Genomic DNA, 288,358 nt, shown 5'->3' on the forward strand with positions numbered 1-288,358 from the left:
CTAAAAGAATTCAACTTATTAAATGTTCCGATGTGTTCAGTTGACTACTTTTATTTTATTTGTGAGGGGCAATATGCAACACTCATTAATAGTTCCATACACAGTTTTGACTGATTGTGGTTCCCAGTGTTGCAGAATTGAACTGTATTATAATGAGTGATTTTTTTTTTTAATTGCATTCACACTTTCATTCACCATCGACTAGTGGCCTGCATGGAAATCAGGCAAGTAATTTTAGAAAAAAAAAAAAAAGAAAGGCTCGGGACCCTAGAAAAAATTGAAAATGGATAGATGTTCTGTATTTACACGCAACTGACAATTCATGACTGCACAATCAAGTAAGGGCCAGAGATACACTTAAAAAAGAAAATGTGTTGAATTTAATTTCATCAAGAGGTTGTCCCAAATAAGATCATCCCCATCCGAAAACATTTTATAAGTGGATTATGACTCAGCCTTAAAAAAATGTATTTGGACCCAGATGCTTTTATTCCGTGCCATCACTTGATGAAATAAAATTGGGTGAATTCAACACAAGATTTTTTTTGCAGTTTAGGGAGGAGGAATGATGCAGTGCAAGGCAACACCACAGCAACGTACAACCGCGCTAATAAAGTACTGTTGAATCAATTTGTCACCGGCAGTATCAATCATAAATTAGCATCATTTTTTGAACAGGTCTACTCTTCAATTAAACACACACTGAGCGATTTCTCTACCCTTTTGCGCATTATCCACCCACCACCAGTGCAGTTAATACCCATACCTGTTGGCGCCATCAAAGAAACTGCCAGCAATGGCCTACGATGGAGAAAATCTGCATACAGATTATTGCCACGCTACTACAGAAACATTATGAAAAGCAATCTGGGGTCCCCTACCCCATGCTCCTCCTCCTCCCCCTCACGCATCCTCATCTTCTTCCCTCATCTGTCCAGAGGAGTGAGAGATGGGTCGGAGGGATTAATTCTCTTCCGCCCAGCCAACCCTGGGAATGATAGATGGACAGATCCAGGAAGGGAACGGAGGAGGACAGGAAGATTAAAGGAGAGAAGTCTGAAGGTTCATAAATCCAAAGTCGGAGACCTGGTCCACATCACACACTAATAAGATCTGCGAGGAATCTATGATGTTGGAGAGAGGGAGACAAAGGGGAAGAGAGGGAGATGGGGAGCAGTATAATAGCATTAGATGTAATCTAATCATGGCAATAAGATGTGAATGGATCGCTGCGATTATGTAGAAGAGAGACAGTGACGTTGTGATGAAACTATGAGGTGTGAGGTGAGGCCTAATTATCGGACGTCAGGGCCTGGCCTTTCACCTTCATAAAAACGTTGCACCGACTGCACCTTTTCAACCCTTTTTGTTTATTTCAGGTTTCCTCATTCCAAGAGAGAGCAGAGGAGTCAAGCAGGTAGGTAAAACAGAGGAGGATGGCACCGTAGACAATGTGTGTTTGACTTTACAAATAAGTGGCTATGCAGCTGCGCATGCATTCGTTTGTGTGCGTGCGTGTGTGTTTTATTTTGGCAGGGGGTCAATGTGATGTTAAGCATCCACTGTAAAGCGGATAAAGTGCACTTTTGCAGCCGTGACCTGACTCAGATGACATCAAGTGTTCGGTCACCGCCCTCCTCTCATCCAGGGCCCCGCAAGCGTCCCCCACTTCTAACCCCCGAGTCCACCAGGGCACATTTTTCATGGCCCAGCTGTCGGTGGGCCGTGATTGGTTGGCTCAGCAGACAGTTAGCCGATAGGCTCTGATTAATAGTTGAGGCCCAAGAACTTCCTCATTGATCAACAGGACAGGTTGGAGGAGGAGGAGGGCTATGGGTGGAGAGAGAAAAAGCATGCCTGTCGCTCTGCAAGTAATGGCTGATAACCCTGATAGCGTGTGTGTGTGTGTGTGAGGGGGGGGGGTGCGTGTGGGGAGGGGGGGTGCGTGTGTGTGTGTGCTTATTTACAAGCATAGATTACAGGAAGCAAGAAACAGGATAAAATATAAGCAGCACAGTGGGGAAGAGTTGCCGATGCAGTCACTTACTTTTCATCTGTCCTGCACTGGGGTTAGGTAACTGATAGCAGCTGAGTATCAAACTATTCACACACATACGTTCATGTCCGTACTATTTTGTTTATTTATTGTGACTTAAAACATTATCATTATTTTTGTTCGGCGTGATTGGGTGAGTGAGCTTTACTGTATCTCAAAGTGTGTGCGTGTGTGCTTGTCCCTCCTGCTGCTCTGTCCAGCCTCCAGTTGATTGATGATCTCCGCTCCCACAGGGGCAGTGGGGTCGTGACCTCCCACTTTTGACCCCCCGCTGAGAGGGTCTCTCACACAACCATACACACAGAGAAACAGATGGCCTTAGGACAACTGGCACTCCGTCGGTCACCTTTCCAGAATAAAAAATAAATACAACTGTCCATCCTCACATGAATGTTCTGTACACGTACATCATTTTAAAAATCAATTCTATTCACCACACAGACTTTGACGCCTATATACACAACCATACAGGATTTTGTTCTTTAATGTTTGTAATTTTGTATCACACGACTCACAGCTTTACACTCAGTTTCAGATGATCAACATACTCCTTGCAAAATATTACACATTTATGGATATTATTTCTGTCAACTATCTGGCCACACTATGGCCAAAACACTTTTAGATAATTAGTTCACGTTGCAATCGGCCTGAGCACTACAAACAAGCCGCAGGTAAGCTGTCGGCGTGGAGTACAACAGAGGCAGAAGGAAGAGGGAGAAGAGTGAGTGTTAGAGAAGGAAGAGGAAAAAGATGAGGAGGTGAAGAGGAAAGAGGGTAGAGGAGGACAAGGGAGAAATGAAATGAAGGAGGAAGGCACGTAAGAAATATAATTACTGTTGACATCCAAGCTACAAAACAGTGGAGCATGTGGAGCCATGGAATGACTCAGAAAGTTGACTGTTTTTTTTTTTTTTTTTTAATTACTGGGTGGTGGGTTGCGGGGTGACATTAAAAAAATACTGTTTGGAATAGTTTTGAAGTTTGCAGTAAATAAAGTAAAAATTGAAATTTGGTTGCCTGTGTTTTCTGAACTATGACAAAAGTGTCGTTTGTTATCATCAACACCGCTCATCCTGTACCAAGGTTATTATCATGAACAAAAATGAAAGAAATAACAAAAAACTAAAATGAAAACGACTTTGTCTGTTCACAAAATTTAATAAATAAAATGAACGATAAGCGTTGAGAAAATATAGTTCGTTTAAATCTTTGAAAGCTTTTTGTGATCATTTAAAAAATGTAAAACATGGCGCTGCCGGATTTACGACGGTTGTACAGCCATACGGCACCTCGGCGTCCCAAGTGACGTGACGCGTTGACAATGAGTTCTCGTGGTTATCAAACAAAATATAACAACAGCATAATGGCGAAAGATGGGAGAAAACATAGCAGAGTCTCATTTGGGATTATTTCGATTATGATTGCACCTCGGACAAAAACAAATGCATTGTCATGCGACATACTGCCATCTCTCTCTCTCTCTCTCTCTCTCTCTCTCTCTTTCTCTCTCTCCCTCGCTCTCTCTCACTCTCTCTCGCTCTCTCTCTCTCTCTTTCAAGCACACTTTCAATATGCAAGGATTTAAATTTGAAGACTATGCATAATTCAATTGCCAGGTTTTTATAATTAAAAAAAAAGTCTGTGATGAATAATATCCTCCAAATTCTCACCATTAACGACCACAATAAAATTTCCCAAACACATGGCAAATGTGTTATGGGCTGATGAATCCATGGCTGAACCTTTTGGCCGTATTTGGTCAAGATATGTCAGGAACAAACACAACGCTGCTCCTGACTAAAGAACACCATTCTTGAAGCATGGCAGCATCATGCTTTGGGCCTGTTCTTCTTTTGCTGAGACTGGAACCAATTATAAACAAGGGTATACACTCAATTATAAGATTGCATGCAAGTCATTAATCTGTTTGTTTTTACTCCACCTCTCAAAAACCTTTCCTTTTTTTTTCAATTGAGTTTTACGGATTATAGGTCACATAAATAGTGGAGAAACGTATGCAATAATTTAATTTGGTGTCATTTTTAATGTCACAAAAACAGCATAGCAAAATGGGTGGATCGACGATAACCACAAAGTTTAGCAACATTCACAGTATGTTGTGAGTTTCATCTGCATTTTGAGTTGAGAAGCAGCATTAATGCACTGCACTTTTCTTGGACTTTTTGCACATCAGTTTAAGTGAACAGTTGTGTTTCATTTTTTTAATGGTTATTCAACAGTGTTGTTAGCAAGGTAATAAAAAGTTCAACTGTTATCTTTTTGGAGTTTTGAATGAGCAATACTTACCTTTAAAAAAAATCACACCTGACAAATAGACCGCATTACAAAAATTAAAACTAATAAAAACTAACAAAACTATTCTGAAAACTAATTCAGACTAACTGATTATGAAATAAAAAGTCAAAACAAAACAAAAACTAAACTAAAATGAAAAATCCCTAATTATAATAACCCTGTCATGGAGAGCGTCGTTCGAGGGTGCTGGAGCCTATCCCGGCTTACTTAGGGTAAAAGGCAGACTGGATATCCTGAACCGGTCGTCAGCCAGTCACAGGGCACACATAGACATCATCATGGAGCGAACCGATCTCACGTTGTACCATCGGTGACCAATGACAAAACTATGAACCCAACCTGACAGCCTGTGTACAAAGAAAGCAAGCCGGATGTGTTTTTCATTCTGTGCTTACTAATGATGGTTTGTGCTAGTTGTTTGACTTAAAAATATTTTTTTACAAAGGTTTGAAGGGTTAAGGAAGACTTATTTGCTTTTGTACGCAAACTAAAAACATTTTTTATTTCATTTTGATGAAACGTTATGCCATATACTACATCAGCAATGTGTTTATTTTCTTTTTTTAACAATCTCATTTCAAATTCACCTCACGAGGCCAGCTGGCAGGTACGCAATAACATCCTCATTCGTAGCAGAAAGTAGTCAACAGCAAAGATTTCATAATTCTTACAAAAATATTATTTAAAAGCCACAATAGCTCAATTTAGCCATAAATACAGATTGTACATACATTAGGCGCTTCGGGTCTCCACATTATTATTGGGGTATTATCTATACTGTAATATATAGACGACTCATCGTGTTTTTGGTCGAAACCAGATTTTGGGTAAATGAATGGAACCACATAAATGAATACTGCCCTCTACTCCAATTATGTAATAGCAATAATTTTGTGGTCCACCAATCCCATCAATTGTATTTTTACTTTATTCAACCAACAATAGACCTCTTAATGGGAAATATTGATTTAAGGCAAAACAAATTTCCCCATTGTGGGGTTAATAAAGGTCATCTTTTTCAATTGCGTATTTAAATTGTTTATGGAGAGTTTACAAGATGAGAATCCTGAACAATTGTGAGTCTCAATCGAAATGTGCCTGGGTCAGCATCTTCAGACCAGACAGAAAAAAATAATAATCTGAGTGAATGTGCGCACATATGCGCGTGCGTATGCCATTGTTTTATAGCTCAAGGGTGACATCTGTTGGTTAAAGATGAACAGTTGTCTTCGGCAGGGACTGTCACAGTAGAATGCTGTGCACTTCCATCTCTCGAAGAAGTAGCGCCCACTAGCGGGAGAAAAGAGAAACTACTTCATACACGAAACAACATAGTGAATATGAACATGCTCCAGAAGGGATGGGAAAGAGTAGAGAGAAGCTTAGTCCATTGAGTGACGTCTAGCCAAATAATATTTCAGTAATTACTTGCCATTGGCTGACAACTTGAAGAGTGGTTGGTGTTTTACTGCAAGAAGGCCTTGGAGCGTTTCTGGGCAGCTTGCGTGGTGTCTCCATATGCTTGTTTTGAGATCGCCATGATTTCGGTACACTGGCTTCCTCCCTTAATTCACAAAACATGAATTAGGTTAATTAGTGTGAATAAGATTGGTTACAGTGCTTCAAAATCCTAACTCAATGTTTGAACGTTGAATAAAATACTGTATTAGAGAACCAAATTGTATACAGGTTTATTATTCCCATATGCATGATGAGTAATAGTGTTTACATTGCATCATGTGTCCTGTTTGTTTGATTGTGAAAACTTGTGTCATCATTTAAAATTTCCAACTCCAGTACGCATGCACTCACACGCGCGCGCGCACGCACGCACGCGTGAACGTTCACAAAAAGGCGTGTGAAACACTGCACAGTACAAGCTTGACATATAACAATGTGATTTTGATTTTTATATAAAACACCCCAAAGACCCAAATGTTTCATGAGTCAAATGAACCATGATATGATTGTGTGCATGTTATCGGGATTCAGTATATTAAATGCATTCCAAAATAACCTGCTTCTTTGGTGGCCAAAATGATTTTAAACACAGCTGGTATTATAAATCTTTCTAAAATTTAAACAGTCATTCCAGTTTATTTTTATTGACACAAAAACTAATTGTGGAAATATCTGCACAATTATATTGAACAACCATTTGGAAATAATGAATGAAGGAATAAAAATAATGACAAAACAAACAAAATTGGACTAAATAGTAGTCACTAGAAAAAAAGTGTAGGAGCATTTATTAAAGTAAGAAACCCTCAACTATGGGTCACAAAATCAAAAATAATAGCCTCATAAAGTAACAAAGGAAGTGTGCCTTCCCCAGCTGCATGTTTCAGATCCTTCTACAGATGCTCAGTAGGATTTCGAACAGGGCTCATAGAATACAATTTTAGAATAATATGGTTTTATTGTTGAAAGTGTTTTGAGCTGTGGGGATCTTTATTTTGATTGTACGTTGTACTGATTCATCATACCTTGTGCTGGACATAAATGGAAAATGTACAACGCAAGGCAATCGTGTTTCACAGGAGGAACAGTGTTCTTTCTTTTTAATGCACAACACAAGCAAATTTGTTGTTACAAGAACAAAAACAACCACAACAATAATTAGTGAAATAACCAGAAGCTCAGGACTGGAGGAAAGAAGTTATTGGAAGTTTTGAATCAGGTTGAATGGTCATGACATGTGGGGTCCCTCAGGGTTCAGGGGTCAGGCCTTGGACCCCTTCAGACTGGACTGCATCAAAAGAGCATCAAACTGCAATCTGCAGCTCGGGTTCTGACCACAACAAAGAGATCAGAACATATTACTGCAGTCCAAAAGGCTTTACATTGGCTCCCAGTACGGCGCAGAATATATTTTAAAATTCTGCTGCTGGTCTACAACCCAGTGAATGGTTTGGGCCCTAGAATACTTGAAATAAATGATAACAGAAATGAAACCCAGTAAGGCTCTGAGGTCTGCGGACTTGGGTCAATAGCAGAGGTGGGTAGCGTCAGTCCGTCACTAAATGGTCCCATCAGTATTTAAGGCCGACCCATGTAGGCCCAATCCGTCCATCCTCAGCTTCACGCAGGTGCCACGCAAGCTCTAGCTGTTGTGCACATATAGAATAAGCAGTCAACAAAAGAGAAGTCCGCCCCAAGCGTATAGTAAATGCTTTAAAATCCAGGTCCAAAACAATACCTTCCCCCCACATATTTATGATTGAGATCTGTTAAAGCATTTTGTAAATAACTGTTTCCCAAAATCTCATCAATTCTTTTAGTAATCCATCCATTATGTGGGCCGTTTATCCTCACAAGGGTCGCGGGTGTGCTGGGGCCTATCCCAGCTGCCTTCGGGCAGTAGGAGAACTACACCGTAAAGTGGTTGCCAGCCAGTCGCAGAGCACACACAAAGCCAAACGACCAAGCGCTCACACTCCTACCTCGGGCAATTCAGGGTGTCCAATCAACCTACCATGCATGTCTTTGGAATGTGGGAGGAAACCGGAGTACCCGGAGGATCACCCACGCGGGCACGGGGAGAACATACAAACTCCACACAGGAAGGCCGAAGCTGGAATAGAACCTATTGTGAGGCCGTCGGGCTAACCAGTCGTCCACTGTGCCGCCCTCTTATGGTAATCTACTTTATATGTCTTTGATTTGCTTTTACATGTCATTAACGTCCAAATGCTTTCAAATGTACTTTGAATCATGGGAAGCACATTGAGTGTGTGAAATGTGCCGTATAAATAAAGTGGCCTTGCCTTGGAAATTGCCAAAATGCAAAATGACAAGCCACAAAGCTTCTAGAAAAGTAATTTGGTGTGTGGTTGGAGCGGCCAGTGGCTCGGCAGAATCAACCACTCCTGGAAGGTACTGAAGTGTAAAGGGGGGAGTAACATGATCTCAAGGGCTCGCAATAGCAATTAGAGAGTGTCACCATGCCAAGCAACTGAGTCCCAGATGCGTGTCTTCAGAGACATGGAAGGGAATCATGTGGTGACGCATGTACAGTGATTACACTGGTCAACAAAATGTTTCTGTATTTTTTAATAAGAGACGTAAGTAAACTTTTTTTAGATCAAACTTTTTGCGCTGATTATGAATCCGCCCTCGTTTTTTTGTTGCACATCCAACTTTTGTAATAATAATAGTATAATTTGTAATATAGAAATATATTTAGTCATCTATGAATTACGCACAAGGTTCAACAACATGAGGAATCTTCTGAAGCGTCTTAGCTATAAATGACAAGGCCGGGTAAAATGTGGATAGCGCAAATTTTTATTCATCAATCCTAAAAACAAACACAATGAAAATGGCTCAGAAACCGAACATGGCAGAAAAAAAGTAATAACATTGTAAATCAGCATCAAAACTGTTTAGGGACCCATAAAGCCATCTTCAATTAAAATTTGCTGTTGACCAGTATTTTTAGCAGTGTCCTCAACATTTGTAAATCTCCGTTTAAATATGGAGCTTCTTTAGAAGGGGAGTCTAGTCAGAAAATCTATTGGCAATAAAGATGTACTTTGTTCCATCACTAGTCTAAACACAGAATTCTAATTAATATTGCATTTGTGGAATGTGAATCATTAGCAACATCCACCCATTTTCTAACCACCCACCCCGAGTTGAATATATTCAGGTGGATTTTGAAATATTAATCAGAGGATTTTAATGAAGAACTGTTTATTGATTACAAATGTTTCCAAAGCACTTGTTGGACATTTTGGTCAAGAATATAATATAGACCACTGACAAAGTCTTTTTAAACTTTATTCACACACAAAATTTCATAGGCAGGTAATATAAGTTGGTGGCACTTACCTAACATCAAATAATATGCACCCATATGTTATATTAGGAATAACATTAGTCCAGTCTTTGAGTCCGGACTAAGGCGTTATACATCATAAAAAACAGTTTATCAAGTAGCTAAAATGCATGCAAAGGGGAACAAATACAATATACTATTAAATGATTCACAAATGCATTATTTCAAATAAATTAATTAGATTGAAAAAATCATGGGCATCAAAACTAATTATGGCTCTTGACTTCTTCAAGGCTGGAAGCCATACCCAGCTATATATTTGTTGCATGGTGGCTTTTGACCAGCAGAGTAAAGATGGGACAAGCCAAAGCAAAAAAAAAAATGCAAGCGCAACTAGTCATCAGTAGTTTAATCTTTCCAGTACAGAGATTCAGAAGCAACAAGATGATGCGGCGAAATGAAGAATCCCATGATCTGTTCAGCTAAACGTGTTCCGAAACACTCATAAGAGGTCTCCACGCCAGGAGGAGAAAAAAAGGGCACTTTGACAACACATGGAGACAGTCTCTCTTAACAACAGTAACCATCATAGTACTCCCAAAGGGCAGAGGCCAAAAGGCTTGGCTACGTGGAAATCCTGTGAGAGAACCTGCAAGTTATTATTGCATCATATGTTGAGACAAATATTTGCCAGTGAGAGAAAAAAAAAAGGAGCAAATAAACAGGGGTTAGATAAAGACATAGGACGTCAAATGAGCGGTAAAGTGCAAGATGATCAAATCCACAGGGTGCTACAGGAGCTGGGAAGGTGACTGGGATGTGCCTTTGGTGGGATCCAGTGACACACCTGTGACAATCCGGCTCACACTTCATCACAGATAACGGTCTCCACCACAAAGGTGTTCTCAAAGTGACGAATGCGGTGGCAGTCCTTCGCCTCTCGCTTGGTCATGCCTGTGAGGGAAAAGTGGCCAGAGACAGATGGGCTCAGAGGCCAACACTTGTGATCAGAATACCTAACAAAGTCAATGACCTCCAGATACATTTTAGTGATAATTCTTGCCGAAATCTACTTACGTCTGCGGGAGATGCGGCGGCTCAAGCGGTACGTGTCCTTCCCGTTGCAAAGGCGGTAGATGAAGGGTCCCAGCTGACGCATGTTGTGCACTTTGCCGGTCACCACCATCTCTTCGTGTATGATGTAAGTCTGAGGCAAGTATGTTCCTTTCTACAGGACCCCGAAACAAGCAGCAAGGAAATACAGTGAATAGGTTCCTGACTGATCCACAATAGGTGAAAATCTGTACTAAGGAGAGCCCATTCAAGCAAAAAAAAAAACTTTTTAACGTACCTCACAGCATGTTAACAACAAATGCATTACCTTGACATTAATAAGCAGCTCCCAAAGGTTGCGCGGCGGCATCACAATGGTGGTGTTGAGCTCAATCACGTAGCACTTGTCCAGGGCAATATCATGGTAAGCGGTCAATCCCTGCAAAACACAACTGCTTATTACAGATGAAGATAAAATAATAAAGAGCTTAAAACTGTTTACTAAAGATTTGAAGTCATACAGTATTTTAAAAAGGCTAGCAACAAGGCCTCTGGAAATGTTGCATTTAATTGACTATCCACAGGGAAAGAATGCTTACAACACTAAAACTAGGTTGAAATTAATTATAATATTAAACATAAAGCAAACATGCTCTTAAAACAAATGACAGAAGAAAATAAAATTTCAACTATTTTGAAAACGGTTGAAGATTTGAGGAGGAATGTGACACAAAGGAGAAAAAGTTGTAGACTAAACAAGATGAAAACACTCTCGATCCTTGTAAACTAACGCATACCCAATGTGCTTTCGTGGGTGGAACGTTGGTAACGTTTACACACAAGTACAAATCAAATGTTTGCTCACTCTGTGAAAATCGTGGATGATGTCAGCAGGATCGCTTCCTCCAAAATGAGGCACGGGCACAGTGATCTTCTCATAGTTGTCGGCCAAGTAGATGCCAACATTTTCTGCCAATTCCTGCCGCCCACGCAGCGGTGCGTACACGGAGTCCTCGTAAACCACCTTGCAATGGAACAAGTTCTCTTCTGGGGCCTGTTTTCAAGAACACAATTCCGGGAATGAAAATGTTCTCAAAGTTAGTCTGTTTCATCCCCCATTTTTTAAATGCACATTTTTCAGTAACCAGAGACAAAAAGGTGGCTTACGTGAGGAATGAAGTAGTAGCGGTACACGTAGATGGAGGAAAGGACCAGACCGGCCATAAAGACCACCAGGCCGAACGTCAGGCAGCACAGCCCGTTCAGTGGCGACTTCTTGGGCCGCAAAGGAAGGACAAGCTCATCCTCCTCCTCCTGGAAAACACACATCTTGAAACTGATAGAACATTTGCAGGTACCTTCCATCTCACTGAACTTCATTGACTCCAGTGGAGGATTATCTGAGCACCTAAATATTGTGATTCATATTTGGTAACTCAGATATATGCATGATTTTTAAGCAATCATTTTCTTTTTTTTTTTTTTTTATTTAAAGTTGTGTGCTTTCAGTGTAGTACAAAATCATGACGCAACAGTGAGCGCTATTGGATGTTACTTAATAGCTCAATTAAAAGCAAAAAAAGGCAGAGAAGGTCTCCTACAAAGATGTTGTAAAATACATTCCTGCAGAGCATAGACAAAATATGCAGGGCTGTATTGTTGCATGCTATACTTGTATGCGTTGCAGCTCAGTGACTGTCAAAGTAGAAACTTGTTTGAAGAAGGGGTGAAATGAATCCCAGAGTAGAGTATCTTAACTCATTCAATACCACTGACGGATAAATACGTCAAAATCCATTTTTTTTACTGGGCTGGTTGTGAATGAGTTAATTCTGAAAAATTAACGAGACATTTTTTCTGACTTCTGCCTGCTTATTTTTCGTGGGCACTGTGATGAAGAAGTGGTCAAGCAGCAACAAATGTTCATACTATGTATGACAGGAATGCAGCGCCATTGCGGTGAGTAGTTCAACTTCAAAATAAACCATAGCAAATAACAGACAGTATGGACATCCATGCTTTAACACACTTATTTTGCTTGACTCGTCAGACGAGTGGCTTGTAGCATTTATAATGCCTTCACAAACTGTGGCTATCAACATCAAAAACATGTCCTGAAATAAAGTTAAATTGTCAAGATATTAAAAAAAAGAAAGCAACTTAATTACGAGGACATTCTATTATATGGCGCCGATTCCCAGGAAGAACATGCAAACTCCACAGAAGAAGGCCGAGGCCAGATTCGAACCCATGACCTACGAAATTATATGGTTTGGTTGAACATTTTACATTATTTACTTAATTTGTTAGATTCTCTTTTGTTTTGTTTTTCAGTTTTACAGCAAACGTAAACTAGGAGTGACAAATAAATAACTTGAATCAAGCACACACTGCACTGATTTGGAGAAAATGTTTAAGTGAAAGTCGTTTTATTTACTTAAAGCGATGTTCTATGAGTTTCCTAATCTTACAGTGAGGATTCATTTAAGTTAGTGAGACTGCTTTGGGATGTAATTAACAGTACACGACAAAACTTATTTGTAATATTACACTCGAAATAAATTAAATGTACTTTTTTTTTTTAAGCTGTTTTGAGTATGACTAATGCTGCAAGGACCATAGGAAGTGATGCGAGTACTTGGCAGAGAGAAACACAGGATGAGACGAGATGGTGTGAATCCCGCATAGACGCCTCCAGTCTCACAGCCCATCTGCTAGAGCCACGTGCACCCATTTTTTAAATTTTTTTTGTCGGGGTGTCACTATGTAATAGGTCTGCGCACGAATCAGCGGTGACTCCAATAGAGAAGTGAATTGGCAATTAAAAAACGAACGCTGAATCAGAATTTTCAGATTCGAGTCAGAACGGAACTTGTTAACTTTCTCCCAGACTCTGACATATTTCCATGATAGCAGCACGAAATGCATCTTGGGACATTTTCCAAGCTAAGCTTTCATAAGTATCCAACCAACTTGGTTTATGCCAGTTCACAAGAACAACATCCGGGTATTCTATGTGTTCTTAGATTATTCGTACTTTCAGTTGGAAAAGGACTTGGGCCTCAACTGATGACATTCCACAAAGAAAAAAAAAGTTTTTGTTTATTTGCTGTTGGCCATTCAGGCCATGCTAGCAAGGAAGACAAAAAAAAATAGCGCTAGGTAGCAGCTGGTACAATGCAGCAAATGGATTTAAAATTGGTCCGAAAAGAACCCCCCCAGTGTTCTGCCGTTGGCTAGTGTATGACAAGGAATCCTGGAGGCTAAAGGAAGCTATTTTAAACTAAAAAGTAAAACCTTTCCGTAGGTTGATGCGACTGTGTTAATGTGTCAGAGTATGCTCAGATGTGATTCCTAAAAATTTAATACAGGCCTTGATAAAGCGCTTTGGACAACATATGGTGTCGATAAAGAGCTATAAAAGTGTACTGCATTTTCCATTACGCTAAATTCGTATTTTTCTTTTTTTTTGGGGGGGGGGGTATGACCAGTCTTTCTGTAAAAGTACATTTAGTGAGGGTTTGCGATCCGATATTAGTATCGGAAATCGGTCCGATAACAGCCCCCTCCCTCAAAAAAATAAATAAAAAATACAATACCGGATTTATCAGTCTACATCCAAAATCTCAGATATTAGCACTCATAGACAAGCAGTCCATTCTGTAGTACTCTCCTGGTCTTGTATTTTTTTTTTTTATAAATACTGAAGCTTGGGCAAAAAAATAAACAAATCACAAATGCATTCACTTGAATGAGATTGGCAGCGGACAACAAGTACAAAATCAGTCAAGAGACCTGCTTTATTTAGTTAACATTTATTTAATTCATTCAAATATTGGGGGGTGGTTCATATTTTCTCATACCTATCATTGCTGTCTATTGTTCTTTGTTTTAATAGTACAACTTGATTCAGTCTTTTTAACAAATCATACTAAAGAAATTATTCAAACCTGTGTCAATCCATCTGATATCATATCGGACAGTTGGACTCCAGAGGTCGCAATGTAGGTACCGTATCGGAAGTAAAAAAAATTTTAAAAAAGTATCCGGTGAGCCATTCCAGTTGATTCAGGAATCGCTTGTTAAAAGGTAAATGAATAGCAAACGCAGATTTTGGGTGCGAGTGGGACCTAGCTAGCCACTCTGTTGTACTAATGACAATGACTACTAATCAACGAATGTGTGTGTGTGTGGGGGGGGGGGTGTGTATATATATATATATATATATATATATATATAAACACTCCACATTGTCAGATCCACGCTTCCATACTTATGCCTTGGACAATCTGTGTGACACCGAATGGGAACATTTGAGGAGACTGCATTGGCGCGCGAGGACAAGGACACAACTGTGCATGTGTGAACACATTCTGGGACACGCAACCCTTTGTGTTCTCTCATCCCACTGAGATGGAGGCTTTTTATTTCACACCAGCTGAGAGCGTGACGCACCACGGGGCCTATTTGTCTCAAGCACATTTCCAAGTGAGGAATGCACACAAAGCGCTGCGGTTTGTCAAAATTCCCTGTGCATCGTCACCTTGCAAGGAGAAGACTGGAGGTGTGCAATGATTCTGCCATATACGAATCAAGAGCTGATGACTGCACCGCTCACTCCAACTGTAAACTCTTTAATACGATTCTGCTGGCAGCTGCATCTGCCATCTTGTCAGCAAATGCTGCTGCATTTCTGCTATCTTGCCGAAGGTAATGGGCTGCAGTTTTGTTGATTTTGAAGTAAATGCTTGCAAGTTGCGGCAGACTGCAACACATAGATATAGAGAGCGAGAGGACATAGACTGCAATATTATTTTACATTCCTGGCTTTGAGTGTCGTCGTCTGCAGAAAAATGCATCGTGGATGGTTTTCCACCAAGTTTAATGGAGGCTAAAATGAGCGCATTGTAAGAGGAAGCCATCACAGCCCAGACAGGTTTTGTCGTCAACCAAATGGCGATACGGTGTCATATCAAGTTTTCACAATGGCGTGCAGGTACTCGATGCACACACTCCCCACGTTATAATAAAACAGCTAGCAACATTCGTGGCAGAATAATGCGGTTTAAGAAAATAATGGGAAAAAAAATAAAAGAGGAAGTAACTCACCGTCGAATGTGGAATGAGGATTTCAGTCTTGTCGCCATCATTCTGTTTATCGTCCTTCTGCCCCGCGACAGGCTGGAAAGTTATCTTCACCATGTTTCAACGTGTTTGTGTGCCTGCTCTGCAGAGCGTCTTGAATGGCTGGCCACAAATTAAACCTTCACCTTTCAGACGGGCCACCTTCTCGCCGCTCAACTGTTGTTTTTTTTCTCTCAACCGGAAGTGGGCTGTTTTTTTCCTCTCATTTGTCATTCTTAAAGGGCCCTTGACAAGACAAGGGCACTGTTCTTTTCCCCCCGTGTACCATATTGATCACGAACTGACAATATTCAAATATATGTAACCTTCAAAACAAAAGCGAAACAATAATCCACTACACTTAGGGAGAATAAAAACAGTCTCAGAAAGCACCCAGAAAAAAACTGGAGTTAGAAAGTCAAGTTAACTTAATCTAAAATATGCATCAATGACTGATTTAAAACAAATATTTAAAATAAAAATAATTAAAAAAAAGGTTTAATAAGAAAAATAAAAATTAATATCATTTGATCCCTGATTTTAAGAAATCATTAAACATTCACATTATCCAAATACTAGATTTGTTCAAGGAGACACTAGACCACCTCAAACTGTGGAGGCTGGCCTGACCACACTGTGAAGCTCTACATTCGGGAAATACACTTACTTTACCCATATTATGTACACTTGCAAAATTTAATACGTGAAAGTCTATCACTGAAATACACTAACGCAGTCAGTCATAATTACTAAAGTGCATTTGTATGCTGAACTCTTCTGCAACATTTATATAGATATAAAACACATGAAATCCAAAGATTAAATACTTATATATATGCTGCACACTCTTGAAGCAAGATCACAACTATAATAACCACAACTTTCTGAATTCTCCATCTTTGACATCCAGTAGAAGACCTACACAGGCTTCCATTATTACTCCTGGTGGGGGGGTGGAGCCCAAAAAAATAACAGCATCATTTCATTTCAAACTTTTTTCTTTATTCTCATTCGGCTCAGGACGTTGACACTTCTGAAAGAACCCACACGTTTTATGCTGAAATTGGTGTCAAAAGCTGCATTCAAGCTGAATTCAATGTGTCATTTTTAAGTTGTTAAATTAACAATTCCAGTACAACACTATTAGTACAGCATCATGCACAGCCAGTGTAGGAACATGCATGTTCAATGTGCATGGAGGGGCTGGGCTTTGAGTAATGCTGTAGCCTGCACAATATGTATTACCTATTCGATCTATAAATAGTTTCCATATTGTGGACCATGTCAACTCACTGCAATTCTGTTCATAGGTTTGTCTAAGTACCATAAGGACAAACCATCACGCCCATACTCTCCCAGTCACAAATGCTTAACACTCATTATTGTACTGGATTAAAATTCCATCAAAAGACCCTTACAGGAAGTAGGAAAGCTACCACAGTCCCACTAAGTTTACCACAAACGCACTTCCCAAGAAACAATCCAATAGCTCAAAATGAAGCGGGAATACAAAATCACTGATATTGAGCTGTGGGGATCCCTTGGGGTCCTCACCTGCAATTTGCAGTCAGTTATTAGGCAGGCAATTTGCTTCTAATTAAAGCTCGACTGATCTTAAACCTTGCCTTCCTATCCAGGAGTGATGTTAGAGCCACTCGAACAGCGAGGTGCTGAAAAAGCAGACGGAACGGACCGCTTTCTGATACCTCCACCTTCCCTCTTTGTACAATTGATCAATATCCTGTCGGGTAACTAAGTGGGAGCTGCCCTTTAAGTTACGTACAAGAAACCCAGCAACCATTTCAGCAGTAAAATAAAATGTAAAAACAATTGACACCTGTCTTAAGGTTGAGAACGTAATCTCATTACCATTAACGTTATATGTTTAAGGTAAATATCAATATAATATTCCGATGTAAGGTGAAACAAACAAAAATCTACAAAGCAAAAAAAAAAAAAAAGGCATATGTACATTTTCTCCCTGTCCAAGAAAAAAATACAGAGAGGACTTTTGGACTTTCAAAAGTTAGATCTCTTTTCCTCCGCCCAAGTATTTTCAGTGCTGGGTCATGTAACACAGCACACAAGAGGTCAAGACTCCCGTGCCATGGCATTTGAGAGTTCACCCCACACATCACATTGAATGAAGGCATGTCAGTCTGACCACTGAGCATGGCAGCCACTCCGGCCGGGCCACGGCAGTGCCGCCATCAGGTGCAGACGGCCATCTGTCACCTTCCAAGGCATGCAGCAAACAACCATGTTTCACGTGCCATTTCCATCACAAAGGTTGGAGGCCATAATCTTGCAGAATGTGTGTATGAAGGTTTAGGTGTTATACATGTAATGAGTCTTCAGTAGCACTGAAATCTTGACTTCCTATGTGTGTCTCGAGTGGGAGTTACTTATGGTTCACGGACTTTTGTTTCTGATGGACTAGTGTGTTATTGGACCATATGTGGTTCAAGGTGCATGAAAGCAGCAGCATCTACTGTTTTCCTTTGAACATAAACTCTAGGGTGAAAAAGAATGTTCGCTTGATGGGTTGGCAACCTCCCAGCAACTTGAAATGCATGGTTTTTTTTTTGTTCTTGTTTGTAGTTTGTTTCTGGAAATTGTGTTCAGAAACCAGAAGAGCAGCAGCTGATGGGTCTGTTAATCAGGTGTTAAGCGGTCAAGAAATGATGGCCCCGCCCCCCTGGTTGTCCTTGGCACCCTGCCTCAAGCCTCCTGCGGGGCAGGCCTCTTGAGGTCCCGGATCTGTTTGACCAGGTAGGTCTTTTCATCATTGAACTGTTCGTCCTCTGTTCTGTCGTTCTGGAACTTGCTGAGGAACTCGATGAGCTTGGACTGGTTCTTCAATAAGATGTCCAGGATGGGCTGCGTCTTGTTCGGGTTGGCCACGAACACCTGGCACAGGAAGCGGAAAAGCACATGTTCAAATGAGTACCGAGTGTGGTACCCATCGCATATATGAATTGGTTGCCTGTGGTAGAATAGTTTTTTTATTTTGTTTTGTTTTTTTTAAGTAAATGTATCAAAATCTCATGCTTAGTTGTGAAAATGATTTCCAACTGGATTGTGACATAGACGACATTTTCTTGCCTGTAAAAGAGTTGTTCGTTTTCTTCTCAATGACTTTACCTTAAAAACATGGAAGGCCTCAAACTGAATGTTGCGGCTCTTGTCTCGTAGCAAATTCATCATGAGTTTCAGATTTTCGGGCTTGCTGATGTACTTCGTCATGATGCTGAAGTTGTGCCGGTCAAGGAGCAACTCTCCCAGTAACTGTTAGTTCAGAGCGAGAAAACGGATGTCAAGAGATCACGCCAACAATGGGAATGGTTCACCACTAGATGGTGTATATAGGAGGGTTCTTTGAAAACAACCACAAAAAAAAACCACCACCATTGACACCATTAAATAGCGCTATGAGACATTTCCAAATACTGTGGGTGTGGATGCATGCTATTACCTTGAGAGACTGCCTTTTTGTCACGTAGTTTTCAGAGTGGAGTAACTTCTCGTATTCACTAAAAAACTACAGAGAGAAGAAACACAGAAAAGAGGCTGATGATCTCAAAGGGCCAATGAATAGTTTGACAAAAAATGGCTTAACACAGCCCTAACCAAGATACTTTATGATGGACAAAATTAACTGTTAAAGCATTCAAACTTGAGTGTTAAATGTACATAATTTATCCCTCCTAGATGACTTGTACAAATTACGTGGATTAATGTCACATAGCACAACCAGACAGGCATACTTGGCACACTTACTCTGTCATAATGTTGCTCCAGAAACTCTGCACTCAGTAGTTTGTGTCTTGTAAGGAGGTCCTACAATCAATATCAACATAAAGTCAGACATGGTCATGACAATGTCCACAACAGAACAGGGAATAATAAAATATCCCGACTGGAGAACCCTGAACGGTAAAGTCTAATTTCAATTACAGTGCGATAGTTGTATTAGTGAAAATGATCAATAATATTAAAAAGAGGAACAGAGATTTTCTCATGCTTTCCTATACATGTGTGAATAAAAATACAATTAGAGTATATAGTCGTTCTACTAAGTGTATGCTCATTGCCCGATCACGGTCCAATTAAAATTGTGATGTCACTTCACCAAAAATAATTGTCTCAACGGGACACCATAATGTTAATCGACAATTTATAAAGTTGACTTTTAAATGCACGGCGGATAAAGTTACAGCAGTCTCTATCGTAGCTAATATTTTGGTGTTCAAACGACTTTCCCATTGACGCTGCATCAATGTAACAATCCGTAATAACTCAAATGACTTCATGTAGAAAAACATTAGGAATATATTCAGTAGGTGTGCAGTATAACAACACAGTCTCCTTACTTTAAAAGTGGCGAATGCATCTGAGGCAATGTCAAATGTGGACATCTCCACATATCGGAAAAAATCATAAAATTGCTCCGACCACAGCGTGATTTTGGCCAGAGGTTCATGTCGGATGCACTCCCTCAACATGATTCCACAGTTTAGTGCAATTTCCGGAGACTCGTACCTGCATAGCACAACAACAGGTCCAATGAACAACTAGTTTGGAAGCAACAGATAGACATACACACACACACACACACACAGAGCAGAGTATGATTGCGCAATTTCTCAACAAATGGCAGAGACTGGAACAAAGCATGAAATATGGCATAGCACTGAGGTGGTCAATTACCATCCCAGCACCTACTTGAAGATGCAAAATCTGTACTTAAGAAAAATCTGCCAGAACCATTGGAGCCATCTTTAAGGAATATGACACACTTCAACCTCATTTGAGAAGTTGTTACTGATTTATTTTATTTTGATTTGGATTTGAGCATACCCTGAAAATGTTTCCTACCCTTTTAGTAACATGAAGAGTATATTCTGCTGGGTACAGAGGTACTCCACCGTCGGAGTCCGAGTGCCAATCTGACGTCTCAAGATGTTGTTGAAGATCTGAGCTACATCTTTCTTGCCCTGTCAAGTGAAACAATAAATACATGAATGTCTGATAATAAAGATATTTTTCAAAACATTCCAACGATAAACCCGTAATTATTAATAACTATTTACAAAAAAAAAAACAGCCACTCAAGGCATGATGGGAACTCCTTCAAATTACACAAACACATCTGTTTGCATTTTGAGCCTTGTCAAAAAAAAACAACAAAACTAAGATTCACATATTTTTTTAACAAAGTTTTTCAGATAATTAAACGGCTGCCATCGAGCAAAATAGCTAGGTTGATTGTGTCACCTGCATCTGGGAAGTTGGCAGGTCGAGGCGAGACGACCATTGCAGCTAGCCTACGCAAGTTTGAGCAATTTCAGCTAGCTACTACTGCCTGCTAAACACGTTGCGGTTTCACACTCAAGACAGTAATTACAGCCTTCATGGCAGCAAACAAGTTACACTTTTTCCAAGTGGCGTTCTCAAAAAGAGATTACGAGGAGTAATTAATAGAAGGAAAGATGGAGAAGCCCTGTCAATCGCTAACCTAATGTCATTGTGAAATGCGCTTGGGTGACGGATTGCACTTCACAGAGGTCTCGACGTAACTGCGTTCAAGCAAAATAGCAGACATGATAAATTAACACGAAATAAAGCGACATACAAAGCTGAACAGGAATAATGTTACACAATCCCAAGTGGCCGACAAAATTCAAAGTAAAAAGCAAGTCAGTAAAAGTACGTTTTCGTAAAATAACTGAAAATCTATCACTCTATATCAGGCATCACCAAATGGCGGACCGCGGTCCGAATCCGGACCGCTCGATGGTTCGGACCGGACCCATGACCGCTCTACGATGAATTTTTTCCAGGGCGCGTTCGCAAACGTTGGCGCTGCAATTCCAGTTAATACGGAAAAGGCGTCACTGATTTGAGCCAATCAAATATTTTGTTTCCGATCCACTGCCAATTGCGCAGCAAACTGGAAGAGAGTGCTGCTGACAGTATGCCTTGCGAAAAAGTTAGCGAGGTCGATGCGTGTTGTTTTAAATGAATGGACGGAGAAATTTAGTTTCGTTCTGGCTGCAGCCGATTCAAAACCCGTGTGCATCATATGCTCCGAAACCGTCGCAACATTGCGAAGCGCCACTACGAAACAAAGCACCGCCCTTTTTTGCAAAGTTATCCCTGAAGTTTGAGGTGAGCGCTGGCAAAAACATCGAATTTCGAGTGCAGTATAAGATATTTTTACATTTCCGTTTACAGCCCAGTGGCATGCAAACGAATATTCAGTAAAAGTATCGTGGATTTTGGGGAAACATAAAAAACATTCAGTGATGGGGAAGTTGTGAAGGAGTGCTTCAATACGGTTGCACAAACATTATTTAAAGGAAAACACAAAGCCCAGATGTGTGAAATAATCTACCAAATCCCAATGGCCCTGACTCCGTTCCAACCCAGATTTAAGTCACTGGCAGGGCAGTCACAAACTCATTTTTCTTAGTTAAAAAAAATATTCAAAAGAAAAGGTGGTGTCAAAGCTCATTTTGAATTAGTTTTTCATGAGGACAGCCATTTATATTGATTGTGTACTGAACATGTTGACCTGTTTTACTTGGATAATAAGGCTTTCCGTTTTTTTTTAGGCTGATAACTCTTTGATTTGAGAAAAAAAGATGTTAACTCAATGCTTCGCACTTGATATATTTCTGCAGGAGATATTTGACTGTTTTTTTCTGGAAGTGGCAAACTTAGGTTCCTGGAACCACATTTTCTTGAATGTGAAATACACACCTTATATTTGTTTGACTGGCAAAGGTGTTTAATGTGAACATTGCTAAATATTTAGTATACAAGTGCGCTCTGTTGAAAATGACAAAATATTGAAACTAAAAATGTAAGCATAGGCTAGACATTAAGAGAAGTTGGACTTTGGTTCGGACCTTTTAATTGGAAGAAATTTTCGTCGTGGACCTCTGTGACTTTTAATTGAATACCTCTGCTCTATATGGTTGTCCTACTATTTTGTACCAACCATAATCTAACAGGAAGTATGAGGGAAGGTGAAAGAAGAAGAAGTGGCAGATCACACAACGCAGCCACTTATGATACAACTGCATGAGTCAGGGAAGCAGCAGCGAGCAGCTCTGGTGTGGCACGTAGCACAAAAACGGGGCTTTGTTATACAACGACACAGAGAAGGTGTCACTGTCAACATTTTCCGCAACACCACGACTTGAATCAACGTTTCATTTAAATGACGAGCTACGCAACAATGATTATTACAACTAGAAAGGAGTCAGGCAACCATTCACCCTTGCATCCACAGCTATAATTATTGACGTTTTTAAGGTGTCTTCTGCCATCTAGTGGTACTTCTTGTAGCAACACAGGACACTGTTCAATGTCAAACAATAGCGGGTATTTAGCAATCTCATCTAGAGGGAGAAGCACAATGGATGGGAAGTGGGGCTAAAAGATAATGGAAGATGTGATACAAATATTATAACATTTAAACTGTAACTAAAGAAATTACATTTCTGTTATCTAACGAAAGAAAAAAAAATGCAGACTCAAATACTTAATTGCAATAAATGACATCCAACCTTAATCTGAGCTTCTTACCCTCATGAAGATTGTAGGTAAATTTGGAGCCTATGCCAGTTGTAATAAAGTTTTTAAAGTGTACCACTGGTGCTCAGATGGAAAAATATTATATGGTTTATCAAGAAAAACGACATCCAAACACGCACAGACATACTTGCTCGTTCTTGGCTCCTGGGAGCGGAGCAGTGACGTAGCGTTATAGAATGACAGAACCTGCTCGCACAGGATTCTGGTCTACAAAACAGTTATCATGGCGGAATGCAAAGTGTGTGGATGTCTCAATAAGAAGACAAAAAAAAAACAATCATAAGCAGTAATTGGCCGTTAAAAACTGAAGGATTGTATTACGATTAATGGCATTATTTAAAAACACTTACGGGACAGAATGTCAATTATTTAATTTAAACCAATGCTAAATGAGTATTTACAGATTTGAGTCACATCATTATAATGACTGCAGAAAGACAACATCTTTATAAGTCAGTTCAGTAAAGGAGTCAGAAACACCATCTAGTCCACCAGTGCAAAGCAGAGATACTTCTGGTGCTTGCTTGGTGTCATCACAGCTGCTAAGTTAGCATTGCAACAGCTATATGTGTACTGTTTTCAAATCATTAAGTACGTAATAAGATCAACTTCTCCATAAAAACCCATCGCACGATCATTCTTCTGAGGGCAATTCTTTTTTTCCTGTTATTTATCTCTTCAGACTTTTTAAATCCCATCTATAAAAGCTTATTTGTAGAGGAGAGGCAGTTTTTGTAACTCCACCCCTCATTCTCACCAGCATTGCCCACGACTGACATTTGCAAGTCAGTGTGTGCTCAAACTAACGGTAACCTGTGTTATACACAAGCAAAAAAATAAAAAAAAAATCTAGTGGGCAGATGATTTATCCTTAGTATGCCTTGGGCAACCCCGAGAGGGATACAATACATTTTGACACCCTTTCAACATGCACCATTTACATCTGATCTGTAGTCAATTTTTATAGATGCGTACTTGGTATTTTGCCTTGACTTCTTCGTCAATAAGCTCTTACCTCAAAGTCAATGAGCTGCAGATCAGCTATTAGCGTGCTGAGTAAACCACTGTTGTAAAGCTCCTGCGCCAGTTGGGCCACTGCTTCAGTCTGGGGCTCTTTCTCATTCGTCCCATACAGGATTTCCTTCATGGCCACCAGGCTCTTTGACACCTCTTCCGTGGCCTGAGGAAGTAGACACATTTGGATACTAAATTGATTACCACGTAATGCATGAAAGTATTAGCCCAAGAGAAATTCTGTCAGATTCAGCCTACCTTCTCAGCCTTTTTGTCAGAGATGTCATGCTTTTCAAGCACTGTCATGCTGTCCTTCAGGTTCTTGACGATGTCCGTCGGCGACTTGTGGGACTTGCCAAAGGGGAAAGGCATGGCGGTGGGTTACCACGAGAAACTGGGCAGCGCGCGGTCCACCTGATTTATCAAATGTAAAGACGGAACACAAATTGCAATTTACATGGCATGAATGTAGTATTCTGCCCATGAGAACACGTTTGAACAAGTTCAAAATAATTGCAAAACAGTGTGTGAAGTAAATGAAAGGATGATACACAGAAGTGACTCTCAAATTATTCCATGAAGACGTGACAGCAGACATGTTCGTACAGAGTCTGACAAAAATAACAACACTCGATAAAGAATACCATGTAGTGCTGCCGTACGTACAAACCTAAGAACATCAGCACATCAGGTGCATCATCCAGCCATTATTCGAACTGCTTATACAACAATGTACAGCACTTGCATCATTACAGAATGCAAGTATACCTAATGTTGTGGCCAGCAACTGCCTTAATCATACAATTCAATGACATTCCTGAAGGCAAATAAAGAACATCGATCCTCTGATTTCAAATTGCTGCGTAGGGTGTCAACAGGCAAAACAAGCCATGTTGAGCTTCTAAACTCCTCCTTGATAACTGATATGAGTTCAATCTTGTCAAACTGATTTGAAGAAATACTTGTGTTGACACAAAATATACAGACACGAGGACAACCTCTCTCACACATTTTAAGAAATGCACAACTTGAACATACAAAAAGGTTACAGCGGTTTACATTCTATCCACATTTATACGTACAGTTAGAAAAGGAAATCTGTCATCAGAATGAGCAAAGTGATCATTATCTGTATTATCACAGTATTGATTAAAGAAACTTAAATAGACAAAGTAATCTAAATTCAAATCACAAGGTACACACCGAAATACATGCAATAATCAAAACTATATTTTATATTTTGATACCAAAAAAGATTGTAAACGGCAACATCCAAAATTATTTTTCTAATGCATTAAAGACCCGATACAAAGTGGTGGGAATTCATTTGGGGTTCTATAATTAAATTATTTGGCTCAAATAAAAATATTTGACACATCAAATATATTTTCAGTTCAATTATGAATTATATATATTTGTTTTTTTTACAGCAATCTATATTATTGGTCAATCCACACACGTGGCTGTTATTTTTACTATAATTACTATCCAATCTAAAGTGATGAAAATGTCTCTCTCTCTTTTGATGGTACAATGTTAGTAGTTGAACAAAAAACACTATTTTTGGGGTCTCCTGAAAAGTGATGATTTTGGAGGTACGATGATTCCGCTCGACGCCAGCGATTAACAGATATGTCCATTTTCCATTCTGCTACGAAGACAGACTCATGACATTTTCAGGCAAAATTAATTTCACGCCGGATTTTGATCTGATGAGCTCTAATTGATAGATTCAACTTGTCCGAACACTGTAATTTTTTATTCTATTTTTTTTTTTTTAAATAAGTTGGCCATTTTCATGCAGTTGCTCCAGATCCTGCAGTCAGGACAAATTCCCTGTTGTCCCTCCACTGCAAGAATGAGTGGTCAGAGACGATGGTTGCGTTTTTTGTTGTGGATCCACCTTTATCATTTGATAAGATAGATAAGAGAATTAAAACTTGAAACAGTAGAACTAACCATTGGACACACAGGCAGTATAAAATAAATGGTTTCTTCGCCTATATTATGTTTATAATGGGTACTCCTCTATACCACAATATGAAAGTTTATCATTTTTAATCAACTGTACCACTTTGATGTAAAAAAGACTGACATGACATTTTATTGAGCACAATGACCACATATTCAGTTATAACATTTACAATTCTCAGTCCTGATAGTTGTGTCAATATCTGCAGTTCTTACTCAAACCTTGAGCATGTGACCAAGGACACAAGTAAGAAACAGCTGTTTACAACCTTATCTCTTAACTCGAGTTGCAAAACAAGGTCTCTTATCGAAACGAGCCCCTGTCCCACCCAGTTACTTTAGACTACCTACAAACAAACATTTTCAGCAGATAGCAAGATGGCAAGCCATATCTTTGTTGTTATTTTAAAAAGGACCTGGCGGGTGGACAAAATAGATAATCCCAGTCTCAATGAAAAGTGAGATAACAAAATGCAATATGAAGTTTGCGTCACAGCATGACTCCTAGCAGTCTCAATGTAAATGTAACTCTCATGATGAATCACTGAAATTAGAAATTGGGGGTCATCCGGACCCCATCGAGACTCTCATGATGGATCACTGAAATTAGAAATTGGGGGTCATCCGGACCCCATCAAGCCTCTTTCAATTGTTCATTAAGCCATATGTGTATGTAGCATGAAAGAGAACAAGAGATTTATTTAACATATAACTTGCAGACAAGGTTATTGAGTATTTTGTAGTCTTGGGGTTAAAAGTGAGTTTTGCACATGTGTTTTGCACCAACAATACAAATCCGTATGGCGGAATGAAACTGCAACCGATCAATATTCATAATTATATACACAGCCAGCATGAGAAGACTGCTTACTGTCACATTGTTAATAAATCTGGACACACCTCAAGTTTGCCAGGTGGCCAAATCCGTCTTTCACCCCTACTAATGCTTGTTAACATATCCAGCAGGCTGCCTTTCTGCTCCTGACCTGCTTCAGTATCAGTGACGCAAATAGGAAGGCATCGCATATGGCAGCTTCCATCAGCTGCTTCTGCAATGACTGCAACTTGACATGTTGGAGCGATCAAACTTTACTACCCAAACAGAAAATATTTTGAATAGTAAAAATTACCTAACGTTTTGGTCATAAAAGATTACACCAAACCAGCCAACCGTGGCGCACAACTGACCTATAATGAGATCCAACACAAGAGTTGTAGCATATTTTCTGAGCTGTATTGATTAAACAATATTTTTAATTTTGGTTTGCTTTGGTGTATTACTGATGAACATAAAAATGAGGTAGCACATTAAAATAAAGAGCGCAGTTCTCCTCACCAGTGGTTTGCAACCTTTTTGCAGTGAAATTTTTTTTTACCCAAGTATCCCTTCACCAGCGCAAAGCATTTGTGGGTAAAATAATAATAATAATAATAATAACAGTAATAAGACTTCAAACATGCCATCAGTGTCTGATTTGTTATACGCTGAACCTTTCAAAATTCATTTGTGTTGGTCCACAAAAATATAATCAACAAGAAGTGTCTTCTTTTGGATCGTGGAAGAGATCTGCAACTTGTATGCGTAAATAAAATGAAAACAATCTTCAACATACGACCGTAATTTTGCTGACTGGTTTGGCCTTCTTTGCACTTGTGTCTGTTTGCGACTTCATAGATTTTTAAAATAATGAAATTGAATAACCTACTGAATGCACAATTTGTTTTATGAACTTATACTAACCTCAAACATTTACTTAATTCAGAAATTATTTTTTAAGGATTTTTGCGCATTAGTTTTATTTAAAATCTTGCGTACCCTCCAGGGTACCACTGCTTCAAACAATACATCTGCCTGAGAGAAGTGTGGGAAATATGGCCATGTTATAAATATGCTGTGGCTGTTTTATTACAATCTTAATGAGACTGGTCTCATTGGCTTGTTGAGGGGTAAATGAACTGAACAAACAAATGCACGTGCATCTACTATAATCAAGTTGTCTCAAATCAAAGGTGATTTACTTGATTTGTAGTTTTCTCTGAAAACGTCTATAAAAACCAGGGGGCAATCAAAACAGAAAGCCAAATGCCCATTTAGCAGCGTTAACAACGTGACCATCTGTGTTCAACCATGCCTGCTTTGTGATGGGTTAAAGCCTGCCAACTTTTGCGCCAAGCTGGCACAATGCATACTTACTCATTGCGTGGCAAAGACAGACACGGCATCAAGGGGGCGCCGTGAAACATCCACGCCCCATTGCATTATTAGTTGTGATTTGGCAGAAAATTGGCGAATCTCTTTGCGAGGCAATGAGGCCTATTATGCTTCAATCACAGCTCACCAAACCGCTGGTTTACGAGTGAATACGTGTGTTCGTTGCAGCGTGTCGTCGGGGCTGTGACAGGCCCCCTGCTTCCAAAACATCTCAGGTGCTTAACTCCTTTGGAGTGTATACGAGCGATGGCTGTCAAAATACGTAGTATGAGAGCCAATTTCACGCTTTAAGTCCCCAATAAAACGGCAGTGAGGTAGCTTAGCATGGCCAGGCCTGGCAAAGGCTCCGCGCGACAGCTTGCACAATCAAGCCCATGCTTAACATCAACAACAGCGTGCTAAAGATGTGCTAAAACACCCCCGGCGTCATCGAGGCAAATGTCAGGAATGCTAAAACATTTTTTGCGAGATACCTTTCTTTTCGGGCTTCGGCTGTTAGATAATGTAGTCGCACACTATAATCTCCACAAATGTAAATTGGGACCACTGGAAATGCAATACATTACCTCGTGAACGGCGTTTTCACTCGTTTTCCCCAATTCGTCACGTCGGTAAAAGGCAACGCACGTCCTCTTCGGGACAAAAAGTGCTTTGTTTTCCTGCGTCGTCGTCCCCCTTGTTCGTACTGAAGATAGTTGTGTAGCCAGTTTCCCAGTTCCCCTCGCTGATTGTTGTCCGGGCTGCTAACGCGAGCAGAAGCGCCACTGTCGCCGTCCCGTGTCTCTTGCGCCCCCTCTGGCCGTCTGACGCGGTGCAGTCATTTTCGGTTGAACGTCCGCTAGGGAGCGCGATCAACCCGCGGTCAAGTCGCTGCGGTGACCGCACTTTGGCCTCAAAAGCCAATGGCGTTGTTCAGCCTATTTTAGTGGTACTGGCGCCCACCTATTTCATTTGGTCGTTACATAAAATATGAAGAAATAACACACTACGACGTCACGTTTGTTGCGTTTTTTATCATTATTTGAGAGGCCCTCCAATATGATAAATACTGTACTATCATACAGACTGTCATAGTATGACGTTAATCAGAAATGTTGGCGGCCACTGTTATAATACTGATTGGGAAAAGTGTGTGCGTGTAGGGGTGCGTGTGTGTGTGTGTATGCGTGTGTCTGTGCGTGTGCGTGTGCGTGTGCGTGTGGGCGTGTGGGTGTGTGTGTGTGTGTGTGTGTGTGTGCGAACGAGACTTTGGGTTGTACGTGGAGATTTGGCTCATGTACGACCATCCGTGACCTTTAAATAATTCTGAGCGTAAGCGTACCCTTACCCTAGTTTTTACATACAGATTGAACACTCTAAATCGTCTGTAAGTGTGATTGTGAGTGTGAATTGTTGTTAGTGTTTGTGTGCCCTCCGATTGGCTGGCAACCAGTTCAGGGTGTACCCCACCTACTGCCCGAAGATAGCTAGAATAGGCTCCACCACACCAGTGGCCCTGGTGAGGAGAAGCTGATCAGATAATGGATAGCTGGGAATTTGCTACATAGCAAAAAGACCCCAAAAGGAATACAGTGAAGCAGAAGCTTATAAAAGCCTGGCCCATCACACATCTTGCTGTACAGCAGGGATGTCCGAACTTTTTCCATCAAAAACTGCATACTCACATAAAGGGGGCAGACAATTTTTATGAATAAGTCCGGAGTGTCAAGGCTGGAAGGGTTGCCAGATAGTGGCCGCAGGGCGGTGGACTGACCGGCAAAAAAGGGTCACGTGCCCAGCTGTGCTTGTTTCTTTAGCGTAGTTATTCAAAATACTTATCTTCTTTTTTAATTGGTGTAGATGTATAACAGCATTTTTCAAAAATCATTATCTATTTTGCTGGAAGGCCGCACTATGGTACGAGGCTACTCTGACTGGCTGTGAATGTGAGTGTGCGTGACGAGGGGAGTATATGAGGGGCCGCACCTGATGCTTGCTCGTTGCGGAAAGAAAGTACAGAGTGACAGAAGGGAATTGCCAAACGCAACACTTGTCATTTTTACCAAAGGCAAAGTCACTGGGCATCAGTAATGTCTCCAGATCAGTTCAGAACAACAGAACGAAAAACGTGGAAATTGCTACGGTGAGTGGAGTTTATACTACAAGATTGCTATTCCGCCTCAAAAATATCATCCAATGATCATGCAGAAGCTGAGCTTCCGCCCCAGACCACTTCCCATAGAGCCCCATAGACGCCGAGCATCCGATGGGCGGGATAAAGCTCAGCATTTACCCAATGTGCGTCCAGTTTCACGTATTGGAACAACATTCTCTAAAATTCAAAATATAGTTGGTTCACACTCAGTCCATATATAATCCAAACGGCCAAATAAGAACCAGAGCTAGGCACGTCACCCTTTTTCCTGGTCAGTCCCTCGCCCTCCGTTCATATTTTCATACCTTTCTATTTGCATAGCTTTTGACCTCTACTTTTAATGTGACCTTGAAATTGATCTCGTGGATCACGTGACCTTTAAAAAAATGTCATTAAATGTAGTCACTCACATTTCAGAGATATGATTTTTTTTCTTGTTGTTTGGCATTAACAAGGAGTATAACTACCCATCGCCTACGATATTCATTGAAAGTTGGCTATTCATTCAATTAATTGGACCGAAATATCCTTGTGTGAATTTGATTTATTATTCTTTCTAAACACCAAATTATATTGAAATAATGAGTTAGTGAATTGGTTCAATTTGTTGGCATCTCAAGTGGCAATTGAAAAAGAAGCTTGACTGCTCGCACTGGTCACCTTGCCAGAGGCTCCGCCTCCTCTCCAGCCTCACTGTCCACTCTCTCTGGGGGTCATTACTCTCTTCATGCTGATTAGGTTTGCATGAATACAAGCCTTTGTTTGCCTTCTGTTCCCACGACCCAGCATTCGCCTGGCAGTCGCGTGGCTCCAGTGCACGGGCCCCCGCTTCAAACCTCCAAAGATTGTTGGGCATGTGCTCAATCTGACGTCTGCTCAGCAAAACCGGTTAACAGCAGATGCTCAACTCTTGACAGCAAAAAGTGTGGTCAAGAAGTCAGCTGGTCCCTCGTTCAGTACGCTGCACATTGCTGGGATTTCACTTTATAACCATTTCAATAGAACTTGCGACTGCAGCAATAACTTAATTAAGAAGAAGAATACTTCAATTATCCCGCCAGAGAAAATTTCATTTGACTTGCTTTGTTGTACGATTCCAAATTGAGTACTTCAAGTTGAGGTTACAGAATGATTGTGCTGCAGCAGTGCTCAGTAGAAAACAAGCATCAACATTTCCACGCTGTTTCTTTATTCCTGCGATGGTCCTGGAGGCTCACTTATCCAGCCCTGAGTGTGCCATTCAAACAACAAAGTGGCCGTCGCTGGCATGTGTTTTTTATTGGCCTTTGTGACATTTGTCACTGCGCTCTGCTGATTTTGTCAAGCAGCAAGACAAGTAACCCTTGAGCACACCAGACACATTCTGTGTTTTGATGGTCTAGCCCAACTACGTTATTGGAGTACCACCATTTTTTTCATATGAAAAAATGTTAAACCTAATCAAATGATCAATTAACAATTCTGATGAATGAGGATATTAGACTTCACAACAGAACAATATTCACTCTTTCACACCCAATGCGCATGCACGTGTGCTTACTAATTCCTTGGTGATTTGTCAACATTTCCTTTCCCTCCGTCTGTGGCCTTTGGGAGTGGAGGTCTGGCCTCTTTGCAGGTGTAATGTAACGTAGCTTTCGCAAAGAATGGCTGAGGGGCTCCCCGGGGCAAATACATGGTAACTGCACACCCTTGTTCATCTCTGGGAGAGCAGGAAATGACAACTTTTCATGGGTGGTGGCCTGCAAGTGAGTGCATGGTTTCAGACTGGACATCTGTTGCTCGTGCATCACCCCCCCCCCCCCCCCCCCCCCCCCCGCCTCCTCCAGGCCGGTTGGTTCTCTGGGTGAATCTGTTGAATGGAGGCAGTGACCTGGCAGTCTTGAGTGTGTGTGGGAAAATCCCACAGCCAAAGAGTTGCTGCATTCACATGCTAATTGTGTTTGTATAAATTGGAGGGACGGAGCGCGCCGAGGGCCCTAGAGACACACTGAGCGTCAGAGAGGAGACTTCCAGCATCATGACTGCTTCGTCGATGGCGCACGCTGTAGGAAAACACGGCAGTGCAAAAGAGGAGAGGAAGGTATGCCACAATATGATAAATTTACTGTGCCGCGTCACTATGTCTAACATTTAACCAAGGATAAACTTTTTTTTTCCTGACCTGAACAGATGCGGAAGCCTCTAATTGAGAGGAAACGACGCGAGCGGATAAACAATTGTTTGGATCAGTTGAAGGAGACCGTGATCAACGCCTTCAGACTTGATGTGAGTGCTCCACGTGTCAAAAAAGACTGGAGAGAAAAACTTCATTAAAGATGGCCTGTTGTCTCTCAACAGCAATCCAAACTGGAAAAAGCAGACATACTGGAGATGACAGTGAAACATCTGCAAAATATCCAGACTAATAAACTCATTGGTAAGAATATTTGCCTGATTGTGTGGCCTTTGGGGTAATGTTGTTCCATATGTTAAATTTCGGAAGTAGAAGGCTTCTGTAGGATCACTTCAGTTGTTGATTTCGTGATGTGATGTTTTCATAGTGGAGATCACATATTACATGTTACTCATAGTACATTACTAAAATGTTCTCTGAGCATATTGTTGGGAGCTCACGCCTGAGCCATATAATGTAGTCACCGCTAGGGGGCACTGTGCCACGTGTTAACCAGCAGTCCTCTCCTTGCAGACCCTGTGGAAGCCCAGCAGAAATACAGCACAGGTTACATCCAGTGCATGCATGAAGTCCACAACATGCTCCTCACTTGTGACTGGATGGATAAAACTCTTGGCTCGCGCCTGCTCAACCACTTGCTCAAGTCCCTACCCAGGTTCACTGATGTACTCACCCCACCGCCCACAGCCAGAAATGACGTCCCAAGTGTGGTCAGTCAGGGTGCTCGACCCCAGCGCACGTCTATCAGGAGGGAGCAGCCCAGCAGCCATGCGTCTGCCGTCTCCGGGTGCCAGGAAAGAGTTGTGCTGCATGGCTCCCACTTGGGGATGCTGCACATGTGGCGGCCCTGGTGAACCTCTGAATTCCATCAGCATGTTGTTAGGCCAACCTATGTTATGTATCTTATAGATATGCTGCTCGAAGACAAACGTGGGGCAGTTTTGTTCCAGTCGTTATTGTTTTAGGTGTGCTCTAATGATTCTATAAAGACCTATGCGCAGTACTTCCCTTTCCGAAGTTGACTTCTCGTAGCCTGCATTGTAGAAGGCTCTTATTAATCTTTCATGTATTTATTGTATTAACTCACTATTTATTTGCTGGTATAATGTATTACTTTCCTTCTTTATTCCACTTTCTTGTCAGTGCATAGATCTTTTTCCGATCCTTTTGCTGTATTAATATCAATGATAATAAAATATATTATTTACGGCGGTTCTCCTGACAGTATTTTGTTCATCTGTATAAAGTACTGTGTTTGGTTTGACTTTTTTGCAATGACGTCACACTGTGTCAATAGTAAATATGGATTGTTTCCCAGTTGACTGTAGGCAAAAGGTGGGGTACACGACAGACTCTAAGTAAGGTTCCTGTTTACAACTACGGTAAAATACCCTTGTTGACATTTCTATTCAAGTATGTTGTATTGTACTGACTAGCTGTTTCCATATGTTAGTCCAAAGATTTTGTTGCACAGTCTGTACAGTATGCATCCATCCATCCATTCATCTCTGCACCCATACCATTTCTGTGCTCGTTAAATGACAGACTATCTCTATAAGAGAAGTGAAAAAAGCACCATTCCTATCAGATGTGGCAAACACATTTTATTGTGGAATTAGTTATGAGTGAAATACATTTCTAACAATCAAGTCAACACCATGTGCTGTCAATAGAATAACTCAAATTCCTTTGGCAAACATTGTACATGTAAAAAATGTAAAAAAATACTTTAAAAAAATCTAGTACATTTTTTTCACTCAGACATTGTAAGTAAATTTTACAATAAGTTTTTGAGTAAATTTCACTAGTTTATTGAATTAAAAAAAAAGCCACTCAAGGGAAGTTACCTTTTACTTTTTACATAGCTCATTTCATACACAAGGTGATGACAACGTGATTGAGGATTGAACCGACAACCCCCAGATTTGGAGAAGGCTGCTCTACACCTGAGAAATGGCTCTGAATTCCGAGGTTTGCACGTGACACTAATAAGATGCTAACGGGATGTAGCAGTGGCGTGACTCAGGTGTAGAGTGGCCATCGCCCAACTTTGAGGTTGTGGTTTTGTTCCTCGACCACATTGAGCTCCTAGGTGTATGAAATGTGTGGACAAAAGCATAAAGTGGGTTCAACCTTGGAGTGACATTTTAAATGTAATGAACTTGTAAAAACTCTTCTTGTGAAATGTACTTAGAATTTCTGAATGGAAAAACTTTACTTGGATTTTTCAAGTAAATATCACTCCCGATTTTTTACAGTGTATTAAATATGAACGTAAAGAACTGCCTAATAATGGAAGGCTGATTCTATTTGGGCGTATTCCAGACAATAATGATGTAATTTATCAATGGGATTTCAAAGCTGTACATATGGCCCATTGTCCTTCATTATGGTCATTATGAGTGGCCCCCTTCATGGAGCCAGGCGGCGGGACACAGAGGGGGATGCCTGGTCCCTCATCGAGCCTTCCAACAAAGGCTGGTCGGGACAGCTGCTCCCAGTCCGCACCATTAAAGATGTGGAGCGGAGTTCTGGGGGTGGCGAGGTGCCAAAACCATTCCACTTCAAAGGTCTGAGACGCTTCCTTCATTTGGGGCAGTAGAGTTTTACTGACGCTTCTTGCGGAACGACGGGCAACAGTGGCATTTCCGTGCGCACACGTGCACTGTATTTGGTTATCGAGAGGCATCGTGCGCATCTTTCATCAAAGCCTCCGCAACTGCCCCATTGTGGGGATCGTTTGCGTCATAATAGATAGCACGAAATGTTCATAACAGGGTCAGAGAGTCTATTACGGAAAAAGAATGCTATTCCACATGAGTGGGAGAAAAACAAAGAGCTATAGATTTCACAACATTTGTTTAAATAAAAAAAAAATTGAAATGTGTTGTTAGATTATGATGTGAGGCATATAACGAGGGAATACAGTCGAGTTGCACACAAATCGGGAGTCAACAAACTGGGAGAACAAACGCATATGCAGCAGGCTCAGGCCAACACCTGTCGCTTTCTTTGGATAAGGGCCCTTAATTCCCCCGGCTGATTCTGTTTGGGCCGAGAGGCCGCCAGCAGCAGCAGCTGCCAACTGAAGGCATCGCGTTACATCCGCCCAACAGGCGAGGCGATCTGTTGAGGCTTGGACACAAAAGAGAAAGAAAGAGGAACGGTCGGGTAGCTGCACAACTGCATGTGGCCAGTCAGGTGGCTTGTGGAATCTAACGAGATCCAATACAAGAACAACGTTCAAAATGACTTTTTACGGATATCGATACTACGTTTTATGATATTTGCTTACACTTAATAATTAAAGATATATATTGGATATTTTTAATGTAGTTTGCACGATTCTACTATTGAAGTTATGTTATTTTGTTTCAACATACTACAAATACATCACAGACTATTTCTTGTACTGGAGCTCTTTTCGTGGAGTTCTTTATTTTTGCACCCTAATTCAAGCTGGCGGGTGAAAAATTATATACAACTTAATGTATACAATTACATACGAGTGGGCGTGGCAAATAAAAAATCTAATCAATTTTGTTTGTTTTTAATAGCATCATAATTTGTGCAATTGGATCATATGTGTGACGTCACCAGAACCGGCGTTTTTTTATGACACCTTAAACAATGTGGGAATGCCAATTGACACTTGTCAAGAGATAGTGGGCATGGAGTCCATAGACATGCTCATACTTGATGTTCGTTTGGCAACGATATTAATCTCTTCATGATATCCTGTTAATCTTCTTTGATTTTACGTAGAGCAAACACTAATGCGCGAGAAGATGCCGTGCTGATAAGAGTACAGTAGCAACTCAGTCTTAACAAAGAAAATTATTAATTATTTTTACACACTATTTTACAAAACAAGCTGCACTTGGAGGAATTTTTTTGCCAGCTGCCATTTTACCGCCATATATAAAAAAACTGAGCATTTTTTTTTGCATCTTTTAGTCGTTTATTATTCAGTTGAGGAAAAATGAAGTGGTCGCTGCCTTGACACAGAAAAATGTCATCTACGTCTGTCTCGCTGGTGTGGTGCTGACCAGAGACAAAGAGCTGCTTTTCTATTGGCTGCTGCCGTGTGCGCCCTGTTGTCCCCCAGCAGGAGCAGCACGGCCCCTATTCACATGTAAATAAGCCCCTATAAATACTAACAACAGTCAGCCGGCGACGGCAGCACGTCTCACTTGGATTGCACAATAAACACAAGTCAGGCAGCAGAGGGAGAGGAGAGAAAGCTCGATCAAGCAACATGGCTCCTTCTTCTCGGCACAGCAAAGCCGAGATTGGCATGCAAGAGGAGGAGTGCTACTACGGCATCCAGAAGGTGGACAGAAAGGTACGTGAGAGCAAATAGGTGGTTGCGCGATGCACTGGGCCGCAATGCGCAGTGGGAGTGAATATGCGGGTAATGTCATGTGTTGCAGACTCGGAAGCCTCTGGTGGAGAAGCAGAGGCGAGCTCGCATCAACGACAGTCTGCTGGAGCTCAGGAGCTTGCTGGCTGATACAGACGTGAGTACACACAGACACCCCCGCGCGCGCGCGCACGCACGCATACTCACGCACAGGCGCGCACGCACGCACGGGCATCACCTCGCTCAAATGACACAAACATGCAGAATTTACAGCAAACTCCATTTCCACTTTGGCCTTTTTACAGTTACATTCCAAGATAGAGAACGCGGAGGTGCTGGAGATGACGGTGAAAAAAGTGGAAGACGTCCTGAAGAACAGAGCGCAAGGTTTGGACCGCTTCCGTGCTATTCAATTTACAGATGAAATCAGCAATTTTCATTGAAACTGAAATCTGGAGGAATTCATTGGTGTCACTCTTTAATTCGTGGACACAGGTTTAGAGACATGACTCTTATTCAGTGACTGCACTCAAGTGATTCCTGACCAACGGAATGTGAGGGATCATAAAACATCCAATTTCACTTTATTGGTCCAAAAATAATTTCTTTCCACAGCAAATGATGTATCTTTGTTCAACTATCTAAACCAGTGACGTACAACGACAAGCGGAAAAATGAAATAAACTACAATTCACTTTCACGACGGTTGCCCAAATGTGGTCCTCGAGAGAAGCTATCCAGCCTGTTTAGTTTTTCCTGTTCCAACAACATCCGATTCAAACGATCAGGATCGTTATCAGGCTTTTCAGAGTGAAGGATTGTCAACTAATTCCAACAAGTGCTTTCTGATGAACTAATCATTTGAATCCGGTGAGTTGGAAGAAGGAGATGTGTAAAACAGGCTGGACAGGGCCTATTGCTGTCTGGAGTTGGGCACCCCTTGTGTAAAAGCGCCCTGATCTGAAGCCCACCAAACAGCTGTGGAAAGTCGACATTGAATCAAGTGCAATCAGGCCTTTTCAAAGGTGTAACAATGGGGAGCTTTGACATCACAAATCCAACACTCTAAAACCATTTCGGGAGCCATGGCATGATGGTGCAGGAAATTTTATGCAGGTTCTCCTAATCAGTCACATTTTCAAAAAAATATATAATTCATTCGAAATGCGTCTTTGTTTATCTGTACTTCCAAACCGGTTCCCATTCATATAGAACAGAATAATTATTGGTTGATTATTTCAGTCTTTTTGTTTGGTGTTGTGCCATGAAATGTAAAAATGTAAAATGTGTGCCGTGGAAACACAGCATCAAAATGTTCCTCAGGCGTGGTTCAGGTTTGACTGTGAATTTGTCAAAATTCTAAGCAGATGAAAGGTCATAAAAAAAGAACGAAATAGTAATACCAGTATTTATTTTATTTTTATTTTTTACACTGCCACCAATACACCATTATTGTAAATCTCAATTATGAATGGCACAAAAATAGGTACTTTTGAGCAAGCATAACTTCCCAGTGAAATTCACTCTAAAAACAGTTGTGTAAAAAAAAAAAAAAGATTTGACAAAAAAAATGGACCGATCCAATAATTAAGTCAATTTGACCCAATTTTTTTTTTTTTTTTTTTTACAAAACTGACCAATTTTGGGGTTTTTTTTGTACAAAACTACCAAATTTTGGATTGTTGGGTCAAATTGATCCAAGTCGTGGATCGGTTCATTTTTTACCCAAATTGGGTTATTTTTGACCCGACTGTTTTTCGAGTGTCATGTAAAGTGTGGTTGAGTTTTACATGTTGAACTGTAAATATAGTGCAGTTTTTACAAGTTTTGTTGTTTTCTAATCTTTGCACCAACAGAAGCAGACACGCTGAGCCACGAAGCAAACGAGCGCTTTGCAGCCGGCTACATCCAGTGCATGCACGAGGTCCACATGTTTGTGTCCACCTGTCCCGGCATCGACGCAACCGTGGCCGCCGAGCTGCTCAACCATCTACTGGAGTGCATGCCCCTCAACGAAGACCACCTTCAGGACGTGCTGATGGATATAATCGCAGATACGTCCGGGAACGCGGGCGGCACTTGGCGCGGAGGCGGAGACCCGCTTTCATCAACACTGGCCTCCCCCGGGGGAAGGAGCGTGTCCAGCGGGTCGTCCTCCGGCACGTCCGGCGAGGACTCCTGCTCCGATCTGGACGACACAGACAGCGAGCACAACCAGAGCACTGCGGAGGCTTTGGAGAACAGGGAAGCTTTGAGCACGCCCACCATGACCTACTCCAGGTCCATGTGGAGACCTTGGTAGGAGCCCGTCGCTTTCCATGGGCTGCATGGATCTGTGGATGCCCTTGAAACGCATGAGGAAAAATTCCACCCCAAAACAAACACTTAATAATTAAAAAAAAAAACAGACTTTTCTACAGTTGCCTCATTCATGGATTATCTGATCTGATCTGGCCTCCACAACTCACCTTCACAAGACAAAGACAAAACGATGCTGAGGATCCTTTGGATGATTCATGTTTTGTTTTTTGTTTTAAGTCTCTTTTGAATTCTGGGAAATATTGGAGTCCACGCAAAGCACATGCCAACCGAGGGTTTCTGCAGCCACCCATTGGATTCCTTGTTCGATTTAAAAGAGAGGATTTTCCTTTAGGCAGCACATTAATGTAGTGGTTAGTAGATCTGCTTCCCAATTCTGAGGTCCTGGATTCAAACCTTGGCTTTGAGCAACCTGTGTGGCATTTGCATTTTTGTCCCGTTTCCTCCCACATTCCAAAAACATGTTTGCCATATTATTTGAAGACTGCGGATTGTCCATGGATATGATTGAGAGTGTGAAAGGTTGTTTGTCTATTTGTGCCCTGCGATTGGCTGGCCACCAGTCCAGTTTGTGCCCCGTCTCTCGCCAAAGTCAGCTCGGATAGGCTCTAGCACACCTATGATGACCCCCAATGAAGAAAAGGAGTTTCAATAGCACTGGTCAACAGCAAATTTTAAACAGAGATGTCTAAATGGGTCCCTAATGTATTGTTGACTACTTTTTTATAGCACATCAGTTTTTTGTTATTTAAAATTCTTTCTTTGATACTTTGAGCTATAAAAGCTTACGCAATACAGATTTCGCCATGTATCGTCATTTATAGTTACGATGTTTCAGAATAAATATTTATAAATATTACTAAATATTAGTGCTGACAAATTATGAATTTTTTTAAACTAATTAATCGCAAAAAAATTCCATGATTAATTGCGATTAATCACATTTTTCAACTAATATTTTTTGTGAACCTTGTAACAGATATTTACTTGAATAACATCTTGTAATTAATGCAATATCACCTAAATATGAAGTATATTTAATTCAAAGACTGTTTTTTTTCTTATTTCTTTTTTATTTTTTTTTATTCTTGAATACGATCTAAACAGAGACATCTTTACAGGCATTTTTCTTGCCCACAAGCACCACACTCCAGCAGTGTTGTTTTGCAAGGCCCAGTTGTAACATAAGAAGGGTGTTTCGTTCTGAGATGATGTGCTAAAGATGTACAGCTAATATGGTACTGTATTTGCAAGGTATGCAATTTGTTTTTGAAGTAAATCAAACTGAGTTAACTGAGTAAAAATATTTAACGGGGTTAAAAAAATTTAAATTAATCTCCTTGAGTTAACGCTTTAATTTTGACAGTCCTATTAAATACATTACCAGATTACATTTTACATTATTATTATTATTAGACTTGCATCTCTGATTAAAAAATGTATTAAAATGTGTCGACCAGTGTAAAGGTTGAACAGATTTTTCTTGAGGGGCCATGTGGTCTGACAATGACACTCTTCCTCACAACATTCACTTATAGTTCGGCCACTAAGGACAAATGAAGAATTGACCCCTTTCTATGTGAATAACGTTCATGTCCTGTATATATGACTTGTCTGGGGAGAAGCGAGCTCTTTTAGAAAATGTAAGTTTGGCAGTGCCTCTGATTAATATAAATATTTCTAATGTATTTCATAAATATTTGTAGTTTATCCGTCTTGTAAACTCCTTTAGAATGTTGTGTTGCTATAATGTGTAGATAACTGAATTTGCTGAATAAAATATTTGAACGGGAATACTTGAGAGTACAATAATGTGACTCAATGCGAAGACGATTTTTGTTGAATCTCTCATGTTGTGGGTCACAGCTGTTGATGTGAAGATGTTTTTTGTACTGCACTGGGAGTCACATCTCATTCATTTGATGTGTTGCCAACTTAGAAATTGGATATAGCGGCTTTTCCAACCTCACTTGTTTTTTTGTTTGTTTGTTTTTTAAAGTGATAAACCCAGCGGCTTTTGGTTAGTTTATTTTGCAGTAGTTCCTTGTGTCGTGACTTTGTCATTGGGTGTAACCCATCAAAGGCATCCTGCAGATCCTTCGGCCTTCAGCCTGAACATTCAGTGTTGCAAAAATGGTGTAATATTTCTCCAGAAAGTGAAGATAATGGAAACGAAAGCTTGTTTGACTTAGCTTTAAAAAAAAAAAGAAAACAAAAAAAGATGAGCGGCCACTACTTAGCCTTTGGAAAACATGGCACAGTTCAAATATGAGAAAAACGTAAATATTGTACATCATAATGTCCTTACAATTATTCAAGCCGATTTTCTTTCATGTGTAATTGATATTAAAGAACCTTTGGATTTATTACTGGCACCAATAATTGTGTTGAGTAAGTTTGTTAACGATTGTCAGAAATAGTTGACAGCAAAGTAAAAGTGTTGAACAAAGTTGAGGGCATCGTTCCGCAGAGAGGCAAACAATTTCGTCTGATTTTAAGTAATGAAGAAGTGAGGATAAAAAAAAGGTAGGGATTTTATTTAGCGATTTAGTGGAGTAAAAGTCAGAAATGTAAAAGTATAGATATTTGAAAAGTCTGCTTCAGTACAGTAATGAAATATTTGTACTAGCTCAATATATTCTCGCCACTCTTTGAACATTGCAAGAGGGCTTTTAATTGTTCATGAGCTACTTTAATCAATAATAATTGCTCGACATCACACATAATGAACTTGATATGGCAAAATGTTTTGGTTTCTGGTTCAGCAGACAAGCACACAGTCAACACAAGTTCATCATGCAGCTGGTGCAAAACACGTTTTGCTGACAGTTTTGTGTCCTTGACACGCAAGCAGTTAGAACATCTCGTAAAGTAACAGACAGGGCGTGTTGAAACATAAAACAAAAAGCAACCAAATATTGAGTTTGGAACTTATTCCATATGACATGTGATTTGCTTAATACAATCGTGAACTTGATTCTGGTCTGTTTATCGTCTCACTCCACGAGCTATTGAACAAAACAACCAAAAAGCCACATTCTTCATCAAATGTCGGAATTCATCAATATGTCGATACTTGTCAAGTGAAATTATCATTCTTTTTTTTTTAACCAATCATTAATTAAAAAAAAATTGCGGATATTCTTGATTTGGACATGCCTTAATTTGATGTAGAAAAAGTTGAATTCAGTATGGAATTTGAAAACAAATAAACACAAATGAGAACCAAGGGCAATACAGCCTTTGTATTGGTTCACGCACATGTTGTGGCTGCTGATTGTGCGTTCCCATGAGCATGCCCTCCCCTTTGAGTCACACCTCTTCTCAGATGAGCTCATTGACAAAAAGCTGTTAGATCCTGTCTGCATGGAGTGGACTCACCATCATAATGCGCTGACAACCATCGCTTCCTTAATACTAATGCATCCGTTGCTGACAGACACAAGCAATTGTGAACAAACTGACATTTGAATCAATTTCACATTGCCTGAATTGGATAATTTAATACTGGAGTTGGATATTTAGTGTCAGGTGGTCCTCGAGTCTTGAAAGTATTTAAGACACGTAATTAGCAAGGCTGAGTGGTGGAGGGGTGTGAATGTGACAGGAAACACACAAGGAGCTGCAGTGATCAAAGCTGCCGCTGACCATTTGACAGGGAAGCGTCAAAGCCTCGCAGAGCTCAAAAGAACTTGGAAAGGATACAAGGTGGCTGGGTTTCTTCAAAGACAAGCACAAGCACTCAGACACACACACACACCGAGGCCACAAAATGACAACAATCTCGGGGTTGAGGAAGATGAGGACCCAAACGCAGGGAAGCCAGGCAGGGGTAACTTAAAGGGCATTTATTAAACAGAAAACTAAGGCAAACAAGGAACTTGGAAAAACTTAACGACAGGAAACCAACTACAGGGAGAGGCGACAGGAACTGGCAACAGGGACAGGCAACCGGGACAAGCGACAGGGACAAGCGACACTTAAAATGACAATGAACCAACCAGAACTGAAAGCAACCAGGGAACTAAATACACACAAATTGACGAGACAACGAGGAGCACCTGGACAAGACATGGAGGGTTGGAAGGACCGGATTGGTTGACACTAGGGCTTGGGTAATCGAGCACAGGTGGACACAATAGACAAGACGAGACAAGACACATATACAAGGCCAAAACATGAAACCAAATACTAAACCAAAAATAACAAATACAAATCATGACAGTACCCCCCCCCTTAAGGGACGGATCCCAGACGTCCCAAACACAAACAAAAGAAAATTGTCCAAAATCAGGGTGGGCGGAAGGGGGCCAGGAGGCGGGACCACAGTCCGCAATCAAGGCTGGTCAGGCGGGCGTCCGGGAGGCCAGACCAGCGAGTCCAGCCGTGGCCCTTCAGGCGGCCGTCCGGGAAACCAGACCAGGGAGTCTAGCCGTGGCCATTCAGGCGGGCGTCCGGGAGGACAGACGCATAAGTCCAAGGGCGGCCATTCAGGCGGACGTCCAGGATGACCCGAACACCGCATGGAGTCCGCTGACGAGGCTGAGACGAGACGCGGCGGCTGGACGCCGGATGCAGCCGAGACCGGAGCTTGGAGCAGCGACGGGGCGGGCGCAGCCGAGGCAGGCACTTGGAGCGGCGGCTGGTCGTCGAGCCCCGCCGAGACAGGAACGTGGAGCGGCGGCCGGTCGTCGAACGCCGCCGAGAATGGAACGTGGAGCGGCGGCTGGTCGTCGAACCCCGCCGAGACAGGAACGTGGAACGGCGGCTGGTCGTCGAACCCCGCCGAGACAGGAACGTAGAGCGGCGGCTGGTCGTCGAACCCCGCCGAGACAGGAACGTGGAGCGGCGACCGGTCGTCGAACGCCGCCGAGACTGGATCGTGGAGCGGCGGCCGGTCGTTGAATGCCGCCGAGACTGGAACGTGGAGCGGCGGCGCTTCGTCGGGCGCCGCTGTGGCAGAGACGAGAAGCGACGGCGGGTCGTCATCCACCGCCCAGGCAGGAAACTGGAGCGCCGGCGGATCGTCGAGTCCCGCCGAAAAAGGAGCTTGGGGCGACGGCGGATCGTCGAGCACCGCCGAGGCAGCGACGGGAAGCGACGGCGTGTCCTCGGGCGCCACCGGGACAGGGAAGTGGGGTGGCGGCGGGCCGTCTGGCACCGCCAAGGCAGGGATTTGGAGCGGCGGCGGGCCGGGCGCACCAGAGGCCGGGACTTGGAGCGGCGGCGGGCCGGGCGCAGCGGGGACAGGGACTGGTGGCGGACGCAGAACGTGCTCCGCCGGAACAGGGACTTGTGGCGGACGCAGAACGTGCTCAGCCGGAACAGGGACTTGTGGCGGACGCGTGGCGTGCTCCGCCGGAACCGGGACTGGTGGCGGACGCAGGACGTGCTCCGCCGGAACAGGGACTTGTGGCGGACGCAGGACGTGCTCCGCCGGAAGAGGGACTTGTGGCGGACGCAGGGCATGCTCCGCCGGAACAGCGACTGGTGGCGGAAGCAGGACGTGCTCCGCCGGAACAGGGACTGGTGGCGGACGCAGGACGTGCTCCGCCGGAACAGGGACTGGTGGCGGACGCAGGGCGTGCTCCGCCGGACCAGGGACTTGTGGCGGACGCAGGGCGTGCTCCGCCGGAACAGGGACTGGTGGCGGACGCAGAACGTGCTCCGCCGGAATAGGGACTTGTGGCGGACGCAGAACGTGCTCCGCTGGAACAGGGACTTGTGACGGATGCGTGGCGTGCTCCGCCGGGACTGGTGGCGGACGCAGGACGTGCTCCGCCGGAACAGGGACTTGTGGCGGACGCAGGACGTGCTCCGCCGGAACAGGGACTTGAAGCGCTGGCGAGGCGCCGGAACGGGGGTCAGCAGCTCTCGGGAGGCCAGAACGGGCCCCAGCAGCTCGGGGGGAACCGGGACGGGGCTTATCAGCTGGCGGGGAGCCGGAACGGGACTCATCCGCTGGCGGGGAGCCGGAACGGGGCTCATCCGCTGGCGGGGAGCCGGAACGGGGCTCATCCGCTGGCGGGGAGCCGGAACGGGGCTCAGCAGCTGGCGGTGAGCCCGAGTGGGACTCTGGAGGCTGCGTGGTTTGCTGCAGCTGGCGAGGAGCCGGGACGGGACGCTGCAGCTGGCGAGGAGCCGGGACGGGAGGCTCCAGCTGGTGAGGAGCCGGGACGGGAGGCTCCAGCTGGCGAGGAGCCGGGACGGGAGGCCCCAGCTGGCGAGGAGCCGGGACGGGAGGCTGCAGCTGGCAAGGAGCCGGGACGGGAGGCTGCAGCTGGCGAGGAGCCGGGAGGGGACGCTGCAGCTGGCGAGGAGCCGGGACGGGACGCTGCAGCTGGCGAGGAGCCGGGACGGGACGCTGCAGCTGGCGAGGAGCCGGGACGGGACGCTGCAGCTGGCGCGGAGCCGGGACGGGACGCTGCAGCTGGCGAGAAGCCGGGACGGGACGCTGCAGCTGGCGAGGAGCCGGGACGGGACGCTGCAGCTGGCGAGGAGCCGGGACGGGACGCTGCAGCTGGCGAGGAGCCGGGACGTGACGCTGCAGCTGGCGAGGAGCCGGGACGGGACGCTGCAGCTGGCGAGGGGCCGGCACTGGAGGCTGCAGCTCGTGAGGAGCTGGGTCGGGGGCCGGATCCCTATCAGCCTGCCGCCATAGGGATTGAGGGGAACGGGAGACGCGAAGGACACGAGGGACCGGGACTACAGGGGCTGGTGAACGTGCGCTACAAAACGTGGGTCGAACGGAAGGTGGTGCAGAAACCGACTGTGGACGAGGTACAGAAACAGACGGACGAAGTGAACTAAGTGAATCGGAAAAACGTGACTCAGGGTGTAAAAAGTGGGTGCTATTACGAGAGGTGGCAGATCCTTTACTCGGGCGCCGTCGTTGACCACCTCGCGGAGGTCCAGGATAGATGGCCAACCGGGTGCCCAAGTAAAGGTCTGATGGGTGTGATTCAGGTGTGGACTCAAAGGACTCGAAAGGAAACCGTGACAAAAACTGACTGGGAGAAGAAAACTCATGAGAAAAATCTAAATCTGGGTCAAACTCGGAATCAGACAACTGAAAATAGGGGTCATCATCTAAATCTGAATTAACAAAAACATGGGGGGACAAAATGGTGTCGTAATCAAAGATGTTAACACAAGACGAAGAAGAGTGGCAAACTGGCTTGGCGGAACATATGGAACTCACACGAAGGGGTTGGTCGGCAGGCTGAGGGGGGCACCAGCTTGAGCGGGGACGGCGAACTCGTTGCCGTGAGCTTCCTGCTGGGTCCAGTACTGGTTGGTTCATTCTCTCAGGGTTGAGGAAGATGAGGACCCAAACGCAGGGAAGCCAGGCAGGGGTAACTTAAAGGGCATTTATTAAACAGAAAACTAAGGCAAACAAGGAACTTGGAAAAACTTAACGACAGGAAACCAACTACAGGGAGAGGCGACAGGAACTGGCAACAGGGACAGGCAACCGGGACAAGCGACAGGGACAAGCGACACTTAAAATGACAATGAACCAACCAGAACTGAAAGCAACCAGGGAACTAAATACACACAAATTGACGAGACAACGAGGAGCACCTGGACAAGACATGGAGGGTTGGAAGGACCGGATTGGTTGACACTAGGGCTTGGGTAATCGAGCACAGGTGGACACAATAGACAAGACGAGACAAGACACATATACAAGGCCAAAACATGAAACCAAATACTAAACCAAAAATAACAAATACAAATCATGACAAACAATGGGTATACATCCATCCGTCCATATTAATAAATAATGAAGATCTAATCCCACTTTACACAATCGGAATTTCTCCAAATCTGAGCTTGATTAGTTGAGCACGAAACCGATAAACATTCAGGAATCCCGAATGATTGTATGAATGTCGACCGGTGAATACACAGGCTCTTTACATCTTCTGTTATTAAATAGAAGAGCGTTTCATTGTTTTGCCAGTCATAATATGTTGCTGTCCAACGACATACCAAAAAATAAGTTTATAATTGAAAGAATTTTCTTCCAGACGAAATGAAATTGGGTGATTTCCCAGGGCACCTCTAATGATCTCTCACAGCATCCTGGTTGGGACTCACTGCTTTGTTGATCCCCACAGGGGAGAGTCAGGTGTTAAAGCCGTAAAAAGAAAAAGAAAAAAAAACTCCTGTAAAAATAAAATAAATACTAACACAAACATTTTTACCTGCCGTAATATTAATAATGACAATAAATAAAAACACATTTTAAAACCCACTGTTATTGTGTTCTCATTAGAATTTCTGCTTTAATTATAATAGTTGATATGAATAATGAAAGCTAACGTTCCTTTGAAATCTGCTGTCATTCCACACAAGTGGATTTCGGTAACACTTTTTGTGTTACGTTACAATACTGATTATAATTTTGTTTCACTTGCCAAAAACAATTGTGTGGAACAGGTTGACAATAAATATTTGGATTATTGACAACTGATTGATTTTTGAAAATTGACAAAAGTCTTCGCAGTCCAATGAGCAACCCTCCATAGAACAATTTCCCTCTATTTTGTGTGTTCAATTCGCTAACTCATCAAACACGAGGCATAACTTTTAAGCATCAGCTGTAGGTTGTTGGCTAGTGCATGAATTGTGGTTCAAAGGTCAGCTTGCTTAATGCAGCAGTTGGCCTGAGAGAGATTTAACGGGCGCTATAGGCAGCATATGGCGCTGAAAAGGATCCCTGGGGAGCCCAACAGCCACCCTCAACTGTCTTTGACTGTGAGAGAACAATCACTTCCGCAAGCGGTTGCAGCAGCAGGCTGAACACCAAATGCAAATTGTGCATTTACAAGTATCCTACTGCATTAAGAATGTTTTTTTTCTTTTCTCAATTACTCACTGAGGCCTGTGAGTGTGCAGTTGCAAACTGAAGTTTAAGTCATCTCACTGTGGGCATGAACGTCTAATTAACTTTCGTAATTTGGGGATTTTATGGATTGATTTAAATTTCTTTTGGATGTTTCAGTCATCACAGCGACAATGTTTATAAACACAGGTGCATATTGACAGATACTTCTCAATGTATGCATAAACATCAGAATATCACAGAAAAATCCATTTAATATGGTACTGTAGTTCAATTGGATGTACAGTCGAAAATTGGTTGTTGTTTGCTGAAATCTACTCAGTGGTGCCGTCAAGGCCTTCAAAGCTTTCGTTGCTGGCCTAACATAATCAATAAATCATATTTATGATCAAATTTGATTGCAGATATAGTTGCAAGGCCATTGTCAAGACGGACTTTTTAAGAAAAGCGAACTCTTGTGAGTGGTGGTGGTCCAACACTCAGGAGTGTGTGTCTGAATAGATGTCTCCAGCCGTGGTGTCATAAATAATGGTGTTATGAGGGGGATTTATTCAAGTCGGACTAAGTAGGACTTCACTGAAGGTGAAATGTATGGCCTGCATCTGAATATACAAAACTATTATATAGCTACTTGCATCTCCATTCTAGAGTGAGGTCAGAATAGTCCTTGGCTGCAACAGGTTGGCCAAGCCGAATCCACTGAGTGGCAGGGAAGTCTCCTTAGACCACCCGGAGAAGCGGGGCGCTACTACTCTATCATTGGCATTTTGACATTACCCTCATGTTGTTACGTCATCGAGACTCATCGTGATTAGCAGCTGACGGGACAAATTTCCTCCTCCCATTCCAGCCACTTAGCATGACTGACCTGCCACGAGCAATTCAATTTACAAAATCAGGGGTCTGTGGGAATTCTGGACAGCTGTTTTTTCCCCTTCCTTCAAAGGCCCCTAATGCCATCTGGGCCCTGGTGCATCGATAGAATCAGAGGGTGAAAGTGGAAGGACTTAGACTGGCTAAGCCAATCATTGGCCCTTAACCCAATTTTACCTCCTGAAGAGGAGAAACCCCCACAAACAAACAAGATCCCAAAGTGGCTGCCGTAAACGTCTGGAAAAGCATTTCAAATGAAGCATGAAAGAGTCTTGTGGAGTCAATAGGTTGCAGTTATTGCAAGTCACGGTTATGCCACCAAATCATAAATGTTATTTATAGATCCATCCATTCACTATCTGAACCACTTATCCTCACGAGGGGCGCCGGCCCGCTCGAGCTTATCCCAGCTGTCTTCAGGCAGTATGCGGGGTACACCGTGGACTGGTTGCCAGCCAATGGAAGGGCACACAGAGACGGGAAATTGATCATTTCCAAATGGTCAATGCTTTTTGGGCTCTAGTTCAAAACACGGCCATGCGGCTTCCAATCCGTTTTGTGCTTGAAGGTTTATTTTGTGTTTTTTCACCCTCTACATTTATCAGTCCCGTCATGTTCGAAACAAATATCTGTATTTGCAGGTGCAACATGTGATATGAACAGAGCTGCTTTCTCAACTGTTTAAATAGTTATAATTTTATTACAACATTATGTCAAAGTTTCAAACACAAATTCCTACATACAATAATGCACAAAACTGCACTATAATTGAATATAACCAGACTCATACAGTGGCAAACACATATGTACATGACACAACCTGACGTGCCAGTACCGTGTATTTATATGCAATTAGAGGTCAGCTTTCCTCTCATTCACTCATAACTCTCATCGGAGTGGAATTCATTGAATATTGAATATATTCCCTATTTGTGGAAAACAGTAAGGCGTAAAACATTTTCCATGTTGTGCTTTAAGCACATTTCCTACTCCCTAGGCATGAACCACATTTCCATTCTCAGTGCTTTACACATCTAAGAGCGTCGGGGCATCCTCAGCACAGAACTGAGACATATGCTAAGAGCAAATGGGGTTTCTTCAGGTTGCCTTTCTCTCCATGTACTGAGACATGGCGCCAAAAGTCTTCAAGCCTCTGCCAGTCCAACAAGACTGTCGCACAAGAGAATCATCACAATTTGTCCAAATGTACATTTAGGGGCAGTTATTCACTGCTCACAGTAGTAACACGACACGGGTCTGTCTCCATCTCCAGCCACACTTACATGTAAAAGCTTTTCTTCAAATAAAATAAAATGGACAGAACAAGAAATACAATTTTAAAAAATGGATGTAAAGAACAAATGTTTTAAGAGAAAATGAAAAACATAAAAACTAATGAGTGAGATGTCCTTGGTCCAGCCTGTGATACATTCTGAAGCCGAACCCAAGCACAATTTGTCAAAGCACCAGAGCTGGTCCCAGGACGCCAAGCATCCCACCACATAAAATTGACCGTTGCATCGTTTCTTGACTTTATGCAAAATAACAAGAGGGTTGTTTTGGCAGAAATATTAGATACATATTTCTTACCTATGGTCCCCTGATTAGTTACATTATTGTGTATTCACAGAATACACAAGGACTGAACGCAGCGCTGGAAACCTTTGAGGCAATGACTCTCTCAAACCAGAAAAATGCCCCTCAGGTAAAACTTTTTTGTAAGCATTCTTCAATTCGTATGGATTTCATTTTTTTTTTGGGCGGGGGGGTGTTTACACAATAATTAATTATGTCACCCACTTCCTCTTGTGTGCAGGCGCCACACTCCTGTTTAGCTCTCAGACTAGAGTGACCTTTAAGGTCCTGTATCCGACTTTAACGTGTAATATATACAATAGTCAACCGTTCATAAATACAATCTTCATCTTTTAAGTCATTTGGCAGTAGCATAAGAAACCCTGGTCTAGTTTACATCAACTACAAATTAAATACGATGAGTTAAATGTACATCTTGAGCTTTGCATCAGATTGTCACTGCTGAGACAAATTGCAGTTCCACTGCACGTGTCCCGTCTGTCATTTCTATTGGCCGATGAGTGAGTGTTACGCTTGTCAGTCGGTATGCCTGACTACATAAGTGCTCTGTGATGGTCCAAGAAGTACAAGAGTGACTTCGGGAAAATAAAAAGCAGAGTATGCTGCTGACAACATCTAATCGGCTTCAATATTCCGAATAAAGGAATAATGGTATCGAAAAAAAAAGAAAACTACAATATGCTCGTCGTCCTCCAATATAATAACTTTTAAAAAGTTCAACAACTACAAATGCTAATGTCGTCTCTAAGGAAAGAAGTAGGGGAAATTAAATAATAGGAAAGGTGTACATTTCACATCTGAGATTGTGTTGAGGCAGCTGTAGATCATAAAGGCTCTGCATGCACAGACTGCTTGGTGATCACGTTGAAACATGTTTTCACAAGGTCAACACACAAACAAACTCACAGCATCCACACAATTATCCCAGCTTCAGTCCATCTGTGTTTACGAGTCTTGTTGAGGACGGCCAGGCACACGGTCGTTGAGTGTCACATTTACAACATTGTTATTGTGTGTGCATGTGTTAAGGGTCCATGGCTGGTCAAGTGTGCCCCCCCACTGCGGGCGGTGGAACTGCTCACGAGCCTGAGTCCAGTGTGGGTTGTGACTCCTCTGATTGGCTCTGAGCATTGTCGCATTCTTGGCTCAGCTCGTCGCCCATCTCGCCCATGTCCATTTCAGGGAGGTTCTCCTCGACGTGGTCCTCTGCAGCAACTTTGCAGTACAGGCACTCCTGAACACACCAAAATAAAAATTCACGTTAAAGGTTTCATTTAGTTGGCATGATTTTACACACGATCCAGCTAGCAGATACAGATTGGCTGCTGTACAAAAAATATAACTGCTAACATTTCATTCGTGTGTGAAACATTTTAGTGAATTCGGTTCAGACCTTCACATTGATCGCAGCAGGTAGACCTCCTCTCCTCATCCACGGGTGTTCCTCCAGCAGTTCTCGCCGCTGGTCTGAGGAGAAGTGGGGCTGGCTCTTCTGCATCTGTCTCAGTCGTTCCTTGTCTTCCCGCAGAATTTTCTGAATGTCCCTGTGGATCAAGTCATGCACCATTTTGATGTTCAGCTCAAGGAAAGTCATTTGCAGCTTCATAACAAGCCTCAGTCAGACTGCACTTCTAGTTAAAAAATAACCACCACCGCACCGAGTTGATGGTGTTGACTCACCTGCATGGCATTTGATAAGTCATCATGACCTTGTCGTCAGCGTTGGCCATCAGCAACCAAAGGGGCTCCTGGAGAACATATTTGATGAAGTGCTCGCCCTCGCCTTTGGCTGACGTCTTGGCCTGTGATTGGCCACCGTCAGAGTCTCCTTCTCCTCTCGTCTTGGCTTTGGTTTTAGTCTTCGGGTCATGTTCCAAAGAATCAATACTGCCAAAATATTTGCTTGTGTTGCTGCTCCCTATGTCACGTTTTGGAGAAACAGGTTCAAGTCAAATTAAAAGGGACTTCAAAGGAGCTTTCTTTTAGCTTGGATTGGCAACTATCAACAAACCTGTTCTGCTGCCTGAAGCACCGCTTGCTGATGTATCGCAGCCATTGCAACCAGAGCCTGATCCTGAGCCCATGGAGCCAGATGTTGCTGAACCGATGCCAGAGTGGGAGTCCTCCTGCTCTTGAAGAAAGATATCCAGTAGGTCACAGGATGACGAGTGGCCGTCACTGTGCGCACCATCATGTGGAGAATTAACCTGTAACATCACGCCACAAGAAAAAACACACATGATATAAAAGGTACATGAAACGCCATTTGTATTGTCATTTATAATAACTAACATCTATTTATTAGCATTTTATTGTTTGATTAGAATCGAATCTGACTTATTGACTGAATAAAAGTCCACAGAAGTCCAAGTACAACACGTGTATTGCATAATAATGCAATCAAGTATTCCCCATATGTTACGGGCTTCCATTAAAAGGCACTTGCTTTTATCTGGAACACAGTGCTCGTCGAAGAAATTCCTCAACCTTTTTGAGTGCTGGCTGGGATTTCACCAAAAATGCTTAATGTTAAGATCGGCTGCAATCTTTTAGCCCAGTTGTTTTGTTCATACATGAACAGGAAAAGGGAACCCACACGTTCAGAAGCCTAACAGATGAGTGACAGAAGGCGATGACCTGCACAAGCGTACTGCCCGATGACGTCGCTTCTCAGCAACACAAGCTACATTTTCCCCAAGCTACATTTTCCAAACGATCGCTACAAGCTCGATGTGATGTAGTGCCATGCAACTGCTGCAAATTTTAGCTGAGCCTATATATATATATATATATATATATATATATATTTTTTTTTTTTAACTTAAATATTCAAATCTTATGTATGAAACTAATTGACGACAAAAGATGAAAATGAAGGCCACTTTTGTCATAATTAGTCAACAAATGATTTTAAATAATTATAATTTCTTAAAACACTTGTTTTATCTTATTTCGTTCACAAAAATGGTTTTAAATTGACATTTTTGTAATTTTGTTCTTTTTACGAGTCGTTCTATTTCTAATTGTCTTACTGTTGAGAAAAAAAGCACATACTGGAAAATGGACCTCAAGATGGATCAAACATATGGAAAAAAAAAAAGCTCTAATAGCTTTCGATGTAGTTGTTTTGTCAGATTATCAGATCTGAAAAAAGAGAATGAATTGATTCTACAATTCTGATAAATGCAAAATAAACAAATAAATAAATCTCTCACCTGCTGAAGATTTTCAGCCTTGGCTGAGGTCGTTGCACTCTTTTCCCCCGCAGCTACTGCTGTGGCAGAACATGCCGCTCCACTGGTGCCCTGTGGTCCAGAAGAGGCCACTGTACTGTCCTGCCGTTCCAACGAGCGTTGGCCCTCTTCCATGCTCAGTAGATTGAGCTGCAAGGGCGAACTGCACCGAGACTCGAAGAGCGTCGGTGATGTGGTACGCTCGCGTGTGCCGGATGCTGGGGTGGAGGAGCGAGACGCCGCCCCTTCTCTGGGCTCCAAACCTGAGGCTTTCGGAGGTTGGCTGCTTAGGCTATAAGGGAAGGGCTGAGCTGGATATGGGGCTTGAGCTACAAACGGAGTCTGGACTGAGAAAGTAGGCTGGGCAGTGAAGGGCTGCTGGCCAGTGTAGGTGGTTGGGCGAGCCTGGAAAGGTTGCTGGGATGGAAAGGCAGTTGGCACGGGGAAAATCTGTTGGCTGGTTAAGGGAGGTTGTGTTTGCAGTGTGTAAGCTGGCTGCGGGGTCTGAAAAGGCTGCTGGCCATTGAACTGAGGTTGCGTCTGGGCCTGCTCGGGGAAAAACGCTGGTCTGGGAGCAGGCCCAATTTGGCCCAACGGTCCCATCGGAGGGTAGAGGTAATTTGGTAGCACAAAAGCCATCACTGGCGTAACGATGGGAGCGGGGAAAGGAGTGGCAGTGGGAGGGACTTGGCTGCTTTGGCCCTCCACAAAGCCTGTGGGAATGGAGGGGTCAGGATGGGGGACCTGTGCTGGAGCTGTAGGTGCTGGCGGGTAGAGCTGGTACGCAGGCACCATGGCTGGGTAGGACACATTAAAAGCAGACAAGGATGCTTCTGATGGAGACCATGACGTTTGGTTGAGGCCCTGAAGAGGGGGGCGGGGTTTGCGGTCTGACACAGCGCTGTCTGACGATTCGGGATGCTTCATGCGTGGCTTCTTGGACTTTCTATTGCGGCTCCCCTTTTTGGCAGTAGTCTCTGGCCGAGTGGTGCCTTGTTTGGCAGCCCTTCGTAGTCCCGATGGTTCTGAAGTGAAAAATTAGGAGGTCAGAGAGTTTTTCTTCACAGTTTCTACATTTCACCAAAAACAGACAGCGTAGTAGCGAAATAGCCCATACTTGACTTCAACCTCTGTGTTCATATCAAGTAAAACAACCAAAGTTAAAAGGCGTGAACAAGGAAGTGAGAAATAATTTCATGTTGTTGCTTTGAAAACATTGTTTACCTTCAGGATTGACTGGCCCCTTCTGCCTGTGCAGATGGCTGGAATAGTCCTTCTGGAACGTCCTGGCTTTACGGAGTTCTCGGCAGCGATTGAGGAAGGCCTGCTCTTCTTTTTGCGTGTGGGCTGCCAGAACCTGCTTAGTCAGTCCCAGCCGCTTATAGGGCTCTTTCTCCTGGCTCAGCGGAGACACCACACTGACGGGCGGAGCAGGAGGGGCAGGGCTCTCGGCCATGTTCTCAATTATTTCTGTCAAAACACCACGTTCAAAAACATCAGTCAACATTTGGATCGCTCTCATCTAATACCCTATGCTGCTCTTACACTCTCCTCTTTGCATGGCATCTTGGTACTGCTAATAATATGCTGTGTTGTATAGCCAGCGTTACAAGTCCTCATCTTATTGCTTTGTTACGTGTTCTGATTCTGAGGGAATTGTTATATTTAACTGCAAATACAACACTTACCAGACTCTGGTTGAGGCTTCTTGTCTCCCACATGCACAATGGTGCTGCTATAGCTACACTGAGATGTGATTGACACAACACTTTCTGCCTTGCTGGGTAAGGGAAGGGGTCCCATTGGTGCTCCAACCACTGCTGCTTCGGACTTCTTGAGCGCTTTCATGTTTGACAATCCGGGCTGGCCCTCGAGCATCAAAGAATCTAAAGAAAAGAGTCACCCATTGTAGGCTCTCAGTCTCATGACTAAATCCAATAAGTGCATCTGATTCAAGAAATATGTAGAGGGAAATTTCTCAAGTCTTCATGCTGGAACACAAATGTGAGTGTGTACACATATATACATATAATAGGGGTGTCACGTTTTTTTTTTGTTTTTTTTTTAAACGGTCCAAACAGCTCGGTTCAACAGTTTCAGTTCGGTTCATCTCTGTTCCGTCTTTCATTTTTTCCTATTCCCCAGGAGCACTAAGCCAAGATGACGGCATGCATGGTTACGACGGGTCATCATGATTCATACTCATGTTCTAGGCAGGGTACAACATGTGCATCATATTCTTCCAGCAACGCTGCAGCCAATCATTGATGCAGTGCACGGCTTGCCCCGTAGGCTTCTCAAGTGGGAGTCATAACGTTAGTGTCACCGTCATAAGCCACCACAACTGAGTCTTTACATATGCAACGTAAAATCTTGGTAAATACAACAGACGACTTGGAATTATATCTCACTGGAAATCGCTATGTTCGGGATTGAGGTGATTTGATTTTTCGGAAAATTGGCTTACCCCGTAGATATACAAGGATTACATACAGCTACCGAGCCCCCATTTTCAAAAACTGGCAGGTACAAAAACTGTTTTAATTCTGACACAGTTTACCAGATTTGGATGAAAATCGTATCAAAGCTGAAAGCCAGCAGTTAAAGCACATCTTGTTTCATTTCAGATCAATTGTTGTGCGGTTTAGAGCAAAAAAAGACTAGAATTGTGTGTTCGTGTCCCATGAATGAAGACATGAAAAAACACAGTCAGCCAACAATGGTCCCCCAATATAAATGATTATATATGTTGAAATGAGTTTCTATTGTTGTTTCCTAAGATTATTTTAAGACCTTAAACATTTTTTAAAGTGCCTTAAATATCATGCCTACCGTGTATTTTTATAGCGCTATCGATTTCAATCAATTGCGGGGTTTTCCGACGTTACTGTATTTGTTATGCACGATACTATATGACACAAATTTAAATACATCTAATAATACAAAACAATAATAGTAAGACATGATTAATTTTACTAAGCGGTAACATGTACCAAGCTCAATCAAAAAACCAAAGCACACATTGGATAAGAACTGAACTGTGAATTTTGTAAACCGTTCCACCCCTAATATGTGTGTGCGTGTGCTTGTGCGGGTGTAGCCTTGAATCATCAGCACACACACCTGTGTTTGAACCACCAGGCGCTTGCACAGTGTCCTCTGTACACTTTTTGTCATCATCCGAGTTAGAGGAGGCGGTGTTTGAAGAAAACTGGTATTTCCTCTTTACAGTGATGGGGATGTTACAACTCTCCAGGTACCTGAAAAAAGGTAACGTAGACTCTAAGTCTAGAATATAAATACTACAGAAATACAGCTACACATACTGGCACTAACACTTACCGGATGACACTGTCAAGGCAGCTAATCTGCTGGTAGGAGCAGACAGTCTGGTCTTTAAAGGTGAATTCATCCATGCTCGCAGCATTACTGTCTCTTGCTGCAGAATTCTTCAGACGCACCAATGGACTCTTTTGCGACACTGCCGTTGCAGAAAAACAAACATACGCTCATGTGAGAAAGACACACAGCATATATGTAATGGGTTTAGTACAACCAGTGTGTACACTAGAACAGAAATGAGATGTCACAATCTTCCTCAGCTTCTGCGGGTTCTCTCAGGGTACAATGCTAGAATTTTTCACAGTATTAAATCATCCAGTATGCGTGTTTGAACGGGATTTTATTTGCTTCTGATGACTTCTATAGAGGAGAGGGATACCTTAAAATTAACAGTTTTATTATTACTGAATTGAACTCACCATCAGAGTTTTTCTTTTCGGGTTTGGATGGGTATGGAGCTGGTGATGGTGGGGGTGAGCGCAGGCACACCTGGGAGTCCTGGTTCTTTAGCATGTGAACTCCCTTACAAATTTCCTGGAATGTCCTCGTTGGCTTGGCCTTGCTCGTCTCCTCAGCCGTGTTCCCGGCAATCACATTTCCATTGCTTTCGCTGGATGAGCCATTGCTCACCTGTTGTTCGTGGGATCCATTGCTGCCATGGCTACCATAACCACTGGATCCCATGTTGTGAACCGGCTAAGGGTAAAGAGGCCATTAAAGAAACTTGGCAAAAGCCTGTGTGGATCTTTGTTTCAATTAAGTCTAATGTGTGTACATACTTGTAGGAGTAGCCTGTGGATCTGCTCACTAATTTCTTGGATGTCTGAGTCCATCATCTTCCCTTCATTGAAAGCGAGTGCTGCAAAAACATCTTCATTCACAGGGCCCCTGAAAATATCGCCACTTGTGTCAATAAAACACAGCTTGAATGTGGGACACTCAATATCGCAGGTCGATGTTGTACAATGAGAATGTTGGGTTGATGTGGTGTAACCAAATTTGTGCACCTGATTGAGGTGGTATCATTTGAGGCTGGCCAATATAAATGGGCAATTTGGTGTTAAATTCTTCACCAATGGGCAAATCTTTATCGTAGTTTTGCTTTTATATCTTTTAGGGCATTTTAGAGTTGATCCTACAATTATAGGTGTGGTTATGAGATATTTCAATGCATGTTATTCAGGAAGAAGAATGGGGAGAATTCGAGTCTAATACACTTGCCACTTATCTTTTTTTGTGTTTTGTAATTGGAAAACATAAATCACGTGCCTCATAAATTTGCAAAAAAGAAAAAAAGAAGAAGAAAGATGGTCAAAGACTTTTTCACATTACTGAAGTTGTGGTGGTTGACAAATTTGTAGATGATTAAAATAGAAACTGGCCTTCAAAAAGGGTAACATAACTTCTAATGAGTGCATACAAAAACTTACATGCGGACTTTATGCCTGCCAATGACAAAGGAAACTTTGCGGCTCCAGGGGTTAACAAAGCTGGACCAACTGGTGTCAATCGTAATGTATTCCCCATTTCTTGCACAGAAGCGTATTGAGGAGTGGTCAAATGGCTGACCAGCATACTTGAGAACTGTTGGTGAAGGAAAAAGGTATGGTATGGTCACGGAAGTAATATATTTACTAATAAATTCACCAGTAGTAGTTAGTTGCTAATTAGTATATTCGGCACAAATCCTAAGACAGACAATTGAGCCTTACTCTTGCGATGCACAGCCAACATGATAGGCCTGTCACTTGGATGCAGATTGAGCAGCAAAGGTGTCCCGATCAAGTCTTGGGGGAGGTAGCCCAACAGTGGGACAGCCCTGATGGAGGATATTTGAAAGAATTCAGAGATTGTTTGCCCACATGCATCAACATGGAATCATTCACAAAGTTCATAAAGGCGTTCTCTTACTCACCGTTCATCCACATCCTGAAAAACACAGTTAGGCGTGTGTGTGGTGGTGAAGATGCGCTTATCAGGAGGGATTCTGGGTGCTAGCAACAGATAAAAGAGAAAAAAAGGAGCTTAAATCCAACCAATTTAAATCACGGATGGGAAAAGAACACTTTTCAAAGTTAAAGTGTATCGTGGAATCCATGTTTGTGAAGCAGTAATGATGGTGGTGAATTGTGTTTCTCACATCAGGGTATTTGTGGTCTCACCTTCATAACCAGAGTGCACCCTCTCTGCCAGCAGGAGGCAGCAGAACTGCTCCTCAGACAATTCCGCATCTTGAACTTTCATTAGATACGGAGTCATGCGGAAAGGGTAGTACTGCATATCCCCATAGTGTTCCTTTCCACCACTGAAAAACATACATAACAATTTCAATGAGTTTTTGTGTCTGAACCAGATTTACACTTGTTGCCATGTTGATGTGTTGTCTCTTCTTATTATTGATAGTTTAAAGTAAGGGTCACCGACATGGTGCACGCGCACCTCAGATAGTGCCCAAACAGTGGTCTTAAAATAGCCTTCATGTCCTGGGAATGTTGTAGAAGTGATCATTTAAACAAATAAACACTTGCAGAAGTTTCGAGAAATTAAGTGTTACATACTGATATCTAACATTCTTAAGGCTTTTTCCATTGGTGAAATCATTAACATGATTTTAGCGTCTTTACAGAAATGAATATCAGTAATCATTGACAATATATGATTATAGGTAGTTTGAGAAAATATGCGATTTCAAAATTGTGCATGAAACTGGTGACCCGTTCACAATCGACAAATAATTGTCGTTTCAAAAAGATTGGTTAGCCCTGGTTAAGCTTTTGATGCGGCGTCAAACTCATGACCAAAGAGGGGTGCTTTTCTGGAGTGGAAAATCGAGCACCCCAATCAAGCCAAGTAGGTAAAATGCGGTGAAAAGGGTCAGAATATGAGAAGCTTACATCTACAACCCTACACACACTCTTTGCTCCTGCTCGGTGCTACGTTGCTTACTCTGGGATTGTTAGAGCAGAAATCTATGCATCACAGAATCTGCTGTGTGCTCTCACTCACCTGATGCGGCAAAAGAAGGATTTCTCCTGCATGCACTCCGTGGGAGACGACTCTGAATAAGACACAAGGAGGAGAGTGCAGAAGCAGGATGACTATATAATCAACAATGCGCATTACGATAATCACCCATGCGTTGTAGTCTGGATGAGACCAAAATGTCAGTGAAGTCCAACTTATGATCTTTACAGAATCTGTAGAACTGGCCAAAAATTAATGTGCCTGTTTCTTCAAAGTAAACAAACCAGGGCTGTCCCAATCCAATCAGGCCCAAAGACAATCAGCTGATCGATATTGGGTGGAACAGTTCATTTTTTTCCCCTTAAATTTCAAAGTTACAAACTGACGAAATAATAGCCAGGTACGGAGATATTGCATTTATTCAAGTTATGTTAGTTGCAGTCGCCTATGTATAATGATAATGCCGGCTACCACTAGAGCACGGGACTTAAAGTCATAAATAAGTTTCATGTTAGGATATTTTTTCAAGGGTGCTAATAATTGTGGCACACATGACTTGATATTAAAAAAATATTTGTAAATTTTGGATTTTTTCTCTCACTGAATAAATTTAGATTCTGATTTTGAGGTATTTTTATTAATTTTTTTTTAATATATTTTGGCTCCATTTTATTTAGAACGAAATGAATGAATGAAAAGCTAAAAACAGATCTTAACCACGGTTGCCAATAATTATGGAGGGCTTTGTATATTAACAGCGACCATTTAAAGAGTATAATAATTAAAAAAATAAAAAAAAACTGTGTGGCAGGTGTCTGTGTGTGTGCATGGCTTGGTCTGTGCGATATTGACATGCTAATAAAATATGTGCTATGTGTGTACGGGCATGTGTGAGTGGATGTCTCATGTGAAAGAGACGGATGATTTCATATGCGTGCAGGGTGTGAGATTTGTGTTTCATGTGGGTTTTCCACGTGCCTGGTGCAGATGGAGGGAATCCAACCTCCATGCAACGTGTTTAATTGCAACACTTCCACCAATTTAGAAATTGCTGTTACCTGCTCCAGTGCACATGCTCCATGAGGGCAGGCGGTACGGCGTAGTGAAGCTGTAGAACACGCTCACATCCTGAGGTGCCAAGAATTCCACAAACTTGGCATTATGGAACACCTCACGCTTGCAGTTTAAGATGGTTGCCGCCTGATCGGAGATGTAAACTATTTTTCCTGTGATTAATGAGACGGCCACAGCAAATATGTCCTGAAAGACACAAAGTACATTGTTGTTCAATGTCGTTAAACAATTCAAGTTATGACAGTTTTGTAGAGTACAAAGAGCACCATTCGCTCAGAAATGAATGTATGATGCGTGAACAAGGAACTTACAGTGTTTCTGAGGGTGTATTCAGAAGTGATGCTGTTGATCTCCTCAATAGTGTACGACGACACTTCAAAACCAGGTGGTTGGCTGTCGTTGATCATTAGCATCTGGTAATACTCCTCATTGGCTGTAAAAGGAAAAACACCACTCTTTAAGCTCAACAACCAAACGCAACACTGATATTATGTGGTTGTTGCAGACTCGCACAAGATGGTTGAGCAAGACAAAGTCTTACCTTTCACCTGCTTGACACACCGTAGAGCATATTTGAGTGTGTTGACAGTGCTAGACTTGCTCTTGCTCCTCTTTTCCATGGGTAAATGCATCTTCAGCTCCTTTAGGGTCTTGAAGAGCTCCTTCTGTGTCTTTGCTTTAGCCGACTGTTCGCTGCTGCAGGGCGTACACGGGAGAAATACACGTGCATCAGAGAAAAGGTCTCACCAGTGCTGGCACACTCCCGAGCGGAGGTTGAAATTGGCCGGGGAATGATGATGGGATTGACTGGCGCTGAGGTGAGTCAACGTGAGCGAGATGTGGAGGAATTAAGGAGCCCTCTCCTCTTACAGTTTAGGCTCAATTAAACTTTGGAGAATGCGAAAGGACGAACCGGAAACTATTCATGTTCTGAAGGTTCATTTAATCTAATAACTTTGAAAGACTGCGCACAACACATGCAATACCGATAAATGTTGATAGGCCATACATGATGCTGACTGCACTCGTGGTTTGCGGTCATTTATGTTTTGTTCACCAACAACGCTAGCTGCAAGCTGGTATATAGGGTCTCTTGATTGTCAGTTAAACTGAGAGCTCCAAATATGTTTCAGGTGTGTACTAACCTGCAACCACTAGTAGATGGGTTGTCCTGCTCGGAGCTCACCAGACTGAAGGCATTGGAGCTGCTTGGTGGTGACGGGCTGTGAGAGTTTGAGCTGTAACAAAAAACAACACATTATTGACAATGTTGGGAGCACAGCGAAAGAACAGTCAAAGAGCCGCAACAAAATGTTATGCAAAACATCCAAGTGATCTAGGAATGAATCGGATGTGAACATAAGTAAAGAGATTGATCATGCATGGAAAAGAGGACAATGATTTTTACAGACAAAAGTCTGTAAAATAGACCACTTAAGATTCCACTCAAGAGGCTACACCGGGCGGGTTCAAAACATGTGGTTGTGTGTTTTGGATGACCAGTGATCGTATAATAAACAATATATTTTCCGGCTGAATAACGACAATAAAGCCCTTGCAGAAGAAAGGCCTGATAGATAATTTGCAGAAGTTTCTATGCATAAAAGCTAGAAAGGTACTTAGGATGCCAATGCAATTAGAGGGATCCCAAGGAAACCAATTAGTCCAATACAATTCAGGTGAAGCAGCCCAGTATTTGAGATTAAATGTGAAAATGAAACATTGCAATTATTAGTACAATACTGTATCGCTAATAAATTGACATCATGAATAAAATATGCGGTCTGTTACTTCAAATTAATTGGTCAGGGATGGCTTCCTAGAAATACTTTAGACTGCAATACATTGAATGCATGCAGTAGTTTAAGAATTAAGGGACGTGTGGTTAAATATTTCAGGTACTTTCATCTTAAGCCTGAAGAAAGCAGACAGTGTTGCAGCCATGACTCAGAGGAGAAAATGGTCCCTCTATTATATTTAATGATCCATACTTCCATGACCCAGATGGTCCGCTTCCACATAACGGCGGCATATTTGTACACGATTGAGTGCATTAGAGAGCTTTCACCTCTTGTTGCTTCCCGATGACTCGAGGAAAGCGGAATCTTTCCCATTTCCATTCGAACTGCCCACAGATTCCATGCCATGAGACTCATTTCCATGTGATTCGTTTCCATGGGATTCTGTCCCACTCCCACTTGAGCCGGCCATCTCTACATCTTCGTGTAAGCAGGTCCGCTTCCTTTCATCGTGGGGAGAACCAGGCGAGGCGGGGTGCTCTTGGCTGCTGTCACTCCCCTCTGAAGCCAAGCCCAACTCTGGTTCCATGTCGCCACCATCCATCCTGCCACAACCCTCACTGTAACTGCTTGCCATGCGGTGAAGTTGGCTGATGGCAGAGCAAGGAGAGATGTCTCCTTCCTCCAACTGAAGGCCGACCCTTTCACGGGACCGTTCCCGTCCGTCCAGGGTTGAATATGCTGAGGGTCACTGTTCTCTGACATGGAATGGACCAAAGGACAGGAGATCGGCGTCTAGGTTGTCTTCCTCATGGCAGCACCACAAATGGCATTGCAGTGGGATTGAAGTGCAGTTGATCCCTCACCAGAAAGGATGTGCTCTACAATAAAAGAAAATTTGTGTTTGACATAATATTGCATCGCCATGGTACACACTAAAAACATCTGGGTAAGAAAATAACCCAATTTTGGGTCAAAAATGGACCGACCCACTACTTGGGTCAATTTGACCAAACTTTCTGGGTTCCGAAAACTGGAGTATTTTGTACAAAACAATGAAAGAAGGTCGGTCAAATTGACTCGATGAGTGAATCTGTCCATATTTTGACCAAAATTGGGTTGTTTCTGACCCAAGTGTTTTGAGAGTGTAATCCTCCAACAACAAATAATCTGATACTAAATAAAGAAGCAATTAATAGTTTGGAGAACCTTGAAATGCAAAATTCAGTGTTCATGACTGTCATCGGCTGCTCAAGGAAAGGGCACCATCTCCCAAAATAAACCAATTCTACTGGTGTCCATGCACACACAGGGTGCATCGACCCGTTCCTCAAAAGTTCTATTATCACAAATAAAATAGGTTTCCAACCTACTTTGTGATGATTTTCAATTGAAAGGAAGAGTATAAAGCTTTGAAATGTCCCTGAAGATGAAAGAACCTCCAAAATACAAATAACATTTATAATTTCCATTTGTAATTCCCATTGTCGTATTCTCACTCCAATGCCCATCCACAACAGCACACAATTGGATGCATATATTAATTCTAAATAGCAGCTTTTCCCTCCATTATTAGGGAATTAACTGGAAAATCAAAGAACAACAGATCTCAGAGGACACATTGAACTCCCCTGTAAACATTATTTTAATAATGCTGTAGATACAGACTCCATGCAAACATTATCGATGATTACACCTCATGTAACACAGAGCTGTGCTGAAGAATCGGCTATTAAGCGCAATACGATACAGGTGATGTGCACTCTCCATGTCGGATAGCAACCATTCCCTTATACAACAACCCCATCCATACATCCAACCATCCATGCACCTTCTTCATGTTAAAAATTAAATAAAAAATGTAGTTAACGTGTGTATAATTTATGATATGGTACATTTCATCCATCCAAATGTATCCATGACAATAAACAATTACCACATATTCTCTAACAATTAAATAGCTAAAGGTCTCTAATGCCATAGAAATCAGGCCTTTACCAACCAACAAGTCATGGAAGGTATTATAAAACCCAACTTCAAAATACAAAATAAATAAATCAATCAACATATCATGGCTTTGCTTCTGTATTAAATCCTATAAGAAACAACCCAAGATGATTTTTAAAAGGGCAAAGGGGGTAAAAAAAAAAAGTAAGATTTTGAAATGACACTTGACAGCTACACAAGAACATGGGTAAAACTTACCTTCCAAATGGAACACACAACCAATGGCAGAAAATAAAACAAATTCCAAAGGAAAAAGCTTCAGGGTTGCCCAGAAACATGCTTACAGACGCATAACTCTCAGAAAGACAGAATGAAACTGAAGTCAAGCCCTGTAATGTTTGAAGCTCTGCATCATTCAGAGGCTGAACCAGTCATACTAGCCCAGCACTCACAGCATTACACAACGGCTACTCCAGTCACATGGACTTGGACCCAGTGCAGCGCCAAGCTACTCTAGCCTTGTTTCATAAACCCAAATGCTTTCCATTGCATCCAGGCGTGGCACTTTCTCTACATATTACGAACACAAATTCTAAGTGTAAAGGATCAAAAGACCCGCAAACACAGAAAGAATTTAACTATAACTGGATGTCTATTGTATGGTCGTTATGAGCACAAACACACAATATTAAACCAAGCATATATAGTTTATATATAGTATAGTACATAGTTTTAAGATGCATGGACACTGTACGTAGGATTTATTTCTACTCTAATTATAGTTATACTGAAACATTCCTCAAGCGACTTTCTGAATTATAAGACAAATGCAAAACGTACACGCTTATCAGCAGTTAAAAATAAAAACCATGAAAACGTCACAGTTCAGAAAAAAACCACACAGCAACACATAATTACAGTAAGTGAACTCAAAAAGTAAGTCGACCTGATTTTGACAGTTCAGTACAGTGTGGAAGGGAAACGTTCCCCCGAAAGCAGTAGGTGTGTTAAGGCCTTAGAATAAAAAGAAAAAAAATCCTCATCGATGGATTCGTCCAACCAACCTGCTTGTTAAACGGCTACATAATTGCCTCATTTCAATCGGTTATCCTTGAACATCAAACTAATATGGCAATTTTTACATTTCTAATGAGTCGGGCTGTCTATTAAAGGCTTCCACAAAATCGAGGTTATATTAACGTAATCATGATGTGATAGTGATGGACATCGATTTTAAACTTTAAAGGTAAGAAGATATGCCATAAATACTCTTGAAATGGTCAAAAATATCCCTTCCTCCCCCCTCACCCACACTGACCTGCTATTCACAATCCACACACGTTGACCTGCAATCCACAGCACGGTACACTGACACAGTTATGTAAAAGTGACGATATCGCCAAAAAACAGACACGAAAACATCATTCGTGTGGCCCTAGACGGCCCATATTACGCAAATGAACCTCATCTTACGATATAGGTATTCACATTTCGGTTAAATGCCATTTTTGCTTTAAAGCAAGTAAAAAAGTAGAGCAGGGTAAATGGCCGCGCATGCGCAGATCGTATATAGTTATGCAACTTATTTTTACGCTCATACTACATGTAAAAGGAGGAATTTAAGCAAAAAAACTCACCTGGTTGAGCGAAATAAATTCCCCTTTTCGGACGTGTCTGATGTCATGAAAAAGTAAAGTCGAAAGACGAAAACAGGATCCGCGTATTGCTCAGTATTCCTCAATGGGAGACGGCATTCAGACAGGCTGACACAATCTTCGGCGGTTCCTCCCCCGGTACCCAACCGATTTAGATACACTAGCCAATCAGCGAACTGGCATCGCGACCTCAATTCTGACCCCGCCTCCACCAATGTGCAATTGGTCGGAAATCGTGAGTTTCCATGGAAAACGTGACGAAGTTACAAAGAGCTGAGCTCATTGCCCAGTGGACCTGTCCATCATTTTATATAAACAAGCCAACCTCCGCACGTGGAATCCCATGTTACGTGTCTCGCGTGGAGTGAGCTGGTAGTTGAGACTCTTAAACAACGCGTTGCGAGCGGGAATTACATAAAAGCAAAAGTATGACTTTACAGGCCGTCAATGGAGAGTCACACGCGAAACTCACTGATGATTGGCTAAGTCACATTTTGAACCTTCCGCGACGTGCGCTCAAACTACTTGACACAAGTTCGTTATTGCAAATTCGATTGAAAACACCAATTGCTACAGGTAGTTATTCTCTGCTTACATTTAGTGACGATCAAAGTGTCGTCAATCGGACGCATGAATGACTATAACAACGAAGTCCAATAGAAAATCCCTTCACCCATCTATTCATTTTGGTTCTCTCATCACGTTTGCCCATTACATTTTTTTTTATTTTGGCACACTTAGAGAAATAAAAGCCAACCGTTGATCATCTCGCCCATTTTGTGAACCGGTGGTCGACCGTCTGGACTTTTGCGGCTAGCACACACGCACACGCACAAACTTATACAACCGTTGAAACAATTAAATTCATTTTTTTAACTTGTAGAGCCATTTCGGAGCCTCTCCAGAACGCACCATTCTCGATGACGAGCTGTCGGTAGAGAACTGGTGATTTACACTACACAATGATGATTTATTCGCTCTGAGTATGAACATGTAAGCCCCGATCCCACTGAACAGTGAACATTTGTGAGTGTTTGGGAAGGTAGCGAATGTTGCGTTGTCATCAGGGTTCGCACAACGTCGCAAATGTTCGCCAGACGTTTTCCTGTACTTTTCTTGTCGATGCAGGCCTTTCACATACATTAAGAGCATTTTGATGCACTGTCATCAAGTCAATTCAGAGCCCGATTTGCTCATGCAGATATTGTTACCTCTGGCCTAACTTGCTGGCTACTTTAATGGAAAAAAAACAAACTCAAGAGTTCAGCATTTTCCGTTCTCCATTTGTGCTCTCTGCTTTGTAAATACTTTAAGGAAAACTGTACAGTATTTCTGAATTACTGATCCTGGTCTTATGTACCAGTCAGAAGATTTTGAATTGGGCCACAGCACTCTTTCAAGTTTTGGAACTGGGTTTGATTCGCAAATCCAGTCTGGTGTGTTACTTCAAACACAAAGACATTTAGTTTGCTTTCATGAACGAGAAGCAATGCTCTCAAAAGAGAAATTGTGGTGGACCGCCTTCTCACATTAAAATTTTCTCAACTTTAAGTTTCATTGAAAACAAAATAAAAGAAAAGCAGCTTGGAGAAAATATGCACTAACATGTAAGGAGCGCCAGACATTACAGTTGCGTTTTTAATTTGTTTTTAAATTTGCGGCCGCAATATCGATATAACATGGACACACAAGGCTAATGAAATCGATATAATGGCAGCAAATACTAATGGTGGGTTAAATTCCTCAGTGCCTGGTGTGCGTAAAGACAAGTATCTTTGAATAGTCTGTTTTCATCAATAGGCTGTAATGACAAATTGTCCTCAGGTGTGAATGGATGTTTGTGGCATCCTGTCCAGGGAGTACTCCACCTCTATTATCGTAGTCAACTGCGATCGGGGTCCGAATGAAGACATGCCCCTTTGCAAATGGATGGATAGAGGGTTCCTTCCTCAGGTGTACCTTATGAAGTGTCCAATGAATGAGACTTATCAGAAGGCAGGTCAATATGTTATCCCACATTTTAATTTGCATTGCAAGTTGTCATGCTGCCTTATGATGCTGGTGGCATATGGAAGTCCATATTTTGTTTACTCTAACGGAACACAAGGAAATGAGTTAATCATGACAGAACATGTGTTGTTGTCACATGACGACATGGTAGCCACAACTTCATATTTTACACTCTGAGAAAGTAGATGGTACAAATATAGCCAGCCTCACGCTTGCTGAGTAAGTGCCAGCGTCTGGTCAACAATCTTCCCTGCTGTCTGCCCGCCTTGGGTCCATTTAGCACTACTCTCTCACATCCACCTCCTTTCACTGCTTGCATGCACCCACCACTTTTAGTGGCATCATGCTGAGATGCTAAAAATTCGCAGGTTATGTGGCAGAAAGGCTCTTATAAGCACAGCAGGGAGGTCTAACACTTCTAGTTTTGTTACTGTTGAGTAAAAAATCTCCAGTCTGTGTCACCTGATCATCAGACTTGGCAAGTTGGTTGCAGTGTGGGGGAGGAAATTCAGAATTTGATGATGTTCATGAGCTACAGACTCCAGGTGAACATGGACTAAAAAAATCATAGAGGCCCTGAAAATGGAGTTAAAGCTATCCATCAATATTTCGAGTTCTTGTACTCATTGGGGTGACGGGAAAGCTGGAGCTTATTCCTACTTGATTTAAAGTGAGGTGGGGGGGGGGGCACACCCCCGGACACCAATCAATTGAGAAGATCCCTGTTCAAAATTTGCATTTGTAATTCTGTGATTTGCTCCCCTGAGCATTGATTACGGTTTGAAGTCTTTTGCGAGATTTGGGGACGATGCCCTTCATTTTATCAGGTGGTAAATGGAATGGGATCAAATTCATATTTATTATTTATATTGCACATTCATAAGTACAGAACAGTGAAATTTATTTAACAGTCACAACTTATCAAGAGTCAAAATCAAACCCCAAAAAAACAATGACCAACAGAGGGAGACAAAATGAAAAAATCCTGAACGGTTGCCAAATGGTGCCCAGATTTTCTTAGATGAAAAGTCCCAAACTTTGCTCCTATAAAGGAGAGGCACACTATGGGATTGGGAAAAAAAAAACAAAAAACCCAACGTGACAGCCACATGAATAGGAGACAAACGACGACGACGCAAACTTGCACATGTGGGGGGAGAAGGGGTATCGGCGTAATAGTATGTATATTATGTCAATTCAGTCACTTCACCAATAACTTTCAAAGGGCCAATAAAAATATTCCATAAAGTAGGCCATCTAGATCACACGTTTATTTTTCGTCCAGTCAAAACTGTTAAAATTTGTGGATGTAGTGAAATTTCAAACAGCACATATATTTAAAGTAAAACAACCACACAACTTAAAAAGATGCTTAGCGAGAGAAAAGGAGGTTTAAAATTAAGAGGAAAATATAGTTAAAAAAATTTACGTAATTTGCACAAACAGAAGAGTCTGAATTTCATTCTGTCTAGTGAAATTATAGACCAGGTTATTGTGTTGGCTTCAAACAATGTACACAGATATTAATTTAAAATTACATTTAAACATGATATATTCACAATATACAGAAGGAACTGGAATGGGAGACACTCATTGTTTAATTGTGCTGCTGATTTATACATATTTATTGTTATTGTTTGGTACCTGTGTTTTGTTATTTTTTGGTCCTTTGGATGATATTTGGATCTTCTTTAGGCAGATTTATAATGACGGAATATAGTTTTGTGACTAAAATTATTAGCCTCACTTTTTAAAGTAGAAAACTCTTGATTTCTCCATGGAACTGACCATGGACAACAAATATTTATTTGAGAAACAAATCGACCTCAAAGACAAACAAGAGCATGTTTGATATTTTAATGATGCAATGAGTTGTAAGAAATAAGGCCAAACATGAGAAATCCCAAACTATTAGCTCCCTGGCTGTTAACAGTCAATAGTGTACCCTTTCTGCGCCAACATTTTTTTTTAAAGTCAACCAATGCTTGCTCCAGTTTATGTAAGGTGTCATGCGCGTATCGGCCCGTGAAATGAGCTCCAGTGAATGTTCTCCATTCAACACCATCCTGTCTTTTAATAACATCATATCTATCACATCATTAGACTGGGAGATTCGACTTCCCAGCCCGCAGGTGGGTGGAATTCTGTGAACAAGTGAGTCACGACGCGGGCAGCTCCGGAGCTTTAAAAGGCAGACTTGATTGTCTTGATTATCTAACCAGAAATCCTCTTGGTAATGTGGGTTGTTATTACAAGATTTGTTGAGACAGCTTCTTGATATGATTATTGTCTGAGAATCTAAATGCAGCACGTAAAAAGATGTACAAAATATTTAAAAAAAATGTAAAAAAACAAAAAAAAAAACAGAGCAAAACAAGTCTCTGAGGTCGTATTTCATGTCCAATACATGTTGAGGCAGATTTTTGCTTTTGTTATGTAAATACTTTCTATTAAAACATTTATTAAAGCACATTAGATTCCACCAATGAATTTCATTCTCCCAAAATCCTTTATGACTCACTCATACTGTCTACACTCTACACTTAAGCTATCAATACATTTGTGTTCCTGTCTACCCGGTTATATTACATAAGTTCAGGACCAACATCAGCAGGTGACAGCCACTGAGCAAAGATTGACATTTTACAGCTAATGAAAACAAAGTGCAGCAACAAACTGAAATGGCAAAAAAAATTATGATTAATATAAAACTACATCTTCAACTATTACTAATGACAACAATACATAGCGCAATTGGTGAACAACTCATGAACATTTTTCTCACAGTAGAGAGGTTCTGGGTTTGAATCCTTGCTCCTTTTTTGCAGTTGCATGTTTTTCGTGTGCTTGCGCAGGTTTTCTCTAACTTCTCCAGTGTGCTGCTCACCCACTCAGAAGGGGTGCTCACTACCTGGGTTTGGTAAAGATGCAAATAAATGACTCCCATTAAAGAAAAATCTCCAAAATCATTCTCAATTCACGCGCTCTTAAAGTAGTCCTGCTATGGATTCATCCACCCATTTTCCACACAGTTCATCCTCCTCACAACGGGGGTGCTGGAGCTTACCCCAGCTGATTTGGAATGAGGAATGGGGTACATCCACGAGGGTTCATTAAAGATATAGATTGCGTTTTTATAGTTAGGTGGTGGTTTACTTTGTCGTCACTTTTCAACACTTGGGGCAGAGGGGCCGTGCATCAAGCTCTGTTGAACTGGGTGTCTTGTGTTGTTGCGTTAGGACGCTTTATACAAGCCTCAGCCGGGGCATAGTGTGTGACAAAAGGCCACACTTCAAAAATGTGCTTGTTAGGCTCATCGAATACTCTACATCAGGGGTGCTCACTCCTGTTCCTCGACGGCCGGTGACCTGCCTGTTTTTCATCTCTCCCTGCTGCAACACACCTGATTCAAATGATCAGATTTTCAGCAAGGTCTCCAGACACTAGATAATGATCATGATCAATTGAATCAGGTGTGCAACAGGGTGAAATGGAAACCAATTAGGACACCGGCCCTCGAGGAACAGGATTGAAGACCCCTCATTTAGATGTGTTTACATTCCCTGCGACTGGCTCTCAACCATGCAGAATACCCTGTCAATCACCCAAAGTCAATTGAAATAAGATCAGTTACCCAAGACTCTAATGAGGATGGAGAAATGGATGGATGATGATTAATAATAATGACAATATGTAGTGCCTTTCAAAGGGACTCACGGACGCCATTTGTGCTGTTGACACAAAGAATCAATAATGCGACAAACTAGAGCTGGGTGATATTTTTTTTTATCAAATTATAAATATCAGTAGAAAATGCCTTTGATAAAATGTTTGAAGAAAAAAAAAAAGAAAGCAAATCCCAATCACGAAATTGTGTCATTGGCATGGACATAGAAAATACATGGACGATGTGGCCATCTTATGTTGCCACTAATAATGACATCTTGTGTTATTATTTTGCTGATAACACTGTTTTAAGTGCACATTTCAGGCTTGGATCGCTGGATGGGGTAATGAAAGCCTCTCAAAGAACAAACTTCACTGTTGGCATCAACCATTTGGAGTATATTACCTCAGTCAGTGCTTGTTTTTACCTTGTTTGAGCAATTATGGTTCCTAGGATTCTTGAAAATATCCGTAACAATCAGTGTTACGGGCTTAACGACTCTGGTTAGCATTCAGTAAGTTCCCGATCAAAATACGGACAATCAGTAACAGTTGGCAGGCCCGGCATTAGATCTGCTTCAAAGATGGTGGTCAGCATAAAAACAAAAGTGTTTTAATCTCTTTGAATGAAGCGCAAGCATCACTTAGGTTAGATGTTATGTTATTCTGCATAAAAATGTATTGGTTTGGAAATAAAATTCTGCCAATCTAATTGAAATGTTCAATGCGATACTTTGTGCGATAAGAATAGAACAGCAATTCTACTAAGCAGAACATATTTGTGGCTCTATGATAAAAGTGAAAACAAAGAAATAGTTGCCCTCCATAATTTTACTTTATGTCTAAAGGTAATTTTCGACTGATAAAACGAGAGTCTTAGTGGCTGCATTTGTTTAAGTTTGTGAAAGCGATTCACTACGATATATTCTTGTAACGACATACATATAATGTGACGCAATCGCGGTAGATGAAATACGATGTCATTGTGTGTCAAAATTATAGAAAAATGCTGGATTTTTTGCCTGGATGTTCATTGTATTGAAGTTGTAACGGACGCTCATGTTAAACAGTTCATATGTCATGTCATGAGATGCCAGTTTAAGTTCTATTATTGTGCAAAGATAAGTGTTGAGTATGCTAAATACAAAACTATACGCTCAAAAGCACGTGTGTGGGCTTCCATTAATGCTGATGCATTTATTAGCCAATGCTTAAAGTCATAGTTGTCCACAATGTGTGTTATGGATTAAAGTGCTCTACTTATTTTCTTGGTCACCAGAAGAAAATCTAAATTGTTCTTCTCTAAGTCGTCAGTGGTTCAGAGTTCAGACAATCGTACGATAGTGGATTAAAACGGTTTATAGTGAGTAAATGATAAAACAGATTTTAAGAATGAGATGTAAACGCACTCCAGTTTAGTTATAGTTCACTCAAGTACAAGTTTGTTATTAAATAACCGATTTCTTTGTTCACGTAAAACATTGATGTTTGTGGATCAAACTGTATAGCCTGGGATTGTCACAGGTCATAATATAAATTGTTTTGATGCAATTTTGAAATAGTTAGTTTGCGACGATGCAATTTTGAAACGTGCATGGAGAACACTGTCTGACTGACGTTATTGTACTTTGACAGGTTTAAAGATTCGGGTGAATAACAATGAATACATTGCACGGCCCATCACTTTTGTCAGTGTAACACAGTCCCCATGTAATGTACAAAAGACCACAGAAGAAAATGCAGCACAGTGGAAAATAACTTTTAATTAATAAAACTTATTAATAAAACTCCTATGAAAAAAGGCAAACAACAAAAAAAAATCCTGTACATTTGACAATATCCAGTGTCTAAGACTCTTGATGGCTACTGGTGCAAACTACAGTTGCGACACAAAAAACAAACAAACAAAAAAAAAAACAGGCCTTAGGGGTTTTGTACATTTAGATATGGTTTATATACTCAGTGATGGATATTGCACGCAATACACATACAGAGGCAGACTCTTGGGGGTGCACCATACTGTATGCCAAAAAAAAAGAATTGTGCATATAAAACCTGCTAATAGAAAGGGAAAAAGTTGCACATTCATGAATAAAGTCGGCGAAAACAACTTTGCTTTTGGTTATTTCCTAGCAAGTCTAATTGTTTCCAGTTTCTTAATCAAAATAGATTGAGTTTGTAGGAACTATTTTTCTGGACTTGATTGAATTTTTTGGGAGGAATAAAAAAAAGCCATCTCATATTTATTTCTAAAATGTTCCAGTGTTTAAAAGGTCCGATTGGATTCATGTCAGCCATTCAAGAATAAGAACAAAAGGCTCACTTCCCTCAAATTGTAATGATTCTGGAATGAGGAGAGGAGGAATAAAGACATCCCCGAATAAAAAAATACAATCTTCCCACACAAATCAAGGACACTTTCAGCCCCACTGCCAAGCTGGACTTCCTGTTGGTGTGACAGTCATTTAAGGAATAAAGGAATGTTTTAAAGGACCCAAGGGGGAGTGGTTAGAGCAGGTGCCCATTAAGCACTGTCAAGTCCACCACACTGAATGCAGACGATCAGTCTGTGATGTGGATGCACCCTTGCCTTCAACGTATCTGGTGCTCTAGGAGCGGTTGTCTTTGGCAACATTGTGGGCCATCCAATTGACTTTGGTTGTCCAGCTCTCCCTCAGCGCCTCATCAAATTTCTGGCGGAACTGTTTTAGTGCCTCCTCGTCCGTTTTGCCCAGCGCCAAGGAATCCTGTGAGGCGGGGACCATGCACGACAAAGATAAGAGCGTCAGACATGGTCAAAATTTCAAAATTAGCATCCTCCAAATCCCGGATGTGGAACTCACAAACTAATCATGTTATAATTTTGAGTGAATTGATTTTACTAAGTAAAAAAAAAAAAGTGAACTAATTTTGGTTTCTTGTTCAACAGTTTTGTGGCAGCCTTGAACGGTTATTTTAATGAGAGAGAGAGCCCTTTGCACTGGGAAAAAAATACAGTGGATGGTTATTTTGTTGTTTGCTTCATACCTTTTGTTGTTGGGTTTGGATGGTGGATCTTGTAAACATGGACTGAAAAATTGTATTATCAGAATCAGAATGGGAATGCCCTTTATTGTCATTGTACTCAGTGTGCAACGCGATTAGTGAGCTCCCCGCTCCAGTTCAATACAACAATAATTTAATTAAATATATCAAAAATGAAATACAATTTTCATGTATGCGCATATGCACACATTTTGACCATATTCATAATAGCTTTTTTGTGACAAATCTGTTTCGGAAGTGTGTGGTCCTATGTGACCCCCCCCCCAACCGACAACTCTTGCTTACAAAAAAAGAACAGCATTATTGGCTTTGTGACAGAAACTGAGTCATTCCCATGTTCAACATGGAATATAACTGCACCACATCGGAAGGACAACACTGCCCCCTGCTGAGTTGTTAACGCATCTCCACACAACTTGGGGGGGAAAAAATTAACAGCACTGCTTTTGATCAGTTTGTGATTTGCATGTAATTCCAAACGTTTAAGTGATTAGCTTTCAAACCAAGATTTATTACAATTACTAGACTGACACTCATTAACATTATTGATACTTTCTTCATTTTGATTGGACAGTTTTGACATGGCAGCAAGGATAGTTTTGAAATTCAAGCACACAACTGTGTTTATCACCTTCAGGTACTGGATGTCTTTGACTGAAGTGAGCTCAGGCAGTCCAGCAGTAAGCATGAGGGCAAACAGAGTGATGAAGAGGTTCCCGTTCTTCCTCAAGATGAGATAGGCCTCCTCACAGTACTGACGGAAGCTGCCAAGACACAGTCACACACGTTGGAACTTCATTCACAACCGCAATTGACTGATATTAAAGTGGTTATGTTGGACCTGAGTTGAACATGTACTTGGAATGTCAGTTTGAGGTCATGAGCTATATGTTCAGCTTGATTCCTGGGACTGCATAAAAATAAAATGTGCATTACAATAATAATGCATATTCAAATATATACAAAGATTATTTCTTGGGTTAGGCCAAAGTATTCCATCTGGCAGGTTTTGGAGTAATATAACGAACGTGTTGAAAGCGTAGCAAGTTCACCGCAGAGTGTCTTCTGCCACCTACTGGTGGAACTGCATATTTATATATAGCAGTGATCTAGAGAGAATCAGTGATCCAGCAGGCAGGTGCCATTAATACCTATTTTTAAAACTGTTTGAAATTTATGATACACACACAACACTGTCACAATACAATTATTATATTTTTTTCCAAAAGCTTATAGACAGACTTATGAGTTGATAAAGCAAATAAAGTGGAACAGACCTGCCAAATTTTTCAGTGTAACCAGTTTTGCCCTGTTGTATGACATGGATGAAGTCGTGCGTGAGGATGAATGGCACACGCTCCCTCTTTATACCAAACTTTGACTTGAAGTTGCCCAGTATGTGACCAAAGTCTATGTGGAAGAGCTGGCGGGCAGAAACAAAAGCAGCGAGCTCCAGCTTTAACAAACTGCATTAAACACTGCATATTTATTGACTGGTCTTTGATGACATTGTACACTCAATGCTAATATATTCACTGCATTATTTTTCCAACCTGTCCCGTGCTGCGGACCATGATGTTGTCACTGTGGCGGTCCCCAATGCCGAGAACGTATGTGGCTACACAGTAGCCTGCACACGACAGGGTGAACTCCTCAATGGCCCGATCAAGAGCATCACTGTCAAAATGCAACAACAGCGTATAATTCAGAAAACGCACAGCCTATAAAAAGCACTAATTCGTCATCGTACCCGGAGTTCCGTTCTTTGAGCCAGTTGAGCAGAGCATCTTTGTTGAATGCAGCAGTGGCTGCTACATTGGAGCTGGTCAACTGGATGTTGGCAATTGTGTCAGCTGATGACACAACCTCAATCAGCCCTGCCCGGTCACCTGTAGCTAGGCAACCATATGGTACGATCCTGCATGATACGGGCAGAAAGAAGCAGGTTTTAGGATGCACATTTGTAAGATCACATGCAATCATAGAAATGATTAGCCAAATGTCCGTTTGACAGAGGTGTAGGGTGCAAATATAGGACAGCAGGGGCAGTCACAACTTATGTTTGCTTTACCACAGGATCATTAATGGCACACACCAATGTTATACCAAAATATGGAGTCTCGCATCAAGGATGACATAAGAGAGAGTGGACTGTGACTACGGCGGAGTTCGCACACAGTGTGACACATCCCAGGATTGTGTGCCACGGCAGGCTTCGGAGAAGAGCTAAATAATAGGGTCCATTTATTTTAAAGAAATATCTCAACAGGCTACAGCATGCTTCCCTTGATCACACTGGCCAACAGCAAATGTTAAGAGATGGATTTATTTGTCCCTTCATATGTATGCATTTTTGAAGCTGATTTAAAAAGTCTACTTCTTTAATAGCACATGAGGTTTTTCCATTTAATTTTTTGAAAGTTTATCATATATAAGCATGTGCAATAAGGATTTACCATGCCTAGTAATTTGTAGCAATGGATTTTCAAAATCCACCTATTTCTCACTCTAACCCTTAATTCAATCAGAATTAAAAAATACTATTAAATATATTACATATCATGCAGTTACGGTAAAAAAAAAAAAGTCTAATCAATGCCATAAAGTCATGTAAAGCAACCGAAATCCAGTCATAGAATTTATTGTAATCGTGTTTGTCTTGGATTGCTTGAACCCTTACTCCTTAGATTTCTGTGTTCCATTGACAGGGCACTGCTGAGCAAGTATGTTGAGTAAATATTTAAATAGGGTGAATCGGAACAGCACAGATGATGACATAAAACCATGACCACGGAAAATATTGAACATAGAGAAGCTATGTAATGGCAATAGGACAATAATCCATGTAGGTTTTCTACTGAGCTTTTCTAGATACTAAAAGAGGCTTTTCAGATATGCTAATGTAAACTCAAAATGCTGATCTGCTTTTATGCTGATGCTGATGGTGACAAATGCTGTTGGCTGCAATATGTAGGTGTCACCTTGCACAGTGTATCTCTTTGTAAAAGTGTCTACTGTAATCTGAAGAAACTTCCAAAACAAGTAAGTCTATGACGAAAGAGGACTTGAGAGAGAGTGGATTTGGTTCAGATGAACTCAAGAAGGTGCGTGCGTCTTTTGTCTTTGACTGCCTGTGTAAGTGTGCATGAAAGTTGAAAGTCACAAAAGCAGAGGTCAAACGAGTACGGGAGAGTTAAGTGCCTCTCCTGTTTTTGCGGCCAGCTACCAAAGAGCAGGAATAAACAAGCAGACAGACTCACCTGAGATCTAGATTTGCTTCCTTCCATAGCAAATCCATTAACCTCAAAATCTGCAGTGTCAACATATCTTGTCTTAGGTCTGGGGGCAGATGGGGTGAAATAAGAAAAACAATGACAGGAAATAAAGCGTGAAAATGGATCGTCGTAAAAAAAAACAAAAAAAACCTGCCCCCCCCCTCCTCAATTCTCTTACCATCCCCATTCTTGAAGATGATTCCCAAGGTGTCTCCAGCCAGCAGCTTGTTGTTGTAAACAATCCAAAGCGGCTTCATCTTGGAGTCCATGTAGCGACACTTTTCCACGCTGACATGTAAGGATTGAGTGTGTTAAAAAATGCACAATTTGACACTTTGAGCCACGGTCTTAGATTGTTCTCTCACTTCATGCCTGAGAGCAGGACGTTGGGATTGAGAGGAGAGTGCAGGTCAGAAAGAGTTTCCGAGTAGCCGCTCTGCCTCAGGCAAGTCATCATGGCCTCTTTGGTCAACATGGCCTCCTTTGTCTTACCCCGAGCATTCTTCATGGTTCCCAGCTTTATTAGCTCATTCACTGACTTTAGCTTACTCAGGGCTTCCACCTAGTTAGGAAATAGTCTAAATCAGTTCAGGTAAATCATGAATTTGTTGTCTTACGGTGACATCTTTACCAATCAGCATATGAATGCTAAGTATTTCAGAGGTAAGCGTTCTGTCAGTATTGAGGGAAGGTTTGTCAGTCCGTCACTGATTTACGCTTGTTTTAAGATGGTGATGAATGATCGGATACTGGGAAAAAAAAAATGACACACTAAGCACCGATGGACTTGAGTTTTTGTCCATCAGTGTAATCGTCACTAACCGCTTCAAGTCTGTCCCCTTTTGCTGACGACTGAGAGAAACACGCCACCTGCTGATTCAATAGATTGGCAATTAAGTGTATGTGAAATGTACATAAGTGTCCAGTATGTGTGTTTTAAAACTCTTTGGTTAGCCACCATATCATGTAGACGCAGTGATTTATAATGCACTGCATTTACCATTTTAATCACACTAGATTTTTCATCTGTTAGTCAATGATATGTTCTTAAAAAAAATGGTGGTGGGGTGGGGACGGACAGACGACAAATGGATTTACTGAAGGAAACACAGCTCAAATAATGATGACTGACCGAATAAGGATTTGGCTTGAAAAAAATGACGGACTGACGACGATGGACAGGTGCCCAGGTCCTGGACGGACGATGAATGACGACCTGACAAATTTTGTAAATTGCCAACCTCTGTGTATTTTAAATGACAAAACTTGGATTCTCACTGCTGAGACTGTCAAGCATGACACCATGAATATTCTCCTTAAACATAGAGCGTCAGCAAAATAATGACAATCCAGCACGTGTACTCTTCAAAACAGGAAGTGACTAATACATGACAGGGTAGAAGAGGAAGTAGGAGAACTTCCAAGGGACCCTCTGTCCGAGCAGTAGGGAGAACAAAGGTTAAAGGACATGGGAGTGACTTTATTGTCAATGTGACAGGCTATAAATACCATAAATCTAATGCAATCACGTTGACAACAGATTTCTTTTATTCGGTTCCACAGTCCTATCTTGTAAATTAATGATATTATCCTAAATAAATCATATTTTAGTCTTAATAATTTGATTAAATTGATTTTGTGTGAGGTGAGACGTTATTTTTTTTTACCTGTTTCTTCAGAACCTCAATATGAGGTATACTGCCTCTACAGTAGGCTTCGAGCATGAGGGCAAACTGAACTGAAACAGCAGGCATGTGGATTTCTGACCTATACGTGGCAGCAGAGAAAGTCTGATTAGCAAGTGGAAAATTGTGTTGCCACCTGTCTTTCAGATTCATGTTTAAAAAATTAGAAAAAAAAGGTATCTATTACAACAAAGAATGTCTCTCTTTTGAATGTAAACAAACAAACGCACCTTAAGTGCCAGAAGAGGAAGTGCCCTATCTTGCGATTTCCTTGGGCTCGCTCCAGCAGGAAGTGGGTAAGGGCGCAGTCATAATAGGGCTCATAGCGCAACACCTGCACCAACTGTAGCAAGTACTGTGACAGCTCTTCGTTACTTCAGAGGAACAAGAGGGAAGGAAAGAGTCAATGTTCAGTCAGATTTTTTCCAATTTGAGAGAAAAAAACAAGCACACACAAACATTAATTTAGAGCAAAGAATTGAAAATATTGACAAGAGTTAAGGAGGTGGAAGACAAGAGTCTGACATTCAAATGACTCGATATGGGACAATAATTATGCTTACCTCATATCATACAAGCAGCGTACAGCATACTCTCTGACATACTGATCTGGATAGTTAAAATCCAGAAGCTCCAGCGCGTCTCTTGGACACAATTTGGGCCAAATCTGAAGCAGCGCTTGCAGCTGAGCAGCACACATACACACGCACATGCACACGCACACACACACAAGATAAAAAAACACAATTATTTGGAAGTTATAAACACTTGCATATAGGCTAAGGACATTATTTTTTTTTATAAGAATTGATTGATTGATAGATTGCTTCAACTTGACTTCAAGTAAAATTTTATGTCTGTGGATCACAATATTATACTTTTTGTTTGCAGCTTCACTTTTTTAGTTCTCTCATCATAGTTCCATTGAATACATTCATTAATAGCACATTGGTATTATCTCGTGGAAAACACTCCCAAACACAATTCTAGTAGTTAGGCATGTGGTGTAGTGCTTTTCTCTTTTTTTTTCATGTTTTTGCAAACCTGGGCCATGTCCTCATGTTTGCTCCACTTTACGGAGAGCAGCAGCTTGGGCAGCGACTGAGGGAAAATTTCTCGGCAGTCGTAGCGTAGTGTCCAGATCAAGTCCTTCTCATTCTCACACAGCTGAGATAGAGGATCCCTCTCCATGATCTCCTTCAGCTCAATGTGGAACTTCTTACCTCCACGACCCTGAAGAAAATGAGGGAACAAAAAAGAAATTAGGCCGAAAGCTGATTGTAGTTACTGTATATACCCACTAGATGGCAGGCATGTATCAACATAACCTATTTTTCCAAGATTCTATCTAAAACAAAAAAACATTCCAAGGTAAAAACAGACAAACATTTTTTTTCACATTTTGCAATTACAGGTATTAAACTTGTTCAAACTATCAACACTTGCAGAGTTTTGCAGGTCACACACTAAACTCACTGATTGAGCATTGCAAAAGAAACAGCTGTATTTGGTATGAAATTCATATATTTAGAGCGACACCTCACATTGAGAAGTTACGTTCAGGCATGCCGAACACAGGATTATGAAATGGGCTGTCGACGCCCAGGCTTGGGATTCAGGTTGAGTGATACGTAATGCAGGAAAAAGAGCAAGTAATCGGAGTGCAGTTTTTTTTTTTTTTTCCTGTTACACGCTGACAGAAATAAACAAATGGTTTCAAAGTAAGAGTGACGCGTGTGAATAGCGGCAAGGGTCATATTTAATAGCATCATAACATGTGCAGCCTTATTTTGTCAATTGACTTTAGACATGCAAGTCTTAACATCAACTCACCACAGGTGCGCAGTCACTGGCTCTGGCAATCTCAGCAGCTTTTTCCAGGATCTATAAACAAGTATGAATAGACACACTCACCCACATATCAGAGAACCTCTAATAAGAAAGAGTGGTCATACCCCTTGAACATTTTCATTATATTGGGATTTAATAAGATCGACCAACACAAAGTAGCACAAATGATGAATACTTTTCAAAATTGTAAGCAAAATAAAAACCTGAGAAATTAAGTGTGTATTTGTCTTTTGGGGTAATTCTCTGCCAGCTTTGCACATCTAAAAAGTTTTGCCCATTCTTCTTAGACAAAAAAAACAAAACACTCAGCCAGAATGGCGGGAGATGGTCTGTAAGCAGTTATTTTCTAGTCTTGCCACAGATGCTCAATAGGATTTTGGCGGACTTTAACATGGCCATTCTAACGCATGAATATTCTTTGAGCTGAGATAAACTGAATTTGATCCGTTACTGTCTATAGGACCGGCTGATCTTTTAAATTTTATGTTCATTTTGTGATTGGGTGTTGGGTCTTAATTAGCAGATCCGATCAATGATGTCATTCATTGGCTCTGCAAAATGAGACATTACAGCCGCAATGTATTCCACATATACATTTACTTGCGACGGGCTGCCACCAATGAATTTAGGCAGACACTTATAGATTTTCGCGCGAGTGTCAATATGAAACTGTTGTCTTCATTTTCATTGCTGCACGGAGACAAATATTGTTTTGCGTTTTCTGTCATTTTTACTTGCTTGAATAAGTAAATACATACATTAAAATTCATAAATCTAATTTTTTGTGAAAGAGAATTTATTCTCAGGGAAAATTGCCCGGCCCTACTATATTGTTACTAGATATCAAGTCCTGTTTGTTTATTAACAAATAAATGTTTTATATTCAAAGCCAAGGGCTTGTTTTGTCCCCTCCTTTCCTTACTTGGGCCCTTGCAAAGATTGCTAAACATTGAAAAAAATCTTTGAGAATACATCTGTTGATGCTCAGTCATATTACTAATTACGGTGGGAGATTTCTGAAGGGAACTGTTTACATTGGCTTCTATTTTGGGATATCAGTATGCTGAATACAATTGCACACCATACTTGTGAGATTTATATCGCATACATTTTTTAGAAAAACTATAATTTTAGTTCCACTTCACTTTTGTGTGGTACTTTGTGTGTGTGTGTCTAGCACATAAAATCCCAACCAAACACACTCAGGTTTATGATTTTAAGGATATAAAATGTGAATAAGTTCAAGTGTTATGAATACTTTTTCAAGGCATTGTGTGTACCAAATGATCATAGGTGCAATTGCTTACTGTGGTCTGACCTTGTCAAAGGGAGGGAAAACGATGGGGTGCGGTGAGTATTCTGGGAAATTGATGTGCAGGGCTGTGGCGTTTTCAGTGTATGGATTGGTCTGAATAGTTCCTATGGGGTTCAGCATCTCTTCAAGTTCATCTTCCCAAAACAAAATAAAACAATTCATTGGTCAATTACTGAACATGCTTGAGTAACTTAGCTTTTCATTTCAATAAAATGTCAAGTAAACAAGTAAATGAGTTGTTGAGCTCCATACCAGGAAATGAAGACCAGCAGTGAAGGATGATATCTCCCATCTTTAGCTGACCTTTGTAGTCAAACACCATTGTGTTAACCCAAGCTATGGGGTAGTGCTACAACACCAAGAGACACAATTTATGAGTGCCAAGGGGAGGGTAAAAGTTGCAACCTTTGTGAACCTGTTGGCTTCTTACCACTTTCCCTGCTTTGCGAATGGTCTGGTATTTGTTTGGATGGGAATTTTTGGTAGATTTCTGCTTCTTGACCTTATCCATGACAGCATAGATGGCAAAGCAGAGGCGTGTCATCCGTGGCAAGTCACAAACCGGGATGTCAAACTCTAATGTGCTGTCTTTCCATGTGTGCTCTGAACGGCCGTTGCTCTCACTGCTCACGGCCGGTTTGCATAGCAGCTCTGTTCCGTGAAAAAGCCCAGCCCTGACCTGGACCTGGCCACCATCACAAACAAATACTGTTTGGTTTATTAAAGGCTGGCACTAAATATAAATAATCTGCTTTATAGATGGTTATTATTGTGGCAAGATACACAAACGTAAAACAAGTTAAACTTAATATTATGTTTTTTTTTAAGGTAGTGAAAATGTAAATTACTGTTACAGATGTGAGTTTACCTTAGCAGTCTCTTCTGCATTCACCTTGCTGCCTTTCAATAGAACTATCTTAAATGGGCGTGGCACGTCCCACACACAAGTCTGGGCTTGCTGTCGGAAGTGAAAAATAACATGAATGCAGCATCACAATATACTGTCATACATATGCATACATTCATTTTTGATACATGCATAATGTGTGTATGTGCGTGGTGCAGGGGCATCGAATGATGTCAAATATCAAGTGAATTATATTTCCACAACTGCAATAATAACCACTGTGTGTTAGGTGCTGATTTGAATAGATAGAACTTTTTTTTCAAGTCACACCAGCCCTCTTCGAACTAAAAACAGGAACATTTTACTAGAATACCCTAGGAAGTTGTTGGTGTGTTGTTTTTCAGGAGGTGATGAGGAAGTCTCGAATTGGGATGTGGAGAAAAAGCTAATATTGGTTTTGCATGACTTTTGTCTATGGAATTATACATGTTCTCCCTATGTTTGCAGGGGTTGCGTCTGAGTACTCAGGTTCCAAAACATGCATGCAAGAGGCCTCTCCACACCAATCTGCCGTTGGAAAGTCGGTCCACGCCGTCTGTTTGGTGTAGGACAGCACGTCATAAAGTCTGAGCTGTTGTTGGGGCATCTGGGGGGCGTGTTTTACAGATTCAACGTGTCGGGCTGTCGGGTTAAATGAGCACTGTGATTGGATGTTAGCCAGCAAATCAGTGTCCTGGACAAAAACGGCAAGTGACAAAAGCGGAAAAACTGTGAAAATTTAAGCTATCTCTCAAGAACTAAGTAAAACTTTGCTCATTTTCACATCTTTTTTATGAAAATAATGGCTGGCTGGAGAGAAGAGCGCAAAGATGAAGTAATCATTCGCATTCAAGAAAGACCGCTGTTATTCGACATCACCGCCATAGGCTACGCATTGACTTTTGCTGCCGATGGCATGGAGGGGAACTTTTTCTCAGGCATGCGCAGAAGGCCCGGAGTAGTTGGCGACTGTCGACTTTTGCAGTGAGTATTTCTGTCATTTTCCGGTCCAACATGCCGACTTCTAGATCGATGCGTCAGTGGACCACAACGGCCAACATCAGATTGGTAAGTAGTGGCCATTAAGTTAAATGGGGACTGTACATTTTCCACAAGTTTGAATGCAGATGTGATGTGAGGTTGTCTGTCTTATGAAGTCGAGAATTGACCGGAAGTGTCAGCTGGGAGAGGCTCCAGCTCACCTCTTAACACTAAACAGGCTAACTGACAAAAAATGAAAAAGAAAATAAAGGAACAGGATTAATTTACAAAAATGGAGAACTCAGAGATGTAGCAACAAACTGGTGAAAGATGCAAAGTCAGACAGTGACACATTCAACTTGAATTTAAATTTTTTTTTAATTTTTTGTATATATATATATATATATATATATATATATATATATATACATATATACATATATACATATATATATATACATATATACATATGTATATATATATATATGCCAAGATAAAAACTGAATAAAATTAGTGTGATAATTTAAATGATAAATTACTATATAATATAAATTAGTTTTGTGATTTTTTTTCCCATCTCGCTCATGACAATGAATGATGTTTGAAAAACACTGTAAGCCTACCCACAATAAGAATAATGAGAACACTATTAATAATAAATAACCATGATACCATTTATCCTGTTATGGGTCTAGGGAAAAAGGCAGCCAATCTAAGCTGCCTTGGGGTAAGAGGATAAATTGATTACCAATCAATCACAGGCCGGACTTAATGGGGCACCGACAGGTAATAAACTGTGCTCTATTAAGGACTATTTTTTTTAAATCCCAAAAAGTTAAACAATACATCTGTTTCTTTACTTGAAAATTGTCTAGGTTGTAAATTTATTTTTTTGCTGATTCCAAATAGTGCCCAATGAAGAGCTAAAATAAAAACATAATCATTATTGCGGTTGTAGTTTGCATCGGTGGAAAACTGTATTGCATCATAATGTGTTTCTAATGACCTTTTTTTAGCTACATGAGAGAAAAGCACATTGCTGACTCACCATGGGAACCCTCCTTTTGGGAGGTAGCGGCAAAGGTGGGTTGGAGGACTTGCGACTGACTACTGCTCCAATAGCAGTAATTTCCTTTTCAAACATTGCCTTGACTGTGCTGGAGGAAACCAGGGTAAGGTGTGGCGACTCCTTCGCCTGCATGCATGTGCGTATATACTACACACAAGACAGTATACAGTCAAGGTGTAAATAGGTTTTCTTTACAATTGACCAATGACAATGGAATACGCATATATCTGAGAGACTATAAAAGCCCTGCTTACTTAGAAATAATAAGCAAACTAGTAATCCTCATCAACAACCAGCAATTTAAAAACCATTAGCCATAAGACAACAAAATGCACGCACTGACCTTGTATTCGCAGAGAGCATGGTCTCCAGAGAGGAACTCCATGCAATGGCTGACTCGAAGTACGTACTGTCCTCTCCATGCCTCCTCATCATGCCCATGAGTGGTCAACCACTTCCGCACAGCCAGTTCCATCAGCTCGGAAGTGTTGCAGCATGCAGGCACTTTCAGACTGGCAGAATCCTTCAGGTGGAAAAAAAATTATATATCACAGCATTTATCATTTTAACACTCAACTTGTACATTCTGACACAATGTGAAATATTCTGCATATTGTAAATGTTTCATTTTATGGAACTACTGAAGGTATGGCATGCAAACAGAGGCATTTACTACAATCATAAGTCATTGACTTTACACATGTGATGACACAAATGTGTTTGTTGCAGAATCAACTGAGACGGAAGGGTCAATATGTTCTGAATGAAACGGGGAGGCTTAGTGTTGTATTCCATTTATAGCTTAGTACTGACCCGTTTCCTGAGATGGTATTATAATTTCCTGGCGATACAATAGAATTGCATTAATAAATTAACATACCACCAAATTCCGCAAGCTCCAATGACAATGCCGACATACCAACATAAAGAGAGACCAGAGGGTACACGGGCATGGCTAACAACTGAATAAGCCTCAAGAAGTCACTAAAGGGAGGCTCACCAATGAACAGTGACCAGACTCACTTTATAACAATACCACACTTCCTGCCCATATTATAGCTTATTGTGGCTGACCTTCCAAATAAGACTTCCTGCCAATATGCACTTGAGTGCAGATGGCCTATTCTTGTGTAAGACATTACTGTAAAGCACAAAGTCTTGAGGATTGCCATCATGATTATGAAAAACAAAATGTGTCCAACGGAAGGACACTTCAAGAAAACACATGCACGGTTTCAGTCCATTGACCTCCCTGTCAAATTCTGTGACAATGGCATCATTATGATGTTAGTTCTGACCCATTTTGCCTTGTCACATGACTTACATGTTTTTGTTCTGTCATAAGATGGCTTTGAGCAGAAAAAGTTTAGATAATTTTTAACAAATGTTCTTGCTTTTGCATCAATTGTCTTGTGACGCAGTAATGGTTATTTTTTTTTTCTTTTATTCTGATGTTAAGATGAAGAATGACCTGTTGGCAACAATATGTTGAAGTCCGCTGACTGGAGTACACGAGATGGTATTGTACCAAACCAAAAAACATGCCAAAAAGAAGGAACATAAAAAGTTGCCTGTTTTCCATCGTTGTTCTTTGTTCCTTATTAGTTTGCCACGTTATGCCACACAACAAAAAAGACGCAATTAGTCATTTACCAAACTTAAAAGACGCTATTGGTCATACATATGAATGAGCGATCGTTTGTCTCTGTGTGAGCACTGCGATTGATTGACTCTGTTTAGCATGAATGAGAGTATGACAAGTTCGTTGTCTATATCTATCCTGATTGACTGGCAATCAGTCCTGGGTGTACTCTCTTGCTCTCTCTCTTTCTCGCCCAAAGTCAGGTTAGCTGCACTCATCGCGGTATAGAAAACTGATAATTTTGCGTTCAGTTTAAACACAAACTAAAACAATATTTTCCCTTTAAATGCCAATATAACTTTCTGGAACATGACTTGCACTCATGAATTACGGCCAGGCCGTTCTGCCATGGAAGCTCACCTGAGATTGGTCAACGTGGATGATGACTTTTAAGTTAGCTGAGCGGTCATTGAGTCCATCGTTGATGATCCTTGGCTCGAGCTGTGGGGAAAAACAAGCATGCAGCCACTCTGTCCACGTCATCATCTGGAGACGTTGCATTCTCTCTTCACTGATGCGAGACATTTTACTCCGGAAGTCCTTTACTTCCTGGTCATTCATGCCATCAAGTTCATGAAGTCCTAGGAGAAAATGTGGAACAAAAGCAGTTACAGTTATAATACAACAATTTTCCTTGAAAAGTACAACTTATAAGCGCTAGCATAAGCCTGGAAATAACAAACAGCCGTATAAAAACAAAATATACACTGTATACACAATTGCAACATGTATTGTATCTGTGGTCTACGGTCTGCCTTACGTTTTCTCCATTTTGAGAACAAACCGCACTCATATTGGACACTCCTTTGTGAGACTCTAAAATGATTATTATGGCAAATCTCCTTTTTCCTTTCACCATTGCTTTCCGACACATTGCTTTTGCTTACTTGCGCAACATACACATGTACGTATACGAGCACACTAAAGCAGCACGCTTATTTTACTTGGTATTTTGACTTTGTCCTCACGAGGCCTGTTTGGAGACTGTGGATGGCGTGACTATGGCCCACAGGCCATGTAATACCCACATCTTACAGAAGGGAGCTTCCGCTATATAGCTATGAGCTATACAGAACAAGAAGCAAGCAGAGAACAAATGCTCTCCACAGACTTAATGTATGAGATATTATTCTTTCTGACCTTTCACAAAACTTGTGATCATCTGTTGCATCCAGAACGTAAATCAGTAAATAGATGGAGTCTATTCCTTCGCTCATGTCAATGAAGCACTAAATTGAAGTTAGTTTTTTGTTTTTAAACATTCATTTGCTTGTGATATTTTTATACTATATTTTAAATGCCACAATGTGACAAATGAGTAACTTTAGAGCCACAAACACCCCCTTGGCCCTAAATGAACAGCAGACGGGCCAGTGTTCGAATTGCAATGGCAGTCTCTCATGTAATTAAACAGGAGCCTCCACATTATGCTAGAACTAAATGCCAGAGGTGCTGTTTGGGTTATTGAACCTTATCACCCTGCGCTGTTTACTAAAGAGGTTCAACACAATAGTTACATCCTAATGAAAACAACATGCTGATATTTAAAGCCATTTAACAGTCGCATGACTCATAGATTTAATGAAGGTCACCTCACCTACTTTTAGACTTGACTGAAGTACTGTAGTTAAATGTTTTTTTTTTTTTTATCAATTAATTCATTATATATAGTCGCTTTCAAAATCTTTCCTTGACTTTGTTGAGTTTGGAAGAATGCAGTAGTTGAGGAACAAGGAAACAAATTTACACCACTTTGTGTTTGTGATCAACTATTAAATGGCTGGTGCTTGTATGAGAAATATTAATGCATAACGAGTTCTGAAATTCCTAGTCATGGAACATAATTTGTTCAACTATTGTTCAATGTATTTTAAAAAGTGGTTTGGTAACAGGGCGGCACAGTGGGCGACTGGTTAACACGATGGCCTCACAGAGCAGAGGTGAAAGGGTTCGATTCCGGTTCCGGCCTTCCTGTGTAGAGTTTGCATGATCTGCCTGTGCCTGCGTGGGTGATCCTCTGGGTACTCCGGTTTCCTCCCACATGCCCCAAAAATGCATGGCAGGTTGATTGGACACTCTAAATTGCTTCTAGGTATGAATGTGAGCGTGAATAGTTGTTCGTCTGCGAGAGGCCATGCGATTGGTTGGGTACTAGTTCAGGGTGTACCCCACCTACTGCGCGAAGACGGCTGGGATAGGCTCCAGCTCCCCCCTTGACCCTTGTTAACACAAGCGGTACAGATAATGGATGGCTGGATGGTTTGGTAACAAAAACTTTCAATATTATTAGGCCCCCAGACCTTGAGTTTGAAACTTGTGAACTTAAGCTCCTTTTCCCATATTTCCTATACCATCCTGTGGGCATCTGAGGTCGACAGTTTTTAGAACATCAACAAGTGATCAGAAAAGAAGAAAGCCCTGGAAAGCTGCACTTTTAACTCGTGTGGCCAATGGCAATAGCGTCAAAGTTCTTTAGATGTATTTTTAACTCAAACTATTGAAAAGTAAGTCTCACCAAATGCATAAAAAGACAGTTGGACTTTATATTTTATTGTGTGCCCAAAGGATTTCGAGAGTTGTTGGGATTTACAGCCATTGATGCTACCATGGGCACAGTTTTATTAACAGAAGTAGAACACTGTTCAGGTCATTTAAAGTCATCCTATCTAACAAACGAAACAAAGGGAATAGGGCTATCTAAAAGAAACACACTGAATATTATTGTTTACCTTTGTTAATATTTACAGATGTTTACAATTTGCATGATTCAGATTAGTACAACTTTCCTTGCATAGTGCAAATTGCGTCGCAATTTGTTTACATACCAAGACATTACGCACTCATAGACTCAATATTTATTCTTCTTAAACTCTTCAAATTGCTGCCTGTCCTCATTTTTGCATGGTTTTGTTTTAACCTCTTTAAGAGCAGAGGAGCTTCTTTCACAGAAGGCACCACAAATTGGAGGAAATAAAACAATTTTGTTAAAGGAACAGACCGATCAAAATTAATTTTCCAGCACTGGATTAGTCAGTGAGCCTAAGGAAGAACAGCATCTTATTTCCTGAAAAAAGGCTTTTGCCGATTAAGTATCAAAACACGCAGTCATATTGGACAGTTTGGACCGCTTCATGCAATCCCTGAGACGTCACACGTGCTGGACACTAGACTGTTCCTTTTGGACTTACCGGTCTATTGTGCTATTAAAATGCCGGATGAGGTCGTTAAGTATTCCCATAATTTAGATATCACTCTAACCGTCAAGTTTCATGTTCTTCCTTTGAAGAAAGGGATCAAGGGGAGAGACAATAACAGCGCAATGGCTGACAATGCAGTCAGCCTGCGAGCCTCCAATGCGACTATCGCAACTCTGTCTGTAAAACCTAACTGATTATCACAAAATATTATGTTCGCAAATGTAGGCCTGTGATAACGATTCTCTGAAAATAGCATTAATGTGCATATATCATTTAATGAGGAAACACTTCCGATCTGACGATCATCCAAAATATTGTGAGTTTCGTTGTATTATTTTCAGACAACAATTATCATATTTTCCTATAAATTTGTGACAGTCTTTCACATTTTTTGTTCAATAAGTGGTGTAATGTTGCGACTCCACGAGGCAAATATGGACTGCAAGTGACTATCATCTAAAATGTTGTGAGTTTCATTCTACATAATTTCAGAGAATGATTATCACATGCCTGTATGTAGCATGTAAATTTTGATGATCGTTAATGTTTTACAGACGTAAAGTAGTGCAGGCTGTCTGCATTGTCAGCCTATTCATGCCCCCCCGACTCCTTTTTCTGAAAGACAACATGGATACCTGACGGTCGGCGCGATATCTACATTAGAACATGAAAACCCCACCACAGCAGCATTTTATGTCACATAAACATTAATTAAGGAAAACATTCACAGTTTACAATTATCTACGAGGCACGCTTCATCAGCTTTGCTACCGAATGTTTGTTGTAAACGTCACCTTTTTGTCAGTAAAACACGAACGCAAATACCAACGCGAACCGCACAAGCCCACCTCGGAGAACGTTTGCTATGAACTACAGTTCATAAGGGCGGGGTGAGTGTGGAAACAGAGCTTTGTGTATGGAATGGGAACTGCTACGTTAAAAACAAAAACTTTTTTTTTTTTTTTTTTTAATCGAAATAGTGTAGATTATATGCATTCTGCAATTGGGCCACTGATCTGAGAAAGCTCCAGATGGGCCTACTGGCTAATGGATCGATCTGTTAAGTTTTGTGGTGGTGTTGCAGAGGTAGAAGTTGTGATCTTGGAAAGATTTATTAGCCATGATCCCTATGGTGACTTCCTGATTTAAAATCAGACATGGAGTCTGTGTGAGAGCTCTAATTGTTTAATAAACATGTCTTACCCTTGCCAATAAGCACGCCAATTTTTGAATCCAACAGCCGTTCCGCTTGACCGCAGTTGCGTGTCACCAACTTGAGAACTGGTAAGAAGGGCCGAACGTCACAAAGTCTCCGAGATTCATCTTCTAGTTCTTCGTGTACGGCCGTCTGGTTGACACACTCGAACATGTGGCTTTCCATCTCGCCCAAGGCGGGAAACAATGGGAAGGCCTGAGCCTGTTTCCATAAGAGCTACAGGGGAAAAAAAAAGAATTAACTGAGAAAAAGAAGCACCTTTTCAAGCTTTAAAAAGCATATGGATTCCTTGATTATAATACAGATTGTCTAGAAGGAGCCATAAGCAACGCTTAAAAGTATGAACAGTTACTGTTGTGGGGTGTTCCCTTGCTACTTTACGGTTCAGTTACTGCAAATTCACTTTATTGCAAGTTTGCGACCATAACATCAGGTATTGTAGTTTTACCTTACTATTTTGGGGGCTTACTTGTTATTTGTCTTCCTTCTAAGTCAGACAAGTCAAGATTTTTATTTTATTTTTTGGGGGGAAATTTGTTTCAAATTTAATTTGTTTAAAGGGTTGCGTTTGTAAATTCACTGATGCCTGTGCACTACTCTGAGAGTGTGTGTGCGTGTGTGTGTGCGTGGGTGAGTGTGTGTGTTCGGAAAGGAAAAGCGCACACCCCTCTTATTAATTACCGAATGCAGCCTACGTTCTAAATAAATCAGCAGCTTGTGCATGAAATGTTTCCATCTAGACTGCCTGACACACTGCACCATGTTCCCAGTTGAAGTGCACAGGTGTATCTTCCACACTAACATTGTAGTTGATAAAAAATGGACCGATATGCTTGCAAAAAACGTAGCTTCATCCAAAGAAGAAAATGTGTAAGGAATAGTTACCTAAAACAATAATCAACACGTAGTTTGCAGTTATTTTTTTCTACATGTTCCTAAACTTTCTCGGAAAAGTGCACCTCCAAATAATATATCAAGGCAATGGGTTGATTGTAAAATACCAAGAGTTTACACCAGGCACAACAACTACATCTTGCCATTTTGGCTGTTTGGTCATTAATATGGCCATCAAAATAAAATCTAAATCTTCTCATTTACTTGTAGCAAAGGCCCAAAGGGGTTTTTACTGCTTGTCATGTGATAATGTACTGGTGATTTGTCTTCTGTTTAGAGACTTTCCTCAGGGATCACTCACATGTGCATGCAACACTGACATTGTTTTATACATAAGCACTCATTTAGGTCTACTGTGCACATGTAAAAATGAATTCATCCCATTTGCAATTATCTGAAAAAACATATTTGCCACACCAGTCAACCAAAATGAAACGTTCATGACATGAACATTAGTTTTGTACCAGCCTTACAAATGTGAGGTACATAAGGCTCAATCACTTTGGCTTAGTTAGAATGTGATATTTTTCAGGGTTCACAATCTTTAAATTATTTTCCATGACTATTTCATCCGCTATAGTCTGAGTCAGGTTAGCACAACATACAACAATAAATTCCATTCCCAAGCTTTAGGGAAGTGTCAATTCAAAGATTTTACCTTATATTTTGTTCATTTAGCCAGACTGATTCACTGTTATCAAATATACCACACCAAAGTGGCGCAGAAAAACAAACAACTGTGAATCGATTCTCATTGTTTCCCCTAAAGAGTTGTTCAAAAGAATGACGTGTGTGTGAACGTGACAACACTAATATAAGATCTCACTTGGATGGAGACATCTAAATGACTTTCGTTGCTAAGTAAATCAAGACGATGGAACACAGCTGATTGACTAATGAGTCGCTGATGGGTTTGGAGAGAGACCGAACCCAATACTAGGACCCACGGCCAGGTTGACGAGCTCAGGGGCGTAACACTAGCTAAAAAATGGTCCTTAATTTACTTATGGGACAATGGAGAAAGAATGAAAGGTGTGAAAATTGGCCCGGTAAGACTACCAGTTACCCATCAGAGATGTATTTAATCTCAGAGCACGCAGCCAAAAATTATGGCCTGCTCACGACAGCTCTCTGTCACTCAACAGAGGAGACAAAGAAAGGGAGAAAAACCTCACACTTGCACTCCAGCAACACTCTTGAACTGAAAGCTGCTATCTTTGGCGCTTCTTTGGAGAAAATAAATCATTAATTGGGTCTAAAAAGTCAGCAAATCTAGCAACAAAGTCATATAGAAACAGTTGGCAGCAGAACTGTCCGAAGGGAATATGCAATTTGATTGATTGGTAGCATCATGATGGCAGCTGTGCCGGCTTGAAGCAAAGATGAAGCTGAAAAGCGCTAGAGTTCAATGTAGTCCATTGAAGGCCGCCGAAAACAAACATAAGTGTCCGTTTATCCATTTGCATTTTGCCACAAGGCAGAAAGAAACAGAGGGAAGAAATAATATTTTCCATGACATCTCAAGCTTATCCAGGACATTTTACCCCCCCACCCCCTAATTTTTCAGGTGTTTTTCTTTTCTGGAAAATCGGTCAATTATTTTCCATGTTTTTTCCAGGACTAGTGGGATCCCTGTTTTTACATTGGTTCTGAAAACGTCGTTCTGTTTAGTAAGTTTATTCCTGCTACTGCAGACAATAGGTTTGTCAATTTTGTAAGTTTAAATGCAAGAAACTCAAATCAAAGAGTAAAAGTATGAGCAACCCGCGTACCGACATTCCTCCAACTCAGTAATCTACAAGAAAGAAAGCTTAATTGATTATATTGGGTGACAAATAGGCACACAAGAGCCTAAAGCTAGCAACATATAATTGGCTGGCAGGCCAGGGCAAGGCAGGAAAGGTTGAAAATTCACATCTTCAAATCCAAAGCATCTATTTTTATAGTCCAAATCCAAGACAATTCCTCTCATGGCAGACAATGTGGGGCTGAAACAGTTAGCCAATATAATTAATGGGCAATTGAATTAGTTGAAGTTACATAAAAGAACATTTCCATGTCTTGTTTCTTTGCTCTCTGTAAAATCATGTTTTTTGTGTGATCTTGACTTTTTCACAACTTTAGGGCACAAAAGAGGGAGACAAAATTCCACAAATCACATTCAAGACAGGTTCAACAATGATTGTGATAAGACAGTCAAGCTCCTCTTACCAGTTTGATATGTTGAAAGGTAGCCTCGCGAGGAACGTCCATTTGAATGTAAATACCAGTGGGAAGCAGGAAGTCCACCGTGATTTGGTCTGGGGCATGGCCAGCCAAGGGCGAGTGGTCTGCCCATATGTCCAGGAGGTCTGTCATGGCTGGAGGCATGGCAAGGGGCACCACACACCAACTCAACCATAAGGACCTGTACAACAGTCAAAGAAAGATGAAGGTTGGGGACAAATTTCATACACGGCACAAATAAAGAGTTATAATTATAGTGAAAAATTATGGATTAATTCCAGTAGCCACCGCAATTAAGTATTCCAGGAACTTCATGTAAGTGACATTTCAAATTTCAAATTGCAAACGTGATTAAATTAAACACGGTTCTGAATCACTGTACAGACATCAAACCACTGGCATCAAAATAGGCAGACAACATCTTGAAACAATCCTTAGATTGCTTTTTGTCTGTTATATATATAGATAGTAAGTTTGGTCCGATGCCTTTCTTTAACAACAACAAGATGCCAAGGCACCATAATTCAACACGCTAATGCCCCCATGGAAGCTGGTGGATTTAACTTGGGATATGGCCAGTGCACAGCGGAATGTGCACTAAGCAAACAAAACAGGTCAGCCGGCTCTTACCTCATTTGACACTGGTCACCATGCAAAGAAGACAAACAGAGACCACATCAAATCTATACTATACAATAACAGACAGATAATATATGCACATACGATACTTTAAATGTTGTCATAAAACACAGAGGCAAACGTGTCACACAAGAGTGAAAACAATTATTGAAAGGGGGGGGGGGATAAAAGACCATAATCCGTCACAGTTAAATAGTGTTCAACAGCGATGCAATGCTATTTGCGACCCACTAACCAAATTTCAGAGACTTTCAAATGTTGCCATAGTGTTCAGATTAAAATTTACATGATAAAAATATCGAATTCATGTGTGGATATATGAACTCAAACGCAAGTCAATACCAAGGAGTTCGAATGAGTTGCACAAAGTGGACATCCCACTGCTCTCAATTTGTGCTTCTTCCACCACACCACTTCCACCTGCTCTTTTCCTCATTAGCTTGTCCTCAGATGGTCCTGCACATTAACTTTGCCACAGGTCCATTTTGGCTCAATCAGCCCATTGGAAATGACAGGCCTGATTGCCTCTAATGTTCTTTCCCCTACAAGCTAAGTGCTTGAGCTACCAGCGGATGAGCTTCTGTTATGCCACATGTCTGAGGATGGTGCAATCTCTGCAGTGCGTTTGGAGCCACTTGCCATTATCAACGGTGCAAATGGAGATAATGTAAAGTGTGTGCTGGACTGTTGTTCCAACAGTGGATTGTTTCGTGAACCTCTCTTTAAAGGGCCTTCCATTTATTCACAGCATGGGCTCATCATCAAAAATAATCTGCTCAATAAAATGACGTCATTAGGTTACAATGTTGCATGAAATAACCTGAAAATTCCCTTTACGAATTGTGTTCCGCCACAAGAAAATAAACAACAGTGAGCTTTTAATGTTATGAGGGTGCCCGATTACACTGACAAAAAGAAACATGACTGAGTGATTTGTCCACAATACAAAAGGAGACTTGAACAAGCTGTGCATGTATAAGTCTGAGCTTGTTAATTATAGGCTTCAAGAATGACGTTTTGACACGAGACAGCTTGAAGAGTGTCTGCTCATGCTGAGATGCCACCACACACTGTGCCCCTCTGTCTCTCTCACATGCACATGGCTTCGTACATACGTGCTCGCACACCCACACAAATGCAGGTGAGTGGGGTCATTGAGAATATAATGGCAGAAAGGCAGAAGTCTGTTGAAGGGTCAGGTTTCAGTGAGAAGATACAGTGTGAGGAGAGCTGGTGTGTTTGCAAGATGTTTGTAGCAACAAAATAGACATTGCTTTGCAACTTAATGTTCAGCAACTGCAAAATGGTGTATGGATGCATCGAGGGACATGCGATGTCATATTGTCTAAAGCTGAAAAATTAACATTACAACTCTCAGAGAATAGCCATCTTGGATTAGTGGCAATAAAAATGTTATTTATACAGTATAGCACTTTTCAAGACACTAAAAGTTGACCAGAGTATTAACTTAAAAAAAAAAAAAAAGGAAAGGAAACAACACGAACATGATCCATCTAAAAGTGTACCCATACTTTGTTCAGAAGAAAAAATGTCATCTCATGGATCAAGTCAAAGTTTAAACAATAATTCCCAAGCCAAAGATGATGAAAGACGTTCTTTTAAAACACTTACAAACATGTAGTGAGTGTTTCCATAACCACATACATTGTGGTTATTGTAACACACTGTCTCACAGTATAAAGCTGGTCTTGTGAGCCAAAAAGAAGTCCAAAGGTTCTAGAGGGTGTTCGATTCGGGATTCAGTACTCTGGAATGCCCCATCTGCGGAAATCAGAGCCACTATCTCAGTAGAAAATGTTTAAATCTGTGGTGAGCCACCATTGCGGTAGCGTTGCGAAGGAGAATTCTGCATTGACCGGTCCACGCACATCCCCCCGTGTTTTTTAAAACCACCTGTTTTGTGGTTTTTAACGCTGAAGTAGTGATGTATGTTGATATCGACTTGAAGGGACAAATGAATACATTTTTGCATGCAATTCTGACATTGGGAATTCAATGAAATTATTTATTACTTTGCAAAACATCTTCAGTGTTTTTTCTATTCGAAATAACAGGTAATAAAGATTTCTGGCAACTTTTTTTTCATAGCAATACAAACTATTTGACCTAAACTACTGAACTCTCATCTTCTCAGACTATTTTGTCCATTTCCATCTTGTCGTCCTCATTATTATGATCCTATTCTCCATCCTCTCCAAATGATCTATAAATCTGTCTTTTCTCTCTGAGCCAATACTTGAACAAAAAAATAAGGGAGGAGGTTCCAACGCATCTTCCTCTCTCGTATTCTCCCGGCCCATGCCTGGATCAAATGGATTTTGGTTCGTCATTATTGCTTTGATATTTTACAGCAGGCAACTCTGTACTTGGCCTGCTGTAGACAGGTCTAATTTTGACAGAGTCCAGGACTTTGTCAGGACCGACCATTTTTTTTCTTGAGGTTATCCGTGCCCGGTCATGCATGATGCATGTGAAGTTCTCCAACTCCTGTTGAAGCAAATCTGTGACCAGCCAGTCTGCACCAAGATGTCTAAAAGCAGTGTGGGGTTTTGGATTCTTTTGTAGCTTCTATGGGGGATTCGCCATGCCTTTATCTTTAAAAAACGCTGGTACAGTCCTCCCGTGAAATCCCAGAAGGGTGCTAGAGTAGTCATGGCCCAGTCCTATCGATATTTCCACCACATTTAAAGAGTATGTGATGTGTTCCAGAGCCATGATCAACATACTATAGATTGAAAGAGTGGACTTGTTGACATTGTAGAGGAAGATCATAAAAATGTCTGTCTCCAGTCTTCCACACCGCACAGAACTTATAAACCCCTTTGACAGGTGAAGGATGCTAGTAACCTTCTTTGTTTTGCCAAAATAGCCACCAGAACCAAATGTTGTCCATTGCAGCCCGGTCAACCTTGAACTGACCCCCCCATCTGTGGTTGATTCTCAAGGTTTCCTCTTTTTTCTTTATTTGAGGTTATTTTTTGGTTTCTCAACTGTGCGCCTGTCTAACACCCTTTGAGACACTTTTCAGATTAAAAGGCTGTATAAATAACTTGATTCTTGGCTTGCATTTGTGTATGCATCTGATGGAAAAAAAGAAGCACCAACATTTTGTATGTGTGTGTGTGTGACACAATTTCTTCGATAATGGGTTCAATAAAAGCTCAGAACAACTTATTCACCTCGTGACTACAAAGAAGGCACTATCCTGTAAATGACTGATGACAAAGGTGCTTGCAATATTCTGGCTGCTTGTGTCAGCAAAGTGTGACTGAGTGGAGGTGGAATGTGAAAAAAAGAAGGCTCTGCGGCGGTCATGTTGATGACACGTTCGATGAAGATACCGCCAACGTTGCTCAAAGAAAAAACATTTGTGACTGACTTACAGGAAATATAACTCCCAATAATTAGGGAGGATAGGGACAGACCCATGCCCTGGGAAAAATAGGGAAAAATAAAAGTGAGTAATTGACGCTCCCCCCAAGAAGGTCTCAAATATCATACAATAATGAATAGTTTGTATCATAAATACAATACAAATGTATTTATTTAGTGCATTTCACAACAGCTGCAGCTGGAACGACATAAAGCCTGGTGCCTCATTTTTGTGGACCTGATGCTAGTGGAGGTGGTGAGGACTAAGATATACTTTACCACAAACTAATAACAGCCATTTAAAACACACTTCCAACATTAACCATGAATATAAACGGCCTAAAGATGACTTGTTTAAAGAAAATAAACAAGTGTGAAGTGTGAAAATGCTGGCGTGCATGTCACTGCTTTGAACCTCATACAAACGAATTGTCAAGCAATAACGACACGTCTATCTTGAGAAAAAATATATACATGTAGCAAACCCTCTTACTAACTTCCGCTAAGAACCCAGGCTAAACTTAGCTCCTTCCCAAAATACAAAGATCTGAAAACAACCAAGATGCATCACTTCAACATACTCCATTTGACACCAATTGCTTCTTCGTTAGCCTTTTGCAGCATCGTAGAGCTTTATAGAAAGCACACCCAAACAAATGTGGGTTCATTGTGTAAATACTGTTTTTATAATAATGAATTGACTGTGGCACAATCTGTGCGTGCTTGTCAGCATGATGCGTGGTTGAGTCAGCAGTCCTAACGCCAACAAAAACTATATTTAGGATTGTAAATGGGTGGGAAGGACGTGACTGTTCGATAAACATGATCCGTAAGCCAGCGAAAGACAGCTGCCCGTCAGTTACTGCAAAGACCAGTACCAGTGGATGAAATAATGAAGCTCGTGGTAAACATTTTGCCGTGCACAGATGGCTGGGTCCATTCTCTTGAATGAGAGCAAACACTCATTCACTTGGTCGCCTCTCCACAGGACATTCCTTGCCCTCCATTCGGAGACCAAGTCAACAGACTTGGCTAGGTGCGGGCCGCTCCCAAAAATTTTCAGCATAAGCCTCACTTTTTTTTCCCGATGGTAGTAAATCTGGTATTACACTGTAACTTTATGACTGTGGAAAAAAAAAAAAAAGAAATGGGCGTGTGCAGTCTGTCAGGACATCACGGCACTGAATGGCCTGCGTTTCAGAGGAAGAGGTTCTGAGAAAAGGTTCCAATGTAACTGTAATGGAAAAGCGATCACACAAAGCGATACTGGCCTGTCTTGGGTTAAAACCAGTACAGTGGACAAGGGCCTATCAATTGTGATGGCAATTTCAAATTTGGGAGAGACAGTTAACTACATTTATGGTATATGGTTATGAGCGGTCATGAGATATGTATGTACAAAAAATGCGTCATGGGTGTGATGCATCACAATCGTGTTGAAATTATAGTATCACTATTTGCTTAAATAAAACAATTTGGTAATAGTACACGCATATTTCAGGGATAGTGAATATTTAATTTAACCTTGTGGCGCACACAGATTCACCTTTTTCCACTTTCGGGGCGCTAAAAATATCTTACATTCACAAATGTGTTTTTACCCCTCAAATGAAAGAAACTCCCACAGTTGTCACAGAAGCAACTTGAATCTGCGAAAGTAATAACGGTAAACATACTACAATTCAAAAGCATAGTCCGATTTTCATTGGTTAATTTTCATTACATTCTCATTAATTTGTCAGATTCTGATTGATTCTGATACTTCAAGGAGGAATTGAATGTACACACTGCTGTATATTTTGTTGCACAACACACTGAGAATCAGATCACTCATATGCAGGCATGCAAGGAGAGATGAGACTGGGACCCTGAGCGGAGTTTCTGGTTCATTTTCTTATACTTCATTGCTTTGTGTTACAGAAATATTTAAATGAGACAGCAAGTTGTTAAATGTTGTTATGATGTTATTAGGTAACAAGCAACCTGAAAACATCAAGCAGGATCTTACAGTGTCAGTATCAGCTCAAACACATTTGATGATGTGGATTTGGGGACAGAGTGTATTTCTGTATGAGCACAATGTATGCGCGTCGTGCAGCCCAAACATATCTGGATCAAACATCGTATTTCACCAACCATCTCCGGTGACACAGAGGCACACACCCACACTCAGGAAGGAAGCAGCGACACCAGACAGGAAGTGAGTGACAAATAACAGCCGGTGAAAAAGTCCCAATAAGTCATTCATAAAGAGCTGATGAGAGCTGAATCAGAGGCATGGCATTTGTTTTTCTTTTTTTAAGTGGTGCGGCATAAACATCAACATTTACATTCTTTTAGCCATTGTTTTACAAATATATAAAAGTTTAGGTAAATACATTTTTTAGACTCAAGACAAAGTCACTTCACACCACTCAGTCCTTTCAGGCGCAAACTAACTTCTTGACAGTAACAGCCCAAATCTTTTGAGGCTGCTTATATCATCATATTTGTGACATCCTGATGAGGAACTGCCAGACAGATTGTAGCGGCGTAAGGCTGCATTGTGACAATGTTGTGTCTGAATGACATTAAGGAGGTCTAATGGCACTGGTTGCCCTCATACATCAGCTGAGTGAAAAATTAATGAAGATAGGCAGACAGAAAGCGAGCATGAAAAGAAAAGGGAACCCAGATAAATCCATACCATGGACACTAAATATTGGTTTAAATTCTACTCACAACATAATCACAAAAATCAAATACTCAAGTCATATTGTTTGATCATTTAAAGGTAAATACAAACTGAATTGTTTAATATTAATGAGGTAGATAATGTTCATTCGGCATTGTGCATATCATTCCAAATCCACCGAAAAAAACAAAACTACAAGTCGTAGGCCGCCTCACTTTGTAGTGTAGGGCAGTATGAGACACATTCGAAGCGCAAACAAGACCTGTCTGCCATCTAGTGCTGATGCAACTTAAAACTACAGTTGATATTTGCTTATTCTCAGTTTCGCACACCTACGGAGTCGCAGATTTTTTACTTTTTCATGAAAAAATGTATGTTAAATCTTGATCAGCGTTTTGAGGGATTTTCCAGAAGAAAAAAAATGAATAAAGAAAGAAAGAATTTAAAAAAAAAAGAAAAATGAAAAAAATTCAAATGACAACATTTATATTCAATTCAATCACTGGTGAACTATTTTTAGAACATGCCAGCTGGCTACTCATGTGGTTATTGAGGGCAACCTGGTGCACCGTGTTGAAGACCCCTTTGTTTGTAGTGTTTTGTCAAAACTAGAACACGACAGAATCTTTGACATTTTACTAAGATTTTGAACAGAAGCAAACTACTTTATCACAAGTTTATCTCATTTCATGGACAATTGAAGTGGTGAGCCAATTGTATCTGACCAGCTTCAATTAGATGACAGATTTAAACTAAAAATCTCAACAAATAAACTTGTATGGGCCTAAATTCCGAGGAGTCCTCCGAGTGGAGTCCTAAAAATGACTGTGATGTTTCAAACTGCATCACTTGCCCTGAAAAACTCAACTTCAACAGCACAAATTAAAAATTAAAAGGGAAAAAGAAGTGTAGGTTGTGAACTTCAGTCAGCAATTTTTTTTCAATGATTTAATTTGTTATGGATGATTTTACAGGTATTCAAATTTCTCACTTTATTGTTTTTAGATAATCCCACCAAGATTTCCGCCACTTGTCACTGCTAAAGTGATGTCAACGTTCATGTACAAGTACATGTTATGGTCACAACAACATTGAAAATAGAGTTGAAGGACATGAGAGACATTTTAAATGAATGTTTAATGCCTCATGGGGGAATTCAGTTTCAATTCTGCAGAGACTGATGTGTGACAGATGAGAAAGCGAGATAAGAGAAAAGCCATAGTTTGAATATGTGACACAATGTACTAACTGTAACGGGTGGACTGAACTGGGAAGAGCGGCCACAATAAGGCTCTGTTTTTGGCAAGTGTGTGTATGTGAACATGCGTGCCAGCGAGGACAGTCCCGTGCCCTGCACAAACACTGCCCTTGTGTTGCCCTTGGCTCACCCATCCACCCCTCCTTACAACATTTCTCTCTCGGACACAAACACCGACACAAAATCCTACCAGCTTGCTCTCAGCGATTGCGGCAACACGCACATACATTTGCAGGCGCACGTATATGCACACATACACACAGAGCTGACTCAAGGGGGCAAACGGGCCACATGGCAATCACACTGTGTCCCAGTCCCCGCCCCTCCCTCCCAGAACAACTATTTACACCCACATGACCTCCTGTATTTTGCTGTGCGGATTCAACAGTTTTAGATGGCTTGCACCATCAAAAACACGCAAACAACAGAGTCACAGACACGTGTAAACAACATGATTTTCAGCAGAAGCGCTGTCAAATACAGTAAACATCGTAGTCAATGTTGCGGCTCACATAACAGGAATACGATGAGTTCGAATACACACATCCAAACAACACTGTTTGTGAAAAGTTAATAGTCATTCAAACACTCGTTATATGGAAGGTCATTATTCAAATCTATTGGGACAAGAAAAAAGCTTTTACTCTGAGGTAATTAAAACTCAATCTGTGAAAAAAAAAATTAAAGTTTGCATTCTTGTAACAAAAGACGATTTTTTTAGTGAGCACATCTTATTGGAACACAAATACTTAAACTGGACTAAATTGAAAAGTCTTCATATTTTAAAGCAAATAAGTTTTTTACAGTTTGCAATGACAGCATCCAGCCCGTGAACAGCTGACATCAAACTGACATTCTTCTTTTGCGATGCACCAAATAAATGTTGGGTATCGGATATATTACGTAATTACCCGGAGATCAAAGATGAAATGTTGATCCATCTTCGAATGTCTTCACTATATTTTAGATTACGTGGACATCGATTTTCATGTAATGTTAACCACCCATTTCTAAATTTCCCTCTTAGCGCTGTCTTCAATTGCTGCATAATGTTTTAGTCTTTCTTTGCAAAGGCTTGTCTTTGACAACTCCAATCAAATAGCTACTGGCTTAAACTCAGGTTATTGGATTTGGCCATTTTGAAGAATAAATAAATCATTTGTGGTGGTAGATGACAGTTGGAGGGACTGCTGGGAATATGATTGTGTACATACATCATCAAACTAGCGCTTTGTCAACATTACCACCAGTGCAGGGAAGCATTATTGGAAATGATAACCACAAAAGATAAGCAAGACACACTGATGTGGAGAAAAGAAAAAAAAAGCACACACAAACTACAATTGGGTGCTTAAAATGAGAGCGTTAAAACACACTGTCAATGTAATTCCAGTTTCCAGTCAGGCAGTCTCAACAGAATATCAACCACAGGTCATGCCGTGTCACTGTGGAAAGATGGGAAGAGACTGACAAAAATAACACTGAATCACTGCATTGAATTGAGGGACAGCTTTCAAAGAGTTTTCAGTATTGGTCGTACAGCATCTTGCTAATGCACCATTCATATCTCTGAACAAAGAGCCCCACATGGGCAATGAATGACACACACATACACACACACACACACACAAGTACACGCCGACACACACGCACGCACACCCCTACAGATGTATACAAGCTCATAAAGGGCAGACTTTTCTTTCGAGAGGTGACTGGTGACTGGGTTGCTGGGAGCATGGAGCGATATTACAAAACCATCAGTCACAACTGCTTTACATGACAAACACGCATGGAAACTGCTCGTTGTTAAGCACATCTTGCAGGCCGTGTGTAATTACACACAACCCCTGTCATATTCTGGTCGTAAAACCAATGGGACAATCAAAGGAAAAAAAGAAAAGCACCCAAATAATACACTGAAGGGCAGGGTTTCCTAGAATTGTGTTGCATGGTTGCAGCATATGCCTTCATGTTAGTATTTACATCAAAAGAAAATAAATTACTGTTAAACATCTTGGTCATGTAGCACACTAAAGAGCATAGGTAATGGGAGCTACGTATTTGAATTTGTTGGCAGGCTACTTCCTAGTAGATTGGAGAAGAAGCAAGGAATGGATAGAAAAAGTCATTTCGATTCTGTGACGGGATGGAACTTGCGCAACAGTAACTCAAACGGGAACTAAATTCATTCCGTGACCCACACTTTTAGAATTTTGTAATTTCCGGACTACAAAGTGCACCTGATTTAAAGCCACAGCAGCACAATTTAGCCCTAAAAAACATAATATGTACTAGGGCTGAACGATTGATCGTTTTGGGACTAAAATCGCAATCTTAGACAACGCGATTTTGAAATTGTCAAAGCTGGATTTTTTTTTAAAGGGCTCTTGTGCCCCACGCTCACAAAGCAGGTTATACTAACCAGCGGCGTACTTATTTAAAAAAAAAACAAAAAAAAAACGTCCAGCTGTTACTCGTAGTCCCGGAAGTCATTTTTTTCGCCGCTGCTTGAATAGGTGGTAAGATATCGTGCGACGCAGCAGTACAGTCTTTATTTGTACTGTATGCAAGTCCGTACACAGCATCAGCAATGAGCTGTGTGATGCGAATCATCTCCACCGTGGTGACAAATGAACGACCCCACTAACAGTAGCGTTTTAAAGGAGGCGAACGAGGAGTCGCTCAGAGTGCTAATTGTTAAAGTGAAATACAGAGTCGGAAAGGATCCAAAATAAGATGTACAGTCAACTTTTAACCGAAGTCTGACGGCGAGCCAGCAACTATGAACAGAAACGTATTTCAATCAATACATATCTCAACAAAAAATATGACGATGGCTACACTGGCAATTTAGAAGACGCTCTCAGATCGGAATATGTAAACGGCTGATGAGATCATGACGAAGAGGTTCGATGTCAAACATATGTGAAATATTCATAATCTCATCAATATTTACACTCTTTTGCACCACAGAGTACTGAGTTTTAAGATCTACACAATAACAGTGCTTAAAATGATGTATTCTAACCACTTTAGCTTCGCCAAAATGCTATTATTTATAGTTGCGGTGAAGAGAGGGTGGTGGGGGGGGCGTGAATTGTTTTCTTCTTGATGGGGGGGGGCGTGACAGAAAATAATTGAGAAGCACTGCCATAATAAGACATTTATGTACAAAGAACATGTACATTAGTATGAAAATGTAAAACATTTTTGCATTTAAAAATGCATTTCCATAAACACAATTACACAAATACAAAATTACACTTGATGGCAAATAATTTGAAACTTGAGAACGGACTGTCCCCCCCAAAAACCTCTTTAGTATGCTTGCATTATTACAGGGATAGCTTTTAATGGTAAAATGGCATTTTCTCAGTAAATGTTACTGTACATTATGAAGAAAACCGCAAATTAAATCGAAATCTCAATATCTTGTCAGAAATTAAAGTAATATTTTTTTCCTAAAATTGTTGAGCCGTAATATGGAAAAATTTTGGCTGTTTCACATTAATATTAGTCACAGGTCACCATGATATAACATCGGATATTTGCAAAGAAAGAAGATTAAATAATTTTTAATTAGCTTTAGTAACCGGGAAACTTTTTTTTTTTTGTTGTCGTTTTATCAAATCAATGCCGAATGTGCCTACTATAGAATAGCCTCTCAGAAAAGTCACTCATCACGTGCTTCATCTGCCTCCTCCTGCACACTTAACCCTCCAAAACCCGCTTCGTTCATATCAGAAAGGTACAGCCCCACAACTCCTCCTTACAGCAGGGGTTACAAACATGGAGCCCGCGAGCACCAGGTAGCCCCCAAGAACCACATGTGCAACCCGTGGACCTATTCTAAAAGTAGCTTACCAGTGATGGGACATTGTGATTTTCTGGAAATGCTGTAGAAGTGATCTTTTGAAAATGTGAGAACACTCATTTGGACCATGCCACCCCAACTTAGGACACGGTGCGCCCAGAGCGTCAGGCAGTACAGACGGAAAGAGTTCAAGCACAAGCTGCTGATTGTTTTTTAACATAGGCTCTTAAGGTCGTGTAGGGCGTCAAGAGTGCATTTCCGAACGCCTCCCAAGCCTCCCACTGAGAAGCCACTTTAAATGCACTATTCACACTGATGTCAAGTGGCTGCAAATACTTGCTTTCCGTGCCATGATTGAAAAGCCTTTTCGCCTCATAAATATCATTAAATAAATAAATATCATTAGTAAAAATCCATAAATTAACAGTGTCAGACTTCAAGCCAGAGGGAAAAAGGTGGGGAAAAAGTAGCAGCATGTTGTCCAGAAATTATGTTCTGATCTTTCCTTCGCCTATTACTCCAAAACAAAGTTGTTTTGTTTCTTTGTTACAAACCACACGAACCAACGAGACAAACAAATATGTGATCAAAATCATGCCTTAACCAATTTGTGCTTGGCAAAAGTAATGAATCTAATGCAGAGCTACTACAACGACTACATTACTTTTTTTTTTGGCATTCACAAAGGTCACTTTGTCTGAATACTACATGGTGTAATCAATTAATTCTGTGACTTGAACTGAGCGAGAGGCCACGACAAACCTGACATAGACCAGACCCAGGTGGGACAAAAAAAAATATTATGTACAAAAAATAAATACATAAAAGATATTAATAAAGTGTATTTGTTGAAAAATACGTTTGAAATAAAAACACAAATCAAATCGCAATCACAATTTTGAGGAAGTAAAATTGCAATGACATTATTTTCTTTAATCATTCAGCTCCGCTCACAACACAATCGGTCACGACTGTATTCTAAACTCGGCATAAGCTGGTGCCACCTTGCATGCATTCTCATGCCTGTCAAGACAAATCTTTTTCTCTAGAATAAAGCCACGTCAGCACCTCTGCTACCACTTTGACATACAGAAAGGGACGTATCGAAGTTAGGTATAGTAGAGCCACATGTAGCACATCTTACCTGCTATTACCCCAAGTTCCTTAATTTGTAGGCTTCTGTGGATTGGTGAGGTTGTCTACAAAGTGGTTGACAAGCTGCATCTGATGGGTGAGAAGATAAAAGCTAGTTATGGCTGAGTGAAAGTAAATTTTATGTATTTTCTGCATACATTTCCGGCGACTTATAGACAACTAGAGTGTGTTATCACTGAACACCTCAAAAAATCATGTCTTTATTTAAATCAAAGTAATGTCACCATTTTCAGACATACATTTATCCAAAGCTTCTTTGTAATTGTTTATTGAGTGAGACTGCTAAATATGCCAACATTGGGATAAAGAAAGTGCCAGCCTTTTGCCAAAGGTGAAAAACAATGTAGAATTATGGCCAGTCCACCCATATAGGTGGAAATTTATTTCCAACAAGGTTCCAGTGACTCAGGAGCATCCTAATGCAATTAGGGAAGGGAAGTAACCGCATATAGCCCTCTCCCCTCTTTCATGCTGAAACAAGACTCTTTCAAAAACGTACAGAATGTATGCAAGACTATAGATATTCTTTCTAAAATATATCTTGGGTTATTTTTGGGTCTCTGGAACGGATTGACTGGATTTACATTATTTCCTATGGGAAAAGTTGCTTCTTTTTGGTACAATTGGTTTTAGTCAGACTTTTTAGAACAGCTTGATCACGAAAAACGGGGCTCAACTGTTTGACAGACGTGTCTCATATACCATATTTATCCCACACTTTATGGGCTTTTGTTTTGTTTTGTTTGATTTTGTTTTTATTTCTTATTTAGTGTAATGCACAAACTTGCCCAGCCCACATGGACTTATAAGACACTAACATAAACAGTGAGCAGCCATTCACAAATACAGTGAAACCCCGCTACTTCGCGGTTCACCTTTCACGGGTTCAGTGCTTCGCGGGTCTAAAAAATATTCAAAAATTAAAAACTTTTTTGCCCGGGCACGATTGGGGCTCTCCATTCGCTCTGCTCCGCGGGGGCATTATAGTTTCGCCGAGCGGCACGACGGGGCGCTGGAGCGGTTAGACGGCCGGCGTGTGCCGAAGAAGAGCGTGGGCGAAGAGGAGAGTGGACGAAGAAAGCATGTTCCCCCGGGCACAATCGGGGGCGACGTTTCGCGCGGTTCGGGACCGTACGAGAGCTCCGGCCGGCGTGCGTGGCAGTTAAGCCGAAGAGGAGCACCTTCCACCCGGGCACGAGCGGGGCGACATTTCGCTCCGTTCGGGACCGTACGAGAGCTCCGGAGGAGGCCGGCCGGCGTGCGTGGCAATTACGCCGAAGAGGAGCACCTTCCGCCCGGGGCACGAGCAGGGCGAAATGAAACCGAGTTCAACCGAACGGAGACACGCTTCGGGGGAGCAGGTCCGGCGTGCGTGACAATTAAGCCGAAGAGGAGCACCTCTTCCGCCCGGGCACGAGCGGAGCTGCGAGGCTGTCAGTTATGAATGAATAAATGAATAAACAAATAAATGAAGAATGCCACCTTTCATTTCACAGGGCACACCGGACGGCGTACCAGCAGGTAAAAGTCAAAGTAATTAAATAAATAAAAAAAGAAGTAATTGAATAAATACAAAAATAATGGCTGGGGAATAAAACAATAAGTTTTAATAATAATTTGTTTTTTTTTGTTATAACATGAATTTCACTCTCTCTCTCTCTACCCGTATTCTATATGGTGTACTGTATAGAGAGGGGTATACTGTATACCTGTATAGGTTTTTTTTAAGCATTTTTGAAGGGGCGCCGCTACTTTGCGGATTTTCAGTTTTCGCGGGTGGTCCCCATTAACCGCGATTTCACTGTATATCAAAGAAAGAGCTGGTCAATGCTTTGGTTTCAGTTTGAGAGTGAGTGTTTTTTTTTTAAATGTTATGCCATGACTCATAATTGAATAGCACCATTTAAGAGTAAATAATGAAATTGTGATAGCGTCACTCAAAGCAACCATGTGGTGTAAATCCAACCTTGGAAAAATACAGCGCTTAATGTATTGGCGGGGATGAGAGTATTAGTCGATTTGATAAGGAACGGCATAAAAGCTTTTGGTTGATAAACGGGAGACGGCACATTTAAAGGCCCTTTTGCAGGAATTAAAAATTAACAAGGAACTTTTATAGGAACCAATCGTGCTCCCACCACAGACACTTCTAATATAAAGTACGTAATTTGGGATTTGTGTGAATCAAGACCATGTTGTGGGTCCAATGCTTTCGAGAAGGCCAATGAATGTTTGACTACAGGACGGGATCTACACTCCTGAACAACATTTCTGGATGTCTGTATTTTATTTTAACAGTCACATCAAAACTTGCACGGCTTTACTTGTATTCAATACTTTTTAGATTTGACAGACAGTAAGGTTGCTGACTGTCTTAAAAAGGAGTGCAGTGGAAACTAGATTGGACTATATGTGTTGTTCTTTGATCTGCGTAGGTTTTCTCAGGGTACATTGTTTTCCTCCCACATTCCAAAAACATGCATGATAGGTTGCTTGAGCACTCTGAATTGCCCCTTGGTGTGATTGTGAGCACAAATGATTGTTCGTCTGTGTGCCCTGCGATTGGATGGCAACTAGATTAGGGTGGACCCCGCCTACTGCCGGAAGACAGCTGGAATAGGCTCCAGGACGCCTGCAACCCTCGTGAGGATAAAGCGGCTCAGATAATGGATGGATTTTTCGATCTTGCTCTCGCTTAGTATATTATGCATGTTTAAATGTGTTTCGATTTTGGCTTCTCACAATCATAAAAATATAATAGGAAAAAAAGATAAATGTGCCAAACGTTGCGGTGTGCATATGTAAGCTACTATATTGTCAAAGCAACACAAAGGCATCTGTTGCCTGCAATAAGTGTGACGTAGGTTACTCTGCCTTCCTTGCGTGGTCTTTAAGATATTTATTGACACACCAATTGGAGTTGATTGCAAAACTAAACACACAACAAAAGAATTACACACATTGCATATTTAAATACAACACATACTTCATTTTAGAAACATTGTTAGTTTAATGCAAACTGTGAACGGAAAACACTATTGATGGGCTGGCAAGAATTGGCATTAGAACTCACGGGATGGTTTTACTGTCAAATACCCACCATTCAAACACACTGTCTCTTAGAAGCCAAGGCACCCACAGTTAGAAAAGTTGTTAATGGGTGTATTTATTTATTCAATTAAGAACAATCATGTTTATTAATGGTGATTTTAATATCAGAACCTTGATTATATTTTTTCCCAATATTCTCCTAGCCCTAATTCTTAGGTTAGGAATATGTGATTTAACCTCACACTGTGTCCTTTTAGTCATTAATTGAGTTTTTGTGTAGCATTCAGGAAGAGAGAGGCAGCACAACAGTCATGTCTGTGCTGTGGGGCCTGGATGAATCAATGATGACATTTGAACAGCAAAGTCAGCAGCATGACTGATACAAGCACTATTTCTGGAGGGCCAGGTGGAGGAGAAGTGGATCTGGCCTCTGGCCTGACACTGTATTTATTCAACAGAGGGAATTTCAGCAGATGGTATTTTAGACCAGATACCGGGTTTCTGAGCCATCGACTTAGACTGCGCCACTGAACTAACAATCATCCTCCTCTTATTTATTTATTTTTTGCACAGAACACATTAACCCAACAAGTGTCTATTTCAATGTTCAGCTGTGTCTTAAACTGGATTATCATATGCACCATAGATTCTTAGAATACATTTTTTTGTATGAGTTTGTTTCGCAAAGTACTACTAAATCTAAAAAAATGAATATGACTACCGTACATGGCAGGTGATGTGTGTGATAAATTCAGGCATAAGTTGCACTCCCCTTATGCTTCATAAAATCATACCTGTATTCTCACAAATAAGAATATTCCGTTAATGCCTGAAAAAAAAATGTAATTTGAAAGAATGGGTCATTAATCACACACTGCGAAATAGTGTTGCCTCTGATTGGCTGTTAGCTCGCAAATGCATGAGAGAAGTACACTATAAGCACATATATTATATATTCAATTGAGATCAGCAAAACATTACTTTTTACTTAAGCTGATCCTACTTTTATTGACTTGATACTGACGGTGGATAGCATGAAGAATAATAACTTCTCAGTTACAGAGGAGATTGCGAGCATTTTTGTGCCAGTCCAGCCCCATTCTGTTTAGTAAATATTTGTAAATTCATTTGCCTGTTCTTCAAATTGGTCAGTAGTTCATTTAAGTTCAAGGTTACTGAAGTTTGGACACTGACTCTGAAGCCACCAGTAATATACGCTTTGAAATGTCGAGTTACAAATAGGGAAATCAAAGTAGGAATGGTTTTAAAATGGTCAATGTTTCAGTTAAAGACAAATGATGGAATAAGTATGATTCAAATTGAGTGGAATTTAGATTGAGCAACTTGGGCAGCTATGGACAAGTGGTTAGGATCTACGCCTACCAACGTGGGGACATCGGTTGAAGTTAACAACCAGCAGAAATAATGTGGGTGTAGACTAACAAAACACAAGTCATCTTGGATGAGCTTGAGAAAATGCTACAATGGACCATCCAACAGCAACATCCCGCAGACACTGATATGACATGAACCGCTCCCCGGGCACTTGAGGATCCCCGTGCTGCAGTGTGTGCCAGCAACAGTGAGTGATTGTGCCCACTACTGTGATGGAGAAAATGCAGTAGTCAAATTTTAAGCACAATTATGACAAATATTGATGGTGATTATTCTCCTACGTGGAATAAATTTGATTTCAAAATGAAGTAAATTTGTGTTAAAACACTACATGGTATGAATGTTTTTAAAAATGAAATCATGAAATAATTTTTTAAAAATGCATGAAAAAAGTAATTATTTTCCCAGTTGAAATTTGAGCACTTTGCAGTTGGTCACATCTTCCACCATGATGTGATCGTGAGGCAAAATTCTGCTCAGCTCGCAGACAGGACCCTTTTCAAATGTATTCTTTCAACTGGTGTAAGTGCTTATTGAGATATATTTGGAATTGTTTTTGCCTCGTCAGTATTTTCTGGGAGGGATGTAAAACGAGTTTGGATTGACACTCAGAATTGGAACTCAATTGATTATTGAAGTTATATTGTTTTCTTGAGTGGTGTCACACATGCAGTGACATCAGAGTGTCGGGTCACCTGAAGTTCACTGATGCTGTGCCCGTACAAATTTCAGAAATAAAACTGCAGAAATAAATATGATGACTTCAACACATTACTTTTAACAATTTAATATTTATAATAATCTACACTTCACCCACTTACATTATCAGTCATCTTTTCTGTGTTGTTCTTTTGGGGGGAAGTCTGTAGTGTAACGATTAATCTAACCTCTGATGTTTTTCGCCTACATTAACATTAATGATCAAACAGATTACGTGGACAGCTGCCATTTTATCCAGCTTTCTCCTGCCCGTACAAACTGGTCTGTTGTCAACTGACTGTCTCAAACCGTCACCAACTGGAATACTCACTCAATGTATGTCTCCCAGTCAATTCTGCAGCAGTTTCAGAAACAAGGGGTGCTAACATATACTGTGAAATGCCCTTAGTTGGACAGATGGGTTGCTTAAGAGAATAACGTGTGTTCAGATGTAAAGATCTTGTTTGAGACTTTTAAGTGCACCTTATGATCATGAAAATATGGTAAATCTTTCCATAATTAATAGTTTGAACAAGAAAAAAAGCCAGAAAATGGCTAATTTTAATATTCAGGTTTATTGTAAGTAGCATCTTATTAAAGCCACTGAATTCATTGCTTTCGACAACTATATTTAAATTAATATGTAACGCAGTTGAAGTTTAGCTAGTTACCATACAATTGCTTCAGTTTCTCAAATAGCTCAATTGGAAAATAAAATACTCGATATAATATTTATCAGCTATCCATATCGATACCATCTGCCTCCAGTTCAGCAAAAGGCAACCCATGAGACCAAGATGTGAAGTGACTGACAAGATAAACAAGTGAGTAAAAAAACAAGATAGAGCAAGGCAGTACAACGATGAAACGAAATACGGCCACGCCAACTAAAGTCAGCCAACTTCCTGTTTTTCTTGGTGGTTTTGATGCTCTATCTTGTTAAGCAGATTGTGAAATCAAGCGGTTAAATAAAAAATGGTGGTGAAGGTTTGAAAGTCAAATACATGTCAACAGAGAACTAAAATGTTTATTCGTTTAAGTATGAATTTTATATTTTATTTAATTGCACATACAATTACAGTGAAGCCACACTTGGGTTGGTCAGGAAGGTTCAATCTTGCTTATTATCACACCACCATATTAGCACAATTGATGGCAGCATTTTGTTGGCGTACTACGGCTACGTCACTAATGCCAATTTGGAGTATTGACAACTTAAGAAAAATTGTTTCCAGCACACAAATGTGTTTGGTGTTTGGCAGTTCTGACGGCATGTTGATGATGATGATGAGCCGCCCTGTCCCTAAGGTCAGGATCACCAACCCCCTCACTCAAATGACTAGCTCATCAGCAGAAGCCAGTTAATCATGATCACTTAAATCAGTAGTGACCCCTGGTGTAAGGAACACTTGTCATAACCAACGTGTCCTTATCATTGTGCAACAGGGACCAGACTTTGATGACTTCTGCCCCCAATACCCTCCTTTCCGCTTATACACACACTCTTCCTTTCCTACACTTATCTTCAGAAGAAGGTATGTTAGGAATGCTGAGCCCTAAAATGACTCAAAGTCTCGTCATCATACAAGTCTCTCATGCACAGGCTTTCACAAAAACACTTTCCTTTGACTGCCAATCTGGCCTTTATTTGGAACATTGGATTAGTCACTGGATTGTGTTGATCCTTCATCCTCACAATCAATTTAATGACGGCATATACCGTAGCTGGGGTGCCGAAAAGAGGGGAATAAAGAGAAGCAATCTAGGGGCCCATGATTGACATGGGCCGCTAATGAAACTATATTCCTGACAAAATAATATGACACTCAGTAATAAACGTACAATTAGCCATATAATTCATTTACAATACATTGGTGGCAACAGCAGGTGTGTTTGTTTCGGAAAATTTCTCAACTCCTCCCCCTCTCCATTTACGTCAAATTGCTCAGTCCACCCGCTCTAGCCTACAGAGACCGACAGCTTTTCACGTTATCAGACAGTAAGTTGAGGCGGAGACGGAAAGATGCTCTTGTAGCCAAAAACGGAAACCGATCGTGATAATGATTTTCAATAATTTGGAAAAAGAAATACCAAATGCGACACATTATTTTCACGAGTCTTTGCTAGGATTTACATTTTCAATCACTTTAACTCACTGGTGAGCTATTTTTAGAACAAACCCGTAGGCTACTCATGTGGTCCATGGGGGCACCACATTGGTGACCCCTTTGTAGAGCTTAGGGCTAAGAGCTTCCATTTTCAGCATTGTTCGGGGGCCCAGCCCAGTTACAAAACCATTCTCTAGAGCACAGGTGTCAAACTCAAGGCATGGGGACCAGATCTGTCCCGTGACCTCATTTAATATGAAGGGCAAATCATGTGCATCAACTTCCTGTTTTCTGTTTTCTTCAATTTTCACAATATTGAGATATAAGATATTGCCATTCATTTGTTAGCAACCCTATCCTTTTAAAATAAATAAAAAAATTGTTAAACAAACAATTACTAGCTTCAGATTTCAAAACTGGCATTCAATCAATTTGTTGCTTGTGTGTGATAACGTAAGGTGATCATACATTTATGAGTTCGCAGTCATAACGGCCCTTTGAGGGAAAGCATTACTACAATGTGGCCCGTCCCCAAAATGAGTTTGACACCCCTGCTGTAGAGGGAACTTCTTGCTTCAAATCGCTGGAGTTTGTACTCTTGCAGAACGTACAAAGCTCCTATCCAGACTAATGTAACTACAATGTGGCTATAAAGGCAGGAGAGCCTCACTGATTTTTTCTCGTGAATGAATAACGTCTTCATCAAGTACACAGATGGTCAAGTAATTAAATAAATGTGTCTGACTGACAAGAGTGCAGTGTGGTCCACCTGGATTAGTTGACACTCATCTGCATTTCCTACCATTGTGGTGCCCTTGAACTAGGCACCTAAACTATAACATGTTCCCTGAATGATAGGACTCACTCACTATTCAAATTTATGTCACTGTGTGTGTGTGTACTGTGATTACTGTAATACCCCGGTTATCGCGGTTAATGGGGACCGAGACATCCCGCGAAAACTGAAAATCCGCGAAGTAGCGGCGTCCCTTCAAAAATGCTTAAAAAAACCTATACAGGTATACAGTTTACCCCCCTGTATACAGTACACCATATAGAATACGGGTAGAGAGAGAGAGAGAGAGTGAAATTCATGTTATAACAAAAAAAAAAACAAATTATTATTAAAACTTATTAATTTTTTTTTGTATTTATTCAATTACTTCTTTTTGTATTTATTTAATTACTTCGACTTTTACCTGCTGGTACGCCGTCCGGTGTGCCCTGTGAAATGAAAGGTGGCATTCTTCATTTATTTGTTTATTCATTTATTCATTCATAACTGACAGCCTCGCAGCTCCGCTCGTGCCCGGGCGGAAGAGGTGCTCCTCTTCGGCTTAATTGTCACGCACGCCGGACCTGCTCCCCCGAAGCGTGTCTCCGTTCGGTTGAACTCGGTTTCATTTCGCCCTGCTCGTGCCCCGGGCGGAAGGTGCTCCTCTTCGGCGTAATTGCCACGCACGCCGGCCGGCCTCCTCCGGAGCTCTCGTACGGTCCCGAACGGAGCAAAATGTCGCCCCGCTCGTGCCCGGGTGGAAGGTGCTCCTCTTCGGCTTAACTGCCACGCACGCCGGCCGGAGCTCTCGTACGGTCCCGAACGGAGCGAAATGTCGCCCCGCTCGTGCCCGGGCGGAAGGTGCTCCTCTTCGGCTTAACTGCCACGCACGCCGGCTGGAGCTCTGGTACGGTCCGAACCGCGCGAAACGTCGCCCCCGATCGTGCCCGGGGGAACGTGCTCTTCTTCGTCCACTCTCCTCTTCGCCCACGCTCTTCATCGGCACACGCCGGCCGTCTAACCGCTCCAGCGCCCCGTCGTGCCGCTCGGCGAAACTACAATGCCCCCACGGAGCGGAGCGAATGGAGAGCCCCGATCGTGCCCGGGCAAAAAAGTTTTTAATTTTTGAATATTTTTTAGACCCGTGAAGCACTGAACCCGCGAAAGGTGAACCGCGAAGTAGCGAGGTATTACAGTATTACTGTGATAAAATAAACAATAATGTCAAATACAACATACCATAGTAGAGAGTGCAATTTTAAATTTTAGAGTGTAATTTGCCAACAAAGAAAATAGCCACAAAACAGTTCATTGTGCAGAGTAGTTAGCAAAGAAACACAATTTTGAATCAACAACAATATTCTTTTTCAAATGCCAATTGTCTTTGCAGGTTAAAAATCTGGGCTTCACTTCCTGTGTGGAGTTTGCATGTGCTCCCCATGCTTGCGTGCATTTTCTCCGGGTTCCTCCCACATTCCACAAACATGTTTCTTCTCATGCAGCAGCAAACTGAACTGTACTGCACAGATCAAATGAAGCTAAACACTCAGAGCTATTAAATCTGAGCTGACTTCATGTATAGTGTGTTTATCGGCTTAAGAGTCAGGCAAACTTTGGAATAACAGCTAGAAGTTACCCAAGCAAAAATTATGTACTAAATGAGCTTAGTGGAATGTGAAAGCAACAAAACAACAAAACACCCCTACAGTCAAAATAAAGAAAAACAAAAACACAACCCGCCCGACCAATTAGTGGGCCTGACGACAGTCCAACGGCGACGGAGTCAACTTGCAAATGTCACATGACCAAACACAACAAACACGTGCTTTGCTGTTGCCTGAGCAACTGTGATGTCATTTTCAGTCGACAGCATGTGGCAAAATGGCCGCCCCCTGAGATGGATAATAAGCAGTGATTTTTGCTGCTGAATTAATATTACACAACCGCAATATTTATCAGAATACCGTGTGAAGACTAGTGGAGCCTCATAGAACATATTATTATAAAGAAAATTTGAATTGACTTCCGCATTATTACTTTGGGACATATTTTTCAATAATAATCTCCAGCAATTACCTGTTTAGTCAGCCACTACTTCATATCCGCAGTAAAATACTTTGCAAATATAACTCGAGTCACTGCCAATCTGCACGTCAATGAAAATATGGTAGCCTATGCCAAATAAATACTCAGCATCATTACCACCAACCCACACACATGGACATACGCACACACACGAAAAGGGAGCGACCAATCATGAGCTAGTGCCACCGGTGCCAACAGTGGAAAAGTTAGTGTCGAGCGCTGACACACAAATATACACACATAATTTCTACTGTCAAACCGGACTTTTTCCATTTTCTAATTGTAGCTCCATTTTTCAATGTCCATTTATAGCAGCCATTGACAGGCAGCTCAAAATGGGTGGTGTGCGAGTGAGATGATGTGTAATCTGGCATGTGCCCATCAGCTACCTTTCCAACTGCCTTACTGAGCAAAAGTCTCACTGAGTACTTGTGGATCACTCAAGCCCGCTCCAGATCACACAAAGACTAAACTTTGCGGCCATAATGACCATCGTTAGCGTAGAAATACACACAGTGACGTACTGTAGCAGAATGAAGTCAGGCATGGATTAATCATATAGTCTAAAACCACTGTTCCACTAGACAGTACTTACACAAACTGGCACGGCTTTAACACAGTATTCAAACTCATATCCAGGAACAATGAGATACAATTTCTTGGGTCATCTGGTGTTACCGTACCGAAACAGTGAGGGTGGCGTACACCACTGATGGTCGCTTACTGGTCAAGTTGAGACAAATAAAGAAAAAGCTCTTATTACTAGGGCAAGACTTAATAAAATTAATAATTCAATTAGTAATTTTATCTAGTACAATAAAAAAATATATTAATATGTTGTATTCTTACCTCTGTTTCCAGATTTTATGGACAATTGAATTTGGTTTGTATGTGGTTATACAACTGTTTTTCAAGGCAAACGTGAAAAAATAGTGCTTCAACTAACGGTATTAGAAATATTTACCATTTCATCTCTCTATCAATGACGCCATTTCCAAGTTTGTCACTGTTTAATTCAACTGTGGTGTCTTGGGCCCAATCCAAATACCCACACTATGCCCGACGGTGCTCATGGAAGTGTACACGTAGTAGAAATGCAGTGTTCGAGAGCGTAGGTAACAAGCACACAAAAATTGTAGAATTGGGACAGAGGGTGTGATGGCATCGATTTACGCAATTTTGCTGTTTAAAAAATTATATTAAAATTTCAGTATACTCGCAGTAAAATAACTCTTGGGCTCAGTTGATGGTAAAAAGGGCTCCAATATTTTTACTATTTGTGGCTCCTGCACGATCTACGGCGCATGCAGGAACACCATGACAAATCAGGCAGGTGACTTAAAAAAAAAAAAGTGAAATTCCAAATATCCGACGGATAAACGATGCAATTCAATATGTACATTTGAAGAGACATGTTTCTGGCACGGCACCGGAATTGCATCAAATATAGTCAGTTTCTCGCTAATTTGGTTAAATCCACAATGAATTGTGGGAAATCTGCTTCGGCAAAGGGGCAATGGAAGTTGACTCATCCAAAGTGTAAAGCGAGGGCGCAAAAGGGGCAGGGCGATGGACCACATTTGAGAATTGGGACATCCTAGACACTCCCAGCCTTGACAGGAACGTGCAATTGAGGGGCACAAGGGTGCAAGTGTGATTCTTGGGATTTGGCCTTCCTCTGAACAGTGGATGGCGCCCACTTAATGACGCGCATGAAGAAGAATATTGAACAAACACTGTAGTATTGTCTGCTGACAGCTGAGTAGTAAATAAAATTAATGAATAAAGAAAAACAAGACTGATTGTTGAGAAATAACACGGATAAAACCCGAATGTCTTTTGCAGGCCAAGACAGCGATCCACGGCCAATGTGAAACTCTTTGCGGCAATTGAAGGCTTTCATTTGTGTTGAGTGCAACGAATGTAGATGCTAAGGATAATAGGAGCCACTGTCTATTGCGTCAGTGGTCGGCAAGCTCTTAATTTTGGTACAAAAGCACATGCGCTTCAACGGCTGTTATATAATACGGTTCAAAAGATTTGTTCACCGAATCATTCGCCGATTTAATCAGCCGCCCAATTAATCAGTCGGGTCCTACATGTTACACCCCCCAGTGTTGTTGCCTGTGTTTCTGAGACAAATATGTAAAACATAGTTCAAAACAGTCTTGACAGGAGGAGGTGACAAGAGCCTGAGAGAGAAAACAAGTGTTAGGCAGTTAGGAGTCAACATAGTGACGTTAATCATTCAAATAGAGGATGCGCCACATGGGCAATCCACAAACAAGTGATCACCCTGAGGAAAAATAACAATTGGTGCCAGTAAGGAGTTGTAATTACTTTTACTATATTGTCACCACATCGTGGTAGTTTGGTATGGTCACAGTTTTTAAATCATAAAAATACAACAATATAACGGTGGATGTACGGCTGCAGCCATAGAATATTTCAGTAGTAAAATATAGTGAAAATTCTTTTGAAGAATCAATTCTAAAAGTATTCGATCGTGACATCTTATATCTGGAGACAATGTGAGATAGTATGACACATGTAGCAGGATTCTGTGTAACTTGCCAATGAATTCTGGAGTTAAATTTTTAGGACAACTCAAGCCATGAGAGCTTGTTTGAAAAAGGAAAAAAGAAAAACAACAACCAAATGGTGTCCCCAAGATGTGCTTAAGCCATGATGTTCAGGCAGGTGCATCTGATAAGAGACAGAGTGAAATCTTTTACTTCCGCCTCTAACGGTGCTGGAGTATTGATTGGTAAAACAACACGCAAGAGGAAACTGCTAATGTAAGCCAGTTACACATTCCACACACATTATAACACAAAAGACGGGTCAAGCTCCATGCTCCACACAAGAATTTGTACAAATAACAGCAATCTCTGAATTAGACGCCTGGTACAGTCTGCAGATGAGTGAATAACAGGTCCTTGGCCAATATTTGAGGAAGTACCGTAATATGAAGTTGTGCCCTGCAATTGATTATCGGGGTACGATATGCACATTTAAAATAAAACAAAGTTTTTCGATTTTGGGATTATTTACCATTTATAACAATATGGAGTTGATTTGTAACTCAATGTAACCAGCTAATTTCAATAATTTCAAGGAAGAATACATGATGCATATTTGTTTAAGATGAAATTGATACATATTTGTTTCTCGAGCCTGATATTAATAGCCGATATAATTTTTAAAAAAAAGAAGAGTTACCTCTAGTTAGTGCACACCTGGAGGAAAGAAATACTGTAAGATTCGTCCTAACCAAATGTGACATGAAATGAAATGGAAAACCGATCTTTTCTAGGATTGCACTTATAAATATTGGCAAACATTTGGTGCATATAGCATGTGAAATGTCTTCTAAAACGGTAAAGAAATGCCGCACCATCGTTGCCATGTTTTATTAATGTGAGCTCACTGCATGTTCGTCAGGCCGTATTAAGTAGAAAGACGAGCGAATGTGAGTGAGATCAGAGGAGAAGAGTTTACAACTGGTCGATTTAATAGAAAGGAGCGCACCAACAGAAAAGCACAATTTCATTATTTATTTATTTTTCTAATGGTAATTCATAATTTCTAATATCAGCCCGATAATTATATGATCGAAAATTATAGTGCATCTCCAATTGCAAGTTTAGGTTTTGCGTTGCATGAAACTGCAGGCAGTTTGCGGGCAAGTCACAAGTGAGTAGCTTATATTACGTGTAGCAATCATATCAGTTTTTATTCACCCAAAGTCAATACAACAAGAAATAATCACTCAGATAGTTTATCTTGTTGCTACAGACCTGTTTTGTGCACAGCTCGGCGGCTGTTGAGCTTCCGACTTCAGCTTTTTGCGTTCTGCAAGCAGTATGTTATTTAATAATCAATTATTTGTATTTTAATTTATCATTATTTATAAGCATACTGCAATGCATCTAAGAAGTGATTATTTCTCTCACACCAAATTATTAGACATCCTTATGGACATGTGGATAGTTGAAACAAAAATCAAGGTAACAAACTACACACATGGAACATGCAGGCAAAACAACAGTAGGAGATTCAAACATCAGTGTGGGCTGATGGGGGCAAGAGTGTACTTTGCAGTGATTGCGCTGCATTGCCATAGTGATGCAAGAAAACGGCTTTTGCAGCCCATCAGGACGGCCAATGACCATATACGAGGGATGGAATGATTCACGCAAACCAGATTTTCATATTCAGTTTCCAATTTCGATTCGAATGATGTTTTTTAAAACCGCTGCCATGCTCGTCTCTGTGCGCTCGTATGGTTCTGCAGCCATCCTCAAACGCTATGTGCATTGACGTTTGCCACAAGCGTGTAAATGTTTAGTTATTTTAGATGCAAGCCAAAACGATAATCTTTGCTGAGTCGCATTAATACTATGAAACTACCCATAAATACTAAAAGAAATACTTATATAACTTTTCTTGGGCACCATTACATTTTTGTAGCGTAGTGTCAAATCAAGTAATATACGCAGCACGTGCATTCAGTTTGTTTACAGCAGAGACATGAGAGAGCGGCTACATGGCATTGAGAAGAGATTCTTTTATTGTTTTTCTGCACATTATAAGCAGTTTAAATTGGTTTTGAATTGATTTTCGATGAATAGTTGATGAATCGAAACCCATCCCTATTGTACCATCAATGCTTCATGGGCAAATATCACATGTGCCTATTAACAAGGAGCTGCCGAAGTAGATCGCTGTATGCCTAAGGCGCAAATCACTAGCAAGATCCTCAGGAAATGACGACCATCACTTCTGGACGACAAACCGCTACTTTTTTCAAACGCTTTGAACATTGCAGCTTAAACAATGTTGAGACTAATTTGAGGATTTGGACCGGCTAACAAGCCTCATGCCGCCGTAAAATAGGGTCAACCCCAATTCTACCCCTTTGCACTTGTTTCAGCTCTTAGGTTGGGATTTCTTGTGTTCAGAAAAGCAAGGGCTATTAAACAATTATGCAGATAAGACTTCTCTTTTTGAGTGTGGATACCAGCATATCCAGCAAATGAGCATGGAAGAAAAAAAATGCTTTTGAACGACAAAGACAAAAGTGGCGCATGTGTGTAATTATTTATTTATTTATTTTTATTTAATGGGTGATGGGTAGTAGCACGGTTGGGAATGGCTGTGATCTCTAAAGGCATCTGCAACAAGCCATATCACCTGATTTCGGTACAATTCTAAAATACACAACCTCCCTTCATTTATGATAAATTTGATATCAGCATGCCTTCCACCACTTGTCTTTCCATTAGTCCCTCTTTCCTTCTCTCTTGCATTCCATGGCAGGTTTTGGCCTGCTCTACCTTTGTTACCGGAGGGGAGAATTCCAACAGTCTGCTCTTATCTCAATGTCATATTTCAAAAGCATTTTCATGTGCGTCATGCTCACATAATCCTGCTTATTGGTCACATCTAAAAATAAAAAAAGTTATCATTTAAAAAGCTTTCAAATAAACACATGGACTTACAATCTTAATGATATTGTGAAATGCTCAGACAAGTGAGTACATCTCAACCAACTCCCTTTCACTATGCACTTTTGGAGGATGTTACGTAAGGCTCTAACGGTAATAACAGGGAAATGTGCATTCAAAGACCATGCTGCTGAAGTGTTAAAAAAGGGGTGTTATACGAGTGTAATGAATGGAAAATATTTATTGGCTGGCGGCCAGTCTAGGGTACCCAGGTACCCTGCATTCATAATATTTTACAGTCATAAAAGCTGTAATTGTGGAAAGAAAAATATTGCTTCATTTTGGTCGGTCGATTTATATGCGTATATTATTTATGTCACATATACCTGGGGCAACAAATGTGGAGCGCACGAGCATCAGGTAGCCACCCAAAAGCCATACGCAGGCCTGTTCTAAAAAATAGTCCAGCAATTATGGGACAATTGTGATTTCCCAGGAATGTTGTAGTAGTGACAATTTGAAAATGTGAACAAAGGGAGATATTTACAGAAACAAAATGTTGCATATTGATATTTATCTCTTTCCTAAATATTATGAGAAATCATTAATATAATCAGTATCTTCACATAAATCAACATATTGTTAACTGCTACGAGCGACATATAATAATACAGTAATTACAGCCTGACCAAGTGGGATTTTCTTTTTTGGCTGGTACTGATTCTGGTATTCGTAAAATCCCATTAATCATTTGATCCATTGAAATAAAATAAATAAATGTGAAAAATAGAGAGAGAGAGAGAGAGAGAGATTTTATTAATTTTTTAATATATATTATGGAGTGTCTAAAGTGCAGTCCACATGTTTCCGGATATACCCCTACGCACATGCAGAGTGCCTTAGGTCTGCAGACCAAACGCTACTGGAGGTGCCAAGCACTAAGACAGTGCTCCTCAAATTGTGGGGCAGGCCCCCATTGGAGGGGGCGCGGTGCGATGCTGAGTGGGGCGCGTGTGACCCTGGGGAACATGCTTTTTTTCCATCGTATTACAGTAACGCAAAATTACACATCCATTCCAGTAGTTGGCAGTGGCGCTCTCATTGCCCATTGTGCGCAGCGAGTATTAACTCTCCGGTGAAGCTTTGTTTTGCAACAAAAAGGCTGTCATTTGTAATTGCGGTGGAGAGTGGGTTGGTGGTCTGGGGCGCGAATTGTTTTCTGTTTGCTAGGGGGGGCATAACATAAAATAATTGAGAAGCACTATACAAAGAAGACCCTCAAAGGATCGAGCCTTTTCTGTAGCCGGTCCTTCCCTCTGGAATGACCTCCCAATAAATGTCAGGCAAGGCCCCTCTGTCCACTTTTAAAACTCGCTTGAAGACATATTTTTATTCTTAGGCTTTCGACCCAACAGTAGACTGTAACCGTTTTGTTGTTTTCTACTGTATGCGTGTTAGTATGACAAATTAGTCCTTTAATTTCCTGCTTTCACCGTCTTTGCAGTTGAATTATTGCAATTTGATGTTACACTGTATGAAAAGTTACAGCTCCAACAGCTTTTAAATGTGACTTGTAAATAAAGTTGCATTATATTGTATCATTGTTTGCATTTGTTACAAAATATATGGGACATGTTTGTCAAAAGAATTGATGAGAACCTTGGAAAAAAAAATTACATTAAATTACAATTGCAATATTAGGGGAAAATCAAAAAATTGTAATCAATAATCTTTTCGAAATTCTTCAGTCTTAATAGAAAACACACTTGCTATCCAGTTGTAGCCTATTGATTTCTTGACTTTAGCGAGAACACTTAAAGTATCTCAATCCGTAATTAATCATCAGTGTAACACACTTGAAAATGTCACACATATAACAATATGATTAATATAATGAAACGCAGGATGAATGCTGTTTGGATCAATTTACCACCAGAGTTTTTCTAAAGAATTCTGATTAAGAGTTGAAACTGACTTGGAGTAAATACCAGGAATGTTCTGATCATAGATGTTTTATGCTGATGATTTAAATACTGATCATCCATCAGCGAGATCAGATAACACAGTTTCCGATCACAGGGATGAGCTGAACATTTTTCAATTTTGGAGCTGCTCACTGATGGTGAATTTGACAAATCGATGAATCTGTCAAATATATTTTTGATTTATCACATTTATTAAAAAAGATAAAATTAAAAATTCAATGTAAAATTGAAAGTGCGGTAAATGCACAAAAACATCATGATTCCGTTACTGGCTTGGTCTGTACTGTGCAGTGAAAATGCAAAAGGGAGGGGACGCGATACTGCATGCAGGCTGGTCACTAGTTGGCTGGAGGCTGCAAAGTACGAGCAGTTTTTGTGATCAGCAATGAAAGGCACTGACGGACATATGCTGATCAGGTAGCTTACTTTTCCGAGTAAAACAGACGATCATGATCGGTGGACAATAAATTGCAGTGCCACTTATAAAAACTGTAGCTTCTTTGTTCAATCATGTCTGCCCAATTACGTCAGTGAGCCTTATCAGTGTTCTCTAAAGTGAAAACATCAGAGGGGGTTCTGGCAATTGCCCCTTCTCACAACAACAACACAGGACACAGTGTAGTGCCTGAACCAAACTCCATTGTCATACATTAACTTCTTAAATCATTGGAACTGGGAATACAGTACTGCACAAAATTATTGGTACACCTCTGGATTTGTTGTTTCAACCATGATATAAAAACCACAGAGTATACTGTTAACTGCACTTTTTTTTCTTTGTTTGTCTGTGTTTTAGATTTGCAGACACAGTAGCACTCAGACAGATGAAAAAATAATTTGACTACGACTAAAACTATAACTAATGTCGTCAAGAAGATTGATAAAGCTTGAGAGCGCCGGATGATGTCGGCGATGTGCTGAAGATCCTAGTTGTTATATCTTCCTCTGCCGCACGTTAGCAATATCTAAATTCAGCCTTAGAAAATATTCAATCAGAATTGTATTTGGCATTTCAGTCATGTAGAAGCATACTAAAAAATGTATTTCTATATTTTATTACATGTGATGGGGGAAATGTTTGAAATTCCAAACATTCTTAGTAGTTTTTGATGCCACAAATGGAAACAACTCATATATTGTATCTACATCAGAAATTTTATATAAAACTGATTATTTTCAAATTGTTTTAAATGTTACCTGCATATTCAAAATAATTCAAAGAACGCTTCTCAGATTGGGGCTGAACAATTTTTAATTGCAATCAATTCCACTTGCCAAATATCACGACTATGATTTAAAATGCAATTTTTCTTACAATGTCTTCTTCCCATGTATTTTTTAACATGGGTAAACATTAAATTAATCAGTGTTACAATAAACAATATAAAAATTATTATAAATAAATGTTTTTTGGCAAATAAATCATGAATTAAACCTGGAGCCTATCTCAGCTGTCTTCGGGCAATAGGCGGGGTACACCCCAAACTGGTAGGCAGCCAATCGCAGGCCACACAAAGATGAACAACCATCCGCGCTCACACTCACACCTCGGGGCAATTTTGAGAGTTCAGTTAAACCTACCATGTTTTTAGAATGTGGGAGGAACCCGGAGTACCCGGAGAAAACCCACGCAGGTACGGGGAGAACATGCAAACTCCACACAAGAAAGCCACAACCGAACCCTGCACCTCTGAACTGTGAGGCTATCGTGCTAACCAGTCGTTCACCATGCCTCCCCACCTAAAGATTCACTTTTTTATTAATTATCTATTATATATATATATATATATATATATATATATATATATATATATATTATTTTATTTTATTTTTTTTAATCATTATTATTAGTATTATTTTGGGGGTAGTTTGTGTCTTTGACAGAAAATGCGTCTGTTGTATCCCAGAGAAATTTGTTTTTTTTTTTTAAAATGATTGACGTGTCAGATTAAAATAGTCCCACCTATTAATTAAAACAAATTGCATTTTCGATTAATTTAGCTTTCTTAGGATTTTTTTCATTTACCTTCCAACTTCTCAAGTGAGCCTGCTGCTCCTTCTAACTGCATTTCCATGACAGAATGGCTGACGACATCAACAAAAGTTTCACATCCCCTTTGTTTTCTGTCCAACTGTCACAGATGTACACAGCTGGGTTGTGAGGCACAGTTTAAATACCGTAGTTGACTGACATATTCTAAGACAACAATCAGCTCGGTAAAACTCACTCTTCTCTTTAGAACGGTCCTGAAGTACAATGGAAACATTTAGATCTTTTTTTTTTAAAAAAAAAAGGTTAATTATTATTATCATCAGATAATTTGAAAGTGTTAAAATTTGGAGAATTACGAGTTTAGAACAGAAATTCTAAAACAATCAACCCTAAAGCAAAAAATAAATTGATTTTGTTGTGAGCATGAGTAAGGGCACCATAAATGGGGAAGGTGGAAACGACTTTAAGAGGTCATAACTGCCAAGGGCCCAAGAGACAAGTGTTAAATAATAATATTGATTTGTAGGAGCCCAAAGTGACATTTGTTTTCGCTCATGGCACATCAAATATCTGGTAGTAAGTCTTGAATGAAATTCTTGATCCGAACGTATCCAAATGTGTTCCACAGATTGAGCATTATGCTGGACCGCAGATTTAAATGAAGCGATTTTGACTGCGATCATTCCTGACATGCCTTATCGATGTGTTAGGCGAGAAAGCTTGTCAGTTTGAAAGTCGCCGGATTCGTCAGCAGAGTTCGGCGTGACTCCTGACAGCAAGGCAACAACTGCACTTGGAAAAGATCGAGCGGAGACATACCTTGGGTCACCCGTCTTGGGAGGACGTTTAAGGGCGATACCAAGCAAACAAACTTCGTCACTGTTCACGACGAGGCATAAAAAGTCCGCATAAAAAGCGACCACCTCGCTGGGTGTCTCCTGCCTCAGGTGGGAGCGGACCGGACCGTGGACAGGCTTCCTGTTCGTAGCCGGAGGTGAAACACCACCGCCGCTACAGATTCTTCCTCCACCAAGTCGACGACCACCTCCTTGTGTTGAAGTTAGAGATAGTAACTCGCACTTCCGGTCACCATGATTAAAAAATAGCGACACATCCCAATGTTCATACAACGCTACATAGAGCATAAAGATTCAAAATATAACATTTTGTTTTAAAAGTTTCCGGCAGTGTGATTTTAGTAGTTGTTATCATTAGAAAAATGAAAAATAAAAATAGATAAAATACTTTTATTGTGAAGGTCTGGTCTCCTTTCGTTTGTTGTTATTCTTTCTAACCTGTCACTTGAAAGATCATAGTTTACCATTCCGACTTCATCTTAAAAGAATGTTTATTTGTTTTTACTTTATTCCAGCACAACATAACCAAACAGCTATGTTTCCACTCTATTAGTTTTAAGCAATAATGCATATCCATTGACCCATTCCTCTCCTTGATTATGAATACAGTGCTCTAATCAAATGTGTGTGGTCGCCAGTGGAGCTTGGACTTCACTTTAAATAGTAGCCTTTGCTGCCCTCTGGTGAATTCCTAACCTTCACGCACCACTCTAGTTCAGCGTGGACTGCAAACTATAGTAGGCTACGTGCAGTATAATGAACAAGCTCAGAGGGATCAGTCAAACACTTATTAGCCATTGTACAGTTTGTAAAGAAATGATGAATGAAAATGTATATGTATATGCTATTTGGGGGGCTAATCCCATGGGTTTTGGAAGTGATAGGATGATGACAGTTAGCTCCTGATGCTAATTCGAGATCTGAAATTGGGTGGGCCTCTGGATTGGCAGACTGGGGTGGTTGGGTATCGAACTCCTTGGTACGGACTTTGCTGGCCCTGAATGAATGATGTCACCATTTGGTCTGCATTGTCAGCAGTAAGTCGGATTCATTTCCAGCGAGGGTTGGACTCCTCCAAGACTGTTCTTTGTCACAGATTCTGTTAATAACCCATGTGGAAAGAATTTTTAGGTGGAGCCAAGGCGTTGATGGGGTCCACTTTGGTAGCATCAGGATTGTATCTCAGCTTTTTGCAGATGATGCGTCGTTGTTGCCTTGGTCGAGCCGTGATCTTCAAAGGTGGGTCATCTGGAAGGGGCTCATACTAGAGCCACTGCCCCTCCACATTGAGAGGAGCCAGATGCAGTTGCTTGGGCATCTGATTAGGATGCCTCCTGGACGCCTCCCTGGTGATGTGTTCCGGGTATGGAGTCGGATAGCTGTTCTAAAGACATATGGGTGATTAACAATTTTTATCCACAATAGTAATAATTTGTATTTCCCCTTGAGTACAAATCACAATTGTGAGGACTTGTCTGGACTTTATTTCTCGTGAGTATGAAACAAAATTTTTTCTTGTGAGGATGAATGAAAATTGTGGGTTTGAAATTATCTCTTGTGAGTATGAATGAAAAACCCTTTAGTGTATTGTCTTATCAATACAACTCTTGCTTCCACGACTACGAATCTTCCCTACGCACGCCTTTCCAGCTGAGTATACGAATCACTTTTGTGACTTGTCTCTGCAGAGGGCATGCAAATTGTATACGCGGGAGGAGGAATCGCGGCTCGAATACTTCCCCTCTGAACCTGCATGTGACTTGCATGACGTCTTCTTGAGTTGTATGTTCTGATTCAACCTCTTCGGAGGCAAGGGTTTTAATTCAAAACCTTACAATATTGATTCATCCTTACAAGAAAAATAAATCAAACCCCCACAATTGAACTCACAGGGAAATAATAAAAAGACAAATTATTACATGGTTCATCACACATGTCTTTTTGACAGCTATCTTACTCAATATCCGGGCATGTTTCACTGGGAGTAGGCCCCCGGTTGACCACTCGGGACACGCTGGAGAGACGACAGTATGTCTCAAGGCTGGCCTGGGAACGCCTGAGGATTCCCCCAAAAGAGCTGGATGAAGCGGCTGGGGAGAGGGAAGTCTGTGCTTGCCTGCTAACGCTGCTGCTTCAATGGATGGATGATGGATAAAAATTAGAAGGCGATGGAGCGAGTCCCGCTGCAGATCATAAATAATGATTTGAAAAAATAAAGAAGAGAAATGTCTATTTCAATTTACCCCTCTATGTCCTTCTTATCGTATGTCGTAAAGTGTGTCTTTCAGGTGGACTTCCATTGCAGACTAACATCGCTCCAAGAACTTTGTAACAGTTTTCTTAAATTTCCTCAATTGAATGTTCAGACTTTGTTGTAATACTGTGACTTCATGAAATATACTTTTTCGGGCTAAAATATCTCCCATTTTTATGAACATTTAGGCAAACTGTGCTTCTGTATTTTAATGTTGGTCATTATGGTGGTACTCATGGAGCCAAGTATTTTATAAGCAAATAGTTTGAAAACCACGGTCCTTGACAAATCTAGTAATGGTAAGTACTCGTTATTGATAATATTGACTGACAATTTAAAGAGTTGAGGAATATCTTGGGCACAAGTCAACACTTTTTCATTTAAATTGCGTTAATTGGCCAAAACTTTACCATCTATATTGGCGGTGATAAAGATTTTGAGGATCCTTGATTATGTTTGACTTTCACTCACTCACTTGGACAATGTCAGAGAGAGAGTAATGTTCTGTTTGGCTAACTCTTCAAGAAGTCTTAATTTATGACATTTTAGGATTCTCGATAAAGTTTAGTTTTATTGATGTAGTCGTGTAAATCTCCAGTAGCTAAACACACTACACAGAACCTTGGTTAGTATTACGCTTACGACATACGACCTTTGATTTTACGAAAGGCGTGCAATAAACATAGCTTGTATAACTGTTAAAGTAGGCTACATTGTCACGTGGTACATTTGCTGTTTTGTTTTTTAAGTTGATAGTTTTATATTTAAGGCTATCAGTGAATTTGATATGAATATTTTCGTTGAAGGTTCCTAATTCCAATTTTCAAACGTGCTGGGGTTACTTAGGATGGCGTACTGCAAGTGCCAATCTTAAAGAAATAAATGCACCATGAATTGTTTTATAAAAGAATCATCATTAAGTAAGTAATTGTTTCATTAATTCATTAAACAATAGAATAAAAAAACTGAGAAATAACTAAATGCACCATTAAATGATTAAAGAAAAGTATAATTAACCAAAGATTTCATTTATTGAATTCAATGTGGAATTAAACAAATCAATGTGTCATTAATTAATTAAATTACCAATGATTAGGTGCAAAAAGAAAAATCTACCATTATTTCTGTATTTAATCAATTATTTCATGGTCCCGTGTTGTTTCATGAATTAATTTTATCTGTCAAACTTGCCTTTCAAAGTTACAGGGCGGGGCTAAACACTGACTAACTCAAATCTTGTCGAAGCCAGGCCTGAAGTGGTTGGAAACATGGCGGCTACGTTGTTGGAGCGGTTGAGGCTTGTATTCAGTTGTTTTGCTTGAGTATTCAAACCAATGTAAATCGTCACCCCATGTATTGGGAGTATTTTCACGAGACACATGGTTTTCATCAATCCATTATTTTGGAATTGATTTGCCTTGACTTGATGAGCAGCGCAACCAATCAGGTGGTAGGACCTCCCTTGCATGTTCTCCCCGTGCCTGCGTGGGTTTCCTCTGGGTACTCCCGTTTCCTCCCTCATTCCAAAAACATGCATGGCAGTTTGATTGGACACTCTAAATTGGCAGTAGGTATGAGTGTGATCTGGATGGTTGTTATCTATGTGTGCCCTGCGATTGGCTGGCAACCAGTTCAGGGTGTGCCCCACCTACAGCCCGAAGATAGTTGGGATGGGCTCCAGCACCCCTCGCCACCCTTGTGAGGAGAAGCGGTACAAATAATGGATGGATCGATATAGGGATGTCAAAATTAAAACATTAATTCAAGATGATTATTTTTTTTAAATTCACGCGATTACTTATTTAACTCAGTTAACTCGGTTTTATTTACTTCAAAAATAAATTGCATACTTTGCGAAGTAAAATTCAAATATTCAGTGAACATCTTTTGCACATCATCTCAGAACAAAACACAGCGATCAAGTTACCACTGGGCCATGCAAACCTGCCTGAGTGTGGTGCTTGTCGGGAGAACTCACGGTACTGTGGAAGTTTGGAGAATCGTTTCTAAAAAGAAGAAAATCCAGACTGTTTAGATCATATTCATAGAAAGCCATTAGAACAGTCTTTGATTTAAAATACACTTCATATTTGGTGATTTTACATTAATTTCAAGCTATTATTCAGGTTACGGTTGCAAGCTTCACAAAAAAAAACAGCAGTTGAAAAAATCACAATATAATTTTTTACGATTAAAAAAATGTAATCACTTGACAGCACGCAATTCAATTAATTAATATCTCTTTGATTTATTTAATTCCATATTTAATGTATGAATGAAACAATTAATTCATTATCATTTTTTATAAATATTTCACGGCATATTTATTTATTTATTTATTTATTTATTTTTGCCCCTTTCACTCCACCATCAATTAAACCGTTAGCCACACGTAAATAATTCAGCCCTAAGTACATTCTCTTCTGAACCACGAGAGGGCAGTGCAGGTCTGCAGACCGCATCAACTACTTACTGCAGGAGCCCCAAAAGCACTTTGAGGTTTAAAAAAAAAAACATTGGCAAAGACGCTGTGGCACTTTTCAATGAAAGTTCAATTCACTGATGTCCTTTCGTTGTTGCCGTGACACTAACACAGCTCAACGAAAATCCCAGCATTGATTCATGCTGACACAAATAATGAGGCAATTTAGTCACGAATATCATGTTGTGGGTGTTTGACCAAGTGCTGGATCAAGATGAACCCAATTGCCGTATCATTGCCTGAAAACCATTTGTTCAAAGGGAGTAGCCGATAGGCATTCAGTCGTTGCTTGACCTCTTTCTATTTGATTCAAATGTCCCCCAACTATTTGTCCAAACTCACGTTCTGATAACATCCTGGGCGTGGAATAAGAAGCACATTAATCTTGAAAGTTGAATTTAAATCAATGGCAATAACTTTGCTTAATTGGAAAGCAGATCTTGCCGTGGTTATGGAATATATCTGAAATTGAATGCAGTATCTTCTGTGAAAAATAATATATAATGACGTAAAGGAAATGTCGGCCGAACAAACTAAAACATGAGTCGTTAAGTAGGCATTTGGATTTAAAATGGGACCGAAACTATTGTTCTCATCAGTTTTGATAACTGAATACTGGATTATCATTCCGTACACTATTTCGATTCTGTTCCCTTGCGGGTGTGACCATGAACTTGCACTTCCAGCTAAAAAGAAGAGCAGGTGTTCCTTCGTATCCCCCAAAGGAATGTGGCTTCATCTTTGATTAATTGAAACGTTAACAGGAGAACCATTCTCCTAATAGCTTCTTGTTGCGGAAGTTTTTAGTGGATGAAAAAGAGGAAAGGTTTTTAAAAATAGACACAGTCAACGCACGATGGGAAAACACATTCCATTTAGACCCCGACAAAGCAATTTGCAGCTCATAATCAAGAGAGCGGAAGCATTTTATCTCATTTCCCTTCACAGTATAAGCTAGCTTGTTCCGTTTCGTGTACAGGCTGGTAAATTTTAAACAGCACGTCAATGCTTGGAGGTGAAATGTCATTAAAATAATAAATACATAAATAAATAAATAAATATTCAGATGTTGTCAGGAAAGTGACTGGCTACACAGTTTCTTCCATCAATGACAAACAAATAAAAGCCCACTAAAATATATGTTATTGAAGTTCTTAATTTGTTTTTATGTCAGTTCCACACAATAAATTTTGGCTGTTTAGCAAAAAAAACAAACAAACATCCATACATGTGGAACGTGCCGTTGTATGTACAACATTATTCAGGAATTTTATTTATTTTTTTTGTTTTTCCCCACAATATTAAAATAACAACAATAACTGCTTTTTGCACAAATCACGAAGTGACCTCGTGCTTGCCAGATAATGAGCTCACATTTAGTGGTTTTGGTCAGCACTTTTTGTTCCTTGTAAATGCAAGTGCAGGATTTAACAGAACATAAATAGAAAGTGCGGAGGTTTAAACAAATGAATGCGCCAACAAGTTCTATTGACTGCTGATGAGTAATTTAGTGTATTATAATGTTATTTTCCGGTGTATACTGTATTTATAAATCATTTATAACGGTGGGATATTGTCAAGTGTTCAATGAAAATGTCATTATTTTTTCATTAAACAAAACGTCTTAATGACAGAAAAGCTGTTGATGCATTGGTGCGATGCACATCTCCCTGTTCAAAATTCATTTACCGGCTAGAATGTGCGTGGTCACTATTTTAATCACCTGACCTGCAGGATAAATAGCAAAATGTTCCAGACTTTACACTTGAAACAGAAGTTAAAACTCTAAACTCGCAACTTGAGATAGAAGTTAAATCTCTAAACTCGCAAAGTTTACTATTGCCGAATTGTGGAGAGTGCATGTAAACACACGTTGTGATTATTTTTGGCTGAGGATAGGAAGATGTCGTCTTGTTGTCTTGTCATCAATCATCAGTCATATAAATCATCACGTGGATCCCACTAACCACGTGATGTCACTGGAGAAAATATATACGTCAGTCTACGGGTGAAGCGAACTACAACGTGGGGGGAACTGTAAGAGTGAAACTTTCAATATTTGAGCTCCAAGAAAATGGAACGGAAAGAAACACTCGCGCTGATTCAAACAATTGCCGGATTTTCTGTGAATCAAATGGTTGCATATTTTCCTGTTTGGAGCAGATGTATAGCAAACAGTGGTGACCCCACCACTCTCCTTTTCAATAGCGACGATGTGACGTGGAAACGCTTGCTCCTCATTCTGAAACATAAAGAGAGAATGTCAGCCACTCAATTGTGTGCGGGAATACAACCCGAGTGTGACTTGACCGGCCGGGTCGCATCGCATGTGCCCCGTGGAGCATGCAAGCTGTCAAAACCGGAACGAGTACAGGTACAAGTGCAGTAAGAGCGAGCGCATGCGTGCCATACAAAAGGAAACGAGGGGGGGTTCAAATATGTTGCTCCAACAGCGACTTGACCTCGTTTGTCGTCTCGATTGTAATCTGTCATCTGGGAACGCACGACAAAAGACACAATCACGGTTATTCATGCGCCCTCGGCGGAAAAGACGCATGCAAACAAAACCACACGTTAATCTAAATTTAGGAGTCGGAGGGTGGTGGGGTGGACACATGATGTGGATGTGATTTTCATTTCCACTTATATTTAAACGTACGCAAATATTTAAACGCTAATAATTTGTTTGTCGTGACACAATGAGCTGAAAAAGATAGGTTTCATCGGGTGACACATTTAAAGTTTTATTTAGAAATAAACAAATACAATGTTTCAATAAGCACATTTTCCGATAAGATTCGACTAAGTTATTCTCAATGAGTGATGTTAATTTTTTTGGGTCATTTGTGAAACACACACACACACACACACACACAGTGACATATAGTGTGGTCATCTGCCTCCCTGTATGGCCACGGCATGGTATCAATATATCAATATGCAAGTTGATAAAGCAGCCAAAATGCAAAACTTGCAACATGCAAGAATGAAGAATCTCAGGACGTTGTTTTGTCAGTCGCAAATCATTTAAAATTGCGGTTTAATTAAACCAATATCATATAGGAGGATTTATGTCTTTTAAAGTGTTATTAGCAATAGAACAACTGTTTAGTTGAAAAGAATGTCGATTTGTAATGTTGATCAGAATTCATGAAGTACTGCCAAATTACACTAATTGTGCTCAAATTCAAAGAACTCGCATGCAAGAAAGCAAAGCAAAGTACTTCGGTATTTTTTTTAATTCAACGAGTCCTTTTCCGTTGTAGTCTTGCGTTTCCGAACGTGACGCATTGATTTTGAACATTTTAAAAACTAATAAGGATGTCTTGCTGCGTACAAACAGCAGGATAACTAACACCTCCTGTAGCATGCAAGAAAGAAATTAAAGGACATGCGATCTGTCCTTAAGCAGCTTTTGTATTGGTTCCAGAATGTGCCGCATTTAATGATCAAATGTGTTTTATGCACGCAACGTATTTTTAGATGTTTATGTGTCATTTCTTTTCAACATTTTGCAACGATTAATGAATTAAAATTGATTTGCACAATGATTGGTTGACGAGTGCGCTATCTTTGAGTATCTAAAAGCCTTATGGATAATTGCATCGAATAATGTTCATCCAACAATGTCACATACTCACAGTGCTATATGGATTTCTGGGGAAGGACCAAATCTTGGCCTGTGTTGGAGCCATGAACTTCGACTGGCCTTATCTCCCTGAGTCCCTGAGACATCCTGTATGCAGGCCCATTGTTCCAGACCTCCCGGGTGAACTGTCAACCTCTGTGAGCACATGCACACCTGCCACGCAACACACTTCACCGACACGCTCATTTTTTATGCGAGTATCCACTGCTTGCGTCTTTATTCTCTTTAGTTGCGCAACTTTAAAGGACATATTTTAATGAAAAGGAACCCTTTTAAACTCGTTGCCCAAACTTAAAAAAAACCCTCAATCTCCAAATTGAAAATCAAACTTTCCAAAGTTTTACTTAGGCCACAGAACTTTTGTAGCACTGCTAAAACATTTGATTCTAGTTCCAATTATGACTGAATAGACTCCTTTCGTGCGCAAAAGTAACTATTTCTAATACACCGTTTTGTTTTGTATAATTGTCGTTTAATATTGTGTGCTGTGAGCTACGAACCAAATCACGCCCCCCAAACTCAGATGCCCGTCGGTGCCTGATGGTTTACGTAATTGCGTGTCGCACACACGCTAAAACATACTTTTAAACACTTGTATTTGTTGTTCTTAGCGGGGTGTTTAGAATACATTTGTCATTCAAACGCGCCCTTATCTCCTGCTTGTTTATAAAACATAAATGTGAGGAAGCAGAGAATGCACACTGCTCAATGCTTCTCTATAGTGCGCATAGACATGTGTCACTGCATGCTTTTCGATTTCTAAGCGAATAGGATGACGAACGATTTAGACAACAAATTGATTACAAAAATTCATCTTTTGTGAGATGGACCGTACGCAACACTGGGAAAGAATCATAGAAATTGTAATCACGTGTATATTGTCGTGTAAGACTAATCAATTTCCAAAAACATAGCTATGATAAAAGACCCTGCATGTCGCCATTCAATCACTTTTACGCGGGTGAATTGCTACATCGTCAGTGACAATAATAATAATAATAATAATAATAATAATAATAATAATGTATTTGAAAATCAAACTGTTGCAAGAAAAAAAAAACAACGTAAACTAAATTGTTTTGTATATGCTTCTATGATTTTCTTTTCATGAAACGTATCAAAAATGTATACTTTTCATTCTGTTAATAAGTTTCCATTTTCTTATATTTTTAAACTTTAAGTTGTGATATGCTTCGTAATAACACGATGCGGTGACGTTCCAAATTAATAAGGCACAACCCAACCACAGGGAAAAAACAGCAAATGTACGTCAGAGAGAACACTGTTATTCCTGCACATGCACCGTAGATTTAATAAAGATTCCCCTTGGAGCAGACACACAGGAGTCTGTGTGTATATTGATTTTGTACTTGGATGAAAAGTGTGTTGGACAGTCGCAGGGAGAAAATGAATGTGAGTGTGTGTCTAAGTCTTAGAATGAAAACACTGCTGAGTTTCACTTTGAACAAGGGCGCCAAATTCATGTGATCTCAGAGGGGTGAGCCCATGACTTCAGTACGAACGAAATATATAAACAGAAAATAATAGACTACACCTATCCACTTTCTTCCAAACAACGACCAAATTGTAAGCTAAATTTGCATCTCGGAGTGAATATAGCCTTACGTATTTATTGTGAAGTCCCAAAAAGTTCAACTCAAGCAGCAAGCGTGTCAAACAACCATTCTTATTGTTGAAATGTGATCACAACGCCAATGTGTTTGAAGTTGTAGCACAATATATCAGTTTATTCTGCTGCTGTCACAACATAGCAGTATTCCTGTGGGTGATTTAATTCCGTCACACAAAAATACACCCAGAGGACATGAGTTTTCTGTGTGAACGTCGCCCACGAATACTCCAATAGTTGTGCGCACTACAGAGAGCAGGACTTATAACTAAAAGAAATGCATTATTATTATTATTATTAATAATATTATTAGGCCTATTATTGGTTTGATGCTTTGTTCTCTTGGGTTGATCTGCTTTTGGTTTTCACACGCATAACTTGGCCAATGTGATTTTAATTGGTATTTCTATAATTCTAAAATTAAAAATGTTGAAAATATTTGCATGTTTTGTGTGTCATTTCAGATAGCCCTTTTCTATGAAACACAATTGCAGAGTAATATATTAATTTTTCATTTAATCTGATGTCATTGGGTGACAAAATGAAGCTCGTTTCAAAGGTATTTTCAGTACTCTTATTAAGTAATCTAGAGAGAACATTAGCATGTTTAATTATTTTTTAAAATATGACATTTTATGATTTGCTATTGTGAATATGTTTATTATATGCAAATAAGTTAAAGAGAAGGACTATGGTAATATTATTTTCCTAAATTAAAATCAATAATAAATTTGATTAATTTTACTGAAATAGTGTCAAGTTCAAGTGATTTTTTTCTTTTAATTCTTTTGCATTTGTAAAGATCATATTTCGCTCATCCATTCATCAACGGTAGCTGCCATTGCCTAATATTTCAAAGAGATTGCTTCATGAACACTGAAATATTTTATCAAATGCATGTTTATTAAGAAATTCACAAATCTAGAAAATATGGAAAAGTGCTAATTAAAATTAAACATGGCCCCAAGATGAATGAAACAATATACAGTATCACGTTTATTAAAAAAAAAACATAATGCAAAACCTGGTCCTGGCCTATTTGGTGTTATTGGAAATGAATGTGTGTGTGCGTGTTCGTGTTTGCGTGTGCAAGAGTAGAATTCGTGTGCGTGTTGGACAGAAAAGAAGGAACACCCTGAATTGTAGTGACGAAGGATATTTTTTTTTAAACTAAAGATTTCCAACCACGAAAGGCTGGCTCAGTCAAAGTATTTGAAAGGCTGAAGTTGAGATTCAATTCTATTTTAGCTTGGATTTTGGTCAAGCCGTGCGTAAGTCGAGGAGTCGGCATGCATTGTCACAGTTCCGTAATCATTTCTCGGTGGAAATGTAAAAGAGTTGGACTCAACAAAGTCATTAACAGGCAGTCCAATTACAAATGCTGCGCTACCTGATGCGCCCTGGTGACCCCGTTTACACTCGAACTCCGGTTTCTCAACATCGGCACCTCCATTGGCTGCAACCAAACACGGTGTCCCAAAAAACATCGAAATCAAAATCACAGGAAACGACAACAAAATATCTCTTGAAGAGTTCTTATGTGCACACGGGTCACATTTAGATATCAATCCTCGTGTGTAAAGCTGAGTGTTTGCTCTCGTGTTCCCAGTACGAGCAGTGCATCATGGACAGCTCCGCGGGCTGGCGGGAGCAAGCGAACGGCAGCCCGGCTCCGTTGCTGGATGTGACCGGGGGCGGTGCGGCGGTGGCGGGGCTCAGCTGCTGAGAGTGGTGCGGGTGGGCCGGGTGGTGATGGTGGCTCATGCCGTTGTAAGAGTTCACCATACCCGGGAGCGCCATGCTCTGCACGCGCGAGTAGGGGTTGTAGGAGGCGGGGGCGGACAGAGCCTTGACCGGGCTCACGTTGCCGCTGGCCATCTGACAGGACGTGTAGGGCATCGGGGTGGGAGGCTGGCCCAGCGACCACGAGTTATTCATGAAGCTGGACTGCAGGTACTTAGGTGGCGACAGGTAGCCGTAACCGTCCCCTCCGAACAAGGACTTGCCTGGCTGGAAGTGCGTCGGCGGCGGCCTGAAGGGTCGCTTCATTCGGCGGCGCCTCCGGTAGTTGCCCTTCTCGAACATGTCCTCGCAAGCCGGGTCAAGTGTCCAGTAGTTGCCCTTCCTTTCTCCACCACCCTCCCGCGGAACCTTGATGAAGCACTCGTTGAGGCTCAGGTTGTGCCGGATGCTGTTCTGCCAGCCCTTTTTGTTTTTCTCATAGAATGGAAACTTACTGATGATGTACTGGTAAATACCAGACAGAGTGAGACGCTTCTCGGAGCTTTCCCGGATGGCCATGGCAATGAGGGCCACATAGGAGTATGGAGGCTTCTGGGACGGATCCGGTTTCTCCGCGACTTTTTCCTGAACCGGCTCCTCTTTGGGCCGCTCTGTGTCCTTCGCGGTGTTGCTATCGTGGATCATCAATGTCATTGCGTCGTCGTCCTGGTTTGGGTAAGTGGCCATCATTTCCCAGCGAAACCAAACCGGTCCAGTCCAAAAGCACAAAAGCCAACGTGCTTGTCTCCGGATGCTTCCGTGGTGATGCGTGGACACAGCAGCAATGGGCGCACGGGGAAGTCTTTCTTTTGCGGCTCTGTAGGTGGCCACACATGAGGACCTACTTCGCTCTTTTTTCTCCACCAAATCGGTTTATGACCAACGCGCAACTCAAGTTGTGATGTGTGACTCGGTAAGCCCAACCCTTTCCTCGTTTTTTCCCCACGTCCACACTCAGGCTGCATTCGCGCACGAAACGACGTAGTGCCTCGTGATTTGTGCACTTGAGAGTTTCCGCCTCCACTTTCACATCAATTCAATAATACGTTACTGCAACACCTACTTCACAAGTCATTTTAGTTTAGTTAGCAAGCGCATACATTTTTGAAAGCATAAAAAAAGGAACACACAAAAAGCCTCAAAACTCAACATGCCTATGATACTGACTGTATTATTATTATTATTATTATTATTGCTATAATTACCATTATTATTATTATTATTATTATTAACTACTGCATGCAAATAGCAATTATTATTTATTCTCAAACCCACACACTAAGGGCTAATTTATACACATATTACAATGTAATGATTTTCAAAGATAATTGTATGATGATTGTTGCAGAACCGCGCAAACCGGTTTAGCAGTTTTCAGTTTCACAAAAAGACACCCAACTATTTGGGGCTCACGTGAGAGCCGTTGCTATACTATATGTAGGCCTATTTGTATTTTTGGAGAACTAAAATATAAAATATTGCTCACACTGCCGACCCTACGAATAACATTTTAAAATCAATAATGTATAACTCTTGCAGTGCCAATCAAAATTTATCACACATTTGCAAACGCAGGGATCATTCGATGCAGCACTTATATTGGTCCTAAGGTCCCGGGTCATTGGTGTGCATAACAGAAAACGACAGTAAGGTACATTGATGGTCAAGATCAACAACAACAGCCGCAATAATGATCCAATAATAGTTAGTAATATTAGTAACGTATATATGTTTATATGAACACGAGTAAATACGTGATATTCTGTATTAGAGTTTTATATATGCAGACCAGCGTGTAGCATTCATTAATCATAAGGGTTAAAAATATGACATTATGGACTAGTAGCGTTTCCATATTGTGCCAAATTATGACATTATGGACTAGTAGCGTTTCCATATTGTGCCAAATTAATTATATATAATTATATAAAATGTAGAACTTTATTATTGGTAGAAAAAAAGTCATTTGTATTGTATTGTATTGTATTGTTTTCATTTTTTTCCCAGAAAACACCAGAAAATGAAGTATATATTGAATATGTTATATTTAATCATAATGCCACTAAACAGTCATTATCTGTTCAACTCAGGATCTATAGTGATTTTCAGAAATGATTGAGGGGCTGAGGCGGGTTAAAAATGAGCATGGGCATTATTTTATAAAGTAGGGCCAAAATATCGCCTTGCATTTGGGGAACAATATTTTAAACAAAAAAGAACAAAAGTCACAACCACGAAGTAGAAAAGAAAAAAGTACAGGACAACAGTGCGATTATAACAGGTCTTCATTTATGCATTTATGCAATTACGCTCACATCATCATCTGCTTGCAGGCTGCTTCAGCAAAGCTGTGAGAAAACATGGCTTAATTAGCTCACATTGAGAGAAGAGTGCATGGAAGTGTACATTTTCCTGGCCACCCATGAGGGTCCCACCGGGCTCTCGTGGAGTGTATTTCCGTGCTGTGGGACTGTGCGCAGGTGGAGCAGCATTGGCATGTGTGTCATCACCATGCAGACAGTCTGCACTCTGCAGTTTGGCGGCAGCAGCTGAACTGCGCTGAGAGCCAACCGTCTCTCAACACCCCCGACTGGCACGTTCAAGACTTCCACCCGGAGTTACTTCTTTCTAGAAATAATTTCAACACCGTATTATGCAATTGCGCTGGATTCAACTAATGGTATTTTATCCAATAATTTAATATAAACATCTTGAAAGATTAAATCACAAAACCGGCTGTTTAGTTTTATTACTTTACCAATTGCCCAATTAGTCATACGTTCATTACATTTCTTTTTAAAACTATGCGTTTGAAATCCGCTGTTGTTGCGGTACATTAGATTGCAGATAATTTTCAAGTGCCATTTTTAACATGCTTAATGGTCATAGAAGTTCACCGCGGTTTATACCAAGACGTAAAAAGCAATACAACAGTCCATCTCTAATGACATACTGTAAATTACGATGCGTGCTACATGTAAGGGCAATACAAAACAGCTTCACATTTGAAACACGATTGCAATAATAATCATATTAAAATATACAATTTGAATATATACAATTATATAGAATACAAAGCCTATTGCTACAGGGAACCACAAGAGATGGACGTTTCTCTCTCCGGCTCTCTCTGCGTGTGTGTTTGCGCGCGCGCGCGCGCGTGTGTGTCACGTGCGTCACGTCACAACAAAGCACGTTAACCAGTGTGTCAACAATGTGTAAACAAAATAAAGGGTTTGAAACACGAACTGATTGAGGTGCTGAGGAATGTTAATTTAGCTTTATCCTGTTTTCGTGTAATCGCCTTATAGCCCAAAAATAACATTTGGAATAAGCTCAAAAACAGTACTCTACATGTCTGTCTTGTATCACTTGGAAGGGGGTACATAGAAAATATTTATTTTCATGTACTTCTATTTATTATTAATTTTCTTCACAAATCTTCTCACACTTAGACCACAGTTACAACTACATTCTAGCCTTCTGAAAGTAAACACGCCCCCCACCCAAACAAACAAAAACAAATTTGTTGTGCACATTGCTCAATTTAAACACATCACGAACAGAAAATGTTATTTTTGAGATGGTCTAATTGTTCCAGCTTTTAACCACAAAAAACAGAGGGTTGCCATTAATAAAAAAATAAAATAAAATAAAACACACGCACACACATTCCAGAGGAACCTTTTATAAATTATAAATACAGACACTGCACTGTAATCAATCTTCATGGAGATAAAACATGCCTGCAACCTAACTATTTAATTGTTTCTTAGCTGCAATTAACGCACAAAGTAGCAATCAACAAACGCCTTGACAGTTCAGAACACAATATGTTTTTGTGAGTGATTTCCAGCACAGCATTAAAAAAAAGAACACATAAAAATCTTTGCTCTAATGTTTACCAGACAAAGAACCAATTGTCTTCTTGTCCTATCTTTCCTATAGACATATATGGCCGTCACAGCAAAGTCCCGTAATGTAATTTGAAAGAGTGGAATTCCTGTCCTCTTGCACTTCCTGCCCTTGCAGATCTGGGACTAGGATGTTTATCATAGCGCGTGCGGGTGGAATGTGCCTGACGGATCCGCCGGGTCAGGTCGGGACCGGGGAACAACCACCCGGGGTGGAGAGGACTCATCAAGGCAGTGACCGCATGTTTGCAAAGGAAGATAATGAGGTTGCTGACTATTATTAGTACCAATATTAGCAATAACATACATTCCAAGACAGTTTATTACCATGACATCAAACATCCTGGTGAGAAATGACCTTTGTGGCTCACACAGTGGACCATTCAAACACGTATGCTGACATGGAATATTAAGATTGATGCAATTGAATGCCATGATTTTGATGCAATTGAATCTTTTCGAGAGATGAATAAAAGGCATGCAAAAAGGAAAAAGGAAGGATGGATGAACCGCAGCATGAGGGAAGGATGAAAACTGCGATGGATCCTCAGCCCTCATGCAGTTCTTTCAACATGGATGTGGTCTCTTGCAAAAGAGATGATAGAGTAAATAAACAGTGACCACCAGGTTTCCTCCACCACCTCCAAACCCTCCAACACAAATTAAGGTTGAGGAGAATGAGGCTGCCCGGGAAGACATTGGTAAAAAGTGACTTCAATGTTTACTGGAGGCCACTAACTCAGGTGTGGGAAGACTTTTATGATCATATATCTGTTTGAAAGAGGATGCTCAGCGAGTGGTATGTGTGGGAGGAACATTTCCTTACTTTGTCCAGTCCTTCTCCTCAACCTCAAACATAGGTCTTTAAAACCCCATCACATTTTATTCATTTAATTTTGAAGGGCATGGTCTAATTTGTATTCATGGTAATAAAAGTCAGTCAGTTCCAGTGACTGAACTATCACCATCAAGTAATGAAAAATTCTAAAAAATTTTCAGTTTTTTTTTTTTTACAGGTTCAGCACTGTATTGAGATGGGAAAAAAACTAACACGACTTTTACTCTTACCGTCTAATAATAATGTGAGTCTCAATGTGACAGAGGTATAAAAAACAAGAAATCCACTCCCCCAAAAAAGCAACACAAAGACAATGTTTTTTTTTTTTTTTACTTAATAAGACACGCAATACCTAAAGACAAACAAAATATTTTTTATATGACTTCCAAGTCACAATTCCCCCCAAAATGTTCAATTATCAGTAGTATAAGACCTGAGGGGTGTTTGGGTTTGTAGACTTCACTAAATTGCGTGACAAGGAGATTAAAGCGCTGATGAATACAAGAGGAGGATCCAGCGCCTATACCGCATGGTCAGTCAGTAAGTTACAAGGTGATTGTGGTTAGGGCGGTGGGTCATGTGCCCTAGATGGCACATTATGTGAACACTGGCCTTCTAATGATACCTCTGTCCATGTATTAAAAAATAAACCAATAATAAAGAATAGAAGAAGAATCCCACGAATAAAAAGCAAAGTAGCTGAAGACATAATTTAACACAGAATAATCCCAAAACAGATTTTAAGAGCATACTGTATGCAACTATGAAATGTCCATTCCGGCAAACATTTCCTTGCATGTGCAAGAGCAAGAAAATGATTGATAGTTGATGGTGAACTGATGGAATGGATAAGTCGGTGGAAAAACGAAAGATTGGAGGAGAAAGGTGAAAACAGAAGAGCCACATCGTGTTCTTGCTAACCTTTGAGAAGGTTGAAGTGCTGCAGCCTCCTGCCAACAAGATTTTCTTTGAGGTTTTCTTGCACTGTTGCCAAAACTTAAATGATTCACAGGAGCAGATCGACTGCATGGATGCACTGTACTTGTATGAAAGATGATGTGGAGATTTGTGTGTGTGTTCCTTTTGTTTTTTTTCCCATTGTAAGAGCCCAAATCTCACACAGTAAAAAAGGATGAGAGAGAGAAAATGTGGAGAAAAAGGTGTGCTATGGACCAAAAGTCAAAACCCGGCCGGGTTGGGTGTGCATAAAAAGCAAGCATCAATACAGACACATAGTGAGCCAACATGTTCTTCTCACATATAAACTTCCTCACCCGAGGAACTTCTTTTCACCCTAGCAATTTAACAAGCTACAGCCACAGCCGTGCTCACACTTCAAAATCCCCAAGTAACCTCACACCCATTTCACATCCTGATCCCAGTTTGGGATTAGATTTCAGGCCAAATCAAAACAAGTCACTTCGTTAGAGGTAATTACACAGGTAGCCTACCTCGCTGGGCAAACAAACATGACTGCCAGCTGACACTCTGAAGACAGATCAAAGCTGACTACTGACAAGAAACAGGAGAACATTCAAACAAGGGCTTGTTAACCACTCCAATACTTTCATTTTTCCTCACACATGCACAATAATCACGCATCGTCTTCCTCATACCTCTCTTTAGTCTTCCCCCAAAAAGACAGACAGATGACTGTTGAAAGATGACTCACATGTGAAAAGAATGATCTCTTCAGTGAGCTGCATGTGAAAACAATAATGCACATGCATGTTACTGGGGGCGAACAATAGAGATGTGTTGTGCTGTGCTCAGCTTTGGTGGTCTGCGCAAGGAACCATGTTACACAGTCTGAGTGATGACTAGTGAAATTTTTGCCAGGGAGGCGCTCTACACATGCACACGCACACGCACACGCACACTCTCTCACAGACACACCCCCGCACTAACACACACACACACAACTTTATGTATATATATATATATATATATATATATATATATATATTTGGTCTTAAAATTAAATTAAAATTAAAGCGTTAACTCAGGTGATTAATCCAAATTTTTGTAACTCAGTTAAATATTTTAACTCAGTTAAGTTTGATTTACTTAAAAAATAATTGCATACTTTGCAAAGATTGCAATGACTGCTGGAGTGTGGCCCTTGTGGGCAGTTTTGAGAAATGTTTTAAAGAAAAATGCCAGTAAAGATGTCTCCGTTTAGATCGTATTTAAGAATAAAAGAAAGCTATTAGAACAGTCTTTGAATCAAATATACTCCATATTGGGTAATTCTGCATCAATTCCAAGCTATTATTCAAGTAAATATCTGTCACAAGCTTCGCAAAAAATAGTAGTTGAAAAATGTGATGAATCGCAATTAATCATGGAATTTTTTTGTGATTAATTAGTTAAAAAAATTAGTCACTTGACAGCACTAATAGATAATGGATGAATAAAATCAGTTTTGATATAAAAAGACGCGATGACTGGCTGTTATTGGCTAAGGAGATGGGCCCAGAAGATCACTTCACCTTCTTATGACATCACAAAACTACAATCAATCCGCCCTACAGTCGAATTACCTGCTCATTTACATTACACCATATGGAAAGCACTTTGTTACAGGTCCAGCTGTTGTGAAATGCGGTATACAAATAAAGTTGTGTTGTATTGTATTGTATGTCGGGAAGCTACAAATGGAGCCTTAATGTTCACCTATTTCGGGCAGCATAAAGCACCAGAGGTGGGCATTTTACAAGATTTTGCTGGTCCATTGGTCATCTGTCAGGGGCCACAGTACCAGTACAGTACTCGTCATCATAAGTTGGTCAGCCCATCAGTCAGTCCGTAATGTAATTCATCAGTTAGTCGGTACAATAATACGTAAATATTACACTCAAACAAAGATTTTAGATTTGTGATGCCATAACAGAGTAGTGAAGTGATCTTCCAGCCCCATCTCCTTAGTCAATCACAGCTGGTCATCACAATCGGCGCACAACTAGGAGCACTCACTCTCACACATGTATAGTTAATGCCAATAACCCTTCCTGCAAACAATCACACCCGAGACAGGTGGGGTGTGTTTCGCGTCAGTCGTCAGCAAAACTGCATCCACCAGTGACAGACTGAGAGCTTTGTTGGTACTTGACCCGGTTAGTGACACTTACTCTGAAAATCCACTTTTCGCAACGCGTAATCCATAATTTTTTTCAACTTTCCGGCCATTCGTCCATCATCAGTGACGGACTGATGGTCTTGTCTGTCCACCTGATGAAATGTTCTTCTCTGCAAAGTACACTTACAAAAATTCACCAAAAAGCAAAGCACAACAGTATTGAGCTCTTACACTTCTGTGCTCACACACAAACACACACACACACACATATGAACACACACATGCTCAAAACCACATGTCCGGTTTAAGTATTGTGAATAATTAATTACATTTGTTTGAAAAATAATTTAGGTATTTATCATTCCATCAATTTTCTAGACTCAAACCACCAACCTCAGAACTGTGAGGTAGACATGCAAACCACTCATCCACCAAAGTGGAGAAAGCCAGTATCCTTAGTTCTTGTATTTAACCTGGATAACCTTCATGCTCCCTACACGTGGTATTTATAGTGGAATTACCAAGTGCGGAACGCTCCATAATACACGGTTATATCATAATCATAAAAATCATCTTAAAGTGAGAGAGAAATGTTTTCAACCTTAAACATTTCACATTTTGGAACAGGACTTTGTTTTGTAGGCATTTCTTTCTTGCTTGTACAGCTTTTCTTGTGTGTATAGCTCTTTCTTTGTTACTTTTTGATTGAGTTTTGCTTTTGCACACCCTGAAAGTCTGTTCTAAAGGCACAACCATCAGGACAAAACCAAAGCTTTTCTTAATTTTCCCAACATGCCAACCAATCAGTGTTTAATATAACAGAGTGTAGGTAGATTTCAGTGAGTACGGTAACTGATGTTATCTGATCATTACATGGAAAGAGAAGCACCTGAGACCAGTCAAGTCTTCACTAAGCACCAGCTGTCCATTACTGATTGACATAGTCTTTACCTATATCACTTAATCTGTCTTGCTCTAATTATTAGTTTTTATTTTAGTGAAACAAATACGTCACACAAACCCTTTGCTATTTTGCCGTGATGATATCGGAAGGGGTGCTGCGCCAACAGATTGACTTATTGTCATGCATGCTACAGGCTTCATGAATGATATAGTGAAGATCGAGTCATTGACACATTTCAAAAAACAACTGAAAACATGGTTTTGAGTCTTGATTGCTTTGATCTACATGTCAGGAGACAATGGCAGCCAGTGTTACGACTTCAAACAGACACTGCAGACTGAGTAAAATAATATAGGCCTGAGATTTTAAAACCACAAATACACACGCACCACCAAGGCTCACTGTGCTCTGCCAACAGTGTGTCATTCTCTAGAGGATCAGATTCCACACAGCACCACACAAACCTCCTCAATTTCAGCTCGACTGCCGCTGTGATGACCGCAATAACAAACAGGAAAACCAGGCAGTCGAACATACAGGCATGGAAGTTACTACACGTACACATGGACACGCAGACAGTGTGACAGAGACCAAAAAGACATATTTGATGGATTGTTTGGCTTTTGTGAGAAAATAAAATAATAATGAGAAATATACAGTATGAATATTATTATAAATGTTATCGCTCCTCTTCCTGTTGTTGTTGTTATTATTATTTCAACAGCTTTATTTAGCATTTTAAATTGAGAAAAAAAGTGAAAAGAAGTGAAAAGTGGTGCCCTGTGATTGGCTGCCAATGAGACTTTGGCGTCTCTCCAAGTGTCTTTTAGGATAAGGTGCCAGGACAAGCAGGCAGAAAAATGAGTACCGTATTTTCCGAACTATAAGCCGCTACTTTTTCCCTAGATTTTGAACCACGCGGCTAATACAATGGTGCAGCTTTTCTGTGGATTTTTCTTTCATGGTAGGGGCGCTCTATAGTTCAGAAAATACGCTAAATAAATCTCTCTTTTTTTCTCTTCGGTCTGTTCTGTTTTAATTAGCAAAGTTGTTGCCGTGTTAAAAGGCACTGTTTTAACAATCTATTTATTTACCATTATGCGCATTCACAGTACAAAATTGTTCTGTACATGCAGTAAACATCAAATTTTTTTTCCACATAGAAAAATGCGGCTTATAGCCTGGTGCGACATGTATATCTTTTTTTTTTTTTTTAAGAGTTGCTGTGGCTTATATACAGGTGCGCCTTATAGTCCGGAAAATACAATCTCATAGCCCTCATGGGCTGCTCATAGGTTTCTAAACTTTCCATTTGTTGTTGAGATAACAAATACAATATAATACAGCAACTTGCAGACATTTGTAGGACAGGAGAGTTATTTGGAAGGAGAACATGTCCCATGGAGAGTGGATCAATGCGAGGGCAGAAAAAGGGGGGATAAAAGGAGGGTGAGAGAGAACACTTCCTCTGGTGCATTGTCCCCCGAGGGCAGAGAGGAGGAGAGGGCCTACTCCCCTGACAGATCTGAAGATGTCCTGTTTTGCTTTTCCTTAGCTCTCCCTCTTCCTGCAGGAAGCAACATCATGCTGGGCACCAAAGCTTTGGCAAGTGTAGGACAGTCAGCTCTGGTACTGATGTGTGCTGTCCACAAATGGGATGGGACATTGCAGATGTGCAGACTTCAAATGCAATCAATATCAATTGTTGACAAAGGCCTCTAAATAGCTGAAGTTGTTCTTCTTTCTGTTGTGCATATAAACAATGAAAAAAAAATGCAAAGAAAACCTCTATAAAATAAAGAAGACAATTATACTGCTCTTTTGAAATTATTAGATAATATTAAATAAATACATTTAGATATACTGTGCTGAGATCATTTATAGCTTTTGGTTCTTTTTAGATGAGAGAGAAGCATTCATGATTCAACATATTGTGTTCTTTGTTATGGAGAGCCAATCCCATTATATTGGAGAAGTGAAATACACACACAAATGGGCCACAATTAATGTAATTAAATATTCATTATCAAAATAGTGAAGAGAAACGCCATAAAATAACATTGTTTTAATGTCGGGGCAAAATTGTTGTGCGGCTTGGTAATGCAGTCTGGTGGCTATACGTAAGCCTTTTTTTTATACTGGAGTAGTTTTGTGTGTTACATTGGAGTTTGGTGTTCTACTATTGTGGTTATTTGTATTGTGATGAATAGGTTCAAGCAGGGACAGGCAGAGAGAAACTAGAGAACAGAGAAAAAACAATGCCAAACAATAACAGCACAGTATTGACAATAGGAGTAGCGTTTTATCCATATTATGTGGACTGAGAAGGCAATGCCGTGAGGAAGCAACAAGGAGCAAATAGGAGGCGATGATAAGACAGAACAGGACAGAACGGGACAGGACCGGGGTAATGAGCCAGACAGTGCTACTGTTTGGTGGGAGTGCAGTGCAAAAACACCTGCAAAGGGGACAGTCTAGGAAGTTTCCATAATCATAAGACTTGAGACTAAACCCCAAAAGTGTGTGTCAATGCACTGTAAAAAATGGGGAGTGATATTTACTTGAAAAATCCTAGTAATGTTTTTTCAGAGTCACTCCAAGGTTGAACCCACTTTATGCACAATGCAGTTGAGGATGAAACCTATTATCTCTCTCCTATTATCTGCTCCACCAAATTTCCCCCACTATCCGCAACTGAAGAGGATGCAGAGACGCCAACGCAGTAATGGGAGCCACCGCCCAGTGTGTCCCACCATCTCCATGACCAATAAAATCATAATAATCGGTGATTGTAATGTGTCTTTTACATCATCATGCACATCATCCGAATTATTTGTCCATATTGAAGTCCGTTTCATTCATAAACCGAGATGCACTACATTGTTTTATCATATCCATTATCACCTTCATTTTTCTTTTTAGACATTCTTCTTGTCGGGCCAACTGAGTCCAACTGGTTGTCTTCTTTTTTTCCTCTTCTTATCAACCACATTATTCCTCCACTCTTGGCTATTCATTCACACCGGCTGCCTCTGTGTGCATTTTCTTCTCATTCTTGGTGTGAGACTTTATCTCTGGATCAGATAAGGCTTCAGTACTGGTTTTAAAACTTCAGCAGATCTGTCCAAACACATGATCTCATGCCAAAGCACCGCTGCTGCCTGTTAACTCCATGATCTAATATGTAGTCCATGTGTTCGTTGCTCATGCTGCACGGAGGTGTGGTGGATTCTTTCTGCATCTCTCACTTCACTTTCCTCTTCCACTTCCCCCAATCTGTGTCCTTCTTTTACAAAATGTTTTTCTCTTCTTTGTCACTCTTATTGTTTTTCTGATGTCTGTGCTACATGGCTCTAACTGCATGAATGTGACCATGCTACCACTATCATATGTGGGGATCTCAAACACATGGAGTTGTCAGGACAACAAAGCTTGAAGCCACACAGGTAGTTGAATCCGACCTGCATGATGGTTTCCTTGGTGATCAGCGTCTGTTGGTGTAGCAGTGGAAAATGGTCCGAGTGCGCATTGGTCTCAGTCTAAAAGCAATTGATAGGTAAACGGTCTTTCTGCGTGCATGTCTATTTCATCACCCTGTGTGGCTGCTCTTGTGGACGCATGCATTATATCCCTGCGGGAGGGGGTTTAAGGTACTAAGGTTACCCCCTGATAGAGGCAGTGCGGGGTCATCTCGTTGCGGGACATCTCTCTGGGGTGACCTCGCCGCCCCTCATGGCCCCACGAACAGACGAGACTTCTGAGGCGAGAGGAGGAATGGAGAGACCCCCAGAGAACGGGACCCCTGGACTGCCCCAGACCCTAGACCCCAGCTCTAACAGGGTCCGACTCAGGACCAATGTGTTCCCAATCAGGGGAAACACAAACAATTCTTTTATTAAAGAGCTCGCCATAGCGAGCCGCACACACACACAAAATCACACATGGTACGTAACGCAACCTGTGACGCATTAACACTGAAATGAGAACAAAACCTTTGTGGTACTTCTCATGTGTAAATCAATGCTGGCAAATAGCTGTCATATCGCCAATAACACGGACGGACCCCAAGAGCGTGCCTTACCTTTCCGCTTCTACCCATTTTGGTCCCATTCTTTTTGGTCTCTATCCGGGAAAACAAACTGAGGGATTAAGGATTTGAGGAGGAGTAATGAGTGCCAGGTGGAGAAGTGTGACTGTGGGGGTCCCCTCCCAGATTAGGGGAGACGGGGTGGGGTTGGGGGTTGGGGATGACCCTCCAATCCCTCACACTCCTTCCTAAAGGCAGCTAATGTTTCTTTTGAAGAAATAATCCTGTTTGGCCATCTAATAGCACTCGGCAATTATGAGCCTTTGCAGGGCATGTATGGTATTACCGGAGGTGGCTACCAACATGTGGAGGTGGAGTCATCTTGATAAAAAGTCACCAGAGGGATAGAGATGTTTTCAAACATGCACCTATATATAGCTATATGATAATAAAATAAAATTATTAGTTTTTTTTTGCAATGACTAATGATGCCATGCTATTGAAAACTGGATCCACAGTAAGAAATATGTTGACAAGCCACAAAACGTGAGATTCAAAGATTGTTCCTGTATAATGTTTATTCAAATAAAATGTTCATAAATTGATTATTTAGACTAAATTATAAAGTGTTTTAATTTAGAAATTCATGCACATAATACAATTAGTAATTAAACGCTGAAATATGTTATAGTCCAGAAGCAACTGTATTTTGTGAATCTGTGGAGTTTTTTGTGTCAATAATAATTTCTCTATTCACCCAAATATTGTAGGATTTTGTGATTCATTGTATTTAAAATGTCATATGTACAATTTGTGTTATGATATTTAGTTTAGGTCACAATAATAACAGTATGCAGTATGCAACATTGAGTCCTTAAATGTTGCCCCCTTGTGGACCACAGGAAAGCATATAAACTGACCTTTACAAACTGACTGCGCCACATGGTTCTATTTGATCACATAATACAGTATATGGTTCAATTACATTCCCTCAAAACCAAGAGCTGTACATGTTAAATACTTACATGAATTGTTCTCACTACAAAGAAATAGTGTGTTCATGTGAGAAAGTCGACAAAAAAAAGAAGATTTTCTCAGGTGATGGAGAGGAAGAATTGTCCTCCATGCAGAGCAGAAGGAGGTGAATGAGAAGTCAGACTTTTCACACCCGCACTGATCTGCAAACACACGCACACACACCCCCCCACACACCCACACACACACCACACAGGCATTCTCTATGCTATCCCAAGCGTGATATCCAGCAGACGATGGAGAGGTGCATGGATGTGTGTGTGTGTTTGGGCGGGAGACTCATGTAACAGAGCCTTATCTCCCCGTCTACTCAACGTCTACAACACCAACAGCTGGAAGCCAAAACGATGGACTTAACTTGACGCCGAACTCCGTTGAACCAAACTAAGACTCATTATTCTTTGCTCCTCATTTTTACTTTTCTGTGTACTTAAATTAAAATATCTTCCGTTTTTTCTCAAATGGTAGCCTTCACACTCAAGGTGACTTTTTCTTTTCGAGCGCAAGTCGAGCACAAATTGCAGTCTAACTGTGCGTATGGGTGGCAGTTTTTTTTGTTTTGGTAATTTCTTAGACTGCACAGGTAGAATAGGGCGTAACGGGGCGTTTGTATCTTTGTCCGCTGATGTGGGACGGAAGCAATCTTTTCACGAATTTGGGGGGGGGGTCAGTGCATGACGTTGGCAGGTAAACTGAAAACTCTCCTTTTGTGGATAATGTCAGTCATGCATGTGACATGGGAAGAGACTGCCTTGCACCCCATATCGGGTGTCTGTGTGAGAGTCCCCCCGAAGCCCGCAATAGTGACAGGGTGCTCTTAAAGTAGTTTAAAGATGATGATGATGATGATGATGATGATGATGACAATGAATTGCTTTCTATATGAATTCATAATGTGATGTCCTACGCTGGTATCACATTTATGAATTAAATCAGATGACTTCCAACAAGCACATTCACGGAGCACTGAACTACCCATACCTCAATCAAACACAACAAAATTGGGTTACACCACCTCTGTCTCGAGTTGACCTGCTCTTTGGCAGTCTAAAATCGAATTCTCTTTTTGGAACCAAGTTTGCAGCTGCACCGGAACGCCCAGTGAGTAATCTGCCGAATTCACAAACAGACGTGCATAGCCCACTTTCTATTCACAATTTGTCGGGTGCGAGGGAACAACGTGCATCTTGAACCCCCAGAGAGGCGCCACCAAACACTCTTGACTAGACTTGCACCGGCACGAAAATGAAGTTGCACATTTTTACACCGAGCGCACGGGCGCCAGTCTACCAAAATTGGGCCCCAGGTCTCAATTAGTCACTGGAAGATTACGCTGTCCGAATAGACCTGTTTTACGGGTAGTGACTTGTTATCTCAAGTAATTGACAGTATAACTTACCAAAACAGCAGACATCTAGTGAGACACTTAAGCAGTCTCACAGAGTTGAAATGTGATGTCAATGACACTGCACCTCAGATGGCGAAAATAGGTTTTCTACAGCAGTGGTTCTCAAACTTAAAACCATTAGCAAGATGCTTTATGCTATGTGGCGTTTCCTTATCGTTGCGGGTGGATTGCGACAGGAAGGGCATTTGGTGTAAATACTGCGTCAAACATATCCTATGAGTAATTCAATGTGGCGACTTCTTATTGAAAGCAACAAACCTGAAAGTCAAACACCAACAACAATTTGGACAGTAACACTGCGCTTAAATACAGGCAAATAAAGAAACTTTACTTGTACATTAAAGTTCAATAAAAATATTTCTAAAAAGGACAAACTGTTGTTAACTATTAAATGCCTATGTATTGAATTTAAAAGTTAAATGAAACTGAACTGAACTGCTTGAACATTATTTTTTGTTTTATTTATTTTTTTGATACTTCTACAGAGGACACGAGTGGTGCACATACCAGACTTTGCCGTAAAATATTAAAAATAATTTTACACAATTTGTATTACTGTAGTCACTTGAGTGTACTTTGCAGCATTGTGTCATTGTTCACATTAGGTTCCAGAATGGCATTCCCCTTAAAAATACTTCCACCGAGTGCACCCCTGTACACAGAGTACATCATTATTGCTACTAGACTGCATTTTCTTAATTAAAATTCATATCATTTTTAATCAGCTTTTTTTAATCAAACAAATAGCTTTAGGCTCGACACCTTTCCACTGCTGAATGTGTAATTTAATGTGAAATGTATTTGCACTGTATATGAGTACGGGTAAGTTACATATATTATTTTGTTAAAATTTACGTTTAAAGGTTTTATTTATTTATTATTATTATTATTATGCAAGTTTAATGCAAATTCTTTGATTGGCGGGCCACAATGGGTTCTAAAATTTGACAGAGGGGCCAGACCAGGACTAGATGGATGGAGTGTTTTGGAAACCTCACTTCATCTGAGAAAGAAAAATACATTTAATTTGAATTGAAAGTGAAAAAAAGCATTACAACAAAATGTATGTCTTGACACATCACAGTATTTAGAAAATAAAACATTAACAAGGTTCATTCATTTAATTTTTTTCAAGTTTGGTGGGCCAGATTAAACCGTTTAACGGGCGCGTGTGGCCCCAGGGCCGTAGTTTGCCCACGCCTGCCTTAGAGAAATACCCTTAAAGTAGCATTACATATAATGCATTGGAAACTGAGAAGGAAAACATTCCTAGTTGGGCCGAAGGCCAGGCCTCCTTGTTGAAGGAAGGTTGAGACAAATATTAGTGTGTTATACATCAAAGGCCAACACACGCAAGTGGAGCAACGCCCTAAACGAAAGCCGTGCAAAAAATAAACAACACCCTTTGTTCTGACAGCTGAGGCCTGTCTCGTCCATGATTAGAGAAACACCAAGAGAAGAGGAGGATACGGGTATGCAGGCGACGTAATGAGTGGCCATATTAGCTTCGTCTAATTCAGTATGTGTACGAGTGAAACGACCGGAGGGCGTCAGTCAGCAGTGACCCCGTTGCCAGGAAATGTTACTGTGGTGGGGCTATGATGGTGGCACGACATAGCTAATCACATATTGCTGATTAGGTCTTCCGTGCATGATAGCGGCCGGCGATGGTGTGTCACGACGGAGAAGGAAGAACGTACATAAACAAATACATGAATGTGTACCATGAGAGTTTCGCTTCAACTTTGTGAAGTTATTTTGGAGTAATTTCCCGTTCATGCTTTCGCTGTCAATTTCCCATTTTAGGCAGGTAAAATATATGAAAAGGGTGATTCAGTGAACCCCTGAGTGGTTCAACTTTCAATACCACCCACCATATTGCAGATTATCAACTAATTATTTTTTTTGTGGGGCTTTACAGGATACAAGTTCAAATTTAATTCAGTTCAGTTATATTTTTGTTGTACAGCATCAAATCATGACAGAAGCTGTCACATTGGAGCAGGTCTAGAACATTCGTCACACATTAAGAGACATTACGAAATTTCGAGTTGCATGTTATGCCAGGCAACAACGTGCTCAACTGAATGTTGATTCAGCGTAATTAAGAAGGGACGTTGCAGTAAAAGTTGATGTCCCCACATAGCAGAGAAAATATACGCCAGTGAGTGACGTTTTCTTTTCTTTGTTTTAATTTGTATGTGTTGCTTCTCTGTGTGTGGTAAAGTAGCCGTCGTTTGAAGGTTTATGATTTCTGGAACATTAGATCAGCATTAAACGAGTGCGCTTTTGATCGGCATTGTTTATTTGAACATTTTGATGTTCACATATACAATGAGTAATCTTATTTGTTGTATTAGTCACTTTTGGTTTGTTTGTCATTTTTACAGTACACTTAAACGCGACAAAGAGTGTGAAGCAAGCACAATGATTTGGAGAAGTGTGAGTACCCTTTTCATTTTCCCTAATTGACTACATTTCAGTCAATAATGCTTTAATAACCAGAATATTGGCAATATTTGAGTTTCGAAAGGCCATGTAAATATGTGTAAAGGCCGAAATATGCTCATATTCTCCTGTTCATTCCACTCCCTCGGTCAGATATTCCAGCAAGATGGCCTCCACTTTCACTGTTAGGCTGATGACATGCAGGAAAGCGTCCCTCCAGGACCGGATTTTGACACCTGTGCTACTGCATCAAATTCAAAATTATCCCTTTCACCCATAAAGTCCTTGATAACCAGGCCCCCAACGATCACCCCTACACCCCTTCCCGTAACCTTTGTTCCTCCAACGATAATCTCCTCTCTGTTCCAAGGACCAGACACCGTACCCGGTGTGACAGAGCATTCACTGTCGCCGTAATCACTACTGACAGACATCGGTGACATTGCTGACCTGTCTATGTTCACAAACACATTTAAATTACACCTGTTCAGTTTTGCTTTTAACATGCAATAACTACATAAATGGAAACTATGGCAAAACCACATTAATTGCAACCTCTTTTATTTATTTTACACTACACATATTACTTTCCCCTTGAATTAAACAATGGACTTTCCAAAATGTACTTCTGTTAAGTTGTGTTTGATTTATATATGATTGTATGTTTATTTGCATTTTGCTTACTGATTCTAAAACTATAAAGTATTTTTGAGTTCTTTTGAACAGTGCTATAAATAAAAAATATAATAATAATAACAATAATAAAATAATAACAATAATAATAATAATAATAATAATAATAATAATAATAATAATAATAATAATAATAATAATAATAATAATAATAATAATAATAATAATAATAATAATAATAAATGTATATATAAATGTTGAGATTTTTTAAAAATCCGATTAAAGACCCGTAGGTTACCCCTTTTCAAACCTGAACATTTGGTCATCTAAACGTGTATCGGAATGGGTCTTCAAAAGAGTTATTGAGTGTATGTAAATCATAGTCACTGTTACAATGCGATAGTCTCCCGTTTCTTGAGAGTGCGAGAGTGATAACTGAGTAATGTATGAGTAATACCTGAAGTTAGTTTTAGTGTGTGTGAATAAATTTAAATGAGTTCAAAGCAAGTGGGAGGAGTACATCCATATAAAAATAAAAATGGATATAATGTAGTGTCTCTGAATCTATTTCAACTGGAATGTTTCCCAATGGTAAACGTGGGTTCACTGTGGGAATATTCTTATCCTCACGATGACCTTCCTGCAAGCAGTAAAGTCATGTTACATTAAAATGTCATTATAAAAATTCTTATCTGAAAGCATTTTTTTGAACATGAAAGTAAATTAAAAGCCTTGGGCTTTTTGGCAGCAGACTATACAGTATAGGAGGGACATTCGCCTCTTTGTCTCACTTGTGTAGTCGGATATGAAGAACAGGCCTCATGCTATATTGAGATTTTTAAATATTTAATTTGGTGGGGCGTTGGGGGGGACGTAACCAAACTGTATCACTCTGGTCAAGGATATTATATCTGACCGCTGTAAATCAAACACAGGTGGATGAACTCCCGTCTTCCTTGAGCTGACGTCTAACATGACCCTTCCTTTCTTCTCCTCTGTAAATTTTTTTCTTCCAGTCAATATACACGTCATTGAAAGGTATAGCAGAGAAAAAAATTACTTTATGGTAAAATGAAAACATCCACGCAATCACACATTTTAGATGTTAAAAAAAAAAAAAAACTTGGAAAGATAAATCATAAAGCACGTTTATTTAATGCTTCAGCGTTGGCTTTACTTTGGCAAATGCAATCTGATCAGAAGTTAAACAGAAAGATAAAATGTGCTTGCAACTTATTTTTGGAAAAGAAATCACTTGTTTGCACAATGAAAAAAGAATCTCAGAGGAAAGAAATCCGTGTAAGCCTCTCTGACCAGGCACGTCTGCGTGCAGTCACAATCTTTGAACTTGAGGGAAAAAAACATCGCTACTAATTTTATTCCGTTTTAAGATAAACAAAAATGTCAATGTATCTACGTCAGAGGATGTTGTGTGACATTCTACACGCTTGTAAAACTTACATTTTTGGGTTTAAGTGTAATAATCCTTTGATTTTTTTTTTTTTTTAGATTGCAAAAGGCTAAACTTAAAACTTAAAGCCAAACAAAGCCGAAATCACTGGAGAAGTAAACGTGAAAAAACAAAACCCAATTATACTGATGAAAAAGTACGACAAAAGGTTGCTACGAATGAACATCCAAAACAATACAAAACAAAACTTCGGGCTGTATGGAGCCACAACGAAGATAACTACGACAACAATAAAACGGAATTTAGACTACATCATAATAGAAACAGTCATAGAAACAAACAACAGGAGTGTCTGACCAAACAGATGAGTGGATTGTAACCTGCCAGACACAAAGGAAGATACACGTTACACAAGCAACGATGCCAAACTACATCCATCCAGCCATTATCTCCTCACTAGGGTCACGGGGGGTGCTGGAGCCTATCCCAGCTGTCTTCGGGCAGTAGGCGGGGGACACCCTGAACTGGTTGCCAGCCAATTGCAGGGCACACAGAGACAAACAACCATTCGCGCTGTCGCAATGATGTGGTATGTTCTGTAAGCATGGAGGAACATTGGGGCTCTATTTTGTGCCCACCAGTCTAATCGTGTGCAGGAATATAATTGTATTTCTTTTGGTGTTTTCACTGTTTGAGTGCAGTTAGAAACGGGCATTTGCGTCATTGTGGGCGTGGACACAGACGACTAGCTTCCCTGCCAATGGAAGTGACGCCTCTCATTTCCTTTAAAATTAGCATGTGACTGCCACATAAATCGACTCGCAGGAGTACATGCGGAAGATCTAAGCATGCTAAGTCATTTTTATAAGCGGACGGACTGCAAGCAGAGCTCCAAAGGTGGATGATGTACAGAGGGCCAGATCATCGTTGTGAAGTGGGTACTTACGCGATGGACGCTTCGAACTTCCAACACGTTCATAAATGATGACTGTTAATGCATTCAATGAATTGGTTGCAACAATAATTAACTCATACACTGCCATTGACGGCTAAATCCGTCAAAAATCAAATTTTTTACTCGGCTGGTAATGAATGAGTTAAATGTCTTATAATGACGCTGGAAAAAATATATTTGTTTTCAGTGGGATATGTTGTTACACACATTGACACTGCCATTGACGGCTAAAGACGTCAAAGATCCATTTTTTTTACTCGGCTGGCAGTGAATGAGTTAAGATGGTTTGAGGCATGCAGTCGTCAAATTTATGAATTAAATACGATGATATGCATCACACACATCAGCAGAGCTTAGAAATTGACCTGCACCTTGATCAAATTCACTGACCTCTGCAACAACATTATTGTTTTTGCCTTTGTATTCTACTTTTGAGGCTGATTAAATTACATACATGTCCCACATCCACTCAATGGAGAACAATGATCCTCTGTGTACAGTGTGCTCACTTTCATTGATAGGAAAGTTGGCTGTCTCAACTTAACTTACGTACGTATTTATCCAACTGCATACTCGTTAGATCGATAAATACTCACTGCTCGCACAAAGCTCAGATTCTTCATTGACTCAAATGGTGTCACATGGCTGTTTGTTCCTCATCACCACAAAGCCCTTTTCTCCCATTTATGTTATGTAGGCTACAGAAGAACAATTTTTTAAAAGCACAAATATTTTGCAAGCTGTTGTTGCTTCTAAGGCTAAACATTCCACATCGAAGGCCATCAGCTCAGACAGTGCCCTGTCATGAGTGGTGTACCAATGGCGGAATGAGATTGTCACAGACATCAGATATTGAACCAACTGTTCTCCAAATGCTTTTCAAGGCTAAAACCTTGAGTCTGGGCTTTTAGGTCAATTTATTATTTATTATCACACATTTTATATGGGCCATGCTAGGACAGGTGTGCTCATGCAATAGTGTGTTCAAACGTTTGACTGTTAATTTATTTATATTATTTAAATTGTGGCCTGCATGGTGAGGTAGTGGTTAGCGCCTAAGCCTCACAGTTGAGCAGCCTCAGGTTTGGATCTCGATCAAGGGCCTCCTGTGCTTGTGTTTTTTTTTTTTTTTTTTGTACACCAGCTTCCTCCCGCATTCCAAAAACATACCTGTAGGTCCACTGAAGACTTTTAAGTGTCCAATGACGGGAATGTGTACGATGTTATTTATATCAGTATGTACCCCGCAATCGGCTTGCGACCAGTCCAGGGTGTACTCCATCTCAATTGCCCCAAGTCACATCCGATCGGCGGCTCGCCTGCAAACCTTTTGAGGACCCCGACTATAAAAAAAAATGGATGGATAGATAAAATGTTTGTGTGTGTATTCATTGCAAGTCAATGGCAAGTCTGTGATCTTTGTAAAAACAAAATTTGCAATAGGGGTTCCATTGTTGTAAACGGAACTGTATAATACATGTGCTGCGTTTACACGTTAGCTTAGCTTTGAGACAAATGATATAGTTTATTTTTGCGCAACTGTTGAAAGAATAATATCCTGTGTAATCTTGGCTGAGTATTATGACAGATCCAACACCAATATTATGATACTCTGGAGTGTTAAAAAATACAATGAGAATGCTCTATGCGCAGATTGCCAATCAGCTGTATTTGCATGAAAAAAAACCCCCAATAATAATAATAAAAATAATCATAAGAGAAAGACACGTTTGATGCCTAATCTATGCAAATGCATCAGGCTATGACAGAAGCCTGGCAAGCGTATCCTTATGACACACTCCTGAGCGGCTGTAACACAGAGTGTTATGAAAACATTTCGACTACTTGATGGATGGAGAGGAGTTTGCTCAAACAAACACACACTGTGTCAGTAGTCCTTCACTTCAGCCGTCGGGTCATTTAAGAGCACATTTCTATGTACAAGGACGACGGGAGGGCGTTTGCCTCTTAAACGGGAGTGGGAGTCAAGAATTTAGATGGAAGAAAAGAAAACATTAATTATCCAAGGACAAAAAAAATACTGTAGATAGTAGCACAGAAAGAATAGCAACGTGTGGCATTCTACTGAAACGCTCAAAAATAGTAGGCAAAAATATGTTTAATTTGTGATAGAATGAGTGATAGAAATAGACGGACATTTTACATCAGGCTAATCCAACTTAATTTATGCAGTTTGCAGTTAAAATCAAATAAAATAAAAAACGCACTTTCAAATGTCTGTTCATTAGTTTTTAGGACACATTTGATTTTAATTTCAATGAATCTTTTGGGGAATTAATATGAAGTCATAATTCAGTTAAAATAAGGGTTCGTTGTGCCACAGCAGCCGAAGCTGAAAGGAGTTTAATATATGAAATCAATCCCGGTGGCTTTCGCTCGTCTGTTACATCCTGACCTCATTTTATCTGTCCCACTGAAGCTGTTGACACTCACACTGTTCCTGATAATTGGTACAGCTACTTCTCCAATGCCCCTCATTGCCCCCAATAGTCCCCACCACTTCTTCCTCACTGCTGCCGAGGCCATGGGCCTCATGGGAACAGCCTATCTCTACTCAGTGCCCTATCAGATTGTTGACACAAACAGATATTCTGGCAATGAAAATATTTTGCTTCCCCTAACGCTGACATTGGCCTACATGATCCTACATCTTTCCCTCTGCTGGGATAAACAGCTCCCGTGTAGTGTGTATGTGTGTGTGTGTGGGAGGATGTAAATTCTTGTGGGGGTCTGGATTTGCTTACAGGTGCATTAAATACACAGCTCAGCATACTTGATTTCACTGATAGTGAAAGTGTGTGCAGTCATAGCTTGCTTAAAGACCATCATTTAACAGTGAGAAACTAATGTTAAAGGACACTTTTTCATCCAGTTCCCATGTGTGTAAAAAAAATGATCTGACATTCTTTGGTGAAAATACACTGAGGCGAGGAAGATATGTGCGTGCGTCTGTGTACCCAACAACACTGCTGGTCTTTGAAAACCGAGATACCCAACTATTTGTACACAAGCAATTAAAAAGTTATTTTCTAGAATAATATGCCCCTTTTAAAAGCAGCTGCATGTTTCACTCTCTCTGCACGGTGCAATGATGTAAGACTGGACAAAGTTGGAACGTTGGGCGATATGCTGCAGATTGAAGCAGACCAAAAGAGCATGGTGGCAAGAAGTCAATTACAGAAAATGCAATCATAAGCCATGCAGGAATAATGAAGGCTATGCACCTTTATTTTGCAATTTTTTTTCTCATTCCCCACTTCTCCAATATCTTCATGGCGGATCAATTTTCAAATAAATAAATAAATAAATAAATAAATAGATGCATTCTTATTGAAATAAAACATTTTTTTGTTTTTTTTTCTTATAACTCTCTGTATGACCTGACAGTCTTACATGAGGAAAATGATCTGTGAAAAAAAAATCTGACCCCTCTCTGCAATGTAGTTGATTTGATTAGAGTCACGCTGCATTGCAAGCTGTCACGTTTTGCAGAAAGATGAGTTTTTTTTTTTATTAATATTGTGTTTCTACAAACGGAATATTAATCAGAATACCATGTTTAGACTCGTGAATGCGCACAGAACATATTATTGCAGCGTTTTTTGGGGTTGACGTCCCCTTTAAATGGAATTCCATGCAGCCAGAAACCATGCCAAATAAAATTAACTTGGTTGAAATTGTCAGTTAATGCTGGCGTCCTGTTTTTGCTTATCACATGTGACACATCAGGAATCTTTTTCACCATTCTGCATGCTCGTCCTGCTGATTCTTTTTCTCATTCAACTGTTAAGCACAATGTTGATGCAGAACCAAACTTTTATGCACAATCGCTGTTAACTAATTTCATTGAACTTGATTACTTATTATTATTATAATTAACAGTGATCAGACCCAGACAAGGCCAGATTCTTGTTTGTCTCTGAAAGGTGATCCTGAGTGGCTATCCTGCGATATCCAGCCCGCTCAGAAAACATGCTACCTTTCACAGGTTTTGCTACAATGGCATACCTCATTAAGTGTGTGGTGTGCTGGGTTGATCATGTTGACGACATCAAACACACCATAGTTCTTGTAATGTGTGGGCCAGTCAAATTTGAAAAATCAATTCTAATGCTAAAAACCGTTATATTGGAGTCAGTGGGCATTCCCCAGAATAACCCAGAAACCAGAAGTTGCTTCAACTTTGTCTTCTACAGTCTGTCCAATATTTCCCCTTGGAGACTGAGCAATAAAAACAAATCTGGACCCAAGCGGTCAAATGTATCAGTGGGACAACACGATTATTTTTACCTAACACAAGAGTCCACTCAAAATAAACGCATGGCGAGGTGCTGACAGATTGTGTTAACCTCAATCTGAATGAAAGGGGAGGAAGTGTAACCATCTCTTCAATTTTCTGATGCTTAGCAGACCGATAAACGCTCTTGTCTTTTTTCTTGTAATATGAATATCTCATCGGATGAAACAGCCACTTGAAAAATCCAATTTTCTCTCAAATTATTGTCTTAATCTGTAATAAATTTAGGTTGGCATCTTGCATCAGCATGTATTTGTAAATGTTTTTTTAAATGACCTCAACGTAATACATGTTCAAGGCCCACGGGATTCACGTATGTTTGCTCAGTCTAATGCTTTACCAGCTACATCAACAGTAATTTTAGTACAGCAAGTCACTGACAGATGTTACATGTGCAACTTTGGGTCAATCATACCTGATTCCAATAAATAAACAGAGAGCATATGGTCACAGTATGTGTTGATAGAGCATCTGGTGTGATAACCTTACAAGGCAGGTTATGGGTTTTCTCACTCTTACTCACTGATGGATCGCTTAACACCTCATGGTATAGAAAATGCAGGATATTTTGAATCTATGAGTCATCGATGTAAAAACGTTGATTCAAGGACACAGGATACAGGTGTGTGGTCTTCTTATAGGTCTGCACTCAACTACAGTTAAATGCAAAAGTAATTGGACAGTTTTACAATCCATGAGTATTTTCCCCCCAGTATGCCAAAACAATTGTTTTGAAATGAAAGGGACAACCTCTCCAGATAAAAAAAAAAAAAGAATTGTGGCCAATTACATTTTGTTAGGTCATTGGTTCACAAATACAGGAGCAGTGTAAAAATGCATTTTAGAACTGTAGAATCCTAGATAACAAAATGAAAAAAATCACGTGCTTTAACATTTTCTTGAATTTTCACAAGAAATTAACAGTACATATTTTGTTGAACCTCTGAATGAACATCGATAAAATATTAGCTCAGGTTGTGATGCCCTTCTGTTGCTATTTTTCTTCTGCTACTATATATATATAAAAAAGTGTTGACTGTTGAAAGAACTGTTTGAATGCATTTTGTGTACGACTGATCAAGTTCAGGTTCACGGTAGTTGGCGCTATCCAGATACGTGAAAATGATTCACGTTCATAACGCAAGTAGAAGTACAGATATTGGGATTTAAAAAGACTTTAGTAGATGTTGAAGTATCAACTCCAGTTTATTACAACAATAAAAGTAGAAAAATATTGGTATCAAAACTACTTAAGGAATTACAGTAAAAGTAATGCCAGGCGAAAAAAAAGCATTGAGGCTGAAGTCAAGTAATAAATTTCCTTTTTATTATGTTCTATGCGCTCGGATCGACTAAATGGTTTTCTGAATAATCTCACTTTTGTAGAAATATAATCAGATGAATCCGCACCACCCCAAAGTTTTTGACTTGACTTGAAAAGGTGGGTATTAAACTAACATTAAACTTTAGTCAATTGGCGGGATGCAAAATATCATCCTTTCGGCTGCAAATGGTCGCGTGTGACAAATGTGAAAATCCTTGTCTATATAAAGATTTTATTGTGGAAAAGGGAAAAGGCTTAGGATTAGATAGATATTTGGTCTGCAGTAAAAAAAAAAACTGAATAATGTGCAATTAATGTCAAATCAAATACAAACCAAGAATAAAAAAGGGGGAAGTGTCACACTGACAACATTGTGGACTTGGCAGCTGGCCATTGTTCTGATGAGTGTCCTTTAGGAAATGGACCGATTCCCTCTCTGAGAGCTTAAACCAATTTCCTGAGGCTTGTCAACTTCTTTGATGAAGGCTGGTACTGAGAGGTTGCGTGTGCCACTGGGTTGCCAAGGTGACGGGACATCCTGGGAGGATAAACAGGACGTCAGGCTGATCAAAGACTGATTAGAAGCCCTTTTATGCGAATGCAGTCGGAGAAGAATGACATTGAGTGGCTAGTGGCACCACTGCCTTTTCAACCTTTGTCACTTTTGGGGTTTGTATTGGGACTGTGACTATAATGCAAAATTACAATTACAATGGTACCTTCACCTACGAGATTCATTCATGACTCAATTACGCAATGCATATAAAAAAAAAAAATTCAAACACCACAACCAAGTGGATTATTTTGCCAAATACAAGAAGAGACACCAAAATGGGCACCCCAGTTACTTATCAAACTTAACAAAATTGCTATTGGTATTTCCCCATCAATACCTAGAAATAGGCCTCAGGGGGAACAATTTAACTATAATAAGAAATGAGCAGTGAATTAAAAAGGTTTTGTGTCAGAGATGTGTCATGCGTCACATAAAATATTTGTAAGTTTCCATATACGTAGTTAGTTTTGGAAACATGCAAACCTGTGTTTTTAGATAGATGATGTTAGATAGTTAGTCAGACAACCGGACAGACAGACAGATATTTTCTTTATATTTACATTCCATAACCCAGTCACTTCTTTTTTCCTCCCACCCAATCTGGGTCTTTGGAATACCAGTCAATGATATGGTAAAAGGCTGGAGAAGGTCAGCGTTAATTCAAGTACCTCCAGCCTCTTTATTATCACACTCTGAACGCTCTCCTGAGACCTTGGGCTCATTATCAGACATAACACCTGGCTGCATACAAAAAGGACAAGCTCTCAGCAAAATGGAGGTTACAGAATAAAAAACAATTGTTGCGATTTAAATGATATGTGATGAGCAAAATGAAGAATTGTTTTTTATTTCATTAAAAAAATCCACTTGTTGGTCAGTCATGGCAAGAACCAAAAAAGACAAAGCCACTCCCAGGTCACTCTCACACTTCTTATTGACCCTGGACGTCTCAAACCACAACATTACAACATAAAATGTCTTATTATTCATTCATTTGGTTCTCGTCTGTGGGTCTTTATGGATCAGTGTAGAAAGGAGAATGTTTAGATATTAAGTAAAGATTATGCTCTATGCCAGGCGTGGACAAACTACGGCCCGGGGGCCACATGTGGCCCATTAAACGTTTTAATCCGACGCGCCAAACTTGAAAAAAATTAAATGAATAAACTTTGTTAATGTTTTATTTTATAAATACTGTGGTTTTTGTGTATTGTTGTAATGCTATTGTTCACTTTCATTTAAAATTAAATTTATTTTTTTTCTCCAATGAGGTGAGGTTACCAAAACCTCCATCCATCTGCTCCTGGTGTGACTCCTCTGTCAAATTTTAGAACCCATTGTGGCCCGCCAATCAAAACGTTTGCCCACCCCTGCTCTATGCTTTTATGATGTGTATTACAAGTAGAGATCACTTGTCTTGTGACCATTTACCATTATCTACAGCATGAAATATGTCTTTTTGACACCGCCACATTCACTCTGTAATTGTTGAAGTGAAGAATTTCAGTTTTCATTGTGGGCGTTTTATGAAAATGTCATTTGGGTTTAAATCCATTTCATATAGAATGACTTCCTTTGTGTGGCTCAAAAGTGTAGTGGTGCCTTGCGTGATACGCTTGTTTAATGTTTTCCATGGCAACACTCATAACTCAAAACATTTGTATCTCAAAACACCACCCCATTCTAATTAATTGAAATGCCATTAATCGGTGTAAGTTCCCCCCCAAAAAATTTGTTAAGAAAAATAAAACCCTATAATGTTGTACTTCATACAAACATAAGGAAGAGTAATGAATTCAAATGTAAAGAATTAAACAACTACAATACACTTTGTGCTTCTAGTAGTCGACAAGGTGTTGCTTTTTGTGGTGTTGCCACCAGAGGACAACAAAATAAATTCTGAATCTATATTCACACTGCAGCCCTATTCCATTTTTATGCCCATATACAACACATCTGATTTTTCTTCATGCAGCGTTAATAGTACCATTCAATTTTTTTTCAAATCCAACTTTCATATCTGGATACAAATCCTATGCGTCTGCAATATGAACGCTCATCCGCACAAGTCCGAACTATATGCCATCAAACCCATACTCAAGCCACCCCACAAAAGATTTCCTGTGATCCAACTACACCTGTAAGGAGTGACCGGGAGGTGGTTGATGGGTCATCACAACATTGAGCTGCTCATACATGTCCAAAGACAAAGACCTCAACACCTGTGGGTGCATAGGTCAGGGATGTGGTGGGGGAGTTGATTGGTTCGGTTTCTATGGGGATATTTCAAGACATCTGAAGGTAGGAAATGAGTGCATGTTAAGGAGTCATGCATGGTAACCAAGCCAAGTGTTTGTAGGTGTGTGTGTGTTTGTTTGACGCTTAACTAGAGAGGGAAGGAAGCGAATGAGAAAGTGTTGCACGATGAGACCTCTGGTTACATTGTGTGTGTGTGTGTCTGTGTGTGTATGGGGGCGTGGCTAGAGTGGGGGTGCAAGCTGGAGCTCTCTCCACGTCATTGCCTTTCCATACAGTCCAGGTGTGCATTGGAGTCTATTGTCACCCAACTGGACTTATCAGCCTCTCTTCTCCTTGACAGCTACCTCGTCTTTGATGTCTGGGAAGTCTTTCACCCTTTTTCTGTGAAGGTCATACAAACCTCACACTGACACACACACACACACACACACACCCGCACACACACAATAACACCCCTGCACGTGCACACACAGACATGAAGAAGCATGTGCAGAAATTCACACACACATGCAAACGCTTAGAGGGGAGTCAGAGATGAGGAGAGTGAAGGCAGGAATAACAAAAGAGCAGGAGGGGAGGGAAGTACAAGTAAACACTTGCTCGATCAAAAAGCACACACATTAGGTCCGCTAGTAGCATGAAGCTTATGACAGTGAATTGGTGGCTGCGGAATATTTTTCTGGCTCATGAAAAAAAAAAAATCATAGTATGAAAAATTTGGGGTTTAGCTGTTCACAGGATGAATAAATATAACAAGAGCACCTAGCACTGGACACGGAATCTGTCTGAATTTGTCCGTTTTTCTCCAAGTGACCACTTCACAGCGGTGATCCGCAAGTGGAGCTCTTGCAGTTCCTTATTAATGTACTTTTTGCATCGTGATCATCTGCATGTGTCCAGCTGTGCACCTCAGAATCTAAATTTAATGAGATGAGATGAGCCACCTCCATTGGCCGAGAAGCAAGTCGACCGTACAAGCGTCCATTTCTAACTGCACGCATATGCCAAAATACGAAGAAGTTTCACCCATTAACACAACTCGACGATGCTTTCTGCAATATTTGCGCTGGGCGCAAAAATAGGACCCAAATGATATTTGGCACTTGAAAATGGAGGAGATGTTCCAGACATCATATGGATGCTCCTAACATTGGAGCACATTGCTTGATAAAATAAACAGCAGTTGTTCTAAGTTGGTTTTATTGTTGATTTGAAAAAAATAAAAAGTAAATTAAATAAATAAATTCTAATAAATTTTAAAAGAAAATGTCCTTCATGTTTGCAGTTACTATATACTGTATAGATTTGTTATTATCCGGCTGTAAACTCCATGATGTTTTGTCTACTGTGACACCACCCCCCTCCTCACACTGAGCCAAAGTCTGTGATTATTTTCTTAGTGCTGCTGATGACCCGTGATGACAGATGACAGACTGTCAAGAGGGTCTCTGATTGCACAAACAGCTTCAACAGAACACTTTCACTAACTGTTAAAATCCCTTTTTCAGTTACTGCGTGACTGTGTCCATACGGCTTGAAGATGTTTTTGTTTTCTTTGACAAATTGCATCACTAACAGGGAAAGTCATATTTTTAACATTTAGTTGGAAAACACTTCTCATTCATATAAAAACCCCAGGATGTAATTGTTGTCATTTTTAAGACCAACATTCTTTGTTACGATCCAATAGAACATACATTTACATTACATTCATTCTAATGTAACTCTAGTTCTCTAATTTCCACTTGATGACATGGGAGAGGGTGGTCCCCTGGTTCAATTTTACAATTTGACCTTTGTACTTCATGGTGTTGTTTTACACCTTAGGTTAATTAGTGTCCCTGTCAGTGTGTGTGCCAGTATGGTTGTCCATGTACGGGGTGTGTGTGCGTGTGTGTGTGCTGTAGTGAGTCTGTGTGCGTGTGCATGTGTCAGGCTGTATCTATGTCTCTCTCTGTCTGTCTGTCTGACTGTCTCTCTCTCTCTCTCACTCTCTCTCTCTCTCTCTCTCTCTCTCACTCTCTCTCTCTCGCTCACTGTCTCTCTCTCTCTCTCTCGCTCTCTCTCTCTCATCCTTTCCCTCTCTCACCAGGTGCATAAGAGCAGCAGGGAGCTTTTATCCCAGGCATATCCCTGAGAATGTAGGGAATTTCTCCCAGACCCTCCTGGTCACACTGCCCTGGCAGCTCTTGCTCACTCACTCACTCACACACACGTACACGTGCACGCACACGCACACGCACACACACACGCACCATTTACACCACCCCCACTCTCTCTCCCAACACAATTGATAGACACAGCCCAAAGAGCAGACACCTGGCTGTACATGCACATACACCCACACACACCCTGGGGAACTGCAGGGATCAGCAGAAACACTCTAGAGAAACAAGAGAAGACAGAAGGAACCAGATGCAAGATAGCACTCAACAAAACGGACTGAGTAGGGGGCCAAAGGGGGTGTGCAGTGAGGTGTGGGCAAAAGTGCGACAGAAACGGACAAATAAAGGCAATTGAAATGTCACTGTGTCAAATTACAAACTGTGTTTTTATTATGTTTAATATGACTTATTATTATTCGTTAAATGCACAAAATTTAGAATGGCACAGGCACTAAACCAAGTGAACTAATCCAAGTTTAGAAACATCCCACCCTGAGAGTCGAGCCATGAAAGTGTTAACAGTTTATCCATGCTTGTCAGCAAGGGTGCAGCCTACCTGTCATTCCAAAGTTAACACCACCTGAGTGTTCTGTCAGCTTCACTTCCTCTCCTTTCTACAGCTTGCCAATCACACTAGAGCGCAGTAACTATGTTAACATGCAGTTAATAATTATTTAAAGAAAGTAATATTGGCAGTACTCGGGCTATATATGTTCTCCTTTGGGTTTTTAAAAAACAAAATAAGACCCCTGGGTTACCTCTTTTCTAACCCGAATATTGGATCGTAAACACAAACGAGTTACCGCCTTCAAACGATACATTAATTTGTGTTCTGCGCAAGAAATTTTGTTCTTTCAAGTACAGGAAGTACTTGTATGCGTGGCATCCTCACTCTACAAAGCCTAGCTGAGTTTTTATGTTATTTCTGAATCTTTGGCGGAAATGACTGTTTGTATAAAGATATTTAATAATATTAACTTCACGTAAACATAGTCACTGATGATATTTTTTTTGTACAGTACTCTGATTAAAAAAACAGCAGAAAGAGGGAACCCAACCGGACAGTTCAAACACCAAATTTACACGAGACTTACACATTGGAACATGAGTGACTCGGGGTGGTTGCCACCCCCTGTGGCTTGATGGTATTTTCAGCCTCTCATTTTGCACAACTTGGCCAAATGTGGAAACATATCCACATTCTGGGCCCACCACAGCAGTGATTTCTGAATTGTGGGAAATTGTGGTGTTTGCAAATAATCACAGACCTCTTCGTGTGTGGTGCTACAATTCACCACTCTCCTCTCACTTTGATAGTTCGGGCTGCAAAAAAGTGCAGAAAATTTTTGGTTCGCCCTCTCTTACCAAAGCTGCACAATTAGACAGAAGACAATTTCCAGTTAATCAACTAAGGTGACAGAATAATTTCACACGGCACACGCACATCAATTGCTGCAAGTGTCACTGCCGCTTACACAAGGAGGGCAAAAAGTTTTGATCAGCAAACATCAAGTTCTAAATGTCATTGTGAAGCAACCTGGTTGACGAGTCAACTAGTTGATTCGCCTCAATATTCGTTTATTTGGATAGAGACCAAGGATTATGAAGTTCAACAAGCAAATGCCATAAAGCACACATACACACTCACACATGCACACACACACACGCACGCGCACACCCCCACGCACGCACACCCGTACACGCACACGCACACAGTTTACAATCCAAACACTGCGGGCATCGTTCCAGTATGCGCTCTTCTTCTTTTCTCTCCAACTGTGTCGGCACCTTTGAGGCCAAGGTAAACACTACGTGTGTGTAATGCAGTCACATGTCATCATCTAAATCCAGGACAGAACCCCTCGGCCTCCAATTCTGCTGGTAAACTCAAATTTAAAGACAGGTGCAGTATGTGCGTCTTGCTAGTGTTGAGGATCTCATCATACCTTCAAAAAAGAAGCTAATCACCAGCCTCCGTAACAAAATTAAGGACGACAGCTATGGCGATTTCGACAGCAATACGGCTTTTCTGATCACAAGATGAAATTTGATCTTATTTTAGAATCTAATATTTTGGTTGTGATAAATGTTTGGACTCCAAATATCCTGATTAAGTCACGTTTTCTCTTTGACTGACACTATTATAAAGTGCTAAAATGTGATGCACCATAACGAATATATATTATTATCATAATATTATTGAAACAAAAATAATAAATTGAATAACGGAATCATTGCCTACTGTGACTTCTTAAAATAGACATTGCTGAGGAAATGCAAGGATTGACAAATGAACAGAAAGAGAATGGGATTACAAAAAATGACTCCATGGAGGTCTCCAGCATCTGAGTGACACTGTCGCCATGCAGCTGTGCGCTGTCTTTGTCAGTCGTCTGGTCTCTGTTTCACAGAGAATTCCTCTGTGGCTCTCTCATAGACTTACAACCACCCACCCATCTATCCGTTCAATCTTGACCTGCTATTGGTTCCCTCGGGTTCTGGCACCTCCTCCACACTCACGGCACTGCACTTAAAGTGGTTGTGCAAAGGTGAAAGATCTCGTCAATGAACTGCTGTTTTGCCCCCGTGCCGATTGTGTTTATTTGTGTGTGAGTTGACGTTGAATGAAAAGCTGTCAATCCAACATTCATTCTTTATTTAGATGCAGAGTGAAATTTTGAAACAAAAATAAAGAAGAAACAGCTGAATAAAGATGCTGGCTGTGTTCCGAGAACGACAATCTGTCATGTTTTATGCTGCGGTCTCATCCTGTGGGTATATGAGCATCTTTAGAAAGCTCAACTTTGGAAACGATTAAGCATGTTTAGTTGTTCCAATCCATAAAAATGCTGTAGGTGGAGTTTTCCTTTGACCCCAGATGATCCTGTACAGCTTTTTGACACATGCTTGTTTGCATGCACGTTCCATACTTGAAGGTGTCCCAAGACTGCATCCTCTGGTCAAAGTGAACAGTTGCTTGAGGCTTTTAGTTAGAGACGGTACCAAAAATAGTAATTCTGTGTCTTTATCCACATTTCTACTAAGCAAAACATTTCAGTTTGGTTTTCCATTGCACGGCTTGAACTCAAACACGGATATAGCTTTTGTTTCCATCATTCCATTAGATTTTTGCGGTGAATGGTGCTAATTGTTCCAGCAAATAACATGACTATGTACCAGCGCACCAGTGTGAATCCACCGCCACCATTACACGCTTCAAAAATTCTGGAGTGCTGCATGCACACATGATCCATTAACAAGAAACTCGAAACATGACGAAGACTCCTCTCTCAGTTCTCCTTCCATTCATCCGTTTGTCCATGGATAAAGTGAGGTCAATGCCATGGATTGGTTTCCTGTCTTACCTTAAAGCTCTATCTCACTGAGCTGTGAAGGTTTGGCAAATAGTGAACGGCTTCTTTTTTTGCGTCAAAGGTCGCAAACGGTCACAAAGACGTTTGCCAACAATTAGAATAGTCTAAAAACTGTTTTTCTTCAACGTGTTAAAAATTTAATGTTTTTTGTTTTTTGCAATCATTAAAATTGATCGGGAACATCTGTCAAATGTCTTTGTAACAAAGAACGAACCCTGACAAAAAACACATTAGTTACGTGCACACACACTTGCAAACCTTCGCTCACAGAGAAATGCCCTTTAAGATGGAATCTCAGTCAGCGGCAAATGCAGGCGAACGTTAACAAATGTAGTGAGTGTTGTTTTTTTCGCCAGCGTTCATTAAAGTTTACAAAGGGTTGCAAAGACGTTCACCAGACATTATCAAAAAGTTTTAATGGTCTCAGCTTTTCTTGTGGCAAAGAAATTTGCAACATGTTCAATGTTCATGTTTGCCATGCGCAAACATTGGCAAACCTTCGCCGCTTTGTAAGACACGGGCTTGAAGTGGGAATTGACTTAACAGAGTTTTGCACATCTGCCGCACATTCAAGAAGTTCTGTATTCGAGGGCCTGATGGAGTCGTTTTTCTCCACATTCCATAATGATGCAATCTTGGCTAATTGATGACACTGGTGTAAACATAAATATGAATGGCAGTCTATACAGTATGTGCCCTGCGATTGACTGACGACCAATCCTCGTATGCTTGACTCCAGCTCACCTGCGACCCACAAGCGGTATCAAAAATGGATGGATGCTTCTTAAAGTTCCGCAGGGAACTGAAGAAAGAATGGGCTAGTGGGAGGTTAGGGAATTAAAGACAGCGCTCCATCACAGAGATTTGTACTGGCAGTTCTCCGACAGGAGCTCTCACAACATGAAGAGAGAGGGGCACAAGAGGAAGTAGGAGTCATCCATCCGAGATCATCAATCATCGTATGTGGTGCTGACAGTAATTGTTCACAGACAAAAGGGAAATTTGCTGGATACCAGCGGCAATAACATTTTGGCTTGGAAACAGAGCTATGAAATCTTGGTAACCTAATACTTTTCTTGTATTTTATTTATCCATTTTTCCTCTTGTTTCCTTCCTATCAGATTGGATGGGAAAACTGCCACGTGAAAACTGAAACATACTGAATGAGTGAAGGGTGTAATTCATAGCAGTCATGATAAATGAAGATGAGTGTCAAGCGGACTCAGTTAAATAAAACAAACCCCTCTCTAATCCTTGCATTGCGCTGCTATATTTCTGTTTGAATTCTACAATTTGTAGCTGCTGGATAAACCTACTGAGGTAGCCACCCTTGACCAATTTTTTATTTTTTTTTAACTGTCTGATTGTCATTAAAAAAAAAAAACTCTTAAGTATGCCAAGCATGCTCTTCCTTTTTCCTTCCTGTAACGCACACTTTCGTATATTCAAATACAATTGGTATTTCTGAAACTAATTCAATAACTTAAAAAAAAAAAAAAATTGCACATTAAACGTCTCCCTCTATCTGGGACACCTGTTGTATCATATAATATTTGACTTTTACACTTTATTTGACCTTTATGCTAGGTTTTATGACTGAACTTGCAAACTAATCTGCATACCTATTTTTTTTTATATATTTTAATATGCAATAAATAAAACCTTTTAAGGGAGGTTTGTATAGTGTTTAATAACAAAACAAACAAAAAAAAAAGCAGTACAAAAGTAGCTCAGAATGAGGCTTTTCTTTTTTTTAATTAACTGAGCTAACTCATACAAACAGTAACAGAGAGGGACAGAGGGTTGAAATTAAAGCAGGCAACTCAAGGACTGTGGCTCCTTACCGAGTACTTAACAATATCTCCATCATCATCATGTCATCACTCAATTAAAAGGTTAGGCATGTTTATTCTTTCTATCAGCAAGATTTACAAAACATCAACAAGCACCTATTACTGAGACTCGCTGCCTCCAGGCAGTCGCCGCTAATTGTAGTTCTTATGTAACAGTCTGCGAAGGGTGTTTGCATTCTCAGGAGATTGTACAATTGGCAAGTTGAATTCATTTTACAGCATATATTCAATGACGTAAAATCGCCTTCTCAGCTAAATTCATAAAGTGCTTCAGAAAATGTTTTTAATGTTTAACTAAATTAATTCAGTTCGTTTTTACCCTCAATGTGCTGTAAATATACCACTTAAAAAAGGAACAAAATGTAATCAAATAGAAACATAAAATATAATTTAAAATCGGAATATGAGTACTCAGAATATGTATTATTACTGATAATCATAGGAATCATATATTTGACAGCAGTATATGAGCTTATGAATGTGTTACTTTGCTCATTATACAGACAAAACTTTGACAAATTTCACAAGCGTTATTTAGCTTTGTGAATTTTGATTATGGCTGTAAAAACTTAGTTTTTGAATATTTTTAGATCATCCTGGTCACTTATTTAATTTCACATTTCACCTCTTAAGTGAGTGAGTTTCATCAGTTCATGCAAAAAAGGCTAGTTGGGAATCCATCAGCGAGTGACAAACAGTTGTAAAAAAAAATATTTTTTATTTTGTAGTAAAATGTGAAATGAAAAAATATTGACCCAGATAGGAAACACAAGATTTTCTAGCAAATGTGTCTTGGCATAGTCATTTGCCCATTATAAAAATATTGACATAGATTTTTTTATTGACATAAAAAAATCCAGGTTGCAATAGTAATAACACATACACATACTCATCAGAGAAGGTGCGAGACTGGAACAAGGAAGTACGGCTCTAATGCCCCGTCAGAAATATGTGTAGCACCAGTTAAGTCCCTCCAGCATTTTATTTCATTTTCTAAAACATATTCAGAAGTTATTTCCCCAGCCCCCCCCCACCCCCACCCATGTATCCGGCAAGCCGCCCTTTTGCCCTAAAGAAATAATCCTGGAGCCGTGCTGGACCCTCACGCATGCACACAAGTATACAGATATATAATAAACCGATTCCAAAATGCTTCATCGGGTTTTGTTGGGTTAGAAATCGGAATGTATTGTGCTTCTCCCACAGACCAAAGGCGTCAGTCATTGAAGGAAGCCCTTGTGGTTGTCCTTCCAACCGTCGTGTTCATGCATGTGTGTGTCTCCTCCTTTAATTGTCTTCTTATCTCACGTTTCCCACACGTACACTCACACACATGCGCACACACCCCCACGCACCCCCGCACACACTCCCACACACACCCAGGGGATCTGGTGAAAGTGCCAATTTAATCAAATAATGTGGATGATATATTGTTGCTATAGTTAACATGTTATGCATAATTATTGCAAATGTGTGTGAACTTAGCAGGAAATGAACAAATCTGCAGCATGATATCACGCGTGTGTGAACTTGTGGGTTCCTCTTCTGTGTGCGCGTGCGTGTGCGTGCGTGTATAGTTTAGTCATATGGGAGGTGGGACCGGGTTCAGTGGTAGGACAATCCCAGCCATGCTGGTATTCGTGAGAGGCTCCCAAAACCTGTGGTGGCATGAGAAGGGAGAGGGGGTTAGATGGTTGCGGCAGGGATGTGATCAAATCTTGGTATTTTATCTCTTTCAGATGAAAAGAAGTCCACTGGTGTAATGCTGTCTTAGAAGTGTGTTTACGTCCATTAAGGGCGATGTTAATGTATAATATTTAGTTTTGTACTATATACATGGTCATAATCATTGCTGAAATATGACGGTAGAGTATGTAAATGCTGTACAGTGTTATAAGGATATTTTTAATTTCATTTATTATTGTATTTTTTTTTTTTGAGGCGGGGGGTCATAATAGAATTTTTTTCTCAGAACCTCTTCCTGCATGGTTCTCAATCGGAGACTAAGGAGGGTTGTAATGTGTTAATTTCATTTGATTGGCTGACCAGGTGGGTGTTTCTTTAAGCAGTGCGCAAAGGTAGTCTTCTGCACGCTCTAATTTCCTGGTTTTAAAGGGATCATCCAGCCAGCATGCTCAATTTTTCAACAGCAAGCTCATTTTATCTATTTTTTATTGGAAAAATGACATTATCTTGCATTTTTTATTTTAGCAATTTGTTTTGGAGAAATCAGTGAATAAATAACAATTTGAGATCTATCCCCTAAAAGTAAGGGATATGGCCACGTACCCTGACCCCAGCAACATGCCATTTGTGCCTAAAACATTCAAATTTATTTATCTTTTTTTTTTCTGACAGTGTGTCATCGTGCCTTGATTTATCATTTTGATTTTGTTCTATGAACATGCAAGTCAAATCATTCAAATTTGAGATTTTGCAAATTAACATTCGCAATTATGTAAATGAATATCTTGTAGCTTTAAATGGTGTGGCCACCTTAGAGAGTGCCTTTTCTCTCTCTCTATCTCTCTCTCTCTCGCTCTCCGTCTCTCTCTCTCTCTTGCTCTCACACCTTTGCAGAGCAAGGAATAAGAGCCAGGATTGTAGAGGGTTTAGCGCCCAGAGCTCAGCGATTCTGCGTAGACGTTCCATAGTTTCTCGGTAGCACAACCATTTGTATGTTTCACTTTCTTGGGAGCCCAACTGAGAGATAATTTACAGCAAAAAAACAAACATCGGAAAACAAGAACAAGACACATGGAGAGAATGATGTTAAGTTGTGTAAGAGAAAGCAGAAGTGATGGTTGCGTGTGGAAGAATAATTTGTGAATCCAAGCAAAAGTGGTCTGAAAACAATTTGTTTTTCAACATCTTTATTAAATGTAAATAAAGCCATTTGTTCAAACGATTTGTTAGTAAATAGAGTTTCCTTTAAGAAGTCCTCAAGAGGATCTCAAATGGACTCAATACTCATTGGAAGTCAAAGCAAAAAAAAAAAAAAAATCAAAGAAAAAAAGGCCCAGCTGTATCTCCCCAAATTAATTTGTTAGGGCACCCATAAATCGAGATACCACACTGTATTTTTAATACTAGTGTTTGTGGGAATATTACAGATGTGACCATTTAATTTTCTATCTCTCTCATTTATGCCTGTGCCCAAATGTATTTATGTATACAATTAATTTGAGATTTTGAAAAACATTCTTCCCTCCATACATTTGAATGGAATAGTTCACCAGGGACTCACAGTTTTAGATAGCGGCTAGGTCTCTTAAAAATCACAAACATGATCAGTGTTTTCTCCTAAATTATTAACATGAAAAAAATTACAATTATTTAATTAAAGGCAATTGAAGCCAATTTTGCATTTTAAAAGTTTGTATCAAACATTTGCATTAATCAGTGCCCAAGAAGTAGCTGTCACTTTCAAAAAGGTTTGTGACCCGAGGCACTTGTGGTTCTGTACTTCTCTGGAAAGAGCACGCCGCTTGCTCAGCGATGTCACTCGCTGTCAGCAGCACAGTAACTCTCTTGGCTACACCGTACACGAGTCGTTTTTCTGGCTGAATAGAAAACCCAAATACGTCGCACACATTCATGAAATATATGCGACAGACTGTTGAATGTCAGCATGTGCATGTACTGAGAATACGCTAAAATTGATAATTTCTTAATTACTAGTTAATAATGGAAAAAGACAAAACTATACTAACAACAGTTCAACTACACTGCTCCAAATCTCAGAATTTTATTATATCTATGCCTCTGAGATCATTTAAATATCCGAAGATTGGAACTGCTGTCATGCATGACGAATCTTGTCAATACAGAATTCCAAATTGAAATGCAGGTGTGTTTTGAAATGCCGAGGGCACATGCCCTTCAGCTTGAGGTCATGGATTGATGGGCGAACATTCTCCCTCGGGATTTTCTGGTAAAAAGCAGTATTCACAGTTGCAGCAATCACAGCAAGTCATCTACATCCTGACTGAGCAAAGCAGCCCCAGAGCATCACGCGACCACCACGTTTGACTGTTGCTATGATGTTCTTTTTCTGAAATGCTATGTTACAATTATCATACACTTTCCCAAAAAGTTCATCTTTCACCTCATCAGCCCTCAGACTATTGACCCAAAGGTCTTGGGAATCATACAGATGTTTATTTATTTATTCATTTTGTCAGACAGGATCTATTGAGTTTAAAAAAAATGGCATTGTTTACTTGTTGTTATGTTTGCATTAGTTTGATGATCCCAAACCTTAAAGTTGGGGACAATTTTGCAAAAAAGTAAGAATTTTAGAAGAGGGCAAATACTTTTCACGGCACTCTAGACACCCGGCAGCAAACTTTTTTTCCCCCTTCTATTACTGTATTGCCATTGTGTTGCGTGATTGTGAGTTATACGCGCACTACAACTTTGGGTCCTCCTTCACAATTGTTGACTCAATCATTGTTTGTAAAAATAAACTATTTGAATCCGCTATAAATTAGTTTCATGTTTCACCTTTATGCAGTAGATACCACCTCCATAATCATTTATTTGGACTAGATTCCCACCTTTTAAAGACCTTTTAAAGACCTTTTAAAGATCACAGCAAATACTTAAAAAAAAAAAAAAAACACTCCCAAAAGGAACCTAACAGCCATAACTTGGCACAGGAAGAAAATAATGAGGTCGCTGATGAGCGCCAAAGAAAGCCTCAGTGTCCCAAAATAAACGTGGAAAAACAATGGACACTGAGAGAGAGTCAATTTTGCCATTTACTGTTTAAAGCTAAAGCATATCCATTTTCCGCTCTCCCTGAAACTGTCCCATCCTGATTACTTATTATGTTGTTTGGGGAAAATGTAAAATACACCCAATAGCCAAAATTGTGGCACAATTGAAAAAAAAAAACCAGCTAGACACTTTCACGTCTCAAATCATCTACAAATCAAGTATTCGGGTGAATGCATGTTGATGCAGCAATAGTACCGGTTTACTTTTTTCGTTTTACAATTTTCATGCAATGTCAGAGAGAGACAATTTTTATTATAATGAAACTATACAGTTTCAAATGTTTATTTCAATTTAAATGTAATTAATTTTTGTTCGTGTATATTTACCATAAAATATGTCTTTTGGCGTGTGATATCGTTTTGCTGACGGCCGCCGCTATTCTTGGAGAAGTTTAACAGAAGAATGATTGGGATGAAAAGTAAATATTTTGTCAACAAAGTGGTGGTGCTTACAGGTAAGAGAAGCGGAGCTGTTTGTCTAAAGCCTTTGTCCTGATCGTTATGTGAAGTTGGCTACTTGATAAAGACTGCTCGCCTTTTAGATATCAAGAAAAAGGGTGAGGGAAGGATGTCAAAACAAACACCAAAATAAACAGACAGCGTCACCCGAAGCTCCTATCTCACAGAAAAACATTTGCTGTACAGTGGCACAACAAATAATAAGGTGGCAAGTGAGAAAAAAAAAGCATGAATAACAAATAGTAAATTTTATTTGGGACTTTTCAAGAAGAAAAATACAGTTTAAATGGAATGTGTTTAAATTGATGCTTGACTCATACCCTTCAGGTATTTAAGACCTAAAATGATATGAAAAAGGAAGGACGAGATAAAAAAATTAGTGGGCTGCTTTTTGGGCAAGAGCACAGGGTCGGAACATGCAGACGTGGAGAAAATGAGGCAGAGACATTGATGTAAAGATAAAAAGCAGCCAGAAAATGGAGAGAGGTTCAGACGGACCAAAGATGGAGAGATAACTGAGCCAATAAGGTCTTGAGAGTGGAAGAAAGAGACGTTTCTCTGCAGTCGGGGTTCAGGTTGTCAACCCAAGCGCACCCTTGTGCCAGAGGAATGTTTATTCAACAAATACAATAAAAATAGAGACAAAATATGATGAAGTTGACATTAAATTTCATTTTATTCATGGTTGCCAAACACTATATATATATATATATATATATATATATATATATATATATATATATTATTAGGGCTGTCAAAAAAAATTAAAGCATTAACTCTGGAGGTTAATCTATTTTTTTAACGCAGTTTGATTTACTTCAAAAGTAATTTGGATACTTTGCAAATATTGCAGCATATTAGCTGTACATTTTTCATCATCTCAGAACAAAGCCCCCTGCTCAAGTTACCGCCAGGCCTTGCAAAACAACACTGCTGGAGTGTTGTGTTTGTGGGCAGTTTTGAGAAATGTTTCCAAGCAAAATGCCTCTAATGAGGTCTCCGTTTAGTATTCAAGAATCAAAGAAAGCTATTTGAACAATCTTTGAATTAAATATACTTCCTATTTGGTGATTTTGCATGAATTTAAAGCTATTAATCAAGTAAATATCTGTAACAAGCTTCACAAAAATAGAAAATGAGATGAATCCTAATTAATCATGGATTTTTTGTGATTAATTAGTTTTAAAAAGTTAATTACTTGACAGCACCTTTGAAGCCATTTTTGGTATTTACTGTAGCTTACTGGTTTCTTTCAGTCTTTGTCAGAGATTTAGGGACTTAATTTATTCATTTTTTATTCATTTTAGTATCTTGTTTGCTTTATGGTTCTTCTCTTTGCACAGCAATATTTCCCAACAGTTTCCCCGTAAATGTGTCGCCAACCATGCTAACTAACGACAGATTCTTGTAAAATCTTTGTATTGGATTAACAATTCTGTTAGTCTCTATTCCTCTGATACCATCTATCGATATCTCAACACAGGCTCAAAGCAATAAACCTACACATTCTTGCTTGTTGTTCCACGATTAAGAATTCAGGAGCTAATCAGGTCTTAATGAGGATTTTTTTTCAATCGGTTGTGATTGGGTATTAGTCGCCCCTTCAAACCAGTAGTGTCAACCAGCTCAACAAGGACCAGATGTAGTCAGTGATTGCTTCTCATCTCCCCGCTGTTTGAAATAAGTACTCCAACGATCCCATCAGCAAAAAGCTTGCTGTTCGATCAACGCATGCACTCCTACGCACAAACACAACAATATGCCACGGCACTGTTAACTATAATTGATGCTAAAAATAAGAGCAAACTTTGTTGGATTTGTTGCAAATTCTTTCCCCACGGGAAAGAAATTAAAATAAATTACAAGTGGTGCAAGAGCTTTAAAGGCAGGAAGTGTCCATTGAACGAGGAAGCAGCTTTAAAATATAATGACACACTTCATTGCATTTGACTGCAAGTGTATATGGCACGAGACCTCAGGATGACCCCACATGACCCTCCGAGCCGTTGAACTGCGGCACCATCAAAACAAGGCCTCACTGCTCGACTCTCTCCTCTCCCTCCTCTTCTTATTTGTTCAGTATGTAGTACAAATTTCCCCATGTTGCAGTCATAGAGGGATCAGCGCAACGAACTGTGCCCAACCTCGGTTTACCTTTTGGTGCTTGTTACGATGCCGTAGAGTTCATGCCTGACAGCTCCAATAACCCCTCCGCTGTTGTTTTCGAAGAAATTGCTCCGAGCTATCCTATTCGGGAAAAAAAAAAAAACGCTTGCCTCACCTCACGTTAAAGGTTATGATCCTTATCATAATTAATTCAATAAAGAGGTAATGTGCTGCAATCCCGGCACCCCCCTACCTTGTCCAGTGTGCCGGGCCATATAAGCTTTCAGGTCCGGATTCTCTAACTGACTTTAGTGTCAGAAGTAATATGGAGCAGACAGGAGTTAGACAGCGATAGGTATGTCTGCACTGGTGCGAGTAAAGAGCCCTAATTGAATTTGTTTTAGACTTTAAAAAGATACTTTCAGGGGTTTGTGTTAATAACCTAATAATAATAAGAAATGGAAAGCTGATACAAGGGCAACAGTGGATGGAGGTCATTTCTAATTGGAAAAACTGGAGCGGTCTCAAAATAATTTGCTACCATCCTGTCTGATGCACACACACTTGCCACAACATCAAAGGGCCGCTTGAAAGTTTAATGCATTGGCATTAAAACGTGTACAGACTACCCTTAATTGAGGAAAACAATATATATACAAATAAATATAATTCAGTATGAATATGAAAGCTATACTGTATGCTAATGATAATTTGAAAAAAAAATGCATTTTCTAAAATACAAAAAAACAGTTAATGTTTTGCTGGAAGTGGCCACCACTTTTTACTAATCATGGTAAGACATTAGCTGAAAATCTGTAAATATTTTCCGTGAAAACATAATACTTGTAGTCACAACATTTTAGCGTAATTGGGGACATGACCTGGCTTTAGTTAAAAGAAAATAACCATTTGTTTATATTGTTGAACAAGAGCTTTTATTATTACGGCAACTTTGAGTAACACTGGAACAGTGATGCCGGTTCATGGATCAACATTATTGCAACTGATGAACAATTCCGCACCATTTGTCATAAAGCATCACATTATTATATATAGGAACTGATATACTGTATGGAAATGTGATTTAATATTTAGATGTAAATCTCAGCTTCAGAAAACCATGTGATTTTTGCTTGAACTGGCTTTTAGTGAAACATTTTTTAGTGGTCATTTGTTTTTCCTTCACTCTCCCCTTTCACAAGTAAAATGCTTTGCTTTTGGTTCAAGTTGGATTTGACAAGTTTAAAAGCTTGCACTTCTCACCGCTGATTAACTGTTATTCTTACAGTGTGGTGTGGTTTTGCATCTTTCTTTAAATTCACAGAGAAATTGATTCCCTTGATGTCTGAGTTAATTCTTCTGCAGCCATTTCATTCACTGCATTTTATAGCTGAGCTTATGTTTAGGGTAATACTTTGATAAAGATCCAGAAGTGTATATCTCAAAATTTTGAAAACAAAATATTAATCTTTTGATGACACAGTCAAATGTTTTCAATCCACCGAAAAAAAAAATAAAATAAACAAAATTAATAATAAAGGAATTTCCTTCTCTGTACTTTTTGGTGGGAAGTATCCATAAGTGTAATTTTTGTTTTGATTTACTTTTATGAACACACGTTTTTTTTTTTTTTTGCACTAAGAAGATACGTTCTGGAAAAAGAAGCATCTCAAAGAAGGCAGGTGCAAATATGAAAGGTTTAAATAAACACAATTGTGGAAAAAAACGTAAAAATATAAGTGAAAATATAAAATATCTTGTCAACAAATATTCTGCTATCATAGGTTCCATTCTTTATAAAACTTTTGAATGTCTGATAAAAACAATTCTGTCTCATGAGTTGAAAACAGTGTTGAAGGATTTCTTGTTGTATCTCATTCCAATCAAAAGAGGAGACTGGTCTGGAGAGCGCACCATGCAGCCACTCAAAAATGAACTCAAGAACTTGTGCTTGCGTGTTTATGGAGTGACAGTGGTTGTGGGGTCTACTTACTTCTTAGTCAGATCAGGTTAACTGACCAACGTTTGCACCCTCACACCACTCCAACCCTTCCCTCACCCCTAAATTGGATCAAGATGACACCAATAATTGGCTCAAGCTGGGGCCGCTGCGCAGAACCAATGATGCATATCTAACTCCTTTTGTTGCAATGGTGTCCCTTTTCCTGTGCCGTACTCCATTTGGAAGGGTTTACCTTGGCTCCCTCACAAGCGTTTTAGTCCAATCCCCCTCTGAACACAACAGCCAACTGACATCATGAGAGCAACGGAAAGGTTACATTTTTCACAGATGTCTGGGAAATTATCGGCATGCTTGGTTTTTGATGGTCACACAATGATTCCCTTTTGTTCAATATCTCATGGGGGGCACACGCCGAGAGAGGATGAGGTGTTTTGGTATAAAATGTCCTGCCTTGATATCAATATCTATGACCTTAGGGGTGAAAATAGATTCAGAGCCACATGGAGAATTTTTCTGAGTGCTAAGAAGTATCGTGACTGGAGTCTGCGTCATATAAAGCAATTACAGATGCAAAAATAAGAAATGGTGCACGAGAAAGTCCAGCAAAATTATATTAACCTAATAATGATTAATAATAACTAATTAAAAAAAAAAAAAAAGCTACAACCCCGCTCTTCAGTAACCTCACCGATTCATTCCCTGCACAAGACTAATTTATTGTTTTATGACTATGACAAAGTCAAATGTTTGAAACTTTAATTAATTTAAAGTAAATTGTGAGAAAGCGCGGTGCGGAGAATGTTAGAAAGCTTAATTAATAATAATATACACCTCACGGCTCCATCTAGCAACATGTGTTAAATTAAGTAGAGATGACATGTTTGTTATGCTTGGACATTCCTGACTACTGGAATCTACTTACAGTCTTCAGGTTGCTGAGTTTCCTGGCCACTGCATCAACTTGGCCTCAATCTTTTCCCCACTTCTTAAAAGGTACATAAAAAAAAAAAAATCAAAATGTTTGAAATTTGATAGCCACACAGCCACAGTGCTTTTGCAAAAAAAAACAAAGTGACCTTCCACAGCATGTTAGGATGATGGAACTTTTTGATGTTGGTGCAAATTATCAGTGCACAATCAGTGTTTTTTCCCCCTCCCTCAGCTGATGCATTCAATTAGGCTCTCCGGTAATTTAGCTAAAGCTCTAGCGGGGCCTATACGATGCTGTAGTGATGTTGTAGATGGGACTGTGCACATAAACGTACCCAGTCAAATGTGATTGAAGAAAAGCCCCATGGATCCAAATGCTTCGTTTCCACAGATACTAATCAGATTTCCACCTACTAGAGCGCACAAAGGATTTTCTGATCAAACACTGCGACTTGACCAAAGCGGCTAACCGTCTCCATTATCTAACATGTTTTCTATGTATGCAGGGTCAAGCACAGTGTAAGGCTCAGAGAGAAACACTATACCTGTCTTTGGGGAGCAAGCTGTGGGTAAAGCCACCAGTTGGATAAAAAGGCAAGAAATTGATCTCTAGAGGGTCAAAGGCAGGCCTCGGTTCTACTCACATCAGGGGACAATTGCAAAATAGCCCTGAAACATGTGAAGATCTGCTGCAGTCTGGAAGTTTGGCGAGTGAAGTGAACAATGATGCAGGTTGAGCAAATTCATACCATCATGTAATAATTGGTTGCAATTCCGTGACACCTTGGTAATTGCTTATATACTAGTTGATCAAATCAGGGCTGGCGGTGTGGATTTAAAGGCGTCAATGTGGGCTACAGTAATGCTTTCAGGCAAAGTCAAGCCAATCACTTGCTCCTCTGTTTATTGACACACGACCGACCTTTGAGCCCAGCTTGTGCGTGCCAAGATGTACGGCATTAGTCACGGTAACGCTAAGTATGTGAATGTGTGTGGATGTGCGTGTGAGTGTGTGCGTGCGTGCGTGTTTATTCATATGTCCTTGTGAATATAGAGGACATTTGTGTGCATGGAAACATACTGGGCAAAGCCCAAACCACACCATTTCCCAATGTGATAGTTTTAAGAGGTGTAAACAAGAAGAAACTAAACGGTTACAAAAGTTTTGATTTATCAGAAAAAAGTTTTAAACCTGCCTACATCCGAAAGTTTTGAATGTATAAAATGTATGTGTGGGAGTGTGTGCGTGTACGTGTGTGAGGATTCTGACGAAAATGTTGGTGTTGTTCTCAAATGAGCACTAGAAGCTGCTGTTTGGTGCTATTTTTCCCAATCTCACTTGAAGACATACTACAGCACACATGGCCAACGTACGGACCATGAAAAAAAATTTACAAAATAAACTGAAGTTCACATGTTAGTAAAACTTTTATTTCCCATAGAGTGCAGGGAAGAGAGGAATTTTGGATTACAAAGTGCTCATAATATCAGCGAACTTAAAAATATATCGAAAAAAATCTAGACACAATACACATGTTTTTTGTATAATTTATAATATAATTAATGTAATATTGATTAAATGTCACGGAAACTGCTGGATTCAACTCAACACAGAAAGGTTACCGGTTCATCAATTGCGTTCAATGGCCTCACAACGAAGATGTGCACGGTTTGATTCTGGCTCCGGCCTTCCCGTGCCGGCGTGGGTTTCCTCTGGGGGCTCTGGTTTCTCATTCCAAAGATATGCATGGTAGGTTGATTGAACACTCCAAATTGTCACTAGGTGTGCCCTGCCCTTGGCTGGCAACCCGTCCAGGGTGTACCCTGCCTCCCACCTGAAGACAGCTGGGATAGGCTGCAGCAACCCCCGTGAAGTGAGAAACGGCTCAGATAATGTGGGTCACCAACCCTTGCCTTGAGCAAAAACTAGAGCTCTGAAAACAGAAGTGTTGGAGGCAGCAATAGCAAACTCCACAGAGGAAGGCCGGAGCCGGGATCAAACCCACAACCTCGGCATTGTGAGGCCATCATGCTAACTAGTCGGGCCACCGGGCCGCCCCATTATTGCACAGCGGCAGGAAAAACATTCATGTATCCATTCATTTCCTGAGCTGCTTTGACCAAGTATGGAAAGACAGACAAGTTTTCTATTCACTGTTGAACTAGATGTTTTTAGTAAAGAGTACGGGGATGGAGCCCCATGAGAACTTGCCGATGACCTTGCACTGATAGCACCAACGAAAGTGTCTCTCCTGGCTTGATGTCAAAAAGACTGAAGATTAACACAATCAAGACGGAAGTAATGCTATGTACGCTAGTAGAAATGAAAAGGCAATTTTCATCAACGATAATAACTCCAGTCTAAAACATAAAAAGGTTTTTAACTACCTGGTAGTAACGATATATAAGGGCGAAGGCTCTGAAACTGTGGTAAGAGGAACAGTGAGAGCAGCATGCGCAATGAGGAGTTTTATACAATACAGGAAATGCCCAGAAGACTAAAAGTAAAACTAGATAACATATGATTGTTTTTATTATTAACTTTTAGATTGAGGGGCGTGGCAAGATGGTGGCATAGACATAAGGTCGTCTCTGCTCCTCTCCCGCAATACTTGAGCATTTATATCAACCGAAACAGATTCCACTTAGCTCTAAAGGGTTCCCGCCGCCCCATTTTCTTTTTGATGGGATAGTGTCAACTATGCGTTTGCGTTGCATGAAGGAGGGGACGACAAACAAACAAAGGCTAATAAAACACATCTGACAATGGCATCTCTGGAAATCATATTACAAAGGTATTTTAACTCATCTGAGGAAAATGACAATGAAAGATATGATCGCTTGGACTCCAAGATGACAATGCAAGGAACTGAAACCGAACATGATGAAAAAATTAAAATCCTAGAGTGCAGCGATGTCGGACTTGCAGGATCATGGAGATAACAGCCACCAAAGACAATGAGTGGAGGAATCAACTTGAAGCCAAAATAGTCTTATGGAAGACAGCAATAGAAGGAATAACTTGCATGTGTTGTACCTCAACGACGGCGGGGAGGAAGACAATGCTTTAGCCTGTATCTTTGTCATTATGCTTCCCGGCTCTTACAAAAAATTCTCCTGAGATTATGAGAGCGCATCACCTGTGAGAACATTCTTTGGCTGCCCAAGTCTTTGTGGCATGTATAGAGACTACAGCCTTAAAGAAACCAGAAAGTGCTTGGTGGCCATTGCTGGCTCCACCATCGTATTCATCGCAGACCTCAGTGATTACACCATGAAGCAAAGACATGCATGTTGCTTGGTTTATTTCCGGGTATGTCGTACACTTGACTGTTTCACTTACATTGGTTGCATGTGAATGAAGGTGTGTTATTTCTTTCTATTTTTCTTTCTTCTTATCTGATTTAATGCATAATGTGAAAATCATCAACCTAGTAATTGCAGTTACACTATTGTATATGTTCAATAAATGTAAACTTTTATTAGCGTTGTGATGACTGCTATCATATCACTAATAGTGATGGCATCATTTTTTTATTTAGAACTGACTGTATAAATTGCGTGAGAGACTTTTTGTGTGTGTGCGTGTGTGTATGTGTGAAGGGGTGTGTGTGCATGTATATCTGTAAATGCGTGTGTTAAACAGGGAGGAAGAAGTGGGATGTTTGACGTTTTTGGTTATATTTTTTTACAGTGTATTTTTTTTATGTTTTGTTTCCTTTCTTAGGGAGAAGTGAATGCAAGCAGGTTTTTGTCATTAGCAGTTTAAATTAGTAAATGCAGTAATCCCTCATTTTTCGCAGTTAATCTGGACCAGAAGCCCCTGCGAAAATTAAAAAGCTGTGAAATAGAGGTTGACATTTTTTAATTATGATTAATATTATTTGTAATTTTTATTTTACATTTCTATTTTGGAGGGGAATTATGCCTTTCTTACACCGTTGCAACTAACACCACATTGCACAAGTGAATATTGTTTTTTGTTTGTTTGTTTTGGCCACTAATCCAGGACGTACCATTCCTCTTTTTGAAAGTCAGCTGCGCTAGGCTCAATCTTACCCGCGACCTTTGCGAGGATAATGAATGCAGACAATCTACGGTTGATTCTGACAGAGTTTTTAATGTGTTTATAATATTATAATGGCCTGAGCTGCTGGTCTTAATAATGTAGTGTTAACATTACCATCATCTATCAGAAGGTGCAGTGCGCTAATTGAAAATGTGTTAAAGTGACTTTCATACCACAGACACAAACTGTGTTCATGGAACGAGAACGGCGAAAAAGAGGCAGGAAAATTGTTGGGACGGAATAGAAGACAGAGACGCAGAGTGTTGAGTGGTGAGAGTTCAACTGATTCTATTTCACTTAATGTGACCATGGAGTTCTGGGAGCCCCAATGCTGCCCGCTCTGGGCTCTTTAATGTAAATAGCCGTCACTGGCCCAATGCTCAGACACATGTGAACGCACCGTAGCCGTGTTATATGACTCTATCTAACCAAACAGCACTCACAGACAGAAAAATTCTTGCTCCTGCTCGTTTCCCATCACTGACACAGTGGGGGAATGAAGAGAGACAGACAGAGACAGAATAAGAGAGAGATCATGGCGTTGAGGGAGGAAGCATTTCTTTGGCATGAGGCAAAATACGATTACTAGGGAGAAATACTTTTCCAAGACAAAAAAAAAATCCCCAAAACAATTTATGGAAGCAGACAAGGAAACAAAGCTTTCCTGGAGCGAAAGGGTCGTGATCATGCTCCTGCATGGAGTTTAGTGGTCCCACAGGGGCCTGAAGTGCCACGACCTGATTGGCTGTTAGTCTGATCTTGAGATGCCTGATTGGCCCTGGCACATTCCATAATATGACCCACTCTTATTGATCTGCCCTTTTAAATTGTGACTTTACTGAAGACAGTTAAAACATGCAAAATTTGTCTGAATTTGTCCTAACTATGAAGAATACACACTTTCAGAATTGTATAATTCTTCAAGATACTGATAAAATTCATTTATAAAGAGCGTTGAGAAGTTCAACTTTAAGGGTCAAATTAGTTTAAACTTCCACCAGGTCAAGCTCTTACTATACCGTCAGTCATCGGCCTCACATGTGTCAAACCATGACGTTAGTCTCTGGTAGCGCCCGCACCCTCGCCCTACAAGCTAAAACAATATTTCACATCCTTCCATTGTGCTCGGATGCCAAAGCTTCAGAGCAACACGGCCCCGTGCAATGTGGGCATATACGTGGGTGCCCCTCCTGTCCCCAGGCATCATGCCTGGCCACGCGCGTCTACCTCCGCTGCACTGGCGGTTAAGGGAAGTGGACATTCACACATGCAAACATAAGTGGGAATCCATTAAGATCCATGATAAACAAACTCAAAGCGTGCTGCTTCCTTTTCCTATAATGGGGAATTTTTATCCACTTTGACCTGACGGCTGACAGCTAGAGGCCCCGAGCCGGCACACAGAGTGGAAAGACGGGGCAAAGCCTGCATGTGCAGTGTATAGGTGAGAGGTCAAAGACAATACAAATTATCACGCTTGTTATATAGTGATTGATGTGGCTGAGGGGTGGATTTCTCTCCTCTGAGAAATTCATTAAACTGTGACTGTGTCAAAAGAATTTCTTTGTTAATAATGTCTTATGTCCAGCCTCTAAAATCAAAGTACTTTCCTGTTTTAATCCAGTTACTGAGTTGCCTCACTACTCACACAGAAATCCTTCCAAAACCTCAAATAGCAGACGTAGTTGCTTGTGCTCAGGAACTGGCAGAGCACCAAAAGGATCTTTTGGAATGGAGGAAAGCCAATTGAAGAGGTGAATTCGTGTAACAAGTTCTCCCAAAGAATGACAGATGTGCATCTGGGGTCACTTTCTGTCAGCCTTAGCTTGACAAAAGGTTATTCTTTACGGAAGAGTTTTCGTCAAACACCTCCAACAAACGGAAACAAATGGAATCCGAAAGAAACTAAATGCGTTCCACCGCACACTCCAACGACTACTTCAACCCACCAATGCAAACATCCCCATCACACAATGAAAGCGCACACTACACAAGTGGATATTATTCATAACAGTAACAGCAGGCCCTGCCTCTGCAGTGTAGCAAGAAATTTCCAGAACTTTTATAGATTTTAATCGTACCACATCTAGGATCTTCAAAATTTGGACTTCCACTCTTTGTTTCATAGCCATAAATCTGAAATGGTCAAACGTATCATATGAGGATTGCATGTCAGTCGATCAGCCACATTAACACGCCATTTAAACCAGATTTCTTCTTCCAGTTTCCACACACTCAGTGTGGTTCAAGTCCTTTCTCCGTCGTAACTTGAGACCGGAGAGGACTTTTCAAAGGAAAGCAGCTCAAAGCTAAGTGAGAGCAGCTGATGTTGCATCATACTTCAAACATTCTTCAATTTAACAATATGTCAAAGGCTATGGAGTGTTCCTTGGGGTGCAGGCACACACACACACACACACACACGCACTCCCGCGCACGTGCACCCCAACGCACACAAACACACACGCACGTAATTTTAATGATCTCGTTTAAGATTTGGAATACCCCCAACACCTTTGGAAATAAGTCCATTCTTTGTGTCAAACACAATGATTGCGATGAACGACTGGCACAGAGGATTATGCGATGTGAAAATAAAAACAGTAACTAAAAGGTTCTCTTTTGGTGTTGTTAACCAGTTCTGTTATTAGAGGGATATGTTCTTAAGCAGCAGGGGGTGTGATTCTCTCCAGTGGTGGACATGCAGATGTTTCTGGGACCTTCTGAAGCCATCTGTTGCAGTGTTTTCCCACCACATGAAGAGGCAAGGCCAACATCAGTATCGACTGGCCCACTGTGCCACGTGACCCACTTCATGTGACCGAGGAAGGCTTTTTCGATGACCGTCATTGCAGCGGTCATCTCAACCGGGTCGGCCCACGCAAGCCCGGGCCACTGATCTGAGGCGAGACGGAGAGAGGAGGCAACTGTCAGCAACATCAAACACATGAAGCCTCCCACTCGCAAAGCACTCTGCTGGCCCGCCCCGCAGATATAGACAGCGTTGGTGGACAGACTGAGGTCAGCCACACAACTGGACACCCGTGCAACCACATTCTTCAACACGTACACTGGGTTCAACACGTCAAATGATTAAGTCCTGGTCTGTCGTGTTCAGTTCAGTAGCTCAGCGGGTTATAACTCTGTGCTTATTATTTTGGTACGACTTTTAGGAAGTTCTGTGATCCTTCACTTGCCATCATTACTTCCCATAAGTGGACAAATACATTTTTCCCACGTTTTGAGCTCTGCGGCTAGAAATGCGACGTGGTTAAATTATGGATTTTTACTAGTAATCTTGAGTACATTTACTGATAGTCGTGTCTCATCTGACCAATGAAATTGCCAACCATGTAACAGTAGGCAAATGAAACTGTCTCATGCTGATCTTTATGTCAGTCATGGATTACATGGAGTCTTATATTACGATTAGAAATAATTGAAGGACAAAAGAGAATTAAGAAATACGAGGTGATCTTTTCCAATCTGCCGTTTACATGGGGCACAGCATTAATCAGAACATGGTAAAGTTATGTAACAATTGTTTTTTTTGTTTCGTTTTTTGAGAAAATCCACGTGTGTGACACCTTTCATTGCGAATATCTCACCTTATCACTGGGTCACGTCTAATAAAAAAAGGTGAAGTGTCTCTTTTTGTAGATGTTTTTTAATGGTTAAATTTTGCTGTTGCAGCTTCAAATCAAGAGTACTTTTTGGTCCAAACCTTTGATTAATTCTCTTTGCAAGTTTTACGTTGTGCAGACATTTTTTGAAACATTCACAAGTTTCTGACATAATTCTGGATGGACACTTGACTCGATTTTCTGGTAAAGTTAATTAATGAATTTGGATGCTACCTGGGTTAGACAAAATCCAAAATTAATTCAAAGTTGAGCACACACTGTTCTTAAAAAACATGCAAACAAGCAAATAAAATATCAAAAGCCTATTGAAGATATAAGCTGCATAATCCTTCCATCCTGGAAAAAAAGTAATTATTTTACAGTTCTGAACACAACTGCAGCTGTAGAGAATCGTCTAATTTTCATCGGAGCCCACATCAGAATTATGGTTGAGTATATTTAAGTATATATTCTCATGATCAGATTAGTTTTGCTTTTAGCGCCAAATTAATGTATAACACATTTTAGAAGGGGCGGAAAAAATTAGAAACAGATATTATGGGTGTTTTTCAAACAACAGTAGACTGGAGTCTAAAGAAGGCACAATAGTATGAACAGTGTGGGGTGTGACAGAGTGGTCCAAGGGGGCAATGTAAGATTTGAATGTTACACAGTAAGGCACATTTACTACCATTGATAAACTGCAGCCAACAAGGGGCACACAATGACCCTTGACAGGAACAGGCCATAACAGTGACATATTATGATTTTTTTCCCCAATCAATGGGGATATTTCTTTGTTCCATTTTGGGGGTAAAATAAATAATCTAAAAAGTTGGGTTTGGCATTTTTGACCCAATTGTTTTAAGAGTTAATTACATGTCTTTATTCCTGTAAAATGGTTCGGATTTATTTCACAAGAATTATAAATTTAGAAATGGAATTGCAACATAAGAAGACGTTTGATTACGCAATACAATATCAGCAATTCAATTAATACATTGAAATTCAAAAGTTAATTTTACCAAAACATAAATACACAATTTACATTATTTACAGAGCATTCCATATTTGAAGAAATAACATAATAATGTCAAGCGACATGATGGTCATTATTTTCAAGCAGGATCTGATTGGGCGCAAGGGTGGACTTTTTATTCTTTCGGTATTTTCTCAAAAGCTCGTAGGTAGAAACGGCCGTGTGCATCGTACAGAGCATGATCACAACCAGCTTGCTTCCAAACCAATGGCTCCTCTCATGCCCTTCAAATTAAGCTCAGGAGAGATGCACATTCTACACGGCTGGAGTCCATGCAGATCAATGCATACAAAGTATGTTTATAATGAATTGCAAGAAGCTCTCCACTTGCGGATAATCTAAAAGTGGCCAGGGTGATCACAGATTGCCACTATGCAGTCACCCCAAACCTTCATGTCAGTGTTTCTCTGAAGGTGTGCTTCATTTACTGTCCACCAGTTTTAACAAGACCAATATGTGCCTAAAATATCAAATTTCATCTTGTCAGTCCGTATAATATTCCTCAAGGTTTTAGGAGTTAATAATGTATTTTTGTTTTTCAAAATCAAGACCATTGTTGTTTTGGATCAGCAGTGGGTCCTTGGAAAAAAGAAAAGGAAAAACAAACACGCAGCCGATCATCTCCCCTGTAAATAACAATAACAAGCGTTTTCATCATCTTACGTGTAACTCAATTTCCCTCTCAGCACAGCGCGCCTACATCCTCCTTCTTGTGCGTAATTCTACCATGACAATCGTGACAGTTATGGATCGTCTTTTCTTCTCCCGTTTCCCCTCCTGGTGATGAGACATAAACGGTTGCCTGCTGGAAGCTGGGGACTTGAGGCTAAACTTAGAGGCTGCCTCAATCAACGGCCTAATTAACAACTTGAGTGTGTGTCTGCGTGTGTGTGCGTGCGCCTGAGCACTTCCGACTTCTGATCTTCCCGTATTTCCTTTCCCAACAAGGCTTCTGTTCTGAAATGCCCTCCACCTCGTTTTTACCTCAAGGGTGTTTATCCAGATATATGCGATATAAAAGAGGCTTCTTTATCCCTCCAAATAACCATAGTCTCTCAAAACAACCCACACATCCCCCAGTGGAGCAGAGATGAACTTTAACCTTCGAGAAAGAAGAGTATTAGCTTCCTTATCAGTGCCACGCTCCTTCTGTCACTTCATCCCTTGGTCAACGCAATCTTAAATTATAAAAATAACAAAGCGAGAGTAAGGGAGGGGGTCTTGATCTGGCAGGCAGCCTCTCATGTTGCAGACAAACCTGTGAACTCAGCCAGTCGCGAGTTTGGTTGGAAACAAATGTAACGCAGAGCTCTTTCTGATGTGTGTATCTAAGTTGGTTTGACTTGCAACTTCATGGACAAGGGTGAACATAAAGTCAAGTGTGTGTGCGTGTGTGTGTATATAAATGAGTGTGTTTCATTACAAAGTAAGTGAAGAGAAAACGCTAAGGAATCAGAATGCCCTTTATTGTCATTGTACTCAGTACAACGCGATTGGAGAGTTCCCCTCTCCAGTGCAAATATAATAATTTAATTAAATATAGCAATTAAATTAATTAAAGATTAAATAATTAAAAAATACATAAAATACATAAAAAAAAAACAACACAACTCCATTTAAGTGATGCTGGCCAATCTCCAATATGCTTCGATTTTCAATTTTTCTGACATCATAACTCTCAATTCATTTTTGTCAAGGCTTGTCTTTATTAGGGTAAAATGTGAGTATCCAAGTTGACCTTGGGTGAGAAAGCGCATGTAAAAAAAAAATTCCACTATTCACTCTCACATCTATGGACCTTTTACAGTCTTTAATTAACCTAACAGCTAGGGATGTTTTTTTAGAAGTGGGAGGAAGCCAGAGTACGTGGAGAATATCTATCCGCGGACAGGGAGAACATGGAAGCCTGAATGTCTTCATGAGAATAGTCTCAAACACAGAACTTGTCGACTGTGATGCTAACCACTTAGGGCTCTATCGTCATGCCCAGTGCAAGTCATGCATGAGGTGTGGTCTCAATATGCGTCGGGGCAGGTTGGACTATCATTTGGTATTTTTGCAGAACTGTGCAAGCTCATATCACACACAAATAAATGAACAACCTGATTTACTAATAACAGTGTCCAGTGAGGACTGCGCCTTTCAAGTGCGAAAAATATCTCGCATCCAGGTAGTATGTTTGTGTCAATGAATATGCAAAATTTGGTGTTTACACACATCTTCATAAAAGTCCACTTCTAGTGTTATCCCCCACATGCTCAAAACATCCCCAGTTATTAAATTGTTGGTTTCGGTAATTTTTTAAATGTTATTTGTCTGAATAAATGTTAATTTATTCAACAATTAAATTAAAAAAAAAAAAATTCAATAATTTGTTTTCACTATATAAAATTGGACTAATAACAAAATGACAAAAGATAAATATAAATCTTATCTTATCTTTGTTCCTTGTGCAGTTATTCTTTCCAAGAAGGCAAGCACTGCTGCGCACCGTGTGATGAGTTTGAACCCAGCTTGAATGAATTACATTTATACTTTTTTAAATTAAGAGGAAATTAGTAGAGAACGTGAACGAGAACAAAGACAATACTTAATTATTTGAATGTAACTGTCACGGAATGGTTGTTGCATCTGGCCACAAGCTTTCGCCAGTTCACTCAAACAAAGGACCACCAATGGTCAGTGTGCCATCTAAGGAGGAAACACAGGCATTGCAGGGGCATTTTTTTTTTTTTTTAAGATGGACATGTTCGGTGGGTCGTGTACGCCCCACGAGCCTTAGTTTGCCTATTACTGGTCTTAAAGAAGTCTATGTTCATTCATTCCTCACATGGAGCCTCAGTTAGGTCTATTTTATTTGACAGTATGCGAGCATTTTAAGCGATTACGGCTCTTTTAAAAGTAATGTTTGTAGGATTTATAAGTTGTCATTATTTCTGACACAGCCAATGAATCAATTCTGGTAAATGTGTCATACTTTTCCAGTTGTGAAATTTACATTGAGATGTTCCCCATATTCATTGGTGCTAATTTTTCCGACATTCTTTCCCTCTACACCTTTCTGGCCAGGCCCCCTAGTTAGTCACTCAGTATTATAATTTTAAAAAAAAAGTGATAATGTGTTGCAGACAGTCACTCTAATTATAAAATGGCTTCAGAGGGATCTTTTGGATGCCAGATGTACAGCAATGTCACAGTGCCCCCTTGTCCACCCAAACTATCATCCCACCCTCCTCCTCACTGCTCCTATCATTGTGCCTCCTCTAGCCTTCAGTCTGCACTCTCCCATCTTCATTCTTCCTGCTCAATGGGGGAGGAGGAGAATAAGACTGACCTTGAGTGTTCACTCCCAAGCCACAACTTCTCACACGCAGGTGCACAGGCAGACACGCGCAAGCACTCACGTGCACTCACACGCACGCACACACACGCACGTATACACACACACAGACACACGCACACAAACTCAACAGCTCACTTCCTGTAGTATGATGTGAAATAATGTGTAGAAAAGCAACACCATGTTACTACTTAAGAATTCAGTGAATGAGATCAACTGAATCGTTGCAAGTAAATGTGTTGCGCTTTTCCTTCTGTACTCAAAAGCTTCACAATGTTAGTCATCTACCCACTGGCCGGGGATCGAACCCCCACCTCTCTCAACTTTAGTTGCGAGACAACCACTCTACCACTGATCCATGCCATTCAGCTCCTCAGTGTGTCATGTGTCATGTCTCCCGCGATAAGAGACTTCTAACCTACCATGTGTTATCCAACAGCTCAACGGAATAATTAAGCATTTATTTTATGGGCAGCTTACCTTTGCCAGGGTCGCAAGTCAGAGAAGCCTACTTTAGGGTGACTTGAGGCAAGAACAGTGGTATACCCTGGACTGGTCGCCAAACAATGGCAGAGCACATTCAGACAAATGGCCAAGCACGTACATGGTTAAGTATGCAAAGCACTCTGCAAATAAAGTTTGATTTGATTCCTACACACATTTTTACAAAATGACTATTTTGGATTCGTTAATATAAATTCAGAGATCAGTTTCTTCCTTCAACACATTTGTAGATAACTGCTGAAAAAATGTGCAAAGACACAGAACAATGTGATACTGAATGGTAGAGATTCATGGCCCTATTTTTGTGCCCGCCACAAGTTTAACCCAAAATTTAGTATAACTAAACATTGGTAGAGTTTTCTTTCTTTTGGTATTTTCATAGATGGGAGCAGTTAGAAAGGGGGGTTTGCGCTATTGTGGTGGTTAACACAGTCGGCTTTCTTGCCATTCTATGGAAGCTGCTCCCCTCATTCCCTTTAATATCAGTGCAGGAGATGCGTGCAGTCGACATGGCAGAAGAATAATACAGTTGGTGTAGGTACTCAAGCGCACAATGTACACATAAAAGGAACTGCAAGAAAATATCCACACACAGATGAAAGTTGGCTGCTGATTGTTTGTGCGTAACAATCAACCCCAAACCCTCACCTGCACCCATAGTTGTTTAATAGAGGGCTTGTAATAGACAACGCCCTCGGACCGCTGGAAGTCCCATCAAGGTACAGCAGAGTCAGAAAAATCCATCCGTTCACCATTTCAGATTTCCAGATTTTTTGAGATCACTGACACATTTCCCCCTTCCCGACTATATAAGAACTAAACGCCTTCATTCACATCGGTGGCTATGCGACGTTACTTAGTTATAACTTCGCTCTATTTCAACCACTAAGCATGTAGTTAGTGAGCTAGCTCAGCCTAAACCCTGTAAATTCATTTTTTGGGATGCCACAAAGCTCTACGTCATGATTTAAATTCCCAAGTGTTATGTATTTTGTATTATTCAGGGGACCTTGATATGTTGAAACACAAAGCATTGTGGGTCTAAAACTAGCTAGCAGGGAGTATGTGCTTGAATGTCAGTCATGTTGAGTGAGACACAGGCTGAAATTTGTGTTCTGCTGTGTTAATAAAAAGTTGACGTTCCCTGAAGTGACTCAGTTACCGGAACAAGATCTGACGTGGAGGATTTTAAGTAAGGTCCTGAGGAAGAACCACTTTCCCAGATGTGTCTACCTGCGGCACTTCATTTCACTAAATGGACTCTAATGTTGTTTTAAATAACTTTTTGCACTCGGCTATACAATGGCATTGCAGCCTGGACATCCTGGAAGGGGGATTTCTCCATATGTCGTCCCTTTTCAAGGTTTGTTCCTTTACTTGCCAAATGTGTTTTGCAGTTTTTCTTTGAGTGGTTTAGATCGCCAGAATGTCACCAATTTTTGTCAAATGTGGACCGATCTGGATTCGTGAACAATAATGAACACATTTACTGCCATTGACGGCTAAAGACGCCAAAGATCCATTTTTTTTTTTTTACATGGCTGGTAGTGAATGAGTTAACTACAGGCCCATACCAAATCTTCAATCTTTGGGAAAAATCATTGAAAGGGCTGCTTTTCAACAGATTCACAGTTTTATGGTGCAAAGCAATTTCTTTAATTAATTTCAGTCTGTATTTCAACCACACCACAGCACTGAGACTGTAATTATTAATGTCTTAAATGACATGCCTTCAAAAACACTGCCCTTGGTATTGCTCGATCTCAATGCTGCATTTGACACAGTTAATCCTAATATACGACAGACTAGAACAGTAGGTTGGATTTACTGGCACTGTTAAATTGGTTCAAAACTTACTTGCAAGATAGGAACTACTTTGATTCAACTGGTTGTCATGAGTCTGAGCGAAGATCACATGCGGGGTTCCACAAGGATCCATTCTTGGACCCATTCAATTTAACATCTACATGCTGCTTGCTCAGATTATGAAGCATCACATCTCATATCATACATAAGTGGATGACATGCAACTTTACATTTCAGCCTCATCACATATAATTCCATTAAGTAAGTGTGCCTGCCAACCCACTGCCTTCCTTCTACGCTCTATGCTGGACCCCCATCCAGTCCCTCTTCCGCACTCAGGTTTCACCTCCCAGCTTCCTGCTGCTCCCAGTAAGGGTGACACATATTTTACCTCTGTTTTAAAGTGTGTGAGAATATGTACAACAAAATGTTCTACTTAGTATACTAAGTATAATAAATATTTTGTACAAAATATGTCTTTTATCAGGTTCATATAATATCTATACAGAGGCAACATGGACCTGTGTTGATGTTAGCAATGGAAAGGTTTTGCAAGTCATTTGACACTTTCGGCGCGACAGGACGTCACTTTCGTCGCGACATCTTTTCCTCCGCTTTTATCCACCGGGCGAGTAAACGCAACTATGGTTTCGTGCACCACCACATGCAACACTTGCACCTTTCTCATGGAAAGACTCTCCCTGCTAGAGGGACGTGTCCGCCAGCTAGAGCAGAGTAATGTGGTAAGCGTAAACGTGGCGGACACGACTGTTAGCACGGGTTGTAGCCAACCTGCTAGTCCGGTTAGCATTGGCCGTAAACGGCTTGCTAATCGCGGTGAGCCTGTTAAGACACATAGCAGTTCCATTCCACCTCGGTCTCATGGCTCCCGCACCTTAGTGATAGGTGACTCCATTACCCGCAACATTAAGCTTGAAAATCCAGCCACAGTAATGTGTATTCCTGGGGCCAGAGCACCCGACATAGAAGCTAATCTTATGGAGCTAGCGCGCAAGACACCTATACACCAGCGCTGTGCAAACAACGCTAGCTATTCAGATATAGTGATACACGTTGGCTCCAATGACACTAGGATGAAGCAATCAGAGATCACAAAGAAAAACATAGCAAGGACTTGTGATCTCGCCAGAAAGATGAGTCGGCATCGAGTAATTGTCTCTGGCCCCTTGCCTGCGAGAGGCAATGATGAGAGGTTTAGTAGATTATTCTTGCTAAATAAGTGGCTGGCTAGTTTTTGTAGTGAGCACGGACTGCAGTTTATAGATAACTGGCCTTCTTTCTGGGGCCGACCCGACCTGCTGAGGATGGACGGCCTTCACCCTAACTGGGAAGGCGCCATCACTCTTTCTAGAAACATAGATTATTGTTTGAGCCTTCCATGACTATTCATATTAGAGCAGGTCGGGCTGCAGGCGAATAGTGAGCCTGTAAGGAAGGGTATGGAGTCTGTAAGGCTAGAGCTAACTAGCGCTATGCTAGACTTAGACAACACACATAGCTTTTCTTCTAGATTTGAGCGCTACACACCATACGCTGGTAGATCTCATACTGATATAATTTCTACTGAGGTGGCAATACATGATGGGTTTAAGCATTCCTCCTCGGTCGGTTTTATTGACGACGAGCCGTTCTCTCAAAATAATAGCACTCGAAAGCTGGTAAATAACTATCGGATTCCGACCGTCAGAATTTCTCGCCGCGTTTATAGTCGCTCGAGGTACAATCCGGGACCTAGGCAAGGCAATCTCCTTAATATTATGACCAGGAGTCCTGTTGCGCGGAATAACTTAGATAGACCTATTTTACTGAAACTCGGTTTTTTAAATATTAGATCGCTTTCATCGAAAGCCTTGTTAGTTAATGACCTTATTAGAGACCATAATCTTAACATGATTGGTCTTTGCGAGACCTGGTTAAAACCAAATCAGTTTTTACCGCTAAATGAGGCTTTGCCTCCAAACTTCGTGAGCTCGCATGTTGCGCGCCCTCAAAAGAAAGGCGGGGGTGTAGCCCTCATTTCCGAATCTAACCTAAAACTTAGTCCTCGTTTTAGCAATTCCTTTAAAACATTTGAAGTTCTCATTATGCGATCCTCAGCCGAGCTGCCGTTTTATCTTGCCGTTTTTTATCGTCCACCTGGCTCTTACTCCGGCTTTTTAGATGAATTTTCTGAATTCGTAGCTGATTTAGTAACTCATGCGGATAATATACTTATCATGGGCGACTTCAACATTCATATGAATCTCCCGTCGGAACCACTTACGGTAGCGTTTCGGACAATCATTGATATGTTTGGTTTCACGCAAATAATAAATGAAGCAACGCATATAAATGGCAATACGCTAGATTTGGTATTAACCCGAGGCTTAGCATCTTCAAAAATAATTGTATTACCATATACCAGTGCTATATCTGACCATTACTTTATCAAATTTGAAGTCTTGGCTCACTGTCATCGTTCTGACCATAATCAAAATTATAGCAGCCGTAACATTAGCTCCTCAACCATCGTTGCGCTCTCTGAGCTACTCCCTTTAGCAACTGCTTCGTTTCCTAATTATATTGGTACGATTGATGATCTCACAAACAACTTTAATGTCGCTTTGTTAAATGCGCTTGACTCCGTCGCGCCTTTAAAAACTAAAACTCGTCCAAAGAGGCTTACTCCGTGGTTTACAGAGGAAACGCGCGTACTGAAACGATCTTGTAGGAAGCTTGAGCGCAAATGGCGTGCGACCAAACTTGAGGTCTTCCGTCAGGCATGGTGCGATAGTTTACTAATATACAAAGAAGCGCTTAATTTAGCCAAAACTAATTATTATTCTAGATTAATTGTCTTACATAAAAACAATCCTAAATATTTATTTGATACCGTAGCAATGCTAACGCAACAGCGACCAACCTCGGATAGCTCTTCCTATTCAGCTCACGATTTTATGCAATTTTTTACTCAGAAGATAGAATGTATTCGTGATGAGATTAAAGACACTGTTCTTAAAATTCCGTCGAATTCCGCAATAAATTGTGTTAATAGGGACATTAGGGCTGATAACTGTCCGATAACCTTATGTCAATTTAAAAAAATATCTCTTGAGAGCCTAACAAAATTGGTTAGTGCGGCAAAACCGACAACTTGTGTGCTCGATCCGCTTCCTGGCAAACTAATTAAAGAACTGTTTACGACCCTAGGACCGTCTGTTTTAAATATAATTAATCTATCACTTACCACGGGTGTAGTACCAGCAGCTTTTAGGACCGCCGTTATCCGACCGTTACTTAAGCAACCAAACCTTGACCCAGAGAGTCTCATCAACTATAGGCCGGTTTCAAATCTTCCGTTTATTGCAAAAATTCTTGAAAAAGTCGTAGCGCAACAACTTAATGAATATATGACTGTTAATAATCAATTTGAACCTTTCCAATCGGGTTTTAGAGCCGACCACTCTACTGAGACGGCCCTTGCTAAAGTTACTAATGATCTTCTCATAGCTATGGACGCCGACACCTCATCAATATTACTCTTACTCGATCTTAGTGCCGCTTTTGATACCGTTGATCATAACATATTATTAAAACGCCTTGAAACGTGTGTTGGCATTTCAGGTTCAGCGCTTTCTTGGTTTAATTCGTATCTGTCGGAGAGGACGCACCGTGTAATTCATGGCAATACGACTTCGGATCTTTGTAAGATCATATGTGGAGTTCCGCAGGGATCGGTACTTGGACCTCTATTGTTTAGCATCTATATGCTACCGCTTGGTGATATTATACGGAAATATAACATTAGTTTTCACTGTTACGCTGATGATACGCAATTATACATGCCGTTGGATATAACGAATCCCCGCGACTGCTATAAATTAGAGGCGTGCCTTGCCGAAATTAAACAATGGATGTCTTTCAATTTTTTGCGTCTTAACTCAGATAAAACCGAGATGCTCATCATTGGACCAGCGCGTCATCGGTACCTTTTCAAAGACACCACTCTGAATATCGATAAATGTAATATTATCCAAAAGGATTCAACAAAAAATCTCGGTGTTATATTTGACGCAACTATGTCTTTTCAAATGCACATTAAAAATATTACTCGAACTGCGTTTTTTCATCTGCGTAACATTGCTAAAATTCGCCCAATTCTATCAACGTGTGACGCGGAAATCTTAATCCATGCGTTTGTTACATCTCGCCTCGACTATTGTAACGCTTTGCTCTCGGGTCTCCCCATGTCGAGTATTAAAAGTCTGCAGTTAGTTCAAAATGCAGCAGCTAGACTCTTAACTAAGACGAGAAAGTTTGATCATATTACCCCGATATTAGCCAATTTGCATTGGCTTCCGGTCCACTTGAGATGTGATTTTAAAGTTCTGCTACTTACTTTTAAAATATTGCACGGCTTAGCACCTTCTTATCTCGTTGACCTCGTGGTACCATATGTTCCGTCCCGAAACCTTCGCTCACAAAATGCTGGTCTTTTAGTGATCCCGCGAGCCAAAAAGAAGTCCGCAGGTTCTAGAGCGTTCTCTATTCGGGCACCAATGCTTTGGAATGCACTTCCCTCAGATATTAGAGGCGCCACCTCAGTAGAAATGTTCAAAACACTATTAAAGACGCATTTATACTCTTGTGCATTTAGCTGAAATATTTGTTGGCCTGTTTACTGCCGCTTTTTTTTTTCTTTTGTTTTCTTTTCTGCCCCCTTTTCCCCCGGCTGGGGGATTAGGTGACGGTGACCCACTAGGAAGTTTAAGGCATTGACCAACTGGGCATGCACCTGTTCCAGTGATGTCGTCTTCCTGCAGCGCGACATTTGATCAATTTATTTATATACTTTAGCATCTAATTTAATTATTTGTTGGCCTGTTTACTGCCGCTTCTTCTCTTTTCTGCCCCCTCCTTCCCCTGCTTGGGAATTAGGTGATGGGGACATGCTTTGAAGATTACGGCACTGACGAACCGGGAAGGGACCTGCTCTGCCGAAGTCGTCTTCATGCAGCGCCTTTTCTGATTTCCTTATATTTCAGCACTTCATTGAACTACTTGTTGGCCTGTTTGCTATTTCTGTTCTTTCTTTTCTGTTCCCAATTCCCCGAATTAGGTGATGGCGATTCACTTGGAAGTAGCTGTACTGAATTTACACCAACTGACCGGTACAAGATCGAAGGCTCATCTTCGGATATGCTGCCATGGATATTACGGCCCTGGATGAGGACCCACTCCACTGAAGTCATCTTCCTGCAGCACTTCATTCAATTGACTCTTATATTATCTCATCTATTATTGCATAGCATCATTGTATGTGCCAAATGTTGCCCAGTTGGCATCCATTGCAGCCTGGTCATCCTGGAAGGGGGATTCCCCCATCTGTGGTCCCTTCTCAAGGTTTCTCACTTTTCCCCTAATGAGGTTTTGTGAGTTTTTCCTTGCCCTCCTGGGGGTTAAGATCGGGGATGTCGATTGTGGCTATGTAAAGCCCTTTGAGACTGTCTGTGATTAAGGGCTATACAAATAAAATTGACTTGACTTGACTTGACTTGAGCAAAACTCTCAATTCACTTCCTTTAATTGTTTGCTGGCTCATGGGCATGGTTTCTTCTGTGCGAGCATAATTATGGACGGAAATAATTTCATCTTCCTCATTGATGTAACATTGTTAACTTATTGTTTAATTAATATTAAGTTGTCAAAAATGTGGACAAATATCAACCTTTCTTTGTCACAAATGGGGTTAAAGAACAATAACACAAAAAACTCACACACACACTCACACAACGAATGCTATTGCTCCAGTGATACATTCATTTTCCATCTGTAGTCCAGATGGGAAACGGCTTTTTTGCTTAATGTGCTGCATCACTTCATTTCTTCTATGGTATTGATTATGTGCACATTGTCCATAAATGTAATTACAAAAGGACTGCCACTTTTTCCTGAAATTAAATTATGTATATAGTAACTAGGGCAAGGCCGCGCACCTCCCAGCATCTCTCAAGTGGCGACGTGGCCAAAGAGTCAGTGAGGTCTACCCGGAGTTCCCAAAGGCGCTGGAGGTTGCGGGACTGTCACGGTTGACACGCATCTACAGCAATGCATGAATATCGGAGACAGTGCCTCTGGATTGGAAAACCGGGGTGGTTGTCCTCCTTTTTAAGAAAGGTGTCTTCCAATTAAAGAGGAATGACACTCCGTAGCTTCCCTGGTAAAGTCTATTTAGGGGTGCTGGAGTGGAGGATCTTTTTATGTACAGAATTTCTAGGCGCAGACGGGGCAATGAAGGGGTCCAGTTTCTTCAACTCTCACCGGAGCAGTTCGCAGTCGATTGTGAAACAGATGGGTTGAAAATGTTATGAGGAAACAGATGAGGTAGTGTGGGCATCTGATTAGGATGCCTCATGGACGCGTCCCTGGTGAATTGTTCCGGGTATGTCCCACTGGCAGGAGACCCTGAGGGCGACCCAGGACAAGCTGGAGAGACGATGTCTCCCGGCTGGCCTGAGGATGCCTTTGGAAGAGTTGGAAGATGTGGCTTGTGAGAGGGCTGCTGCCTCCGCAACCCTGGATGAGCAGCAGGCAATGGATGGATGGAAGGCTGATAGTATATTTCAGTATCTGGCATGAGATTCCACTCCCCCACTATATAAGACCGAAGTGCCTTTATTTGCATCAAATGTGCGGTGTTGTTGCAAGTTACTTAGTTATAACTTGTCTTATTTCTACTCCAACAGGATGTAGTAAGAACTCTAATTGTAAAGTGTCTTCAATTTTACATAAGTTGACCACAGGAATAAAGCAGTGATTTCCTCCTCACCCCAAAATCCATTTCGATACGAATCTTGAGGCTTGGAGTGCGATAATGAGTTTCTTGTTGTAAATTCACACAATAAACACACACGCACACACATACATATATATATATATATATATATATACATACATATATATATAAATATATATATTGGGGATGGGGAACTGGCAGCCTGCACCAATTCTCAGAGTAGACCTTCATTAATTTTTTGGTGAGAAAAGAAAAAAAAACTGTGTTAACCACAGGATGGCAGTCATTGTTCACCACAATGTCCAACCTCGAGGCTTTTGTGCATCAGAGGAGAAGGGCGTGTCATTGCCCCCACCACAATGCTAGTACACAAACAACAGCAATTTTTTTTCACGCTCGTTTGAAGTTCATGTGGAGTTAGTACATTTGTGTCCTCTAAAAACAGGGGTATAGACAACATTTAATGGTGTTACAAATGAGTAAGATTGCTTAATTGGACAAGTGGTTGTTGTGGTGAATTTGTCTTGGGTCTTGGCCTTGACTCCCCAGCCATGGTGGCCTGAAAAGGGCCAAGCAGGATATAAATAAATCAGTCAGTACAAGCCAATATTTAAATTTATATGATGGCACGCTTTGTTACAGCTCCAGCTGTTGTGTTATATATATAAAATTGTATTGTATAGTATAATATAGCCATTAAAAAGTCCAAAACTGGTAAATATCGACATTAAATAGATCCTTATTTCAACAATATGTGCAAAAAGTTTTAACATTTTTTTTAAAGGCCAAGTTATTTTTTAACAAAGAAACCAGAATCAACTTGAGGTTATCATCTGCGACATGAAACAAATCTGTTGTCAAGTCTAGTCATTTTACGTGTAGAAATATCAAACCAGTGTGATGAAAAATAACTATCAGAATAGATTTAAAGCACTTAAAATATTCCAAACAATGTCAAACTGGTGATGTATGTGCTAATTACAAATATGACTGCGGTATTAAAAAGTCAAGCTTTCAACACAGCCATTGTCAGTGGTAATGAGCGTTTCTTTTCTTTTTTTTGAGGCATAGCCTCGTTAATAGAATGAGTGGCAGCTTGCAGCAATCATTAAACGAAGTCTCTTCTTCAAAGTAAATTACCAGAGGCTAGTCCCTTTTTTTCACTCTCCTTCTCCACTGAGCAGGGAGGGGACAGATGAGCAGAGCAGGCAGAGGGTGGGTGACTCAGTTAAATATTTTAACCCAGTTAACTCAGTTTGAGCATATTTTGCCAATATTGTACCATATTAGCTGTTCCTCTTTAGCTCATCATTTCAGAACAAAACACCCTGCTCAAGTTTCCCCTGGGACTTGCAAACCAACACTGTGGCGTGTGGTGCTTGTGGGCAGTTTTGAAAAATGTTTCTGAGAAAAATGCCTGTACAAGAATCAAAGAAAGTTTTTAGAACAGTTTATTAGAACAGTCTTTGAATTAAATATTGTTCATATTTGGTAATTTAGCATTAATTCCAAGATATTATTCTATTATTCAAATAAATATATGTTATAAGCTTCACAAAAATAGTAGTTAAAAAATGTGATAATAAATAAAATATGATTCATCGCAATATATTAGAAAGCGGACCAGTTTGATTCAGCTCAATTAAATGTATTTACACATTTTAAATCCAAACTGATTTACCAATGACTGACAGAGAGAAACACATTGACTGACTGGCTGACTTTGGGGCCACATGCACTTTAAAAATAAAATGAGTGATGTCAAAATTTCAAGGCAACAAACTTTGATAATATATTAAGTTAGGCAATTCAAGAAAACATTTTAAGTTTTACCAATGTGAAAATTGGCTTTGCCGCATTTTGGACAAAGAAATAAAAGTTTACGAACTAATTGTTCCTTCGATTGTCCCCTAACTTCAAGATATAAATGAAAACAACTCAGCAAACTGTTTTTGAGCAAAGAACTGCTTGATTTTATGAACCAAAAATGTTGCTATAAATGTCAGTAATTTATATTTGAAAGCTTTTCCGACTTGAATTACTGTTTTAGCCCAATAGAAGTTGTGTTTTTTTACAGTGTGGTTATTTGTCTTCTTTCGTCTGCAGTGTGCCAGCTGCATACATCTGGTAGTGTTGGGGCCTCTTGCAGCTCAATCAACACATCATTCCACTGGTGTCTGTGCCTTTGTACTTCGTACTACTCACGATTCACCTCATTACCCACATAAGCCACACCTCTATTTGGCCAATTAATTTATTATCTACTTTAGATTGGTCAGCTGGTGATGATAAGGTATATATTTTTAAAGAGAAACAAACTCTTCAGAGCAACCCAACAATTTTTTTATGCGGTGTTTATTACAACCCATAAAAAAAGTGTAAAAATAAGGGATAATATTAAATAAATAAATAATCAATTTACGATGATTTTACGAGGAATATAAAAACGGAATAACTGTTAAAGTTTAGATATGGCATGAATCAATTGCAACTTTAAGTACAGGGTTGAAGTAGTTTTTCTCCATAGCAGCAAAACTTATGTCTATAGCGTAACAGAAACATGCACATAATTGATTGTACTCATAATATAAATTCTCTCAGTCGCAGCCAATAGTTTCAGTTGCACATATGCCGTATCTGTGATCATAAAAAAAATTTAATTATACCCCAAAGGAGCGGCTGATGCTCATCTGCAAGACTTGGGCTTTGGAACTGCTTTGAGTTAAACTGGGGACAAATGAAAAAGTTGATGACTCGTTGTTGGAGAGATACTAATCTGCTTCCTGAAGATTATTGAGTGGTCCTTGAGCAAGGCACCATGCAACTCCACCCTCCCCCCCAGCTCAAGTGGTGCTTGCACACCACTTTCAGTCTGATCTCCTTGCATGCTTGCATGTCTGTTCTCTGTGTGGCGTGCAGCATAAATATACAACATACAGTATGAATTGAAATTTCCCTAGAGTAAATATAATGAGGATAACACATTTAAACTAAATAAATAAATAGTTTTACTGTTAGTGTTGTGGTAAGTTTGCCTGACTATGGTGCAGGCTGCCTGCTGAGCGTCACTGAGTGGAAACTGAAAATTCCTGTGAGTGTGGTTGTCCGTCTCTGCATGCCGTGCAGTTGACTAGTGACCAGTCAAGAATGGCAGCTGGGAAATGTTCAGGCTCCCTGTGACCTCCAATAAAATAGATGGTTGGATGACTGCAATTGTTTAGTTATACTGATGGTATAAATGGACAAATGCAGAAGGTGATGAGATTACCATGGTAATAGGTCATATGTGGACACGGCATTTGTGAGAGCAGCAATTGTACACTTTGCTTTAAAATAGTTATTAATTACAAATGTATTTTTGTTCATCTATCCAAGACAGTGACATATTGTGACTGACAGAACTATTTAATTGTCTCTTAAAAGAACATAACATGCAATTTATTGTACGCGTGTATCCACATCTAGCTGCTCATACAACAGATTAAGTCATGAAATATTGCACAGTAGCCTATATCATCTTTTTCCTCAATTAAACATATCCAAATGTAACATTATAATGTGTGTTAAACAAGTGGAAATACGTCAAAATTGGTTTAATTGTGGTTTAGTTTGTGAGGAAATTCAGTTAAAATAGAAATAATCCTAATTTCAGTACTGCTACTTTTTGTCACATTCTTGTTTGCTGATGTTATGAGATATGTCGAATGTAAAATGAACGCATTTGCTTAATAATTTTTGGGAAACAAATGGGTGAGACTATCGAGTAAAAATCACTTTAAATTTTCTGGTCATTATGCGTTCATATGTTATTACAGTGCCATCTTGTGGACCGAGTGAAGTATTGAGGACAATTCATTGTATTCGCTATCTTTATACGTGTGATGCATACTGAACACGGAAATAATGATAGTTGTCATCAATGGAATTGGGACTGGTGGAATTATTTAATTACTAAGCGCTACTGAATTTAGGACATTCTCTGCATCGCGAACAAAACAGGGGCCCTATAATAACAATAAGAACAAAGACAGAGTTTAAAGAATAACGGGAAAAGGAGTAGATGAAGGGAGTGTATTTGTTGTATGTTTTACGTTTTAGTCAAATGATGGCTTTATAAAATTATTTCTATAAAGGCCTATTGTACACCACCGGTCAGTAGTTTTTTTTACCCTTTTTCCCTCATACATGCAGTTCATTGTATCATTGTATTTTGTAATTTGGAAATAAAAGCATCTAATAAATAAGCAATTTCAGTTACAAAAGGAACCATGGAACCAATTTCTGAACTAAAATGTATTTTAAATTTGTGTGTAGTTAAAATAGCTACAGAGGCTGCTGTACCCACTGTCAGTAATATGAGTCAAATGTTCTTCAGAAAGTTCTTCTCAATTTTGTTGCAGAAGCATTTGTATGTTGCTTTGCTTCTTTTTTGTTCCACTCAGCCATAAACAACTCCACGGAGTCAAAATCTGGAGATTGTGCCTTTTCTGAAATCTGAAATGTATTTTTCCAGTTTTTCATTTTTTTTTTTAAATAAAAAAACAAACAAACAGACACACATAAAATAAACCAGCATCCACTTTTAGAGTAAAAGCAAATATGAATTTATTATTTTCCTTTTTGTATGCCAATATGATATTTAGTGTCCCATGATGCGTTATCACTTATGTATGCCATTTTTTTTAAACTGATTAATCTCAAAATAATTTCGCAAATTAAACAATGAATGATTATGGGCTAATCACAATTAGAATTTGAACACTGCACCTTAAACGTATAATTGGATTTTTATAGTTTGCCTTTTTTTTAGTCACTTTTTGTTTGACCATTGCTTGAACGGTAGATGGCAGTGATGTGACGACAGCTACAATGTGTGTCTGACTGGCGTAAAAGAAGAAGAAAAATAAACGAAGAAGAGGAAAAATAAACAAAGAAGAAGAAAAATGGCGGCGCTCCGTATTGCACGGTGCTTACGCCGAGGGTACTCTTGGCTGCAAAGTGTTGAAAGAAATAAAACCATACTCCTTAAATGCAGCACAAGGACTTTTTGCAGCGATACACAAGACAACGGTATGTATATTAATAATCATAACTTGTTGAACAACCGATGTCATTATCAAGCTGACCTTGTGGTGTGTCGCAAGTACATAATATCCACATTTTGATTCGTCGTACAAGCTATTTTTATTTGCAGTTTGCCATCCACATCTTCTGCATGTTTTCCGTTTTCCAAGAGTACGATCTCATTAACTAGATATTACAGTAAAGCATCTTTTTTTATACAGCTAGTGTTGTTTGGTTGTTGTGTCTTGATAGAAAAATAACATTACATTCATACTTAAGAGTAGTTTTCTGCATTTATTATGTTGAAACTCGATAAACAATTTTATAACTTTAGAAATTAGATGGACGTTTACCATGTGTAATCAGTCTGAGCCATAATTAGGATTGCATATTTTCTTCCTTCATAGTGCAAAACAATGCAAAGCCCCAGTTCACAGATCCAGTTGTGCAGGACATCCTCACCAGGATAACGGGCCTGGACTTGCAAAAGGTGTTCCGATCACTGAAACAGGAACTGAAGCCGCCAACGTATAAACTCATGACAGATGAACAGTTGGAGCAGGTACCTCCACTTTCATCACCCTTTTCCTGAAATCTCACACATGACCTTACTCAGTAGCCATTGTATGGTTCTAGGCGGTGGAGTCGGCCACAGAGAAGGCTAAAAAGCTGCTGCAAATGCCACCTATTTTACCTGAGAGGAAGCCCATCAGTGACGTACTGTCTGTAGACAAGATTCTGGATGGCATGGATACAGCCAAATATGTCTTCACAGACATCACCTACAACATTCCACACAGGGTAAGTACAAAAGGTGGGCATTTTTGTCAGTCTGTCACTGATGGTCACCCATTTTACTGCTGAATGACGGAGACACACTAAGCACCAGCTGAAGTAAGCTTTCATCCGTCAGTGTAATCACTAACCGGGTTTACTACTGACGGACCACTCAGTCCGTCACAGATGGACGCTCGGTTTGCTAATGACTGACAAACACGTACATCGTGTCACCTGCATGTTTGTTGGCAGGGTGAACAAACGGGCCCGAAGATTCCTGCAATTAGTTAAATCCATAGAGTCACAAGGCTGTTTCTTTTGGACTCCTTTCCTGTCACGCTATAAAAATGCCGTATGGCGTTAAGAAGTATTTCCATTATTTAGATAGCACTCCAAACCGTCAGGTTTCATGTTCTTCTTTGGAGAAAGGTGGGAAAAAAGAGTTTTCATAGAAGCCGCTACATTGCAAAATCATCACCAACTGCCACCAAAATGTTTGTGGACAGTAAATAGATAAAAATACAATAATATTCTGAAAATATTAGAAACTTGCAATATTTTGTATTCACTTCATGCCATAAGTAAAAAACAGAGGAAGATTCTCAGTCAGCATGTTGTTCATCCGTGTTCATGTTCCACATCACATGTAATAGAGTGCATGTCTTATTTTATTTTTTTATATGTCAACAATCTTGAAGTATGATTAGTTTGTGTACATTTTCCTCTCAGGAAAGGTTCATTGTCGTGAGGGAGACCAACGGCACGCTAAGAAAAGCCACCTGGGAGGAAAGGGACCGACTCATTCAAGTGTACTTCCCAAAGGATGGACGCAAAATCACTACGCCTCAGCTTTTTAGTGAGGAGAACCTAAAGGTGAAAAATGACCCAGTGAAATATGCTCTTTACTTTCAGTCTTGTTTTAAATTCTCTGTGGCTGTTAGAGCTATAAACAACTATAAAAAATCTTTATAATATTTATTCTGCAAAGACTAGTGACAATTTAAAATCACACCAAGTCCCTTTGCATTTATTTTCAGTTTTTCTTACTTTACTTGTCTCTCTTTTCTCTTAGATGGTGTTCACTCAGGACCGACACGAGGATGTGTTGGACCTGTGTCTCGTCCAGTTTGAACCTGACTCATCACAGTACATCAAGGTAACTACCGAGCTCCAATTTGTAGACTGTCTTAAAGGTAAGTAATGTTGCATTAACCAAACCTTTGTGTCAGGTGCATGCTGCCACCTATGAGGATCTGGACAAACATGGGAAGTATGAGCTTCTTCGTTCTACCCGGCATTATGCAGGCATGGCCTGGTACCTGGTCAACGCTCGCCGGATTGATGGCCTCATTGTTGACATGTTGAAGAAGGAATTGTGAGTTTAACCATGTTGAAATTGTATTAGCCAGTCCATAAAAAGGGGGGCTGTAGTAGGGCTGAATGATTTTAGGAGGAAAATTGTATTGCGATTTTTCAGACATTTTTAGTGCAAATTCAATTTGATTTGCGATTTTCCTGAAATCAAGCTTCAGTGCAATATTCACAATGTGCAGTAACATTTACAAGTATGACAGAAAATGACATTATATTGTCCAGAGCAAAGCTATTACTCTAACAATGCAAGGGCACTAAAGAGGTTTTGTATGGGAGGTCATATTTTTTCAACCTTTTTAAAAACATTTCAAGTAAGGCAAGACCAACTGTACTACATCATGTATAAATATGCAATTATGTCTTATAGTGTATATATACACGCATACTTAAATACATTTTTTGACCCAAATTGTTTTTATCATGAAAGCACAGTTGGAGTACAATGTGAATTTAATTATTTTCATTTATTGCTGACTTTTATTTTAATGGCTGTTAGTAAGTTGTAATAAAAAAAAAAAAAAGCTTACTTTTCACTGAACCCATAATAATATCGTTTTCATATTGTTATCAAGATATCTGGCAAATGAAGGGGTTGAATAATTTTGGGTCTGCAGTAGTGATTAAAATTAGCATTCTTTGTTGAAGTTAAATAAAAACGGTGGTAATATTAGTAATATTGAACTACCGCTACTTATGTAAGCCTAATATGCAAATGGGATTGAATCATTTTTATTGCAACTGTATACACACACGCACTCACACGCACACAAAATGCCATCACCATATTGCTCTTCCGCTCTTCTCTTATGTTCTATATTTCAAACCAAACAATGCCTTTTTTTATATTCTATTTGATGACATAGTTATAAAATAAAAATAAAAAAATTGCCATCAATATTAGGTTGTCGTGGCTATTGATTTCACGGATCAAATGAAAGGCCATGTGCAAGCAGTAACAGAAACGCTGTTGTGTGATTCAGGGTCCAGGATGCGGTTAGCCTCGTTTCTCTCTTCCACCTGGTCCACCCTCAGAGCGAGTCGGCACAAGAAGCTTCCAAGAATCAGGCTGCAGACACTGACCTTCTCAAGGTGAGAACACTGCAATCATGAGAATTCAAGGTTAGGTTCATATGCTGTACTCAGTACTGAGGTAGACGTTTTAATATTTGCCTGTTGTTGAATACAAAGAAAAGAACACTGGAACAGTCATGGTTCCTGTGCAGCGTGCAAGAAAATCTCAAGACTATCAAGGCACCCTGGAGCTAAATAATGTTTAAGAAGAATACAATTGGACTATTCTGAAGTCCTGATTCAAATACATCTGGGGAAAAAAGATGGAACATATAGTCTAGAGAAGTCACTGCAAACGTGACAAGGTTGGAGCATTTAGCTCATGAAAAGTATCTGTCAAGACATGCCCTAAAATTCTCATTGAGTGTACTTGGAAGTGCTGCTTCTGAACTCCACTGCACGCTCAATCATTTTGCGGGGTTATGACACAAGATTTTATGAGTGCCTAATCGTGGCCACTGTTTTTTGCGGCGATTCACAATTTGAATCGTAGTTGATTGATGTGGCGATGTAGCAAATTATCAGCAATCAAATGAATGAATGCTCACACGCTCAGACAAATAATCCTTTTCCGGGTTATAAGCAAGCAAGTCACAGCCGACCACAATGCGCTGCCAAGCGGTGGAAATACAGTACCTGTTAATACAGTACGTTTTCCAACAATTCTTAACCATACTTATAATTTCATATGTACATGTGGATGTAATATCAAAACTTGGAGGAAAAAATATACACAAGCGTCGTAACATTCAAATTAATGGAAGCAAGCCCCGCCTCTTAGTATATCCCCACGTTTTCATCCTCTTTCTGTAGCAACCTGTGTCTGTCTTGACTGACACTCCATCTGTTTTTGGATTTTAAAAAAGTGATTTCGTCCAACGTATTTTAAGAGGAGGTGCCTCAGAAGGCGATCCAGGTTTTATGCTAAATCGCCCAATGTGGAGAATTGAGTGGCCAGCTGTTTTTTTTTTTTGTTTTTTTTTGTGATGGTTGGGTCCGAGCCAGATTCGGAAGTATCACAGAGTTTTTATTGGCACTTACAGAAATCATTTGATTGGAGTGATTCCCTCAAAAGGTTCTGGAAATAAAATGTTTGTTTTTTTTTGTCCAAACCATTTTCATTAGTGTGCTTTTTTTTCAGATTTTTCTGTTGGACCCCAAAAGCAAAACAATGCCCGACTTTCATTATTGTAGTCAAGTGTTGGTTTTAAAATATTTTAGTGATTCTCTATTAATAATTTTGCGTTTCTATACATATGCACATGAAAGTAATAAATAAATCTACACTTGTGTCTCAACAGATCTATGCCCAGAAGGAATCCCAGAGGTCTGGCTACATTGAGTTGGCCTTGCAGGCTTACGAACAGACTGAGTCGAACAGCGCTGCTGTCTAATTGCGCCTTTCCCATTTGGAATTCTGCAAATTAACAGAGAAAAATACCCACACGCTAAAGGTAGCCTCTCATTTGGAGGCTATGGAGAGACTTCTGTCATCGTAGAGTATCATGTGCTTCATAAATTAACAATTTACGGAGACGCAATACATGTTGATTGCATTTAGACTTGCTTTCCTCACCACATTGTGTACATAACGGAACTAAATTAAAGTCACTGTAATAAAAACTGTCTTTGTACCTTTTGGTAAGTGGAATATCTCCAGGCTAGCCAAATGTGATGAGTGGGGGAAAAAAAATCTCAATATCTCTCTCACTCTCGCTCTCGTATACACACACAGACCTGGCACTTCAACGGAGGTGTGTGGACTTTTTGTATCCATTTAAAATACTGTATACACATTTTAATGTTTTTTATTTTTGGTATATTGTGAAATTCAGACCATTTGTAACAAATACATTATTTCTCTTTTAAGCACCAAAATCTACCTTTTTCATTAAGTTACTGCCCCAGAGTTGTTTTTGAATGTGTTCCATTTTGTTTCGTAAATGAGTGTGAACATGTGCATGTTAAAATAAACATCCATGTCACAAATAGCCCCGAGGCAGTCAATATTATCGGTTCATTGTAATCTGAGCTCAAGAAACACTGAACATTTGAACCTTACACCTCAGTATCCTAATCTCTCGGCTACCTCAAGTCAATCATGTAACACTTGAGCAAGATTAGTTGCTAGCTTTCTCTCCGACTAAACTATGAAACTCGTATTTGAATTACTGCGTGCGGCATAGCATGCACAACAGCCTCCCAAATTACTCCGTATTAGCTACAAAGCTGTAATGAAATAAATAATACAATAGTGTCGATTTGAGGGTGACAATAAATCTAAATAATGCACATCATTTGTGTGTGGGCTGTTTTCACTCTGATATAAATAGATAAAGAATAATAGCCAAAGAAAGTTCATTGTTATCAGTTTATTACTATTATACATTATAAATAGGCTGCATCTTGCACCATAAGACAATTTGAGACCCGAGCTCCTCTTACTGGGCTTTTTTAAATACTTGGTGGCAGACTTTGTCCAGCACATGGATCTCCTAAAAGAAAGGACACACACCTTTAGACCAACAATATAATATATTGCAACAAATCTTTTCTCTTACATAACCCGTCAGATCTTTTATCTGTAATCTTCTGATAAAACAGCAACCTTTTTATTGTCATTGCCTTAGACGGTGTAATGTACGAAAGTGAGCGTTGGGAAAGATTATATCGAGTGACTTGAGGAGCAAACATGTTTAATCTTGCTGTGTATTTCTTGGTTTATGTTTCAGAGTTCTCAGGGTATTGCAGCTGGCCTTAATAACATTTTGTTTGTTTTTTTTCTCAATTGACACTTCTCCTTTCGCACCAGATGTAGATGATCTCCCTCGATCCAGTGTTTCCAACCACGATTTTCCTTTTCTCCCTTCTGAACACACACCAGTTTGTCCCCATCCCAGGTGACCAGGGTCTGTGACGTTGCAAAAAGAACAAATGTTAGTATCTTTGAATGTAAACCGCCGTTACTCAGATCAACTATCAACACATCATCTTGAGTTTGCTTAAAAAAAAAAAAAAAAAAAAAACATTTCAGGGACATGTTTAAAATTCAGCCAGCTATCCTTACCATGACTTTCCGGTTGTCAAGACCCTTTGTCTGCTCCTCAAACTCCACCCCGACAGTAAAGTTGACCTCATAGTTTCTGAAGGTGCTCAACGTCTTTGTTTCAAACTTGTCTCCATTCTGAACAAAGACTTTAGTCTGGTGCAGATGGGAAGCAATCTTTCTGGTGGCAAAGTCGATGTCTGCATGCATGAATGAAGCAAGGTGGAATGTCAGTTTTTTTTGGGCCTCTAAACTATTTACCCATCTAAATGAGTTTGGTCTTATTTTAATAAGGATGATATTTGTTAGAGTTGCAAAGAGGTGTACGTGTGCCTAGCAAATTACTGGAAACATTCCATGAGAAGTTGACCAAGATTTTCGAAATTACTGATTGTAAATGAAAAATAATTGTTTGTTAAGGTATAATAATAAAATCACCTTTTCTTATTTGATAAGTAGGCATGCAATGCATAATAATATTTTTGTGAGTCTTTGTATGTGGCGCCCACAGGAACGTTGTCCAGCCCGCCCGAACCATGAGTAGCATTTGGGACTATTCGAAAAATAGCTCACCAGTGATGGGACATTGAGATTTTCTAGGAATCTTGTAGAAGTTATCATTTGAAAACGTTAAAACTAGCAGAGATTTATGGAAATATGGAAATACATTTTTGCATATTCTTATTGTATAAATCATTGACATGATCATAAAATGCAGTTAAAAATTGGGAGTAATAAAGTATTTCTTAAACAGACAGAACAGTTTTTTTTTTTTTTTTTTTTTATCCTTCCATGATGATCAAAATGTTGAAAAGCATTTAATTGCCGTGCTAAGAGTCAGAAGCTTCCTTACTCATGGTGTCACATTCAGGGGTGCTGCCAGGGATTTTGGGCCCCATGAAAAGAAATCTTACTGGACCCACCCGGAAATTTTGTATATTGTAGTGCACAAAACTATGCTTTTTGTTGATATTTTTGTACTATTCCCATATTTGTGAAAACAATATGACAGTTACTTGGTAGCGTGAGCACTGAAAATCAACAACAAGGATCAACAAGCTGTTGCTTCCATCACATGAACTTGTAACCCACCTTGCCTATGAAAGAACTGCGTGACATATTGTCCACCAATGTTTTTTTTCTCCCGCTTAAGCTTCTTCACTTTCCGTTTTTGGCTACAGGACTTCAAGGAGATCTTTCTGTCTCCGCCTCCATTCACTGTCTAATAACGTGAAACGCTGTCGGTCTCTGCAGGCCGGAGCACTGAACCATTTTATGTAAATGGAGAAGGGAAGGCATTGAGAACCTTTTTTGAAACAAATACTTACTGTCGCCACCATTGCATTGTAAATGAAATATTTTGCTAATTGTACATTTATTACTGCGTGTCATATTATTTGATCAGAATCATAGTTTAATTAGGGGCCCGTCTGGGACCTTGTCGATTATGGGCCCCAAGAATCCTTATCCTTATTTCCCCCCTTTTCGGCGCCCGTGGTCACACTGAAATTATTTTGAACAACACTCCTTCATCCTCCACCATTCCAAATTTCAATTTCATTTTTTTTTTTTTAAGAATGGCTTCTTTCCTAATCACCACATTGACTACATGAGAAGAGGCATTTGACGAGCAACTTACCGAGGGCTTTCATGACATCCTCAAAGTTTTCATTGCTCACCATCTCCCACCGTCCATTATAATCTGCAGGCATGTTGAGTGCGTGTGTGTGTGAGTGTGTGAGTTTGTTGAGGTAGTGGTTACTTGAGTTGGTTGTCCCACAGAGATTTATCTGGTCCAAACCTTTTTTATAGACGCTGTTCGTGTATGTGTGTGCGTGTGTACCAAAGGACAGGGTCCGCCTGATAATTGCCATGAGTCAGTATAGGTGCATTGAGATAGAAAGGTCAGGTGCTCCGTGAACTCTACTTCACTTCAGAACTGTGACTGCGTGTCCCTCACTCTCCGTTGAAGTAAATGTGTGTGTGTGCGTGTGTGTGTGTGTTCGTCAGTAGACATTTGCGTTATTTCATGATTCAACATTCTAATTCCCAGTCTATCTGAGTGACCTGGCAACAGAACCTTATTAAACTTATTCGGTTTAAAGTGGCAGACATAATAAAATACGATGTTACTTTTAAGCGCATTGGCACAAAACAATACTGTACTATACCGTAACTTCAGAAATTCCAGCAGTATCTGTGGACTAAATGCATTTGTATAGAGACCTTTTGATTGGTGGGCCACAATGGGTTCTAAAATTTGTTAGAGGGCCCGGACCAGGAGCAGATGGATGGAGTGTTTTGGGAACCACACCTCATCGGAGAAAAAAAAGCATTTAGTTTTAAATGAAAATGAACGAAAGCATTACAACAAAATATCTGTGTTTGACACTCCAGCGTAATTAGAAAATAAAACGTTTAACGGGCCGCATGTGGCCCCCGGGCCGTAGTTTGCCCACACCTGGTATAGAGGTTCAGACTTCATGGTGACAATCCTCTCTTTTTTGGGGATTTTTAACATTGCATATCTTTGGGAAAAAGGAATAAAATACTCCTTTAAAGTCTAGTTATCGTTCACTGATAGCAGTGTCAATTTTTCAGCTGAGGTAAGGAGTGTGTTGTCTTTGTCGTCAGATATGATAACTGATATGCCGTTACACTATCACACAGTGAGAATTACTAAAGTGAGAATATAAGACCTCATTTCCCCTTGAGAATGACAAAGGTCATCAGGACACAACCTGTGGAGAAGGACCACCAACATTGCTGTGCTATTCTCTATTCTTTTCTTTAATTTTCATTTTTTCCCCCCACAATGCTGAATTTTTCAAAATCAGTCCCTTGTCTATTAGTTTTAGTAGCAGTAGATAATTATCAGTTGGTTGTTCACCCTAAAAGGCTGAAAACTATACCAGTTGGCCAGATGTCAAAACAAAGCTGTACTCTACGGACACTATCAATTAAAAAAAAATCGCTTTTGTTTTGTGTGTGCTCTGACATTCATGCTGGGAGTTTGTATGTTCCCCCATGCTTTCATGGGTTTTTGTCAGATTTTACAGGATCCTTCCACATTCCAAAAAAAAAAAAAAAAACAATTGGCTGGCGAACAATCCAGGGAGCAGTCTGTGTACACTTCCGCCCACCCAAAGTTAACGGGGATACGCTCCACCTCACCCGCAGTCCTAAGGAGGACAAACGGTAAAGAAAATGGCTGGATTGACGAGTCACTCTGGCATCATGATGGCACTTTCCTTCTGTCCTTCATCTTCATCATCATCAACCAGGTGGTAACCTATTCACTGATGAACAGATGGACAAACAAATGCAAATTGCGCAGCTTTGCAATGTTTCACCTTTCATGAGCTGTTTGGTATTGGAGGAGAGGAGCGATCAATCATTTAAGAAATAAGAGCAAATAAAAAGTAGCAAATTTAATGGTGGCCGAACACGTGAAGCATATCATAGTTATAAAGTTCACTTTTGACCTGATTGTTTTATTCACGATGCCACATTTGACCACACGGGGGCAATGTTGCTACACAGGAGCCAGTTCCCCAAGCTTTCATGCATATGGAACGCTCTGAGTTCGGGTGAAACAGCACCGCATGTTCTGTGATCAATGTTCAGATGACACAGAGCCATCTGCCAACCAAGGGCCAACATGGCAGAAATCTGTTCACTGTGGTGTGCTGTGTAGTCAGGTTGAGTGGAGTCGCTTTGTTTTATAACTTCGCCTGTAAAGTCAAAACCCATTTTTGATTTAAAAATTAGATCCCAGGTGCAGAAATTAATAATCATCTAATGTGGAATGTTTTCAAACTTGTAAATCTCTAAATATTAACTGATGGTAGGAGCTTGCACATGAATGTATGCTTATGCCTGCACGAGGGCAAATAAATATCATAAATGTATAAATAAATAAATACATTTGTGCGACTGCAATTTAGGTATTTTGAATAATGAAGAAGTTTCATATTTAATTCTGCCAAACAAGTTCCTAATAGCGCATTCTGCAACTCATAAACTTGCAGGAGCGTGGACGCACACATCCACATGCTCCTTATGCGCTCCAACATGTGGTCCCCCCTGAGTTGATCTTTTTAAGGTTCAACCATAATTTAATCATTCAGCAGAGATGCAATACACCTTTAATGTCCTGCGCGATTGGATAAAATTGACTTCATTAGCAAAGTGTTTTCTGAACTATGTCTTTCTACATGTTTGTATCCCCTATCAACTCCACCGATGGCCTTGTCATCACTTCTATCTCATTCCTGTTTCCAAGCATCAAAAGCTTCCATGAATCACTGTCCTCCAGGGAGACAAATGACTGAGAGGTCTGCTCTTTGTTATGGAGGCGTACTCGTAGACTCTCAGCAGTGACGCAAGATAAATTTGTCATGTATTTTCGTCCCACTCATAGACGCGACTGGTGCACTACTTGGCTTTGCTGTGGACTTTGATGTCCCAGCTCGAATACAAAGAGCCCCAGTGTTCACGCACATTTTAATGGCGTTGCCTTTTATCTTCCTTTTCGAAGCTTTTTTTTGGGGGGTGGGGGGATGCACAGAGTACTATTATATGCATTACTGCCAGATGAAAAGTAGAGATAGCATATATGCTGCACAAGCACAGAAAATGACTGGCCCTTTTGAGGAGGCTTTATTTCAGAAGGAAGACACAATTTGAACTAATGTTACAGAATTTTCTGCTTTTTGTTTGTTTGAGTCTGCAATTATTTGAGTTTGCCTTTTCAAAAAATGTTAAACTCGTGCTTGGTAATCCACTGGTGCGACCAACCTTTTCAGTTGGACGCATCGCACAAGATTTGGTCACACCCTTTACTTTTGGGGAGGAGCAGCATGACCATTTTTGCTGATGTATACTTGTCTCAATTGACATACTTTTGTTTTGTAAGACGGAAAGATTGACAGCAGCTCAATATGTGATATTTCCCAAATATTTTTCCTGGAGCAAGATGTTTGACTGCAACACGCAGTGGCTGACAAAACAGGTAAATTATTTAATGGAATTTCAAAAGACATAACAGATAAAAAACAAAGGTTTGCTTTTATGTGAACATTATTGTGTTAACCTCAGAGGAGAAAACACTTCACCAGAGAAAACCACAGCTTCACATCACTACCAAGTATGGTCCCTTAACATTTTCAAAGTAGGATCCTTGTACTGGCTTGCCCTTGTGTCAGACATTAATTCTGTTCTTGTTTTGTTTTAAGAATTAAGCCAAGGGTGCGGTCGGAGATGCATTAGCTCGCTCCCCTCTCATTATTTTGAATGCATCCAAAATTAGAACCAATCAGCAGCTCGTGCTTAAACTATTTTCATCTGTACTTCCCGACGCACTGCGCGCTCCTTGGCCCCAGTTGGAGCAGTCAGAGGGTGCTCCAGGGCACTCCGAATAACCGAATGGCATATTTAAAAAAAAAAAACGCTCTGAGTTTCCGAATGGTTGGAGTAGAGATGAACATGCTGGAAGGATATTTCCTAACGTCCTCATAGATAAGGCGACAGCTGTCTCGTTGCAACAGGAGAGCGAGCAGGAAGAGGAGACTGATTAAAGGAGTGTAAAGACAGCGACTTTCAACCACGTCTTAAACAGTGAGACTGCAGAGGGAGCTTTAAAACATGCACTCGGGCTGCTGCGATCGGATTAAATTTTTATCCCCACACACTGAAAAATAGTCGCAACACCTTTAACGGGCCTTTTATGGTGGTGCAGGAGATCGGAGAGGTAAGGAAGGGCCAGGTTACGGTGGGTCAGTAAATGAACTTTATATTGGATGAGGTGTCGGATGAGTAAGGAGGTGGGCAGCAGAGTTCTGGATATGTTGCAGTTTTTGGACATGCGTGAATCCAAGTCCAAAGTGGACGCTATTGCAATAGTCGAGTTTGGATTTAACGAAAGAATGATTGCAAATTTATATAATCAAGGTATAATCAAGGTTGCACAAATCATCATTGTGGGCAGAAACTCCCATTTTGCAATTTTATTTTTTTTCCACAAATCCATATTGGTCACTCCCCATATGGTTTTGTTATTTTTGCTAATTAAATATTTCTCATTTTGACATGCAACATTAATGGGTCAATACGTGTGTTTTTGTTTTTTTCTCAGTTTATTGAAGAGTGATGGATTTGGACACGTGAGGATTCTTCCTGACAACAGCGCAATGTGCCGTTTGCGGAAGTATTCTTTTTTTATTTGTGCGTGTCATGTAAAAATGGGTGTAAGGCAGCTATTGAGGGCCTCGCTGAGTAGCCGACACCGTGCTACTCATTTCATTGCCAAAAGAGCATGTTTGCTCCATCAAAACGAGCAACAAAAAAAGTCAAGCTCAAGCCATCGTAGCCTTCCTTGTTACATAGCCGGAAAATTTACAGTAGCATAGCCAAACAGATTGAAGAGCCACTCAAATGAGGATAGGCTGATTTACACTGGTCAACAAATTTTTCCCCAAATTTTTAATCAGAGGCAAGTTAACTTTTCTAGATGATTTTATTTATTTAATTTGTTTTTGCAATCATTATTAAACTACCCTTGTGTTTTTCTCTTATCAGATTTTCATAATAATAATAATAATAATAATTAGGATAAATTAAACGCTACTTACAGGTGATGCATGGTAATGTCATAACATGGTAAAGTCCTTATTGCGCAAACTTTTATTTGTCAAAATTAAAAACAAAAAAAAATAAAAAAAATTCCGAAACCTAATGCACCAGGAAAAAAAGGATATATTTTTTAAAATTAGCATCAAAAATATGTTTAGTTACACATAAAGCCATTTTTTGCTGTTGACCAGTAATAAGGTGAAGACATTTAATTTATTGTTGCCTCCTGAAATAAATAGCAAGTTCCTCAATAATTAGAACCATAAGTCAGAATGTTTTATTCACTTTACTTGTTAAACTGCAAATTATGACACACCATCATTGGGTATCTGTTAAAAACTTTTCGACTTGACATTTCATATATTTTAACTACGACGGTAAAAAAGGCTAGTCCTTCAAGATATGTTCTCTTATAAATATGACACTTTCAATACCACCCGGCAAGAAGGAAACCATTCATTCAAACCATTTACCCCGTCCATTTCCTCGATTGCTCTGTATTGGTCAAATCACATGGAAGTGTTTGTTTACGAGCGGGGCCATCGGAAAACGCTTCAGTGATTCTCACTTGGAACAACATGTATTATTGTTGTGAAGTCATGCTGAATTGTTTCTGTATGTTGATTGTCTTTGTCACCGGTTGTGGTTTAGGAGATGTAGTAGAAGACGTCCTATGTATTTTGTCATGAATATTTATGCATGTTCTCTGTGCTCTTGCCCGGGTTGTTTATCAGTTACGGATGTTAAATGGCTCGGCTTGCCTGACCATCATCTCTCAGCAACATGCCTGCTTTGATCAATCCTTCACCAGCTTCCATCTGAGCCCCCTCTTCTCACTACTTAGAAGCAGCACAAATCAATCCCATGTTCCACCTCGGTAAAGTGCCATCTTGTTCCCTCAGGATAAATGTTGCCATCTTAATCACCAATGCATGTAATGTGCCCTCTCATCCGCCATCCCTAGAAGGCAATAGCATGCTCATAATCATGTCGAGAAAACACCATTCAAGCGCTGTGACATCTTGTGTCGCCCCTCTTCCATGCACAACTTTTGGGAAGTTTGAGATGGCGTGTTCAGGGGGAGACTATGCTAAATTTTTCATGTTTTCTTCTTGGTAATTCTATTCGGTCGCAATGAGGCCTCGTTTCCCACAGAAACCATGGGACTGATTGCAGGAACCTGGGAAGAGTTTCTCTATTTTTTGCTTCTCTGCTCTGAAATTGGCCTGGATAGTGATGCATTATGCATGGGGTTTCCTATGTGGAGCAGGAAAGGGCTGTGGGTCCTAAGGGATCAGCCGAGGAAAGGGTGCCCAGATTCACTTTCTGCAGTGTGCGTGGCTCCATGCACGTCACAGGAAAAAATATGGAAGAGAAAGATTACTTTACTGTACTCCTCTTACTGTCATGTTTTCCTGCAAGACTGCTACTGAATGGAATGCTATTTTTTTTTGGAAAGGTAAAATGTGAAAAAATGTACTAACATATTTTCTGTCTTCAGATTTATGACTTGATAAATGTAGAATACGATGACCTTTTATTTTCAAATTAAATTGAATGCAACTTCTGTGACATTCTGATATGTAGTCGCAAAAGTTGCACTTTAAGGTGCTAGCTCACTGAGCAATGCTTGCGAAATTGGATCGGTCAAATTTTTCTGACAAATGTTGGCGAAAATTAGTGACTTTTAGCGATTCAAGGAATATTTCCAATTCATTGTTTAGTACTGGGCGGCACGGTGGACGACTGGTTAGCACGATGGCCTCACAGTGAGAGACAGCATCGGGCGTGGGTTCGATCCTGGCCATCCTGTGTGGAGTTTGCATGTTCTCCCTGTGCCTGCGTGGGTTTCCTCCGGGTACTCCGGTTTCCTCCCACATTCCAAAAACATGCATGGCAGGCCGATTGAACACTCTAAATTCCCCCTAGGTATGAGTGTGAGCGCGGATGGTTGTTCGTCTCTGTGTGCCCTGCGATTGGCTGGCAAACAGTTTAGGGTGTCCCCTGCCTACTGCCCGAAGATTGCTGGGATAGGCTCCAGCACCCCCCGCGACCCTTGTGAGGAGAAGCGGTACAGAAGATGGATGGATAGTACTGGCAAGAGAAAAGAAAAATGGTTTGCGAGCATGTTTGCAACCTTTTGTCAAAACCCCAAATTTGCTGATATGTTTCTTTTATATGAAAAAAGTATGACCCCCAACTTGCTTGGTACCATTGTAGCAGTTGGCCAATATGATTTTTTTTATTTTATATAACATTTGTGATTTTGTATTGACTAAAATACAATTTTAGTTTAAAAAAAAAGAATTTTAGTTTCAAATTCCTTCTTCACATGACAAGTTTGCCTGTCTTCAGGACCCATTCTCTTGATGAATGGATGAGCAAAATTGACAACCCACATGGATGTGCGGGTGTGTACGCGGACACACACACCCCCACCCACACACCCCAACACACACACACACGTCTTTGCTCTGCTAATGCAGTTTATTTGATCAAGTGTTGAACAATATCATCCCAACCCTGGCACCAATCAGCCCTCATTGATAGAAATGGAGGTATTACGACTGATTTAAATTGCGGTGTTTTGAGTGGCACTCACAGTGAACTGTCAATAGTCCCAAAGTAGGAACAAGGACTGAGACAGCCGGTAGTCGTTTGTGTGTTCCATCTGACTGTTGTCGTTCATTGGTTTCATCATGCTGCCTTTTTCGTCATGATGTCTGATTTGTGTGTGTCCAAATGGAGTGACACAAACACTGCTCTGATATATGATCTTTGCGAGACCAGTGTATCCTGACTGAAGTGACTGATTTGAATTTGATTTCAAACCACCTCTGTATGTGTTACGTGATTTATTAGTTTTTTATTTATTAGTATTATTAGTTATTAGCAAAAAAAACAACAACTTGATCTGCTCTTAAATTCAATTGTCACGTGCTGTTTCAGTTTTTTTTAATATATTAATCTTTATTATTACTGGACATTTAAAATGAACATTACACTGAAGGAACAAATGTAGTCTCTTAATTTCATCAATGCCAAATATTTTGCAGCCGTAACCTAGCAGCCTAGCCTTTTGTTTGTTCAAGTTTCATCACTCAATGTACCAATGAAGAATGTTCAAATGGATTAGGACCATGTCGTCATGGTTCTTTTCAGGTAACTTTCATTCAATGATTAAAATATGTCATTCAAAACATTTTGTTTGTTCTGGTTAATGTCACTGTAATGAGGTGAATATATATAGTGCTGTGAAAAAGCATTTGCCCCCATCCGGATTTCTCTTTTTCATTTCATTTCATCAAACCAATTTTAATATCACACTGAAACAACACAAGGATATATACAATGCAGTTTCCAGATGATGATTTTATTTACCAAGGGGGAAAACAATACAAACCTATCAGACCCTATGTGAAAAAGTAATTGACAACACACACACCCACATACACAAACACACCTTTGATGGGAAAGCAGGCTACAAAATCTCAACAAAAATGCAAATCCCCCTGCCCCCCCTCCCCCAAAAAAAACACATAAATCAACCAGGGGGCAAATACTTTTCACAGCACTGTATAACATTGCAGAACAAAAGAAAAACAGCTTCAGTAACTCACCAGCAACCCTAACCAAACCCCCCCCACCAAAACCCCCCCCCCAAAAAACACGTTTAATCTTTCTTAAACTTCACAGCATTTATTTCCGGCTAAATTTAAACTATTAGTTCATTTTGGCTCTAATTTAATTAGTTTTTAAATGGTATTCTACTCCAAACTACCTAACTGCAATATAATCTGTGACATCTGTCTAAGGTTGGTTCAAGGGTATTCATGCTTGTGTGTTTTTGAGATGGTTTTCAAGATTCCAATGTGCAAACAAATTGAATGCATGAGTAAGCAAAGAAAGGCATCTAGATGTAAGTCATCGCGAAAGCAAAAGTACAGAAAGAGAAGAAAGAAGAGAAGGAGCAAGAAAAGCTCAAAGAAAGCCACTGTTATCGTATATTCCTCCGTAAGGCATGCGTATATCATCAGCAACACTGATGTGAGACGTAGGAGTTGAATGAGGAAACTCTGAACCAGGTTCACCTCTAATTTTTCTTACTTATTTGGCCTTTCCGCTTGCAAAGTTTTCAATCTCGCAGGCCTTTAGGGGGTCCAGATTATCTCTTTCGTTTGGAGGAAAATGAGCTGAGCTGAAAGCTACATTACCCCAGCCTTATGTGAGCTCATTTTTCCCACACCACCATTAGCTCACTAAAGCCATTTGGAGATGCACAGTGAAGTGTCGACATGTTCATCAGAGAGTGTCTGGCATTCCTTCAGTCAATTACCATCCAAATGGTCTCCGGGTGATTTTTCATTCCCCAGGCTTTTGTCTCTGCACCACAGTGGATAGTCAACAAATATTTTGATGGGAGTTTTGAGTCTATACAGTGTGTTACTATGGGTTTTGCTTTTAACCGTTTATGAAGTCGGCATTTCTTCACACACACATTAAAGGCTGAGAGTTGGAGTTCAATTTTATAGTGGAAGTGAAAAACCACTATCCTTATTACCCTGAGCTTGATCCGATTGAGAAACTGTGTAAAAAAAAAATAAAATAAAAAATAAAAAAGGATTAGAGTGCATGCAGTATATCTCCAACCAACAACTGTGGGAGCATCACAGTACTGTATTTTCGCGACAGTAAGGCAAGAAACCTCAGGCACGGGTGCTATTTCTGTTTTGACAACATGCATAAGGCTCACCGGGCTATTGGGCGCAGGCATGGTCAAACATAAGTTATCTTAAAACATATGGTGGCATGCATGCTAGTGTATGTTTTTAGCATTTTATTTTATCTTTTTTAAAAGGCAGCGGGAGCAAAACTGAGTTCGGTTGTTCTTTATTGAAGTATTCAACACCTCAGGTGCCCTCTCATCATCGTCAATTTCAATAATTATGCGGGCTTTTGAAAAAACTCATACAACAGTGCAAGCAGAAACGTTAGCACAAGCATCCACAATCCATTTACAAATTGTGGTGAACTCGCCCGACGCTTCCTCCCAGTCTTAGTAAAGTTGTGTTCGCAATCTGCCATCCATCGCTCCCAAGTCGCTCGCAACTTCACTTTGATTGCTCTGTTTACATCGATGTTCAGTGGTTGGAGTTCCTTAGTCAAGCCTCTCGGAATGATTGCAAACGGAGTTAATTTGCTGCACTATATAGTCTACCGGTACCTACTGGGGGCATGGCTTTAGCGTTCTCTTTCACGCGCACCCTCCCCCCTACAATGTCCGCTTGCTGTCCCCAGACACTTCCGTCGTTTCTGCATATAAGCAGCGTGTTGGAAGGAAATGCTCCCAGTCAGTCACGTGGAGCGCTTATCAAAGTCACACAACCATATTTCCAGATTTACTCAGCACACACATAAAGTGCACTGCATCATAAGGCACCCCGTCCATATTGGAGAGTCTTTAAAGTGTGCCTTATAGTCATGAAAATATGATACGCTCTCTTAGAATGTCGTGTTTTGCTTTAATGTTAGGTAACATTTGTGACTCGATAGATAAAATACAAAGTATTGACACAGGTGTTGATACACTGCCTAAATGGGCTTTCAGAACTGATTGCTTAACGATAGGGCTGCACAATATATTGTATATCAATGTTGTTATAATGACCAAACATATATGTGACACCAGTATGCTTTGATTCATTGTCACTCAAATCGAAAATTCAGATTTTGTATTTATTTTTAATGGCCAATTTGCATCTCAGTTTGTGTCAAGTCATCACCAATTTGGGCATAGCCATAGTGATAGAATAAAAATCTATCGCTACTTACAGAGATGGCCATTTTGTTCCTAGGACGTAGTGGTCCGTCTGTCCGTCGCCATGGGACCCTCATTTTTGGGACGGAGGACAGAGGATATTTGGTTTTTAAAAAAGGGTGGCTTAAGTTAGACCGGAAATGGGTTTTCGTCCATCCCTTTAAGTACATATGATTCATGTGCATATAATTGAAATATTTTCACTCAGAATGAAATCTTATCTATAAATAGCATGCATATATCTAGATATTCCAACAAAACTTTGGTGTCTGTTAAGATTAATTAATAATATTTATATTAAGAAAAACAACAAGAAAACTTTATTTGACTTTGTCACTGCATATTTTATATTGACCTATTGTCTATTTCAAAATCAAAATATAATTAATTTACAGGTTCACATTAATAATACATTTCTACTCTGTCGTCAGTCCGTATTGCATTCCTACATGAGTTCTTTGTCTTGCCGACATGGATTTGTAATAACAATCCTGCTCTCCTGTTGGTAAGCAGAAAATGCTGCGCACATGGCTTTGTCTATCCTTGATTATGTTCATATTGATTTCCGTTAAACTCAGCCAATGTCTATCTACCCTCCTTCATGTTGTTCTTTTAAAGGTGGTCCAAACACAAGATGGTGATTATCTGTTTTGCCCAGTAGTTTTAGCCTTTTAAAACGGCTTCTGTCTTTTCTGGCTGTCCCTGGCCCAGGCTGCACTGTCTCAGCTAACGTTTATTGCCAGTTATGGACTCTATGAATAATTGATCCTGAATCTATTTAAGAACCTGACTAGGACAAATGGTACAGGGCAGCACTGGCCAATAAGCTCTCCCTCCACTGCACAAATAGGGGTCTTCTATACCAGCACTATAGCAGACATTTTCTCTGTCTTTTATATTCCGTCATATGGTTTGCTTTCAGTTCCTTTCCTTTTCTTTTATGACACCCTAACTCGTTTCACTTTGCCTTACAATATTAAGTGAAACCAAACAAAGTCATGAGACCTTCACATGTCACAAACAAGCTCGTTCTATGCGGTCGGTCCCATAGTGGACTGGTTCTTGAGTTTCAAAAAGCATTCTAGTTCCAAAAAGCTCCATGTTCCAATTATGTTGTACAAATCCGATCAATGCTTGTTACCTGGCATTTACTGTGTCTGTTGTGGTGGTTCAATTCATTTGTGTGTGTGTAACATGCAAAAATTTGTTTGCAAACAAGCACACCAGAGATCGGATGATAGATTTCACACTCAATCAAACGCACCACAATATCAAAGCACGACAACAAAATTTAAGTGAAGTGTTCCCCGGGGAAGGTAAACTCCAGGAAACAAAAAAAATGGCATTACCATGAGGCATAAATCTGTGTGATTTCTCCCAGTTTAGCAGATAAAAACAATAATGATACAAAAACCTTATCAAACATATATTGTGATATATTGTTTTTTGCATTTTACAGTCTTAAATTCATTTTCAAGTTTATTAGGAAACAGTTTCTACAAAAAAATAATTCAGATGGAAAAATTCAGATTCAAATTAAACAATAAATATACAGTTTATGTCATTCAATAATTCAGTTTTAAATTCAATAATTCAGTTTTTAATTAAAATATTCAGTTTTCAATTAAAATAGTCAAATTAAGCAATTCACATTCAAATTGATAATATTCAGATTCAGTGGACAAATATCAGCCCATAAAATCATCATTGTCACTACCCCCAGTTGAAGTTTACTGTCAAACTAAACATAAACAAAATTCTTACAGAGTACATTTAAAGCAACCACATAGATAACTTTTGATAATGGGAACATTTGTCTTACACGCCCGTTTTTACACCTATTGCAGACTTTCTGTCAACAAATTAGCAGATGCATCGGGACGAGGATGCTTCGTACGCCGGCGAACTCAGTCAGATGCCAAACACCCCCAAACACACTATACTAGACTTGCGCTGGCACAAAAATTACGCCAAGCGCACTGATGCAAGTCGACCAAAAGGGCCTAAAGTCTTTAAATGAGATCACAAAGTGTGTTCGAAAATTATATTAATTCTGATCCGTTACTAGCAGGACACTGATTTGAATAGTGAATGTTATTCAGTAGACAATTTAACGCTCATATGGAAGTTGGAGGGTTTTCTGTGATTCATTCTAGCAGCAGAAGCCTCGAAAAAATGCTTCATTAATGAAAGATTATGCCATACACTTCCGACAACAGTTTAGTGTAATAGCTGTTTCAGAGACTTGGTTCAGAAACGATAAATATTGATGTGGGGATTTGAGGGCTATGAAATAGTTAATAAAAGAGCTTGTGACACTACCCTGTTTGTGAAGACGATATGGCGCGTACAGTGTTTGATGCCACGACACCAGATATTGACATTCAGATGGAATGTGGAACTATTGTAATGAATGTAGAAAAATTCCAAATATACAAATTAGTCGAACTGATAAAACATCTGTTGAGCAATTTAACAAGGGCTTGTCAAAATTATATGAATGCAAAAGAAAAGGTCATTTTGATTCGTGGAGACAACATTATTGAATTAATGAAATCTAATGATCATAGAAATACAAAATAATTTGTTGCTATGATGTTTAGTTTGAGTTTTTATCGATGAACCAAGTATTATATAAGTATTTTTCCGAACGTAATGGATGACAACATAAGTTTCAGAACTGATGAACACTTGTGTATTTGTCTTGTTTTAGAAACAAAAAGTGAATAAGAGATTATGAAGAAACTAACAATTTGATTAGAATTAAATCACCGGAGGCAATTCCGGCTCTTAAGGAAGCGCTGTGTTGGCATGATTGGCAAGAAGTATATGTAGAAAAGGGATATCAAAATAATGTACTCATTCAAAATGAAGAAATTGCTAATGTCTTAAATTATGTTTTGATATTAACAATGGACCAATTCCGGTTAGCGGAATTAACAATATTACTGATGAGGATAATCAACTCAACTTTGCTATTTAATAACAGCAACTCATTGTTTCTTGGTAGAGTTTGTGAGAGTAATGTGTTAGTGGTGATTGGAGAGAATAAACAATCCACTGACAACAAGACAATTAATGTATAAACTATAAAATAAATCTTTGATGGAGTTTTCAAACCATTTATTTAAATATACAAATTTTCTAAGAGGTGTATCCACAGATAAAATAAAAATGGCCACTATTATTCTAATCTATAAAATTGGGTATATATATTCAGAATCAAATTAAAGACCTGTGTCATTGCGACGTCAATTTTCAACAAATATTTGAAAAATGATTTGTAAGTACAGAGACTTGATGGCTTTATTCAAAAATATGAGTTAATGCGTGACCACTAATTTGAGTTTTGGAGCCATCGATCAACATCTTTCGCAGTGATGGATTTTGTAGAGAATCTTGCAAAAGAAACAACATACTATAGTGTCATTTATTAATCCAAGTGTGCTCGAGACAGCTGATCCTTTCTTAAATCCACTAAAAAAATGAACATCACAATATCACAGGTGTCACTAAACCTTGGTTAAAAAACTAATTTAAATAATGGGTTACAATATTTACCCAGTAATACAGAATCACATCCCCAAAGAGTAACATGGTGTTGTACCAGGTTCTATACTAGATCCTGAATTATTTATACAATTTTTAAATATTTATATAATATCTAATACTTTGAAACATTATATACAGTATTTGCAGATGACACTAATTTCAGTGAACAACTACTGATGACTAAGGAAAGGGAATTGATAATAAATAGAAATGTTTTGACCATAATATGTTATCACAACATGAAAGCAAAACAAATGTCTGCAATTGACAGATTATGTAACAAAAATCTTGGCTGGGATTCATTTATAAACTTTGTTGAAGCCACATATCCGATGTATTAAAAGTAAATAAGCCAGAACAGTTGATATTCTGGATAGAACTAACAAACCCCGCCCCCAAAACAGAATAATAAATAAAAATGACCAAAATGCTAGTAACCCTCTAATCAGATTGCATATACTGTTTGCACACATGGGAGAACAGAACACTGTATGTACTGTACTACTTCATAATCAAGGCCTATGATTGCAAAGTGACTTCATTCCCTCCCATACTGTGCAACGCTGGGCCAAACTGAAAGGTGATTGCAATACTTTGCTATCCTGAACACACAGGATGATAAAAGAGAGCACATTTTAGGATATGCTGCAATGCTCCCTCTATTTCTGCAACATCAGCCACAATCATTTTTTTTATTAGCGCAGGAGAAGTTCTGTTAGTATTTGTCCTTACTCATGTTTGGGTTCACAATACAAACATTGGACTGAGAGAGCTCACATTTGTTTACAGTTTGCTGAGGCTCTGCAGCAAAATTACTCTGATGGATGAATCAGTACGAGGAACAATGTCATTATCTTTTAATTCATAATCAAGTTGCATTCAGTCATACTTAATAATACACGACAGACACTGCTCAGACTAGACCTCTTTAGTTTGTTCTACTGGACCGATACTTTGGTTTAATAAGTGCGAAGACAGTATTCATACTTGGACCAAATTAAGCAGCTTAAGACCACTACGTCTTCAAATAAAATCTACCTTAATTCACATTGGTGAGAACGTCATCTGATCAAACTGGTAAAAAAAAAAAAAAAATGTGGTGCCCATTGTTGCGTTACATTCAAACAGTCCCAGTTTTTGGACCCAGCTAAGTGTTTTGAGTGTTGCGTGTCAGGAAAGAAATCAAAATATTAGAGCATCAGAGCGCAGTACATACATATTAGAATATATACTATCTATATATGATGTAGTCCGGGTACAGTCGGTCTAACGGAAGTTTCTGGTTCTATCAGTATTTCAGACAGAGCCACGTGGGCCCAGTCCGTCCTCTCGTCGGCGACAGAGAATCAGCGTTGAGCATGTAATTCCCACGTCACACACATTCAAGTCACCGTTTTATTATGATTTGAACTGTAATTGGCTACATGTCAGTTGTGCGGTACCTGCGTGTGACGTAGTACTGCTAAGTACGTTCTGGATGCCGTTTGGCTGGTGCTGACGACTCGGACGGACTACGCCGGCCAGAAATACCGACGGCAGCTCACTGACGGACTCAGAGGACTGACAATGCCCACCTCCGCTAATTTGTACAAAGATTGAAAACGTGCGCGTTTGAGTATTCTAGACCTTTGCTGAAATATGACTGCAAGCTTTTTACCATGTTGAAAGAATTCAACAATTAAATTCATTCTGCTTGAAAACACTTCTTCAGGATTTATGTCACAGAACACAAGGATGACGACGGTTTTGAAATGGTTTTGACTGGATTTTGGTGTTAGTGTATGGTAGCCTGTTCATGAATACGGTGTCATTGAGGTACATAGAGAGACACCCCCTACTCATCTTAGGGATCACCATCACACGTGTGGCTCATAATTCCCGCTACATCTTTTTTCATGCATGTGTGTCCTGTGATTATTTGTGTGCTGTGAATTAAAAATAAGAAAAGCCCTCCTGCATATCAAACGGCCAAAGACACCACAGCAACGCGAGCAACCTTGGCAATTGCCAAGGACTCAGAGCTGAAGAAGGGCCCGAGAGAGTCCTGAGACTGGCCCATATCAATGACAACACAGTGGAATTGTGTTTCAGTGTGTCTGGAATCCCCCTACATAGGGCCTCTAACTAACTGTTGCTGGCTGGTGGCTACTAGTGGGGCCCGAGACATGGCTGATATTGCTCCATATCTGTGGCAAAAATGGAAACCCCATAGAAACTGAAACAAAATGTCTGGATTGGGGAATCTCTCCAATGGGGAACTTAAACGCTTGCTTGTTGTCAAGCACACTGACAACAAAATGAAGCGAAATAGTCACTCAAGGCACGCAAAAAGTATGAACATAACAATGCTAGTGCTACATGCATGTCTGATACATGAAAAAAAAGTCTTTGACTCAGTTCCACCAAGCATCAGAAAAGTTTACTGTGCATTATGCACTACTAGTGAAATAAGAGATCAGCTAATACACTAGTTGAGACACAAAAATATGTTCCTTTTATGTTCCCATTCCTTTTTTTTACCTAGAATGTATTATTTATTTATTTTTTTACAATGTGAAATTAGTCGCTAATGGTATTGGCCTGACTAATCACTGATCGGTTCCCACTCAGTGATAGTGTCTGTGTGTTTCCTGCAGTCGACTGGATGGTGACTATTTCCAGGGTTTAGTCCGCTGTTTGAAGGAATGTACATAAGTTATCCCATATTTACTCTTATAGCATCGCAAAGCATTCTTTTCTAAGAAGTATAATCTTGTTGAATCATGTAAGTTGAAGCTTTCTGAAAGAGAGCAAAGCCGCAAGGCAGGAGCGGTGTCCTTGATTAAAAAGAGTGGCCGGAATATCTTGTGCTTCAATGTTGAAACTTTCAGCGCTGAAGAAGAAAATCACATCTGCGTTATTGTCTGTCTATGACTTGTATTGCGTGAAGGTTATCACGGGTGCTGCTGTGCGACCCCACCCCGCCCCCGCCTTTAGAGCAGCAACGGCTATGTAACTACAGACCTCCCTCAGAAGAATAAAAAGTGTATTTCGGCAGGATGTGCTTCACAAAGGGAAGAGTTTGTAACTGGGCACATGTCTGTTCTGCAGTCCACGTGGGAAAAATCCAAGTCTCCTTGTCTTTTGTTACTAAATGTTATGGGTTGATTGAACCTGAAACACGCCTTTCACCCAAAGTCAGCTGGGATAGACTCTTGCGACCCTGCACAGGATTAACGATGTTAAAGATGACACATTGTGAAATCTGCTTTCATTGTTGGGTGGTTAATTCATTGTGTTTTCATTTTGTATGCCAATCATGTAATACAAGATATTGTTGCTTGTCCATTGTCCTGGATTCAGGGGGATACATGGGCGTTCTTGCCTGGCGGCAGCAGGGTGTCTGGAGACGCCCCTTCAAATGGCAGTCAGTTTTAAATAGTACAATGCAGTGTGACGACAAAAAAGCCCACTATAAGCTGCGGCATTCCCTTACGATTGGTTCTATTGCTGGAAAATGTCTGTTGTGACAATTTTCAGCAACGGCCCTGCACACGGAAACTTTATCACATTCAGTGTCGTTAGTGGTTCGTGAACATGTTGATGTGACCTCTCAGAGATGAGCACTGATCAATAGATTTCTCTGATAATACCCCAGAGAGACAAAGACAAAGCAACTTCATTTGCATATTAAGTGTTAAACAGTATTACTAAAACAGAGGAAGCCTGCGTACAGTGCGTTTAGTATTACTCTTTTCTTACTTGTATTGGCATATAACACACATGCATGCAGATAGTCTCTTCATATACACATTGCACATACACACACTATATATATATATATATATATATATATATATATATATATATATATATATATATATATATATATATATATGCGGCACGGTGGCCTTGACTCCCCAGCCATGATGGCCTGAAAAGGGCCAAGCAGGATATAAATAAATCGGTCAGTACAATCCAATATTTTATTTTATATGATGGCACGCTTTGTTACAGCTCCAGCTGTTGTGAAATTTATATATATAAAAAATTGTATTGTATAGTATAATATAGCCATTAAAAAGTCCGAGCGGCACGGTGGCCGACTGGTTAGCACGATGGCCTCACAGTGAGAGACACCATCGGGCGTGGGTTCAATCCCAGCTCCGGCCATCCTGTGTGGAGTTTGCATGTTCTCCCCGTGCCCGCGTGGGTTTCCTCCGGGTACTCCGGTTTCCTCCCACATTCCAAAAACATGCATGGCAGGTTGATTGAACACTCTAAATTGTCCCTAGGTATGAGTGTGAGTGCGGATGGTTGTTCGTCTCTGTGTGCCCTGCAATTGGCTGGCAACCAGTTCAGGGTGTCCCCCGCCTACTGCCCAAAGATTGCTCGGATAGGCTCCAGCAACCCCCGCGACCCGAGTGAGGAGAAGCGGTACAGACGATGGATGGATGTATATGTACATCTTATCTTATCTTATATATATATATATATATATATATATATAAATCACCCCTTTCCCTTACAATGAATAATTTCTGAATAGTAGCAAATTATTTTGGGCTTTGAACACAGTTTTTGTCGTTTGCAGTTCTATGATGTCTCTTAGTGTGAATAAATTCAATAGTAAAATTAATTAGTTTGTATGATCCCCGTAACCGTCCTTATGAATAATCCTGATTGATTTCTTTTGCAAAATGATGAGTGGAGATTTCTTTTGCAAAATGATGAGTGGATATACTGAACTAATGGAATTATTGCCACAAACCTCAACACAATAACTTATATACGGAAGAACTATTGAACAGTATATAATGAATTATGCGTTACTAATATTGCTTTGCATCTGGAAAATTTGGACTGTAAATATTTGACGTCTGGGCGGCACGGTGGGCGGCTGATTAGAACGATGGCCTCACAGTGCAGAGGTGCAGGGTTCGATTCCGGCTCTAGCCTCCCTGTGTGGAGTTTGCATGTTCTACCCATGCAAGCGTGGGTTTCCTCCGAGTACTCCGGTTTCCTCTCACATTCCAAAAACATGCACGGCAAGTTGATTGGACACTTTAAATTGCCGCTAGGTATGGGTGTGAGTGCGATTGGTTGTTATCTATGTGTGCCCTGCGATTGGCTGGCAACCAGTTCTGGGTGTCCCCCGCCTACTGCCCAAGGGCAGCTGGGATAGGCTCCAGCACCCCCCGCGACCCGAGTGAGGAGAAGCGGTACAGATAATGGTTGGATGGATATTTGACTTCTTTTCCAGTTAATTTTCTCATCTATTGTCACCCCCAAGAATTTGATTTCAGTAACTCTTTCAATGGTTTCCTCATCCAAAAAGTTCTCAAACAAGATTATTTTTGTTCGTTTAATGCCGGTTTATTTATATTAAATTAGTGTTTCACTTTCATCAATTCCCTATTAAAATGGACAATTAAGGAATAGGCATTCCAACAGTATAAAATACAATGCCAATTAGCATTAAAACGAAGCAATCACATTTCCATTTTTTTTTTTTTTTGTCAGGAGACTGAAAAGGAGCTTTACGGAACACAAGGTCCCCATATGCCCCCTTTAGGCTATTGTAGTGATACATCACAAAGTGAAATGATGGCTTTTGTGATCAATTACATTTTACCCTCTTTTGTAATGATACAGAGGTATATTCAATTTATACAGAGGAGGGCAATTTACAAAATTATGCTGGGTTATCTCTTGTTGTCGGCCTGGGTACCCATCCATCATCGTCAGCTTGTCAACTTGAACAAAACTCTAATCGAAAGTCGGTTAGCCTGACATGCTATTTTAACCATGCTTCTGTCATCACTTCTGTCAGTAAACCTCACCCGTCCGCCATACGCCAGTCAGTCAATCGTCTATCCGTATTTTCTTTTCAAGTGTCATAGCCTAACAGATGAAAAATGATTAAAATGGTAAATGAACTGCAATGGTAAATCTACTATATATCAATGTATCTAAATCATACGGTGGCTGCTCAAAGCGCTTTAGACACACGCTCACACATCAACTCACATTCATTTCACATCGACTATTTGTCACTTCAACTGCTTGCTTTAACTCCCAAAACGACAACTTTAAAGTTTTGCTAACCTTACCATAAATCCCGTGGCGCATTGTTGCCAAAGGTACAATCCTGGTGGTTTAAAGTTCCCTTTTTTTAACTTCTTGTCTAGTAGCTGTTGACAAACAATTTTTGGGTGCATTACTTCCAACTTCTGAAATAGACTTTGGGGCTTCTGTACTTGCATTTCACACCCCCCCCCCACTAGGTATGCTGTCACAGTTTTTATAAAAGCAAAAAAACTAACAAAAAGAATTAAAAAAAGAAAAAACAACTTTAGTTTGTAACGCTTGTAAATTGAGGCCCAACATACCTGCCGGCTTTCATATAAATTCCACCGCAACAATGCTATTAAATAAGGTTCCGCTTGTGAAAAACCATAGGAGACTCCAGCTTATTTGGCGATGATGCTATACGAGAGATTTGGCGTGTTGTTATCTGTTTTTTGTGTTTGGATGAGAGAGCAACAGAGCCAAAGCAGTAAATGACGAGCAAAATAGAAGAAACTGAAACTCAGGAGGTAAAATCCAACAAAGCCTTCCTTCAAAATGAGAAACAAAGCCACTTGCTTTATTCCAATTTCATCTTTCTCTTTGTCTTCCTCTAAATTGGTTTATTTATTAAGCCATCTGTTTAGACATGCTGCTTCTATGTTGTGCAGCAAAACTTTTGATCCCCTTGTTCCAACCGTGCTGGATTCAAAACTATCAGAATAATTTGGGTTCAGTTATGACAAGCATCTGTCCTTTCATTCCATATGCGATACTGTTTGTGTGTGCGTGCGTGTGTAACGCCGATGAAAGATCTTCTGTGACTGAGCAAGCTGCTTTCAGTGGGCTGGGTGAAGAGATAGCTTGTAGCCTGCCTGTATATCATTGACAATCCATCCATCCTCACTATAAATGAAATTTTCTCTCTATAATCAACATTTTTCTTGACCCAGCAAAAAAAGTGCAAGTGTGCCTATATGAGTGTTAAGTCTGAGAATCAAACAAGAATGAGATTGTACGGTACCGTAGACACACCGAGAGCATGTTAAGTCACCTGCACTGGTTTGTAAAAAGTGGAAATAAAGATGAAAATAATTGCTTGAGGTATGTAAATAAATGATGACACACGTGATGAATCATTTTCTTTATATTTTTCAGTATTTATGGACTTACTTGATCAAAAGTTGATGCTGTTCAATCAAAGTTGTTGTTTCTTTTAACATTTGAGTATCATATCTGTCTTTTTAAAAAGAGTGAACTTTTCTGAGATAAGTTTAAAATATGTTGCCCCAAATTCCTAGACACAGAGACTACAAGTTATCCCAACAGACATCCTCCAATTATTTCTGAAAGGATATACAGTATGTAAATGTCCCATAAAAATGTTATGCAAAAGCCATCTCGAATGCAACTGTTTCTATCAATAAACTTTTGAAGAAAAAAATCTCACAAGTTGATATTTTGGTCTAGGTCAAGATTCCATGCACAGCTACAAACAATACAATCTGAACTTGAATGAAACGTCATTGTGAACTTTGAGGCAGCAGACGCAACAGATGGACAACTTTTAAAGCAGCAATTTAAATTTTTTTTTTTAAATTTTATATACCAAAGGTTTTCAATCCGGTTCCTCGAGGTCCACTGTCCTGCCTGTTTTCCATCTCCCCCTCCTGCAACACACCTGATTCAAACGATCGGCTAATCAGCAAGGTCTGCAGAAGCTGGATAACGATCCTGTTCCTTTGAAGCCGGACAGCGGACCTCGAAGAACAGGATTGATGACCCCTGTTATATATCAGCTACAACAGCAGCAAAGTACAATCGAACAAGAGTTTTTGGAGTGTATTCAAACTTATCAGGTTTTTCTTGCGATATCTAAAGTGGAGGCTGGTAAGCATAGATGTGTCGTTCATATTCGGTATTTGGTCATTTTGTGATATAGTTCTTTCCATTTTCCCTACTCATGACAACTCTTCCCCTTCCTCCATATTCCCTGCATCCTCTATCACATCCAGACAGGCTCATCTCCTGAAATGCCAGCATTTCTACTCTTTCTTCCGTCTAACTCATCAAACTAAGATCCGTTTGGCCTTTCCATGCATTACTGTTTGTACGACTCTGTTCTACAGTGGCTATAAAGTATTTTAACACCCTTGTTCAAATGTCAGGTTTTTGTGATCTATAAAATGTGATGATACATCATTTCAAAACCTTTTCCACCAGTCATGTGGCCTATAACCTGTACTATGAAATCTAATGTATATTTTTCAGTAAAACTAAACAGCTGGGAAAAAAGTAGTTGCATAACTGTGCATCCCCTCTGGATGTGTTCAAACAATATACAAAGTCAAACTTTTGTCAAATGGGAGTCAGCACACACCTATCACCATTTAAAGTGCCTCTGCTGAAACTGCAGTTGTTTTAGTCGTTTTTTCCTGACATTTGTTTTGCTTTCACACAGAAGTTTGAAAATTACTTTGAAATGTTAAATTCCCTCCACATTGTCGAAAGTGTAAGCGTATTTCACTGAGTGGCGAATGCTTGTGAAGGAAGCGATTCTTGATTTCAATAATATGGAAATTAGTTGTTATACGTGTAACTCGTAAAATCTAACATGGAAAAACCTTGGACGAATAGGGCGTGCTACTGCTATTGTGAAATCTGCCGGGCAACACCAGCTAGCTGAATTCTGATTGGATAAAAACTCTCATTAAAAATACAACACTAGAATATAATATGACATCAATGTGAAGAATATGATCATGATTTCTTGATTATGATAGGCCAGCAGAGAAGGCCGTGAAGGCCTGGACACTAAAAAGTGAAGCCCATACTTGGCTACGATTCCGACAATCCAAGGTTTTTTTAAAAAAAAAAACATTGTGATCTAAGTTAGTACATAAGTTGTAATGTGGCGGGCAAACAAGAAGGCTTGGATAACAAGGTTTTTGCCTGGCACGTTAAGACATATCTGAAGAACTAAGACCACCCAGTGAAGTGACTTTTACTCATTGCCAAGTTTCCTGATCACCCTTCAATTTTAAACGATGATTTAGTGGTTAAGTTTAATTTCTTTAAAGTTAAATTCTTATCCCCAATACCACCCTGATACTTCAGCCAGTACCAGAATGTGACATTGAGGGCTTTTTGTCTGAGACATTTCCAGCCTCTGCTGTCAGTGAAATTGCTCTCGTTGATGACATTGTGTCCTTGGGAAAGAAATTTGGGACTCGAGGAGCTGGCAGAGGGCCATTCAGCCAAGTTAACGACTGAAGAGCTGTTGCACCTGCAACATGATCAGCAGAAGACATTGGTGGGGGAAATGTCATCTGAAGAGGATGAGAGAAGGGAGAAAGTTCAGAGTTCTGCCAGAAAAGAAGTGTGAGCTAAGTGAGGTGAAGTGCAGAAATTCGAAGAAAAATTCCACCCGCATACAATGTTGGTGATTGGAGCAGTGAACATTTTCAAGGGTAACATTGTGGGTCACTTAAGGAAAATTTGGCAACCAAGGCAGAAACAGTTACTACTGAATCTTTTTTTTTTTTTCTACTTCAAAGAGAGATCCGGTTGAAATAAAGTAAGAAGTAACTCCCCTTCTTCCCTCCGTCCACTGATGTCTTGTCAAGGTAAATGATACACGTATAAATTCATTTAAATTTCAATTAATATGCACATTTTTATTGTTTAAAAAAAGGTGTACACATTTTTCCATAAATAGGAATTAAAATGGGAATTTACTGTATATGGAGCTTGGGACCGGATTAAACTTATTATTTCCTATGTTTTGGCGGTCGGACTTTGAACCTTGAACATTTATTTCACAAGAACAAATTATGTTCAAAATCCGAGGTTCCACTGTGCAGCTTTAAGGCCGAGTTTATGCTGAAGAAAAACAACTCTAAAGAATGACGCTACAGTCACCATGCTTCATATTCGGCTTGGTGTTCTTTCAGCATTTTGGAATTATGGCCAAAAAGTTCAACCTTGGTTTCATTGTAGCATAACACATTTTGCCACATGTTAGAGAGATTTGTTATGATCTGACACTCCCACCTCCGTGCTTGACCGTAGCAAGAGACATTTGTCTTTGTACGCCTCGCCTGATTGCCACCATGCATGCTTGACACCTTTTGAACCAAGTAATTTATCCTGGTCTCATCAAGCCACTGGACAAGGTTGCATAAATTCATGTCTTTAGTCTGCTTGACATCAGCAATGCGTTTGCACGCTTTATTGTGCACAGGGCTGTACCGGCACTGACGAGTGGCATTTCTTAAACGACCAGCGACCAGTACAGTATAACAGAGTGAGAGAGAGATAACACAAAATTTAATGCACCTGCTCCCAATTCACACCTGAGACCTTGTAACACTAACAAGTGACATGGCCGAGGAGGGATAATGCCTAATTGGGCCCATTTTTGACCTTTTCACTTTCGGTTGTACTCACTTGGGTTTCCACTGGTTTCGTCATTAATTGCTGTGTCTTGGGTTATTTTGAGGGGACATTAAATTTGCATTGCTGTGCAAGCTAAATGCCGACTATTTTATCTTGTATTAAAGTGTCATTTCATCAGTGTTGATAAAATGTTTCCAAATATGTTAGGGGGTGTGCTGTACTCACTCTTGAAAGATACATTATTTAGGGACGGCTATAGTCTTCTTCAATAACTAGATGCTACTATACCTTAAACCACAATTTTGGACTATATGCCGAAAGTTTTTTTCCCCAAACTTAACCCTGAGGCTTTTAATGTGGAATAATGAAACTGTCCGAATCTGCTCTCTTACTGAATATTCATCAGCCATGTGCAGTTAGAGTGCTCATGTGTGAGGGTCGACCCGGTCTGCCTGAAGACAGAAATGTGTCTTTATGTGCCACACCCACTAAGAAAGTAGGTTTGGAGACCAAGCCCTTCACTGTGGCTGGTACTTAGATCAAAACCTAACAGTCCACTCCAATATTTCTACTTGCTGTGACCTATCCTCCAAGCAACATCACTCCACGTCCATCCTCATAACATAATTGGGCATGGCAGAGACAAAAGTTTGTTTCATTCAGTATAAAACTTACTTTTAAACGACCAGAAGCGCATAGTCAATAAAAACCCCAGCAGCTGACGGAACTGGAAGCATTTATTAAAAAAAAAAAAAAAAAGCTTGAAGGATTTTTTTTAAACGTCACGTCTGCTTGTCGCTGATTGGTTCCTTTGAATTGTCTGTTTGCTCAGGTTTGCCCCACCTGAGAAATGCTTGTTGATACTGATGCTGGTACAGCAATGAGTTTCCAGGATAGTATGTGCAACAGTGTGCAGCTGTTGGAGCAAAAATAAGAATCTTGAGTTGAGTTTCTAATGCCTGGAGAGAGCTGGGATAGGCTCCAGCAGTGCCTGCGACCCTCGTGAAGAGATTCTCAAACTGATGTCCGTTCTACTGCCGACAACATGACGCGATGGAATAGCACACACCATAAAACAATTCCCCTTGGTATTTGCATGCATTCACATTTTGATTGCGTCGAATTTGCCTTTTAGGTATTCCCATAAAAAGAAGTCAAGCAGTGTGAGGTCTGGTGATATCTAATTTGAGTGATCCTTACTCGTGTTGGTAGTTTTTTTTAAACTCCTTCCTAAATTGTCTTTGCACTTCAACTGTGCGTTCATACCCCCAGTTGCATTTTAGAATGGATTTTCTTTCTTCAAAGTTTAGTATGGTTGCCATCATTTGTTTCATTGGTTCAATGTGCAAAGAAAAAAAAAAACAATTGACTTATCAGCTGCTGAAATGTGTAGATATTTTTGGGACACCCAATATATAAAAGGTTTCTTGCGCCTCCCGTAACAAACTGATTTCCAAAAGCGGCACTGCTGGAGAGGTGAAACTAGTCACCAATGAGAGACAGAGGTTCAGGGACGCTGCCTCAGGAGCCAAGGACGAAACGCAGCCTCAGGGGGATCGCACCTTTTCTGTTGCCGGTCCTTCCCTAAGGAATGACCTTCCTTTGAATGTTAGGCAAGCCCCTCTCTGTCCACTTTTAAAACTCGCTTGAAGACACATTTTTATTCTTTAGCTCCCGACTCAACATGAGACTGTCGCTGTTCTGCCGTTCTTCTGGTATCTATTGTATATGTGTTTACGTGTTTTAATTTGTGTTCTGATTTCCTGCTAATTTATATGACACCATATGGAAAGTGCTTTGTTACATCTCCAGCTGTTGTGAAATGTGCTATATAAATCAAGTTGTATTGTATTGTATAACTATGCCTTGTGCATTGTTTCATCTGTGTGTCCTCTTTCTTTGCAAATATCCCATGTGTTAGCGTGGAGACCTGCAGCTATGTACAAATGAGTTTTTATGGTTACATTTAGCTGTTGCATCTTTTAATCAGGTGCATTTTGTAGTATGTAAATGATGACACAGACATTACATTTGATGAATGACGCCACTTCCACCATGAGTGAAAATACAAATGATAGTTATACAGGCCTTAAGGGTATTTACGTGGATGTCAAAGTATTTCATTCATAAATAAGACAACAGTGGGCATTAAAGCCATTGAGTTCTGCTAGAAGTCAATTCATTGAATGCATAATAATAGTAATAATAATATAATCATTTTTAGTTTTGCAAATTTTTGTAGTTGAGAATTTAATTTGAAGATATTTATTTGAAAATTTTTTATGCTGCTAAAAATTTGCCTATTTGAGAACCTTTTATGTGGTATCGCCTATAGAAAATGTGGTTTAAAAAAATTGAATAAATTAAAACTCTGGGAACCTCTTCTCCCATTCGCTGACAACTTTCCATTAAAAATCCACCACTAAGCTTGTATGGGCCGAAATTCCAAGTGGTTCTCCTTGTCGACACGTCAAAATTACCGTGATGTTTCAAACAGCGTCACTTGCCCTAAAAACTTGAATAGCATCGATAAGACATTATTAGTGTGACCAGCAGTGTGGGCTGTAGGTATGGCATGTATTTTAGTCATTAATTGTCTTTTTTTTTTTGTTTGTTTGTTTTGTGAATTTATTTGTTGGGGAGTATTTTATAGGCTTCTAAGGAACTCATTCCATTTTTTTTTTTTAGAAACTTCCACAAAGATGGCGGCCACTTGTGACCGTGCTAATTATTCCCATTTGGGCCTGACCAATTAATCGACCAATATTTAATGGGTCGAAATTAGGACAATAAAAATTGGAAATAGATCAGCAAATTCATGAGGATTTTAATTTAATTATTTTTTATTTATTTTTAATTAGATAGTAACACCATACAATATAATACAAAGAAAATGAAACTTAAACATTCTGACATCAATTTCCACAATGATTGCTGTTCTTAATGTCTCTTCTAAATTCAGTTTTCCTTTGCATATACGACATTTGTTGTCTCTATTAGACAGAAAACAGGTGTGAGAAATCAGGGCAGGGCCAAAATAGCACATGTACCCCTCACCCGCTATGAACCTGACTAGACCGTTGCCTTGTGACTGATTGCCTACATTTACAGAACAAAGGTTAACATTCACAGATGATTAAGGATAAAATGTAAAAAGCTCCCAGCCAAGTGGTTGCTCTGTGGTAGAGATAAGGGATACCGCTAATCTGTTTCTTTGACATATGGCTCACATTGGCAGCGTATGACCGACATAGCGTAGCGAAAAAATATAAAACAAATATAAATTCTAAATCGTTCATGCGTTAAATGCATCACCCTCTTGCTTAAAGTTTCATGCTATTGTTGTCTGTCTGTTTGCTGCGATTTTTGTTTTTTCAGTTGCTTAGGTACTGTGCATGGGCGCAGAACACCTGGAGCCTCATTTATCAAAGAGTGTGTGGAACAGGTTCTAAATGAATTAATGAAACTGATATTTAGAGTTTGTGTAAGTAAAACTAGTGTGTGCTCTTTTTTCTCTTTCCTCACATCCAAATTGTGACCTTTTGCACCAAAAAGTAGTCATGTTGTCATTTACACTCCATTCGCTGTAAATCCGGCCCCGTTTGTGGAAATATTCATCCCACAATACTGAACAAAGGAGCAGCGGCAACATAATAAACTGTAAAGTAAATCTAATGTTACAGACCTGCTCTGCCAAAGATCCGTCTCAGTAAATTTCCAATCTTGGGCCAATGTCCAACACAAATGTTTCATTTATAAATGATGTTCACGTTGTTCTGTTCCAGCATTAAATGTCTCTGGAGTATTCTTTATCTTTGTTTGACCAAGCAGGATAAATCTATTGTTGAAGCAATTTACTTCTGTTGACAGCTTTATTATGGCTTTTCACTCATTTGCATAAGTAATCAGCTCACTGGTTCAGAACTTGTTCAGATTTAAGTTGGCAGCAACTAATTGGAAAAGGGAAAGCAATAAATAGTGCGATTTGAGGTAGAGCTCTCAACTTTATTTTTCAAGAGATTAACTTGTTTTTATGGAATCTTATTGAAATATGAGCAAGTTAATTGCTTTGGCCTAACTGGTAATAGCAGAGATGTTTTCTAAAGTATCGTAAGATGAAATCTGCCGTTGCGCCGTAACTGCTGACTTAACTCGCTTGGTTGCCAAAGGGAAAAAGGAAATCAGGAAAGTGAGAGTGAGAGCAGCTCATTGTGCTTCCAACACAGATCTGTGCTCAATAAATAGGCAGCAAGAGATAAAATAATGTATTTGTCCGTATTCATAACAATTTGTGCTCATCATTACTTCTTGCTAGATGCTCACCCATAAACACCGTTCTGCAGGTCACAGTAAATTCATTTTCAACCCACACACACACACACACACACACACATCATTGTGGCTCTACGTGTGTCAGGGAACACAACTCTGAGACACCTGCTGGTTAACAAATGGAAATTTTAATGAAGTGCGCACAGTGGAGGTTATACCGTTACCCTTCCTGGAGCGACAGAATGTCACTTTAGCCACACTCCTTCCAAATGGGCCAGTGATTTCTTTAGAAATGGAAACAAATACACCCGTAAACATCCCCGGTATTAACCTTCGCTCTCCTTGTATGCATGAATATCAAACCAAGAAAATGTGTGAATAAAACCTCATTTTCCTCCAGCTTTTCCCTCTTTTTCCTCGTTAACTCTATCTTTTCACTGCAGTTTATATGCACCCTTTAAACAAATGGACAATCTTTAAATTTAATAACTTTAATAAAAACTATTAGACAGAGATGGGCACTTGACCCTTTTTTTTTTTGGTCACTCCCCCACCCGCGATCTTGATACCGTTCCGGCCTTGACCCTCCGGGCTTATTCTTAAAAATTGTTGTCCCCGAACCCCCAGAAAACCCCACCCCCACCCCAAATAAAAAAATGCATGACACTGCTGCGGGAGAGATGCTACGGCAGAGGTTTATTTAAAGCTCATTAGCGGGCTAATTTTCTAATCAAATCAGTTTACACATTCAAAGGCAATTTTTGTCGTCCACCCATTTCGCAAGTAAGTTCATCAAATGCACGAGGGCCGATTCGTGGGCCGGATTAAAATCTACCTTCGGCCTTTGTTAACCGAACCCTTTTTTAAAAGTTGTCACACCCTGCTCCCCGCCCCAAAAATGGACATCTGGCCGGGCCATAGGGTCATACCGTTCCGCCCCTGGGACGGGACACCCCAACTCTGCCATTAGACTATTAGATTATAGCAGCAGACTAAAATTACATTCATGAAAAGTAGCACAGTAAATTTAAAAAGTACAGTGATCATTACAATTTAGAACTCCAAATCATTTGTTTTTGTTTTACTACTACATTGCAAAACGTTGAGAGAAAACAATATGGTTAATTACTATCGCCAAGCCCTTACTCTGTGTGCACATCTGCTGAAACATTTTTTAACAATAAATATATAGCATACTACGGAGGGTGGTGGCAAAAGGCAATTTTTCACGGCACTACACCTACTTGGTTTGAGAACAGCTGCACTTGCCCACACCTGCCTCAGCTGGGGGTGGCTCCGTTTTAAAAAAAAAATTGTCTCAGTCGTCGCTTCAGAATGTTAAGTAACACGTGTGAATATGAATTAAACACAGTTAAGAAGCAACAAAGAAGGGAAGAGGCATTTTTTACACATTAGCGCAATCATATTTAAAATCAAACCCTACTGAATGAAAAACAACCTCACTTGACTTCAAGTAAAACCGGTATGTGCTGCTCACTGACACTAATCTGATATAAAGTTTGATAGATAGCCCCATCCTTTTTTTTCAACAATTACTGGGACCAGTCTGGGTTAAGGCAAGCTTGAGCTAGTAAGCCAAGGCAGACTTAAGACTCATTCTGAAATTGAGTGGGAGGGGACTGAACCCACAAAAAACGTTGATCTGACAGATAACAGTACATGTTTTATATGATAGATCTGTAGTACGATTTAGAGCGATATGCCAGATCAGGGTGTAGCCCGCCTCTCGCTCAAAGTCGCCTCGGATAAGCGCCAGCACACCCGCGACACTTAATGAGGATATGCGTTGAAGAGAAAATGTGGATGTTTGGAGTATGGCCTCTATTTCATGGGCAGTCCTCTCACAATGGTGTCTGTGCTTTTATGAATCTAAAGTTGTCAGGAGTGAGAAAGTCCCATCAGTTTATGGCTTTATGATGCAGTTCATAATTTTCTGCGTTTCATGTTTAAACGACTTGGTGGGAGAAAAAACGACTTCCGCATGATTAATCCTGGAAACAAATTTCCTGCTCTGTGAGTTATCTTTCAAGAAGATGGTTCCAGATGTGTGTGAAGTCATCAAAATTAATCTTTTTCTTCCTCATCTATCTGGGATAGTTAGTATAAGCCCTTCTGTTAAACAGTGCTAAATTTGTCATTTGTCCCACTGTTGCTTTACTGTAGCATTTGGGGAATGGGAGTCCGATTCGAGTTGCAATTTTTAGGTCTTGCTTGCCAAAAACATTGGAATGCGTTGACATGACTTGATTTGGGACTTCTTATCAAAGTGACTCAATTTGACTTGACTTAGACTTGAACTACATGACAGGTCATCCTGTTTCCAATTTTAAATCTGCATTTTAACACCGTTTTCCTTTTTAGAGAGGAAAGCAAGAAAAAAAAAGGGTTTAGTTCATTCGCGCACAATTGGCAACCCAGTCGGCCTCACTTGTTTTCATGGACTGGCGACGTAAACACCAACAAAGTTGGAGCAAGTCCACTGAAACCGGAAAAAAATGATAAGCTGAGCAAAGTCTTCAGGAGGGGGGGGGGCTCTTAGTGCTGATGTCATTTTTACATGCAAACCTATTATATAAGTGCCAATGTTAACATCAGTGAAGTAACCCTTTAAGCCAGGGGTGCTCACACTTTTTCAGCATGCGAGCTACTTATAAAATGATCAAGGCTAAATGATCTACCTACTCTAAAAATGCAAATTTATTTATAAATATATTGATGATTTTTTTTGTACAATGTATGTTGATGTACCTTGCAGAACAACTGGCCTCCACCAAAGATATGTTATGTCTACTTTGTAATACTACAATATTAGAGAAGATAGGAAGGAGACGGGAGTAAGGCGACCTTTCTTGCCTTCGCATTAGAGCGGAGTTCATTGGATAATGCACTTGACAGAATATAATACATACATTATTTAAGGGCAAATAATTTTCCAACAGTATCTCAGTATGATATTCTTGATGGCACTTGAGATTGTTTGGACGGCGGAGGGTTTGGGGCTTTTTTGTATACGCCGGCCCCAAAATCTGGTTCTGGGCTGCCACCCCATTGGTCATCTCCTCATATATTGGGTGTCGCTGGAAATGATGAAATTTCACGTAATGCCTCATTTTTTTTCACGACTACAAATAATTTTCTAGTCCCTACGACACATTGTGTCGTGACAGGCAAAATAATGAACACTCTACCATTGGATGCCAATTAACTAGTGGTTTGGCTCAATAAAAGATGGGCAACACGGATCAACTCTTGCTAATCTGGTGAGTGTATTTTTTGAAAATGCAACATTGATAAGTGCCAATGTCACTTAGTCTTCCACACTAATAAGGCACTCCTAACATAATCAATATTTTTAATTATCGCCATGACCATGAGTTGTTGTTAAGCATGCTTTGGTTAATTTATTATTTTTTATTATTTTTATAATTATCCTTGTCATTATTGTTGATGTTGTTGTCACCATTGGCACCACTATTTCTGGTTGAGATCCCACCAGATTCTTTCTTAAAGGAGTCAAATTTTCAGTGTATTCAACAGGGAGGTTCCCCTGAATGAAAAAAAAAAGAGTTGTCCTCAGGTCACTTCACACTTTGGAAATTGCTGATATAGATGGTTACACTCAGACAGATTGGTCCTGTTTGTCAAATAAAAGATCAGCAATGTGGCCAAAAATAGATTACCCGACTTCCTATAGTAGAATTTTCTATGAATTTTGTCTATGATTAAATGCCAGGATTCATTGGTTTCGCGAGATTAATGTAGCAAGGCTGCGACATTGTTTGCTTACTTTGTAAATGGACTAGCCGCCTCAAATCCAGACGTGGCCTTTCCACACACAATACAATATCTGTACAAAAAACAATGCAACTCTTCACAGAAGTAAATGTAATGTCAAATTTGCTTATTGAAGCAATCAGAATCTAATTTATTGCCATTGTCAGTAAAAGGTAAATTCACAACTAGGATTTTTTTTATTGTCGATGGTGTAACATGAAACATAAATAGTAGAAATAAAAATACATTATTGGTGAACTGAGAAAAAAGCAAAATAATGTGCAAACGCCATAGTGTGCAATAGACATGTTGGTGTTAAGTGTTAAGGAGACCATTCAGTGCAGCTTCCTCCTATAGGCAGACTCTGAGGTAAGTCCGAGAAAGGGGGTGTCGTCCGCAAATTTGATCAGTTTTTAAAGACTGATGGTTGGAGGAGCAGAAGTTGGCGTATAGGGAGAAGAGCCAGAGGGGAAGTACACAGCCTTGAGGGTTCTCCAGTACTAATGGTCATCCCCAGCCGCACGTTGCTTCCGGTCTGTCAGGAAGTCTGTTATACACCTGCAGGGGAGTCAGTCACATTGAGATGGGAGTACTTATACCCGACTAGAGATGAGAGGAAGAAAGGGGTTGAAGGCAGAGCTGAAGTTTACAAACATGATCCTGGCATAGTTTCCCTGGAAGTCTCGATGTTGCTCACTTCCTGCCACACTGTATTCCATATTCAGTGCTAAATGCCGTCTTAACTATTTGATTGCTTGACTCGCCAGAACTGATTGATAATCTTCACAAAGCCTTCAATCACTCTCTTACACCGGCAGTCTGAAATTCAATTTCTGTCATATTGCTGGTGTCAGGGGGGAATCCCTGTACCTCCATAACAATCACTTTTTAGGTAACAATGGAAAAAAAGGTTTGGTGAGCCAGCCATTGCCATTTCATCGTCAAATAGAGCCAGACATTTTATAAAACTTTTGTAAAAACAACAGACTGACATGGGGATTTAAAAAAAAAAAAAAAATTGGGATATTGAAGATTTTGACGGCAGTGATACAGATTTCTATAAAGTTTGGACAACATGAAACCAGAATTTTTACAGACGCATCCAAAGTATTTTATGGACTGTCACTCACACTTTTTAAATAGCTTGACTGATGACTTAAGCATGAGAAAAAAGTAATTTCACAGACAGCCAGGAGAGGGCGCTCTAGACTTATGCGCCCATATCTCCTACTCCTTACAAAAAACAACTGACCGACTGAACACAAAGGCCCCACAAAAGAAAATCAAATTCTACACACTTCAAAGCTGCAAGTAGTGACAGTTTCATCTTAAGACCGTAATCTATAGCCATTGTGAGCTATGTTCTCCATGAAGAGTGTGCAGTAATAATAGCTTCTCATTCTATTTGAGAAGCGTCTGTAAACGAGCGTTGAAGCTGGAAGAACCGTGGACCACTAATTGCAAGTATCATATTTCAGTGTTTACGTGGATGGTGTAATTTATGTGAGTCTATTTGGAATATTCTCTTGGATATTCATATTTTTGTAGAAGAAATGCCAATAGAAACCTAATCACACTATTTTCCTATCCCTATCAGCAAGTAGCCTAATTATTGAACAGTCACAGTGTTTAATTGGTCTGATTCCGTTAGAAGTCTAATGGAATTCAAATTGCCGATATCTATGTAGAACAGACGCGTAGTGCTCCTTATATTGTACAAACAAACCAATTTGAAGACAATAAATGTTCTTTATCTGTAACAGAGGAATACTCCTCTCTCCCTAGTTCAGATAAGTGGGGCTTTCTTTATGTCAGCGTGTTGGCTTAACACCAATTGAAGCCAGACTCAGAGGATGGGTAGCAATAAACCCTCTGAGGCAGATGTGTTTTTCTACTTCATTTCTGTTGTAGGAATATAATTTCCTCTCGTTTTCTGCATGCACGTGTGTGCGTGTGCTTGTGTGTGTTTTTGTCATTGATGCACACGGTCAAACTAACTTCAGGTTCTGCCACTGGCAGTGTCCTCCTACAAGTTCAGTATTTTTTGATACATTGTTGTGTCCATTGAAAGAGGTATCTTTCCTGACAGATATGCCCTTGTGTGTTTCTGGAATGTAGCGTTGGATATAGGGGAGGAGAGTGATTATGGAACATTTTCCACTTTGGTGACTGCAGTGGGGGTCTAACTGATTATCTTGGATGTGCTATGGACACTCAGAACCTTATTTGTGCCCAGCTCAAATCGAGAGCAAAGCATAGTCTAACTGTGCATGAGTGGCATTTTCTTTGTTTTGGTATTTCCCTACATCGTCATAGTGGGTGGTGCGCCATTGTGGGAGGGAAACTATCTACCTTGTCATCAAATGGAAGCCGTTCCCCTCGTTTCCTTCAGCGCAGAGAAAGGCACAGCACGTTGTTTATGATACACAGAATTAATGACATTCAAGTTCAGGCACTGATGAAGTTAATGTCTCACAAAAATAGGAGAAAGATTAATATATTATATTCTAATTATATCATATTATATCAAACACTTTCTTTGTTTCGTAAATCTCAGCCAGTGTTCGCATTTTTAAATGAACGTTGGTGACCCAGTTCTACACCGTCTCTCTATCTCTGACTGCGATGGGCCGGATGATCCACTTCATAATCTGACTGGGAAAAAACATATTGCCTGGGGCGTGCACACTATGAGCACACATGCAAGCAAAGCGTGTACATCACCACTGAAGTCAGTGAGATCCTTTAAGCAACAAATAAAAGTCATTGATTTATTTATTTTTATCTTGCCCACACCCCCACCTCATTGCTGTGGATTCTGATATGTGCCGCAACTTTAAATCTTTTATCGAATTCTTTATGGCCAACGTTAGATCTATTGCTGGTTATCCCTTCTATCCTATCAAAGTCTGCTTTTCCACCTTTCCCCTGAGAAACATGGCATCTTGATTTCAATGCACTTTCATACAGCTCCACCTTCGCCAGTCTCAATCAGCTGTGAGTGGCTGCCAATGGCGTGAAATCTCTCAACAGATGCTGCGCTCATTTGGCTGTGTGAGGAGTGAACATCCCAGAGTGTGTGGCCTTTTCAAGATATCGAAGCAGCTTCAATAAAACAACCTGCTTTGAATTTCATGGACTGGAGCTGCATCAATCAGCAGTGGTTTATTCTGAGCAGGCATTAGTGTTGATTCAGCTGGCAGTCAACGCGGCGTCCACTTCTTCAGGTTCACGGACTCGATGAAAAGATCTGAGGGGCGCGTTGAGGTTTGACAGCAAGGTTCCTGTTTTGGTTTGCAGATGCTCACTGTGCTTTTCTTTCAAATGTAATTAGTTGTTTTAAATGTAATTAGTTGTTTTATCAATATGATGTAACTTTTAACCTCTCATATGCCGCTGTTGTTCAACATTCGTGCAGGTATGTCAGGTCAGATGAGGCAGGGTAGGCGGAGCCTCATCTGCACCATGAACAATTTGTTGTCCTAATACAGAACAGCAATATAGGTAATAAAAGTGTGTGATCATGGGATAGCAATTATTCATTTTAATCCATTATAAAAGTAGAAAAATATGTTGTCTGGCAGCAAGACAGTTCTCTGGGTGCTTTCAATGACCCTCATTTATTAACCGTGTGTGCACCAATTCTTTCATGTTTGTTGCTATTTGTGATGTCATGGTGGCGGCCAAGACACGTCTACAAATTGGCATATATTCATTTGCCCTTTCCAAAAGATATACAAAGCAAATGTTTTGTCAAGACAATCTCCTTTCTTGAATTAGCCGATTTGTTTTCATGGAAATTAACACATTGCTCTGAAATCTCCGGCACCGACCAGAGATGTATATCAGGTGAATGGTGACTGTTTTGGATCGTATTCACTGCAGGACTAATTCGTTGTAAATAACATTTGCAAAAAGATATGTCAACTGTCAAAATCATCCGGTCTACTTGTTATCAGTCACTGATGGTGTAGTGGTACACACGCCCGAGTCGTTTGCGGGCAGTGTGGGTTCAGTTCCCACTCAGTGACGGTGTCTATGTCTGCCCTGTGACTGGCTGGCGACCAGTTCAGGGTGTAGTGCGCCTTTCGCCCGTAGTCAGCTGGGATAGGCTCCAGCACCCTCCCGCGACCCTGTACAGGATAAGCGGTGTGGATAATGACATGACATGACTTGTTATCATGGAGGACCTGAAAGTAAATACTTCACTAATTCCCGTTACAAATTACCCACAGCTTTGCTATTTAAACGCCATAATTCCAATATCCTCTGCTAAATTTGTCACTGGGCATTATAAAAAAATACAAATGCATTTTTGCGGCTAAAGTCATGTCTCAATCATAGAGCGTGTGTTTGTGTGTGTGCGTTCGTATGAGACGGGGGCTCGGTTAATTTCTCTTTTCTACCTTTTACAAAATACCAACGTGGTCATGTGGAAAATTTTTGAAAAACTTTATAATGATTCCAAATCTACTTCCCCCACACGAGATGAAGTTATCTATCTACCTATCTGTCTGTCTGTCTATCTGACTCAGCATCATGGTGCCCAAGTGGTTAGCATGTCTCCTTCACATTTCTTGTGCTTTTGATTTAAATTGTGGGTGTTTAGGCTTCCTTCAACATTCCAAAGCCATACATTAAAAAATAAAACAAGATGAAAAAAAAAACAAGAAATATATAAAAATAAGCATTTTGATTTGTTTTTTGTTTTAATTTCTTCCGATCCATTTAACAGGTGCACAAGCAAATAAAGTCTGATGCAGTCACATAATGTGTGCTCATTGGAGAGGTTGAGTGTATAATAAAATCCATCAAAAAACATGTCACAAAATTCATGTTACAAATTCACAAAACGTGCATACAAACTTTGTACATTCACTCCTTTTTTAAATTTACCATGTATGCCACTGAGCTCGAAGGAACATTCTCTCGCTGCACTACATGCATAGAGATGAATTCAAAAAAAGGCAGTGAAGGCAAATGGATGACATCAGAGTAAGAGGGCTGCACAAGAACGCTGTACCCCCATTACTCTCTAGACAAAATGTCACTCTTATTTTGAGTGGAAATCCGACAGTTTACTGTACAGTACTGTTTATTTACGGTGAAACTTGTGTTTGCTTTCAGCTTCATCTGTAAGCAACTCATTTTGAGGTGAAAGGAGTTGGACCCTCTGAATTCCTCTGCTAAGGCCGCTGTCACGATCAGCTCGCCACAAACCCTAAGATCACTTCAATTTCAATGTTCCTTCTTGCGCCATGTGGGGGTGTGACCATAACACAAGTCATCATCATTGTCATCTTCATCATCATCATCATCACAATTACCAGTGTAAAAATACCGTTAAATACATTTAATGGTGAACTGTAGAACTGAAAGTTAGTTAAATTCATTAAAAGTGACGTAAAATGTGGAATTTGTAGGGCTCTATTATTGTAAACAGGCACTTGTCCGCTTGGCGTGATAATGGACTCTTTATTTTGGTGCCAGGGCAAATCTATTATAGCTTATTTGGGACCGTGATGCACTTCACTGGGAGCAGCTGCGCCCCTGACGCACCTGATAATTTCAGGACAGAAAGTAGACTGTGCTCGGAGCAAAAACGGGCTTCTCGCCATTTTGTGCCGGGGCAAATCTAGTTTAGTGTGTTTGTGAATTTGATGGACTGCGCTATACCTCGCTTGGCGTTCCGGGTGACGCAACTGCAGCGTCATGCACACAGTCAGACTGTGCTTAGCGTGTCATAACCTTGCCAACACATTGCAATATATTTTAAGGTTATTCAATGTTGAGAGAATAAACAGATAAAACACTGAGCAACATCTGGTTACACTCTATTTCACTTGCTAATGCGGAAAGGATAGCGTCAGCCATGAACCATTGAGCAGTAAGAATTCACCGTCCCCTGAAAGAATCGGTAAACACGCACAATAAAATTGGACGTGACATGATGTTGCAGTAAATACCCAGCAAGCCACAACAAGTGAATCATTTCAATGTTCTATTTAATGATCTCATTTATAATTGGACCCAGACAACGGCAAGCAAATATTGCATTGCTTTGTTGCCTGTGTTATATTTAAACTCAACAAGTAAACAAATGTGTACTTATATATACATGTACAGTATATTCGAATCATTTGCATCTTTGTATGTGAATAAAACCAAATTGAAGATGATTTAACACCAGACTGTGCGACCACTTGTGTCACAATGCGTTGATTTTGCTTTGCTCCTCTAAGTTGCTATATCTCTTATTGACACAGGTGACTTCGGGCCAGAGGGGTACACCCTGAATTGGTTGTCAGCAAATCACAGAGTATATAGACAAACAACCATTCACATTCACAGTGTCACACTCAAGTTCATTCTGAAACATTATTGCAACAATTCTGAATGTTGATATCGAATCAATCAATCGACACCACCAGGAGAGCTTTTGGGGCCAACATCAGTGAAATCCGACGTCAAAAAAATTAGTTTTTTTCCTGGATGAATTGACATACATTCCCAGAGGCACACTGCAGAATATTGTAGAACGTTTCATAGGAAGAGTGTAATTATAAATGCATTAAGCGTTTAGAATGAATGAGACAACATTATTGCTATTCTCCTCTTTTACTTGAAAGTGAACCACTGGAAAAAAACCTTGAAAATTAAAAATATAGCAAATGAACCAACTTGAACAAAATATTATGCAACATGCGCTGGAAGTCCTTAGTAACTGCTGTTATGTCAGGCATGTGTCAGGTTTTTGGTTGAGGCGGAGGACGACCCAAATGCAGGGAAGCGAGGCAGGGATTGGTTTAAAGGGGTATTTCATTTCAAATCAAATGCAAACAAAGTATGTGGATAAACAAACAGATCAAAGTGCAAAACAAACACTAGGAAAAAAAAAAAACTATGGCTATGACTATGACCTGGGCTGTGATAAACCAAAGATGCTGGGGAACGGATGACAGGCTGAAGACAATGAAACAACAAGGACTGAAAGGAACTTGGGAACTTAATACAAACAAATTAATTGCCCCAAACTACCCTGTCTACTGGCTCTAGTTTTTTTGGGCGTTAGCTTAAATCAGAACAATAACTGAGGTATAACAAGATGCCTCAATCTCTCTTCTTACATGTCCACATGGATCACTGCTTGGAAATAAGACATAAAGTTAACCTTTCCCATGTTGGTTTGTGCAAAACGATTAATTGCCGATCATCTCAACACACAATGTGCCCTTTAGTTCTCAGACAGCACACAACCCCTGACCACATAAAGAAAGAAAACTTGTACTCCACTTTTTAGTTGTGCCCTCTAGTGGAGAAGATCATTGCAATGAGACAATTTACCCATGTGACAATGAGTCACGTGAATAAGTTGACTAATGGGCATTTAGACCTCTGCATGATGTAGGTAGCACCACCTACGCTTCCTCTAGAAGAGCTGGGGGGCAAACAGCAGATGGATAATGTCTTTGCCTCGCTCCCTCCCTCCCTCGTTTGACCGCTCTCACTCCAGCCTGGGCCAGCTGTCAGTGAGAGTACCGAGTCTCTGCACTTTGTCACACACACTTACTAGAGTGTAGGGTTGGAGAGGTGCTGATAGAGAGATGTGCACGCATTGACAATGGAGTGATTGGGCCATGTGTCGACTGCCAGAAAAGGGCCGAGACATTGGAGCGGAGTGGCTGCAAAAAGAGATATGGGAAGAAGGATGGAGCACATAGAAATGGTGACTGGGGATCTCTGGAAAGGAATGGGTTCTCTGTTAAGGGATTAATGAGGAGGAGAAGACGGCACTGGAGAAGGGAGACAAGGGTTCAGAAAAACACGTTGACAAGAAGAACACTTTGATGCAATAAGAGCAGGTGGCTATGTGACTTTGACATGTCCAGCAAACTGAACTTGATTACATTTCCCAGCTTTCAACAGAGGAGGAGTAGAAGCACCCGCCCCCTCCACGTACCAAGTCTCAAAGCCAAAATTGACTGATCTCTCATGCATTGTGCAGAGTTCCGCAATTGATTCTCGTGAGTGGCCGACTAAGTTTTGAATAGCTGTGGAATGGCATCACAACATTGCAAATTTTACAGCAGGTCAAAAAACACCATCGCCTCCGACGCATCTGATAATTTGGTGACAGAAAGTCTGTACTCGGCGTAAAAATGGCCATTGTCTAGTTCAGCGTGTTCGTGAATTTGGTAGGTGCGCTACGCCTCACTGGGCGTTCCTGCTGCACCCTCCAGGGCATCTCGCAATTTGTGACAAAAAGTCGACTAAATTCTACAAGGTGGTCTATTTTGCAGCACAGGTGGTCTAACCCAATTTTGGTGTATTTAAATGAGGCGCAGGCAGACATGCACCGTGTACCTCATATTCATAAATATGACTCATAAAACATATTATTGTGGAAAAAAATTTTGGACTTGACTGCTCCTTTAACTCGCCACACAAAATGTCTCTGTAGACTTCTCAGTTCATTTTGCTGCTGTCATCAGTCCATAACACCTCGTCCCAAAATGTTTTATGCTCGTCTGTGTGATCTGCACTTTGTATATATACCTGACGATAAAAGTGTAAATGTCAATCTCTTTTCTCATATTCATCTTTTGCTGTCAACGTCTACAGCAATAACAAAGGAATAGACCTCACTCTTCCCATAACTTATGTGAGGAGGGGAGTGTATACAGGAAATATAAAATGTAGACATTTGCCAATAAACCATCATCAAAAACAAAATACAAGAAAAGTATAGATTTCTGGGATTTCTGCCCTTGAGCCACCAAACAAAGCACTGACTCTGATACCTCCTCAAAGTGTACAGAGAATACGTACTACTAGAATTTCTCCTCCGAGATCAGTTAAGTGTAATAAGTAGATTGATGCTGCTGTGTTTATTATGACTCATAAATCTCTGCAAAGCACTTAAAATATGTACTATGTGCTGCAGCAGCAGACTACAAAATGCCTCATGTAAAGTATCACTCAGAAACTCACTGGAATCTTCGTGCTCTGTGGCAATTTACTCTGAAGAAAGGTCAACTTTAACTAATTTGGCTGTGCCCTACAAAAAAAGAAGGGACTGTTTGTTTCATAATTTAAGTGCAAATATTGCAAACATTACATATGCACAATAAATTGCTAAATTATGGTGCTCGGAACGTAACAGTACAACGAAGTTTTACGCATTATATTGCTTTTAGGTTATGTCCGAATAACGTCCCAAAAAAAATCATGAAATAGATAGAGAAAAACAATATATTTGCGTGTAAATAGAAATACACACATTCATTAAAATTTGCAGTTCTTTTCTATCTCTTTAACTTTGGAAAATACCAGAATGAATCTTAACTTGTAGAGAACCCGCAAGAAAAGTCGTTTTGGTCATTTGCTACTCAGAAAACTTGTGACATAATGTATTATTAATCCTTCTGGGTGGGAGTGGGAGGTGCTGACACTCTCACACAGATGCCAATACAAGCCTACGCGCACATTTAATGTTGAAAAGCGGCATTATTTATTAATTTGATTGCATATTTCAGAAAGCAATGACATGGTCTCAACATAGAGAGCATTCTAAAAGCGCGCTTCATTATATAACTTGATGTTAGGTTCGCTTTCTGTGCCGTATGTCAATAATATTTTTCTCTGAAAGCATTTTTTAAATACATTTACAATAATTACACGAGAGGGGACAAATACTGTCTTAAAACAGAACTCAGAATCAGAAGAGAAGACAAGTAGTGGCAGTGAGGGCGACTGCGTGTGGAGTACGGATTTTTGTTTGAGACCGTGATGTGGAGTAGGTCCGCTCAGTTTCAAGCGAGTAAGTGTGATAGAAAATGTTCTGCTTCTGAAATGGGATGGAATGAACACGCAGTTGAATTAGCAGACAATACGACATCCCGTTCATTTCTTTCACCGCTGTGGTTGAAGTCACTGGGCCGAGAAGTGTGCTACGAATACGTTTCGGAGCTGAGGACAGTGACAATGCACGATAAAGGTTACGGTGTGCAAAGCTGGCATGCATGTTTCAATGTCCTGGTTGGAGGTCTGAAAGCTTATGTCTGGGCACATGAAAAACACAAAAATCTTGATGAGGAGAGAGTTAATGTGCAAAGTTGACTGAGTTCTTTAATTGTCAGACCCAGGAAGGAGAAGAAAACAATTGTGAGGAAGAAAAATGAATGTTGAGATGAAGGGACATTTTATTTTTCGTTAAATTAATATCTTTGTGAGATTGCTATTTTATCATTTACATTACTACACTGAAAAGCAATTAAGGAATAATAAGCTGTATGTTCGACAAAAAAGATATTATTTAGTACATTATTGTATAACGTAAGACTGCAAAAGAGAGCTAATTATTTTTTGTTTCATTTTCTACCCATCCATCCATCCATTATCTTCTCCTCACGATTGTCGTGGGCGTGCTGGTGCCTATCCCAGCCGACTTTGGGCAGTAGGTGGGGTGGGTACACCCTGGACTGGTTGCCAGCTAATCACAGGGCAGACAGAGAAGAACAACCATCTGTGCTCACACTCATACCAAGGGCAATTCAGGCTTACCAATTAACCTACCATGCATGTTTTTGGTACGTGGGAGGAAACCGGAGTACCTGGAGGAAACCCATGCAGACACAGGGACAACATGAAAACTCCACACTGGAAGGCCAGAGCTGAAATCGAACCCACGACCTCTGCACTGTGAGGCTGTGCTAACCAGTCGGCCTGTGTGCCGCCTCAACTCATACAATGGAAGCATAATTGAAATTAGGGCTGCACATTATATTGAAAAAAATACTCATTGCGATAATGGCATATACAATGCATATTGCAAAAGAATAAATAAATAAATTCAAATGGGATGGTATGCTTTAATCTACATTTGATTAATCAGTTGCAACCTTAATCTTCTGCACTGCCATCCAATAGGAGGACAATACTTTCTGCAATTAAAAAAAAAAAAATCCCGTTCATTAGATGCTAAAGATGACATTTCTGGAGGTGCATGTTAAATATTGCAATAATATCGATTTTGAAACACGCAACACCCAATACCGCGCCGTCCTACATTAAATATATTACAATTATAATGTGTGACATCTTTCAGTATCATTGCAGTATCTCGACCGGGCCGAGTGTCTTATTTTTGGGAAATCAGAATTGTCATCCTGCACTACATACGGTATGTACAGAATATGTAGTATATATACACAGCAACATTCACTACGAAATGTCCTACATTGTCAATGTGGTAAAAGAAAAAAAAAGTCACATTTAGTGGATTTATAAAACGGTGTGTTTTCATTGAAAAGCATGCAATCTTCAGGATGACTCCAAACTTTTGAATGGTAGGCTTCGATAAATAGCCTTTCACATGCAAAGTAATTTAAACTGGGGAGTAATCGCCCATTCCAAATATAGTGAAACATACTTAGGTATTGTGTCGCCAGGTGTGCTACCACGCATGAATCTGTTTGTTCTAAGCCAGATGCAAAAAGCAATAAACAACGAAAGCAATATTCACAGTTCTTGTTGGCGGATTATTGCTCGTAAATTCACACGTGAGCGTGCGTGTAAGAGAACGGCGGATGGGAGGAGGGTGAAAGATAAGAAGGGAGGGCTTTTGCAAGGAGAAAGGAGGGGAGAGAGAAGAAAAAAAAGAAAAAGCATGTACGTCTCTCCTCCCTGTGACGTGTGCACCGGTCCAGTCCCGGGCTACTGCTGGCTTCTCGTCCCGCTCCGGCAGAAAGCTCTCCACTTTCTCCCTTCCCACCGACGCGCAAGGTGCGCCGCGTTTCCGTCTTTGACAACACGCTGCCAGCCTAGTCAGCGGCGTGTCATCGCACTATTCGGGAGGAGCGAACAACAGCAAGTGTACGGAAAGAAGAAGAAGGAGGAAAAGAGATAAATAGACAGAGGAAAGAAGAAGAAGATGCTGACGGCAGCCGGCGTGTTGGCTGTGGTCGCTCTGGGCTTGAGCGCGGCTCACTCCAAAGGTAGGAAAGAGTCGACTTCGAGTGCTTGGACTCCATGTGAAGGGAAACGTCACTGTACTGTAAAGCTAAATCGGTGCAACCTATGTTGAGACAGAGAAGCCCTTCTGAAGCAGACAAGTAATAATCGCTTGCCCTCACCTCTGTTATTTCACGTCACTCCGCCTATTACTTGATAATGAATTTCACACAATATTGGGTTCGCATGCACAATAGAATACGATTTAATACACATGATATTATTATTATTATTATTATTATTTTTATTTTTATTTTTATTTTTATTAGTATTTTATTAGTATTTTATTATTATTATTGTTCACAAACAAATCTCTCGTTATTTGATCACACATTAACGGAACACACACTGAGAGCAGTTTCGAATATTTTGGCACTCTTATTAGGACAAGATGAAACTACAGTGAAATTCAACACTGCAAAACAACACCCGCGATGATAATCACGTTGTATGTACAGTCAACCACATTCAAGGATAAGCATGGTCATTTCTGTCAATACAACTCCTGATTTGAATTTGAAATAAAAAGTGAGTGTTGAGAGTACATTGGTGGTTTATAAAGCACTTATTGGTATCATTTTTATTTAACAGCATCAGAACAGTGGTTAGCTCATCATGTTTATTCTAAAGCATTTCTTGGACTGGTTTGCATTTTTCACATGGCATTCATGTTTAAAGTGAAATTCCTGGTGCATTTTAAATTAATTTTGATCCCCCAGGTGACGGATAGATGTGCTATTTATTCATAATATATTATTGCATGGATTATACTCTGTAATCTCTAATATTTAATATTCTTCTTATTCAATTACTTAGACGTAATTGCATTGCAGTCAATTTCAGTGTGTTTGCAAATGAAACAACAATTAGACAACGGCGCTATTATGCTGCACACGAGGGCATATTTTTTTCTTATCAGCTGAAGGAGAACGCCACATTAAAAAGATTTATTGAACTCATTTCTGGAACCTTTGAATTTTGGTTTGTGGATTGTTTGAGTCACCCTTGTTACAGAAAACCCCCCAATCATGCTTAAATTGTGTTTATGGTCTCCATCACAATAACATTTAAGCAAGTATGCTTACTTTGATTGCCTTTAATTTACTTTTGGTTAAGCCTGCATATGGATTAATAGGACGGCATGGTGGGTGCACGTCCACCTTACAGTTCGGTGGTACAGGGTTCGATTCTGGCTCCGGCTTCCTGTGGGGAGTTTGCATGTTCTCCTCATGCCTGCATGGGTTTTCCTCCAAGTACTCCGCGTTTCCTCCTCATTCCAAAAACATGCATGGAAGGTTAGTAGAATATTCTAAATTGTCTTTAGGCGTGATAGTGAGCACGTATGGTTGTTTGTCTTTTTGTGCCCTGTGATTGGCTGGCAACATGTTCAGGTTGTACCCCACCCGTAGATGGCTGGGATAGGCTCCAGCATGCCCGCGACCCTCATGAGAAAAAGCGGCTTAGATAATGGATGGATGGATATGGATTATGCAAACTGAAGCATTAACAGGATGTAGCAACACGCTAATTTAATATACAACTGTAATTAACTAATTAGAAATCCGAAACACCCAATGCCACAGATATGTGATAATGACACCCAGATGTCATAAATATGTGCCATACTGTTGGCAGTCTCGCTTCATCGCTGAGCTAATTTTAGGTCTACCAGTGTCCCCGATGCAGCATGTCTGCTCAATTCTCTCATGAGTTTGGCATTGTGCCGTGGGTAAATGTGGCAACAGGTTCTTGCTAATCAACTCCCTGCAGACTGAGCTTGGATTTGGCTCAGGAGAATAACAAGGTGACACCTGTCAATTTGGTCTGACTGTCCTGAGACACTACAAGTGTGTAAAGGTGTCACCTTTGGTGCCTTGTGACACAGGTAAGAACCTCCCTGTTGGTGCTTGGCGAGCTGCAGTGAAAACACATGCAGACCTTGACCTGGCCTCCCCTTTTAAGCTTTAACCTTGCATCCATTGAACAAGCAACTTCACAGTGATGTGTGTTCTATCTTCTGAATTGCGTTATGCGTAGTTTTGTCGGGGATTGAATGACCTTGCTTGTGGAAAGCAAAATTACTGATCGCGATTGGTCAAATTTTGCCTTCTGAAATTCATTTTGGATGACTAAAAAAAATAATAAAGTTGAAAATAAGCATTCCAAAGGTTCCAAAGTTGTGGTGTGGAAATGGATGAGAGCCTGCTACATTTTTTCGTTATTGTTATTTAGTCAATATGTGACAATTTCTTAGGTGAAACACATCTCTTTTGTATTATATTTAAAATCCTTTTTAAATAACGCAAGCAAAGCATAGTTTTACAAGAGCAGACACTGAGTTATTAAATCCATGTACTTTTAAACTACAGAGTGTGTCAAGTGTTTGTCAAGACAATGTCTTTTGTTTCTTTCTCCAGTCAAGGCAAGGCGAGTTTATTTGTATGGCACAAGGCAATTCAAAGCGCCTTACATAAAACATTTAAATATAAGAGAAATAAAATATGAGGACAATGCAAAAATCATCTTAAACATTTAGACAAAAATGACAAAACCCAGCGAGTTGAGTCAAGGTTGAGAAACAAGCTACAAGAATCAGTAAAGCAAAAACCTCTTCCAGTTGATGAAATGAAAACCAAAATAGTTCTTTCATGTCATACGTGGCGAAGGATCCGCTATTGTAGCGCTGGTATGCAATGCGGTTTTCCAGATAACTTTGAAGAGCTGCTACTTCTGTCATTTTCTGTTTAGCCACCGTTTCGTTCCAGGAAAGCGTGGACGTGCTGCCTCCTTTAACCGCTGTCACCCTCGAGTCATCCTTTTAAAGTCGGCGCGTGTGTCTAAGTGTGTGTGTATCCACTTAGTATGTGCTTTGGAGTTGTCAGCAATCAGCGCTTAAAGTGCTAACATCCAGTGCAGTGCATGCGGGTGTGTTTAGGTGTGTTTGGCTAAGCACATGCGGGAGAGTGACAGATTGCAGCCAACATGTTGACAGTCACCAAGTATGCAGAAAAGATGTTGGTATAAACTAACGTATCGCCCTGCAGATACATTCGGCGGCTCGATCGCTTTCACCAGGACCGACCGTGTCGCCGCTCAACAGGAAGAATCATCATGCAGCAAAGCAGAAAAAGCTGCCGAATTTTTGCCAGTACAGCCCGGAGCCACGCTTTTGTGTAATTCCCAGCAATATAAACTCTGAATTTAGATAGCTCATTATCGACACAGTGTATTTTAATTCAGCTTCCCACTGCTTCTCTTTGTTTGTGGAACAATTTTGCTGCTTCATTATGTCCAGATAAAAGCACGGCACAATTCTACTGTCAGTTCTACATGTAAGAAACAACAACCAGGTTTTAACAAGCTTTAGGTTTTGACTATATAATGGTGTCTAGCGATATCAGATTTAATTGACACGGTTCTAGAATTGTAATACAGGGCTGTGTGTGTTGATGTGTGTCTGAGTGTTGTGTTTATGCAACATATGAAAAAGTGGCAGGATGAAAAACCAAAGCGCATTCATCTTTGCTTATTGGAGAGAGAACATGCATTACGGGGCTTGCTATAAATCCTCCACGAAGGCTTTGAAACAAGATGTGGGCCAAATCTAAGATGGGCCATTGCAGTCAGGCGGGCAAGGCTCAGCAATATGGAGGAACATATCTGCTATTGAATAATGCTGTCTTGCTTTGCGCCAGGGGCGCAGATGGGATTTTAGAGCTTGGGGGCAACCAACCCTATGAAAAATAAGAAAAAATAACATATATAACGTACATATAGATAGATAGATAGCGAGAGCGAGAGAGAGAGAGATTGAAATTGGTATTATTAAATTGATTATTCATTGATTTCCAAACTGAGTATTTATTCAACTCCACAAAGCTATCATTATAGCCTCATGCCCATTCATCCCGGCACGCCGAACACTTCATTCGTGAACACTTTGTTCTTTGTGTCAAGTACAAAATGACCTTGTAAATATCATGTGAAATGAAAGCGGCTTGAATTGTGATTCTGAGACACCCACACATTTGATGCCTTGCATCTTTGCATACATTGAAGCCTATATACTACTACTAATAATAATAATACTATAATACGCATTACTACTTATCACTTTATCATATTTATTTTAGGTTATTTTCAAGTCTTGGGACTTGCTGGGATAACTTGCATTCTTGGGCATGTAGAAATGTGTCAAAACAGTCCTTTGTAGCCTCATATTTTCTCTCAACTCAACTTGAAATATAACATATATATAATATATGATATATAAGGACAATAAAATATTAGATAGAAGATAAATAATGATAGCAATTGCAAAAAAAAACAACAAACCCAAATGCTGCTACTTTTGGTTTGTCAGGTGTTGTATACTATATGTACATTGCAGATCACTCCAATTCTTTCTCCAAATCCAGACGACATCTAGAGTAGCCTTTGGGCACACAGCCATGCTGCCCATCGGGAATTTCTGGAAAATGTGTTTTTTCACAAGGTACGGTCTGATTCTGGGCAGGTCAAATCGCTTGCCTGGCGCCCTCATCGCTGATTAACTTTTGTTGTGACGTCCGCCATACGGTTATGGTCAATTCAAATGCCCCCCCCCCCCATATAAATGAGTTGCACTTGTTTTATTCTGTTTTAGAAAATATAATGTCTTTATGTTCTTGAACTGTATATGTTTGAGACAAAAACTAATTAACCTAAGAAAAAAAGAAAACAAGACACACACGCACACACAAATGCAGGGGCACCCGCAGGAAAAAAAAATCACTCTGTGCACCACCACCACTTCTATGAGACAAATTGAAAATACAATATTATTTTCGTTTGCTCATAATCACTTCATTTACCAAAATGCACTTAAGATTATAAAAGACTACATTTAGAATCACATTTAGTCAATGCAATTTGGGAAAACAGCCATTAAGTCAAATTAATTTCCTGAATGTTATGTCTTTCTGTTTGCAAGGATTATTGCTAGATGGTAAAAGCTGTTCATTAATCTTGAAATCGTTGTGTTAATAGAGCTCACACAACTTTTGATTGAGGACTGTGAACTCTGCAAATATGACCAAGAAAACATCTAAACAAGTCTCTGGATTGTGGTAGAAAGATAATGAGTATTTTATTATTATTACTATTATTGATTTTTAAGCACCTCCATGATGCTGTTACTTGCATGCTTGGAAATCTTTCATCGTTAAAGTTCAGCGCCATTAAAATCTCTCCAGTGTTCCAATGTCGTACTATCCTCGGTCAAATAGAGAAATATGTAATACCTTCTGCGCACACACCACCAAATTTTCTTTTGCCATTTGACTTTTTCTCGTCAACGTGTATGTTATCCCAAAGCCTCTTCCAAATATTTTACTTTATGTTTGGAGACTGGTCCAGGCCACTGGGTTTTTTCTTCAAAATGATTGTCTGCAAAGCGGCCTGTGCCATCCACAATGTGCTGGTGCAGTTCGTTGGTAATAAACAGCTGCAGGAAGTCCGTTGTTCAGTGGTCCAGCAGTCGCAGTGAAAGCGATCTTTTTGCTGGCATCGGCAATCACTTTGAGATGCACGCCCTGTAAATTACAGAAATATAAACAATTGCAAATATGATATATTTTATTGCTCCAGTATGAATACTTTTATTCACCTTTCTTTGTACCAACAATGTGAGGAGCACTTTGGCTGCCTAATGCACAATCTGTAATTTAGAGAAATATGTACAATACCCACACAATTATCTCTCCCTCTCTCTCATTGCTCTCTCTCTCCCCTACGTACATGCATGGATGCTGCTAGATTGCTTCGATTATATCTATTCATCCAATTTGCAGAAAAAACTAAATGAGCATCAGATATTTTCGCAGAGTTCTGTCCAAACCAAATGTATTTGTATATGCACACAACCCAGAATGACGCTATGCACGCCCACCTATCGAGCGTATGAGTTAATTTCAAATAAAACCATTCCTTTGTTACCAAAGGAATCTGTTATTTTTCTCATATTCATTTTGGCATTTCTGTTTGGCGAATGAAGGAAAACAAAAATCTCGGGCCACATTTTATGTCCAGTTGAATGAGCATTGATTTGGGCAGCACATCCGTCTGCCAGTTAAGACACTCTGATTTTAAGTCGTGGCTCAGGCATTCCTGGGTGGACTTCCTATCTTTGCATGTGTTTTCCAGTTACCCAGGCTTCCTTCCACATTCCAGACATACGCATGTTAGGTTGATTAAATAGCATTATTATCCCTGTCACTAGAAGGGAATTCAGTAATTAAAAAAACAAAAAGCATCGGAAGACTGCAAGAGACAGTACATAGTTTTCCTTGACGACTTGCTGGAAGTGGTTGACCCTCCACAATTTTCTCATGTAAAATACCACAGAAAATCTCCTTTTTTTTAACCACTGATATTATTTTTTTCTGCCTTCAGTTTCCTTTGTCATTTTAAATGTCAAAGCAGGGTGCTTTGTAACAGCCCAAGAATGTGTGCAAGCACATTGTTCACTTGCTAAGAGTCCTGGGTGCACAGCACAGCGAGTGGATGTCTCCTCATCCTATTTTCCTTTTGTCCATTCTTGGCAGCAGACATTCATTCAAACAGCCAAGACTAATCGATTTGCCTCACAAATTGGAAAAGAGTTTAGAAGAGAGCCCAGCACTTAATTCTGGACTCATTGGTGCAGATTTAAAAAAGTAAAACAACCGACTTCTTTATGGTGACATGCATCAGTTTATAAAAATTGATGAGGTGTGTTTCATTTAGCAAATTATTTTTTGTCACTTAATTGATTTAAAAAAAATTGTAAAAATGTGACTTAATGATTTACATCAAGTTGGGATGTTATTGGAATTTAGTCACCAAGCAAATGTGAATTACGAGGGAATACACCCTTAATTAACTGAATGTACTCAATGCGTGTTCATTCGTATATTCAAGAAGGCACATGTTCAAATAAAGACTCAACACTGATCCAAATTTGTTCCGATAGTTTCTGCAATTCTCTGGAGTTCAGGAAATATTACAAGTCAAATTTCTGGGCTACTTTTCTTATCTTCGTGAGGACCCACATCCAAGATGAATGCAGTCGGACAAAATGGCACTACTAAAATGCAGCCCTCACATATATGTATATATATATATATATATATATATATATATGTGATTCTCACTAGACAGGTTTTTCTATCATAGGTCATGTCGGTTAAAATCGTTCTTCCTCTCTCCCTCCATCTCACGGGTCCAAGGCCCCCGTCTGGTCCCATGGCTTATCCCAAGGCCCAAGGTCCCCGTCTTCTGGCATCCTGCAATCTTGTCTGTGTGTGAGTGTGTATGTGTTCAGTTCTCAAATTGCCGTGTCTTTAAAATGAGTTTTTCACGTTGGGTTCCCAGTGATTGTGTTTGTCTTGTGTCAACTTCGTTGTGTCTTTGGCTGTGCTGTGTTTGTGGCAGATGTGCTTTCTGAATTTTGTTGTGTCTTTGGCAGAATATGAAGTGTTGTCGGTCATCACTTGTATATGCAGACTGTGTGTGTGTTACAAATGAGGAGTGAACTTCAAGAAGTTTACGGAATTCAACACAATTAAACTAAGTATTGTACGAATATATGTGAGAATAATATAAAACCAATAAACACAACCATGTGTCATTACTGTGCACAGTTCTTCTAGTTTCATCTGATAAATGCTTTTTGTTTAATAAATGCCGCAAATATGAACCTGCTAATGGTAATGATTGACTTTCTGTCACATAATACTTAAGATAATGCCATTAACATAATACAATCCTTCAGGGCATCTCCATTGCTATGGCCAAGGTGACATGCATTTCAATATCACTGGTAAATTTGCAGAGGTATTCTCATTTTTTTAACTAGGATGGCAGGTTCTCAAAATAATAACAACAATAATAATAATAACAACAACAATAATGATAATAATGGATTTGGTCATATTTATGAATGGTTAGGTTTAGCAACAGGTGGATTTTTTTCGGAAACGTCATAGCTATGAATGACAACGCATGGTAAAATCCATATTGTACAAGCTTAGATAGCTCAAACTAAAAAAAAAAATAAAAAAATGTTCCTGTTTTAGAGAATTTTGCTTGTACCGACTTTGGAATGATGGGGAAAATAAAGAGCAAATGCTCTCAGCAATATGCATCATTGTAGGATTTTTGCATGCATGCATTATGTTTTACCATAAAGACACGCTAATCTGAATTACTGGAAATCTTTTACGCTACATTGTCTCATCCGATATGATTCTGTGCAAAAATCTAATCAGTAGCTGGTGAACAACTCTCGATATTTTAACAAACGTGGTGGATCATGTCATTTCGTTCTTGAGGCAAACACCAGTTTTGCTGTCGATCAGCCGTTGTAGAATATCTGATGCCCATTTCCTCCCTACAACTACTTGGTCTTCATTGGCAGTCAACACACACAACCCAAACAAATACGATTATCGCTGTGTATTTGCTGACGTTTTGCAACGTTGATGATTATCCACAGGTACTGGCAGCCTGCACAAACATATTAATCAAGCATTTATTGTTTTCGTCTTATTGCACAGTCCCACATGATGTGAGCTTCCCCACACACAAGTACACGCACGTGTGACCCTATCTTTGATGTTAAACGCTCACTTGCTCACACGTTGTAAATCTGCTTCCTTGTCTGTATTCAGTATCAACAAATCCATCAATTTTTGCATGAAAGTATCTGCTCTCATCACATATGCTAGCCACCGGCAAGTTGGAGTCAGCTTGGCAGAGTTGGTGAACTTGCACAGATCATTTCAAGCGTTTGTGTAATGACACATGCTCACACAAACATATTTTATAGAAGCCATCCAAGAACATAAATTATCCGTACAGGGTTGCTCAGACGTTAAAATTCGTCCAATTATGCATTAAATGATAAGTGTTATTTAGTCATGATGGTTGTGTATCTTATCAGTGTCTGTCCCCCTGGCAGTCATCCAGCAAGTGAGCAGATGCTTTTTTTTTTCTTTTTGCTGACGATGGCAGATTTGAATATTGATTTGAATATGTTTGAAATTTCCAAAATGAATGAGATTGATGGGGAAATGTGAAGACATCATGCCTCTTTGGCAACGACGAGGATTTAATTTCTTTTCTTTAAATAATCACGCTACACTGGGATAGTATGCGTGTGAATAATAGCAAAATGGAAAAAGTGGAGCACTGTCCTTGGTGCTGAAACGAGGCAGAAAACAGCAATGGAACAATTCGGTCTCCAAACCCACGATGACTTTAAGCATTTGCGTCGTGCATTGCTGAGAGCGGCCATGTGCATATCACAGTGTGCAAGATGATTGGAGAGGTGGAGATAAGCGAGAAAACACTTGGGACTTGACAGGCTGTCACAGATATGATCAGCACCAGCAGTGATTGATGAGTGACAGATGGGGGAGAATAAACGCTCTGGGAATGTGCAACGTTTCAATGATAAAATGCACTTATGTTGAACAAAGCGACACCTGATGGTCATTATTTTTCTAGATGATAGGGTGCTCTCCTTACATTCATGCAAAAATGGATCAGAACCTTGGTGAGGAAAATATGCATGCACATGCTGCATTTAAAATTTGTCATCCATCCAGTTATTGAGCCCTTGTAAGAGATGCAGAGAAACAAACAAGGAGAGTTCGTGTTTGTGTGTGCTTTTCCTGATGCAAATGAACTTGTCTTAGGTTGTTTTGGTTTTAACAGTATGCTAAAGACCCCATTAGTCCCTCGGTGCAGGGAAAAGAGACCAAGCGGGTATGGGTGCCAATGCATGCATAAATCCTCAAATTAGCGCTAGCTCACATTCATAGGCGTGATATGGTCTAGTCGTTGGACTTTTACTGTGCCTAATGTTATCCTGGTGGTGTATTTGTTGCTAATCTTACGCTGAGTATCTCATCCTGTATTCCCGCTCTCCAAATGCTGCCTTCGACGCCCCCCCAATGCTAACGTGCAGGAGGATCTAGGTCACTGTGTACCTGCTCCTCCCACTACTTTGCATCCATTCACTCCACTCATGTACCCTTTGTTCCGTCATACTGTCCTCTATGTATTTGACGTTTCTGTCTTTGTCAATGATATCGTAAATCTAATCTCTCCTCCTTATCTTTGGTGATCATCCTCTTCCACTCTCCCACTTGGTTTCTTGGTGAAGCTTTAGCAAGGAGGTAATTACAGAGAGGAAGTCTTAGCCAGGTCTTATCACTATTCCTCACTTCCCTTAGGATGTGTCGCTCTCTTCATCTTTCACCCTCAATTTCAGCTTTTCCCTGAGAATTCACTGATATTCTCCATTTGGAAAGGTTTGGACTGAGTGCACTTAAGAGGTTTTAGTGTTTTTATCTGTTTTTTTTTTTTTTTTTAATTTTGCCTTCATCCTTTACTCAAAGGAGTCTTGTTGGATGTGGGTTGAATGGAGGTGTTAATCAAGGCTAAATGTATATGACTGCGCTACACAGTGGTTCTTGTGTAAGAAAATGCTTAACATTCACATGTACAAACAAATTCTTGCAGTTTACATGATCATAAAAATATATGAAATAGACATCTGGCAAGAATAAGTGAAGCTTTTTCATGTAAATATAGTTTCATGATTCCATCAAGCGTGAACACTCTAGTTGAGGCTGGAAGCATATAATGCCATAATTAAGTTCTGATAGAAACCCACAGAAATATGAATATCTTGTCTCCTGGATACCCTGTAGTTGATGTGTGCGTGCGTGTAGGTTACTCTTGTTTTCTCACAAGAATAAATAATGTATCGGTACTTGGCTAACTATAGCCATGCCGGTGTCTCCCATAATTGTTTTGTTTGTATGTGGTCACCTTTAAAATGTATGCCGTTTGAATGTTGTTGTGATGTTTTTGGCAAATCGATGCCTGCGCATGAGTGTTTGGGCCAGCTACCCCCAGGAAACCTCCCTTCAAACCCAGCCCCCGGGTTCTCATTATGGGGAGTGGAGATGACTGAGCTGAGCTCAACATCTGTCTCAGAGAGTGTAGGGGCCCCACAACAATCCCCTGAGAGGAAAAGTTAGTTTTGGCTAAATAAAAATAGGCAGTCTATGTGGATGGAAAACGTTTTCTTTTTCCTTCTCACGAGAAGATCATTTCATGTACTGTATTTCTTGCTTTATCTAGCAAGGGAAGATATCTTACAGCATTATTTCAGTTCATAAATTTCTATATTTATGGACGCTTTCAAAAAGCAACGTGGTGTGAAGTTTTCTTCGTGGCATAGCTTCTGGTAGTACGCAAGGTACTTTGATGAGTCCTCTCGAGCAGAACCTTTTATTACTAAAGGAAATGATTAAATATGGTTGTTCGTCTAATGACCCTTCCGGCCTGGCTGTTGAAAGCAATATATTGTAATGTGGAGGTGGAGAAAGCTCTCTGTATGTTGTATTTGGAGGCATACATGTAATGGCCATGTGCACTCTTTTTTTGTTTTTTGGCCTAATGTCACCACTTGAGTCATTTTCTGCTTACTGTATCATGCAAATGTACTGATTTAGTCCGAATGGCTGCTGGGTAAAAAGTCACTGAAAGACAAAGCTTGTGGTGTCCATATATTTAAGACAAAAGTTATTGCATTACAAGACATCTGTAAGCGGTGTAATTAAGCGGAATTCTACATCACATGAAGGTCTTTAATGTAATGATTGCAGAGCTGCTTATAATAATCTTTGACTCTCCATTTGTTTAAAAGGCAAATGTCATTTAAGTGGGGAATAATGGGATTGATTGTTTCATATGCAGTCGCTTTTTGAATTCATGAAGTAAATAATTTCAAAAGTCAACTTTTCCCACAGTTTGCCGGAGGACGCACAGCTGCCTCCCCGTGTGGCCCTCACTACACACAAAGCTGCACCATTTAAATATCAATGACCTCTCCTTCTTATGGTATCCTGCGGGTGCCCAAAATCATAGATTATGTCGTGCTGTTATTTGACATTTTCCCGCTGGGATTTTGAAACACTCAAAACATAAGAAATGCTTATTGGTTTGTATGTTTTATTTATGGGTCTGTGTCCATTGTGGAGGCTTTTGTGTCTAGATTCATGTTAGGTCTCCGTCTCTCTCGTCGTGCCTTGCGAGAAGCTCGAGCGGATGTCGTCACACATCTAATTGTCAGTTTGCGGGAAGCCTCTTCAGTGCGAATCATACACAGGCAAAGAAAAATGTGTGTTCTCTGTGAGAGCCACTGTGTGATAATTTCCGGCTTGACTGTCACATCTCCGATAAGTCAATTTGTCAGAAACTCTTTGTCAGAGAGGCTATTGATGCACTTTACGGCTTCCCTGTTGTTTCACTTTCCTCTCTATTTTTGTCTCCCCTGACTCACTTGCCGTAGTTATATCTGTACTTGTATGTGCAATGGCCTGGCGTTTGTTGTGGAGGTCCACAGTGTGGCAAATGACCCTGGCTGAGTGTGTGATTTTATTGTGGCATTGGTGCTTTCATCCGTGCAATCTCTTTGGGAGCAATGTTTATGAATTGACATCTTAATCATACATTCCTCCCCATTTCCCGCACCTTGGAATATCAGCTTTTATGCACATGGGAGAGAAAAAAAGATGGCAATCGGTGATGGTTTCAAGAGGGCATCAAAGGCGATGGTCGTGGATTGGTGGGTGAGGTGTTGAGTGACAGGTTCAAATTGAAGGAACGGCAGAAAAAACACTAAGGGTTAGAAAAAGCTTGTATTGAGCCTCAGCAAATTGGAGAGAGATTTAGCTGAATTACATTTAAAGATGCTATCTGTTGAATTTTCATATAAATAAGCGCTTTGAATTATGTGCCCCTGGTGTGAATAAACAGGAGATTCTTTCTCTGCCTCTCCTGTCAACGTACACGTTGATGGAATTTTATGCTTTGCAGAAAAATACCAGTGACCTCATTATTCCTACTGCACTCCAAAAACGTTTGGAGTGTTTGCACAAGATTACTCATACAAACAAGACAGTGCTTATGAACTCATTTGATCTTTTCATCTCTTTCTGAATCTGTAAATTGCAACAATGTATAGCTTACTCACAGAATCGAAGACTTTAGAGTGGAAATGGTCCAGAAAGTTACACAAACGCCAGAGGTGAAATCATTAAAGTGCTTGGCATCTCGCTCATGAGAATTCCGATGAGACTTCTTTCCTAGTGAGCTTGTCTTATCACAATCCCCCCCCCCCCCCAAAAAAAAACCCATTGAATTCACTCATATTTTAAACAGTTATGGTACTTACAAGGAGAGAAACATCTCCATAAAACCTGTGGCGCACATGCTCATGTTTCATGTCGAGCCAATTTTTGAAGTAGGATGTGATTGTTTTTGTTTTGCACATTTTCGAGACCAAGGCTGGCATTCCCATTGGGAGTGCATTTGAATTACCCTTATTTTCCAGGTGCCACTCCCTGCTGCCGCTGTAAATGAACCTTCAGTAGCAACCACATCATGTCATTTGTTTTCGTCAGTCCTGTATTCCCCTGACTTTCTGAACCTGCCAGGCTGAAACATGGAGGTGACTTTGGCAGTGTCAAAGACGCAAGGGAATACTGTCACTGTAAAAATAGATTGATGTAAACAAGACACCATAATAATTAAACGTAAAAACAATATTTAACACTAGTCTTATTTATGAAACATTGATACTGCCTTACAACTGTAGCTTTTTCCTCACGTGTGTGCTTCAGCTGTCTTGGGTCTAACTCTCACCACAAGCACATTAAACTGAAACTCTTTAATAAGGCAATAAAGTTAATATGGCCACCTCCATGCAGGCCTTTAGTTACAGATGCCCTCTTTCTCTTCCTGTATAATGAAGCATTAAAGAAGATTCAGGTATTGGTGATTAATTTCACAAGTAGAAAAAAGAGCACATTTGAGTTGGTGTCATTTACAATTTTATAGGATCAACATTGCCAGTGCCATTAATTCTGGACATATGTTCCATGAGGTTACATGGGTGACCGAAATTCGCATGTAAGACATTTGTGGTGGTAAGTGTCTATTCCGACTTCCCCAAAGTTCAACCTCCACAGTTTGTGCAAGACATTTCTACACTGTGTTCCAAATTATTACATAAAGTACATTTTACACAAATTTTCATGAATGATTGACGCAAATGTCAGTCCCGATAATTTGATCATCAGCCGTGCAAGTTTATTTCAAATTCCATTGAACAAATCTCCAAATGATAACAATGTCTTTACAATATGTAAATAGAATAAAATACTCAAAGTCCACTGTTCCATATTGTGAAGCACAACAGGATTTTAAGATATATTAAAAGTTGTCAAATGTTGAATTTGTAGCATTATAAGAACTTATAAAATAAAATACTTTTGATTGAAATAACTTTTGAATAAACAGCCCTAGTTGCATGTCAATATTGGACCTCTTACTTGATATCACTTTTAATAAGCCTTGCATCCATTGAACTTGTGAGCTCTTGCACAGTTTCAGGTTTAATTGCTTTGCTGGATGTTGGAATTGCGTCTCAGCGCTGCTGCTTGGATATGAACGGTCTCCCACCCTCATAGATTGTTTGCTTGATGATGCTCCAGAGGTTCTCAATAGGTTTGAGGTCAGAAGATGGAGGTGGCCACACCATCAGTTTCTCTTCTGTTCTGCCAATAGCATCCAGTGATTCAGTGGTGTTCTTTGCAGCATGAGATTGAGGCATTGTTATGCATGATAATTATTTTTTTTTTGGAGCAAGGTACGGTTCTTCTTTTTTCTCTACCATGGAAGAAACTGGTCAGTCAGAAACTATATATACTTTGCGGAGGTCATTTTCACACCCTCAGGGAACCCAAAGTGACCTACGAGCGCTCTTTCCAGCATTCCAGCCCAAAACATGACAGTCCAACCTCATTGCTGCCGTCTCAGCCTTGACGTTGTGGTCATTCACAAACCATCCGCTGCTGCAGATTTCAGGGCGATTAAGGGTTGCACTGCACTCATTGCTCAACAAAAATGTTTGAAAATTAGTCTTCGTGTATTCCCGAGCCCACTGCAACCGTTTTTGCTTTAGAGGTGCCTGAAAACTAGCTTTAAAAACACAGCATTTAAATTTATCACAGGTGTCTGAGATTTATGTCAATGATATACAGAGCCTTGAGACACCATGTCACACATGAGTTTAATGGAAAAACAAAACAAAAAAAAGGTTTTTGACTCTTAAATCCAATTTGTATAATAATTTGGAACACGGTGTATTCATCCCTATTCATTGTTGCAATATTTCATACTAAAAGCCGTTATGCAACACTCACCACTTTTACCAGAATCTAATTTATTTAATTTGACATATTTTAGGATTTGCATGTACACTCAGCACTGCATTTTGTAAATTAACGGTCATTTTTCACTTCACAGCTCAGCTACCCAAATTAAAGTACATTCCAAGTACCACAATGATGTTAATGTGTTGTCCCTCTGAGGTCATAGTATGGCAAACTTACGGAAGGATTTTTTTTTTTTTTTTATCATGAATACAATTCAGGCACCCATATATTATTTATCAGCAAATGCAATGTCCTTAGAGTGCAATATGCCACCAGAACTAGTGGATGCCAATGTTTTCCTTTCTTTTTGTTTAATGTTAAGTACAGAATAGGGATCAAATTTCAGCATTTAACTGTAATAATAAACGCATTTTAGAGTAATTTTCTTGGTGTCGAACATACATGCTACCAATTTTTAGGTACAACTTTTGCCCTAGTGGATGCTAACGTGACAAAAAGGCATACTGAACCTCTCCAATTCTAGCGTAAAAAGGGAAAGTCCACAAATAATTGACGTCCCACTTAAAGGCTTTCTAAATGCATAGAGATGCCCGATTATTGTAAATATAATAATTATAATAATAATAGTAACAATTTTTAGTTGGATACTCGAAATTATATTATTCAATAAAAACCCTTGCTTCAGGTCCCTGAGATTAACCTGCCATAAATTGTTCTTGAAAGTTAGCGATTTGTTCCTCAATTCAAGTAATTGATGAGCAAGTTATTTCGAGCCTTGCATTAGGGTTTTAGCTTCTCGTCTTCCTGTCTCAGTGTGCGTCACTCTAATCATAATGTCACAATAATGTGTGCGTGTGTGTGCGTGTGAGCGTGGCTGATGCCCCCTCACTTCTGATATATGTTGAACTTTGAACATCTGTATGAGTGAAATTGGTATTGATCTACTTAATGGAAGGCATGAAGCCTCCATTGGTGTGGTGATGTCACGGGATAATCACTGACACGTTCAGTCATGGCAGCTTGAAGAAGATACCAATATAAGCAATCCGTCACTTTGATGTCACTTTTTCTGCCATCGATCTAGCCACCTAAAGCCAGGACATCCATCCATCCATGATCTGTTCTGCTTCTCCTCACAAAGGTCGTGGGGGGTGCTTTAGCCTATCCCAGCAATCTTCAAGCAGAAGGCAGGGTACACCCTAAATTGGTTGCCAGCCAATTGCAGGGCACACAAAGAGGAACAACCATCCGCGCTCACACTCATACCTAGGGGGGATTTTGAGTGTTCAATCATCCTAGCAGACATGTTTTTGGAATGTGGGAGGAAAGAGAAGTACTCGGAGAAAACCCACACAGGCACGGGGAGAACATGCAAACGCCACACTAGCACCGGAATCGATCCCACAACGTCTGCACTGTGAGACCATCGTGCTGCTAAAGTAAAGACAATGACCTGAAAAAGAGTCGAAATGGAAGAGAAGCTTAGAAAGCGACTTTTAAGCCCGCGTGCAAAATAATGTGCCTCCTTAACAAGCACATGCACAAGCCACTGCTGACATGAAATACTTGCTTCATTTACTGAATACCATCTTGCCAAATGACAGTGATGGTTCCAACCAAAGAATCAATGTTGTTCCCATTGGGCCGAGCATCTCTAAAAGCATTTTATATCCTGTTCTACTGGTGCATCTATTAATCTTTTAGCAGCAAACTGCTCGCCTATATCTGCGCATCTAGGCTGTGAGTCTTGAGTGGTTTTATGCTTCCTTTACCCGCCTAACAACCTCTTGAACTCCATCTTTTGTTTTCAACTGTTAATTTTTCATCCTCTTCCCATAACCACACGCTGATTCTTTAAGCTTTCCTGTGGGTAGGAACTGGCTAGGGAGGAAGTGAAAGTTGTTTTCATTGAGAGATATATAAAAGAGGTTGGCAACTACCGGCCCACGAGCCATAATTGGCCCACTCCCAGATGACGTTGATGAAAAAACTGCTAATATATTAAGGCTGTGCACGAATCAGTGGTGTTTGAATTGGGATTCGTGTGGGCGCCAAAAAGTAATCGCTGAATCATAATTGTCTTACTTGAGAATGAGTCTCAGGATTTAGTTGCGTGTGTTGCCACTTGAATGGGGAGCTCAATATGTGTAACGTACTGTTGGTATACAGGGAGCACGCATGTGTGTTTTAGAGTGCGCTTACCTCGGAGCTAGAAGACAGTTGGGTATTGTTAGCCAGTTAAGTTTGCACGGTAACAAACAAAGGGAGCTAGCCCCGGAGAGATAGCCTCACAGCTTGCCAGAACGCAAGCTAGCAAGCAACCATGCAGACGGTATTTCTCTGATGTACCAATTTGCTTGGAACACAGTGTGAGAAGGGGCAAAGACTAAGCGGTTTCTATATTTGCGTTAAAGAATAACCCAAACACTTTGATTTGGCAATTTACCCAAGGTCTTTCTGTGTTTCTCCGAGTAGTCAGAGTAGTTGTAGATAAGGTTAAAATATATTGTTTATTATTTCCCAAGTACATTTGCCCTTCAAGAATTATATTTATATTTTTGTATAAATAATAAATAATAATAGTGTAATGCAAAACCACAATTTAGGACAGGTAAAAGGTGTGCTGGGTAAGGTGGCCCTTTTGATTTAAATTAGCAGTTTTCTGAAATGACAAAAGCATTACTCTTATTGATTTATTTTCCTGATTGTTCATTCACACATGTAAACAAGTGATTTTATTGTACTTCCATACACAAAATGTAAACATCTGTCTACCCATCCACAATTAACACACATAATGCATAAAAACATGAGGAACTGAATTTTCGTGCCTTTCTGGTGTGCCCCCGATACACCTGATAATTTGGTGAACGATTGTTTGCACTCGGCGCAAAATTAACCTTTTCGTGGCAAGGCAATGGTCCATTTCCGCATGTTCATGAATTTGGTAGCTGCGCTATAACTCACTCGGCCTTCCCTGCGCATCTCGCAATTTGGTGACAACATTTTTGACTGGCTAAAATGCGCAGCGCAGGTGGTCTAATGTTATTTGGTGTATTTAATCAAGGTGTGGTGGACCTCATGGTATTTCATTCATAATATGACACCGGGATGGGGTAATACCTCTGAATCATTGTAGAAATCAATCCATTCATTCAAAAATTCTCTTTAACATCTTAAAAGTATTTTGGGTGTGGGGGTGTCAAACATGGAGACACGATTGGGAGGTGCGAGGCAGTCTCCAATTGCCCACATCACACACACCGCCGTCTACGTGGTCATAATTGCGAGATATTGCCGTTTACGCGCCAATGCCATGCCCAAATCCAGCAATAATTTTAACTTAAAATTAGTTTCCACATGTCAAGCATGGCATACTTGGGTGTTCCCGCCGTATCGACCTGATTTGATTGAGATTTGCATGCAGTGAGGATTTGGCCAGGAAAACACTACATTCCATCCCACAAAGGCGCCATTTCACCCAATTATAAAGGTGCATAGTCTAGCAGAATACCAAAAGAAAGAAAACTCCACCCATGCTTGTACCCGGAATGAAAACAGGGCCCTATAATGTAAAGATGTAATTAAAAGTGAGATGACAGGATATGACAAAGATAAACACAACTGGGACCAGAAAAATGTTGTATACCATTTTTCAGTTGTGAACAGAGGGAGAAGCAATAAGAGATTCTTGCTCTGCGGCCGTTAATGAAAGCGTTATTAGCTGTGGGAGCAAGGATGACTAACAGCAGATTGGGGGGTGACATGAGGGATTTTTTTTCCGATGCCTGGCATGCCGCTTCAATTGAGAGACAAAATAATCCCACAAGTGAAATCCTTGATGGAGAAAATCTCATGTTTACTTAGATGTTGCTGGGAAATCCTTTAACTCCCCAAATCATCACTTTTCAGGAGACCCACAAAATGAGCGCCAGCCAATTTCGACACTATAGATTTTTCAAAAATCTGTAAAAATAATACCCACATATTTAGACTGACCGATCGCATAGATTTGTCTATCTCAGTTGTTCATGTCAGTTGTCAATGTCTCCTGTCAAGTGTCCTCCGTTCCTTGGCGCGTTTCAGTAGCCTTTGTCATGGTCATAGTTATTTTGCTACTTTCCTAGTTTTGTTACTTTATCCATATTGTTGCAAACTTTGACATATTAGTTATCCCAGTGCTAGCTTGCCTATTTGTTAACATTAAAATAAACTTTTGAGCTACTCCAACCCTGCTTCCCTGCATTTGGGTCCTCCTCCACGCAAAACCTGACAGAGGAAATCATTTATTCTGAAACAAACCATGTTATTACTTCTAATGCCCATCAACATGAAAAAATGATAAGAGCAAAAAGAATGATGATTGATATCATATGTAATCCATCCGTTTCCTATAGTTTTTATCTAATTGCATCTCACAACAGGTCGTGGCATCCATTCCAGTTAAATCCTGGCCTGATCCATTGCACTGCCATTGCGATAGGATGCTGGGTCGCTAAGCGTCTTACCTGAGTTTAACTTTGAAATCATCTTATTTTGATTTCTTGAATCAAACTGTTTTCCTGTGAATTGCAACATATGTGCAGGAACTATGAAAACAATAATAGCAAAGTCTCTGCACAAGTTTTCTCGCCCAAAATTGTAGGATGCAAAATGGGAGGGTTAAAGTTGACCTGAAAATCCATCCGCTTGTCGTGTAACAGAGGTGGAACATGGCCACAGTGGGAAGTTTGACACCTCAGACTCACTGCCCATGCGCTTTTGTGTTAAAAGTAATTGTGTTTTGCAACCTTGACTTAACAAGGCAAGTGCATTTGGTATATTAAAATAGGACACATTTCTTTCCGGTGGTCACTGATGGTGTAGTGGTACACTCGCCTGAGTAGTGTGCGGGCATCGTGGGTTCAGTTCCCACTCAGTGACGGTGTCTATGTCTGCCCTGTGACTGGCTGGTGACCAGTTCAGGGTGTAGTGCGCCTTTCGCCCGTAGTCAGCTGGGATAGGCTCCGGCATCCTCCCGCGACCCTGTACAGGATAAGCGGTGTGGATAATGACATGACATGACATTTCTTTCCTTCTTGCAAAATAAATGCAACCATAAAAAAAAAATATGGAACCTAAAATAAAGTGTAAACAAAATGCCCAGTGGCTGGTGTTCAAAGGACAGGCGCTTTGGACAACTACAAATAAAATGTCTGACCTTAACTTGCTATTTCTGATGGCATGAAGTTAAAGTAAAAGGTAGAAGTAAAGGATGGAAGTTTCATTTGCATATTTGGGAAACCGTAAAGGAACTGAAATCAAAAGATCAAACTTGAGATGAGGTGTGCAAACTCACATTCTCATATTTCAAAGGATTTCAGCCTTCACTGTAAAATCTTATGGTGTTAATTGAACACCATGGGGTGTCAGTTTGAACATGTCTTTATGAAACCACGCTACCCGGTGTTTAAGTAACATTTATAGAAGTGTTAAAGGGTCAACACCCAATAGTGTTTAAAAGTAACAACATATAATCCCGACAGAGCAGTAATAATGTCACTATTATGTGTTTAGATTAACACTAATGAGTGTTCATGGAAACACTATACATTGAACAATACTATACAACATTATATAGCTGTAACAAAGCACTTTCCGTATGGTGTAATATAAATCAGCGGGAAATTAAAACACATTTAGGAAAAAATACCCCATGCTTCACTACCTTAAAAAAATAACTCACTCACATCTGTCCAACCTGTAGCTCCGCCTCTGAGTTCTAAGCATGAACGTTGCCTTCATTTCGGCACTCTGATAACGGGCAGGTTGGCCAAATGTTTCATCATGGTTTTTATGCCACCTTCAAAATCACATGGCAGCAAAACATAGGAGAACAAAAAAAAAACTTTACATTGTCAAGTCCATTTCCTGTAGATCTGTGTGACCAATTGAGAAAACCCAAGTGGTTTGTGCAATGCCAGTGGCAATTACACTGACACAGATAATGCAGGCATTAACTTTTCACACGAACACGTCAATGCAATCACATTTCTTCAAGGACACTTGGCTTTTCGTGTCATCTTATTTATCTCATCTTCTTTATTTGTTTGTCAAGCAGCTGACAAATCACATTCATTAGACTGAATGGAGCCAGCTGTGCTACTCACTAAACACCAGTCCAGAAAAAGTCACGTACCAGTTCATCACTCTAGCTGTCTACACCTGCTTCAAGCACATGTTAAATATCCTTAATGAACCCGATTGGCTGTGTAGTCAGCATGTGACATCCTATTAACTACAAGTATTGGCTAATCTGTTTTAAACAAATTGAAAACTCAACAAAAAAACTAGTATCCACTAAATACTATCATGTGAGAATTTTGCCTACTTGAGGGAAGTTTGAGTCCATCTGGCAAATAAGGAGGAAAATTATGCTGTAGAAAACTGCCTTGACTCTAACCAGTGAACTTCAATCATTATGTAAGGGCATGTTTTCAGTTTCATATCAACACCAATTAGGGTCAAATCCATGTAACACCCCATTTTAACAACAGAGAAGTGTTACTCACTGTTCTTAGACAGTGGTGTTAATGCAATTCCGACATTCTGTTTTTAACCCTGTCCCCGTACGTTTAACACTCGCAGCTTTGCAGTACATGCACGTGCCTTCTCAGCACTGTGCAGTACTGAGGCATGCTTTTTTTAAAAAGTCTGAATCACAGGGTCAGAGTTGTAAAGGAAATCTATGGAATATGGAGGAGGTTAGCAACAATGCAGTGGAAAGCCTAAGCAGCGAATAGAACACATTTCGACTTCTTTTGAAGTGCATATTGAA

General features: G+C 40.1%; 10 protein-coding genes across 13 annotated transcripts in view; 4 read left to right on the top strand and 6 right to left on the bottom strand.

The window, feature by feature from the left end:
- Positions 1-9,143: 9,143 nt before the first annotated feature.
- itm2ca (integral membrane protein 2Ca) lies at positions 9,144-15,537 on the bottom strand. The gene is made up of 6 exons (XM_088300852.1): positions 15,318-15,537; positions 11,376-11,522; positions 11,074-11,262; positions 10,537-10,647; positions 10,233-10,383; positions 9,144-10,109 (listed from the first exon to the last, which is right to left on the bottom strand). Exons 1-6 carry the CDS (start codon positions 15,408-15,410, stop codon positions 10,018-10,020), a joined length of 783 nt encoding a protein of 260 aa, XP_088156978.1. The 5' UTR covers positions 15,411-15,537; the 3' UTR covers positions 9,144-10,017.
- A 775-nt stretch (positions 15,538-16,312) lies between these two features.
- cab39 (calcium binding protein 39) lies at positions 16,313-29,018 on the bottom strand. The gene is made up of 9 exons (XM_088301146.1): positions 28,701-29,018; positions 24,210-24,365; positions 23,953-24,117; positions 20,211-20,329; positions 19,706-19,874; positions 19,113-19,172; positions 18,808-18,873; positions 18,477-18,620; positions 16,313-18,242 (listed from the first exon to the last, which is right to left on the bottom strand). Exons 2-9 carry the CDS (start codon positions 24,321-24,323, stop codon positions 18,054-18,056), a joined length of 1,026 nt encoding a protein of 341 aa, XP_088157272.1. The 5' UTR covers positions 24,324-24,365; positions 28,701-29,018; the 3' UTR covers positions 16,313-18,053.
- Positions 29,019-32,257: 3,239 nt separating this feature from the next.
- On the top strand, positions 32,258-33,596 carry her8.2 (hairy-related 8.2). Its single transcript, XM_088301144.1, has 4 exons — positions 32,258-32,351; positions 32,441-32,536; positions 32,609-32,687; positions 32,958-33,596. Exons 1-4 carry the CDS (start codon positions 32,289-32,291, stop codon positions 33,296-33,298), a joined length of 579 nt encoding a protein of 192 aa, XP_088157270.1. The 5' UTR covers positions 32,258-32,288; the 3' UTR covers positions 33,299-33,596.
- A 2,941-nt stretch (positions 33,597-36,537) lies between these two features.
- On the top strand, positions 36,538-41,501 carry her13 (hairy-related 13). Its single transcript, XM_088301370.1, has 4 exons — positions 36,538-36,789; positions 36,878-36,964; positions 37,113-37,194; positions 38,664-41,501. The coding sequence occupies exons 1-4, from the start codon at positions 36,703-36,705 to the stop codon at positions 39,107-39,109; spliced, it is 702 nt and encodes a 233-aa protein (XP_088157496.1). The 5' UTR covers positions 36,538-36,702; the 3' UTR covers positions 39,110-41,501.
- An 8,029-nt stretch (positions 41,502-49,530) lies between these two features.
- LOC148333808 (period circadian protein homolog 2-like) lies at positions 49,531-66,531 on the bottom strand. 3 transcript variants are annotated; one of them, XM_088301527.1, is made up of 22 exons: positions 66,383-66,531; positions 63,128-63,679; positions 62,205-62,297; positions 61,601-61,755; positions 61,371-61,492; positions 61,044-61,245; positions 60,028-60,079; positions 59,184-59,326; positions 58,937-59,015; positions 58,734-58,840; positions 58,452-58,605; positions 57,801-57,909; positions 57,441-57,717; positions 57,022-57,160; positions 56,803-56,939; positions 55,368-55,565; positions 54,904-55,149; positions 53,662-54,704; positions 52,458-52,653; positions 52,127-52,364; positions 51,840-51,990; positions 49,531-51,680 (listed from the first exon to the last, which is right to left on the bottom strand). In XM_088301527.1, the coding sequence occupies exons 2-22, from the start codon at positions 63,433-63,435 to the stop codon at positions 51,525-51,527; spliced, it is 4,305 nt and encodes a 1,434-aa protein (XP_088157653.1). In that variant the 5' UTR covers positions 63,436-63,679; positions 66,383-66,531; the 3' UTR covers positions 49,531-51,524. The 3 variants fall into 3 exon arrangements, with proteins under 3 accessions (XP_088157653.1, XP_088157655.1, XP_088157656.1); XM_088301529.1 differs by lacking the exon at positions 66,383-66,531 and adding an exon at positions 65,004-65,127; XM_088301530.1 differs by lacking the exons at positions 55,368-55,565; positions 61,601-61,755; positions 62,205-62,297; positions 63,128-63,679; positions 66,383-66,531 and having other exon boundaries at positions 61,371-61,510.
- Positions 66,532-73,814: 7,283 nt separating this feature from the next.
- On the bottom strand, positions 73,815-128,870 carry pik3cb (phosphatidylinositol-4,5-bisphosphate 3-kinase, catalytic subunit beta). The gene is made up of 24 exons (XM_088300787.1): positions 128,652-128,870; positions 108,281-108,360; positions 95,344-95,539; positions 92,226-92,454; positions 88,186-88,406; positions 86,527-86,706; positions 86,163-86,330; positions 84,116-84,205; positions 83,678-83,932; positions 83,500-83,596; positions 83,251-83,381; positions 81,915-81,965; positions 81,126-81,314; positions 80,645-80,766; positions 80,312-80,455; positions 80,064-80,163; positions 78,762-78,958; positions 78,575-78,684; positions 78,382-78,460; positions 76,872-77,039; positions 76,675-76,798; positions 76,399-76,544; positions 75,753-75,885; positions 73,815-74,823 (listed from the first exon to the last, which is right to left on the bottom strand). The coding sequence occupies exons 3-24, from the start codon at positions 95,500-95,502 to the stop codon at positions 74,686-74,688; spliced, it is 3,231 nt and encodes a 1,076-aa protein (XP_088156913.1). The 5' UTR covers positions 95,503-95,539; positions 108,281-108,360; positions 128,652-128,870; the 3' UTR covers positions 73,815-74,685.
- A 10,600-nt stretch (positions 128,871-139,470) lies between these two features.
- On the bottom strand, positions 139,471-141,406 carry foxl2a (forkhead box L2a). The gene has a single exon (XM_088300802.1). The coding sequence runs from the start codon at positions 141,174-141,176 to the stop codon at positions 140,262-140,264; it is 915 nt and encodes a 304-aa protein (XP_088156928.1). The 5' UTR covers positions 141,177-141,406; the 3' UTR covers positions 139,471-140,261.
- Positions 141,407-213,313: 71,907 nt separating this feature from the next.
- Positions 213,314-218,680, top strand: mrps22 (mitochondrial ribosomal protein S22). Its single transcript, XM_088301310.1, has 8 exons — positions 213,314-213,473; positions 213,875-214,029; positions 214,104-214,268; positions 214,974-215,117; positions 215,317-215,400; positions 215,474-215,619; positions 216,599-216,707; positions 217,991-218,680. Exons 1-8 carry the CDS (start codon positions 213,347-213,349, stop codon positions 218,081-218,083), a joined length of 1,023 nt encoding a protein of 340 aa, XP_088157436.1. The 5' UTR covers positions 213,314-213,346; the 3' UTR covers positions 218,084-218,680.
- A 450-nt stretch (positions 218,681-219,130) lies between these two features.
- rbp2a (retinol binding protein 2a, cellular) lies at positions 219,131-221,447 on the bottom strand. The gene is made up of 4 exons (XM_088301311.1): positions 221,375-221,447; positions 219,757-219,935; positions 219,499-219,600; positions 219,131-219,184 (listed from the first exon to the last, which is right to left on the bottom strand). The coding sequence occupies exons 1-4, from the start codon at positions 221,445-221,447 to the stop codon at positions 219,131-219,133; spliced, it is 408 nt and encodes a 135-aa protein (XP_088157437.1).
- A 44,504-nt stretch (positions 221,448-265,951) lies between these two features.
- The window catches only part of LOC148333813 (calsyntenin-2-like), a 191,418-nt gene continuing 169,011 nt past the window's right edge, over positions 265,952-288,358 (top strand). For both annotated transcript variants that reach the window (XM_088300813.1, XM_088300814.1), the window contains exon 1: positions 265,952-266,247. In XM_088300813.1, coding sequence (XP_088156939.1) covers positions 266,184-266,247 — 64 coding nt within the window. In that variant the 5' untranslated portion in view covers positions 265,952-266,183. The remainder of the gene's footprint in view (positions 266,248-288,358) is intronic.

This window comes from Idiotropiscis lumnitzeri, chromosome 7, assembly GCF_059441095.1.
Source record: "Idiotropiscis lumnitzeri isolate Australia: NSW breed Sydney's pygmy pipehorse chromosome 7, RoL_Ilum_1.0, whole genome shotgun sequence".
In the NCBI taxonomy this organism is placed as follows: Eukaryota; Metazoa; Chordata; class Actinopteri; order Syngnathiformes; family Syngnathidae; genus Idiotropiscis; species Idiotropiscis lumnitzeri.

What these genes read in the sequence shown, in the direction of transcription:
- itm2ca (XM_088300852.1), bottom strand. Translation starts at nt 15,410, where the DNA reads ATGGTGAAGATAACTTTCCAGCCTGTCGCGGGGCAGAAGGACGATAAA. An exon ending in GCTACTACTTCATTCCTCAC is followed by an intron (nt 11,263 to 11,375) that starts GTAAGCCACCTT and finishes TCTTGAAAACAG; the next exon opens with GCCCCAGAAGAGAACTTGTT. An exon ending in TCATCCACGATTTTCACAGA is followed by an intron (nt 10,648 to 11,073) that starts GTGAGCAAACAT and finishes TGTGTTTTGCAG; the next exon opens with GGATTGACCGCTTACCATGA.
- cab39 (XM_088301146.1), bottom strand. Translation starts at nt 24,323, where the DNA reads ATGCCTTTCCCCTTTGGCAAGTCCCACAAGTCGCCGACGGACATCGTC. An exon ending in ATGCATTCGCCACTTTTAAA is followed by an intron (nt 19,173 to 19,705) that starts GTAAGGAGACTG and finishes TATTGATTGTAG; the next exon opens with GACCTCCTTACAAGACACAA. An exon ending in CAAAAAGGCAGTCTCTCAAG is followed by an intron (nt 18,621 to 18,807) that starts GTAATAGCATGC and finishes CTGAACTAACAG; the next exon opens with TTACTGGGAGAGTTGCTCCT.
- her8.2 (XM_088301144.1), top strand. Translation starts at nt 32,289, where the DNA reads ATGACTGCTTCGTCGATGGCGCACGCTGTAGGAAAACACGGCAGTGCA. An exon ending in GTGCAAAAGAGGAGAGGAAG is followed by an intron (nt 32,352 to 32,440) that starts GTATGCCACAAT and finishes TGACCTGAACAG; the next exon opens with ATGCGGAAGCCTCTAATTGA. An exon ending in CCAGACTAATAAACTCATTG is followed by an intron (nt 32,688 to 32,957) that starts GTAAGAATATTT and finishes CTCTCCTTGCAG; the next exon opens with ACCCTGTGGAAGCCCAGCAG.
- her13 (XM_088301370.1), top strand. Translation starts at nt 36,703, where the DNA reads ATGGCTCCTTCTTCTCGGCACAGCAAAGCCGAGATTGGCATGCAAGAG. An exon ending in GCTTGCTGGCTGATACAGAC is followed by an intron (nt 36,965 to 37,112) that starts GTGAGTACACAC and finishes GCCTTTTTACAG; the next exon opens with TTACATTCCAAGATAGAGAA. An exon ending in CCTGAAGAACAGAGCGCAAG is followed by an intron (nt 37,195 to 38,663) that starts GTTTGGACCGCT and finishes TTGCACCAACAG; the next exon opens with AAGCAGACACGCTGAGCCAC.
- LOC148333808 (XM_088301527.1), bottom strand. Translation starts at nt 63,435, where the DNA reads ATGGCAAGCAGTTACAGTGAGGGTTGTGGCAGGATGGATGGTGGCGAC. An exon ending in TCCACAGGCTACTCCTACAA is followed by an intron (nt 57,718 to 57,800) that starts GTATGTACACAC and finishes CTTTACCCTTAG; the next exon opens with CCGGTTCACAACATGGGATC. An exon ending in GCCTGGTGGTTCAAACACAG is followed by an intron (nt 55,566 to 56,802) that starts GTGTGTGTGCTG and finishes TCTTTTCTTTAG; the next exon opens with ATTCTTTGATGCTCGAGGGC.
- pik3cb (XM_088300787.1), bottom strand. Translation starts at nt 95,502, where the DNA reads ATGCCTCCAGCCATGACAGACCTCCTGGACATATGGGCAGACCACTCG. An exon ending in CATCTTCAAGAATGGGGATG is followed by an intron (nt 78,461 to 78,574) that starts GTAAGAGAATTG and finishes ATCTGCCCCCAG; the next exon opens with ACCTAAGACAAGATATGTTG. An exon ending in CTCAAAGAACGGAACTCCGG is followed by an intron (nt 76,799 to 76,871) that starts GTACGATGACGA and finishes GCATTTTGACAG; the next exon opens with TGATGCTCTTGATCGGGCCA.
- foxl2a (XM_088300802.1), bottom strand. Translation starts at nt 141,176, where the DNA reads ATGATGGCCACTTACCCAAACCAGGACGACGACGCAATGACATTGATG.
- mrps22 (XM_088301310.1), top strand. Translation starts at nt 213,347, where the DNA reads ATGGCGGCGCTCCGTATTGCACGGTGCTTACGCCGAGGGTACTCTTGG. An exon ending in CCTACAACATTCCACACAGG is followed by an intron (nt 214,269 to 214,973) that starts GTAAGTACAAAA and finishes TTTTCCTCTCAG; the next exon opens with GAAAGGTTCATTGTCGTGAG. An exon ending in GACATGTTGAAGAAGGAATT is followed by an intron (nt 215,620 to 216,598) that starts GTGAGTTTAACC and finishes TGTGTGATTCAG; the next exon opens with GGTCCAGGATGCGGTTAGCC.
- rbp2a (XM_088301311.1), bottom strand. Translation starts at nt 221,447, where the DNA reads ATGCCTGCAGATTATAATGGACGGTGGGAGATGGTGAGCAATGAAAAC. An exon ending in GGATGTCATGAAAGCCCTCG is followed by an intron (nt 219,936 to 221,374) that starts GTAAGTTGCTCG and finishes TCATGCATGCAG; the next exon opens with ACATCGACTTTGCCACCAGA. An exon ending in TTGACAACCGGAAAGTCATG is followed by an intron (nt 219,601 to 219,756) that starts GTAAGGATAGCT and finishes GCAACGTCACAG; the next exon opens with ACCCTGGTCACCTGGGATGG.